General features: G+C 41.4%; 15 protein-coding genes across 20 annotated transcripts; 7 read left to right on the forward strand and 8 right to left on the reverse strand.

Annotated features, from left to right (window-relative positions):
- The first annotated feature begins 67,106 nt into the window (after positions 1–67,106).
- On the forward strand, positions 67,107–75,103 carry LOC307269216 (ubiquitin carboxyl-terminal hydrolase 47-like). Of its 3 annotated transcripts, none has more exons than XM_080052089.1 (12): positions 67,107–67,113; positions 71,459–71,558; positions 71,741–71,840; positions 71,961–72,070; positions 72,362–72,432; positions 72,509–72,634; positions 72,933–73,028; positions 73,150–73,278; positions 73,362–73,490; positions 73,606–73,643; positions 74,016–74,047; positions 74,137–75,103. In XM_080052089.1, exons 2-12 carry the CDS (start codon positions 71,480–71,482, stop codon positions 74,628–74,630), a joined length of 1,404 nt encoding a protein of 467 aa, XP_079908215.1. In that variant the 5' UTR covers positions 67,107–67,113; positions 71,459–71,479; the 3' UTR covers positions 74,631–75,103. The 3 variants fall into 3 exon arrangements, with proteins under 3 accessions (XP_079908215.1, XP_079908216.1, XP_079908214.1); XM_080052088.1 differs by lacking the exon at positions 67,107–67,113 and adding an exon at positions 67,135–67,293; XM_080052090.1 differs by lacking the exons at positions 67,107–67,113; positions 73,606–73,643 and adding an exon at positions 67,131–67,293 and having other exon boundaries at positions 74,137–74,329.
- Positions 75,104–75,541: 438 nt separating this feature from the next.
- cirop (ciliated left-right organizer metallopeptidase) lies at positions 75,542–81,289 on the reverse strand (the record flags this gene model as incomplete). Its single annotated transcript, XM_080052486.1, has 13 exons — positions 75,542–75,750; positions 76,083–76,214; positions 76,328–76,435; positions 78,237–78,333; positions 78,464–78,533; positions 78,839–79,022; positions 79,113–79,258; positions 79,428–79,512; positions 79,619–79,744; positions 80,177–80,326; positions 80,456–80,507; positions 80,715–80,808; positions 80,878–81,289. 13 exons carry the CDS (start codon positions 81,287–81,289, stop codon positions 75,622–75,624), a joined length of 1,785 nt encoding a protein of 594 aa, XP_079908612.1. The 3' UTR covers positions 75,542–75,621.
- An 897-nt stretch (positions 81,290–82,186) lies between these two features.
- On the reverse strand, positions 82,187–91,164 carry lrp10 (low density lipoprotein receptor-related protein 10). The gene is made up of 10 exons (XM_080051658.1): positions 91,128–91,164; positions 89,641–89,811; positions 89,444–89,476; positions 88,974–89,118; positions 88,181–88,374; positions 87,408–87,988; positions 86,557–86,993; positions 85,815–86,009; positions 85,070–85,199; positions 82,187–84,167 (listed from the first exon to the last, which is right to left on the reverse strand). The coding sequence occupies exons 2-10, from the start codon at positions 89,687–89,689 to the stop codon at positions 83,523–83,525; spliced, it is 2,409 nt and encodes an 802-aa protein (XP_079907784.1). The 5' UTR covers positions 89,690–89,811; positions 91,128–91,164; the 3' UTR covers positions 82,187–83,522.
- Positions 91,165–92,106: 942 nt separating this feature from the next.
- On the forward strand, positions 92,107–108,189 carry mmp14a (matrix metallopeptidase 14a (membrane-inserted)). Its single transcript, XM_080052317.1, has 10 exons — positions 92,107–92,523; positions 101,455–101,603; positions 101,784–101,906; positions 102,241–102,545; positions 102,903–103,064; positions 103,359–103,495; positions 103,984–104,122; positions 104,284–104,434; positions 105,476–105,591; positions 105,932–108,189. Exons 1-10 carry the CDS (start codon positions 92,440–92,442, stop codon positions 106,246–106,248), a joined length of 1,683 nt encoding a protein of 560 aa, XP_079908443.1. The 5' UTR covers positions 92,107–92,439; the 3' UTR covers positions 106,249–108,189.
- A 6,056-nt stretch (positions 108,190–114,245) lies between these two features.
- mrpl52 (mitochondrial ribosomal protein L52) lies at positions 114,246–116,244 on the reverse strand. The gene is made up of 5 exons (XM_080051758.1): positions 116,210–116,244; positions 115,857–115,926; positions 115,096–115,163; positions 114,667–114,731; positions 114,246–114,550 (listed from the first exon to the last, which is right to left on the reverse strand). The coding sequence occupies exons 1-5, from the start codon at positions 116,241–116,243 to the stop codon at positions 114,398–114,400; spliced, it is 390 nt and encodes a 129-aa protein (XP_079907884.1). The 5' UTR covers position 116,244; the 3' UTR covers positions 114,246–114,397.
- A 3,333-nt stretch (positions 116,245–119,577) lies between these two features.
- On the forward strand, positions 119,578–128,652 carry ajuba (ajuba LIM protein). The gene is made up of 8 exons (XM_080051642.1): positions 119,578–122,128; positions 125,463–125,564; positions 125,689–125,756; positions 125,874–125,936; positions 126,905–127,035; positions 127,280–127,331; positions 127,505–127,573; positions 127,976–128,652. Exons 1-8 carry the CDS (start codon positions 120,655–120,657, stop codon positions 128,105–128,107), a joined length of 2,091 nt encoding a protein of 696 aa, XP_079907768.1. The 5' UTR covers positions 119,578–120,654; the 3' UTR covers positions 128,108–128,652.
- A 67-nt stretch (positions 128,653–128,719) lies between these two features.
- Positions 128,720–150,384, reverse strand: acin1b (apoptotic chromatin condensation inducer 1b). The gene is made up of 17 exons (XM_080051641.1): positions 150,242–150,384; positions 148,602–148,667; positions 148,248–148,359; positions 147,973–148,046; positions 146,080–147,441; positions 145,658–145,716; positions 141,472–141,592; positions 135,849–135,894; positions 135,041–135,195; positions 134,297–134,443; positions 133,244–133,421; positions 132,902–133,047; positions 131,902–132,009; positions 131,540–131,647; positions 131,048–131,381; positions 130,758–130,855; positions 128,720–130,303 (listed from the first exon to the last, which is right to left on the reverse strand). The coding sequence occupies exons 1-17, from the start codon at positions 150,374–150,376 to the stop codon at positions 129,953–129,955; spliced, it is 3,600 nt and encodes a 1,199-aa protein (XP_079907767.1). The 5' UTR covers positions 150,377–150,384; the 3' UTR covers positions 128,720–129,952.
- Positions 150,385–150,706: 322 nt separating this feature from the next.
- Positions 150,707–162,400, reverse strand: efs (embryonal Fyn-associated substrate). The gene is made up of 8 exons (XM_080052574.1): positions 162,280–162,400; positions 161,600–161,794; positions 159,442–160,764; positions 159,055–159,177; positions 156,650–157,591; positions 156,332–156,400; positions 153,409–153,666; positions 150,707–153,009 (listed from the first exon to the last, which is right to left on the reverse strand). The coding sequence occupies exons 2-8, from the start codon at positions 161,609–161,611 to the stop codon at positions 152,824–152,826; spliced, it is 2,913 nt and encodes a 970-aa protein (XP_079908700.1). The 5' UTR covers positions 161,612–161,794; positions 162,280–162,400; the 3' UTR covers positions 150,707–152,823.
- Positions 162,401–162,824: 424 nt separating this feature from the next.
- Positions 162,825–166,087, forward strand: dhrs4 (dehydrogenase/reductase (SDR family) member 4). 3 transcript variants are annotated; one of them, XM_080051695.1, is made up of 9 exons: positions 162,825–162,958; positions 163,280–163,395; positions 163,774–163,951; positions 164,074–164,175; positions 164,334–164,404; positions 165,175–165,226; positions 165,315–165,449; positions 165,626–165,681; positions 165,787–166,087. In XM_080051695.1, exons 2-9 carry the CDS (start codon positions 163,283–163,285, stop codon positions 165,899–165,901), a joined length of 822 nt encoding a protein of 273 aa, XP_079907821.1. In that variant the 5' UTR covers positions 162,825–162,958; positions 163,280–163,282; the 3' UTR covers positions 165,902–166,087. The 3 variants fall into 3 exon arrangements, with proteins under 3 accessions (XP_079907821.1, XP_079907822.1, XP_079907820.1); XM_080051696.1 differs by having other exon boundaries at positions 162,827–162,912; XM_080051694.1 differs by having other exon boundaries at positions 162,828–162,948.
- tinf2 (TERF1 (TRF1)-interacting nuclear factor 2) lies at positions 165,306–172,356 on the reverse strand. 2 transcript variants are annotated; one of them, XM_080051693.1, is made up of 10 exons: positions 172,012–172,356; positions 171,500–171,702; positions 171,295–171,402; positions 170,740–170,835; positions 170,508–170,618; positions 170,262–170,385; positions 169,005–169,881; positions 167,770–167,822; positions 167,596–167,675; positions 165,306–165,444 (listed from the first exon to the last, which is right to left on the reverse strand). In XM_080051693.1, the coding sequence occupies exons 1-10, from the start codon at positions 172,037–172,039 to the stop codon at positions 165,439–165,441; spliced, it is 1,686 nt and encodes a 561-aa protein (XP_079907819.1). In that variant the 5' UTR covers positions 172,040–172,356; the 3' UTR covers positions 165,306–165,438. The 2 variants fall into 2 exon arrangements, with proteins under 2 accessions (XP_079907819.1, XP_079907818.1); XM_080051692.1 differs by lacking the exon at positions 165,306–165,444 and adding an exon at positions 166,228–166,762.
- A 1,090-nt stretch (positions 172,357–173,446) lies between these two features.
- Positions 173,447–175,617, forward strand: cideb (cell death inducing DFFA like effector b; the record flags this gene model as incomplete). The annotated part of the gene is made up of 5 exons (XM_080051880.1): positions 173,447–173,472; positions 173,824–173,938; positions 174,643–174,801; positions 175,046–175,236; positions 175,476–175,617. The coding sequence occupies 5 exons, from the start codon at positions 173,447–173,449 to the stop codon at positions 175,615–175,617; spliced, it is 633 nt and encodes a 210-aa protein (XP_079908006.1).
- Positions 175,618–181,255: 5,638 nt separating this feature from the next.
- LOC307268831 (uncharacterized protein) lies at positions 181,256–183,404 on the forward strand. The gene is given in 2 exon segments (XM_080051588.1): positions 181,256–181,857; positions 181,859–183,404. Coding segments are annotated over 2 exon segments (1,035 nt in total). The 5' UTR covers positions 181,256–181,438; the 3' UTR covers positions 182,475–183,404.
- A 22-nt stretch (positions 183,405–183,426) lies between these two features.
- Positions 183,427–189,785, reverse strand: gmpr2 (guanosine monophosphate reductase 2). Its single transcript, XM_080051589.1, has 10 exons — positions 189,713–189,785; positions 189,027–189,184; positions 188,795–188,914; positions 186,196–186,279; positions 185,902–186,075; positions 185,726–185,807; positions 185,305–185,411; positions 185,021–185,063; positions 184,754–184,913; positions 183,427–184,623 (listed from the first exon to the last, which is right to left on the reverse strand). The coding sequence occupies exons 2-10, from the start codon at positions 189,111–189,113 to the stop codon at positions 184,434–184,436; spliced, it is 1,047 nt and encodes a 348-aa protein (XP_079907715.1). The 5' UTR covers positions 189,114–189,184; positions 189,713–189,785; the 3' UTR covers positions 183,427–184,433.
- A 342-nt stretch (positions 189,786–190,127) lies between these two features.
- On the forward strand, positions 190,128–192,490 carry nedd8 (NEDD8 ubiquitin like modifier). The gene is made up of 4 exons (XM_080051565.1): positions 190,128–190,296; positions 190,427–190,474; positions 190,579–190,661; positions 191,190–192,490. Exons 1-4 carry the CDS (start codon positions 190,279–190,281, stop codon positions 191,278–191,280), a joined length of 240 nt encoding a protein of 79 aa, XP_079907691.1. The 5' UTR covers positions 190,128–190,278; the 3' UTR covers positions 191,281–192,490.
- A 96-nt stretch (positions 192,491–192,586) lies between these two features.
- slc7a8a (solute carrier family 7 member 8a) lies at positions 192,587–212,257 on the reverse strand. The gene is made up of 12 exons (XM_080051683.1): positions 211,829–212,257; positions 211,420–211,708; positions 205,461–205,665; positions 203,220–203,371; positions 199,186–199,311; positions 198,105–198,258; positions 196,747–196,870; positions 196,424–196,527; positions 196,114–196,210; positions 195,826–195,975; positions 195,437–195,614; positions 192,587–195,122 (listed from the first exon to the last, which is right to left on the reverse strand). The coding sequence occupies exons 2-12, from the start codon at positions 211,562–211,564 to the stop codon at positions 194,968–194,970; spliced, it is 1,590 nt and encodes a 529-aa protein (XP_079907809.1). The 5' UTR covers positions 211,565–211,708; positions 211,829–212,257; the 3' UTR covers positions 192,587–194,967.
- Positions 212,258–229,618: the final 17,361 nt, after the last annotated feature.

A 229,618-nucleotide genomic window follows, 5' to 3' on the forward strand; every position in this document is an offset into this window, starting at 1 on the left:
GTCAGTCTGCCCCAGGGCAGCTGTGGCTACTATGGTAGTTTACCACCACCAGTATGACTGTGTGTGAATGAATGGAACCTGGAACCCTGTAAAGCGTCTTTGAGTGCCTTGAAAAGCGCTATATAAATCCAATCCATCACTATCATTATATCACAATGTTCACAATGACAATGATTATAAGTTCATAGGAGAGTGTAAACATTCTGATTTGATATATAATGAAAATGGCTAAAAAACTGTCAACCTATTACTTACTGTATGTACGCATATTAAATGAGATATTGCCTAATTTGCACATTTTATTAAATGTTTTGGTAACACTTTACAATAAGGTACACAAAATTGTAGTAGCTACTACATACCTACTACATAGATATGTGTTACCTACTACATAGGTTTTTTTTTGTGTTACCTACTACATAGGTTTTTTTTGTTGTGCTACCTAACACATACGTTTTTTTTTGTGTTACCTACGACATAGGGGTTTTTTTTGTGCTACCTAACACAGGGTTTTTTTTGTGCTACCTAACACATAGGGTTTTTTTTGTGTTACCTACTACATAGGGTTTTTTTGTGTTACCTACTACATAGGGTTTTTTTTTTGTGCTACCTATGTGTTAGGTAGCACAAAAAAACCCTATGTAGTAGGTAACACACAAAAAAACCTATGTGTTAGGTAGCACAAAAAAAAAACCTATGTAGTAGGTAACACAAAAAAAACCCTATGTAGTAGGTAACACAAACAAAAACCCTAACATGACACTAACACAGTACATATAGTTAATAATATAGTTTCTAAATGTATTTATACTCACTAAGTGTGAAACCTGGGCCTGTTTCGATGAACACAAAATGGATGTCCTGGCAGGAATGGTAGAAAGAACGGGATTTTGACCCATTTTCACCACAACCCCTTCTACACATGAGCCCTGTGATTTTTCCTTCTCTATCTCTGCTGACTCCTCTATAAGGAAAATAGTTATTGGCCCAAAATTAACTAGCAGTAGCTAGATGACATAATCAACTAATTTGCATAATATGCAATTCTGAAAGAGGCTAAATGAATAGAAAATGCTGACCAGGTAGTAAGCCTATACAAATTACCTAGGCCTCTTTACATATTTACAAACTAACTTTAAAAACTTTGTTAGTTGCCATAACTAAAGGTTAGATTTTTTTTTCATAGATATGCAGTCGCCAATTGAATGTGGACCTATAAAACTATTTACGTGTTTTCAAACGTCACCTTGCTCAGAGCGGGATCGGGCGTCGTCATCCGCGGCGCCGGCCCCTCGCTTCACGGAATCCGGGGATGTAAAGTTTTTGAATGTGGGATGTTCGGTCTGGGAGTTATAGCCCCAAACGTGTTTTCTTTGCTTTTTGTGGTTTTGGTGCCCCCTATGGATGACATTCGCAAAACTGTGTTTGATAGAAAGATGCAGCTCAATGTACCGAACAAGTGGATGTCAAGTTTTTGAATGTGTGATGTTTGGTTTGGGAGTTATAGACCAAAAGGCAAAAAAATCGCAGAGAAAGATGCTCAAGTGTGTTTTTGGCGCCCCCTTTTGGAGCAATTTAAGGAAAAAGTAGAACCAACCTGAGAACCATAGGACAAACACATGTGTGAAGTTTGGTGTTAATAGGATGAATCGTTTTGGATTTAGGAGCAGTTTGGTACAAGGTGGCTAATGTGCAAATCTTTAAAGCGCTACCGTTTGGTCTTCCGATGGTCGTAGAAAAATTCTTTATACAACTTTTGCTCGTGGGAGTCGGTAGATCATAATGCTTTTGGTTTCTTCCAAATCTGGCAAAAACTGTAGGAGGAATGTGTTTTGGTGACTGACACAGTTTTTGCGATGTAGCGAAGAAAAATCCCATACGCAAATGGGCGTTGTTATGCCCCGGTCTAGGGGCCCAGAGACACAACATAAATGTTACCCAAAGGCCCACTCCCCGATCCCCAAACCACCACGCACAAACTTCTAAAGTAATAACTTAATTTATTTAAAGTGAAAAAGAATAAACACAGGCAACATCAATCTTCGGGGTGAGTTAAAGTCAAAAACAACCTAAACTGAAACAAAGGAACAGATGAACCCTAACCTAAACATTAACAAGAACTAAGAGACAAACCTCTGCAAAAGAAATGACAACTCACCCCTACACAATCGAAAACAATACTTAACACATGACAAAGAATAATTAAAGTGGTTTAGGAAATCATGAGCGGGTGCTGCTGCTGTCAACCATGCCGACCGGCAGAGTGGCTCCGGTGGAGCCTTTAACTGCACCCGGGCTGATAGTGGCCAATCACCTCTCTCTCCTCATCATGGCCAAATCACCCGCACCTGTACCTGTATAGATGCCCACTCACACAGAGAGGTCTCAATCCCACACCAAACAAAAAGAAAACAAAAGGAAAACAGCACAGAACCAGGAAGATACGGCCCAGGGTCGTAACAGCGTGGCCTATCTCAAAAGATGCAGCTGACTTGTGGGCATCTGCAGTGTTGCCAACTTAGCTATTTTGTCACTATATTTAGCTACTTTTCAGCCCCCCTGGCGACTTTTTTTTCAAAACAGCGACAAGCGACAAATCTAGCTTTTTTTCTGGTGTAATTGGTGACTTTTTCGCCGAAGCAAATATCACTTTTAAAGCTTCTCAACGAGCAGCGGGAGCCTCCCGGCCCGTCCCCCGTCACAGAGCACTGACAGACTGCCCGGTCCTCGCGCAGCAGCAGCCCCTCCCAGCTGCGGTCAGAGCAGGAGATACACCTCTCCACTCGTGTTCCGTTAGCATCACTATTAGCAGTTAGCAGCTTTTCCCACCTCTTCTACAGTCTACGAGTAGTGCAATTCAAAATGTTATGCAGTGCTTTTTTAAACCATGAGCATGTATGATTACTGCTAGACTTAACATTACCACGTTGGTTGTTTATGCGATTGTCACGTTCATAACACTAGAACCTCATCTATTCAAATATTACTGTATAAAACCCCTGTCTACAAATATGCAAATTAGGCGATGACGTCATCTGGCGGCTTCTAGCGACTTTTTGGACAGCTAATAGCTACTTTCCTTACTGAAGAGTTGGCAACACTGGGCATCTGTGGATATAAAGTGTTTGACTGTGGGATGTTTGGTGTGGAAGTTATAGCCCCAAACGCGTTTTCTTTGCTTTTTGTGGTTTTGGCGCCCCCTATGGATGACAATCGCAAAACTACGTTAGATAGAAAGATGCAGCTCAATGTACCAAACAAGTGGATGTCAAGTTTTTGAATGTGCGATATTCGGTTGGGGAGTTATAGCAAAATCAAATTGTCAACCTCTCCATTGTAAAGACACTTTTTGAATTTTCCCGCCTAAAGACTGGCAAAACAGGCAAAAAAATTGAAAAACTCTTTTTTTTAATAAGTCCGGCCCACATAGGAATTTCTTGCCCATATTTTTTCCATAGGCTCAGGTATGCCCCATGATAGTCTCCCTTCAGTTTCAAGAAAATCCCCCTTTTTTTTTTTTAAGGAATTTTCGCGAATCTTTAAAGCGCTACTGTTTGGTCTTCCGATGGTCGTAGAAAAATTTGTTGTCCACCTTTTGCTCGTGGGATTCGGTAGAGCATAATGCTTTTGGTTTCATCCAAATCGGGCGAAAACTGTAGGAGGAGTATGTTTTGGTGACTGACACAGTTTTTGCGATGTAGCGAAAAATCTATATATACGCAAATGGGCGTGGCCTATCTCAAAAGATGCATCTGACTTGTGTGCATGTGTGGATATGAAGTTTTTGACTGTCGGACTTTCGGTGCGGGAGTTATAGCCCCCAAATGCGTTTTCCTTTGTTGTAGCGCCACCTAGTGGCCGGCATGTCTGAATTTTTTCGTCTGCGTACGTACCATGGACCTGGATAAGCCATGCAAGTGGCATGTCCAAACCCTTTACGGTTTGGGCTGCAGCACCACTTTTACGCATGGAAGAATAAGGAATAACTAGAACTGCGAGCAGTTGTGAACGGGGGCCAAGCCTCCCACGCGACTCGGGATCGGGTGTGGTCGTCCGCGGCGCCAGCCCCTCGCTTCACGGAATCCGGGGATGTAAAGTTTTTGAATGTGGGATGTTTGGTTTGGGAGTTATAGACCAAAAGGCAAAAAAATCGCAGAGAAAGATGCTCAAGTGTGTTTTTGGCGCCCCCCTTTAGGAAAAAGTAGTACCAACCTGATAACCATAGGACAAACACATGTGTGAAGTTTGGTGTTAATAGGATGAATCGTTTTGGATTTAGGAGCAGTTTGGTACAAGGTAGCTAATGTGCAAATCTTTAAAGCGCTACCGTTTGGTCTTCCGATGGTCGTAAAAAAATAATTTACACAACTTTTGCTCGTGGGAGTTGGTAGAGCATAATGCTTTTGGTTTCGTCCAAATCGGGCGAAAACTGTAGGAGGAGTGTGTTTTGGTGACTGACACAGTTTTTGCGATGTAGCGAAGAAAAATCCCATACGCAAATGGGCGTGGCCTATTGCAAAAGATGCAGCTGACTTGTGGGCATCTGCGGAGATAAAGTGTTTGACTGTGGGATGTTCGGTGTGGGAGTTATAGCCTCAAACGCGTTTCCCTTTGTTGTAGCGCCACCTAGTGGTTGGCATGTCTGAATTTTTTTGACTGTGTACCAGGCACGGACCTGGATCTAGTGATGCAAGTGGCATGTCCCAAACCTTTACGGTTTGGGCTGCAGCACCATTTTAAATAAAAAGAAGAAGAAATGTTCCAAATTGAAAAAGCACATTTTTAAATCGCTACCATTTGGTCTTCCGATGGTCGTAGAAAAATTCTTTGACCAACTTTTGCTTGTGGGAGTCGGTAGAGCATAATGCTTTTGGTTTCGCCCAAATCGGGGAAAACTGTAGGAGGAGTATGTTTTGGTGACTGACACAGTTTTTGCGACGTAACGAAAAATCTATATATACGCAAATGGACGTGGCCTATCTCAAAAGATGCAGCTGACTTGTGGGCATCTGTGGATATAACGTTTTTGACTGTCGGACTTTCGGTGTGGGAGTAATAGCCCAAAACGCATTTTCTTTTGTTGTAACGCCACCTAGTGGCCGGCATGTCTGAATTATTTTGTCTGCGTACCAGGCACGGACCTGGATCTAGTCATGCAAGTGACATGTCCCGACCCATTACGGTTTGGGCTGCAGCACCAGTTCTACGCGACGCCAAATAATAAGAATAAAAGTCCCAACAAAAACAATAGGGTTCCCTGCCCAGCAGGGCTATGGAACCGCGTTGCTCTGCAAAACGCGGTCCCAGGCCCTACTCGGGCTTGGCCCCCTAAATATGTCGGCGAATTTCCTGGTCGCGCGCCTAGTTGAAAAAAGTAATTGCATTGTCTAAAAAATGGTCGCAAAATGTGAGCATTTGGTCTCTGTCTGGAGTCCTGCACCACTCATCACTTGCAAGCAGCTTTGCGTAATCGGACCTCTTTGTCAGAAAAACTTTAAGTTCCTCTCGCAGCTCATACACACGGGCCAGCACTTTGCCGCGCGACAGCCACCGGACCTCCGTGTGGAGCAATAAGACTGTATGTTCCGCTCCTATTTCCTCACACAAAGACACCCGACAATGGTTAATTAGGTGATATTAGATAATTTCCCACGGCACACCGGACGATCTCTCACGGCACACTAGTGTGCCGCAGCACACTGGTTGAAAATCACTGTTAGGTAGCACAAGAAAAAAACCCCTATGTAGTAACACAAAAAAAGAAACCTATGTGTTAGGTAGCACAAAAAAAAACCCTGTAGTAGGTAACACAAAAAAAAACCCTATGTGTTAGGTAGCACAACAAAAAAAACTATGTGTTAGGTAGAACAAAAAAAACCCTATGTAGTAGGTAACACAAAAAAAAAACCTATGTGTTAGGTAGCACAAAAAAAAACCCTGTGTAGTAGGTAACACAAAAAAAACCCCTATGTAGTAGGTAACACAAAAAAAAACCTATGTGTTAGGTAGCACAAAAAAAACCCTGTGTAGTAGGTAACACAAAAAAAAACCCTATGTGTTAGGTAGCACAAAAAAAAACCCTATGTAGTAGGTAACACAAAAAAAAACCCTATGTGTTAGGTAGCACAAAAAAAACCCTATGTGTTAGGTAGCACAAAAAGAACCCTATGTAGTAGGCAGTGTTGGGCAAGTTACTTCAAAAGCGTAATGCGGTATTTATTACTTATTACTGGCATTTCAAAGTAGTTAGTTACATTACAATATTACTGTCTTTGAATTGTAAGGCATTACACTACTTTTACATTACTTTTGCATTACTTTCACCAAAATAACATGAAATATGGATTTGGTGTTCTCAATAGATCTTCTTGTGTTCAATGCAGCTCATTACACAGCAGGAGGTGCATGGTATGGCATAATGACTGAGCTAGGCTTAAGGCTAACACAAGTAGGCCTATGCTATATAATATAATGGTCACAGTTATGGCTCATGGTGCAATACATTTTATAATAGAAATACTGTATCTTTAGGTATTTATTTAGCCTAGCCTATATTAATATCAATAGAGCTAGAGCCTACTACTGTAGATTGAAAAAGTAAATTGAGCCTCAAAGATTTGTTTCTTGCGTTCTGGCGACTTAAAAGCACAAACAAGTTGTTCACATCATCATCAACTTTTGCGTTTTTTAGTTGTTCCAAAGAATCTGCCTTATCATCTTGCCATCTAATCTAAATGATAACAGCCCATTATGTTTGTTTATCGTCTCTCTTGCGTATTTTATAATAACAATAGTAGCCTAAATATAGGCCTATATCTCCTTTGCAAATTCAAAGCATCCACTCATTATGTTGGGAGTCGACGTGTGTGTCAGAGGCATGAATCGACAAAGCGATCAACTCTTATTGTGACTTTTTTGCTGCAGCACTTTTAGTGCTGAGGAGAGCTTGCCAACTGCGCTGTCCTTTACGCACCATCATTGCCGCCGTAATGTTAAGATTTCATAATTTGCATCAAAGCAAACCCTTTAGGCGCCGGGTTTTATTTTTAAAAATACTAGATTTTGACACTTACATTTCAGAAGGCTCTGGGTTGAAAGTGGTTTGAGATAGAGACAAAGTGTAAATGAGACAAATATTGAGAATGACCTAAAGTTTATCTGGGGATTACATTTTCCCATCTAATTAGCATATTATGATGTCATATGGTGGCGGCCATGTTGTAGGCTATTATGTAATTCCCATGAAATACCTGATATTTTGAAAGAGAGTTGAACTTATTTAATCAGATTCACCCCTCCATCCATTTGTAATGATGTCCACTTTGTTGTAAGCCAACAGTTGTAAACTAGAACTAGAACTACACCACAAAACTCATATAAACAGTAGGCGTTTATGATTTTTTTTTACCCACCACCATTTTTATTTCATTTTTCTTCTATTCTTCATTAATATTATTATCATCATTATTATCATTATAATATGATAATATTAATATATATATAATGCTGCGTCGCATGGCTGCACCACTGCTGCGCATGGACGCACCGTGACCGGGGCCGTAGAAAGAGTGAACACCAACTCCCTACTCGTCAACTTTTTGCTTGCCATATCTCTAAATAACTCCTAAATCCAGCAATACCGCTTCAGCATAAATAGCTGTGGCACACTATCTCCGATTTTGCACCTAACAACAGCGCGATTCATTTGCAGCCTGGACGCGGAGGTGTGTCACCTCTCTGCTCTGACAGCAGGCTGGGACTCGCTCCGAGGGGCTGCTCCGAGACTGACCGCCTCCGAGTGCCCTTAGACGGGGAGGGGCTCGCGGCAGCACCCGCTGCTCGTTGAGCACAGAGTCTCCAAACACTACAAAAGTTTTCAATAACTTGGGCAGTGAGACGGAAGCCAGTAGGCTAGCGCATCTTTGGAATCAATTGTAGCAGCAAATCGAGTTTTCTTCTCCTCTAGCAGCAACATTAGCGTGGGTTTTTTCTCCTCTGCGAAACTCGCGGTGTTGGCCAATTTGTATAAAAACAACAAACCAGTCAATTTCGGGTTTAAAATGCATTGTAACGCGCGTTTCTGAGCTATGTACCGCGTTACATATTACCATTTTTTTGCTGTAATGCCTTACATTACCGCGTTACAGCAAAACGTAATGCATTACAGTAATGCATTACTTCCTGTAACGCGTTACTCCCAACACTGGCAGTAGGTAACACAAAAAAAAAACTATGTGTTAGGTAGCACACAAAAAAAACCCTATGTAGTAGGTAACACAAAAAAAAACCCTATGTGTTAGGTAGCACAAAAAAAAACCTATGTGTTAGGTAGCACAAAAAAAACCCTATGTAGTAGGTAACACAAAAAAAACCCTATGTGGTAGGTAGAACAAAAAAAACCTATGTAATAGGTAACACAAAAAAAAAACCCTATGTGTTAGGTAGCACAAAAAAAACCCTATGTAGTAGGTAACACAAAAAAAAACCTATGTGTTAGGTAGCACAAAAAAAACCCTATGTAGTAGGTAACACAAAAAAAAATCCTATGTGTTAGGTAGCACAAAGAAAAACCCTATGTAGTAGGTAACACAAAAAAAACCCTGTTAGGTAGCACAAAAAAAACCCTATGTAGTAGGTAACACAAAAGAAAATCCTATGTAGTAGGTAGCACAAAAAAAACCCTATGTAGTAGGTAACACAAAAAAAAACCTGTGTTAGGTAGCACAAAAAAACAAACCCTATGTAGTAGGTAGCACAAAAAAAAACCCTATGTGTTAGGTAGCACAAAAAAAACCTATGTGTTAGGTAGCACAAATAAAACCCCCTATGTGTTAGGTAGCACAAAAAAAACCTATGTAGTAGGTAACACAAAAAAAAAATCCTATGTGTTAGGTAGCACAAAAAAAACCTATGTTAGGTAGCACAAAAAAAACGCCTATGTAGTGGGTAACACAAAAAAAAACCTATGTGTTAGGTAGCACAAAAAAAAACCTATGTGTTAGGTAGCACAAAAAAAAACCCTATGTAGTAGGTAACACAAAAAAAACCCTATGTGTTAGGTAGCACAAAAAAAACCTATGTAGTAGGTAACACAAAAAAAAACCTATGTAGTAGGTAGCACAAAAAAAAACCCTATGTTTGGTAGAACAAAAAAAACCTTATGTAGTAGGTAACACAAAAAAAACCCATGTAGTAGGTAACACAAAAAAAACCCTATGTGTTAGGTAGCACAAAAAAAAACCCTATGTAGTAGTTAACACAAAAAAAACCTATATAGTAGTTAACACAAAAAAAAACCCTATGTGTTAGGTAGCACAAAAAAAAACCCTATGTGTTTGGTAGCACAAAAAAACCCTATGTAGTAGGTAACACAAAAAAAAACCTGTGTTAGGTAGCACAAAAAAAAACCCTATATAGTAGGTTACACAAAAAAACCTATGTAGTAGGTAACACATATCTACACTCAACAAAAATATAAACGCAACACTTTTGTTTTTGCTCCCATTTTTCATGAGATGGACTTAAAGATCTAAAATTCATTCCAGATACACACTATTACCATTTCTCTCAAACGTTGTTCACTAATGTTCAGATAATCCATCCCACCTCACAGGTGTGCCACATCAAGATGCTGATCTGACATCATGATTAGTGCACAGGTGTGCCTTAGATTGTCCACAATAAAAGGCCACCCTGAAATGTGCAGTTTTGTCTCACAGCAAAATGCCACAGATGCCACAAGCATTGAGGGAGCGTGCAATTGGCATGCTGACAGCAGGAATGTCAACCAGATCTGTTGCTCGTGCATTGAATGTTCATTGCTCCACCATAAGCCGTCTCCAAAGGCGTTTCAGAGAATATGGCAGTACATCCAACCGGCCTCACAACCGCAGACCACGTGAAACCACACCAGCCCAGGACCTCCACATCCAGCAGGTTCACCTCCAAGATCGTCTGAGACCAGCCACTGAGACAGCTGCTGAAACAATTGGTTTGCATAACCAAACAATTTCTGCACAAACTGTCAGAAACCGTCTCAGGGAAGCTCAACTGCATGCTCGTCGTCCTCATCGGGGTCTTGACCTGACTCCAGCTCGTCGCCGTAACAGACTTGAGTGGGCAAATGCTCACATTCGATGGCGTCTGGCACGTTGGAGAGGTGTTCTCTTCACGGATGAATCTCGGTTTACATTGTTCAGGGCAGATGGCAGACAGCGTGTGTGGCGTCGTGTGGGTGAGCGCTTTGCTGATGTCAATGTTGTGGATCGAGTGGCCCATGGTGGTGGTGGGGTTATGGTATGGGCAGGCATATGTTATGGACGAAGAACACAGGTGCATTTTATTGATGGCATTTTGAATGCACAGAGATATGAGATATGATGATGAGATCCTGAGGCCCATTGTTGTGCCATACATCCATGAACATCACCTCACGTTTCAGCAAGATAATGCACGGCCCCATGTTGCAAGGATCTGTACACAATTCTTGGAAGCTGAAAATGTCCCAGTTCTTGCATGGCCAGCATACACACCGGACATGTCACCCATTGAGCATGTTTGGGATGTGCTTGACCGGCGTATACGACAGCGTGCACCACTTCCCACTAATATCCAGCAACTTCGCACAGCCATTGAAGAGGAGTGGACCAACATTCCACAGGCCACAATTGGCAATCTGATAAACTCTATGCGAAGAAGATGTGTTGCACTGCATGAGGCAAATGGTGGTCACACCAGATACTGACTGGTTCTGAGTCCCCAGACCCCCAATAAAGCAAAAAAATGCACATTTCAGAGTGGCCTTTTATTGTGGACAGTCTAAGGCACACCTGTGCACTAATCATGATGTCAGATCAGCATCTTGATGTGGCACACCTGTGAGGTGGGATGGATTATCTGAACATTTGTGAACAACGTTTGAGAGAAATGGTAATAGTGTGTATCTGGAATGAATTTTAGATCTTTAAGTCCATCTCATGAAAAATGGGAAAAAAGTGTTGCGTTTATATTTTTGTTGAGTGTATGTAGTAGGTATGTAGTAGCTACTACAATTTTGTGTACCTTATTGTAAAGTGTTACCAATGTTTTATACTAAGTGTAATACAAAAAGTATTTCTCATAATATGAAGATTAATCTGGTAAACAAGTACAGTGTTTCCCCTCGAATTTTTTTTAGGCCCGGTGCTAAGAGCTGATGAAGAGTATGCGCGCCGCGTGCGTACCAAATTTCTAGAAGAAACTGACCAAAACGAACCCCATTTGGGATGAGCCTCTTTTAAGAGCCCTGTTAAAAATGAGGGCATAGGGTTATACTTTCACATTCAGTATGTTTGTACATGTGGTGTTTCTCACAGGATTTTTAGATCCTGCTGGGTGAGAATGGACCTTCTAGGAGGGTCTGGGGGCATCCCCCTGCAGAAGAAACCTTATCCTTTTAAAGTTAAATGCATCAATCTGGTGCACTTTGAGAGGCGAAATCTGTTTAATTCTGTGCTCTGTAAACAAATGCCTATAACTATTTTCTGTAATAATTTGGAGACACAAGCCATATAAACTATTGAAGAAAAACACGTGGATTTCAATAAAAAAAATAAACACTAAGATCTAATATAGACAGGTCCTGTCTAGTACTCATTTCTGGAATAATCTGAATCACCTCACCTTGAAGCTAGCCTATTGAAAAATGTTCTTTATTTTTTTTATGCAAATAGCCTTGTTGAAAATAAATAAATTAACATAGGCTACACATCATGATTAGCCTATCAACATGTGTGCTACATAAGGCAAATTCCCTATTCCGACCATTATATTTCATCTAGCCTAGCTATTTCTCAATTTAAAACATAAAAATAAAGTAGGCCTAGCATTGAAAATACAAAAAAATAAAGCTTGTAGGCCTACTATGGCCTACTGTTTTCAAGATAACTTAACAGTTAAAACAATAAATAAATTCATATGTCCAATGAAAATAAATTAATGCTTTTCTGAGAAGAATGCCAAAGGCAGTAGCAGTGTGGCACTTCTGTAAACTTACTGAAACGAGTGCATGCCGTTTTTTCAGCGCTGTTGCCACGGCGACGTAGCAATTTTAACTTTCTAAGGCCCTGTTCTCACGGTGAAAACGTGAGAGTTTTCCCGTTTTTTTTTTTTTTTAAAAACCCTGTTCAGACACAATTTATCTGACATCTTCACCCGTACACATGTTTTCAGAGGAAACGGGACGAAATCGATGTAGTAAGCATGCCAGGCCAGCAGTTGGCGGTACAAGGTAGTAGTTTTCATTTCATTTAACTTTTATTTATCCTCCAGAGACCAATTGAGGGGTGACCCTCATTTTCAATGACGTTGAGTCAAAGTAAATAGCATTTCCAGTGCATCCGGTGTCAGCTGTAAGAATCTACTATCTATGGTAAGAATTGAATAAAAAGGCGCGCCTGCACAAGAACGATTCTTTTTCTCAGCTCTGTGAAAAACAACAACAAACACAGCATTGGTGCAGCAATTCCATATTTTGTTGTAGGAGCGATTGTCGGCACGATAACAAACTCATCAGCAACAGCACAGCGAATACAGCTTGGTGATCTGCCATTGTTGTTGTTGTTTTCCAACTGGCGCACATGGACCTACAAAGACGGCGCATGCCCATTTATCTCCAAACGCAATGCGCATGTGTGAGGGCGGAGCCGTGGCGTCAGCGTTACCAGGGGAAATGGTTTCGGTGTTTACAAGAAACCAAAACCGTTGTGTTTTCCAAAAAATCCTCCCTGGGAGGTGATCTCAAAAACCTGCGGTTTCATGCCTCCGTTTGCTGTTTTCCTGTAAATGATATAGTGCAACCGCGGGAATTTTTCCGCGTTTGCACCGTTTCGTGTTGTCGTGTAAAGTGCCCCTAAGTTTTGCTCAGCACTTTTTCCTGTTCAACGTTCCTGTTACTGAGTCCTTAATATCTCCATAGAGCAGGCGCTGGTTTTATTTTCGCCACTAGTTCAACGTTTGCTTGCTAGTCATGCTCCTGCTCATTGGCTTCCGTGTCTAACAAGTGCGCACCGAATGCACACGTGCATCGCGCCGCGCGCAGAACACATACACACACACGCAGACACACAGATCAGCTGATGGGATGATCAAACGAGAGGTTGTAAAGACAGGCACACACGAGGGGTAGACCGACAGTGCCGCGCAGACGCTCGTGTCGTTTCTGGACAGGCTTTCAAAAACTGTGGTGGTATCAGGATGATGAAAAAGAGACAGCTGATGCAGTTGAGGAGGTTTTCCGGAACAATTCTTTATTATAAACAAAAACTCAGACTGCAATCAAAAGAACGAAGCCAATCAAAATATGCGAAGTATTGGAGTCAAATTGAAGTGAGGTAGATGCATCATGAAAAGCTCCTAGCAAAAACCCGCTATTCTTCTGATTTTAAGGCCTATTTATTCTCCGACTCTAAGTAAGATGAGTGTCACTGGTCAATAGGATCTGCCCCCTTGTCGTCCCTGATAGGTGGACACTGACTATTCCTTAAAACATTACCAAAAGAGACTTAGTTGGAAACATCATCTTCAGAGGAGTGCCCCATGGGGTGCCTATGAGTCTACTCAGAATTTCAGAATAGTAAGATTTTACAACTTCACATAAACTAACTACTGTTAGGCTCGTAAAACAGTCAGTCCTGAGCCTATTCTAATGTATGCAAGCTAAAGCTGAAATACCGGAGGTTTCCCTTTCGATGACCAAGCCAAACAACCCACATTCCTGACCCTGTCTCTTACCAGGGGAGAACACTATTTATATAATGGCCTGCTCAGCACACATGGAGAGATGCATTTTGACTTGTAGATATCTTGTTATTCAGTATAATGGTTTTACTTAATTAAACAGTCATTTTAGGATGTGTTATGACAAAATACACCACACTCGCAAATGATTATTACGGAATCAATGAAAAGGCTGCTGTTGGCCTGGCGGGGGGTCCCGTTGGCCTGGCGGGTGTAATGGCTGGACAGGGAGGACACAGGCGCAGAGACAGTTCCAGTTTAAGAGGGTTTATTTAGAAGGAATCAGGGGTTCTTTGGGCCGGGCTCTGGAGTGAGCTGGCAGGCATGGGAGTCCAGGGGGAAGCGCCAAGGAGAGAATCTGGAGAGACGAGCAGAGGTAGGCAAGAGCAGGCAGGCAGAGGGATCCAAGGAGGGAGAGCTGGCTGGCGAGGGCTGGAGCTGGTGGCAGGAGTCAGGCTGGGAGACTGTGGCAAAAAAGAACAGAGTTAGCAACAAGCTAAATGTAGGCGGAACTACTAAAGGTCTAGGTGGCTGGAGAGTTACTGACTGGGTAACAGAGTTTACAATCTGGCAGTGTCTGGAAGGTAGGGCCGGGTATATGAAGAGCAGTTGATTGTTGATTGATGGCAGCTGTGAATGCTGGCAACTGACTCCAGCACACCTGAATCCAACCCTGCAATTACACCAGAACACAGACAAGGGTAAAGGGGAAAAAACAACACAAGGGCTAGAGGCCCAAGCAGGATCATGACAGCGGGCCCGCCAGGCCTGTATAATGGTAGGGGAAACACTGAAGTATGAGGATATCTATGAAGGAAAAAAAAGTCCCATTCCCCACGTAGTGTGATACCCTGTTGTGGTCATTATCGCCCCGGGTAGAGATTTTGTCACACATCCCACGTTGTTCACTGGGGTCATATTAGTATATAACAGTTGAGATATTCTCCGCAAAATGAAGCGCATACAAAACTTTCCCAGGACCTCCACTATATGCTATTCAAATTGTATTTGGTTTCACAAATAAGGAAAATCAGAACCAGATGCAGATCCATAATATTCAAAACATTTTCCTAGTTTCTCAAATAGACTCTTATCAAGATCCAGGGTCCTTCATCACCACGGTCAAGTTCATTGAGGACTGATGATGCCCGTTCCATTGACAGGAGATCCATTCAGTTCATTAAACAAGTGTCAATGTTGAAGCAATTGGGTTTATGTATTTTCCAATTCATATGAAAAATCGCTTCACTGAGTAAGAGTTGACTCAATATTTTATACTGTACTGCCAAAAAGGCAAATTATTTGGCAAAGTGGTATTTTCCAATTCAGAATACAAGACAAATTATAGATCACATCCTTCCAAAAACTCTTTACAGAGGGGCATTGCCACATTAGATGTATCAATGTTCCTGCCTCTCCACAACCATGCCAACACAAATGAGAGAGGGAATTGTCCATTTTCTTTAATGTGCTTGGTGTTATATAAGCCCTGTGAAAAAAAATTTATTTGAAGAATTGTATAAATTCCAAATTTGGATAAGGCTGTAGTGTGTTTTGTAACAGTATCCCACTGTGCATTACTCAGGGGTATGCCCAGGTCCCAGCAAAATTATTCTTACAAAAACACAATAAACATTAGAAATGTCAGAAAACATGTTAATGACGTGATTTTTATGTAGAATAGTAATTCTCAGAAAATCTAAATCATAATTAAAAAAAAGTTGCATTTATACTTCTTGAGGTCCCATTGTGAAATCAACAGAATTATTTCCTGTGCCACACACACTGTAAGAAATTTCCCTGTAAAAAAACATTAATCAACTGGCAGCAGGGTTGCCATTTTCTTACTGTTAAATTAACATTATATGACTGTCAATAAAATTTACAGGATTATGCTGTTAATGAAGAAAACTGTATGAACCAGTTTTTTCAGTAAAAACAGTAATCAACTGGCAGCAGGGTTGCCATTTTCTTACTGTTAAATTAACATTATTTGACTGTCACTAAAATTGACAGGATTATACTGTTAATGAAAAAGGGGATGAACCTGGACTAAATGTTTGTTATGTTGTTTGCACCGTGAGCGAAGGGGATGTTATATTTCATTGGGCAGATCTGTTTCATTCCATATGTAAATTTACTATGTCCCCTATTTGTTCAAATGCTAAACACAGAGAGCAGCTTCTGTTTGTTACTTCAAGACACTTTTTACAATATATTAAGTTCAATGGAATGATTAATTTCTATTGTAAATTGTCTCCTGAGTTGAACTAGGGATCTTGTTTAAGATTTCCACAAACCGTTTGTTATAACTAAAAACAACAGTTAGTTCACACAGAGATGTTTTATTTAAACAAAATGCATAGTGAGGTAATGGAATGAAACATCCCCTTTACTGAGGGTGCAAATAGCAACATAACAAACGTTTAGTCCAGTGCAAGTCATTGTGGGAAAGGGGGCGTCTCTACAATACACTTTGTTGTGCTTACTTGATTTATCTAAGGCAATCCGTTTCCTTAATTCTACTGAGTAAACACAACTTCAGTTAAGTAAGACTAACTTGGTTTAATTACGTTAACTGCAATTTCCATTTCCAAGTAGATATAACTCAACTTTAAGTAAACTTAACCAGAGGATATACAGTAAACAACACTAATTAGTTAAGATGTGGATGGATGAGGATTAATGAAGAAAACTGTATAAGCTGTATGTGCAGGCAGCTCATGTCAAGTTGTCCCTTCCAAGTTTGATGGTAAATTAACAGGAAAGTTCAGTATTTTTGAAAAACATTACCGTTCCGTAATATAACAGCAAAGGACTGTAATTTAACAGACTGCCTTTTATTTTAACAGTTAAATGCTGTTTTTATAAATAACAGGTAAATGCTGTTGAAATCCTGCTGTAAATTTACAGCAATTGTTTACAGTGCAGGTATAGAGGTCTGTCTGGGGGCTACACCAGTGGAGAAAGTTTTGTAAGCTGAGCCTGGCGGTATCTTCTGACACTCTATAAAGAGCTACAGACACAAAAAACAGAACTTAACCTTGCATCTGGGGCAGACCATGCTTTTACAAAAACTCTTATGCTCCAGCAGCAAACCACAGGTGGGGGAGGCACGGGAAGAGGGACAGCCGTTGACCCCCTGCACGTCCTTAAACACAATTTCTGGACATTTTCTCAGTGTTTCTAATGCCTGATTGACACAGCCGTCGTTGTCACAGCGATCTGAACGTGGAGCCGGACCTTTCCATTCCCTCAAATACTGCCAGCAGAATGTATAAAGGTGCCAACACACTGCACACCACCACGCGGCGAGTTTACATAGAAAGTCAATGTATTTCGAGCGCCGCCGCGCAAATGGCCGGCCAGCGGGGAGCGGTTCACCCGCCGCAGAAGTTGAAAATATTGAACTTTTTGCCGCCGGCCGCGCTGCGATAGCCAATCAGCGTTGAGCTCCTCCCGACGTCACTCGCTTCGGGACGACTGACAGAGGAAATTAAGATGGATGAAAACATAATAGTCATAGTTTGCTCCCATAAGTTCTGTGAATAGCCTCTGTGTCTGTTGCCTGCTGTGTACAGCTATCAGTTGTACACAGCAGAACGCTCCTGGAACACCTCCATAGGGAGGCGCCCTGGGGGCATCCTTACCAGATGCCCGAACCACCTCAATTGTCTCCTTTCAACGCAAAGGAGTAGCGGCTCTGCCCCGAGTTCCTCACGAATGTCTGAGCTTCTCACCCTATCGCTAAGGGAGACGCCAGCCACTCTCCTGAGAAAGCCCATTTCAGCCGCTTGTACTCGCGATCTCATTCTTTCGGTCATTACCCAGCCCTCATGACCATAGGTGAGGGTAGGAACAAAGATTGACCGGTAGATCGAAAGCTTTGCCTTACGACTCAGCTCTCTTTTCGTCACAACAGTGCGGTAAAGCGAGTGCAAAACCGCCCCTGCTGCTCCGATTCTGCGGCCCATGTCACGCTCCATTGTTCCCTCACTCGCAAACAAGACCCCAAGGTACTTGAACTCCTTCACTTGGGGTAAGGACTCATTCCCTACCTGTAGTAGACAATCCATCGGTGTCCTGCTGAGCACCATGGCCTCAGATTTAGAGGTGCTGATCCTCATCCCAACCGCTTCTTACTCGGCTGCAAACCGATCCAATGAGAGCTGAAGGTCACAGGCCGATGATGCCATCAGAACCACATCATCCGCAAACAGCAGAGATGAGATCCTCAGCCCACCAAACTGCAACCCCTCCCCACCACGACTACGCCTTGATATCCTGTCCATGAATATCACAAACAGGATTGGTGATAAAGCGCAGCCCTGGCGGAGGCCAACCCCCACCGGAAACGAGTCCGACTTACTACCGAGAACCCGGACACAGCTCTCGCTTTGAGCGTACAGAGATTGGATGGCCCTAAGAAGGGACCACCTCACCCCATACTCCCGCAGCACCCCCCACAGTATCTCCCGGGGAACCCGGTCATAAGCCTTCTCCAGATCTACAAAACACATGTAGACTGGATGAGCAAACTCCCAAGCTCCCTCTAGGATCCTTGCGAGAGTGAAGAGCTGGTCCGTTGTTCCACGGCCAGGACGGAATCCGCATTGTTCCTCTTCAATCTGAGGTTCGACTATCGGCCGAACCCTCCTTTCCAGCACCTTGGAGTAGACTTTGCCGGGAAGGCTGAGAAGTGTGATACCTCTGTAATTGGCACACACTCTCTGGTCCCCCTTTTTGAAAATAGGAACCACTTTTTTTGTAAAGTATCTTAAAAAAAATCTATTATTTTGATGAACTGTTCTGCTTTTGTTGTTGTGTAGTCAGACACTTTCCCAGGTTCTTAAATGATGCACTTCAATGACAAAAATATTCAAATAGTTTATTTACAGCCAAAACAATTATGAATATATTTTCTCAGCAATGATGTGAAAATGAGTTTTGTTTTAAAAATATGTTGAAACATTGCACTTTGTGGGAAATCATCAAATGCACATGGCAATCTGTCCTCATCAGAGTGTCTGCTTCAGGTCTGCTTGCGTTCAGAGTCATTCATCTGAAAAGCTCTTCCCTACATGCAATCATCATCATCACAATAAAAAAGTACTTTTTGGGTCGCCAAGGTTGTTGGCCGTATATGTTCAGGGGGCTGCCTTTTATTTAATATTTCTTAGTTTCCAATAACACGTTTTTTTTCTGTCCCAGAGAGCCTGAAAATCCTATCAAATCAAAGATGTCACTGACCAAGTTAAGGGTCACACTTCCGCTCTTCCCCCCCCCCCCCAAAGGTTTACGGTTAATTGACACAGAAGCTTAACTTGTATGCTCATGTAAACAGACTAGTATTCATTTGTTTGTACCTTGACATGTTTCGACTACTTCCTGCAGTCTTTAACATCAGCTGACACAACGCGCGTCATAGCAACAGCTGACGCTTCTGAAGAAGACTGCAGGAAGTAGTCGAAACATGTCAAGGTACAAACAAATGAATACTAGTCTGTTTACATGAACATACATGTTAATTTACCAAGTTAGACTAAATGAACACTAAAGCTTCTTTTAATTGGTCCATTTCCACAGCAGGCAAAGTGTAGCAAAAACAGACAAGAAGTTTTTGACACTGAATATGGCAGACCCATTGGTCAGTGACATTTTTGATTTGATATGAATTGCAGGCTCTCTGGGACAAAAAAACCTTCGTTATCAGAAAATACACAATATATTAAATAAAGGCAGCACCCAAACCTGCAGACAACCCCCTTGGCAACCCGGCAAGTACTGCTTAATTGTGATTACTGCACGTATGGAAGAGCTGGAGCTTTTTGAAAAAGCCCACTAAATATGTTCAGATGTATAGCTCTGAGACTCGTTATGTGGAACAGAAGTAGAGTCTCTCATGAGGCTCATTGCAATCAAACATTAATAACTGCCCTTAATCCATTTCTTCTGACTGAAAGGTATTTTTAAAGAGGGTCATGGCCGACACACAGCAGTACAGTAAAACATACACATTAACGCAAGGTACACAGAAACATAAAACTAAAACTAAAAAGAATGATGTGCGAAAACACAGCATGTAGGCTGTGTATCAACATCAGATTTGTGTAGCATATTGTGAGGAGATATTCATTGATTTTGACAAAATGTTGTACAAAGTTCATGTGCACCTAAAAATAGAGAAAAACAGTCACTTAATTACACTGATGTATTTGAGGGGACTGAGTCGCTAGTTAGCCTTTAAGTCTACACAAATACAATGACATCATGTTTATGTATTATAACGTATGAAACTACCAACAAAGCACCATTGAAGGACGTGCAGGTGTGACAACTTAATTTCTTTAGGCAGCTGATTTGGCTATGGAGACCCAGACCATTTTGTTGATGCAAGGCTCCAAAATGTCATCAGGTGTTCATAGCTTGCAAATCTATTCACGAAAGACACATCACATAAAAATCATGTTAGTCATTAATTAACATAGTCAAATAAATTATACATTGGCACCAAAATAATGTTAACAGTAACACCTAACCTGTTACCTCATATGGTGACCAGATGCCAGTCATACAAACAAACACATGTTAATAATTTTTATCATATACTAATTATCATTCAGATAAGACTTATAAAGAAGCTATTTGGTCTGTAACGTTAAGCTATTTTCTAACCAACAAACTCCTTTGAATAACACAAACATAACATTAGATAACGAAATAGGCGAATAAAACATTTGTATTGACTTACCATAAGAGCAGGGGGGTGTCTGTGTGTCAGTCCCAGCTAACTGTTGTAATCCATACTCTCGCTGGAGACATAACTCCTGTACTATGAGCACTTAGTATTCATGTTTAATGTAGCGGATGCTGATTCTCTTGTTTTTAACTGTGCTGTAATGTACTGTTTTAAACATTTTGCTGGTGAAATGGTCTCAACATTGACGGCAGCAAGAGCAGCTAGCTGGCTTGCGCGATATTAACCAACAGAACGGAACAGGAAGAACGGCACACAGCTTAGTGCAGAGCAACCATAGCAACGAGCTGTGGGGGTGTTTGGCCGATATGGGCGTGTTTGGCGGATGGGCGTGTTTGGCCGAGCTGCACTGCCAAGTGGCAGCGGCTGCATCTGGACCCTTCTCGAAACCCTCGTTCAACATATGAGGTTGATAACTTCCTTTGTGATACCGGTTAGCTCTGAGCGAGGGTATGTGTTATGTTGAACCAGATCAAAAAGAGAGAGCCGGGCTCTGTTGAGTTTCTTTCGTAGTATACCCCTCTGGTGTAAGTAATTCTGTTAAGTGCCAGTCCACAGCTTTCAGAAGTAGACCCAGAGATCCAACACAGATTTACTGATGTAAAAATGAAGAAGACGGCCCATTTTCCCACAATGCCTTGCTAGTTTAAACTTACTATATATGGTTTAAACCGTAAGTAAGGGGGCTATTCATTTATTACAGCACCTGTATTCTCTACCAAATGATCCTGATGCCCCTGTACTGAAAAATGATAAAATAGTTGAAAAAGTGAAATATGTCAGGCTGAAAAGTATTTTTATTCTAGATTAATTTCACTTCATGTATAATGAATCTAACATATATTTAAGTTTCACTTTTTGAATTAAATTACAGAAAAAAGGAACTTTTCATTGATATTCAATTTTGTTTTAGTTGCACCTGTATATGGTTATAAGTACAAAGTGAATTGATTTGACCCACAGTTGCAACGTCATCTGCCATCGATAATCAATAAATTGTATAAATATAGCCTGCAATATACAGACTATCGCATACATTTTTAAAATTTATATAATTTCTTAATCTAATTAAGTTAATTGTAAATGGTTCAGGTTAAATAAATAAAAAAATAAGAACTATTTAACTAAATGACAATGCAGTCTTTTATATGGTACTTTAAAACATTAAAAGTAACATTAAAGTAAACTTTAAGAAATCATAAAATAATGATAAAGCACTAGTAGAAGCAGCAGGGATAAAACATTATCAGCTAGATATGAAGGCCAAAGAGAAGAGGTGTGTCATTAACAACTTTTGAGAGATTAATAATATCCTACTCTGAACTACAACATGTAATATTTCACTCAAATTATTTATTTCCATAACGCAATTTACTAAACCTGAACCAAAACAATAAAGACAGTCCAGAATGAGCAAAAATGAAAATAAGGGGGCACTCTGGCCAACCACACAAAGGGCCTTTTTCAAATGGTTATGTAATCATGTTGCCCTGTTTGTATGGTGCCAAAATAAAAATAAACCTGCTGAGCAAAACACACTCAGGAACGTTTCTTAAGAACTTGTGTTATCAACTTATCACAGAAATGTTTCCTTCTTCCTTGAAGTTTTAACACACACACACACACACACACACACACACACACAAGATTCACGATTGTGGCTAGTCTGTTTTTTTGACACTCAAACTAAAATTGTTAAACCCTTAAATTTATAATTGAACCAAAACGTTCGCATCAACTTGTGTCCAGGCACCACACTAATTTAATAATTTAATTGCCAGCGACTTATTGTTTAAGAAACTTGAACAAGAAGTGAACTGTTGGAAAAGTCGGAAAATAAGGGGGCACTCTGGCCAACCTCACAAAAGGCCTTTTTCAAATGTTCATGTAATCATGTTGCCCTGTTTGTATGGTGCCAAAAAAAAACCTGCTGAGCAACACACACCCTGGAATGTTTCTTAAGAACTTGTGTTATCAACTAATCAGAGACAGGCTTAAAGTATTTAATGTTTCCTTCTTCCTTTAAGCTTTAACACTCACTCACACACACACACACACACACACACACACACACACACACGCGCACACACACACACAGGTTTGCCACTGAGCAGAGGGGTATACTACGAAGCGAGATTAAGGGCTGAGCGAGGTCTGTTGAGTCTAAAGCGGTCTAAAGCCAGAATTTTCAGTATCACGAAAGGTGGCTCTCTTTTTACCTGGCTAGATCACCATGGTAACAGAGGCTGCACGGCTAACCTGCTCAGAGCAGTTTTTGTTTCAGAGTTTGAGCTTAAATTCGGCTCTTAGAGTGCTGCCCTTCAGGAAACTTCACATTTAGAAATCCCGCGGACCTGACAAAATTGTCTGAGCGCTACATTCTCACTAAGGAAACTGTTACATCTAAACTTATTGATCAGTAAGTTAATGAACGAAACGAAGCCGTGACATTAGGCTTACAGAGTGAACTGTAACATCGCGCTGCGGCTTTTTGCCACATGCATACAGTTATTGAAAATGTAAAATAGCCCACTGTATGCAGCGCCACTCTATGCTCTCCTCTCAAATGATTTTACCTGGCGATCTACACGCACTGGCTCTTAATGAAGCGTTCTATAAAATCACAGGTTGCAACATTATTTCACTGTGGGCTTCTTTCTTTTCATCAGTAGCGATTACAGTTGGGACGTGACAGGTGACAGCTGTCACAGTTCGGACATCGCTGCAGACTCGCAGGTTAAGCTTCTCACAGTAGATTCATATTTGTCCGAAAAATCCAGACTACAGGTTTTTTAATGTAGGCCTATTGGTATTTGTAAGATTCAAATAAAAGACTAATAGTCTAAATCAAAATTGTATTCATTATGATGTGGCCCAAAACTAAATGATTTTCCATAGGCTATTCATTTGGGGACAGTGTCAGACTTAAATTAGGCCTACATTCTTAAGTGTGGGACTATAGGCGTAGTGCTATAAATATAGCAAAGTAGCCTATATATATATTAGGCTAAATGGTATAGGCCTAGTGTTTAAATCCGAGTTCAACGTTCCATTGTTTTATAATGTCACGTTACGCACTGCGAGAACGATCGGCAAGATAAATAAATAATTTCCATGCTGGCAGCATTCCACTCTCCTTAGCCTATTTGCAGTAAGAGTTGTTTTCGGCTCTCTGTTTTCTGCTGTAATAATTCAGACTGACAAACTCTTCCTCTTGAATGAAGTTGGCGACACACTTTTGTTTTACTCAGCTGCTCACAATCAGTCCGTTTGTGTAAAGTTAGCGGCACAAGATCAGTCCAGTCTGTGCGGAAGCAGAGTCAAATGACGGTCAAACGCCCCCTCTTATGGGGACGCGCACAGAGCCTGAAGCTGAAACCCTCGTTCAACATAAGAGGTTGATAACTTCCTTCGTGATACCGGTTAGCTCTGAGCGAGGGTATGTGTTATGTTGAACCAGATCAAAAAAAGAGAGCCGGGCTCTGTTGAGTTTCTTTCGTGGTATACCCCTCTGGTGTAAGTAATTCTGTTAAGTGCCAGTCCACAGCTTTCAGAAGTAGACCCAGAGATCCAACACAGATTTACTGATGTAAAAATGAAGAAGACGGCCCATTTTCCCACAATGCCTTGCTAGTTTAAACTTACTATATATGGTTTAAACCGTAAGTAAGGGGGCTATTCATTTATTACAGCACCTGTATTCTATACCAAATGATCCTGATGCCCCTGTACTGAAAAATGATAAAATAGTTGAAAAAGTGAAATATGTCAGGCTGAAAAGTATTTTTATTCTAGATTAATTTCACTTCATGTGTAATGAATCTAACATATATTTAAGTTTCACTTTTTGAATTAAATTACAGAAAAAAGGAACTTTTCATTGATATTCAATTTTGTTTTAGTTGCACCTGTATATGGTTATAAGTACAAAGTGAATTGATTTGACCCACAGTTGCAACGTCATCTGCCATCGATAATCAATAAATTGTATAAATATAGCCTGCAATATACAGACTATCGCATACATTTTTAAAATTTATATAATTTCTTAATCTAATTAAGTTAATTGTAAATGGTTCAGGTTAAATAAATAAAAAAATAAGAACTATTTAACTAAATGACAATGCAGTCTTTTATATGGTACTTTAAAACATTAAAAGTAACATTAAAGTAAACTTTAAGAAATCATAAAATAATGATAAAGCACTAGTAGAAGCAGCAGGGATAAAACATTATCAGCTAGATATGAAGGCCAAAGAGAAGAGGTGTGTCATTAACAACTTTTGAGAGATTAATAATATCCTACTCTGAACTACAACATGTAATATTTCACTCAAATTATTTATTTCCATAACGCAATTTACTAAACCTGAACCAAAACAATAAAGACAGTCCAGAATGAGCAAAAATGAAAATAAGGGGGCACTCTGGCCAACCACACAAAGGGCCTTTTTCAAATGGTTATGTAATCATGTTGCCCTGTTTGTATGGTGCCAAAATAAAAATAAACCTGCTGAGCAAAACACACTCAGGAACGTTTCTTAAGAACTTGTGTTATCAACTTATCACAGAAATGTTTCCTTCTTCCTTGAAGTTTTAACACACACACACACACACACACACACACACACACACAAGATTCACGATTGTGGCTAGTCTGTTTTTTTGACACTCAAACTAAAATTGTTAAACCCTTAAATTTATAATTGAACCAAAACGTTCGCATCAACTTGTGTCCAGGCACCACACTAATTTAATAATTTAATTGCCAGCGACTTATTGTTTAAGAAACTTGAACAGGAAGTGAACTGTTGGAAAAGTCGGAAAATAAGGGGGCACTCTGGCCAACCTCACAAAAGGCCTTTTTCAAATGTTCATGTAATCATGTTGCCCTGTTTGTATGGTGTCAAAAAAAAACCTGCTGAGCAACACACACCCTGGAATGTTTCTTAAGAACTTGTGTTATCAACCAATCAGATACAGGCTTAAAGTATTTAATGTTTCCTTCTTCCTTTAAGTTTTAACACTCACACACACACACACGCACACACACACACACACGCGCACGCGCGCGCGCACACACACACACACACACACACACACACACACACACACACACAGGTTTGCCACTGAGCAGAGGGGTATACTACGAAGCGAGATTAAGGGCTGAGCGAGGTCTGTTGAGTCTAAAGCGGTCTAAAGCCAGAATTTTCAGTATCACGAAAGGTGGCTCTCTTTTTACCTGGCTAGATCACCATGGTAACAGAGGCTGCACGGCTAACCTGCTCAGAGCAGTTTTCGTTTCAGAGTTTGAGCTTAAATTCGGCTCTTAAGGTGCGAACACACTAGGCACTTTACACGCGTACAGACGCGTATGAAACCCGCCCCTTTTCCATAGGGAACCATTAGTTTACGCGCGTACATGGCGCGTAAATGCGTCACTCGCGCTAAAGCAACATTTTCACTCGCGCTAAAGCAACATTTTTACGCGCGTATATATTACGTGCGTATATATTACGCGTTTATAGCTACGCGAGGAGTTCAAAAAATTGAACTTTTGTTGCTCCTACGCGAGACGATTAGCCGCGTTGGCCAATCAGCGTTGAGCTTGACCCTACGTCACATACATTGGCAGGGTCGGAGAACAGTGTACTGTACACAGAGGCTGATGCGAGACACCGAGGAGTAAATGTATTGCGGCGGCCGGTGCTGTATGAAGCCGCTCGGGGTTACAATACGTGGGGAAAGTAAACCAGGAGAGTGGACTTCCTGGTTAATTCAGTGAATATGTGTAGCTGTGCTTTAGCCGATAAACAAAGTTAGCGCCGTATAGCATTAGTTAACTCACCCTGTTGTGTGCGGGCGGCTAGCGCCTCATATTATGAACCCAAACATGACGACTGTCCGCGGGACTTTCACGACAAGTACACGAAGCACCGGTGTTGATCTACGCCAGCCACTGTCCCCTGTCACGGTCCCCTGTCACAGCCAGGTAGGGTAATTTTGGCTACTTGCCTTTATGTTGTGCCGCCGTGCACCGATGCTGCTGTAACTGTGTTTGTTATGTAGCTGCCGTGAATATGCAATGCTGTTTTAATGCTAGGCTATTTGTGCTGTTCAGTTTGTCTTTTGGCACAGTTGTTGGCCGTATTGTTGTTGTTTTTGTGTGGACATGCACGCTGTTGTGTCGGGTCGGTTCTGATCGCAGCCATGGTTGATAAGGGAAATACAATATCGGGAGGGAGACTCGTCACATTACGCGCGTATAACCATTTTTGACACAAAATGATCAAGCAACATTTTAGCCGCGTTACGCACGTAAATCTTACGCGTGTAAAATGCCTAGTGTGTTCGCACCTTTAGAGTGCTGCCCTTCAGGAAACTTCACATTTAGAAATCCCGCGGACCTGACAAAATTGTCTGAGCGCTACATTCTCACTAAGGAAACTGTTACATCTAAACTTATTGATCAGTAAGTTAATGAACGAAACGAAGCCGTGACATTAGGCTTACAGAGTGAACTGTAACATCGCGCTGCGGCTTTTTGCCACATGCATACAGTTATTGAAAATGTAAAATAGCCCACTGTATGCAGCGCCACTCTATGCTCTCCTCTCAAATGATTTTACCTGGCGATCTACACACACTGGCTCTTAATGAAGCGTTCTATAAAATCACAGGTTGCAACATTATTTCACTGTGGGCTTCTTTCTTTTCATCAGTAGCGATTACAGTTGGGACGTGACAGGTGACAGCTGTCACAGTTCGGACATCGCTGCAGACTCGCAGGTTAAGCTTCTCACAGTAGATTCATATTTGTCCGAAAAATCCAGACTACAGGTTTTTTAATGTAGGCCTATTGGTATTTGTAAGATTCAAATAAAAGACTAATAGTCTAAATCAAAATTGTATTCATTATGATGTGGCCCAAAACTAAATGATTTTCCATAGGCTATTCATTTGGGGACAGTGTCAGACTTAAATTAGGCCTACATTCTTAAGTGTGGGACTATAGGCGTAGTGCTATAAATATAGCAAAGTAGCCTATATATATATTAGGCTTTAAATCCGAGTTCAACGTTTCATTGTTTTATAATGTCACGTTACGCACTGCGAGAACGATCGGCAAGATAAGTAAATCATTTCCATGCTGGCAGCATTCCACTCTCCTTAGCCTATTTGCAGTAAGAGTTGTTTTCGGCTCTCTGTTTTCTGCTGTAATAATTCAGACTGACAAACTCTTCCTCTTGAATGAAGTTGGCGACACACTTTTGTTTTACTCAGCTGCTCACAATCAGTCCGTTTGTGTAAAGTTAGCGGCACAAGATCAGTCCAGTCTGTGCGGAAGCAGAGTCAAATGACGGTCAAACGCCCCCTCTTATGGGGACGCGCACAGAGCCTGAAGCTGAAACCCTCGTTCAACATAAGAGGTTGATAACTTCCTTCGTGATACCGGTTAGCTCTGAGCGAGGGTATGTGTTATGTTGAACCAGATCAAAAAAAGAGAGCCGGGCTCTGTTGAGTTTCTTTCGTGGTATACCCCTCTGGTGTAAGTAATTCTGTTAAGTGCCAGTCCACAGCTTTCAGAAGTAGACCCAGAGATCCAACACAGATTTACTGATGTAAAAATGAAGAAGACGGCCCATTTTCCCACAATGCCTTGCTAGTTTAAACTTACTATATATGGTTTAAACCGTAAGTAAGGGGGCTATTCATTTATTACAGCACCTGTATTCTATACCAAATGATCCTGATGCCCCTGTACTGAAAAATGATAAAATAGTTGAAAAAGTGAAATATGTCAGGCTGAAAAGTATTTTTATTCTAGATTAATTTCACTTCATGTGTAATGAATCTAACATATATTTAAGTTTCACTTTTTGAATTAAATTACAGAAAAAAGGAACTTTTCATTGATATTCAATTTTGTTTTAGTTGCACCTGTATATGGTTATAAGTACAAAGTGAATTGATTTGACCCACAGTTGCAACGTCATCTGCCATCGATAATCAATAAATTGTATAAATATAGCCTGCAATATACAGACTATCGCATACATTTTTAAAATTTATATAATTTCTTAATCTAATTAAGTTAATTGTAAATGGTTCAGGTTAAATAAATAAAAAAATAAGAACTATTTAACTAAATGACAATGCAGTCTTTTATATGGTACTTTAAAACATTAAAAGTAACATTAAAGTAAACTTTAAGAAATCATAAAATAATGATAAAGCACTAGTAGAAGCAGCAGGGATAAAACATTATCAGCTAGATATGAAGGCCAAAGAGAAGAGGTGTGTCATTAACAACTTTTGAGAGATTAATAATATCCTACTCTGAACTACAACATGTAATATTTCACTCAAATTATTTATTTCCATAACGCAATTTACTAAACCTGAACCAAAACAATAAAGACAGTCCAGAATGAGCAAAAATGAAAATAAGGGGGCACTCTGGCCAACCACACAAAGGGCCTTTTTCAAATGGTTATGTAATCATGTTGCCCTGTTTGTATGGTGCCAAAATAAAAATAAACCTGCTGAGCAAAACACACTCAGGAACGTTTCTTAAGAACTTGTGTTATCAACTTATCACAGAAATGTTTCCTTCTTCCTTGAAGTTTTAACACACACACACACACACACACACACACACACACACACACACACACACACACAAGATTCACGATTGTGGCTAGTCTGTTTTTTTGACACTCAAACTAAAATTGTTAAACCCTTAAATTTATAATTGAACCAAAACGTTCGCATCAACTTGTGTCCAGGCACCACACTAATTTAATAATTTAATTGCCAGCGACTTATTGTTTAAGAAACTTGAACAGGAAGTGAACTGTTGGAAAAGTCGGAAAATAAGGGGGCACTCTGGCCAACCTCACAAAAGGCCTTTTTCAAATGTTCATGTAATCATGTTGCCCTGTTTGTATGGTGCCAAAAAAAAACCTGCTGAGCAACACACACCCTGGAATGTTTCTTAAGAACTTGTGTTATCAACTAATCAGAGACAGGCTTAAAGTATTTAATGTTTCCTTCTTCCTTTAAGCTTTAACACTCACTCACACACACACACACACACACACACACACACACACACACACACACACACACACACACACACACACACACGCGCACACACACACACGCGCACACACACACACAGGTTTGCCACTGAGCAGAGGGGTATACTACGAAGCGAGATTAAGGGCTGAGCGAGGTCTGTTGAGTCTAAAGCGGTCTAAAACCAGAATTTTCAGTATCACGAAAGGTGGCTCTCTTTTTACCTGGCTAGATCACCGTGGTAACAGAGGCTGCACGGCTAACCTGCTCAGAGCAGTTTTTGTTTCAGAGTTTGAGCTTAAATTCGGCTCTTAGAGTGCTGCCCTTCAGGAAACTTCACATTTAGAAATCCCGCGGACCTGACAAAATTATCTGAGCGCTACATTCTCACTAAGGAAACTGTTACATCTAAACTTATTGATCAGTAAGTTAATGAACGAAACGAAGCCGTGACATTAGGCTTACAGAGTGAACTGTAACATCGCGCTGCGGCTTTTTGCCACATGCATACAGTTATTGAAAATGTAAAATAGCCCACTGTATGCAGCGCCACTCTATGCTCTCCTCTCAAATGATTTTACCTGGCGATCTACACACACTGGCTCTTAATGAAGCGTTCTATAAAATCACAGGTTGCAACATTATTTCACTGTGGGCTTCTTTCTTTTCATCAGTAGCGATTACAGTTGGGACGTGACAGGTGACAGCTGTCACAGTTCGGACATCGCTGCAGACTCGCAGGTTAAGCTTCTCACAGTAGATTCATATTTGTCCGAAAAATCCAGACTACAGGTTTTTTAATGTAGGCCTATTGGTATTTGTAAGATTCAAATAAAAGACTAATAGTCTAAATCAAAATTGTATTCATTATGATGTGGCCCAAAACTAAATGATTTTCCATAGGCTATTCATTTGGGGACAGTGTCAGACTTAAATTAGGCCTACATTCTTAAGTGTGGGACTATAGGCGTAGTGCTATAAATATAGCAAAGTAGCCTATATATATATTAGGCTTTAAATCCGAGTTCAACGTTTCATTGTTTTATAATGTCACGTTACGCACTGCGAGAACGATCGGCAAGATAAGTAAATCATTTCCATGCTGGCAGCATTCCACTCTCCTTAGCCTATTTGCAGTAAGAGTTGTTTTCGGCTCTCTGTTTTCTGCTGTAATAATTCAGACTGACAAACTCTTCCTCTTGAATGAAGTTGGCGACACACTTTTGTTTTACTCAGCTGCTCACAATCAGTCCGTTTGTGTAAAGTTAGCGGCACAAGATCAGTCCAGTCTGTGCGGAAGCAGAGTCAAATGACGGTCAAACGCCCCCTCTTATGGGGACGCGCACAGAGCCTGAAGCTGAAACCCTCGTTCAACATAAGAGGTTGATAACTTCCTTCGTGATACCGGTTAGCTCTGAGCGAGGGTATGTGTTATGTTGAACCAGATCAAAAAAAGAGAGCCGGGCTCTGTTGAGTTTCTTTCGTGGTATACCCCTCTGGTGTAAGTAATTCTGTTAAGTGCCAGTCCACAGCTTTCAGAAGTAGACCCAGAGATCCAACACAGATTTACTGATGTAAAAATGAAGAAGACGGCCCATTTTCCCACAATGCCTTGCTAGTTTAAACTTACTATATATGGTTTAAACCGTAAGTAAGGGGGCTATTCATTTATTACAGCACCTGTATTCTATACCAAATGATCCTGATGCCCCTGTACTGAAAAATGATAAAATAGTTGAAAAAGTGAAATATGTCAGGCTGAAAAGTATTTTTATTCTAGATTAATTTCACTTCATGTGTAATGAATCTAACATATATTTAAGTTTCACTTTTTGAATTAAATTACAGAAAAAAGGAACTTTTCATTGATATTCAATTTTGTTTTAGTTGCACCTGTATATGGTTATAAGTACAAAGTGAATTGATTTGACCCACAGTTGCAACGTCATCTGCCATCGATAATCAATAAATTGTATAAATATAGCCTGCAATATACAGACTATCGCATACATTTTTAAAATTTATATAATTTCTTAATCTAATTAAGTTAATTGTAAATGGTTCAGGTTAAATAAATAAAAAAATAAGAACTATTTAACTAAATGACAATGCAGTCTTTTATATGGTACTTTAAAACATTAAAAGTAACATTAAAGTAAACTTTAAGAAATCATAAAATAATGATAAAGCACTAGTAGAAGCAGCAGGGATAAAACATTATCAGCTAGATATGAAGGCCAAAGAGAAGAGGTGTGTCATTAACAACTTTTGAGAGATTAATAATATCCTACTCTGAACTACAACATGTAATATTTCACTCAAATTATTTATTTCCATAACGCAATTTACTAAACCTGAACCAAAACAATAAAGACAGTCCAGAATGAGCAAAAATGAAAATAAGGGGGCACTCTGGCCAACCACACAAAGGGCCTTTTTCAAATGGTTATGTAATCATGTTGCCCTGTTTGTATGGTGCCAAAATAAAAATAAACCTGCTGAGCAAAACACACTCAGGAACGTTTCTTAAGAACTTGTGTTATCAACTTATCACAGAAATGTTTCCTTCTTCCTTGAAGTTTTAACACACACACACACACACACACACACACACACACAAGATTCACGATTGTGGCTAGTCTGTTTTTTTGACACTCAAACTAAAATTGTTAAACCCTTAAATTTATAATTGAACCAAAACGTTCGCATCAACTTGTGTCCAGGCACCACACTAATTTAATAATTTAATTGCCAGCGACTTATTGTTTAAGAAACTTGAACAGGAAGTGAACTGTTGGAAAAGTCGGAAAATAAGGGGGCACTCTGGCCAACCTCACAAAAGGCCTTTTTCAAATGTTCATGTAATCATGTTGCCCTGTTTGTATGGTGCCAAAAAAAAACCTGCTGAGCAACACACACCCTGGAATGTTTCTTAAGAACTTGTGTTATCAACTAATCAGAGACAGGCTTAAAGTATTTAATGTTTCCTTCTTCCTTTAAGCTTTAACACTCACTCACACACACACACACACACACACACACACACACACACACACACACACACACACACACACACACACACACACACGCGCACACACACACACGCGCACACACACACACAGGTTTGCCACTGAGCAGAGGGGTATACTACGAAGCGAGATTAAGGGCTGAGCGAGGTCTGTTGAGTCTAAAGCGGTCTAAAACCAGAATTTTCAGTATCACGAAAGGTGGCTCTCTTTTTACCTGGCTAGATCACCGTGGTAACAGAGGCTGCACGGCTAACCTGCTCAGAGCAGTTTTTGTTTCAGAGTTTGAGCTTAAATTCGGCTCTTAGAGTGCTGCCCTTCAGGAAACTTCACATTTAGAAATCCCGCGGACCTGACAAAATTATCTGAGCGCTACATTCTCACTAAGGAAACTGTTACATCTAAACTTATTGATCAGTAAGTTAATGAACGAAACGAAGCCGTGACATTAGGCTTACAGAGTGAACTGTAACATCGCGCTGCGGCTTTTTGCCACATGCATACAGTTATTGAAAATGTAAAATAGCCCACTGTATGCAGCGCCACTCTATGCTCTCCTCTCAAATGATTTTACCTGGCGATCTACACACACTGGCTCTTAATGAAGCGTTCTATAAAATCACAGGTTGCAACATTATTTCACTGTGGGCTTCTTTCTTTTCATCAGTAGCGATTACAGTTGGGACGTGACAGGTGACAGCTGTCACAGTTCGGACATCGCTGCAGACTCGCAGGTTAAGCTTCTCACAGTAGATTCATATTTGTCCGAAAAATCCAGACTACAGGTTTTTTAATGTAGGCCTATTGGTATTTGTAAGATTCAAATAAAAGACTAATAGTCTAAATCAAAATTGTATTCATTATGATGTGGCCCAAAACTAAATGATTTTCCATAGGCTATTCATTTGGGGACAGTGTCAGACTTAAATTAGGCCTACATTCTTAAGTGTGGGACTATAGGCGTAGTGCTATAAATATAGCAAAGTAGCCTATATATATATTAGGCTTTAAATCCGAGTTCAACGTTTCATTGTTTTATAATGTCACGTTACGCACTGCGAGAACGATCGGCAAGATAAGTAAATCATTTCCATGCTGGCAGCATTCCACTCTCCTTAGCCTATTTGCAGTAAGAGTTGTTTTCGGCTCTCTGTTTTCTGCTGTAATAATTCAGACTGACAAACTCTTCCTCTTGAATGAAGTTGGCGACACACTTTTGTTTTACTCAGCTGCTCACAATCAGTCCGTTTGTGTAAAGTTAGCGGCACAAGATCAGTCCAGTCTGTGCGGAAGCAGAGTCAAATGACGGTCAAACGCCCCCTCTTATGGGGACGCGCACAGAGCCTGAAGCTGAAACCCTCGTTCAACATAAGAGGTTGATAACTTCCTTCGTGATACCGGTTAGCTCTGAGCGAGGGTATGTGTTATGTTGAACCAGATCAAAAAAAGAGAGCCGGGCTCTGTTGAGTTTCTTTCGTGGTATACCCCTCTGGTGTAAGTAATTCTGTTAAGTGCCAGTCCACAGCTTTCAGAAGTAGACCCAGAGATCCAACACAGATTTACTGATGTAAAAATGAAGAAGACGGCCCATTTTCCCACAATGCCTTGCTAGTTTAAACTTACTATATATGGTTTAAACCGTAAGTAAGGGGGCTATTCATTTATTACAGCACCTGTATTCTATACCAAATGATCCTGATGCCCCTGTACTGAAAAATGATAAAATAGTTGAAAAAGTGAAATATGTCAGGCTGAAAAGTATTTTTATTCTAGATTAATTTCACTTCATGTGTAATGAATCTAACATATATTTAAGTTTCACTTTTTGAATTAAATTACAGAAAAAAGGAACTTTTCATTGATATTCAATTTTGTTTTAGTTGCACCTGTATATGGTTATAAGTACAAAGTGAATTGATTTGACCCACAGTTGCAACGTCATCTGCCATCGATAATCAATAAATTGTATAAATATAGCCTGCAATATACAGACTATCGCATACATTTTTAAAATTTATATAATTTCTTAATCTAATTAAGTTAATTGTAAATGGTTCAGGTTAAATAAATAAAAAAATAAGAACTATTTAACTAAATGACAATGCAGTCTTTTATATGGTACTTTAAAACATTAAAAGTAACATTAAAGTAAACTTTAAGAAATCATAAAATAATGATAAAGCACTAGTAGAAGCAGCAGGGATAAAACATTATCAGCTAGATATGAAGGCCAAAGAGAAGAGGTGTGTCATTAACAACTTTTGAGAGATTAATAATATCCTACTCTGAACTACAACATGTAATATTTCACTCAAATTATTTATTTCCATAACGCAATTTACTAAACCTGAACCAAAACAATAAAGACAGTCCAGAATGAGCAAAAATGAAAATAAGGGGGCACTCTGGCCAACCACACAAAGGGCCTTTTTCAAATGGTTATGTAATCATGTTGCCCTGTTTGTATGGTGCCAAAATAAAAATAAACCTGCTGAGCAAAACACACTCAGGAACGTTTCTTAAGAACTTGTGTTATCAACTTATCACAGAAATGTTTCCTTCTTCCTTGAAGTTTTAACACACACACACACACACACAAGATTCACGATTGTGGCTAGTCTGTTTTTTTGACACTCAAACTAAAATTGTTAAACCCTTAAATTTATAATTGAACCAAAACGTTCGCATCAACTTGTGTCCAGGCACCACACTAATTTAATAATTTAATTGCCAGCGACTTATTGTTTAAGAAACTTGAACAGGAAGTGAACTGTTGGAAAAGTCGGAAAATAAGGGGGCACTCTGGCCAACCTCACAAAAGGCCTTTTTCAAATGTTCATGTAATCATGTTGCCCTGTTTGTATGGTGTCAAAAAAAAACCTGCTGAGCAACACACACCCTGGAATGTTTCTTAAGAACTTGTGTTATCAACCAATCAGATACAGGCTTAAAGTATTTAATGTTTCCTTCTTCCTTTAAGTTTTAACACTCACACACACACACACGCACACACACACACACACACGCGCACGCGCGCGCGCGCACACACACACACACACACACACACACACACACACACAGGTTTGCCACTGAGCAGAGGGGTATACTACGAAGCGAGATTAAGGGCTGAGCGAGGTCTGTTGAGTCTAAAGCGGTCTAAAGCCAGAATTTTCAGTATCACGAAAGGTGGCTCTCTTTTTACCTGGCTAGATCACCATGGTAACAGAGGCTGCACGGCTAACCTGCTCAGAGCAGTTTTCGTTTCAGAGTTTGAGCTTAAATTCGGCTCTTAAGGTGCGAACACACTAGGCACTTTACACGCGTACAGACGCGTATGAAACCCGCCCCTTTTCCATAGGGAACCATTAGTTTACGCGCGTACATGGCGCGTAAATGCGTCACTCGCGCTAAAGCAACATTTTCACTCGCGCTAAAGCAACATTTTTACGCGCGTATATATTACGTGCGTATATATTACGCGCGTATAGCTACGCGAGGAGTTCAAAAAATTGAACTTTTGTTGCTCCTACGCGAGACGATTAGCCGCGTTGGCCAATCAGCGTTGAGCTTGACCCTACGTCACATACATTGGCAGGGTCGGAGAACAGTGTACTGTACACAGAGGCTGATGCGAGACACCGAGGAGTAAATGTATTGCGGCGGCCGGTGCTGTATGAAGCCGCTCGGGGTTACAATACGTGGGGAAAGTAAACCAGGAGAGTGGACTTCCTGGTTAATTCAGTGAATATGTGTAACTGTGCTTTAGCCGATAAACAAAGTTAGCGCCGTATAGCATTAGTTAACTCACCCTGTTGTGTGCGGGCGGCTAGCGCCTCATATTATGAACCCAAACATGACGACTGTCCGCGGGACTTTCACGACAAGTACACGAAGCACCGGTGTTGATCTACGCCAGCCACTGTCCCCTGTCACGGTCCCCTGTCACAGCCAGGTAGGGTAATTTTGGCTACTTGCCTTTATGTTGTGCCGCCGTGCACCGATGCTGCTGTAACTGTGTTTGTTATGTAGCTGCCGTGAATATGCAATGCTGTTTTAATGCTAGGCTATTTGTGCTGTTCAGTTTGTCTTTTGGCACAGTTGTTGGCCGTATTGTTGTTGTTTTTGTGTGGACATGCACGCTGTTGTGTCGGGTCGGTTCTGATCGCAGCCATGGTTGATAAGGGAAATACAATATCGGGAGGGAGACTCGTCACATTACGCGCGTATAACCATTTTTGACACAAAATGATCAAGCAACATTTTAGCCGCGTTACGCACGTAAATCTTACGCGTGTAAAATGCCTAGTGTGTTCGCACCTTTAGAGTGCTGCCCTTCAGGAAACTTCACATTTAGAAATCCCGCGGACCTGACAAAATTGTCTGAGCGCTACATTCTCACTAAGGAAACTGTTACATCTAAACTTATTGATCAGTAAGTTAATGAACGAAACGAAGCCGTGACATTAGGCTTACAGAGTGAACTGTAACATCGCGCTGCGGCTTTTTGCCACATGCATACAGTTATTGAAAATGTAAAATAGCCCACTGTATGCAGCGCCACTCTATGCTCTCCTCTCAAATGATTTTACCTGGCGATCTACACACACTGGCTCTTAATGAAGCGTTCTATAAAATCACAGGTTGCAACATTATTTCACTGTGGGCTTCTTTCTTTTCATCAGTAGCGATTACAGTTGGGACGTGACAGGTGACAGCTGTCACAGTTCGGACATCGCTGCAGACTCGCAGGTTAAGCTTCTCACAGTAGATTCATATTTGTCCGAAAAATCCAGACTACAGGTTTTTTAATGTAGGCCTATTGGTATTTGTAAGATTCAAATAAAAGACTAATAGTCTAAATCAAAATTGTATTCATTATGATGTGGCCCAAAACTAAATGATTTTCCATAGGCTATTCATTTGGGGACAGTGTCAGACTTAAATTAGGCCTACATTCTTAAGTGTGGGACTATAGGCGTAGTGCTATAAATATAGCAAAGTAGCCTATATATATATTAGGCTTTAAATCCGAGTTCAACGTTTCATTGTTTTATAATGTCACGTTACGCACTGCGAGAACGATCGGCAAGATAAGTAAATCATTTCCATGCTGGCAGCATTCCACTCTCCTTAGCCTATTTGCAGTAAGAGTTGTTTTCAGCTCTCTGTTTTCTGCTGTAATAATTCAGACTGACAAACTCTTCCTCTTGAATGAAGTTGGCGACACACTTTTGTTTTACTCAGCTGCTCACAATCAGTCCGTTTGTGTAAAGTTAGCGGCACAAGATCAGTCCAGTCTGTGCGGAAGCAGAGTCAAATGACGGTCAAACGCCCCCTCTTATGGGGACGCGCACAGAGCCTGAAGCTGAAACCCTCGTTCAACATAAGAGGTTGATAACTTCCTTCGTGATACCGGTTAGCTCTGAGCGAGGGTATGTGTTATGTTGAACCAGATCAAAAAAAGAGAGCCGGGCTCTGTTGAGTTTCTTTCGTGGTATACCCCTCTGGTGTAAGTAATTCTGTTAAGTGCCAGTCCACAGCTTTCAGAAGTAGACCCAGAGATCCAACACAGATTTACTGATGTAAAAATGAAGAAGACGGCCCATTTTCCCACAATGCCTTGCTAGTTTAAACTTACTATATATGGTTTAAACCGTAAGTAAGGGGGCTATTCATTTATTACAGCACCTGTATTCTATACCAAATGATCCTGATGCCCCTGTACTGAAAAATGATAAAATAGTTGAAAAAGTGAAATATGTCAGGCTGAAAAGTATTTTTATTCTAGATTAATTTCACTTCATGTGTAATGAATCTAACATATATTTAAGTTTCACTTTTTGAATTAAATTACAGAAAAAAGGAACTTTTCATTGATATTCAATTTTGTTTTAGTTGCACCTGTATATGGTTATAAGTACAAAGTGAATTGATTTGACCCACAGTTGCAACGTCATCTGCCATCGATAATCAATAAATTGTATAAATATAGCCTGCAATATACAGACTATCGCATACATTTTTAAAATTTATATAATTTCTTAATCTAATTAAGTTAATTGTAAATGGTTCAGGTTAAATAAATAAAAAAATAAGAACTATTTAACTAAATGACAATGCAGTCTTTTATATGGTACTTTAAAACATTAAAAGTAACATTAAAGTAAACTTTAAGAAATCATAAAATAATGATAAAGCACTAGTAGAAGCAGCAGGGATAAAACATTATCAGCTAGATATGAAGGCCAAAGAGAAGAGGTGTGTCATTAACAACTTTTGAGAGATTAATAATATCCTACTCTGAACTACAACATGTAATATTTCACTCAAATTATTTATTTCCATAACGCAATTTACTAAACCTGAACCAAAACAATAAAGACAGTCCAGAATGAGCAAAAATGAAAATAAGGGGGCACTCTGGCCAACCACACAAAGGGCCTTTTTCAAATGGTTATGTAATCATGTTGCCCTGTTTGTATGGTGCCAAAATAAAAATAAACCTGCTGAGCAAAACACACTCAGGAACGTTTCTTAAGAACTTGTGTTATCAACTTATCACAGAAATGTTTCCTTCTTCCTTGAAGTTTTAACACACACACACACACACACACACACACACACAAGATTCACGATTGTGGCTAGTCTGTTTTTTTGACACTCAAACTAAAATTGTTAAACCCTTAAATTTATAATTGAACCAAAACGTTCGCATCAACTTGTGTCCAGGCACCACACTAATTTAATAATTTAATTGCCAGCGACTTATTGTTTAAGAAACTTGAACAGGAAGTGAACTGTTGGAAAAGTCGGAAAATAAGGGGGCACTCTGGCCAACCTCACAAAAGGCCTTTTTCAAATGTTCATGTAATCATGTTGCCCTGTTTGTATGGTGCCAACAAAAAACCTGCTGAGCAACACACACCCTGGAATGTTTCTTAAGAACTTGTGTTATCAACTAATCAGAGACAGGCTTAAAGTATTTAATGTTTCCTTCTTCCTTTAAGCTTTAACACTCACTCACACACACACACACACACACACACACACACACACACACACACACACACACACACACACACACACACACACACGCGCACACACACACACGCGCACACACACACACAGGTTTGCCACTGAGCAGAGGGGTATACTACGAAGCGAGATTAAGGGCTGAGCGAGGTCTGTTGAGTCTAAAGCGGTCTAAAACCAGAATTTTCAGTATCACGAAAGGTGGCTCTCTTTTTACCTGGCTAGATCACCGTGGTAACAGAGGCTGCACGGCTAACCTGCTCAGAGCAGTTTTTGTTTCAGAGTTTGAGCTTAAATTCGGCTCTTAGAGTGCTGCCCTTCAGGAAACTTCACATTTAGAAATCCCGCGGACCTGACAAAATTATCTGAGCGCTACATTCTCACTAAGGAAACTGTTACATCTAAACTTATTGATCAGTAAGTTAATGAACGAAACGAAGCCGTGACATTAGGCTTACAGAGTGAACTGTAACATCGCGCTGCGGCTTTTTGCCACATGCATACAGTTATTGAAAATGTAAAATAGCCCACTGTATGCAGCGCCACTCTATGCTCTCCTCTCAAATGATTTTACCTGGCGATCTACACACACTGGCTCTTAATGAAGCGTTCTATAAAATCACAGGTTGCAACATTATTTCACTGTGGGCTTCTTTCTTTTCATCAGTAGCGATTACAGTTGGGACGTGACAGGTGACAGCTGTCACAGTTCGGACATCGCTGCAGACTCGCAGGTTAAGCTTCTCACAGTAGATTCATATTTGTCCGAAAAATCCAGACTACAGGTTTTTTAATGTAGGCCTATTGGTATTTGTAAGATTCAAATAAAAGACTAATAGTCTAAATCAAAATTGTATTCATTATGATGTGGCCCAAAACTAAATGATTTTCCATAGGCTATTCATTTGGGGACAGTGTCAGACTTAAATTAGGCCTACATTCTTAAGTGTGGGACTATAGGCGTAGTGCTATAAATATAGCAAAGTAGCCTATATATATATTAGGCTTTAAATCCGAGTTCAACGTTTCATTGTTTTATAATGTCACGTTACGCACTGCGAGAACGATCGGCAAGATAAGTAAATCATTTCCATGCTGGCAGCATTCCACTCTCCTTAGCCTATTTGCAGTAAGAGTTGTTTTCGGCTCTCTGTTTTCTGCTGTAATAATTCAGACTGACAAACTCTTCCTCTTGAATGAAGTTGGCGACACACTTTTGTTTTACTCAGCTGCTCACAATCAGTCCGTTTGTGTAAAGTTAGCGGCACAAGATCAGTCCAGTCTGTGCGGAAGCAGAGTCAAATGACGGTCAAACGCCCCCTCTTATGGGGACGCGCACAGAGCCTGAAGCTGAAACCCTCGTTCAACATAAGAGGTTGATAACTTCCTTCGTGATACCGGTTAGCTCTGAGCGAGGGTATGTGTTATGTTGAACCAGATCAAAAAAAGAGAGCCGGGCTCTGTTGAGTTTCTTTCGTGGTATACCCCTCTGGTGTAAGTAATTCTGTTAAGTGCCAGTCCACAGCTTTCAGAAGTAGACCCAGAGATCCAACACAGATTTACTGATGTAAAAATGAAGAAGACGGCCCATTTTCCCACAATGCCTTGCTAGTTTAAACTTACTATATATGGTTTAAACCGTAAGTAAGGGGGCTATTCATTTATTACAGCACCTGTATTCTATACCAAATGATCCTGATGCCCCTGTACTGAAAAATGATAAAATAGTTGAAAAAGTGAAATATGTCAGGCTGAAAAGTATTTTTATTCTAGATTAATTTCACTTCATGTGTAATGAATCTAACATATATTTAAGTTTCACTTTTTGAATTAAATTACAGAAAAAAGGAACTTTTCATTGATATTCAATTTTGTTTTAGTTGCACCTGTATATGGTTATAAGTACAAAGTGAATTGATTTGACCCACAGTTGCAACGTCATCTGCCATCGATAATCAATAAATTGTATAAATATAGCCTGCAATATACAGACTATCGCATACATTTTTAAAATTTATATAATTTCTTAATCTAATTAAGTTAATTGTAAATGGTTCAGGTTAAATAAATAAAAAAATAAGAACTATTTAACTAAATGACAATGCAGTCTTTTATATGGTACTTTAAAACATTAAAAGTAACATTAAAGTAAACTTTAAGAAATCATAAAATAATGATAAAGCACTAGTAGAAGCAGCAGGGATAAAACATTATCAGCTAGATATGAAGGCCAAAGAGAAGAGGTGTGTCATTAACAACTTTTGAGAGATTAATAATATCCTACTCTGAACTACAACATGTAATATTTCACTCAAATTATTTATTTCCATAACGCAATTTACTAAACCTGAACCAAAACAATAAAGACAGTCCAGAATGAGCAAAAATGAAAATAAGGGGGCACTCTGGCCAACCACACAAAGGGCCTTTTTCAAATGGTTATGTAATCATGTTGCCCTGTTTGTATGGTGCCAAAATAAAAATAAACCTGCTGAGCAAAACACACTCAGGAACGTTTCTTAAGAACTTGTGTTATCAACTTATCACAGAAATGTTTCCTTCTTCCTTGAAGTTTTAACACACACACACACACACACAAGATTCACGATTGTGGCTAGTCTGTTTTTTTGACACTCAAACTAAAATTGTTAAACCCTTAAATTTATAATTGAACCAAAACGTTCGCATCAACTTGTGTCCAGGCACCACACTAATTTAATAATTTAATTGCCAGCGACTTATTGTTTAAGAAACTTGAACAGGAAGTGAACTGTTGGAAAAGTCGGAAAATAAGGGGGCACTCTGGCCAACCTCACAAAAGGCCTTTTTCAAATGTTCATGTAATCATGTTGCCCTGTTTGTATGGTGTCAAAAAAAAACCTGCTGAGCAACACACACCCTGGAATGTTTCTTAAGAACTTGTGTTATCAACCAATCAGATACAGGCTTAAAGTATTTAATGTTTCCTTCTTCCTTTAAGTTTTAACACTCACACACACACACACGCACACACACACACACACACGCGCACGCGCGCGCGCGCACACACACACACACACACACACACACACAGGTTTGCCACTGAGCAGAGGGGTATACTACGAAGCGAGATTAAGGGCTGAGCGAGGTCTGTTGAGTCTAAAGCGGTCTAAAGCCAGAATTTTCAGTATCACGAAAGGTGGCTCTCTTTTTACCTGGCTAGATCACCATGGTAACAGAGGCTGCACGGCTAACCTGCTCAGAGCAGTTTTCGTTTCAGAGTTTGAGCTTAAATTCGGCTCTTAAGGTGCGAACACACTAGGCACTTTACACGCGTACAGACGCGTATGAAACCCGCCCCTTTTCCATAGGGAACCATTAGTTTACGCGCGTACATGGCGCGTAAATGCGTCACTCGCGCTAAAGCAACATTTTCACTCGCGCTAAAGCAACATTTTTACGCGCGTATATATTACGTGCGTATATATTACGCGCGTATAGCTACGCGAGGAGTTCAAAAAATTGAACTTTTGTTGCTCCTACGCGAGACGATTAGCCGCGTTGGCCAATCAGCGTTGAGCTTGACCCTACGTCACATACATTGGCAGGGTCGGAGAACAGTGTACTGTACACAGAGGCTGATGCGAGACACCGAGGAGTAAATGTATTGCGGCGGCCGGTGCTGTATGAAGCCGCTCGGGGTTACAATACGTGGGGAAAGTAAACCAGGAGAGTGGACTTCCTGGTTAATTCAGTGAATATGTGTAACTGTGCTTTAGCCGATAAACAAAGTTAGCGCCGTATAGCATTAGTTAACTCACCCTGTTGTGTGCGGGCGGCTAGCGCCTCATATTATGAACCCAAACATGACGACTGTCCGCGGGACTTTCACGACAAGTACACGAAGCACCGGTGTTGATCTACGCCAGCCACTGTCCCCTGTCACGGTCCCCTGTCACAGCCAGGTAGGGTAATTTTGGCTACTTGCCTTTATGTTGTGCCGCCGTGCACCGATGCTGCTGTAACTGTGTTTGTTATGTAGCTGCCGTGAATATGCAATGCTGTTTTAATGCTAGGCTATTTGTGCTGTTCAGTTTGTCTTTTGGCACAGTTGTTGGCCGTATTGTTGTTGTTTTTGTGTGGACATGCACGCTGTTGTGTCGGGTCGGTTCTGATCGCAGCCATGGTTGATAAGGGAAATACAATATCGGGAGGGAGACTCGTCACATTACGCGCGTATAACCATTTTTGACACAAAATGATCAAGCAACATTTTAGCCGCGTTACGCACGTAAATCTTACGCGTGTAAAATGCCTAGTGTGTTCGCACCTTTAGAGTGCTGCCCTTCAGGAAACTTCACATTTAGAAATCCCGCGGACCTGACAAAATTGTCTGAGCGCTACATTCTCACTAAGGAAACTGTTACATCTAAACTTATTGATCAGTAAGTTAATGAACGAAACGAAGCCGTGACATTAGGCTTACAGAGTGAACTGTAACATCGCGCTGCGGCTTTTTGCCACATGCATACAGTTATTGAAAATGTAAAATAGCCCACTGTATGCAGCGCCACTCTATGCTCTCCTCTCAAATGATTTTACCTGGCGATCTACACACACTGGCTCTTAATGAAGCGTTCTATAAAATCACAGGTTGCAACATTATTTCACTGTGGGCTTCTTTCTTTTCATCAGTAGCGATTACAGTTGGGACGTGACAGGTGACAGCTGTCACAGTTCGGACATCGCTGCAGACTCGCAGGTTAAGCTTCTCACAGTAGATTCATATTTGTCCGAAAAATCCAGACTACAGGTTTTTTAATGTAGGCCTATTGGTATTTGTAAGATTCAAATAAAAGACTAATAGTCTAAATCAAAATTGTATTCATTATGATGTGGCCCAAAACTAAATGATTTTCCATAGGCTATTCATTTGGGGACAGTGTCAGACTTAAATTAGGCCTACATTCTTAAGTGTGGGACTATAGGCGTAGTGCTATAAATATAGCAAAGTAGCCTATATATATATTAGGCTTTAAATCCGAGTTCAACGTTTCATTGTTTTATAATGTCACGTTACGCACTGCGAGAACGATCGGCAAGATAAGTAAATCATTTCCATGCTGGCAGCATTCCACTCTCCTTAGCCTATTTGCAGTAAGAGTTGTTTTCAGCTCTCTGTTTTCTGCTGTAATAATTCAGACTGACAAACTCTTCCTCTTGAATGAAGTTGGCGACACACTTTTGTTTTACTCAGCTGCTCACAATCAGTCCGTTTGTGTAAAGTTAGCGGCACAAGATCAGTCCAGTCTGTGCGGAAGCAGAGTCAAATGACGGTCAAACGCCCCCTCTTATGGGGACGCGCACAGAGCCTGAAGCTGAAACCCTCGTTCAACATAAGTGGTTGATAACTTCCTTCGTGATACCGGTTAGCTCTGAGCGAGGGTATGTGTTATGTTGAACCAGATCAAAAAAAGAGAGCCGGGCTCTGTTGAGTTTGCTTTGTAGTATACCCCTCAGGTGTGCTGGGTCACTCAGTAAGATTGATTTGGGGCGACTGTGGCTCAGTTGGTAGAGCGGGTCGGCTGATGATCAAAGGGTTGGAGGTTCGATTCCCGCCCTGCCACTTGTGTCATGGTTGTTGTGTCCTTGGGCAAGACACTTCACCCACCTTGCCTCGTGTGAATGTCAATAGTAAGCCTGCTATCGGTGTGTGAATGGAAACGTGGGAATGGGAACAGGTCTCCTTTGAAAAAGAGTCTTTAGTCTCAATGGGATTTACCTGTATAAATAAAGGTTAAAAAAAAAAAAAAAAGATGTGCTCAATCTGGGAGCAGTGTAATGCTACAGTTTTTTTCGATTGCTCCAGCACGATTTTGAGAACAGGGCCCGTTTTCTCAAAACACTACACACAATTAGCACAATCAAACACCCAATTAGCAGAACACCTCAGACCCTTAAACACATTTCCTGATAGACTACCTCACTTTTTCAAAACCCTAAACACAAATCTCAAAACTCAAACACAAAATGCAAAATCCTTCACTTCTCTTGCAAAAGCACACTTTACCCTCAAAACAGTGTTACAGTTTTTGCCGAATGCTTACACACATGTTGCAGACTTTGGCCCACTGTGAATAGGACAAAGCACACAGAGATAAACTTCTAACTTATACGGCAAAATGAAACTCTTGAAACAAAACCTAACAATCCCATTTCAAAACTGTTTTAGCATCAACACAATACACACATGCACTTTTGAATTACTCTTTCCTAGCAGCAACAACACACAGATGTGCACTGTAAGACATTTCCCTGTAAAAAAACATTACAGTTTTTACCTAATGCTTACACATTAATAGTGGTTGCTAGGCCCAAAGCATCACAACCTCTAACTTTGGTGACCATGCCCTAAACACAAGCACCAACCCTACAAACACAATATGTGATTTGCTCTGTGTTTGAAATTCTCCAACACACTTCTTGCAAAACACTACACACAGTTTTTACATAAGACATATTGTTCAAAAATGAAATCTCCTGCAATCATTGGGAAAACACGGCTATGTAAAATACAAAACACAACCAAATTTGGAAAATCACACAGACTCACACACATGAAATATACAAAATAAAACTAATTGAATACAAATCAGTGTGAGCCTTAGCACTACAAATAGACTTCAGGTGAGCTCAGCTTCTTTGTGAGACAGTACAGTAAGATTTAGGGGAAGAGGACAAGAGAGAGCGGCAGGAGGACAAGGACAAAGAAGGCAACAGACGGAGACAGGGTCACTATAGTGGACCATGTTATAGATCATGGTCTATCAATATAGGAGCCTGGGCAGAGAGTCCAGCCCAACTACACAATAGCTCCATAATTAGGTCATTTAGACTGGATATCAGGAATATTTTCGCTGTTGGTTCTCAAAGGATGACATTGCATGTGATGTCAATGAGGCGATGTGGCCAGACGCAAACAGGAGGCGTATCCAAAGGATTCATAATCCACTTGCCCCAATCCTTACAACACTGTTTTTTTTTTTTTAGTGTAATTGTTTCAGAGTTCATAGTGACACACTGAATTGCTTGTTGAACTGCGATCCTACCTATTCACTGTTTTTTTCTTTTGTTGGCCAAAACCATGAAATTGCAATATAAACTTTTTTTTCAGAAGCTTTTCTGTATTTTTTCATGTGTCTAATTGAAAATATAGTGGATCAATCTTTCCAAAAAATTCTTCAAGAGGTTGGTTCAAGGCGATATTTCCGCCGTTGCTTGGCAAGGGAGGACATTGCATGTGACGTGGATGAGGTGATGTGGTCAGATGCCAACAGGAGACAGGATCCATAGCCTAAATCTCTTCCAATCATTCCCCTACAACACTATGTTTTGTAGAACATTCTAGTGGTACCATTTCTTGTGTGTCTTTGTGGGTTTTTTTTTTTTTTTACTTTTGCAAAAACCTGAAATTGCAAAATAAAATAAAAAATCTGAAGCGTTTACATTTTGTTTTCATGTGTCTAGATCAACTGTAGTGGATCAATCGTTCACAAAAAAAAATCTGTATGAGACTTTTGAAGTCAAAAACCATCCAAAGTACTGAATACAGATGTGTTTTGCAAAAAGCCCATCTGTGTGTTGTTGCTGCTAGGAAAGAGTAATTCAAAGGTGCATGTGTGTATTGTTTTGATGCTAAAAACAGTTTTGAAATGGGATTGTTAGGTTTTGTTTCAAGAGCTTCATTTTGCCGTATAAATTAGAAGATTATCTCCCTAGTGCTTTGTCCTATTCGGCCTGTGTGTTAAGTTTTGACACAGTGGGCCAAAGTCTGCAACATGTGTGTAAGCAATCGGCAAAAACTGTAATCAACTGGCAGCAGGGTTGCCATTTTCTTACTGTTAAATTAACATTATATGACTGTCACTAAAATTGACAGGATTATACTGTTAATGAAGAAAACTGTATGAACCTGTTTTTTCAGTAAAAAACAGTAATCAACTGGCAGCAGAGTTGCCATTTTCTTACTGTTAAATTAACATTATTTGACTGTCACTAAAATTGACAGGATTATACTGTTAATGAAAAAAGGGATGAACCTGGACTAAATGTTTGTTATGTTGCTGTTTGCACCGTGAGCGAAGGGGATGTTATATTTCATTGGGCAGATGTGTTTTATCCCTATATAAGTTTACTATGTCCGCTATTTGTTCAAATGCTAAACACAGAGAGCAGCTTCTGTTTGTTACTTCAAGACACTTTTTTACAATATATCAAGTTCAATGGAATGATTAATTTCTATTGTAAATTGTCTCCTGAGTTGAACTAGGGATCTTGTTTAAGATTTCCACAAACCGTTTGTTATAACCAAAAATAACAGTTAGTCCACACAGAAATGTTTTATTTAAACAAAATGCATAGTGAGGTAATGGAATGAAACATCCCCTTTACTGAGGGTGCAAATAGCAACATAACAAACGTTTAAGCTGGGAACACACCGCACTGGCCGCGCGGCGAGATTACATACAAAGTCAATGTACTAGCGCGTGGCCGCGCGTCCACCCAATAATCGGCGTCCAGCGGCCGGCGGCGGGGGCTTGCGCGGCGCGTGGCCGCGCCTCATGAGAGGCGCGTGAATCGGGAGCGCGGCCATTAGCGGCGCATAGAAATTGTGTCATCGAAGGAGCGTGAATCGAAGGCTTGTGCGGCGAGCACGGCGCCGCAGAAAAAGATGAAATTTTTCATCTTTTTCTGCAGCGCCGCCGGGCACCGCGCCTCCACAGCCAATCAGCGTTGAGATTGCCCGGTGGCGGTGGTCTGCAAGACGAGGTGGGCGTGTGGAGTGAGGACATCGGGCTTCCAATACATTCTGCAAATATGTGTAGGCTATTTTGCATCTGTTTAGCTGTTGGTTGTACTTTAGCCAAGGTAGCGCCGGTTAGCATAGTGAAACTCACCAAGCTGTGTGCTGTTCCTGAGGATAATATACCCAAACTTGACGGCGGTGTCCGTGTGGAATTCCAATATAGTGCAGCGAAGAACCGGTGTTGTCCTCCGTCAGCCGGCACACTTTCACTTTCAGGTAGGCTGATGTTTGCCTTTATTTTTGCAGCTGAGCACACACTGCTGTTGTTAATGTGTTTAGTATGTTGCTGAATTGCTGTTAATGTGTATTTGCGATCGGGGTGCGTGTTCAGGCTGTTTTAATGATATTTGTGACAAGACTGCCGCTGGTTACACAGTGAACCTACATCTGTATTTTTTGGCACAGCTGGACCTTGTTGTTGTTGCACCGTAAGTGTGACGGGTCTGATCTCGGCGTCGGCGTCAGGAATATATGGCCCAATATGATCAAGCGGCGAGCCTCCTGCTGTCACGCGGCCAACCGCTGCCTACGATGAGGCTGCGGTTGGCCGCGGCGGCGACTGCGGTGAACATGGTCCAATATGACCAAGCGGCGAACCTCCTGCATTCACGCGGCCAACCGCCGCAGGCGGCCAATGCGGTGTGTTCCCAGCTTTAGTCCAGTGCAAGTCATTGTGGGAAAGGGGGCGTCTCTACAATACACTTTGTTGTGCTTACTTGATTTATCTAAGGCAATCCGTTTCCTTCATTCTACTGAGTAAACACAACTCTTCAGTTTAGTAAGACTAATTTGGTTTAATTACGTTAACTGCAATTTCCATTTCCAAGTAGATTTAACTCATCTTCAAGTAAACTTAACCAGAGGATATAAAGTAAACAACACTTAATAGTTAAGATGTGGATGGATGAGGATTAATGTAGAAAATGGTACAAGCTTCACATGTGCAGGCAGCTCATGTCAAGTTGTCCCTTCTAAGTTTGATGGTAAATTAACAGGAAAGTTCAGTATTTCTGAAAAACATTACCGTTCCGTAAAATAACAGCAAAGGACTGTAATTTAACAGACTGCCTTTTATTTTAACAGTTAAATGCTGTTTTTATAAATAACAGGTAAATGCTGTTGAAATCCTGCTGTAAATTTACAGCAATTGTTTACAGTGTGCTTTATGCAAAACACAGCTGTATTCAGTACTTTGGATGGTTTTTTGACTTTAAAAGATTTTTTTTTTGTGAAAGATTGATCCACTACAGTTCATCTCGACACATGAAAACAAAATGTAAACGCTTCAGATTTTTTATTTTATTTTGCCATTTCAGGTTTTTGCAAAAGTAAAAAAAAAAAAAAACACAAAGACACACAAGAAATGGTACCACTAGAATGTTCTACAAAACATAAGCCCCTTTTACACAGCCAGTGAAAGCCGAGAATATGCCGGAATTTCAGCCCTCCGCCCTGCTGTATAAATGCTACCGTTGCGGAACGAGGGAAGAAAGGTGCGAGAAATTGTTCCGGGAATTTTACTACCTCGGGGGGTAGTAAGATTCCCGACACAATCAGCTCCGCCTCTCTGTTTACAGTTTTTCACAATTGCTTAAACACATTTCTTGATAGGCTACCTCACTTTTTCAAAACCCTAAACACAAATCTCAAAACTCGAACACAAAATGCAAAATCCTTCACTTCTCTTGCAAAAGCACACTTTACCCTCAAAACAGTGTTAACTCTTCACTAAATGGTGTTTTCTTTTCAAATGACAAACACATACATCATATGACTAGACATTTCTAGCACTCATTGAACACTGGTGTGCAGAATGGAAAACACTATAGTATAAATGCAAACCACTATATGAATGCGTTATCAGTAGAATTATGCCTTTGCATGTTCATACACTTTCACCTACAGTAACAACAAATACTTTACAATGTTTGCCAAATGCTAACACACATGTTGCAGAATAGTTTATTTTGCCATTTCAAACAAACACAATGAATATGTAGGACTGCAGTTCAAGCAATTCAGTGTGTCAGTATAAACTACAGTTTTTCTCTATTACACAAAACCCAGTACTCTAAACCGAATGACCAGTTGCCTAAACACATTTTCCTAAACCATCCCCTTTTTCTCAAAACTCTAAACACATTTTGCCTTGCTAAAACACATTTTGCATATATATCTGCTCCAATATGCATTGTGAAGCTCATGTGATGCAAAATGCCACCCACAGTCAGCAAAACTTGAACACAATGAACATACCTGGTGTCATTCAGTAAACACAACGACTCGTAGGCAAGGCAAGTTTATTTTTAGAGCACATTTCGGACACAAGGCCATTCAAGGTGCTTTACATAAGCAATAACAAAATACAACAAGTAAGAACAAAATACATCAAGCATAGAGCACACATTCAAAAAATAAATAAAAATAAAAATAAAAAAAAATTAATTCAAAATGAGAAATTAAAATTTCAGGTTAAAACGGAAACAGAACGGTCTTCAGACCTGATTTAAAAGAGCCAAGTGTTGAAGCGGACCTCAAGTCCCCTGGAAGTTTATTCCAGAGCTTGGGTGCATTAAAACTAGGGCTGTCAAGCGATTAAAAAAATTAATCTAATTAATTACAGGCTCTGTGATTAATCTAAATTAATCGCATACTTTTATGACACTTTTATACCTGTTTATAAACAGCTGTATAGCCTGCTAGTCTCTCTCTCTCACTCTCTCTCTCTCTCTCTCCGTCTCTCGTAACTTCTGTCTCCACAACAGACAGCGCTGCACTGCTATAGGCAGTACTCATAGGCAAAAATATTGAGAGACACACACGCGCACACACACACACACGCACACACGCACACACACACACACACACACGTTTACGCGGACGACGAGACAGCTAGCAAACAAAATTGAGACACGGGGAGAAAGATTGAGAGATACTGTTTTGAACCTAGCCTACATTGTTGCACCCACTAAATCAATAATGCACAGAGACTGGCTGCGGAGAATAAAGTAAGATGTCTTCCTACCTTCATGCTTATTAAACCGTCTATAGAGCCCTCGGCCCCCTGCTTCTCTCTTTACTTTTCTCCCTTTCACCCGCGCGGGCTGTGTCTGCTTCAGGTGCAGCTCGGTGCAGCTACGCACCACTTTTGCACCGGGTCAAAGGGCATTATAGAAGTGCGATTAATCTGCGTTAATTTTTTTAATCGCGTTAATTTTTCTGTGATTAATTAATCGAAATTAACGCGTTAATTTGACAGCCCTAATTAAAACTAAAGGCTGCCTCTCCCTGTCTGGTCCTTACTCTGGGGACTTTCAATAGCCCAGTCCCAGACGACCTGAGAGCTCTGACTGGTTCATAAGGGACCAGTAGGTCAGATATGTATTTTGGCCCTAAACCATTTAGGGCTTTGTAGACCAACATCAATATTTTAAAATCAATTCTTTGGTTAACAGGAAGCCAATGTAAAGACCTCAGAACTGGGGTGATGTGATCCACTTTTTTGGTCCTAGTGAGGACTCGAGCAGCAGCGTTCTGAATTAGCTGAAGCTGTCTGATTGATTTTTTAGGAAGGCCAGCAAGGACACTGTTACAGTAGTCAAGTCTACAAAAAATAAATGCATGGACAAGTTTTTCTAAGTCCTGCTGAGACATTAGCCCTTTAATTCTCGATATATTTTTAAGGTGGTAGTAGACTTAGTAATTGATTTAATGTGTTTTTTGAAATTTAAGTCGGAATCTATCACTACTCCAAGATTTCTAGCTTGGTGTGTGCTTTCTAACATAACAGATTTAAGCTGTGCGCTGACTTTTGATTGTTCATCCCTGGCACCAAAGACAATTACTTCAGTTTTGTCGCTGTTTAATTGAAGAAAGTTTTGGCACATCCAGTCATTGATTTGTTCAATGCATTTACTTAGTGCTTGAATCGGACTATAGTCTCCTGGTGATATGGTTATGTAAATTTGTGTGTCGTCTGCATAATTATGGTATCATAATTTGTTTTTGTTCATAATCTGAGCTAGCGGTAGCATGTATATGTTAAACAGAAGAGGCCCAAGAATGGAACCTTGGGGGACCCCGCATGTAATATTTGTTCGCTCGGATGTGAAATTGCCTATTGACACATAGTAGTCTCTTTCCTTTAAGTATGATTCAAACCAGTTTAGCACAGTTCCAGAGAGTCCAACCCAGTTTGCTAGTCGATCTAGTAATATGCTGTGGTCAACTGTGTCGAACGCAGCACTGAGATCCAATAAAACTAATACAGAGCTTTTGCCATTGTCTGTGTTTAAGTGGATGTCATTGAGGACCTTAACCAGAGCAGTCTCAGTGCTGTGGTGTTGTCGAAAACCTGACTGAAAGACATCAAAGCAGTTATTCATTGCTAAGTAGTTATTTAGCTGATGATGAACAGCTTTTTCAATGATCTTGCTTAAAAATGGTAGGTTGGATATCGGCCTATAATTGTTATAATAATCCTGGGCCAGCTGATCTTCATAATTGAAAACACTTGTTGCAAATGATGTGACCACACCTATATAAGTCAGTGCAGTTTGCTGAAGGTTCCAAACAAAAATGGATGATCAAGGCAGAAGAAGAGGAGTTTGTGTCAGAGGAGGGAGAGGAGCAGGTCAAGGAGGGAGAGGAGCGGGCCGAGGAGTGGGCCAAAGAGGGCGAGAAGCAGTCCAAAGAGGAGCAGGCCAAGGAGGGAGAGGAGAAGGAGAAGGAGGGCGAGCAAGGCAACGCATTTTCAGGAGGATCTTCGAGTTGGAGTCCATGGCCAGACCCCATGAATTTATTTTTGTTGATGAGGCTGGCTTCAACCTCACAAAAAGGAGGAGGAGAGGCCGTAACATCATAGGACGGAGAGCTATCGTTTATGTGCCCGGCAAACGTGGAGGAAACATCACTCTCTGCGCTGCCATGATTTCTAGAGGGCTTCTCCACCGGCATGCTGAACTCGGTGCCTACAACTGGGCCAGCTGATCACCACGACCAGCAGAATCCTGGGCCAGCTGATCTTCTGAATAAATAAGGGTGGCTCAAATGCATCCTGGCAGTTGTGAAACTGTAAAAAGAACAGTCTCACACTCTGAAAATTGTGTTTTAAATTTTTTGGGTAATGTGGTTAATGATGCTCAGTAGTGTTTACATTTTTGCAGGCCTTGAGCGGTATTTTGGTGTCAGAGTTTGCTTTTGAGCATATGAGCAACTGTTTTGGTGTGATGGGTTGGTTTTGAAAAGAGACAGTGAGGCTGTGTGTACGTAGCTTTAGAAAAGTGTTTTGTGTTTAGAGTTTTGTGAAAAGTGAGGGCAGTATCGCGAAATGTGTTTAAGCAATAGAGAAAAACTGTAAGAAACAATAACAGTAAAATTAGGGAACAATGGTAAAAAAAACAGCGCTGTAAGGAATTGGGTGGTTGGATTATGAATCATTTTATAGATACCGCCTCCTGTTTGCGTCTGGCCACATCGCCTCATCAACATCACACTCAATAGCCTCGTTCGACTTGCGCAGGTCTGAGCATGACCTGCGCAACTATGACGCGCGTCTTGCTGAGCGCACAACAAAAATGCTGGAAAAATGCTGTGTGCTCAGCAAGCCGAGCGTCATAATTGCGCAGGTCTTAGCAAGACGGCGACATGTCGAACGAGGCTAATGTCATCCTTTGAGAAGCAACAAGGAAATGATCACCTGATATCCAGTCTAAATATCCTAATTATGGAGCGACTCAGGTTGGGCTGCACTCTCTGTCCAGGCTCCCTCATTGATAGGCCATGATCTATAACATGGTCAACTATAGTGTCCCTGTTGTATGTGTCTCCTCCTCTTCCCCTGACTCTTACTGTCTCAGAAAGGAGCTGAGCTCACCTGGGGTCTATCTGTAGTGCTAAGGTTTAGACTGATTGGTATTCAATTAGTTTAATTTTATTTCAAGAAGTGTGTTGGAGAATTTCAAACACAGTGCAAAGCATATATCGTGTTTGTAGGGTTGGTGCTTTGGTTTAGGGCATGGTTACAAAAGTTAGAGGTTGTGATGTTGTGGTCATAGCAGTCTCTTTTAGTGTTTACAGTATTCGGCAAAAACTGCATTTGTGCCAAAATGTGCAGTCCACTGTAAATCACAGCAAACAGGAGCTCATCTCTGACCCTTCTATCTAACTGCACAAAAGCCTTTTGAGTTTAGAAATTTGATTGGCAGTGTGTTCTGTGTGAATACCAAGAGAGAGAATTCAGGAAGAGTGTGCAAGGTATAGAAAATTGTGTGTAGTGTTGTGAAAAATGTGTGTTTTGGAATGAAAATATGAGTATAAGGCAGGAAATGTGTTTGGAGTTCAGCAGAATTGGTTAAGCAGTTGGTAAATTAGTTTCAGATTGTGCACATTGTGTCTGATGTTCCAAAACATGTGTTTAAACAATTGTGAAAAACTGATTTTTTCTTTCTTTCTGATAGGTAGTTTGGAGAGGATAGGGAGTTTTTTTTGTCATGATTTTTCACATAACAGTGGGGCATCAGTTATATCTTACTGTTAGCAGTCTCTTTTATATCGGCCTAAAGTCTATTTTAGCAAACAGCATGGGACAGTGGGACTTATATCCTCTTACCACTACATTAGACAGTAAGCTATTAGACACAGCCATTCAATGCACCTTCAGATAATAGAATGTGGATGGACAACTTTACCTATTGCTCACTCTTTTCCTGCAAATTGAATTTCATACTTTAACTAATTTAATAATTTCATTGCCAGCGACTTCTTGTGCACTTGTTGTTCAAATGATAAACTAAGAAACTTCAAACTTGAAAAGGAAGTGAACTGTTGGAAAAGTGAAAAGTGGGAATCCACCATCAGCGCGTTTCTCAACACCTTCACCAAAAGACTTTCACTTTCAGACAAAAATATGTCAGTCAAGGATCATTATAGTTAAGGTGTTTGTGTGTGTGTGGTGTGTGTGTGTGTGTGTGTGTGTGTGTGTGTGTGTGTGTGTGTGTGTGTGTGTGTGTGTGTGCGTGCGTGCGTGTGTGTGTATCTCTTTATCATTCATCCAAGCGAATCCATCACCTTGTTCAGTGAATTGGAAACAGAAACTAAGACAAACTGTGTGTGTGTGTGTGTGTGTGTGTGTGTGTGTGTGTGTGTGTGTGTGTGTGTGTGTGTGTGTGTGTGTGTGTGTGTGTGTGTGTGTGTGTGTGTGTGTGTGTGTGTGTGTGTGTGTGTGTGTGTGTGTGTGTGTGTGTGTGTGTGTGTGTGAGAGAGAGAGAAAGTGAGAGAGAGAGAGAGAGAGAGAGAGAGAGGGAGTAAGGTCTCCTTACAGAGGCAATGTGCCAGACTCACAATTTCAGTTGATGTATGTTGATGAATGTATAAATAACTAAACATGAAAAGACATTGCCTCTGTAAGGAGACCTCTCTCTCTCTCTCTCTCTCTCTCTCTATCTCTCTCTCTCTATCTCTATCTCTCTCTCTCTCACACACAACTCAGTCGTGCGCTGGAATGGTGCAAAATATGATAATAGTGGGAAACAGGTGAGTGTGTTGTTTTGGCGCTGACCTGCTATAATCACTACACTACCATTCAAAAACTGTGGAAACAGATATAGTCAAAATCTTGAGGTGACACACACGTAGGCCTAGATCTGCAGTGACAATCCGCGAGTCGCGGCCGTTAATCAGTGTGCATTAATCAATACAATCGGCCGTATAAAACACGCAATCTTTCTCCTTATCAATCTTCCCGTTTTTCGGTTTTGTGCCCCCGAGAGCTTTCTTTTCTGCCTCTCCAACTTTAGGTCCCTGTCATCAGATGACAACACGATTCAAATGAAAGCTCTCGCGCTCCAGCGCATGCTCGAGGGGGCGCGCACTGGAGCGCTATAGTGTGGGGAGGAGGAGGCGAAGGAGCGGGGGGCGCCTTAACACTGACGTGCTTCTGTTATTGATCATATCATTTACACAAAAGCTGTTAAATACAGAAAAATGGCGACTCCAAATAATTTCCCCCCGATCGCTTTGTCGCCGCTCTAGTGCATACCCACTTTTTGCGCCACTGCACTGTAAGACATTTCCCTGTAAAAAAACATTAATCAACTGGCAGCAGGGTTGCCATTTTATTACTGTTAAATTAACATTATATGACTGTCAATAAAATTGACAGGATTATGCTGTTAATGAAGAAAACTGTATGAACCTGTTTTTTCAGTAAAAACAGTAATCAACTGGCAGCAGGGTTGCCATTTTCTTACTGTTAAATTAACATTATTTGACTGTCACTAAAATGTACAGGATTATACTGTTAATGAAAAAAGGGATGAACCTGGACTAAATGTTTGTTATGTTGTTTGCACCGTGAGCGAAGGGGATGTTATATTTCATTGGGCAGATGTGTTTCATTCCATATGTAAATTTACTATGTCCCCTATTTGTTCAAATGCTAAACACAGAGAGCAGCTTCTGTTTGTTACTTCAAGACACTTTTTACAATATATCAAGTTCAATGGAATGATTCATTTCTATTGTAAATTGTCTCCTGAGTTGAACTAGGGATCTTGTTTAAGATTTCCACAAACCGTTTGTTATAACCAAAAATAACAGTTAGTTCACACAGAAATGTTTTATTTAAACAAAATGCATAGTGAGGTAATGGAATGAAACATCCCCTTTACTGAGGGTGCAAATAGCAACATAACAAACGTTTAGTCCAGTGCAAGTCATTGTGGGAAAGGGGGCGTCTCTACAATACACTTTGTTGTGCTTACTTGATTTATCTAAGGCAATCCGTTTCCTTAATTCTACTGAGTAAACACAACTCTTCAGTTAAGTAAGACTAACTTGGTTTAATTACGTTAACTGCAATTTCCATTTCCAAGTAGATATGACTCAACTTTAAGTAAACTTAACCAGAGGCTATACAGTAAACAACACTTATTAGTTAAGATGTGGATGGATGAGGATTAATGAAGAAAACTGTATAAGCTTCACATGTGCAGGCAGCTCATGTCAAGTTGTCCCTTCCAAGTTTGATAGTAAATTAACAGGAAAGTTCAGTATTTTTGAAAAACATTACCGTTCCGTAAAATAACAGCAAAGGACTGTAATTTAACAGACTGCCTTTTATTTTAACAGTTAAATGCTGTTTTTATAAATAACAGGTAAATGCTGTTGAAATCCTGCTGTAAATTTACAGCAATTGTTTACAGTGTGGCGTTGGGTCTAGAGGGTTGTAACATTTCTCCTGTTTACTGATCCTAGAGATCATTTCCTTAATGCGCAGGTCCCGGATATTTTCCAGAGATTCATTCTTCACGTGGTGTTCATATGTAACAAGTTTGTTTTCTATGCGTCTCCTCTCCCGTTTAGTTGACATTTTCCCCCCCATGTTTCCTCACACGCTCCTCTACGGTGAAGTGAGGACGAGTTGGCTGCACGGAACTTAATCTTGTGGGTAGGCAAGGCCTGTTTTGAATGTTTACCTGAAGTTGTGTGGTCATGTTTCTCTCTCTTTCACTTGAAATTATTCTTTATTTTTATTGGATTTGCTGAATACAAATGATCCTCTCAACCTCGTTTGCACTAAGGGAAGTTTTGTTTTTGAGATGGACTCAATAAGCCTTGTTAGTCCTGTCAATCAGGTGTTTTTTTGTTTGGGGCATTCCACTGTTGCTTTTGGACACACCAAAGATTGTGCTTTTATAACTGGGTGTGTCAGTAACAGGCATTTTCTCTGGCACTTGTGGTGATGGAGAAGCATCTTAAAATTGTTATTTCCCTGTCCCATTCACAGAGCACACAACCAATCAATAATATGTCAGTAACTGGAAACACAATTAAAAGAATGTAATTGTACTGATTGCAAAAGAAAAAACAAGTTATTTTTTAGCGTTACTTCATTCTTCTACCTGTGTTTTTCCAAACGAAACAAATAGGCAACAGTGCTGTTCATCTGACTTCAGGACTGTGTCTCACCTCAGTTCGTTGCTTTCTTTGTGAGCTGAAAAAGTCAGAGGAAAAAAATATAAATGTATTTTCGTCTTTGTCAAAATTTTAAAAACGACTGAGAAAAAAATATAGGGGAGAACGGGGTAATCTGAGCCACTTTTTACATTAGCTCCCCTCTAAGCGAGCTAAAATGATTTATCACTCAAATTTACACATTTCCCATTAATTCAGGATGTTTCCTAGAAATGGGCATTAGCAGAATTTTTTCAAGACAAAGGGCAGTGAAAATATGATTGTTTTAAAGGTCACATATTATGCTAAATGCACTTTTTAAATGTGTTCCAACATATCCATGGGTCCACGGTGTGCCTAGAGACTGCCAAAATATCAAAAAAATAACAATCTCTCCTTTTCTCACTCTCCCCCGTTCTGAAACCCCCACCCCTCCCCCCCAATATACTCCTTTCAGAATTCTCGCGGTTTATGACGTCATAAACTGCACAGCCACATCCCCATATTTTCTTTATATGTCCATGTTTCCCCCCCACATTAGCAGTAGTCTATGATAACCCCACCCCCCCATTTCTTATTGGTCCACGGCCCCGAGATCCTCTGGAAAATTTTACGAGCGACAGCCATGTTGCTTTCCCCGCTAAGCGACAAGATGCCCATACAGCCTGAATGTTACATACACCAACACAGAATGCTTTTGCTCATACTCCACTAATTTATCTTAACCACAGCAGTCTATGCCTCGTTTTTAATAACACAACGGATAGGAAGCTACCTGTGCTTTTTTTTTAAACGGTGAAACTAAAATAATAGTTTTTATTGGTAGTTTTGCCTGACTGGTGTATAGCTATTAGCTTTGGGACAAGCAACCAGCTTTTGCTCATAACACACTGTTTATATTCCCCACAGCAGTCTGAAAATGACTCGTTTTTAACATGACAAAGGATGGGAAGATATTCCTGTTGTAAAATATACTTTTAAGAGCTAAGCTCACTGGGTGGATTTGGTGAATCGCCACAGGCATCCGGTTAGAGATGAGGCAGGTCAGGTTGCGTATTCGTATACAGGCTTTATTGTTGTCCACAAATTAAACAGACTGACTTGCTTGGAATGTGTTAATTATAAGCTACTCATCCAAAACAAGTGACGGGAGCGATCTTTTCCCGACTGCACTTCACAAAGCATCACTCAGTAATGCCGCTGTTGGCTGAGTCACGTCTTAACCGGAAATGCCCATATAGGGGCTAAAATGGCCGCTCAACCACTACACAAAATAACCCATAGAGGGAGCCTTTTCCACAGCCGCCCCCAAAATTACAAAGTAAATTTGCAACAACTAAAAGGCATTGATAAAGTCTCTTAAGGGCCACTGAAGAAAATGTCTCAGTCCGGCAGAGCAGGAAGGCAAACCAGGCGGGCGACTGGCCGGGTGTATGTCCGATCTTTCACCTTGACCTCTGCAGTCCTGATGCGGCCATCAGCACCTGGGAATACCTGAGTTACTTGTCCAATGGGCCACTGGGCTCTGGGAAGCTGGTTGTCCACTATCATGACGGTAGTCCCCAACTGTAGGTTCTCTGACTCTGTGCACCATTTCTGGCGGGCTTGAAGACCAGGTAAGTAGTGCCTGATGAAACTCTTCCAGAAGTGGTCGGCGATCAACTGACTATGCCTCCATCGTCGGCGGCTCAGCAACTCGGATTCTGGATACACCACCTGTGGGATCGATGAATCTGGCCGCCCCATCAGAAGGGTGTTGGGAGTCACTGGGTCAGGGTCTGCAATGTCCGAGGACGTGTAACCAAGCGGCTTGGAGTTGAGGATTGCCTCTACCTCTGTAAGCACTGTACGCAGGACTTCTTCGGTTACGACTTGATCCCCCAGTGTAACTCGGAGGGCTGCTTTGAGTGATCTGACTTCTCTCTCCCAACAGCCTCCAAAGTGGGGAGCGCTAGGGGGGTTGAAGACAAAGCTTATCTGTTGGCTGGCTAATTCTTCTTGCAGCTGAGGATCATCCCACTCTCGCTGCTTACACCAGAGACGCTGCACCAAAACCTTGGCTCTTGTGGTGTAGGGTGAAATGTACCCCAGGGGGTCATACTGGCTAGCCAGCGTCTTATAAATGTTCCGCATTGTGATGACTGAAAAATCGATTGGGCGGTGCTTGTATGACAGCAAATCAGATTGGCAGTTCCAATGCAGTCCAAGGGTTGACTCTTGTGCGTCTGTCTGACCATGAGTGAGCCACAACTCAGTACTGCTGGATTTTGCTTCAGTGGGCAGGTGACTGATTACCGATGGGACGTTGCTCGCCCACTGACGCAGGTCGAAACCCCCAGTAGCAAGAAGATCTCGCATCTTCCCTACCAGCTTCTTGGTTTCCTCTTCAGAACTGAGACTTTGCAGGCAGTTGTCAACATAGAATGACCTTTCTATGGAATCACGGACATCCTCACCTGGTTCACTGTGGTCAATGACGTGCTTTTGGAGAGCAAACGTGGCGCAGCAGGGACTGCAGGTCGTTCCGAAAGGCAGGACCTGCCACTCATAGACAGTAGGTGCACTGTAAACAATTGCTGTAAATTTACAGCAGGATTTCAACAGCATTTACCTGTTATTTATAAAAACAGCATTTAACTGTTAAAATAAAAGGCAGTCTGTTAAATTACAGTCCTTTGCTGTTATTTTACGGAACGGTAATGTTTTTCAAAAATACTGAACTTTCCTGTTAATTTACTATCAAACTTGGAAGGGACAACTTGACATGAGTTGCCTGCACATGTGAAGCTTATACAGTTTTCTTCATTAATCCTCATCCATCCACATCTTAACTAATAAGTGTTGTTTACTGTATAGCCTCTGGTTAAGTTTACTTAAAGTTGAGTCATATCTACTTGGAAATGGAAATTGCAGTTAACGTAATTAAACCAAGTTAGTCTTACTTAACTGAAGAGTTGTGTTTACTCAGTAGAATTAAGGAAACGGATTGCCTTAGATAAATCAAGTAAGCACAACAAAGTGTATTGTAGAGACGCCCCCTTTCCCACAATGACTTGCACTGGACTAAACGTTTGTTATGTTGCTATTTGCACCCTCAGTAAAGGGGATGTTTCATTCCATTACCTCACTATGCATTTTGTTTAAATAAAACATTTCTGTGTGAACTAACTGTTATTTTTGGTTATAACAAACGGTTTGTGGAAATCTTAAACAAGATCCCTAGTTCAACTCAGGAGACAATTTACAATAGAAATGAATCATTCCATTGAACTTGATATATTGTAAAAAGTGTCTTGAAGTAACAAACAGAAGCTGCTCTCTGTGTTTAGCATTTGAACAAATAGGGGACATAGTAAATTTACATATGGAATGAAACACATCTGCCCAATGAAATATAACATCCCCTTCGCTCACGGTGCAAACAACATAACAAACATTTAGTCCAGGTTCATCCCTTTTTTCATTAACAGTATAATCCTGTACATTTTAGTGACAGTCAAATAATGTTAATTTAACAGTAAGAAAATGGCAACCCTGCTGCCAGTTGATTACTGTTTTTACTGAAAAAACAGGTTCATACAGTTTTCTTCATTAACAGCATAATCCTGTCAATTTTATTGACAGTCATATAATGTTAATTTAACAGTAATAAAATGGCAACCCTGCTGCCAGTTGATTAATGTTTTTTTACAGGGAAATGTCTTACAGTGTGGGTCATCTCGTTTGAGGTCCCTCCAGAGGAATCTCAGCAGGGGCCTGTCTTCTGGGAGCAGTCGTATTTGGTGAAACATACCACGTATGTCGCTGCTGATAGCCACCTTGTGCTCACGGAACCTTAGCAAAACCGCCAGGAGGGATGGACCGAGCGTGGGTCCTGGAAGCAGCAGCTCATTCAGGTTCTCCCCTCTACACCAGAAAGAACAGTTGAACACAACCCTATGCTTGCCATTGTGTTCCACCATATGGTGCGGGATGTACCAGGCCTCACTGGTCTGGTCCACCACTTCTGGAGCCAACTTCACCACATACCCTGCCTGCTCTAGCTTAGTGATCTCTGCTTGGTACGCTGTTGCTTGGACGGGAGTCTTAGCCAGCCGCTTCTCGATCCCTCTCAGTAGAGGCAGCGTTGCTTCTTTAGGAGCTTTGAGGTTCACCATGTTCTTCACTCTCAGCAGGGGTGTGGCATATCTTAGCACCCCGTCCACATCAACTCTCACTGTCCTCTCTTCAAGCAGACTGACTGCCTCATGGTCCTGCTTTGACCTTGTGATAACCTTTTCACTCCTGTATGGTAGCACATCCAACTGCCAAAGCTTCTCCACATGGCTATGCAGGTCGGCATCAGGGGATGGTACAATTGTGAAGAGGCACTGTGGGACATGAGGGTTTTGTTTGACTTCACAGGCGGGGCCCTGTAGAGTCCAGCCGAGGCGGGTCTTGATTGCTGCAGGGCCTCCTGGTGGGCCGAGGCGAACCGGCTCAATGGGCGTAATGAGATGAGGGAAGTCTGACCCGATAAGTAGGAGTGGGCGTACTGCATCAATCTGCTCTAGAGGCAGGCCTTTCAGGTGGTGATACCTTTGCTGTAGGGCTGTCACTGGCTGCGTGTGTTCAGCAAGGCTGAGTGGTTCAGCAGTGAAGGCACCGCCAATCTTGAAAACCTTTGAAGGTTGACTGACGGGGGATAATGTGAAGGTAACTGATGCACCCTTGAGGATTTGCAGGTCTCGGCTCACAGTACATAGGGGTAAGTCTTCTGGGTGACCATCTAATCCAAGTCGCTCAGCGGCACTGTGCAGCAGAATGGTGCGTTCGGACCCATCGTCTAAAACTGCATAGGTCTCAAGACTCCGGTCCCCATTTCTCAGGATAACTTTACTTATCTTCAGCAGTACTTTCTTGCTCCCCTTTGGTCGGTCAAGAGGACTAGAGGACTTCACTTTGAGGGCTAGTGAAGCACGCATTCACAGCTGCTACAGTCTCTTGGGGGTTGTCATTTCCCTTATCAACCACCTTATCATTCACTTCGTGGAGGATGAGTAGGTGCTTGCGGTTGCAGGTCTTACACAGGGCTTTAAGGGTGCACTTTGCAGCCTGGTGACTGCGGCCACAGCGCCAACAGCGTTTGTTGTCGATTATCCATTTCACTTTCTGCTCCTTTGTTAACTCCTTGAACTTGGCACAACCATTTAGGTAATGACTGTTGTTGTCACAGTACGGGCAGTAACCCGTCTTCTTCTCTGGGGTCTTAGCAGTGGCGGGCTGCGGGGAGACCTTGGTGTACTGCTCTCTGATGACTTCTCTGTACCGAGGAAAACATTGGTAGCCTTGGTTGGATATTTCGAATCTTTACGCTGCTCTTTTCCCTTCGGCGTTGTGTTGTCTCTGCAGGAATGACATGACAATGAGTATAGCCATGTCAACTTTGTGCAGATATGCAGTCACTGGGACTATTCAGGAGAAAAGCCCAGTCGGACCTCAGCAGCTGATCACGGGCGTAAAGCCGAAAGTGTGTCCCTCAGTACCCGATGCGATCGCTGATTAATGAATGAACAGTAAACAAATATTTAAAATAAGTGTATTGATTATGGGGCCCATTGTAGTCCGGAAACCAAGGCTATTGCCTACGTTTTCCTATGGCTAGGTTCACCTCGTCTGCACACAAACACACACACACACACACACACAGACATCGTTATTGATGAATGAGAGGGTGATCCTTATCTCGTAATTACGAGATCCTTATCTCGTAATTACGAGATACTTATCTCGTAATTACGAGATATTATCTCGTAATTACGAGATCCTGCTCTGAAACTTTTTTTTATTTGGTGAATGCTCAGCGCCACCGTATTTTACTGACCTGGGCAGCTAAAAAATGGATGTGTGCCTGGACAGTAAAGCTATGTGCTAAAAGCCAGCTTGACCAACCCATCCATTTCACACTAAAGACCCGTGGTGGTCACAAGTATGCTGCCATTGGCCAAAGGGAATAATTGGTGAGTTAACTGAGGTATTTGTGAGATATCGTTTTGTGTATGTAAGTATAATGTCATATATATTAGCGACGCGGCCTCCCGCTAGCATAGCCACGTTAGCATTAGCGCCGCGCCTAGCGCGCTAGCTATATTAGCAACGTTAGCATGAGCCTAGCGCTGCCTAGCTTCACAGGTATCTGTCTAAATAAAGTGTGTTTATAGACACTAAACTGTATTTGAATAAATGTTTGCATGTTCCACATTCAAAGTGCACATTGCTATTTCAGTCTAAAGTGAGCAAAAACTGAGTCTATGCATGTGGTGTTGTGTAGAATGGTCATAGAGATTACATGTTTCTTTAATTAAAAAATAATTTCAATCTGTACAAGGTTCAGTGAGAATTTTATTTGATTAGGGTACCAAATATATTTTATTAAAGCAATATAAAGCATTATGTGTTTTAATGTGGAACCACAATGCTATAATGATTTAGATAAAGGAAATCAAAATGCATTTGAACTATTTTGTGGTAATTCTCAGATCATTTATTTCTATGATCATCAACTGGGTGATAGGACAAGATTCTTGGATTCTTCAGCCCGACTGCTTCAATTGAAGAGGAGTCCAGCAGGCCTGGAGTGGCTAGTAACCCAACAACTGGATCTAAAGAGAGCGAACAATTATTCAAATGTGCTCATTCAAATAACAGTGGCAGGACCAGGTTAAACTAGTGGTTGGTCACAGGAGAGTGATAATTAAGTTGTTTTATCTTGAGTCCATAATGAAAAAAATGGCACTGTTGTGTTTTTTTTTATGTTTTACTGAGAATCAACAATGACATACACTTCAAGGAAGAGAGAGTAGAAAATAAGTATTTTACATTTACTTGTCAAACCTAACTGCTGAATCAGTGTGTCTTATTTCACCATTGCTGTTAATCCATTTTCTCCCGAGCTACTAGGAGCTTCAGATATTCTGGTCCATAACAAAATTATATATCTTTTTCTTACCATAACAAAGCGTTTCATGAGAACTGATGTTATATATTACATATGTTTGCTCAGTATCATAACTAGTGGTACTGGGTGTTATGGTACACTTTACTGAACTTTTTGAATGTCAATTTTTGGACGATCTGTCGTTAAACAATTGCCTAAGTGACACCTAAATAAATACATGCATTAGTTTTATTGTCTTTTTTAGAGGTATTGATGGTACTTGCTGTGTACCTACATGTTGTGTAACTACTGAAAAAAGTTAAATTTACTTCAAATAAATGTTCTTTCCTGTTCAGATATGCTGCCTATATATTTTTTAACTTTACTTTGGGGTCATCCAGTGTTACTCATCAGTTGAGCAAAACTTGTCTCTATTTTCTACTGTTACTAGTTTGTAGAGTGTCTACAGACACTAAACTGTTTTCACTTTAATTTGACAGTCCTAAGACCTCTCTACTAATGCTTAGTTGATTATCGACTGATAGTTTGTTGAGAATCAACTATTTTCTCTGTTTTGCTCTGTTAATAGTGTGTAGACACTAAACTGTTTTCACTTTAATTTGACAGTCCCAAGACCTGTCTACTTATGCTAAGTTGAATATTGACTGATAGTTTGTCGACAGTCATATGACAATCAACAGGTAGTCACCTACACAGGGTGCCTATTGATTGATAAAACATTCTCATCTTTATTTTACAATGAACATATATGATCAACAGAGGGTTGAATGTTCATTCATTAGATGTGTTCCTTGTGAGTGGGGGAAAGTTGATCCATATGAAACGTAAGTTGAGAATTGGTTGATAACAGCAGTTGATAGTCAACTTACTAGAAGTTGACACTCAACTGATAGTTGGATATTTGTAAAGAACATGTAATAAAAAGTACAATGTCTGTTGCAGACTGTATTTGTAAAATTAAATGAACAAAATAAAATGATCGTATAGTTAACTAACACTTAGTTGAATGCATGTTACATATTTGATGACAAGCTTTGTTAAGTATCAACTAACTCACTGTTTAATATCAACTAACCATCTACTAATAATGCAACTAATAGTTAACTGACAGTTAGTTGAATGCATGTTACGTGTACAAAACAACATCTACTAAACATGCAACTTATAGTTAACTGACAGTTGAATGCATTCTAAATATGTATCAACTTACTCACTGTTGAATATCAACTAAACATCTACTAATAGTGCAACCTATAGTTAACAGACAGTTAGTTGAATCCTTGTTTTTTTATCTGTTGAACAAGCTCTGTTGAATATCAACTAATCATCTACTAATAGTGCAACTTATAGTTAACTTACAGTTAGTTGAATTCATGTTACTTATCTGTTGAGATATGTAAACTCATTCACTGTTGACATGCAACTGCGTATCAACTGATGGCTTGTTGAGTGTCAACTGTGGACTATCGAACTAAAGTGTTACCGAAAAAAATATTATTTAATTTTTGTCTTTGTCAAAATTACAAAGATGCTTTTTAGGGGCTGCTCAAGTTAAATTGGGGTTCCTTAATATTCATTATGACATAATGGGCAATGACTGATCGCTTAAGGTAGGCTGTCAGTTAATGCTAATGAAAAACATTGAAAGGAAGCCACACCCTCACTTACATCGTTTCTGATTTCATTCTGTGATGGCCAGCCGTCAGTGAGTATTAACAGATTTTTAACTCTGATCTCAGTTTACAAGTAGTCCTGCTATTTTATATTATTGTCCTGCTCCACTTTTAAGACCGATGCTGAGAAGTTCAGGCCACATCTGAAAATTCTCAATCATTTTGAGGTTTAATGCTGGATAGGAATATGTACTGCAGCTGGCATTAAGAAGGTAAGAGCAACACAGAGAGAACCTGTTTAAACAGAGAACCAATTGGAAGTAACTATACTGCATACAAACAAAATGCTAGTTAATGATATAAACCTGAGGCTCTCATAACAAGTGAGAGATGTAAATTAACCTGACCATGCAAAGCAGCAATAGGAAGATTTAAATCTAAAATTCTGAATCAATACATCAATACGAATTGATCTGTGTTTCTCGTATGTCAGGAACTATCAATTTGCTGTTTGCAATGCAGATGCATGAGAGAGAAAGAAATGTTATGCACAGAGCAGGCAGGTGTTACAGTGAAGATGTAATTCACTTGCAGGGGTGTAAAGTAGCGAATAACAGTTACTCGCGTTCCTGTAATTGAGTAGTTTTTTCGTGTACTTGTAATTTTTTAAGTGATTTTTAAAACCTATACTTTTACTTTGAGTATGTTTATTTTGAAGTATTGTACTTCGCTACATTTTATATCACCTGCGTTACTGAGTAAAAAAATAGATAGGGAAAGGAGAGAAAAGAAAAGAAATATCGCGGGGGGCTTTTATTTTTACGGCACAATACCGGAAACTAACAGAGAATGATCGACAGGATCATTGCGACTAAATGATAACAACAAACATTGCTTCCCTCTATCATTAAAACAAATGAATCCTAGTTAAACTGTCATTGTACCGCACTTGAAGACGTGAAGGCTTTTAAATGCAGCAAACCTTTCATCCAGCCGTGCGATCGGCCCCTCCCTCACCTATAGCTTTCAGCCTAACAGTGCAGAGTAGGATGGAGACGGTGCGTGTTGCCGGGAGCTTTGAACAACTTCCAGAAGACGGCAGAAAGTCAGCCTTTGCTCGAGAAGAAAGGTAAAAGTAATAGACTAAAACAATGTGCAAAATCTGTTACGCGCGGACACGCGAGTCAGATGACATGCGCGACCGTGAGAGAGAGAAAAAAAGGCATATCCGACCCAGCTGCACCTCAAAACATCACGACCAATTAGTTTACTCACTTTAAGTCGAATCCAAGTGGTCTATGACCAAGCAATAAAGGAATAAAAAACACAGGAAGTTTAAAGCTCCTTGACTCTTGCCACCACAACAGTCATCAATTAAGAACACTGTAGCCTACAATGCAACTTGCTTATCCTGCTTAGCCAGCTCCATGAGATATAAATAAAATATGCCCTCACATTCCTGCTAGCAAAAGACGTGCCCTATCAACAACATTTGTAACGGTTTATTTTGATTTTGACACTTATTTTATTTAATTATAAAAAATATGTTTTACTTAGGCTATTTGCATTTTCCTTGTTTTCAGTTCAATTAGGATATGTTTAAAGTCAAAAGTCATGGTTTCAAATGTTAAATAAGTGCATGTTGCAGTTCTTAAATCAATGAATAATTGTCTAATAATTGTGATTACAATGTCAATCAAAATAATCATGATTATGATTTTTGTCAAAATCGAGCAGCCTAACCTTGCAATGTCCATGGTTTAGATCAATTATACACAATTACATTATTAGAACTGCAGCTGCAGTCTGTTTAGGTCTGTAGACCGGTTACATTCCCATTCCCCATTAACAGACAATTTGCTCCATATTTGCTTATCTAAAGTATAATGACATAGTATACATCCATACATGTGTGGTGACATGATTTGTTTAATTTGTGCACTTTAATTTGTAAAAGTGTTGCATTAATTAAACAAAACTAGTTTGAGATTTATATCCCCTTGTCTATATAAAGAATGCCCTACACAGAAGAGACCCCCGCCCCCTCCCGCTGTTAAAAAGTAACTAGTAACTTGTACTTTAAGTACATTTTAAATCAGCTACTTTTTCACTTTTACTTCAGTATATTTTTAGACCAGTACTTTTACTTTTACTTAAGTAAAATTTCATCCAAGTAATCATACTTTTACTTGAGTAGAATATTTTTGTACTCTTTCCACCTCTGTTCACTTGATATGGTAGATTACATAGCCTACAGTAATAGACTATAATGTAATATTAACTAAATATATCTTAATGGCATTTTCCTGTCTATTGAGACACTCAACACTGGCATTAATGTTTCCTTCTTTGAAAACCACGTAATAAAATAATAATGCTGTAAACATGGTGTGTAGGCTAAATAAATAGCGTAGGCCTACTGCCTTTCACCTGGCTTATTTTTATAGACCTACGCCTACAGATAACTGACTTTATTTGTAATTCACAATTTAGAACTGTTACACAATAGCCTACACATAATGACCCTAATAATTAATAGGCTAGGCTATAATGTAGCGTAGCCTACACACTATAGCACTAGTCACGTAGTTTTTCACAAAGCCACACCCATGTCCACACCGGGAGATTAGCACTGTAGGTGGCTAATATAATAGGCTAATTTTTCGTCAGGAAAATAACTTTGAATTAGGCAACTAGAAAATTAACGAACAAATGGTAGCATTTTCGGGTAGTCGGACCGGTGTGTCCTGGGGCCTCATTTATAAACGTTGCGTACGCCCAGAAGAGGGCGCACGCCAATTTCTAAGCAAATATTGGGATTTATAAAAACCAAACTTGACGGGAGATGTGCGGTCCTCCACGCAAACTCTGACCCATGCGTACGCACAGAAAGTGGAGAAAGGAGAAACGGCGACTCCGTCGGCACATGTATGAAGTGCGAGAACGAATGTGTTTGTGTAAAATGTATCCAGATAGGCCTATTATAAGCCATGTAGGTCTATCATATATTGGGAGTTCCTTTGCGAAACGGATGAAGCCATTCTTACAACTAATGAACAAATGCCTCCACGGATTTTTCCATGGAGTGATACCAACAAAAACAAAACGAATTAGGATCTTAAATAGTCTACAAACGGAGACATATGAGTGCAAATAAAAACAAAATAGCAACGTTCGAATAAGCTCTGCAGTTACTAAAGAATAACCTATCTGCATGTTGTGGAATTAATTCTGATAATATTGAGGTGGAATACAGCCTATTACTTTTACACTGACGCTGTTCTCGATGCCTCAGTCAGGCAGACAGGAGTGCACCTTTTCATACACTAATGATAAGCCATACTGTACATCACATAGGCTACTGTGATTTTTTTCACGGCTTTTAGTCCGTTTTATTTATGTGTTTTTCTTTGTGTTTAAGCACGTCGCGATTGTGTTTTGAAAGGGACTGTGAAGTTTATTATTAACCCTCCGCCGCCCGTCACTGCCCCGGGATGAATTCTCCGAATCTGTATCTCATGGGGGGTCTCAGTGCCCCCCGCTCGTGGCACAAACACTGTTGTGTGAGTGAGGATATGCACTTGTTTGCGTCCACTTTTATGTCGGATCACTTCTTTTTATTTCGGCCACAGCGTTCACAGAGATCGCCACAGGCTGCACTCTATCGCCTTTACGCTCACACTGCCACCAAACTATATTTTCCCTGTTCGCCACTTCTCCAACGGCTACTTCGGGGTGACCGCAGTGATCCACACCGTGTGGAGTTTATTTTTCCATTTCCCTTTCAGTCGGCGATTGCCACTACCGCCTTCATGCACTCAGTAAATGATATTAATTCGGGCGTGTCGATGACTATGTATGGGTAAATATGGGCGGTACGTGAAGCCCGCAAAGGCTGCGCCACATTTAGAGTTGATTGTGATTTATAAAGGGAAACAGGCGTAGGACGTGAGTGCGCACTGTTTTATAAATCCGAATATTTTTGTTCGCACGTACATCCTACATTTCTTCCGTACGCCAGCTTCCACGTGAATCCCACGCAAAGCTTTATAAATGAGGCCCCTGGCCTTTACTATAATGACTGATGGAAGTAAGCAGCGTATCCCTTAACTACTCTAAGGTAATAGGCTCCCCCTGCTGGATCCCTCTGGTAACTAAAAAGATTATTTGAACTAACTAGGCTTCCTAACTAACTACTTCCACTGAAAGTATTTTCTTAACATGGAAATGCACATAAAACCAATTCAATCTGTCACACAAGCTGTGGTAAGACATACTTATATTTCACTGAAAAGGAGCTTCATTGTTTGTGTTGGTTAGGCTACCATTGTAATTCAAATGTGTTATATAAATTCACTGTGTGTGTCAGCAACATAAAAACCCTGGAACAGACAAATAAGAGTTAATTTCAAAGAGAAAATAACAGTTTTTCTTCAGGGGGAGATTGAAGAGGAAAAGATGAATGGCTCCAGGAAACGACCCCCTGAAGAGGGGAACGAGGGAGCAGAGAAGAGAGAAAAACGCAATAAAGATGCAGGTGAAGTGTTGTTAGTTCTAGTGTTTTCAATTACCATATTCAGTAAAGACTCCAGTCTAAAGAAAGCATGCCAAAAAAGCTGTCTGTCTCCTGTTGCGCTATTTTTTTTGTTGCACATTCTGCATATTCCATGTATAAATAAGTAGTGTATTATATGAAACTGTGTTTTTCTCTGTTTTAAGTCCGGACACACAAACTTCATGGTCTGTATAATCAGGGAGCCACGTGTTACCTCAACAGTGTCCTGCAAGTTCTCTCCATGACAACAGAGATCCACAAAAGGTTTGACATCAGCTGTTATCATCTGTAGAAAGTATAATAAGCAAGAAAATAATGTCAGTGATGATGTTAAGGTTAAAACAGTCGGTAAACAGTCACCGACCGTTTGCCCTCTTCCTAAAGGTTGAATACATCACTGCCCACGGATCAAGAGCTGAGAAACATATTTGAAAGGCTGAAGAAAAAAACATGTGGAACAGAGATCATCGCAAAGAGTTTGGATATTACAAATGGTTAGTAACCAACTTACTAGTAGAAACTAGAACTACTGCCTGGCAGTTGGGCTACATGCCATAACCTCACAGTTAAAGTAGCCTACATTGGTGGTAGGCAAAGCTTTAAAAAAGGTAAAGCTCCTAATAAGCTACAATATGGTACAAGGTCACTGCAAAATGACAATATGTAAGATTGCAGTAACCTTTGACCTCCAATTAAAACATTTAATAGCAACAAGAGGGAAAGTCACACAGAAGCTGTGGGTTGACTGAAATGCTTTGTCTAATGTCTGTGTGTATAATTTTCAGTTCATCAACAATGTGATGCAGCTGAATGCCTTGAGATGATTTTACACAAGGTCAGCCCAGAGGCATCTGAGGTGAGTATCAATCCTACACTAGTGTACTTGTCCTCATATCCGAAAGCTGTATTTAAATTGATATTTGTATCTCAAGGTTTTCCGAGGAGAGCTGAAATTTTCAACAAAGTGCTCTAAAGGCCACAGCATCATCGAAGAAACAAACCCGTTCTTGACTCTTCCGCTGTCACTGAAAGATGCCCACGATTCAAACTACAGCGTGGTGAGCAACCCGAGCCCAGAGTTTAAGTTCAGTATTTAAATGTAGCATCCACATTTATCATCATAAAGAGTTATAAGATAAGTGATAAGACATGTGGGGAGTCAGTAAAGGGAATATAACTTGCTTTTCAAGAAGCAATAGTAAGATTTGGAAAAGTCTAAAGTTTTTTTTTATTCAGCTAATTTCCTCCCCATGAAACTTTTTTTTAAAAATTTGATTAAAATTCTTAGATGAAATGTTTCCCCATAGGTTCTCTTTAGAGAGATTGACAATTTGGGATTTTTAAATTTTTTTACAGGAAATAGGCTTTGAAAGGATTTTCCAGAAAAAATCCTTCATTGAAGACAACATGGTTTACTGCAACAAATGTACGAGGAAAACAGATGCGATTAGTGTGAGTATGATGACCAATTATAAACAGTACTAGAATCAAATGAACCCTTTGTATGTGTGTTTACAACACTGTCTGTTAAACAAAATATGTATTGTTAACTCATCTTTCTTATGTTATTTAGAAATGTGAGATGGTGACATTTCCGAAGATTTTGACTCTACTCCTCAAGAGATTTGTCTACGACTACAACACCAGGTCACATGTCAAATCAGACCACTGTGTGGATGTGCCATGTGAATTAAACATAAACGTAAGGGAATGTATCTTTGAATACTGTTCATTATGTCTACTTTTAAAATATTTTCACATACCTGAATGTCTTCTTCATTGTAGAACAAGAAGTACAGACTGTATGGGATGGTGAATCACATGGGCGGTCTAAGAGGTGGACATTACACAGCCACCATCCTGTCGAACGAGGACCAAACCTGGTATGAGTTTAATGACACTCACGTGGAAAAGGTGAGGATTTCTTTATCATGTTTGGCTCGTTTTCAAAATCAAGATTTTTTTTTATAGATATGCAATATGTGTCAGATATGTGTTCAATGTTCCTCTTTTTTGGTGAATGGTACAGGTTGATGAACAACCATTTGCAAAAAACAAGACTTACAAGTAAGTTTGGTAGCTAAGTAATAGTACCACATGGTCCATTTAGCAGTTACTGTATGTTAGAGCGTTCGATCATATAATAAATCATAAAAAAATCGTAATTCGTAGATAGTTTTCCCAGTCTTTTTGGAACAGTGAAAGTTGAATGTCCCTTTTTTGGAGCACAGAAATAATTCCCTTTAAGCCAACATAAACAAGAAATCCTTAAAGTTTCTGAGGAGATCATGCCATACGATCGCAAGTTCCAGAACAGCCATAGTGCTAAATGGACCTTGTGGTAAGATTGTTTTGTCAGCAGCTCTTTCTTAGGTCAAGAAGGACTAATCTTAAATCTCAAGCCTGAGATATTTTACTTTTTTGTTGATTGTTCAACAGTTCCAGGACTGCATATCTGCTGATGTACAGAAGTAAGACCACAAACATACTTTAAAAATCATTGTATCTTATAATATCGACAGATAGTTCACCAATATATTACTTTTCCTCTGCTTTAAAGCTACAGAGAGTCCATCAACCAACAGGACAGAACGACAGGATGAAGTCAGTGTTTCAGATGAACCGAAGGGAAACAAAGTGAAAGGAAATAGCCACCCGAAACAAAATCAAGAGAAACAGTTAAGGATCAGTAAAGCAAAGAAGAAAGATCCACCCAACCCAAAGGTTCGAGCAGTTGAGGGTGATGAAAGATCCAGAAAGGTTTCACGCTTAGGAGAGGACATAATCAAAGCAGACAACGCTGTCCATCAAAACCAAATCTCAGGCTACTCCAGCAGACAACACCCGAAAACCTGGACGCCAGAAGCAAGGAGAACGCAAAGTAGGAAAAAATATGACGTTGTCCGTCCCACTTTCCCACTAGAAGAGAATCCACAACAACCCTGCAAGCGCACAGCTAGCATCTTGAAGAAACCTCTTGTCATTGTGGTCATCGTTTTCGTTTGTGCATTAATCGTGATACTTCCTGTTGTACTCACTACTTTGAGAAAGTAAGAGGTATTTATGTCAGCACTGAAAATGGCTTCAGAATAAGGTCAACCAGCAACTTGTCATTGAGCTGATAATGAAAAGACAATAATTACACATTCAAGACAATCATTTTATTGATCAATTGTTCTTCTTAATTTTTGAATGCCATTTATCAAACCCCGGTGAATGATCAAGGGACGCAATCAGGAACCTACAGTGACAGTATCTTAATATGTGGGTATTACATATCTTTCACCACATTAAATTAACTCCTTTACCAACGTAATTGTTAACATTTCTTTGAACATCTATAATCTGAATTTAATGATTATTTTGATAATTAATGATCACCAGAATATCTCTATTCATTGTTTAATTTTATTTTTGTTTTGACATGTTCTGTCATTATGCTATTTTACTGTCATTTGTAATCTTTATTTGTGAGGCAGTGAACCAGCTAAAAGTCAGACCAACTGCAAATAATGTTCACAACGACTGTCCAGTAAAAAATTTAATTAATGTTTTCCATATTAGATTAAAATGATTGATAAGCATTTAAAACATGTGTCCGAGAATATTTCTTTACTTTTGTGAAACTAGGGGAAATTGAGATGCTAACACAACGAGTCAGAGGAGATGTGGAAAATAAAAGTTATTTATTTACAGATTCTGAATTTTCAAAATAACAGACTCAGAAAAACATGGGGGAGAGAATGTGGGAACAAGCCATTTAAATCAGAGTTTTTTCAACAATGAGGGTTTTATATTCAGCGTATCAGTCTTTGCTACTGATCATTGTGAGCCTCTGGGGCAGTGTGGATGCGGACCCTGCAGGGGCGACACTTCCTGTGACTCACCATGACAACACAGAGGAGGGTCACTGCTGCAGTGATGACGAACACTGTGAGCTCTGTAGGCCAGGTCCTGTTCTGGGCTGAAGTCTCATAGGGATCACTGACCAGAAAGAGCAATAAAGTAAGTTAAGTAGCTATGAGTCATAGGTTACTATAAAGTTTTAAAGTGATACTTGCCTTGTAATGGAAGCAGGAAATGCACTGACTGCGTCGTCTGAGGAAGGAGTGATTTCGGGGTGCACACATAACCTCCTGGCAGGGCAGGAAACTGACCCCTGGTATCCTTTAATCTGATTGTCAAGAAACAGACGGAATCAGTCAAGTTATTAGGCCTACATTTCAAATGAGAACGAGGGGAACTGTTTGGTGCTGCATGCAACAATAATATGTCATTCAAATATAGCCTAATTATCTTTAAAAAAATGGTAAGCTAGTTTCCTTCCATTTGCCTAGCCTCTGTGAATAGGCTATCTTTTTTTATCTAACATTTATAATTTAATTCATAGAAAGGTATATTTTGAAATACCTTAGACTCAGTGGTGAAACAGTAACTCTCACCAACTCTTTATACTGTAGTAACATCCTGTAATGTAGCCTACTGTCAGTTGTTATTTAATATTACCTGAATGGTGCCCCCTGCCGGACAGTCCACCCACTCAGAGCCAGACAAACGGACCTGGAACCTGTTCAGACCAGTGCACCTGTGTCTGTAACACCGGCCCTCCACAGAACTGCTGGACTGAATAGACTCACTCTGGTTCTAAAAGATAGACAGATGGATGAAGAGGACATAAATGTTAGACAAAGGAATTAGTTAAGAAAACACAGATGACTAGCATTCAATCACACACACACACACACACACACCTGGCTGGTCAGGTTGGAGAAGAAGCAACGGCTGTCAAATCCAAAGATCTCTCCGCTCCAGTCCTCCTCAGCAGACTTCCCACCATTTTCCTCTTTCCAACATTCACTCTGACAAACAAGATGAGGAGAAAGAGAGGAGATGTGGCGCTGTAATGGCAATAGAATCGCAGGAGATTTCAAGAAAAAGAGGAGTGATCCCATTTTCCTGCTTTACAGAATTATAAAATTGGAATTTCTGTCCAAAATCGAAACATTTTCATGGATATTGATAACATTTTGATATTGATGACAATTTTTATGAATATCCATCAAATGGGAAATATGTCTAACAGTACATTATGAAATCCACAAAGGATATTGTTAGGAGAGTAGCATTTTCAAGACAATCCCATTAGAGCAATGGCCAGCGTCTTTGCGTCTTTACAGTTTACATGTATTGGTCAGCATCCAATACTGTGTAATTAACACATTTAAAGTAATAAATTAAGGGCTAGGTCTCATTTCAACATTGGGGAACACACATTAAAAGCGGGGGTCTCTGGGGGTTGTCCCCCAGAAAAATTTGAGGTTCGAACACTTCATTTTGTGCATTTTGGTTAATTTTTATGCAGTGATTTGTGTCTTCTGTATTTATTTATGGTGGAAATGTTAAGGAAAAGACAACTCGCTCCCATTGACACACATCTAATGGAATATAAATCAAGGCACTGAGGCATTCTGTATTGCATTCAAATATTTATTCTACTTTATTGTTCAAAACTTTCTACACATTGAAAACGTATCACCTTTTGGAGTGTTTTTTTGTAGGACTCACTACTCATGATGCAGCAGCAGTGTTAACTATTATGACACTATACATTGGAAATAAACAGGGTGGGCTATCAGCAGTCAACTAGGCAGATAGTTCCATGGCTATCAGCAGCTAGCTAACGTTAGTTTGTTAGCTAAACTTTAGGCAAAATAGTTAGAAACCAGATAATGTTAGCATCCATCCTTAGACACTTGACCTAATCTAATTCACCTTGAAGTTGAGAAAGTGCATCGTATTGGGCTTGACAAGCTCACTATCTAACAACTTACATTGGGACCACTACACTGCCTGCTGCACTCAGGCCCCCAGGATGCTGCCTTCTCCGAGCAGCCAGCATGGACTAGTGGCCAACCCATTGGTACTGCATGCTGTGAATGGGAGCTTATTTTCATGGTAGCCCTAAGGCAGATTTCCCCGTCCACACAATACAAGCGGCGAACAAGATTGTGTCGCCGCACAATTTTTCTGGATATCAATCATAGGCTCAAACTTATCTTGAGACCATATACTATTAAAACTGAAGTTTTTTCATTTCAAAACGCCACATAAAGCGTTTTATTAGCCCAACGGCTTTTAACGGCTTTCAGTTTGTTTTCGAGGGAGGAGGAGGGAGCGGCACGTCATACACTTGGGCGTGCCAGGGCTTACATGAAAGCAATATGGCAGCTTCCTTGTTGCTTCCATGGACCTATAAAGAAAGGTTGCTTCTCTGCGCCTGAGCAGCTTTCATAGGAATGAATGGGCGCCATTTTTCAATACGGTGTCCATTTCTTTATATGTCCATGGCTGCACTGCGGGAGGTTGACCAGCCGTCTGCAACGAGAGGCAGAGGCCAGCCGAACTTCGCAAGTTTAATAAGTGGGGAATGAATACAAACAATTAGGAGGGATATTTAAGTGTTTCGACCCCTGTACTGTTTTTACTGTTACGGGGGACGCATCCCCTCCGTGCGTTTCAATAAAAAAAAATAAAAAAAATAAAAAAATAAATATGAGAAATTTTTTAATTTTTTTTTAATAATTCATAATTCAATGCGGGCCGCGGGCCGCCGCGGGCCGCACTTTGAGAACCACTGCATTAGAGTAAAATAAAACTTACTCCATTCCTGAGGGGTTTGTAGACTCGACATCCCTCCAGGTATTTATCAGTCTGGCACTCCCCCTTGTGGAGGTGAAGATAATGACACCCGAATCCACTGAGAAGGAAGGAAGAACGCAAACCAATTTAGTAGTGGAAATGTGGTATTACAAGCAATAAAGTGAACCAAATTCTATTTAAAAACATTAGCTGTTGTGCAAAAAACAAATCTATAAATATAAATCTACCTGCCAGTGCAGAAAAAGGATGAGGAGTTGTCTTGACAGGTTGACAGGGAACCAAACATGGCACCTTCACCTATTAAAAAAACACATTTATGATTACATTTATAACTTTTTCTACTGCATACAATATCAAAGCTATAGTGCGTGACTTTTACATATAAATGAATGTCACATAGATTGTTAAGCCATTGCCAAATGAGTTTGCACGAAGTTGATCAGCTTGACAAAACCATCTGTATGGTAGCGTTTACAAACTGGTGTAGCACCCCTGCGAAGACAGTGTTGACTTAATTACTCAGAATTCCTTATCGGGGCGACAGAAGTTACTATAGCTTTAAGACACATAAGTCGGGCAGTCTACCTTCCTGTTTCCCTTACCTTTGCCCCACACTAGACTCTGAGCCCGGCTCATGTTGACAGCGTACCAGCCCGTATCCTGTAGTGCCGCCAAGGTTACCGGGTCGATCCGGACTGTGGTGGAGTCCCCCAGCACTGCAGCCATGATGGAACCACTAAGGACCCGGGACTCCCAGTGAGAGGACACTCTGCCTGGAGGGACGTCCTGAGGGAAGACAGTGTAAAATATGTCAAGAGAACACACAATAAATCAGAAGAAAGGTGGTTCAAGTCAGAGCTCTTTTGGTGCTGTTACCATGTTCTCTAGAGGCCCTCCGAGTTCAGGGTCAGTGGACCCCAGGTGCTGCTGCAGGGCCGAGATGACAGACGGGCTGTAAATCCTCATTTGGCCCGAGCCGTCAGAGTGAGTGACTTTACCTCGAGGAGAACAGCCAGCACCCACTGCAGCACAATTCAAATGAAAACACATTAGAAGAAATGTTGAACTAACCTTTGATGTGAGTTCAAATGTGTATTAGATTGAAAGAATCCTTGCATATTTAAGTCAAAAGTTTGTATCATGATAAACTTCATTTCAAACCATAAATATATCAAAATGTGTCTAAAAGACCTTGAGAAGTGGAGGAACAGTCTCTCCAGGTCTGGAAGAGATCTTTAGAGAAACCAAGTGCATGGAACAGCTCGTGGATCACAGTCTGGGGAAAAAAACAGAAGTGCAAACACAATTCAACACATTGAAAAACTCCCTAATTAATTAGTGTATGTACTGTATGCATTATGCGTATTATTTTTTAATAGTACCTGTACAGCAGCCCGGTGGCTGTAAGAGGCTGCTGTCAGTCTGTCCCTGCAGATGACCACCACCCCAGCTAAAGGTCGCCCGTGGGTGTCCGTCTGGCAGTGGACTGCGTAGGCCAGCACTTTAGGCTGAGGAGGAACAGGGCATAACGAACAGCAGTGAGAGGCTACTGTACTATACCTTTCAAACCTAAAAATGCATTGTTTCAGCATATTACATTCATCTTCCAAATGCTGTTGTAATAACCTGATTTTGGGAAAATGTATCCAGTGTACAAAAATGTAAGCAAAAGGTTTCCAAAGAAACTTATTAAAAATACAATCGGAAGGGTCTTCATGATGCTGTTATACATAATGTTGAGAAATTATCTCTGGGATTTATATATTTTAAAATGATTGGAAGTAAACCTATTAAAAGGTTTTTCTGTTGGTTTTTCTCTTGTGCTATATAACAACAATAATTTGTTTAAATTAAATATTCACCTACAACTATTTATTTTAAAATACTTCCAGGATATGATTTAAAGCAACATATTTGGATATTGTCAGTGGGTCTTTAACCTCGGCTCTGCACTTGTCTGTGGCCTGTACATGGAGGTAGAGCAGGAAGTCAGTGTCCGAGAGTCCAGCACCATCAAGCCGGAGCTCAGTCCTGTGAGGGGAATCAGCCTCAGAGAAAATATCACATCCAGCCAGATGATCATCAGGGATCTGTGGATAACAGAGGGGTTAACAGTGGATGTTAAGTTTCTCTCTGTATACAAGTAAATGCTGCCTATGTTTTTTCCCTTGGCACAGGAATAAACTCCTAGTAACTAAATTCCTTAAACTGATGCTCACCTTCACATCCAGACAGGTCTCCGATCTGTAGTTGTTGTTGGCTCGTCCACACCTTAAAAGGAAAACTTTAACTTTCTGAGATTCATATCTCCTTTGGTTAATATTGCACAGTGAAAGGAAAAAGATGGGTCACGCAATAGACCCTTTTATACAATCTAAATGTATTTTATTTCTGATATTTGTAAATTTTTTAGGTGATCATTTAAAGAAATAAAGCACGTCCACATCTGGCTAGAGTATAGTGTTTGAAGGAGCCTACCTGTTGTAGTTGGCAGAACTTGAATTCCTCCAAAGAAACTTGCAGTATTTATTGATGTCTCTGCTGAGCAGCAACGGACCTCGAGCTCTGTTCACTGTTGAAATGGCAACAATTAATAATAGTACGAGCATGCGAGTGTGTGTGTGTGTGGCCTATGTCTCACCTGACAGTAGTGAAGATACCATCCTCACAGCCTCTTCCATCGCTGCCTCCACCCTCTCTCTCTCTGCCTCCGATAGGTTGTTGCTCTCCCTCGGAATCCAGCTCTGGATCCTGATTGGCTGTGGAGAGGAAGGAGTGGGCGGGTCCATTTCCCTCAGGCTCCTGTGTTTCACTGACAGACTACGCAGATGTGATACCCTCCGTCCAGGATGATAAGTCTGTTGCCCGGACTTGGATCTCAGTCTGGGCTCGGTGGGTGGGATGTGTGGGTTGATGGGTGCAGCTCGGACCACCACAACCTGGGCCTGAACCTCGTCAAAGATGCATTTCTGCAAGGCTCCAGGGAGCTCCGCCAACATCACCACGACCAACAGCATCCACACCCACAGCCTCAGGGTTGGATGTAAAGCCATGATTACACCTGGGACCTTTTCAATGTCACAGTGAGGTTGAGGGTTGATTAGACATTTTGGCAGAGGAGTTTTGTTAAGCTGCATGATAAAAAGTGACATATTTTCTCATGGCTGTTTTGGATCAAACTAACATATATCCAACAGCTTATTGAGTGAGAAACTGATGGACACATCACAGTGAATAACACACGTTTATAATCATGATAGAAAAAAAAGTTTCAGATTGTGTTTTTATTGATTATTTTATGATAAGTCAACTTCCATCATTTGTGCCATTTAATAAATGTAGTTTCTATTGTAAAAGAGGTTATTTGGATAAATTGTAGAAAAGGTTGAGGCCACTTCTCAGCAGCATTTAGACCTTCATGTTGGAAAAAACAATACTTACAGAATTATAAAATAATAGTTAATGGATCAAATGTTATCAGTGACAGGGAGAATCTGGACCCATGACCTCAGTATTTCTACAATTCTGGCTCCAACTGTGTTCATGTGTTGTCGATCATTTGAGCTTTCAAACCACTTCATAGAAAAAAATTTCAGCTCCAACAATCACGTTCCTGAAACATTTATCCAATAAATAAATAAACATTAGAGTTACCTTCTGTACCTTGGAGGCGAGTGCAACCTCAGTCCATCCTTAGTTAAAGTCCTTAAATGCAATCAGTTTCATTTACCATGGGCAGCGAAGTCATGGTCTGAACTTCTGCCTTTCTTCAAGAAGAACCACTGAAGAGCTCCCTCAGAAGTCTGTGAATTTCCACAGCAATTTTAAATACAAAGCACAATACAAGGACTCTATGACCTCTGTTACCAAGGTGTCAGAGGTCCTTTATTGCTGTTATTTCCAGACCCCCCTCACCCCTTACTCACACATACAAAACACACAACAATAACTAAAAGTGCAAATCGTTTAATCTCAGCCACATTTTTACTTATATACAGTGAAGTTGACCCTAATAAACCATAATATCAATTTATCTCTTATTTATCTCATCACATTTTCAAATTTAAAAACTTCCGGCTACTCCACACATCGACCCTAGTACATTCAAAGCAAAACAGAACTTAAGAAGAAAAAAGAAAGAAAAGTAACTCGCTGAAATAAAAACATCATAAAATATACAATAATACAAATGGCACACCACAAGTCTGCTGTATCAAACTATGACAGAATGCGATTGGTTCCCCCTCAAGGGTTGAAGATTCAAGTTGAGGTTCTTTTGTGAATCCGAGGCCCCTTTTCTCTTCCTTTGCACACTACAGAAATCCTAAAATCAGGCACCAATGAGATTGTCTTTTGACACCTTTGCTTTAAACGATTACATACATTCACTTGGGAAGGGTACAGGTGTGTGTGTGTGTGTGTGTGTACTGAAACACGTTGCAATCAATGTGCAATGAAATCGAGATCCCAAAAAGTTATTGCCGGTTTTCAAAGTAGACATGCATTCTTTTTTTTACCACTGTAGCATAAAGCCACTGATGTGTCGATGCGTGCTATGATGCGGGAAAACATGTGCCTTTATGTGTTTTGGCGTGTAGTGTGAATCTCTGGAATCATCAAAATCTTCTCAAAACTGTCTGCAGGAAACTCTTCCAAAGGCACTTAAATAGGGGCAATGATTATCCTTTTGTAATATTCTGTAACGTCGCATGAGACTGGATGCAAGTGGCAGAAGTATGTGGAGACGCCTCACATCTACAAACATACTCCACTGTCAAACGTAAGACTAAAATGCAAATGCATTCACACACAGTTGCAGTCACACAAACGCAACATTATCCCCATCACGTTTTTCTAATAAAACTCCAATCATTCAATCCGACAGTTGCCTGCCTCAGTTTCTGGATAAGGGAAGATTCTTCTGTGCAAAAGTTTACCTTCAATGTGCAGCCTAGCATTCATTAAGTGAACATCCAATACTCACTTACACGTGCTATCAAACATACGTCAGCAAAGCTTTTCGTCTAAAACGTCCAACACTTTCACAAGGAGGTCTTTAAAAAAAATTTAAAAGTAACGTAAAATACTTGATTCCATACGTCAATAAATCCAACACAAAGCAATTTCAAAAAAAGGCACCAGACTTGCACAGAGAGGGCGAGTCTCACAATGCCACTCCTGTGCTTTAAGTTCAAACTAACGTGGAAAGTTTCAGTTATCATCAGTGAGTGAAGGGAGACAGAGTAGGGGGTGTTGTATTGTGGGTGGGCGAATGAATAAGTCTATTCAGGTGAGCATGGGCACGTCATCCTCTGAAGTGGTGTCTTCGGAGAGGGGGATGAGCAGCACCTCGTCGTCCGATGAAGAGGAGGAGGAGAAGGAAGGAGAGGCGGAGAGGGGCATGGAGTCACTGGAGGAGGGGGAGGCTCTGAACAGTGAGATGCTCAGGCCCAGCGTGTGGAAGATGGAGGCCAGGGAAGGGCTGCTGGGGGGCACGGCCAGGGGCGGGGTGTGGGGCGTGGCGGGGTCTGGGGTTGGGGGAGCGTAGGGGGGAGGAGGGGGGGAGGAGACAGGCGCTGGTAGTGTTAAGTGAGGGGCCTGTGCTTCTCCCTGCTGCTGCTGCTCTGACTGACCCAACAGGCCCAGCTTCTGAGGCACAGGCTGGTTGACCGCCTCTACTGCCGAAGAAGAGCTGGAGGGAATGGAGTGTGCCAGTTCCTGTCCCAGAGCAGCGGCCTCAGACTGCTGCTGCTGCTGCTGGCTGGAGCCCGAGGTCTGGCCTCCCCTGGAAGGCTGTCTGGGGATCAGGCCCCAGCGCCTCATGCGCCGCACGGCCCGACGCACGAACCGGGGCCGCCGTCTGCGGTGAGGAGAGTTGGCCGCGTCCTGCCGGAGGAGCTGGAGGATTCCCCGCAGAGACAGAGACGAGGTCTGACACAGAGGAAGAAAGAAAATATGAAGAGTGGGAAATGAGTTAAAACACCTTCTAGAAGTTGTGCTCAATATCTTAAAGTTATACTAAAGTGGCAAAGGTGAGCTTTCAGTGTTCTTTTGTTGATTCTTTGGACAATGGCGTAGTGTGTTGAGGAGACCAGCGCGGGCTGGCAACACGTGCATTTGTTTAGGAAGCAAGTGAATACGTACATGAAGAGAGAGCACAGATGCTGTCAATTATTTTGTCTAAATTCCCAGGAAATCAGAATAACTAAATGAAGATAGCATTCTTTCTTTTAAAATACCAAACACAGTATTCGCAACACTTGAGTCCAAGTTTAGGTAAAGAGTACGCAGACTGGCTGAATTCCATCAGACAGAGCAAGCTTTGTTTAATACATTTAATCCCTCTGCTTCTGCTACCTCAGCTGCTCTCACCAACTCATTATAAAAGCACCTTAGTGTGAACCTGCATGGCAACAGCACAGTAGCTCTGTCTTTACACTCTTCCTCCTTCAGCCCACGCAACTCACTCTGGATTATTAGGGCTGCCAAAGCAGAGCACATGACTATAGACAGATATAACAAGGGATACTAGGGCTGGGCATTGGCATTTGCATGGATCATGGTGCGATATACAATACTTTTGAATTTGATGCATATTATTGCGATATTCGGCTTTGTATTTGAAAAGGGCTTTTACTCTGACCCAACTCTGAATTGCACGCAGCAATTTGAGGCAACTAGCTGCACTGCGACATTTACAGGAGCAGAGGTTTGAGTTTACAACACATTTAAAAAAAAATTTTGCTTCAAGGACTTTTGCCTTAATGGTACTCGCTCTAGCTGGATGGCCCTGCATGGCAGTCTATTGCAGTGATCTTTTCATTGACATTTACCTCGTTTGGGTTTTCCGTGGGGAAGTCCTCCACTGGGGGGATGATGCCCTGGGCGATCAGCTGACCATAGGAGGGAGGAGCCTGCTGCTGGATCAGCTCCGCTTCCTGACGGCTGATTGGCGCAAACAAGCTGCCGGAAAACAGACAATGATATGAATATGCATTCACACTGACAGACATTGCCTTTTGGTTTTAGTTGTTAAGCAGTTTTTTTTTATTACAAATGTATTCATCTTTAATAGTTAACATTTACAGCACTATCGCCAACAGTTAACTTCACACATTTTTGTTTTGACAGTTTAAGTTTCACCATATAAAGAAAGGCGCTGTGCATGTTATTTTTAGAAGAGTAACCAGGACATGACCCACTTTGGCCGAGACAAAGTGCATGTGGGTAGCTTGCATTTTACAACAAGAACCTGGTAGTTCTTGTTTCTCTTATCATGCGTAGTGGAGTACGCAGTGTACTGGCTGTTGCGAGAGGCTCTGCTATGTATTTGACAGGATATATCTGGTGGTACTGGCAACAACTGAAGTTAGTAGTAAGGAAAACAAACGTGTGGCTGTCTATCTCAGATTATTAGAACAAAATCAGATTAAGGCAGCATTCTATGAGTTGAGATCAGGACTATGCAGCATTAAAATGATCAAAAAAATATATTAAAAAACGCTAGTGTCTCGAAAAAAAAAATAATAATTAGGAATCCCTTGTTCAAAATTGAGATGAAAAGAACCAAAGCGTTACCTGTACTCCCGGGTCCGGAGCGAGTAGAGTTTACAGGTGCAGCCCATGGCGATGACCAGCAGAAGCCCACACACCAGGCTGCCCACTGTTGCTGCAGTGATGACCTTGCGGGGCAGGATGACGGTGCAGTTGAGCTCGTCCGTCCCGTCCTTACAGTCCACCTGGCCGTCACAGCGCCAGCTCTCAAACACACACCTGCAGAGCGGGGACAATGGGCCGTTTGTGTGTTAAGAAATGTCAAGGAATAACTAGAGTGAGTCATCTAGTTTCACATGAAGTTGCACCCTAAGGCGACTGTTTTAAGCGTTATACAACATCAATAACAAACTAGCAATATGGCACATTATTAATTAACACATGCAAACAAACAAAGCACTCAGATTATGTCCCACACTTTATATAAATCCATTTAAGATCTTAGATTGTCACATTGCTGCACACACCCTCTGACTCACTCACAAACACTTTCGATATAACCCAGACACACCTAGCTCTGGTACTTCAGTAATCTGACCACAGTGAAGACAGTAACCATTTTAGCACATTTGGTAAAACCACCTACGCACATAAAAACAAAGTAACAGTAGCTGAACAATCTGCTCATTACCATTGTGTTATATGGTCCAAAGATCTAGAACTAAATGGTCCAAGGTCAAGAACATATTTTGAACCAGGTTTTCAGTGTCTACTCTCAGCCAGAGAAACAAACAGTGTTCAGTCTGAAACCGTCACGTGTACTGACCTGTCGCTGTCACAATGAAAGGTCCCTGGCTGGCACACTGTGCAGTCCCTCTCGTCACTGCCGTCGGCACAGTACAGCTGGTAGTTGCATTTCTCTGAGACCGGGTAGCACACGGGCCTGCCGGGGAAGTGACTGGATGCAACCGCCCTCTGGCCCGCCACCCCGCAGGCAAACTGGTTGGGCCCGCAGCCCCTGCAGCCCTCCTCGTCCCTCCCCGTCTCGGCACAGTCCCATTTCCCGTCGCAGCGTTGCTCCTGGGTGTAGCATCCCCCCGCTGCTCCCCCACACCGGCCCTCCCATGGCGGGCAGTAGGTCCCCACGTGGAAGGTGGCGTTGAAGCCGTTCCCCTCAGAGTTGGGAAGAGTCTCGTATGTCATCGACAGCAGGCCGGTGTGGGACTCAACCTGGACTGATTTGTAATTAGAGACGCTGGTGATCTGTGGAAATTCAAGAAGGGAAAATCATGTTACAAAAACATTAGTTACCATTTAGATATATGTCTTTACTGCACAGCCTGACTTATCACCAGCACAAAGAGACATGAACACAACACTCTCCTTACTCTCACATCCTGTTTGATTTGGTATTGATTTTTAAATCTTATTAGTTGCTTTTAAGGCCTTCAATGGCCATCATCCAAAATACATCTCTGGTTTATTGTTCCAGGACAAACCCCTCGTCCATAAAGATCTGTGGATAGAGCCCTGCTGGTCATCCCCAGTTTGTGACGAATACTGATCAAGCATTTGCTCTTAGAGCCCCCACACCACCTGAACTCAGACACACTGGGTATATGTTATATGCTATATAAATAAAGTTTATTAATATAACAAACAGTTCAAGAAACTCACAATTTTAATAATGTCTCCTTTGCCTTGCTCTCTGTCGTACACGGTGAGCCTGTCCCCGTCCCCGAGCACCAGCTGCTGCAGGTCCAGTCTGAGCGGCCTGGAGTCCTGGGGGTCCAGAGTCCACACACAGAACAGAGCGGGGCCCCGGATGGCTGGAGGGGAGAAGGTGCCGTAGAAGGTCTGGTGGAGGCCTCCGCAGGGCCACTCTCGGGGGGTGGCCGTCACAGCGGGCTGCCTGGGACTCGGAGGCTGCTCCCGGTCCAGCTGGGCCTCGTCGTCCACCCTGTCCTTCAGCAGCTCCCACAGGTCAGACTCACTCACCCTCTCTGGAGTCACTTCCATGGGCTTGTGTCGCTCTGAGTCCCGGTCCTGGTTCTTCTCTGGTTGGGCGCCCTCCGCCTGTGTGATGTCATACTTTGGAGGTTCGGGGGTTTCAGCCTCCAAGTCGTCGCAGCCTAGTTCGTCCGTGCCAAGGCCGGAATCTTCGTCCAGACACTCCACCTGGCCGTTACAGCGCCAAGACAGAGGAAGGCAGCGGCCGCCCAGGCACTCAAAGGATGTTACTGGGCATTCTCTAGAGTCTGGATGTGTAGAAAACAGAAGGGGAGAAAAGATTATGGAATTATGATCCTCTTTTAACAAGAAGAATCGGAACTTCAACCAAAAACGCACAGCCATAATAAAGACCGTTATACATAACTCAAGAAACACACTGACAATGTGATGAAAATAGCACACACATTTTTGGAAAAAAATCAAATGTCTCATCATACCCATGGCATAGTTCAACAGAAAAGATGACACAGGGAACAGATGGGGGAGGAAGTGGTGCGTCACTGTAATATTTCCCCCGGGAAACTCCATCGGTTGTGGCAACTTGGAGCCACAAAGGACGACCGGCTCGCCGCCACCCGATGATTTTATGGAAACCCATTCCTTCCTACACCGCGCTGAGAACTTGGAAAAGCTGAAAAAAGCATTTAGAGTAAAATCAGTGAACATTCAAACCAACATACATTAAAAAAATACAGAAAAATGGTAGCATTTCAGAATCATTGCCATGTTTATATCTTTTTTATATCTCTGTATGTAAGGACATAATGGGGAATGTCGCAAATTAATAAGGACAGCTTTATAGCCATATTGGATTTTAATAGGATTATAGCATCAATGTGATCAAGTTTCTAAATCTGTCGGTATTTGATTTGCTAGATAAACTTTCCAGTATGTTTTATTCAACAGTTTCTAAATTGTTTTCTATTCATGTTAACCACATCTAAGCCATTCAGAACATTTCGTCCGAACCACAAGACAGGATCGGGCAAGATCAGGTTGCACAATATTATCTATGGAGCAAAAACATTCAATACACTGCACTGCTTTTCTCTTTGTAATATTTACATTATATTCAGTGTTTTTTTATAGCACAGAGGGCATTTGATTTATAGTAAATGATTAGGGGCCAATTACTTGATCTCAGCTCTTTGTGTAGGGAGGCATTAAGGGAACAAGACTCAAAGGCAAAGCTGGTTTATCTGGCATTTCGAATCGTCTCAGTGCCTTTACCTGAGAACGACAGGTTCTCCTTCTGAACCCTTGATTATCCAGCAGTCATAGGTCGAGCCGTAGCGGTAGGACCAGCTGTGGTAAGCAGAACTCGTGATCTCTCCCACTTTACCGTCCAACACTTGGAGGGAGTGCCCACAGCGGGCTAAGAAACAAAAGCAATGGTTAGGTTCCTGTTTTTGAACTTTAAAGTGTTGGTGAATGGTGAGAGGACTATTTCTTGCCTAAACCTTATTGCATTACACAAATTAAGCTTAATTTTATCACACTACAGTTGGAAACAGTAAGGCATAAAGGAAGTCAAAGTACTTTTAGAAATGATCTGCTTGGTCCCTAATCTACAGTTATTATCACTACGACACATAATGGTTGGGAGAAAAGTATGTAACTAGAGTTTGACATTGAAAAATCCTTTCACAGCATCCACAGTCATAACATGCGATAAAATGTGGACTAGCTTGTGTCCTTACCAGAGCAGTGGGCAGGCTCAAAGCGGCTGAACGCTGAAATAAGTTCAACAGAACAGGTCAGGCAGACGTTTTATCACCAAGGCAGGGGGACAGAGATCGTAAGTGATGGGTGTGTGTGTGTGACGTGAGAAGTGCAAAAATGGCAACAAGCAGGCACCATAAATAGAAACAGTCAAGATGAATGTGTATTCACTCACCTGTAATAGTCAAAACTAGGAGGGCACAGAGGTCGTAAGGGACTCTCATTGTGTGTAATGTTTCCCCTCTAATATGTTGGAAAATATATTTTTTTTAAACTGAAGATTTAAAAAGGTGAAAAAACATCATAGAAGCGCCATTTTAGGAGGATTAGTTCAGGAAGTCTTCACCTGTAAAGAAAAGGAAGAGAAATTATCGAAAAATGTTAAGCATCACAATATTTCTACTCAACTATTATTGATAAGAACTGATCAAGCCTATACTGACTAACAGTTTGTATATGAGTGTTTAAAGAATTACAGATCAAGTAATTTTTCTAAATAGAAAAGCTTCAAATGTGGTTATTCATTGGTTTCTTTTAGTCTTGTATGATGCAATATTAAATTAAATGTCTTTTGATAAAAACAAGGAAAAAACAAACTGTGGAAACATGTGAAAGTGAAAGGCAGTGTTTACTGTTTAGTTTAGTTATTTTAAGAACAAGATTAGAAAATAACCAGCAGATTAACCGATTATGATCATAACTTGTTGCTTAATATAGTTGTTAATATCAGTAAGGTAATGTGATGGGTCATCTACCATAATCAATGAATTCCAAAAAAAAAACTACCTCAACTGCCAACATATTTTGTAAACTCCCTATTTGATTGGTACTGGGTTTCAGACAATGTTTATCTGCTCTGGTCCAACTACTTTAAACATTATGAAGTTATATTTACCAGCTTGATACACACCAATATGTTCGATTTAGAAGAAATTTAACTCGGGAGCAACAGCTATGGCCGAAAATAAATAAAGATATTGATCTATGCAGTAATATCCATATGATAATATCAACAGTAACAACAGTTACAGCAGACAGTAATATCCAGATGATCTATATACAATCCATCGCGGTTATATATCCACACAGGAAAACAAACAATACATGGGTAATGGTTCACTGTGTCACCAAAAGTTGACGTTATTTTGATCTTGAACACTGTGTTTACTCAGTCCAAAACAAAAGAGATTTCCTGCCTGTAAGCTTCTCAACAATGACGCCAGCAGCACCGCGAGCATTTCCGACACGAAATCCTCGACAAACACATACTAACAAAGTATTTTACTTATCCCGAGAAAAAATCCAACTATTCAACTCTCGTATTCTGGTCCATAAGTGTCTAATTGTGTTCCTAACCATTTACGATAACGTCCCGAGATAACGCTGGCTAGATAGTTTCGGTTTGAAGGTTGGTAGGGGGGAGCAGCTGCCTCAGTCACAGGAGCTTTAATAGCCTGCTAGCTGTGTGGCGGAGCTAACTGCTAACTGCTAACATCCTCACTTTCTGCCTTCCGTTTTTACGCTTTTTCTACGCTACGACGCCAAAAGAAAAGGTCTCCGAGTGTGTCCCGAAGGGTTTAAGCGGCGAAATATATCAGACAATGTTGGTCAGAAGCGGCAAGGACATAATAAAATGGGAAATTAAAGAGCCGAGTACGTTACCATATCAGTCGGCCTTTTCTTGTTGACAAGTTTGGGAGTCACTTCCGTATGTTTTGAGCTCGTGAGAGTGGAGTGGAGTGGAGGGCGGGGCTTAACTGTTTTCCTTCCATTGATAAAAGTTCATGTGGCGTTTTACTTGTTTTTTTTTTTTAAATCAGACCTAATCTGAGCCTTATTAATTTTTTTAAATTACTGTATTCATACATGATTAATATAATGCGGGTCATGATTAAAATGAGTTCAGGGCGAAATGTTTATTTCTTAACACAAGGTGTCAGTGTTGGTTCCCACAAATATTCCTATGGTTTAATTGATAAAAATGTGGCAGGGCATTCCAGGACCCCTTAAAAAGACTAAAATAACTCGGTAAACTGTATTTAATAATTGATTGTGCTTATTTGTTGTTAGTTCAGTACTTTTATTTTACTTTATACTTATTAAGGCCTTGAGAAAAAGTAGCCTACTCAGACCCATGGGGCCTACTTAAAAGGACAAGTAGGCCTATATCACTTTGTATTTATACTTTACCTGAGTAGACCTATTACCATTTAATTCCACGTTATACTATACCCAGCAGGTAAGTGATTATTAGAATCCTATGATAGGCTATAATAAACATCATTATGAAATGGTCCATTCTGCACAATGAGTAGGCCTATACTCACTCGAAGTAGCCCATATCTTTGTCCAAGACTGTTATGCTTTTACTTAAGTGCCATTTTGACTGCAGGACTTTTTACTTGTAACAACATTTATACACTGTGCTAGTTTGTTTTACTAAAGAAAAGTATCTCAATACAGAATATCTGTCTGTGTCATTAAATCGGCACATTGATCAACAAGGTCAGCTGTCGATGACGTCTGCACATCTGGAGGAGGACCCAGAGGAAAATCTCTCTCTCTTTCTCTCTCTCTCTCTCTCTCTCTCTCTCTCTCTCTCTCTCTCTCTCTCTTTGTCTCTCTCTCCCGACCACGTCCACACGCGCTGCAGAAAAGCCCACCAGAGGAGAGGAGGCCAAACTATGAAGCTTTAGTTAACACCAGCTGAGCCTTTCCCGATGAGTTTAGCATAGGCAAGTGTCCGCTGTTTCCCCCCCAGCACTGACTTTTGAAGGAGTCGCTTTTGAGCGTTCAAAGTTTCCATGCGGGCACTGTAGAAGTTTTTTTTTTCACGTTTTCAAAAGAATAACGGATTAGCATCGATCGATTTTGTTTTTTTTATTTTCCTATTTTTTCGCTGTCAGGACGGCGGGACCTGTGTCGAAAGTACATTTTCCATATCTTCTCTCGGGGGCAGTTTGCAGATAGAAGAATGCTGCCCCGGCTCCTCACCCTGGCCTGTGGTCTCTGCTGCTTTGGTTTTTCCTCCGTCACTGCAGATGTACTAAAAGCCGATGTAAGTCTAATGGGAAACCAGACTTTTCTCTACTCTAAACAGTGCAACGAGATAACTGCATGACTTTGAAGTCTGTTAAGTGTAAAAAACTAGATTTTTTAAATTTTCAAAACTTTCAAATGTCATGTTTTTCCTACAGTAGTCCTGAATATTATGTATGTATAGGGTTCTTCTGCAGAAAGCCTTAATATGCAGTTGTATTTATAACCCTAACTTTTTGTGTGGCTAGTGGGAATTATGTTGCACTTATCTCTCTAATGTCTTTCTATTGTTAAGTTGGTTTTGTAATGGGCTAATCTTTCAACAGCAAGAGAGTGACTGTTTATGTTGCCCTCCTGTCTACTCCTGTCTACCCCCCCCCCCCCTCCACACACACACACACACACACACACACACTCCTGATCTTCGTCTTTCCGCACTAAAAAGTCCATCTGTAACTAGAGATGAAACTCCATCTGGAGAAAAAATGTCATGACTCTAAACTCTTGTGGCTTGTGAAGGAGAAGGAGGAGGAGGAGGGATACAGCCATGCACAGTCGAGAAACCTCAGCTGAGCTGCTTTGTTCTGAGCAGAAAGAGGGGGTAGCTGTGGTACAGAATGGGAGGGTGGGGGGCGAGTAATGGTTTTCATCTGCCTGTGTATAGACTGACTGTAAAGACAGCCGGCCCGTTGGAAAAACTGGTCTGCAGTCACAACAAGCTGGACATGAGACTACAGGCCTCAGGCTGTTAGGAACCTCTGCCCGGAGACTCTTAAGTGCTCTTTAGCCTTCGACTAAACAACATATCTTGGCGTCAGGTCCCGTGCTGCTTTTGCAAATGATTGGGTACCAGCATGCCTTTGGGCGCCTTCGGTCTGAGCCCATTTAGGATTGGCTCTAGTAGGTCGTTCCAGGGGTCATAAGGATGTTTTGATGAAAGCATTTAGGCTATGGCATAAGTGTTTGGTCAGGAACTGCACATATGAGTTGTTTCTCCGTCACAGGAAATTGATATGAAGTTGTTAAAAAAATAAAGCAGAATCCTTTAAGATACACAGAAGCATGCGCTGTAGCTGTGCGTGGACAGGATGCACGAAGGAAGACCTTAGTCACTGACCACAAGACGCTGGCGTGTGTGTGAGTCAAGCCAGACGTGGTGGGTAACTGCAGAGAGTCAGACAGTTTACAAGAGGCCGCAGGCAGCAGATTCCCTCCTGCGGGCAACACACCGGCACGGTGATAAATGCTTGTAAACAAACGTTGCTGTTTTCCAGCAGCTGCATCCTAAAGCCTCCAATATAAGCAAATTAAAGGTGGAGTCAGTGATTGTGGAGAATAATTGTTATCAAATTCACTTTTTGTACTAAATCTGTGATCTCCTCATGATCGGCTACCTGTCCATACTGTGGGGGAGCTCGGAAAATAAGTTTGGTTTTAATACACAGCCTAGGCTCTGTAAACTGGTATGCAAACAAAGGGTAGGTGAACAAAAGGGGGCCCATCGTAGCTAGCAACATGCCAGTTTACAGAGCCTAGGATGTCCATTAACACTGTTTTTTTTCAGCGCACACACAGTTCAGACAGGTATCGGATCGTGAGAAGATATTCACTGATTTTACTTATTCACTTATTTTGACAACAAGCGTTTTCCAGAATGGCTGACTCCACAGTGCAGGGTGTTTAAAAAAGGAGGATGAGAGTTTAATTATGGGTCGGGATGACATCACCTGGGAGCTGCTGCATATGAACCCTGTGATCAAAAGATAGACCACTGTCTGCTGTGGAGAAATCTAGAACGTCATAGATAGGAGAAGCAAAGACAGTACAACAGCTGACAGACATAAATGTTTAATAATGTCGAAGAAGATTTTGGGTTGGGGGTGGGGAAGAGGGGGGGGGGGGGGGCAGTCTGAGGTTTGAGGAAGTAGAACTCCAAGAAACTGAGTTTAGAGGAATGTTGTGGTTTATCAGAGTTTCTCAACATCGGAACATCCCTCTCTGACTTCACTCAGACAAGCTAAACCCACTTAATCCATGCTGAGCGAAAAGACAAGCTCCACCAATAGGGAAATAAGACTTTAACTAAAAGGGAAGCATGCTTCTGGTGAAGTAGGCTAGGCTACCTCCACGGCCTCCGGCATCTGTTTTACATTTATGGCTTTTTGCCTTGTCTAACCTTTCTCTTACTTAAATACAAAAAAAAAAGGCTTATTCGTACCTTGTGAGCAAAGGAAGTGGGCAGGAATGAAAACAACGCTGTCTAAAAACAGGATCTCTACATATCTTGCTGAAAAAAAAATAGTCTGGGGATTTCCCGTTGCCATCGGGGAGACATATGTCTTGTTATCCTGGTAGTTTTTTCTTTAGTTTTTTTTTTTTATGTAACAGATCTGGTCAAAACACACATCTGGGTTCCATTTCTCTTTATCTCGACTAGAGCGACTGTTAATGTAGCATCAAAAGGAAGAGGCCTCGCTCAAGATGTGCCGCACGCTGCTCTGACAGACAGCGGTCGACACTTAAGAGATGTCAAAATATTGAGCTGGATCGGCTTTAATGAGAAACCGATGGACTTCAAGGGAGGAAAGGGGACTTATCTTAGCTCTACGCCCCGAGAAAATAGTCCCACTTGTTAACTATAGGGGACATCAAAGAGAGAAAGTTTCCACCATGACGTTGGAATTGTAAGAAAATACAGTAGATACAAATGTTTTAAGTACTTGAAAAGACTCCAGGAAGTGGTAAAAAGTAACTAGGTATCTTTAAGTACTGCACTTATTAATTCTTGCAATATTTTAATTTTATGCTACTTTATACTTGTGCTCTGCTACATTTCAGAGGGACATTTTTCCCTTTTTACGTCTTGTTGATCGGTTTTACGAACAAAATAAAAGCTTAAGATATAGTGCATTATTACAATCCGCCTGAAAGTATAGAGAGTAGTTGTAGGGAATTCTAGAATAATTGTTGTTGGACCAAGTACCTAAAAGTAAATGGAAATGATTACCTTCTTTACAAGATTCAAATAGCTGACCAAAGAAAATCTAAACTCGAGCTCCATTTACTCACTTTTCACTGAGACCTTTAATCCGCATCTGACGGTCCTCATGGAGGGATGGAGTTGTCATGGAGACGGCTCAGTTTTCATCACATGACGTCACAGAACTACATACTGTTGGTGTTGCTCCAACTGGGCTCCAACTGCAACATCAGAAGTCATGCATTTACTTATTATGTTCGTATTATCAACAAAATATAGGATCAATATTCATACTGCAGGAGGGATCTTTACGAAGACAAATGGATTTTTCACAAACTGGCAACAAAAAATGTGTCACTTTTACGTATTACTAATTCATCATATGAAAGTTTTAGCCTATTCCATTTTAATGCTGTAACTGGTCGAGGTGGAGCTTGTTTCTTAAACACTGGTTGGAAGTCTATTTTTAAAAAATTCATCATATTCTTAAGGTTATTTTTATATTTTGTTTGCAAGATATCAAATGTGCAGTGCAGTTACAAGTACAATATTTGCTTTTGAGTGAATGCATGAAGAAACATAAAATGTAAATATACTAAGTACCTAAAAAATGTGCTTAAGTGCAGAACGTGGGTAAACGTACTATATATATATTCCACTTCTGAGTATTTGTATGGGGTTACTACCATATAAGCAGCGTCCTTAAATGCAACAAACTTTGTTCTAAAGGTATGTATTGCTCCAGTTGCATTACTTCCGTAGAAAAAAAAACAGTGTTGGCTTGCATCAGTTAAATTAGAATAAAGATATTCTTGATGATGATTGAAATTGACCTGTTTGATCTAGTAGAAATCTCAAACTAAATGCTGCAGTGTCGGTGCTAACTGGGTCAGCAACATCAAGAAATGATGATGGCAATGTGAGATTCAGCCACTCGTGAGCAGAATTCCCAGTTTTTTCCATTGGCACCGAGAGAGAGGAACAACTGACTCAGTCCCTCAAATTCAAAATCAACCATACTCCAACCCCCCCCCCACCTCTCTCTCTGTCCCCGCTGCTTTTCTCTCACCACTCTTCCTTCTAATGTCTTTACCTCTTCTCCACTAAATCTAACTCTGCACTTTAGATCATTCTGCCTATTTTCTGTCCGTTTGTCGTCCGTCTGTCCTGGTGAAACTAAATTGTCCGACAAATGTATCTGGCTGGAGAAAAATACAATAAACAACTGTGGAGGCAGCACAAATAGTGTTTTGACACTTGGCAGCAGTGTTTTAAACAAAAAAGACAACCTAACAGACAAGTTCCTGCACTATTAGCCTAAGTGTATGCATGGTTTAATATGCACAATAAACCCAGCTCTGTACACAAACCCACATCTTTATCCATATTTAGTTCCCCTGTTCTCTTAGTTTATTGCACAAATATGGACAAACACCCACATGATAGGTGTGCTGACGCAGGGACAGTTTCACTTCCTATGGAAATGGAATCATATTTTAGTTTTCTTACCACCAAAGCTATAATTGTCCAGGGGGATTTCTTTTAATTTTGTTTATAACTCTTCTAAGGAGCTTGTGGTCAGCCTTATTTCTTTATAGTGCGTATGGGAAACAAATCGTGTCTCACGCAGCTGTGCGGAAGAGCGTGTGACAATAGCCTACGAGGCACATACGTGTCCTGGTCCTGTGGTCACATATTGTTATTGTTCATATTCACCGAATGGAGGGATTTTTGTGTTCTGAGGTACCAAAAGGGCCATTTTGAAGGGCCTCTGAAAGCTCTAGGTTTACTGTATGTGTAAATTGGTTTGTGCAACATGTGTATTCATTGGCCTTAAGTAAATAGGTCCTGTTGTAACACCTGGCCAAAGCCTCAAATGGTTATCTGTATCAAAATCCGAAATTCCAAAACCTTTATTATTACAAGCTTGTACTAATAAAGCTCCAAATCTTTAGATGTCAGTCGCACACCTCTTAGTACAGAGAAAATGAAGGTGCTCTTGAAGCTTTTTTTTTTAATTGTTACAAAAAGAAAATTGTTCTTCATGCACTCTGAGACACAACAAGGAGAAATTATAATAGTCGTTATTTAGTCCAAAATATTGGTTCCAAAGCGCCGACTGGTCTCGACCACACAGGCAGAAATATAAACACAGGTTTATTACAGCTGGTAACGTGTACAGATGATAGATTAGAGGGCCTGTAGAGCGTTTTCTTTTCTGTAATCAAATTACCACACAGAAAAACTGAGGGCCACATGGTGCTATTCTAGCATAGAAGAATTATACAGATTATTGCACAGGGTGTGGGGCGCCACGTGCAAGTGAAGTGCTGTATGTTTTCTGAAGGATTTAGTTGTCAGTAGGTCTTGATTTTGCTGTGTGACGAATGCGTTGTTGCCATATGCAGTGGTGCTTTGAAACAGCGAATTGTACGTTTACTTCAGTTTTTTAATACGTTTAAAGTGTGTTTCATCAGTTGGTTTATCAACATTGGATTAGAACTGCAACTAATTCTCATTTGGTCCATAAAAAGTCATAAAAAAAAACACAATTTTGAACTTCTGTTCAGTTGTTTGGCTTTATTACATAAGTTTTTCACGTTAAAATTGTGCAAGAAATGATATGTTGAAGGAATTTAGTGCTGCATCTGATTTTGATTGTGTAATTGATTGATCGTTTGATAAATCAAATGTCAGAAAAGGTGAAATCGGTCATCACAGTATTCCTACTGCCTAAATTGACACCATCAGATTGTCCAATCTGTCCGATCGAAAGTCTAAAACCCCAAAATTAATATATTTCCAGCTTTGCGTTCACACAGAGCTCCCTTGAAACTCCCTACAGCTCTTCTTCCAGCGATTTTACATCACGCTGGTTGTGTTTCAGTGTCTGTGCTTTATGCCTTTAGACCTCATGTCATTGCACAGACCTCGGGGGTGTGTGTTTACCAAACCCGCCAGCCAGACCTTTGACCACACATGGCTGTGGCCCTGTGTATAGCGAGCTACCTAGCTTTCCCCGAGGCCAACAATACTAGCCATGTACAAGTCTTGATAAATAGAAGCTTTGATGGTGGCTGCTGGGAGTTCCTGGGAGGAGAAGGGGGAGGGCAAATTCTGGGATACCTGGCGTCCCAACCGGAGATGGTGGTAGTGTGTAGAGTAGTTTGGGACTAAGGGAGAGAATTGGAGGTGTGTGTGTGTGTGTGTGTGTGTGTGTGTGTGTGTGTGTGGAGGGGGGGAGTTAGTGTTTTTATAGAAGCAGACGCATCACCACATTGGAGCCGCGGGACACACTAGCACTAGTCAGTGGAGTAGCGGCGAGAGTAAATTTTGGTTGGTATTGGAAGCTGATTGACTCAAGAGAGAGTCAAAGAGGTTATGAATTAGATTACCCCATGCTTGAATAATCCAGAGAAATCTTGAAGAAATGGTGAGGCCGGGATATGTAGAAATGGAGGAGGAGGAGTGGGTTTGGGGGTTGTGTTTGTGGAGGGGTGGGTAAGGTGCCTCTCAGAGGGTCGTCATAAGTGAACCTTGTTCTCTGGCCCCTCTGCCCACCACATGACTAACAGTAGCTGTGTGTGCCCGGCCGGTGTAAGGCCCGGTAGTGCAGCCCGTTAAGTTGCAACCTTTCCATCCCTCTACTCCCCTCCCCCCATCTGCTTTTCCCCTTCACTTGTCTTGACGGAGGAAAAAAGCTAGGAGAGAAAAACAGCAATAATGGTGCAATAAGAGAGATATCTGAGGTTTAGGGCGACGCGCAAGGAATTTGGGGTAATTCCACCGACTTCTTCTGTGGTGGAGATGATGAGGACGCACGTTAACTCTCTGTGTGCAGATACTTGAGTGGAAACTGACAGTTCAAAATGCATTTCTGCCATTACAGCTCCAACATAAAGGACAAGGACATGAGCAGAATGATTTCTTTGCTATTTTTGTTTGTTAAATGTGAAGCTTGAGCAGGCAGCTGGCTGACTTAGCTTAACAACAGACACATTAGAATTGTCATCTCTTGAAGAGTATCAAAAAAGTTCCAAAATGTCTTCCTTGTTGTTAAAACACCAGCTTGTAATCTTAGTTTAGCACAAATACTGGAAACAGGTAGAAACTGCTAGCTTAGCTCTCCCCAATGGAAACACTAACTGCCATAGTCTACTGGCACCTCTGGCATATATGTACTATTATCCTTTATCTACCATATGTGGCCACAGTTGCTGCTGTTCATCATAAATTAATTCCAGGTATTTTCATAAAAGATGCAGAGGAAGGCTAGCTGTTTTCAGTCTTTACGCTAAGCTAACTGTATCTCAGCTCTAGCTTCATATTCAACAGACACATTACAATGATTATAATCTTCTCATCTGTTGTCCGAAAATCTTGAACTCTTCCTTTAATGCCCTCTCAGACCAGTGTAAGACCACCAGCAGCAGGCAGTGGAAAGAATAGGCTGGCCTTTCATGTGTTCATGTGAGATAAATACTGGTGGTTTTGGTTGACATGAGCGGAGACAGACTGAGAAGGAGGAGGACAGACATAGACAGTGGCCGGACGATCTTAAACTCAAGCCTTTAAGGAACCCAAATGTTGCTGAAAATGATCCTTTTTTCCATCGTTATGACTGCAAGCTGTCTTTGGCTAGACCGACTTTTGGGTCATCGTGACTACAATGACATCAGTGTTTTCTTCGGATTATGTGTTTTATTTGGCTTTCAAGTTCCTGTCTCATCCCTCTACGACCCCACAACAAAGTTTCCCGTAAACCAGCCCGGCGTGAATCAAGGGAGCATGTGAGGATTCAGTGTTGTTGTTTTTTTAAAGAGTTCATAAACTGGATAATGTCACAGTCACATGGGGGGAAGACAATAAATGTAACCCGCTGAGTTAACTCAAGTGGGTTTTGGCTGTTGTGGAAGGGGAGGGGTACTCAAGTTAAGAAGTCTGCTTTGCACATAAAAATGCCAACACACACACACACACACACACACACACACACGTACACACACCCTTTGTCTCCCGTATTTACTATCCAATCTGTGTGATACATCTGAGCTAAGAGCAGCAAGTCAAAACAAGGTCTGAAGGTTGACGGGAAGTAGACAAACACCCACAGGTTCACACAAGTGGCTGATCCCTTCTTTTTCTGTTGACGTTTTCTGTTGACATTTTCATGGGGTTTTTAGTGTTGTTACTGGCATGTCTGACAGTAGAGAGCAGACTGAGTAACTCCTGAGTGAAGCAGTGCATATTCATTATGTGTTTCAAAAGTCCAAATAACGGCGTTTAAAAAAAAGCCTCATGTTGTAATAGAATTGTTGCACTTAGTTAGCAGATACTGTACATGTAATTTACCCAATTATTTTAGTTGTTTGTTAGCATATTTTAGTTAGCACACTGTATATGCAATGTAGCAGCCAAGATAAAGTTGGGTTTTAGGGTTTAGGAGAGTCCCAAGATTTAGATGTTTTGCTGTTTTTATGTTGAGAAGAGAAAGGCTGCAGCTAACAACATGCAGCTATATTTATTAATTATTACTTTTCTGCATAAATAAAGTATCCTATAATCCTGATTGGCTAAACTTGTTTATCATTTGGTTGTTGTCTGGAGATAATAGTGAATGCATGCCTATTAAATTGTTTGTTTTGTCATTTGTTATTCAGACTTATTGTAGAATATATTAATTATTTGTTTTGGTGTGTTCTTTTGCCCATTATGCACAGTCAGCTATTTGGCCTGTAAAAAGTTGTATTCCGTATTAACAAGGCCTTACAGAAGTTTTCAAAACTGCATGATGGAGTGAAAATGTTGAGGCCTTGTTGGTGAAGAGAGCATTCCGACCGTAAAACCTCTGCTGTGAAGATTTTATTTTTCTTGTCTTATGGATCTATCTGTCTTTTTAGCTTGGTTGAACAGAAAATGCAATATGAATACCTAAAATAAGTACTTTGCATTATTTTCTCTGTCTTGTAGGCTTGGCTGCAGCAGTATGGCTACTTGCCTCCAGGTGATGTCCGGGCCCAGGCCATCCGCTCACCACAGTCCATAGAGACAGCCATATCAGCCATGCAGAGGTTTTACGGTTTGACGGTTACTGGCTCCATAGACTCCAACACGATAGAGTGAGTCCTGATCGACAGCAATATTTTATTATAACACACGATTACCCAGTTTCAAATGTTAACTTGGGTCTAGAAAAGATTAAAGTAGTAAAGTTACAGTTCACAAAAACATGTGTAACTCAAAGGCATCTGGAGATATTACATAGTTAAGAATTGGGGATTTTGTTTTGCTGTTGCCAGGGCGATGAGCCGGCCGCGGTGTGGCGTCCCAGACAAGTTCGGCCCGCAGCTGAAAACAAACTTGAGGAGGAAGAGATACGCCGTGCAGGGACTGAAGTGGGAGAAGTCTGAGGTCACCTTCAGGTAAATACTGACGCAGTTTGTGACTAAAGTTTCACAAGTGAATATGAGTTAATAATTAATAGAAACTCAAAGGTAATCAGTTTCAATCATAGGAGAAGACTAAGAAAACCAAAATATTCATGTTTTAGAAGTGGGAACCACAGAATTTGCACATTTCTGCTTAAAAAAGGAATTACTGTTAATGTCAATCGATTAATTGATAAATCATTTTAGCTGTAATGAAATTAAACAGTCAAAACCCATCTCTCCAATCACAACAGTTCTAAAATGATGAAAACATTGCAAAAATAAGTAAAAAAAAAAAATCCCTGTGTCTCTGTGTTCTCCACACCAGCATACAGAACTACACCCCTAAGATCGGCGAAAGGGCCACGTACGACGCCATCCGCAGAGCCTTCAAGGTGTGGGAGAGCGTGATCCCGCTCACCTTCAGAGAGATTCCCTACAGCCAGATCAGGGACAAGGTGGACAAGTTTGCTGACATCATGCTGTCCTTCTCCGAGGGTTTCCACGGCGACAGCACGCCCTTCGACGGCGAGGGCGGCTTCCTGGCGCACGCCTACTTCCCCGGTACGGGCATCGGGGGCGACACGCACTTTGACCTGGCAGAGCCCTGGACCACTGGGAACGACCAGAGCGGTAAGAGAGAGAAAAAGTTCATGATCAAATTAATATAAAAAAAATGTCTCCCCTTTATTTTCAACAAAGGTGTACAACAACAACATATAGCATCTGTCAATAGCAAAACATATAGAGTAGATATTCTAATCGGTAGAGAAGAAGTAGTAAATTCATAGAAGTAGTCAAATAAGCAACAAAGAGTGAACTTGCTCATTTGGTGGTTCCTTAACTCTGCCCTACCCCATCCCCCTGGGTCTTTCTCTAAATTCAATTATACACTTACTGTGTCAATTGCACAGTTACTTTTCTATTACATCGTGAACGAAATGAAAACTAGCTTAACTAAACGTTGTCTTTCTCTGTGTGTGTGTGAAGGTAACGATGTGTTCCTGGTGGCGGTCCATGAGCTGGGTCATGCTCTCGGTCTGGAACATTCCAACGACCCCTCTGCCATCATGGCTCCATTCTACCAGTGGTTTGACACCGAAAACTTCCAGCTACCCGACGACGACCGCAGGGGCATCCAGGCAGTCTATGGTGGGTCTTAAGAATCTATTGATCCGGATGTGTATAAGATTGGTATATGTCTATCTAGCTATCTACTTTAAGTACTGTGTAGATGTACTATGAGATACTGTGTGAACTTGGATATGTCGTGGCAACCCATTCAGAAGTTGTTGAGATATTTTAGTCAGGACCAAAGCAGCCGACAGATCCACAGTATTACAAGAGTCAACATAATGTTGGTGATGTACACACACACTGACATGGAAATATGTTGGCAGGTTTTTTTCTTCCAAATTAACCAATTCACACTTGTCTTTCCCACAGGAACCAAGTCCGGGGCCCCTCCTCCCCCCAGACCCACCAAGTCGTCCGTCCCCGTGAAGCCTGACCACGGCCCAGACATCTGTGAGGGACACTTTGACACCATCGCTGTCCTCAGAGGGGAAAAGTTTGTATTTAAGGTACAGGAGACCCTTATTTGTCCAACAGACCAAAATAGAGATTTTTCCTCACGTTCTGACTTTTGACATAGCAGGTGTATCTAAAAATATTACAGATGAGTCCGTTCTATTCGGGTGTTTGAGGGAGTCCTGACTGTGTGATAGTGAGACAGCATCAGCATTAACAGCACGCTGAAACCAAAGACAGCCTTGGTTTGTCTTGGGGAGCTCTTTAAACTTGTCCTACTGTTAACATGTACCTGTAGAAGAAAATTCGCTTTTTCTGACACTAAAATAATTTTTTTACCAAATAATATGCATGAGGGTCTTTATATTGCCTGGTTTTCAGACCTCAAAGATATTACACTCACCAAAATGATACAGAGAATACCGGCAAATCTGCTTGCTTGATTTCTGACAATCAATTTATAATTTCAGACTAATTAAGTTAACATATCTTATATATATTTGACTATCTTTCAAATCTATCTGTTTTTTTGTTTTTGCAGGATAAGTGGTTCTGGCGTGTGCGTAACAACAAGGTGTTGCCAGGTTACCCGATGACCATCAGTCACTACTGGAAGGGCCTGCCTTCAAACATCAACGCCGCCTACGAGAGGGATGATGGGAAATTTGTCTTCTTCAAGGGTGGGTTCCATATGGGATCAGATTCAAAACAGATTTCAGCTGCTCTAAAGATGAATTCCATGTGTTAACTATCAGGAACGGCCATCTTTGTTTTTCCTCTGATCCTTCCTCTATTTCTTCTAATCTTTCTGTGTATTTTTGGTTTGTATTTCCATCGCCAGGTGACAGGTACTGGGTTTTCAGTGAGTCCACCATGGAGAGAGATTCCCCTAAGAGCCTGAATGACATGGGCACCGGTCTACCCAAAGACAAGATCGATGCTGCTCTATTCTACACGCCAACAGGACAGACATACTTCTTTAGAGGCACTAAGTGAGTCAGTTGCATATTCAGGGCTTAACAGGGCTCATCACACACATCTTAAAGCATGGTTAAACCTGTGAAACGATGTTATTTCTTTCCAAAGAGAAGTAGCTTAGGCAGGTCAAGACAAGTTAGGTGGTCCTCGTTTCAAAGGATAAGCAACTAGGAGTTCTCCATTATCATCCTGACCTCATTGTTAACTCTTTTTTGCTTAGATTGAATCTTTTTCTCTTTTGCCTAAACAAATGCAGAACATATTTTCCATACAGCTGAAGAAACGTGTTATAACTTGTGATGTCACCATGCTAATCTGTGGACTCATAACATAGCGTCTCAGTCCTCTGACTCACACTTTCGGTGTGTCCAGGTCTGTGAATCAGTAGCGAATTTATCAGATCATTAACTCTAAAACAAGTAGCAGCATATATGCCTTTTTGCTTTCAAACGTTTGGGGGATTTTTGTCTATATTTAGATAACCAAAAGCTGAGAAGTAACTTCCAGTGGCATGCAGCCAAGGGTCCTGATTTAACTTCAAACCATAGAGACGCCGCAACATACTTTTGTCCGGGGCCATAGCCAGGATTTTGGAAATGCTGAGGTTTTGAGTCTTTTTTCCAAATCGCCATTTTGACCAGCCTCCAAAAAGTTTTTTTTTTAGTCAATTGATACTTTATCTTATATTCCCTACACATAATGGTATAAGTTTTGTTTTAAAGGAGAACGCAACAGATTTTACACATCAGAGTCTGTCTACTGACTTGGGAAGTGCATATTTATAGAAAAAAGGGTTGTATGTAGCCCTAGCTGCTATGAGCGTTACACACATGAATCTATAACCAAACTTGTGGTGGTCAAGCTGCATTGTGGGTAATGTAGGCGCCAGGTTTTAATTAAAATGCATGAAACAAAAAACAGGATATGTCTGGTTCTGCTGTGTCCATTTTGATATTTTTGTTTTGTTTTTTCATAAATGCCAATTTTGAGTCTGTAAAAGTTTTTTTTCTCGTACTGTGGATCTTTAATGGTTCTGTCTATGGTGTGGTTCTCAGGTACTACCGTTTCAACGAGAAGACGAACACCGTGGACAGTGGTTATCCAAAGCCCATCAGCATGTGGAGCGGTGCACCGGATAACATCAAATCTGCCATCATGAGTGAAGACGGATGTAAGTTCTTCTCCCCAGATTTAAACATATTTGAACAAGAGCTTTAAGAGCGGAAACAACAAGTCTATAATTGAACAGACAATGGATAGAAAATTAACTGGCAACTACAGTATGTGGGCAATCCAAAAATAGTAATCAAGCAATTGTGCCAAACATTTCTCAGTTCAAGTTTCAGAAAAGTTAATATATTTGTTGCTTTATGTTGTTGTACGTGATCGTTAACTACATAGTTTTTGACTGTCGGTCAGACAAAACTAGTATTTTCAAGATGCCGATTTTGAGATCTTATCCAGTCAATTCAATAAATAGTAATACTAATCACTCCATCTTTCCACTTCAGCTTACACTTACTTCTACAAAGCCAACAAGTATTGGAAGTTCAACAACCAGTACATGAAGGTGCAGTCGGGCTACCCCAAGTCGGTGCTCAGTGACTGGATGGGCTGCGAGGGGGAGGAGCCTAAGAAGGGGCGGGAGGAAGTCATCATCATCGAGGTGGACCAATCGCAGGGCGGCGCCGGGCCGATTGCCGTGGTGATCCCCCTCCTCCTGCTGGTATTGGTCGTGGTCACCCTGGGAGCGCTCTTGTTCTTCAGGAAGTACGGCACGCCCCGACGCCTCCTCTACTGCCAGAGATCACTCCTGGACAAGGTGTAGATGCCAAAGCTACAGTGGGGGGGTCGATTGACAGACTGCCACAGAGGGACAGAAAGAGAGAGAGATGGAGAGAGAGAATGAGTGGGCTGGGTAAGGATGGAAAACCGAAAAGAAATGGAAGGGGAGGAGAGCAAAGAACAAGAGAAGATACAGAAGAAATGGGGGATTGAGGGATTGGGCGACATGTTAAGTTTTGGGTGGTTTGTATTCGCCACATAAGAGAGGAGGAAAGGCCCTAGAAACTGAAATCAGGAATAATGTGTATTTGTATGGTAACTATTAACATGTACTGTGTTCGGAGATTTACAACATACCCACAGTCTCACATAGAGAAGGGAAATATACAAAGAAAGAGACTTGTGTTCATCAGCGACTGCGACCGCCCCCCTCCCCTCTTGACTCTCGTCTCTCACATCCCAGGAATCAACAAAAAGAAAAAAAAAATATCCCTCCTTCCTTCCTCTTCTTTAACTGGACGACTCTAGCTGAACTGCTGTCTGATTCACTTTGAAAATCTGTGTTCTACTCAGAAAGTCTTCATCTCGTCGAAGAGTTTGTTTTTGTTCTGAATTACATTTGCTGTCACAACAATCTGTCGGGGCTTTTATTCTGACATTCATTTCAACATGACATTTTTCACTCACTCACTTTGGTAAAGTTTCGATATATCGGCTCTGCAGTATTTCCTGTATTTCTTTTGATTTCTTCTCTACCACTAAGTAGGGCTGGGTATCCAACCTTATGTTTCTTTTAGTACTGCCTGAAATGTGTCTACTGCACATAGAATCAAAATGTTGTTTCCTTATTCTCTGATCAAATAGACCAGATTTGAAACAACATTTTGCCATTTTTAGACTATTTTATAAAGGCAAAAGATCTCGTTTGGTTGTCTACATAAATGTTTGACAACCTTGGCTTCTCTTCTTAGAAATAAATGCTGATAGTTTTTCAAAGTAAGTTCCACAAAAAAAAATAGTATAAACTTTCTTAAATGATACCTAGCTCTACAACTATGATGATTCTCTCCCATCAGCTTAACACTAAAGAGGACCATGTTCACTTTTAGTTATTATCCTATGCATCATTTTTGGATGCATTTGACGGAGACGAGTATAATGGCACGCCCTATATGCACAGTGTGAGTGTCGATTGATGCAGAAGACATCTAAAATAAAACAGAGCTGCTCCTTATGGTACAAAAACTAGAACCCCTTTTTTCTGTCTGCGTGGAGCTCCAATTTAAATCACAGAGAAAACTCTTCTTTCAGTGCAAGCAGTCAGATGGAAAAAATATTTCTTTAAAAAAAAAAGGTGAAGTTTTATCTCACAAATGGCATTTTTTTCCAAACATTCCAGTATAGTTGTTGGCGAAACATGAGCGGAGCTACTCTCGTCCAAATGTGTCAGCAAGCGGTACAGTGTCCAACAATGTTGTGCAATCTTTTAATTATTATCGTTGTTATGGGAAATTGTTGTTATTATAAGTATGGTTATTGTTATTATTGTTCTCCTGGTAAAGTTATAATGGACATTTTTTTTTTCTTTTGTACATTGTCATTTGGAGTCCTGCTGGACAGAGGCATAACGTGACAATGATGGAGTTGAATCCAAGTTTACACTCGGCAAGTTATAAATTCAATCTGATCGGGGGGAACGAATGTGAGTTCAGGGAGTTTTGTTTTTTTCTTTCACTGAAACATTAGAAATTACCCAGATGCTATTTATGAACTTTTGATGGTGCTCAATGATTTTTTTTTCTTTTTCACACATATCAAAAATTTGAAGGTGAATTAATTTGGTTAATAACAATGATAATGGTAATGATATTTATAATGATGATCATATTAATAAAATGGAATGAGATTTTTTTTTTCCTTGCCTGTTCTCATTTTTATATTTCATTCGATAAAGTGAAAATTAAACTATTTTCTACAAACAGTCCTACATTTTTCTTCCTATTCTTTCATCTTCGATTGTCCAATTCTAAATGTACACAAAACACAATATTTAATACAACCTGCAACCAAACACATTTCGATACCGAATTTTACCCACCAAAAAAAGATTTAAAAATAGTACATACAGAATATTTACAAGGGAAATGTTTTTAAATCCTTTTAAAAGCCTATTATGTTGAAACACAGTGGTCAACATAATAACACATCTGTTCATTTGGTTAGATAACAAGCATAGAGTACAATAACATGTTTCTGACAACGACCACAACAAACCAAAGATTTATAAGGCTCCTAAAAGTAGAATATATGTCTGTATGCAGAAGCCATATAGGGCATGACCGGCATGACACAGCTAAAGGTGAAGACTCGTTTCTGCAGCTGAAGCATTGGACTACGATTTATTTTGAAAATCTTCAGAATTTGAGTCCCAACCACTCGAGGAGTCGGAGGCAAATGGATTTAAAAAACATGTTTGTTTTTTTGGGAGTGGGTGATTACATCATTTTACATTAGTCGAGCCAGTGAACGCCAGATCAACATCTGCAACTTTTGTCCACTTTTTTTCTCGTCCTTAGCCTTTTCTAAAATCAAGTGGTTTCAGAATGTATATCTGCATTTAAAAGTTGTGTGTGGTTTCATTGTTTATTTGGATCCCAATTAGTTGTTACCTTGACAACAACTACGGTATAATCAAGCAATGTTTACACTTAATCAACTTACAGTTCATTAAGCATAATTACCGTAATAATCTCTCCCACTAAACCAATAACAACATTACAACAAACTTAAAATATGACTTAAATTAAGAAATTAAATGCAAAAACCTGCAAAAGAACTATAAATAATCTGCATAGTCTTATTGCAACTTGCAAGTATGGCTCTTCTGGACATGGGGCCAGTAATCATGTGCAGAGTTAAGAGTCGGAAAAAATGAGGGAATGGTCACATTTTTTCAGAGAAGTTGGTTCCAGCTGAGCATCTGGTATTCCTGAAACATCTGAAGCTCCCTCGGCCAAAACCCGGCTGCCCTTTGCATGTGTGTGTGATACTGTACGTCTGTTCAAGTTTACAGTTTACACACAAAAGGAAAATGAACTCTCTTCTTCAAATGAATTGTAAAAAAAAAACGTGTGACGGAAAACTAGTGTTTGAAAGAAAGGTAGCGAGAGCAGAAAGGTGAGGTGAGAAGGATCGTAAAAGAGAATTGAGTTAATTTGCTTGGGGGATATTTTTCCCTTTGCACATTTCTATCCAAAAAAGAAAGAAGAGAAAGAAATCCAGCCTCCCTCCTTCTCAAAATTGTTCTTTTTTTATGAGGCTTCAGTCTCAAACCGCTCCTCCTCTCACCACAAGTATCCATGGTCTGTTTTTGCGCTTTCCTTCCTCCCCGTTTCCTTTTTGCTCTCTGTTTTAACTCTTGACACACTGCAAATGTATCCGTTTAACTGAAAACAACAATGGTGAACCACAAGGTCAACAATGCAAACAGCAGCCAACATAAAAAGAAAATTGCTGAAAACCTGGTTTGAACTTAAGCATGGTTTAGTCCCTATTCTAAAAAGCCATTTATACATTATATAAATAAGGTTACTTCTACACATAAACGGTAAAGCTTTTTGCAACTCTTAACTGTTTGCAATGACTGTGTCAGAAGTGCCTTATAAATTTTGATCTTGGTTATGATTGGATCTTCAACAGTGATGTCACAGTGTACTGACACGCCCTGAAGTACACTCTTACATCACTGCAGAGAGGTGAAGGGTTAACCCACCGGAGGTCAGTAAAAACACGGCTGGCACCTGGTTTTAAGTTGCTTTTGAATGTGAAGAAGTGAACCATACACTGGGGGTGCAAACTTCCTCTTCATGAACAGAGCTGGAATGTATCTCATAATATACTTAAGTACTCACATTCTGAAAACTGCTATTTTTCTCATGGAAAAAGCAGACTTTCTTTTAGGCATTTTTGTAAACTGACTGACAGCACCTTTTCTTGTATTATTTTTCTTCTCCTCACATCTGCTGGTCCACTTTCCTCCTCCAGCAGCCAAACTGTCTGTGTGTGTCTCTGCTCTCACTCTGTCACCTGGCGTTTCCATTTGTCTCAGTGAATCTCTGTCTTGCTCAATCGCTGTTTTGACGGATGCATCTTTCCTGGACAAACTTCCACTAGATCCCCGGTGGAACTGAACTGTGTGAGAAAAGAAAAAGCCTCATATACAGCAAAGAAGTTAACATGGAGTTTGTGTAATGTCTCGGTGCTCCTGTTGTTTATGATAAAGTTCTTTCCAGGATCCTTTCTAAGACAGTTTCTTTCTAGGAAGTAATCAGGAACACAAGGGTCATTTTAAGAGTCTGATTGTGACAGAACACATTCCTCTGTGCCTCTTCTTTTATGGCCCTGTTGAGAGACTTTTCATTATAAAGCATTGTGGTGATGCCGGCCTGGTGGGCAGACACACAGGGCGGAGACAAGAGACAATTACATTTAATGTTGTAAAAGCTCAGTAAAGGGAACGGGAGAACAAATGAAATTCCACGCACTGAGTCAGACGACGAATTTTCCACTTCAAGTTGGCCTTTGCATGCAAGAATCTGGATGTAGTCTGTTGTGAAGTGATACAAGGTTTACAGGCCAGGCATCTGCTCTCCGTCTTGTCTTACAGGGTCACGGACATGAACACAGATGAGACCTTTGGCAGCCATAACGCTCTTTTCTATTACCCCCTTTTCTCTCTCTTTCTTTCTCCCTCTCTTTCCATGTCAGCCATTTTACTGCTGAACTGGTATGGGTCTGGCTGGGCGGTGCAGGAACAACCGTCGGCCTCAGCACTGCGTCTCCGTGCCAGGCAGGAAGTGGCCCGGACAGCTGCTTGCAATTCAACCTGAGACTTTGTTTGGGTGACCTACATTATGGCACCATTTATGTTCTACTGTACTGTACCTCGAACCGCACCTTTTTCCTTTTTCCGCTTCACTTTCATCGCTTTGACTGAACTCTACCGCCGAAGGGTATCAAAGCACATTTACTCAAGTTATTAAGTAATATTTCAAAGTACTTGTACCATTTTTTGCTACATTTTGTGTGAACTCCACTACATTTCAGAGGCTATTATTGCACTTTACAGTCCGACAGCGTTACTACTTTTCAAGTTTTTTACATAAAGGACATACGATAAGATTAGAAAATAGAATATTTTGGCACAGATTCATCCCCAACACTTTTGGCTTGTGACCTGTCAACTTTCGTCTCCCTGTCACATTTCAGATGTCTACGAGTTGTAAGCAGCTCCGACCAAAGAGACATTTCCCTTCTAAACACTTGGTTCTGACTGATTTAAGGCTAAACAAGGTGAAATTATTATTTATAACATTTCACAAAAATGCAAAGACTACATTACAGTTCAAAAAATAAATACAAATTTGAGGAGGCAGGACATGACTTGTTTTTTTTCGTCTTTCGTTTCGCATTAATCATCCCACGACCCCTCAGACTTATCTTGTGACCCTTTGGAGGAGGTCCAACCCTGGGTTGAGAACCAAAGACTAAACTATATATATAATATAGAGTAGTTAAAAGTAATGTCTCCTCTTATAGATACAAAACATTTATATAAATGCAATTCTATCTAACTTCTTAGTACTTTTTGCCCTCCTGCAGACTAAATCTCTTTATCTTGTACAACGCAGACTCCAACTTCAGCAAAAGCAATTTAACAAACACAGGAAACAGGAGTGAAAATAATCTGTTCTGATGCAAAAGAAAATGGCTAATTCAGTTGCTTAAAAATCAAACAAATATCCAAAGTACCTCAGAAGCTAAGTGGTTTACTGTCAAACTCACAACTTGCAACAACAAAAAAATTATAATTGCTCTGTGGCGTGCCAGTTCTCATACAGTCATTCACAGTTCAACAAATATTCAGGCGCTGTAATTTTAGTCAAACACGCTATACCCAGAGTGCCCCATTCACACTCCAGGAACACCCAGGTCAGGAAGCGGCCTTTTGGGGGGGAAACGAGTTGCTGAGTCAGACCCTCCACATCCCCCCCCCAACCCAACACACACACAGACCCTGCACTTGGGCACTGCTCATCCTCCCATGTCTGCCAGGAAGCCCTCCCTGTTCCTGCGCGGTCTGTGGGTGAAACTACAAAAGGCCCGTCAGCCAATTCACAACCCATCGGCCCTCCATCCTTGTAGGCTGACCTCACTTAGTGCACCCTGCCTAGCCCCCCTAAAATCACCCACAATCCCTCTCTCCACTGCTGACATCTGCACAATAAGCAACATCTGGTTCTCATTTCCTCCCAAAAACCAAAACAACACGAGGAGGAGCGGAAGGGAGAGATGGGAGGAGTCAGAGGAGGAGAAGGACATTCACAGGCAAAGAGAAGCAGGAGACAGTGCGGTGCGTCGGAAGAGAGAGAGAGAGAATTGAACTCTATCTTTTTATTTATTTCTCTTTTGAATTGCCATTATATAATGTGTTACTTGTTATAATTCAACTGTACTTATTAATGTTAATCATTGTTTGTATTATTTTATATATTATATGTACATAGTTTTCTAATCCTGAGATATGGGGGTGGGGGGCTGTTTTGATTGTTCTCATTTGTTATTTATAATATCTGTAATGCTTTGGCAGTACTGTTCTCTACAATAGGCATGCCAATAAAAGCTTTTTGAATTGAATTGAGAAGAGAGTGAGGGGTAACATTTCTCACTGCGGCTGCATTCAAATATTCTTTGATGGCCCAGGTGTGAGGAAACCACCTTCGGCCTGTTCAACGTCCTCCCACACTTCTCTACCACAACAAACAGTCAGCTCCTTTGGTCAACTGTATGCAAAGAAAAAAAATTGTTAAGACAAGGAGAGTAGGAAAGGGGGAGGGATGGATGGATGGAGGAGGGGGGAGAGAGGGAGAGAAAACTTCCATCTCCACAAAAAAGAATCTGCAAGTCAGCGGCTCGCGGCCCTAATTACAGTGGGGCTTTGCTGAAGTCTGCAACAAGACAAAGAGAGAATGAGTGAGAGAAAGGGGCAGATGGAGGGAGAGGAAAACATGAAGGAGGGAGCAGAAGGCAAGAAAGAGGGCAAGAGAGAGATGGGGGAGTCTTACCTCATTTTGTAAATAGTCTGTATAAAGGGCAAAGTCACTCTAAATTAGTGCTGACTTAGCAAAGGCACAGCTGCTCTGCAAAATGTCCCTCAACACCAGAACTGTATTTTTTTTAAAGTTAAGTTGATTCTCTTTGAAATAATTCAACAGTATGGTAAAAAAGAACAAAAAGAACCCCCTTGCTCAGAATAGCACAACTTTAAAGACACATAAGTGGAGAGTAGGCTGATTTATGCATTTAAACAAGTGTTTCTGTAGTTCCTTTAAGGCTTCATCCAGCCCTAAACTGTGAACCGATACCAACAAATGTCACTTTCTGTGGGATAAAAACTTTCCGTCAACTTGGCTGCAGCCGGCTAACCATCTTTCCAGACAGCAGAGAGACACTGCAGAACGGTACACAGGTCTTGTTACTTCTAGTTCTTATCTTGCAGCAGATGTGTTTAAGTTGCTACTAAAACTGTTAAAATGGTCAATTATTTTGGTGACGTCTACTTTTTATTGGCTTTCCTCTTAAACTCAACTTGAGCTGCTTCACCGAGGCGCCTTGATCCAACATTTAGTGTGTATTTCAAGTAATAACACTTGAGTTTGCAACAGAGTGCCAAGGTGTGATTCTCTCTCTCGCTCTCTCTAACCAAACACTTATACACGGTACAGTCCTGAATCAGAGCTACTTTATGTTTGCCAGCTCCTCCCTTCCTCCGCCTGCCCAACAAAACCTCCTCTTTGCACCAGCACCGGACAAAATGGCGATTTCAGATTTTCGGAAACAGGAGAAATGCTGCATTCTGGTGGAAGCTGAGAGACATTCACTCAGTATCACTGTAAGTCTTACAAACTATTCAAACTCTCTGCCTATTTTTAAGCAATTTATTTTTTAAGCATCAAATAATGATAACAGATTCATATTTATGTATAAATCACAAAAAGGAACATTTATTGCAGGAATCAAAGAATAGTGAAAAACAAAGTCCACAAGTCCTCATAAATATATTCAATAGGTTGACAATCAAACTGTTGTACAGAATAAGGATATGGCAACATGATCAAGATGATAGTCTGTTTCTAGCTTTGAGATTTTTTCTTCATTAGTAGCTTCCCTTTCGGTTTGAGCAAAAGGGATTTTTTGTGCTCCTCCATTCTCCTCTCTTCTTCCTGTTTCTTGCTCCACGTCTCGATCCCCCGGTCCACCTCCGAGCTGAGCATCACAATACGTTGCTGTGCGGAAAAATAAGAAAGAAAGCCATGGTTACAGACATAAATAACAGATAGTATATATACCTAACGAAAACATACAGAGAGAGAAAATAAATGGCAAATGTTTCAATACTCACAGCTAAAACTTCCCTCTCCTGCTTTCTTCTCAGCTGTCCCTTCATTGGAGGTGCTGGTCTCCCATCTGTACACGGACACAAACAAGGAAAGTTATATGAGAAATCACAAAACCGTAACATCGTTCATTACAGGACAGTGATATGTTGTATTGGCTAAAATACTTTGAATTTAATTAAATCTACAGTATGTCTACCTAACAAAAATTACTCGACATATAAAAGAACAATGGCAAATCACGTCACTGCTTCGCTCTGACTAATCAAGGCACGTTTATTCATATAGCAAAATTCAGACACACAAGGCAATTCAAAATACTTTACAGGGGAATAAAAATACAATTGAACAAAATGAAGACATAAAATATAAGGCCTCTGTTGCTAGAAAAAGACTGTGACAAAAACTAAATGTGAAATTAATGAAAACATTACCTGCAAACGACCAATCAGGCAGATCTGTCAGAGGGCCGTACTCTGTGCCGCTTCGGGCAAGTCCATGTCTGCGAGCAAACATTAAGGAGTGACAAAGAGTAAATGTGATTACTGATGACGGCAGTGTCGCCTCAAAACCCAACAAGTCATAAGGGAGTATACAAAACTAACACTTATATTATTTATTTCTTCACTTGCTCTATATATATATATATATATATATATATATTATTTTTTTATTTTTTTAAATCGCGTTAATTTATTTATATATATATAATAAGACATAACACTTCATATTAGATTTTTTTGCTTCTTATATTTGTATTCCCAGTACAGAACTTCGTTTTGGTATTGATTTGGAATCACTGGGTCACATTATTTACATGGTTGCTATTTTCCCAGGCGCCTACATTACCCACAATACAACTCGACATCGAAAAGGTTCGGGTGTTTTGTGCAAGTGGCAACTAAATAATATAATTTTAATACTAAGGAGTCATCAGCTCTGACTAATAAAACCCCACAACGATTAAAATAAAACTACTTTTTGTTGTTTTTATTATATTCTGTATTTAGCCTACGTCTGGTGACTTAAGTGGCAGTAATGTCTCCCAAAGCCAATTTCAATTAAATTAAATTAGGACAGACCAGTTGACATTCAGAAAAACATTAACAGCTCACTGAAAAGTTTTAACAGGTAGGGCCTACCTTTTTCAGTTTAATCAAAAAACATTAGCTATAGCAAAAATTAGTGAACTTACTCTTTCCTCCATTTCTCTCCACCTTGGACTGCACGTGTGGTGCTGAACTGTCTGCTGCAGTGCCTCAACACTGGAAAACAAACAGCACACAAACAAAAAAGCCTCTGAAATTACCTCTTTACACCCTGAAATGATTGACAGGAAACACTAAAACGACTCCATATGATACATAGCTGTTAGCATCAGCGTTAGCCATGATACTCGTCCTCTTTGTATTTAAGCTGTTTATTTAAACACTCAGCTGTATCAAATGCAGCGACTAGAACAAGAAGATATTCACAAAGCAAAGCTCAGCTTTAACGTTTTAACGGGACTCAAACAGATACATAATAAGAGTTTAACCTCTGTCTCACCTGAACAGCACAGTGTCTTCACCGGAGCCGCCATGTTGTCTGCACAGCTCAATGTTGACCACTAGGTGGCGACAAAGGCGCACTGTTGGTTACTGTGTGCTGTCTTGTGCGAGCATTTGGTATATTTGGTGACTCAAAAGAGGTTTTTATGATTCAAAAATGAAGAAAACAAAGCTTGTTTTGGTTTTCTCTGAGTATTCTGTCATTCAGACCCGTTTCAATTCATTCTTTTAAATATAATAATGAAAAATAAAACAATACAAAAAAAAGAAATAGCCATCTTAAAATATTATTATGATACACTTTGCTATTCCTGCCTGCCGTGAGTCAGAATATGTAATTGATGCATTCATTTATTTATTGAAGACTATCTATTTGACTATTACAAACAATTAGATTAAACAAATTGGTGCTACTTATCACAGGCTACATTGTGTCAAATTTTATCAAGGACATCTGTTTTTAAACCATGTCACATTTTTAAACGACACAAAATAACTTCTGTCACACACTATTATTTACTATCTATGGTCACACACCATTCATTTCTAATGACACTATGGGTGTATAAAAATATCCAAAGTTGAATTAAAATTATCCAAATGAATTGTGTGTTCATAAGCCCTGTGTGAACTGAGTTGACCACATCACAGGAGGGTGGCGTCTGATCTTCTCCTACTGATATTACTCAAAACAAGGAACATAAAACACAGATCATAGCTGTGTTTAGGCTACGTTAAATTCTGAGTTTGCAATGTCTGCCCTTTGAAGAACTCATTTAGGTCACACAAATAGCATTACAACTAAAAGGGAAATATGATGAAGTGACTAGCCTATATTTCCCTGGAACAGACAGCAATAGTACAGACAAGAGCACAGCCGCGGTCGCAGCTCTTCAAAGTATTGTTTTTGTATGAACTGCTCCGCTACTAAGCCCGGAAGAATTTCTCTGTTAGCTTTCGGGACAAGTTCCCACTCGCAGCCTGTGTGTGAGGTGAAGGCTGGAGACTGCAGAGGCTGCTGCAAGGACTCCGGTGAACCGCAGGGGCCATGAAAGGCTCCATATGGAGGGGGTGGGTGTGAGGGGGGTGAGGGGCAGATAGAAAGCCCAAATGCCTATCCAAACACACCAGGGCAAACACTGTGGTAGTCTTCTTTATCAGGGCTTGTCGGGTGTGTTTTGGTGTGTCTGTTAACTGCCACCAACTGCCGGACTCGAGGCTGACTCAGGCCGGACTGGTGCTGGAATAGTAGCGGGATGTTTACCCTGTATCCTCCTTGGAGAAGTCAGACACGCCGAAAAAATTCACCCGCCGCCTCACTCCGCCGTGTCCCTCCGCACATTCCACAGGCTGCTGGTACAAAGAAGTAGTGCCGTTGCCTGAACGACGCTGTTCTACATGATTTGACTTTTAATGTTAAATAACAGCAATGGCAAGTGTTGTAATGAATCCTGAGATTTAACTAAACGTAGGTTTACTAAAATGAAAACATACATTATATTACAAGTAAAAGTCATGTTTGACATGTTGCTCAGAGTGGCATTGAATAGGTCTAACTAAGTTGTTATGCAGAATGTCCCCTACAATGGAATTAGGCTATATTATTTATACATTAAAATATTGTATTATTTAAGTCAAGTCAATGTAATGTAATGTAAAATGTACAATATTTATTTCTTACTTCTAGTTTGGAGAGTAGAAAAATTAGCAGAAAATGAAAATCTACTGATAAAGTAGAAACTATTTTCTGCTGTGCAATACGCTATAGGCCTATATACTTGAGTTACTGCAATTACTTTTCACTACTGGTTTGAAACTTTAAAGTTAATGGTCTACACAGAATATACATCATTAACAAAGCATTAGGCTTAGGTTTTGGTTGTGACACAAGGAACACAAAGACAAAATAATGGCTTTTGTAAACAGAATTGTTTATATTGGGGGTTTGGCTTGGTGGTCAGTTCCCTGTTTAGGGCTGTGCCAAGCCACAGCCACATGAGTATAGACCTACATCTGTATCCAGAGCTCAGTCATAATAAACAGTGACCTAATGGTTAGTCTACCATTCTCTGAATGTAGAAGCCAGGCTTGATTAACCTGATGGGGGCCCCAGGGCCAGAATAGGATCTGTGGTACCACTGCCTGCCTTAATTGTCTCAAAAATTGATTTAGTTTTAAGAAAAATAATTATGTGTAGGCTAAAGTGAATAAATATAGCTTAAAACTAGATTTCAAATCTGGACCCCTGAGAAGATCAGCTGACAATCTTGCTTTAGGTTTTTTATAGCCTACTAATTTATACATCTAATCCACTATGTTTTAGAGGGAAACATTGTACTTTTTGTATGCCTACTATTATTATTTCTTATTTATTTGTATATTTTTTTGAAAAATATTTGTAAGCTTGTGTCACTAGACAAAATTATGTTATAGTTTAAGCTACCTGGCAGTGTATACACACTGTACTTACTCTATAATCCATTGATTTAATATATAGGCTAAGTATATTTTGATGCTAATACTTGAGTAAGAATTTGAATGCAAACGTTGTACTTGTAGCAGAGGATAGCCTAGGCTACTTCTTCCAGCACAGTCAAACCCACGCGCCTTTAAAGCCAAAAACACAGACATGACCTCAGTGGTAAGCATGGCGTTACGTCTTAATTTTAAAATGGCAGAAAACTCAACTTATCATTATTTTTGTTTGATAAATGTTGACTAAAGATCCTGGGGCTAAATAAGCACCTGAAGAAATTCATTGAATGGACAATACATTTGTTTTTCCCACTTAGCCCACCATAGTTCCAGGCTCAGTAAAGTAAACTACAAAGCATAATTCGTATTTTAACAGCATTATTTATTGTAAAGAGCAGGTCTCGGCGGAGTTGTTTTTGCGTATGAATGACGAAACAGCTATGTCTGGAGGAAAGGTGTTCCGGCCTGGTGGGGGGAACGAGCCGCCGCTGACTGATAAAGGAACGGTGACGCGTCAAGCCCAACACAGCGATGGAACGCGACGTAACATTCTATTGGTGAGTCCGCCTTCAAAATAAAAGCCCATTATACCACTGCGTTCAAAAGGAAAGCGAATAAATCAACATTTGGCCGTCGTAAACGGCAAATAATGCATCTATATTTTAAGAAGCGGTGTATATTATAAGCGTTGAGGAAACAAAAACTGCACAACGCATTATTAACAGGTTTTCTTTTGTTTAAGATATAACAGTTGCGAGGATGAACTTTGTTTTGAAAAGTTGTAAACAGAAGTAGCTTTATAACACTGTAGCTAACTCGACACCATTGTAAAAAAAAAAAAAAAAGTGGGGGGAGGTAAGTAATTATTTAGGGGGAAGAAAGAAAGAAACAAAGTTGTCGACCGTGCACACGGGGAGGGATTTTATTTATCTGGAGCTACTCGTTTAGTCCAGGACCGGGTCCGCGGAGGATGTAAGTGTAACGGTGCACTGGGTTTCCCCCCCATTTCCCTCTCGCTCTGCCAAAACTTCTCCGCTACTCTTTTCGCGGAGTCCCGGACTGGAGTTCTCCTTTTTTTTGGGAGAAAAAAAACGGGGAATGATAAAAAGCAGCCGAGCACAGGCGGATGGACGGACAGACCGAGGAGCCTAGCGAGTGTATGCGGAGTTAAAAGTTAATCTTATTATTTTTTTTATTTATATTTTGTCCTGAGATGAATGGCAGAAGTCGGGTGAGTCGACTCTCCGAGAACAAACGGGTTTATTTTCTCGTATACACTGGACCCACATGAAGTGGTGATAGCCTGCCTTCATCTCGCTGAACCTCTGCGCTTTGTGTTTATTTAAAAAGAAGAAGAAGAAAAAGAACGAGACTTCCCCCCCTCCTCACCGCAGTGGATAACCAAGAATTTAAACGGAACTGTTGAACTACCAGAGAAGATGCAGATGTGGAGCCACATGAGGGTCCACAAAGGAGGGCCTCCGCGACCATAGGTCACACCGAAGTGTCCTGGTTATGTATGTTTCTCCTGCTTCCTGGCTGGATTGACTTGAACACATTGTCTAACAATAATCCAATGGATTCTTCCTCACTGCAGCAGCCTACCTGTGCCTGTGGATTTTCCACATGAGGGCAAACCAGATGACTCAGTGGACTCAAGTCATGTAACTACCCTGAAATGTCTTAGAGGTCTTATTTATCTGTTTTTTTGTATTTATTGTGTGTGTGTGTGTATTAGGGGCTTTTTGTGTCTCTAGCATTGTGCTACTTTCAAGGCCAGTTTTAAAATTCTGAGTAAGAATTTGAGAGCTGCTTGTTGTGAAAACTGTAGAATTACTTGATCATCTTTTGTTCTGCTGTGTGTCTACACACACTGTATACGTGAGCTCACTCATCTGTAACTTAAAGGGGGGGAGCCGCAGGACTTTAACTTTGCCCGGACAGGTAAAAACAGGACAAGGCTCCATCATGGACCGGCCCATCAGCAAGCTGTTGGAGAAGTTAAAGCTAACCGACTCGGGCAGTGTGAAATTCAACAGCTCAAAGAAGAAACACGACTCGGCCAACAACTCCAACAACAGTAATGCCAACGCTGGCATCTCGGGTAGCGGCGGTCTGCCACCGGCTCCAGCAGCTGCCTCGCCCTCCAGACCCGGCCAGTTCACGCTTGCCTCTGCGACCACAAACGATGCCTGTGTTCCATTGAGAGGAGGAGGAGGACTGGCTCCCTCCCAGCCCTGCACGGTGGGTTCCATACCTCCAGATGGCGAGCAGCAGCTTCACCATTCCACCTTGGCGCCCCTGAGACGTCGTTCCCCCCAGCAACGAGCTTCCTGTTACCTAGGCGAGGGCGTGGACTCCCATCTGAGGCGTGAGTCCGGCCTGGGTCCTGAGTGTGACCCGATGGGGGCGTACGGCTCCAAGTCGTCCCTCAACCAGCGGCGCTACTCTCTGGAGCTGCAGCAGCTGGTCAAACGGCAGCAGCTCCTCTCCCAGCCGCCACATCACTCCGTTCCCCCGCCGTACGCCCTCGCCACAGGCTACAGCTCGGCCCCTAGAAACGGCCTGGCGGAGCACGGATACCTCTCGGAGCCCGAGAGGCACAAGCGCCTCTCTCTGCAGGAGGCTCTGTTCTACAAACGCCTCAGCACGGGCAGCGAGATGTGGGAGAGCCCCAGGCCGGCCTCCCTCTCTCATCCACCACACCGCACCTCGGATGGGACCGGCGGGGGCGTAGGAGGAGGCTTCTTCTACCTCCAGGGGCCCACGCTGAGCCCCCGCTCCTCCTTCAGCCTGCAGGAGTCTGTGCTGGTCAGCCCCAGGTCCAGCTTCGCCTCCAGCACGGCCAGCGGCGGTGGAGGGGGCAGCCCCATGGGGAGCCGCTGCAGCAGCAACCGGACCAGCGGCATCAGCCTGGGATACGACTCGCGTTACTCTGCCTCTGGAGGCCTCCCCCCACAGCAGCAGTCCCCCTCTATGCAGCTCGGGGGCTCCCCGGCCGGGTACGGGGCACAGGGCAGAGCGGGGATAACGCCTGTGGAAGCCTGGACTCAATACCTGGATGGAGGCATGCGTCCCGGGGTTAACGACAGCCGACACTCATACCCCCCTGCTGTTGGGAGTCCAGGTGCAGCGTGCTTCCAGGCGAACCCTGAGTGGTGGGACGAGCAGCAGGCGGTGAGGGGCAAAGAGGGGGGCATGGTGGGGGACAGGGGCCGGTACTCAGACCTGCCAGGGACCAGGTACCAGGAAGAGCTCACCAGGCTGCTGCTGAGAGATGCAGCGCTGGAAGGAGAGGGGCTCCTGGACGGCCTCATGCTGACGTCTCTCTCCAAAACCAGCTCCACCACGCTGGGGCCCTGCTCCGCCGCGGGGCCCGGCAAACCACAGGAGGATCCAGGAGCTGGCAGGGAGGCAACGGAGAACCGGCAGGACTTCTTTGGTGAGATCCTTTTTTGTTTTGTTTTTTAAATGTGCAGTGTGTAAAGGAAATTGTCTTTTAATTTCTTTTTTTCAGACTTGGTAGAAATGGAATATAATATATGTCTTAATTATTGTATGATCACTTGTTGTTGTCTCTTTTATAACCTAAGAATGAGCTTTTTATATCTACATAGGTAAGGTGCCCACGCCATGTTTCCACAGTAGCCCAGAACAGACAAACTTATCAGCCTTGCACGTTTTTATATAGTGGGTCAGTGGGTGTCGGGAATGCACCTGTTGGAAGACGAAGAAGGAGTACTACAGAATAAATAACTAAATGCATCTTCAACTCATCACTTGCTGTTGTGGAAAGACTTGAGGTGGTCGATGATGCCATCTTAGTTAACTAGCTTCTTGTCCTTGAAGGCCACCGTAGCTTCTGTAAATTCTCCGAATGCGAGTAGTAAGCAGAATTAGCAAGAGAGCGTTGCAATGTAGAACTTTACCAATAGCCAACACACACCTGTATTACACACGGCACCCTTTAACAGTAGTATTCAGGCCTAGGATACAATTCAAACAGAGCTGCATGATTTAATATCACACCCCTAATTTCAGCCAGTGCCGTCACTGTTCACGCACAGCATCCGCCCTCAGTGTGTTATTACTCTTCTGCTCCCTGCCTGGCGTTCCAGATCACAGGTTTCTCCCTAAATGAAAGGCTTGTATGGATGGATGGATGGACAGATTAATACTTGAAAGAGTGTATGGATGGATGGTGCATCGGAACCTGCAGAGACATGTAGAGTTGTAGCACGCAAAGCTATAAAGGAGAGAAGAAGAAAAAAGTGCACAAGCTTCATGAACTGATCCAGACAAGTAGATAAGTTTTGAGTGAGCGGAAGAAAGGAAAAATAACACACAGGACGGATATGTGCAGTATATACTTCATTCAGTCTCACAGCCGTAGCCCATACATCAGGCAAAGTCAGCTGATGTTTTAAAGGCGATGTCGATTTACCACAGTGAGGTCCACACACAGAGGGCTAATACAGCGTATCTGCGTGGCCATTAAACTGCAAAATGCTGCTGTTACACTCTGACACAAATGACATGGTTGAGTATATACACAGCTCCGACCATTACTTGAGTCACAGAAGATTAGGTGTGTGTGTGTGTGTGTGTGTGTGTGTGTGTGTGTGTGTGTGTGTGTGTGTGTGTGTGTGTGTGTGTGTGTGTGTGTGTGTGTGTGTGTGTGTGTGTGTCAGGTTAGGAGTGTGTTACAGTGGCTGGATGAATATAATTGTGTGTGTAGTTTTTCTGTGGCAGGGTGTGTTTTCCCCAGAGTGACTTCACGCCACAGAAACGCAGTGTGTGAGTCATGAGTGTGTGTGTGTGTGTGTGTGTGTGTGTGTGTGTGTGTGTGTGTGTGTGTGTGTGTGTGTGTGTGTGTGTGTGTGTGTGTGTGTGTGTGTGTGTGTGTGTGTGTGTGTGTGTGTGTGTGTGTGTGTGTGTGTGTGTGTGTGTGTGTGTGTGTGTGTGTGTGTGTGTGTGTGTGTGTGTGTGTGTGTGTGTGTGTGTGTGTGTGTGTGTGTAATGCTGCCTTGGCGTGTGCAGGGGCGGTGTGTGCTGTAGCCTGTTTTCCTGCTCAGGTATTTGTGCCCGGAGGGGACATATAATACTGTACTCCTCTCAGCCATTAGAGAAGAAAATCAGAAGCTCTGAGCCGTGAATACTGACGCCTTGAGAGCTCACCCAACACACACACACACACACACACACACACACACACGTTTATTAGGAAGTAAAAAAAAATTCTCCAATAAACCAAGGAACTAATGCACCTGAACCATGTAAGGGACCATACATGGAAACTTCTTTGACCTTGGAACCTAATTGGTTTTGGTGTTTTTGAAAAAGTCACACAGTTTAAAAAAAAAGTCTTGTTACATCCTCCAATAACATCGTAAAGTAACACAAAGATGTCCCTTGTTGTTGTTGTCCCAGTGGTTCAAAAGAAAAATGTTAACACTCAAAACCATTCAGGTAATGCGTCATTTTATGCTCCATAAATTAGTTTGAAGTACATAAAGTAGGACAAATACCACAAATATTTGAATTTGAAGCGTGCCAAACACTATTTTTTTGGGGGCATTTGGTTGCATAAGTGTTCAGGTTTTGTGTCCAAATTTTCTTTATTCTACAAAACTCATGCTACCCTTAAAAAGAATCCCTGAATGCTACCCCAGTCACTTAAACCAATTATTTCACAACTTTTTCTATATATTGCAGCAACATAAGTAAACATTCAATTTAAAGCCTCCAGTTTGAGCCTTAGCCCCCTTTTTTTTTGGTCTGTGGTTTTGGCAAACTTGATGCCTGTCTTGAATATGGAAGGGGACTGTCCAAGACTGTAGGAATTCTCTATTTGTGTGGCACTCCCTCCGCCACATTAGAAAGGAAGGGAAAAAACGCAGGCAGACCCTTTAAATAGATCACAGAAAAAGCAGTAGCTCGGACCACCACACCAATTTTCCACTTTAAATTCAGTGATGGTGTGCAACATATACTTAGACAACTGTATTCAGTCAGATGTGAAACACAGAGGAGTTAGGTAGCTCTAAGTGGCTGCACTATAGCGTTTTTTTTATTTTAGCCAACAAAACGAGAGCTTAGCTAATTTTGACCTAGAAAATGCTTATTTACTTTCTTGTACATTAATGATAATTTGTAAGCAGTGTCCTGGAAAATTTAGAAAAAATCAGGTTCATAAGAAGCCTAGGCTCTGTAAACTGGTATGTAACTAGGGGGGGAGGGGTTTGATGTTCGATTATAATTTACAGGAAGCATCCAAAAAGTGCTCATTTGTGTCACTTACTAAAATGTGCTGTTGTTCCCTGAGGTAGTTCAGGCTCCTGACAGTGGGGGGTGAGGGGGGGGGGAGTGCAATCTTGTTAAATCTCCCAAAATTGCTCAAATTGTTGGGTTTAAAGGAAAGTCTTAGAAAAGAAAAGAAAAGAAGCAGAAGAAGAAGAAGAAGAAAGGAGTCGACTCCTATCTGGAGCGACTGCCAACAACTCAGATCCGGTGGAGTTTCCCTTTTTAATAACAGAGCAGCAGCAGAGGAGTGGATGAGCAAACAGGCTGGCATGGGCAACCAGGGTTTTAACTGTGTGAAAATCCCCTAGGTGGTGCGAACGAGAGGATTTACAAGTGTTGACACTTTGTGTGGAGTTGGATTTCAGACACATCCTCTCGGAATGCGTCGTAAACAAAGTGCTAAGAGCCGCTGAGCGATTACTCTCCACTAAATGTGTGTGTGTGTGTGTCCCCTATCCCCATTGTGTCGGCAGGGCCCTGTGTGAAGTGTGGGAAAGGCGTGTACGGGGCGGATAACGCCTGCCAGGCTCTGGATAGCCTCTATCACACACGCTGTTTCACCTGTGTGTCCTGTGGTGAGTGTGACCATCTCACACACACACACACCTTTTATAAACGCCATTTGAAACTGTGAAAGCTCACTGGGTTTTTATAATGTGGAGTTAACTGTCCTTGGCCTATCCCCCCCTCCCTCTACAGGACGCACCCTGAGAAACAAGGACTTCTACAATGTCAATGGCTCTGTGTACTGTAAAGAGGATTACATGGTGAGAGTTGAGGTCAAGGCGTGTTTTGTCATCCGTCTCAGACACACACACACACGTTCAGAGTCATAGTCACAGGATTGATTTTTTGCTAATGATAATCTCTTGTTGTAATTACAGTTTTCGGGATTCCAGGCTGCAGCTGAGAAGTGTAATGTGTGTGGCCACCTTATACTTGAACAGGTGAGGGGTGTGTGTGTGTGTGTGTGTGTGTGTGTGTGTGTGTGTGTGTGTGTGTGTGTGTGTGTGTGTGTGTGTGTGTGTGTGTGTGTGTGTGTGTGTGTGTGTGTGTGTGTGTGTGTGTGTGTGTGTGTGTGTGTGTGTGTGTGTGTGTGTGTGTGTGTGTGTGTGTGTGTGTGTGTGTGTGTGTGTGTGTGTGTACCTGCCACATGAAGAAGTCCACAAAAGCCTTCTAAACTCTTCGATTTATTTTAGATTTAAGCAAATACACTCTAACCTCCTAACCTCACTTGGGTCGTATCTTTCCCACAATGCGTTAAAAATAAATAAATCCTCTTTATTTTTAAACCCCTAGACGCAGTCTTGTTGTTGGCCTCTCTTCGGGTTCCCACGGCAAATTTTCAGTGGAATGTTTGCCTCTGTTTTTTTTTCATGAGACTGTAGCGATTAGATCAAACCGTTTTACCATATTTGGACCACATAATGCCCATAATATAAATAGAAAGCTCACAGTGAGCCTTGGGACCCACGGGCATTGTTTTTGGCATGATTTGAACGGGCTAAACATTTAAGATTTAAGTCTACAAACCTTAAAGGCTCAAAATGGTGTTGGTGAAAGAGGGTTTGAGGAAAGAAAGTGCTTCTCCATCATAATTTGTTGCTAGATTGGAAATGTTGCCGGTCTAAAATAAAAATAATGCCGTTTATTCAGACCATTTTTTGGGTCTGATACTCAACGTGAACTACAAGTTAAACCTATAATTATAACCTGTTTTGATTTACTAAACCAGATTTTTTTTGAAAAAAGGACTAATAAATTAAAAAAGAAAAGAAAATGCGACTACACTCAAAATGGCAACAATTGAAAACGCACACGTCTATACACGAAACCCATATAAAGTCTAGGTCATTTATCCGTGGAAATATTTTCTTTTTATTGACTTTAATCAATGCTTGATGGTCATTCCCAGATCCTGCAGGCTCTCGGGAACGCGTACCACCCCAGCTGTTTTCGCTGTGTGGTGTGTTCCAAGGCTCTGGATGGGGTGCCTTTCACCGTGGACCATCACAGCAAAATCTACTGTGTGGCAGACTACAACAAGTGAGACTAGTATCAATGTGTTTTTAAATGTTTTGTAAAGACAGGAATGACATCCGTATGCATCTACTGTAGCTAAGCGGCTCTTAATATTGCAATGTCTGCATTTTATCCCATTTACGCGTGATGAAGATGTTATGGAATTTAGGGTTAGCATGTGTAATATTTGAAGAATGTCCTTTTTACTCATCCGGCTTCCTTCAAAGACATTACGCAACTAAATAAACTTTCTCCTGTTGTCCTTCAGGACTTTTGCCCCGAAGTGCGCTGCCTGTTTACAACCCATCCTTCCTACTGAGGTGTGTACAAGTGTCTGTGTGCATTGTCCAAAGCTTGTTTGCACCCGGAATATTGTGTGTGACTCATGCAATCACAAGAGATCTATTTATATAAAAATGTTTTACTACAACTGACAGTGCACCAGATAGTATCAAAACAAACTCTTGTCTATATTTTTCTATTTGTGTCTCAGGGCAGTGAAGAGATCCTCAGGGTCGTGTCTATGAACAAGGATTACCATTTTGAGTGCTACCACTGTGAGGTGAGTGATCTCCAATCTTTTCTAAAAACAAAACGTTAAGGTGCAGAAAACCCGATCTACAAATGTTGGGGTCATAAAGTTTAAAAAATAAAATAAAATTCAAGGACTTTTCCAGCATTTTCCAAATCAAAGTTCAACTATTTCCAGAACCCTCAAAGCTTAAAATATATATATATATATGGAGAAAAATCCTGCTTACGATTGAATCCATTGCCCTCCCTGTAAAATGGAACAGTATCAAACTGGATTTTAAATCAAGTATTTTCCAAACCTTCCTGGCTCTGTATGAACCCTGCCATGCAAAGACAGTGGTCTGACTTTTGTTATGAAAGGCCTTGATGTTTGACCTCACTTCCTCCTGAGTGCATTCCTGTCCTTATCTCGGTCTTTTTTTCCCCTCAGGAGTGTGGTAAACAGCTCTCCGATAAGCCCGGCTCGCAGTGCTTCCCGCTGGACTCTCATCTCCTCTGCCACTCCTGTCACATGAGCAGAGCGTGCGCCACCACACACATTCCCCCTCACAACTCACACTGACTGCGGACGTTCCAAAAAAGCTGGTCTTGACATGATGTCGCTTCTCCAATGTGCTTTTGCTCAGCCTTCAGACTAAACTGCTGATATTAAGACTTTTTCCCCCCCACTGATTCACTTTCATTTTGACTTGGATCAGCCCCTTTGGTCACGTGTACTGCCTGCTGTACTTCTTTGTACTATAGTTATAAGGGAACGGGAAAGAAACTACTGCTTTTTTTTTACCCCAATGTGGCTACTGTTTGCTGTAGAAGAACAAGGGATTATGCTAAACTGTTTTGTACATATATTATCGCTAGCAAACATTTTGCACTTAAATTTGACTTTACTGTAAGAGATTTGTTACGTGAATCTGTACAATTTGGGGAAAAACATTACTGTAATTTCTGTATGTTGTAAAAAAATATTTTCATTTGTGTTCGAATAATGTTTAAGGCTTATACATTGAAACAGGTTCACCATAACAAATTTAAGACAGTTTTATAATGCCTTTTACTTTCATGTTGCAAATTATTTTCTATTGTATTCATAATTAAACTGATGGTCAGCTCGAAGTCAGGTCACGATGCCTCTTTGTGAGAAATGACAGAAAAAAATCCAAGCAGACGAAGCCGATAACCAATTTAGATTTATTTTTTATTTTTTATTCTCGGTACATTCAGCACTTGCAGGATGAAAAAAAAGCAACAGAATAACAGTTTTCAAACTAAAAACAAATATTAAAATTGTAATTAATCTACTAGAAGGCAAACTTCCTATTTGTACGTCCTCTTAAATATATATGATTGAAGGGTCAGAAGGGATTTTTCAAATAGACACTTCAGTGCAGGGAGGTTCAGCTTCCTGTGATTACTACAGAATAAACCGCCAATCTAACAAAGTATTTAATTTCCTGGTCTCCAAAAACATCCAGTAAAAGGTGAACTTGGGGAGTGTGCACGTCTCCTGCATCAATACAACACAACATCGCGCCTACTCCTTTCGCACACTTCTGTAGGTTACAGTGTTGAGACTTCGGTACCAGTTGTATCTTCGTGGGAGAGAGCGATGAAGGTTATTACTCACGCAAACATCACCTGCTGGAGCACACACACACATGCACACACAACAACAACCGTCCAAGGCTGGAAAAAAAAATGAACATGATTCATAAAACTTCAACAAAGCAAAACAACTTTTCCTCACTTAGACAAAGACAGACAGCATTTATATTCAGTCATATATATATATAAAAAAATCCCAGTGCTGAAGATTAGAACGCTAAAACTGATCCTAGAAAATATGTGAAGGTTGGGGATCTATTTTGGACTGGTTTTATTACAGGGCTCCGAGGAGGAAGGAACTGTGCACCCGCAGAACTAAAATAAAGAGGCAGGCTCGCAAACCTCAGTGGGACAAAATGCTGAGGCCAGCCAAAGAATTAACAAAATAATACACCACCCTTTGCTTCTTTTTCTTCCAAAGAGGAGAGTAACCAGCACTACATGTAGACAGAGAGGGAGCGCTGCTAAACATTGACGATTGCTTTTGGAAGACAGAACTGTAGAGTGGGGGCCGGGTTGGAGCGAGATGAACCGTTGTTTTTACTATAAACAAAACATTTTTCTGAGTGTAAATTGAAATGATGAGGGGAAATGGCCGAAGTGTGCGGAAGACAGCGCTGGCGTCAGAGTGGATGAATTATTAAAGCATGGTGGGGCAAGGTGGTGAGGAGCAGACAAGTCCTGAACATGAGGCAAGAGAAACGTATCTCCCATTGGAAACACTTCCTCTCAAGACTTCCCGTCTGCAGCGTCCCCCGCTACATCTCTCCCTCTCTCTCATTATCTATCTACAGGTGCTCGGGCCTCAGCGGCGTCTGTCCCTAGGGTTGCTACGGCTACGAGAGCGCCGCCCGTTGCCGGTGCCGGCTGAGGGTCGTGTGGGCCGGTGGCTGCTATCTCTCCTCTTGTCCCCCTCTCTCTCGCGCCCTCGATCGCCCGGTCTATCCCTCTCTCGGCCGCGGTCCCTCTCTCTGTCTCCATCGGCAACGCGCCCGGCCACTCCGCCGCTGGTCGTCACGGCGCTGTCCTTCTCCCGAGCCTTCAGTCGCTCCTTCCTCTCCTCCTCCTCCCGTTTCTTCTCCTCCTCCTGAAGCTCTTTGCGCTTTCGTTCACGCTCCTTCTGCCGCTCGTTGCGGTCCACAAGCCTCTGCGCCGCCTGGTGGACACAAATCAGTTTATTTACGTGGATTTTAGGTCTCAACAACTCCTTGTGACGGATAGAAAGTCATTGACTAGGTTTACATGCACAGCAATATTCCCATATAAAACCGGTTAAAATCATATTCTGAATAAGACAATGCCAGTTTCTGCTCAGTGTGGGAGTAAGCAGTGATCATATTAAAATGGGCAGGATTCTGTTTTTAGTTACATTACTGAGACATGTATACATTTTTATCACACTAAATATCCCCATTAGAGTTTTCACTACTACATCTTAGATCATGGTGTAAACTTTCCTCAAAGAAGAGGTGTCAATTTTGGAGACAACAAAGACAACAATAATGACGAAACAAACAAAACAGGAATATTGTTGGAATAACTCTTAATCTGAATATGATGGGCATGTTTATGTAGTGAGGGACAGTTAAGTGTAGAACTAAAAGACCAACCTGCTCCTCAGTGAGGGGAAGCCAGTATATACATGGAGCTGCTTTGGTCTTGAGGAACAAGTCGTCCAGCAGTTTTGCTGGAGGCTCGTCTCCTTTCTCTGTTGATAAAAAAAAAACAGACATAAGTGATTTAGCTGGTACACAACTAAACCTCAAAATACAATTTCAAGGAAATGAACAGTTTTTGGTAAATATTCAGTCAAAAGGGTCTATTTCACCAGCGTGGCTTGTTATGGCCTGAAATTCATTATCTCTTTGAGCTTCTATCCAATGACAGTGATGTCTGTTACCCTTCTTGTCGGTCTTCCTCTCCTTGCTCTTGGCCCTCTCCCTCCTCCTGCGCTCTCTTGATCTGGATCGCGGTCCGTCCTCTCCGGGCCGGGCAAACTCCCGCACCTTGTCCCGGTCCCACTCCCTCTCTCCACGTGCTCGCTCCCGCCGCTCCATCTCTCTCTGGCGCTCGGCCCACAGGTCCCGCACCACGCCCACGCCTCTGTCCCGCTGGTGCTCCCTGTCTCTGTCCCGCTCAGGCATCAGAGGGGGCAGCCGGCTCTGGGGAACAACGGGCTGGCCAACGTGCTCCATCTCCTTTCCCGGTTTCAAGATTCCTTTGTGAAAGTCCAGCTATAAGGAAAAAAGCAAAAAGATACAAATAAGGGAGGAATGTAATAGATTGAGTGTTGGGAGAGGAATGTACATTTTTTTCTAAACAAATTTGGATTTTCTATTATCTGGCTACATCTACTTTAATGCCAATTATATTCCATTCATTTCATCATTACCTCGTCCTGCTCACAGAAGTTGACGCTGAGGACCTTGGGATTGCTCTGAGGCCATTTGACACCGTGGAGTGCGGCTCTGGTGGCGACTGCTTCCTCTGTTGTTGAGTACTATCAGGAATAGAACACAGTCAGTTTTATGGTGAATTCACATCTCAAACAACAAATGCTGCAAAAATAAGACGTTTGTAAGGTTGGGTGACAATCACAAAATTGTTTCTGGTCATTTTCTAGATCAAATATGTCTTAGTTTAAACAGACATTTTTTTATTGTTTTTTTCTTCCATTTCTTATCAGAGTCATTCCCCAACAGAATAGCAGTAAATGTACTTTAAACACAAAAGTGTGGATTAGTTGGTACTCACTGTGACAATGCAGTGGGACTTGATCTTGTCGATCCAGAAGCCCTCTTCCAGGACGCTGCCCGTCCTGTTCAGCAGCTCTTTGAGTTGGCCCAGGGTGAAGGGTCGTACCTACCAGACACACACGCAGCAATGGGTCAACATTATCAGTCCGAGTAGCAACATGAGAAAAGACCCTTTGAAGAGCCAAGTTAAAATCATATTTTTAAGTATCAAGATAACATACAGGACTGTTGTGATTCTTTCAAATGTGCTCAGAGATTTAAAAGCTCATGTCATGACTTCTAATACAACCAATGACTGAATTCCTGCTAGTTTCAGCTTTACTTTCATTGAAACTACAGTATATATGAAAGAGAGAAAATGGTCAAAGTTTGGAGGATAAGCCTGTTTAAGAAAGGGTCTTTCCTCTGGCGCCTCCCTCAGGCCAAACGTCACACATGTTTGCCCCATTAGTGCTAAAGATCAAAGAATAGTAAAACCAAAGTATTTTTAATCCATCAGTTTTGTTTTCTGGGAAACAAATTAGCGATACGCATTATGGGCACACAGCTGAGCTAAGAATTTAAAGTCTTTTGTTTGTTTAGATTCTGTGTAACTAATCGGAGGGCTCCTTTTTCTGAGATTAGAGAGACTGGGTGGCATACTTTTTGATCCATGTGTAACGTTAAATCTTGCTTCTATGACGCAAGTTGAAAAAAATCTTGAAATTATAGACATTAAATCTGTAATGTCTATTCTTGTCTTAGTCTGTTAGGTCATGCAGTGCGCCCCTAACGTGATGCTTTTCCCAACTCTAATTATGGGAATAATGGCGGTGTTGTTAACACAGTAAAAACTTGAAGGGTACATTTGGAAGATTTGCAGAATGTATTTGTCTAACTAGTCCCTCAAAATAATTCTTGTTCAATTTAAGGCTCCAACTGTTTTGAACTCGTGAATACGGTTTGTCTGGGCAGAATGGTTTGAAAACGAGTTCTACAGATGTGGGAGAAAAACCCACCAGGTTGGTCACATGGATGATGTTTGAGACTTTGCCACGAGGTGGCGAGGGCTGCTTGGTCGTGCGGACAGGGTCGTCGATGGTGACGGACACACCGGACTTCTGTTGACTTATGGAGCGCCGCACCAGACTGTCGCTAGGGGTAACTGAGGGGAAGAGGTGAGAAAAGTGAGTGGGTTCGGTAAAAAAAATTTAATAAAACAGTAATGTCTGTAATCAAGGACCGAGAGAAAGATGAAGTGCTGCCCGAGGGATGACGGAGGAGCGAAGGAAGCAAAGAGATTCATAACCAATAATCTACAGCAATTAAAAACCCACAAACTTTTCAGTGAGGCCGTTTACCTTTCTTTGCCTCCCCGTCGAGCGTGACAGACGCCTGTGTCTCTGAGGCTTCCTCAGACACACTGCTCTTCCTTTTGTCTCTGGAAGTCCTGCGTGGTTTTTCCTTCTCCGTTTTCTCCACCTCTTCTTCTTCTTCTTCATTTGTCTGTCCGTTCTCCTGGCCGTCACCTGGGACGACCTGGCGAGGGATTCAAGTGGAAAAACAGAATCATGACAAAACTGCTGACAAAAGATCAGTCTGTTTTTCAACTTATGGTGGGCTTACACTACACGACTTTTCACACGATTTGACAGTCGCAGACAATCTTTCAATGTCGGACTAAAATCACGTGAGTCTTGCTGGAGTTGTGGCGCGTGCCCGTAATCTCAGTCGTTTGGTGTATAGTGGTCTTCCGACCCGATTTCAGCCAGTCTTCTTCCCGTCTTGACGTTCCGACATTATCAAACATGTTTGATATTATCGTTAGTCTTAAGGGGTTGGCTCAAGCGAAATTACGTAAACACTGTCACACTCTCGCATGCACCAAGCACGACGCAGGAGGAGCGGCATTAGTCGCAACCTGTGTCCGCCTGTGCAGGCACTTATTTCGGATACTTTTTCCTTGAAGCCTTGGCGGGAGAACCAGGCTGACAGCCGCGCAACCTTAACACTTTACCATCAAATACAGGGTTAGGAGTTTAAAGTTATTGGGGGATGAGATCAGCAAATAAAGCAGGTCAAATAACTAAAGGAAGTCCCCCGCTCGGAATATTGAATCAACTTTTTTTTAATTAAATAATCACTATCGCGTTTGCGGAAATAATATTAATCTCAAAAGGAATCTAGTTGTAGTCTTGCAATATAAGACCCCGTCTTTTCAAAATCTCACTCTGTGACTGGAAACTAATGACTAGCTGTCTTCAGGTATGAGTTGATTGTCTTTAGATGTAAGAGGGTTTCAGTCTTTTCAAAGTCTTTTAAAAGTCCTCTAGTGTAAGCCCAGCATTAGTCATCAATCATAGCTGGACATGGCAAACAGAAGCCTGTAGTTTAGTCAGCGTGTCGGTACTGACCTGTGTGACGGTGCGTCGGATCTTGAGCCCTTTGTCCTGGTCGCCCCGGCTGGTGTCCATGCTCTCCTCGTCCCCAGACAGCTGCAGCTCCTCTGGGTGCAGCTCCACCACGGCCTCCTGGTTCACTTTGATGTCTGGGATCAAAGACTGGAAGACAACAGACACAGGCAGGAGATGATTGAGTGAAGGAAAAGATAGAAGATAAGATGATCTATAGATAATAGATGAGACGATAAGATGTTTACCTTCTGATATATTCTAAGGGTTTGACTTAAACGCACAAAATATAAAATTTTGCCGTTTAGCGGCAATACAGAGTTCGATGATGTCATGAAGTTGCATGGGATCATGGGAACAGCTTTGGCGAGAGAATACGCAGCAGAGGGTAAACAAGACAATACAACAATGCTATGCTATGAAGCTTGTACTTAGTTTCCTTTCTTCATGGAGTTGTGGTGTGACCCAAAAAACAGTTATGTTTTGAAATGATCACATTTAAATGTTGAATTACAAAACATTAGCATAGAGCTGGAAGTAAATCCTATGATTTTAAATATGAAAGCCAAACCAGAGTTTTTAAAAGCTTTAGATCTTGTAATTTCAGAAGCTCCAGTCTGTATTTTGGTATTAAAATAAAATAAAAATATGACTACAGCCTAAAATAACTTTAAAAAAGTGAATCAGAAGATTATTTTCCCAGGCCTGCACGGCCACCTGCCCCAGGACCCTGTGCCTGGTCAGTACCTTCAGTGAGTCTGTGGTGATGCTGATGGATGGTTTCTTGGCAGTGACTGCTGTGCTGGAGCCCCATCTCCTCTTCCTCCCCGCGGCCGTTCCCATCTCGGAATCTCCTGCTCCTCCATCTGTTGTTGGGGCAGGGCCGGGAGACGTTTTACTGCCTACAGAGGAATAAAACATTTTATTTATATATTTATCTATCATTGAGGAGAGACTTAAATGACAAGTTATTGCAAGCTCATGCAATAAGTCTAAAAGCAAAAGTAATTGCTTTGACTTTAACCCAAAAAGTGTTTGCCAAGGATGGCAATAGCTAATTAAAGTTTACAGAGTTTATAAGTGGAATTGGCCGATAAAATTAATTTCAGTACCTTTTGTCCAATAATTGTTCATTTAAAAACCATATTAAACATGTTCTTTCAAGATAGTTTTAAACTGTAAGGGCACATTACTTCATATGAAATACTTTTCCAACAGTTTTCTGCTTATTTTAAGTAAAAAAAACAAAAAAAAACATTAATCTTCAGGTGCAAATTTGTATTTGTCTTTTTAATTCTTGTTCCACTCTTGTTCCTCAAGTGCAACTAAAATATGTGCTTTTGGTTTTGGGTTATTAGTTTGAGGTCTAATGTTTAATGTGGGCTTTACACCATCCTGGGATAGTTGATACTATCCTGACCTGTACCTCAAGGTATCACTGTTATTTTTTAGTTTGTTTGGAAGATATTCTATGTAAATCTTTGAAGCGTGGAAGCATGAAATATATATATTTTTTAAATCTATAGAGAATTTCTTGTTTTGCTCATATACTCACTGGTCAAGGATATCTTGCGAGCGGCAAAAGCCTTAGGAGTGGTGCTCTGGAGAGAGAAAGAGACAGAAAGAGAACATACAGAAACCCCAGGGGTGCGGGGTGAGATGAGAACCGTGAGTCCAGACCCAAACAGGCAACAACAGAGAAGAGCTGAAACAGGAACAGTGGAGGAGGGCTAGGGGTGGGGTGTTAAAGTAACAAGAGGCCTGGACGCTCCAATTGAACCACATTATGGAAAGGGTTTTTGATGTTACAAAGAGACTCCAGACACATTTCCGCTGTCCACCTCTGCTCAAAGACACTGAGATACTGTATTTCATTACGTGTGTGTGTGGAAGACTCAAAGGACAAAGCAAGTACATGATGTGCATTCCAACATGAGTGGGCCTGTGTGAAACTCAAACTGGGTCGTATCTTACTGCGGTATGTTATTTCATGATAATGCCCATTAGAGGCCTCTGAAAATAGAGAGGAGACAGCTAAGTGTCTGTCTGTCGGTGTGTGTGTATGGATCCTGTCACTTTACAACACTCACATCCATTTTGGACTAGATTTATTTTCTATAGAGGATGTTGGGTGATTTCAATTTCAATGCGCTGGTTTATGACAGGGTTCGACATAACCAATGGCCCGCTGGCCTGGGGCCAGTAAAATCATATGCAGGGCAAGTTGATTGGCCAGTCACTGGCCCGCCCGGGCCAGTAACAGACAATCACAGTTCAGTATCTTTTTGTAGACTACATCATGGTTCATTGAAATGCGCGCTGAATCGTAATGAAAGCAGTGTTTATTTAAGACTCATTATAATAAACATAATATATCATATATTTTTAACTAACGGGGGGGAGTTTGTTTGCCGACATGGCTCTGTGTTTTAAGGCTCGAGACATACAATCAGATCGCAGAAGCCTTCCCCATTGACATCGCTAACGGGGAGAATATCCCCGGTTATTATTTTAGAAGTCAAACCGCAGAGTTCTTCCGCGCAGCGGCTCACTCGCTCACTGGCGAAATCTCACGGTGAAACGCTGCTTTGCTCGCACTAGGCATTGTGTGTTTCTAAGGTGATTTAACATCATAGTCTTAGACGAGCGTTTAACTTATGCTGCATATTTTGCACTGCTTATGTGAAGCTGACGCTTCATGCAGAAGTGACGATCCTGCAGCGCGCTCACGACCAGACGTGAAGTCGCATACAGTGACATCTCACATTAAAAAAAACGGCATAACCCCCTGATTTTCGGATTTCTATTTTTAAAGTCGACTTGATCTCGAGTGGAAAACATTCACATCCCTACTGCATATGGAGAAAGTGATAAACACTGCCTACCACACCTCTTATTTTTCCCTATGTTTGATCATGACTTCTGCAGGTGAACTATTCATTAAACTGCCCAAATTCAAGAATAAAAACACTCATCAAACTACTGGACTTTGAAATACTGGCCCACTCCTTTCACATACTTTCAGTTGTAGGCTTCAAATTCAATATGTTTGCCTGGTTTTATATAATGTGTATGACCAATATCAATATTTCATATCATTAACTAAAAGAAAAATAACCAAATCTTAAGTAAAACTCAGATCCACTGGCCCGACGGGCCAGTAGGAAAAAAAAGTTATGTTGAAACCTGAATGATTTTAAAGCCATCTGGGATTTTTATTTTCAGTGATAATTAAGCTCTAGTTACCTCCCTGTTTTTGTGAATTCATGCATTTGAAAGTGTACATTTGATTTGTATACACAAAGTGGCATTTGCAGTTAATGATTTCTTTTTTTTATTCAGCATGACAGCTGAAAAAGTAGTAAAGGATTTTGCCATAATTTTAATTTGTTAACATTAGTAGCAAAAAGATGGTTTTCTCATCAGGATGTTATCTTTCTTAGTGTGAAAGACAAGTGTAGCCTGGTCAACATTTAGATAGAGACAATATAGCAGGTTATGTGTGAAATTACTGCTAAATAATTACTTGGTAAATAATACCAATAATAAAAATCACATCATCCCCTCAGGCTCCGTGTAATGGCATTTAGTTGATTCAAGTATTAAAGTTGACATTGTTGAATGTTGTTCTTGCAGCAGAGGTGGAGAACGGAGCGTTGAAGACTCATCTGTCAGCAGGACTATTTGTACTGCAGATTCTCGTTTACAATATTTAACAACACACAACCGTAGACCAACAGTGTACATCAAATGGATGATGTCATCGTTGTTGCAAAATATTAAATGAAAAACTGCAGTACTCAACTGACAATTTGCAATCGAATTTCAAAGAAAATTATTCCTCAAATTTACTATCAACAATCTATAAGAAAGAGAAAGCTTTTATATCTTTAAAGTAAATCCTTTAGAATTTATAAAATTTGAAGTAGAGGAATAATCACAAGTCATATCCTGGTACCATTTGACACCTGATTCCTTACTGGCTCGACTATGGCCCAACCGCACGACAGTGTGTACTGTATCTAGGCAACAAGGATCCAATCAGAGAAGGCAGAGAAGTGAGGGTGGGACTCGATTTGGGGTGCAGATCACCAGGCAGGTAGTGATCACTGGATGGGATTTTTTTTTTCTTGAATGGGGCCGGGGAGAACTTTTCTTGAATGACTTTTTATTAGTCATTTTTCAGTCTTTAGGGGAGCCAGGCGTTTCAAAATTATAGGGATGGGGGTTGATTTTAGTCCATGATCTGTGACAGCTGCCATGTAGAATGAAAATAATCCATTTTGTGATGCTTGAATTTATTGTCTTTAATTGTCCATGTCCGCCAATATATAGTCCTGAAAGCCTTGGTGACAGTTGGGGGGTATTTGAAAAGGCTGTGAGCGTTTTTTGTCCATGTGGTTTGAATTCCTTTCTTGAGCTGTTCATGAGGTTTCCATAGTCAAACAGTCGGAAAGTCTTTTTGGGGATAAAGAAAAAGTAGTCCAGAAGAAGTTCTTTGTAAATGTATAATCCAAATGCAATGACAAAGAGACAGGATTGGTGAACATCATGCCTCTGCACTGACATGAAATCCTGTTGGGGGCCAAGTTGTGGGCATAGCGAAATTAAATAATAAATGAAATGGCACCAACTGCAGTTGTCTATCAGCCAGGTCCACAGCAGATGCAGGATATCATGTCAAACATCCACTGAGTCACTCTTTAGTTCATTGACAGTGTGGGCGCAGAGGAAAGGAGGCGATGATTTGTCGAGTATATCCAGCGCTCTGTGTAGAGGATCAATGTCACTGTGAACCCATAAAGCTTCTTGGTGCATAATGTGTGTCAGATTACTCGTCCTTGGCTTCGTGTAGTCTGCTACATTGGAACTGGTGCAGAGGTCAGGGGAGCCGTTTTCTCGTGAATGGTGACGCCGGGCAACAGACAGACTTTACGTGCAGAGCTGAATAATGGAAGTCACTTAGAAGGCCAGCTGGTCAAGGCAGAGGTCCACAATGATGTATGCTGTAAAAGCTCAATCAATAAGTCCATATCATCATTTCAGAGACAGGTCTTTCACATACACACAAATAGTCCAATGATCATCATGTCTAAGAAGATTATTTCAGTTGCTTAGTTGGAGTTTGAATCAAAGCTTAAGTCACTGTATGGGTTACTGCGGGGATTTCTCAGTCCAAAGTCATTACACCACCGGACGGGCAGGAGGCAGTGTGGTGTTTTGAGGTTGAGGTAAAACACAACTGGAGAACTGAAGAGTTTTGTCCTTGCTCTGAGATGCATTTGGAGGATGTTTGATGTTGAAGGGGCAACAATGTGAAACTTTGCTCATCTTCAACATGGCCGACCAGCGTAGAGAAGGGGAGACGATACAGAGCGTTGTTCATCACCACACAGCATAGTTCAGTTCAGTCTGGATCAGATCAGCGGGCAGGCTTTCAAACCCCTGAGGCTGGGTAACCATGACAACTGGGTACTGCTGCAGTTACCATGGCTGCCGCTGCTGTCGGTCGGTCGAGGTTTGAGGCGACCTCCAGTTCTTGCTTAGCTCAGGCTTTAACTCAGTTGCCATGGCACGAGGTTGCATTGCAGACTCTGGGCCTAATTCAGGTGCCAGGGACGCACTGGGGCATAGCGAGACAGGAGTTGTAGGAAGAGTAGGAGGAGGAGTGGAGGAGGTGGTGGTGTCTGTGGCGGTAGTGGTAGTAGTACGCAGCAGGTACCATTAGGGGCAATGGAAGAGGCATGGGCACCTTCATAACAAAGCAATCAATGGGGTTTTAAACAGCAATCACACCATAAATATATATAGTGAGAGAGAGAAGCGTTCATGATGGGATACAAAGGCAAAATATGGGGAAGAGAGACAGTGTGAGAGAGAGAGAGAGAGAGAGAGAGAGAGAGAGAGAGAGAAAGAGAGAGACGGGCAGTTTGAAAGGAGCAAGAGAGAGTACGGAGAATGAAAACAGGGTGAAACGAACAACAGAAACAAGCCCTGATGCATCTCTGCACACACACGGCCAGGGTCCATTACTCATGCAAACACACAATAAACTTCAACAACATAGAGGCCAGCTCCCATGTAAATCTAAATGAGGTAATCTGGATAAGAAAATCCAAGAACTTGATACCTGAAATGTACCTGTAAGTGTATACTTCTTCCTGCTCCTTTTCAGGCATATTTATTGTATTTCCATGCTTTTCATTTTGTTTTGTATGTGGATGTCTGAAATAAACTAAATCAAATCAAATCAAAATCTGTTTATGGTAAAATTTTGTGAAAATAAATGAACAAACTGATTGCCTTCTTAAAGTAATAGAAGGGAAACTTCTTGTGATGGCATAAAATGCAATACTGTGGTCCAGTACATAGGACTTAGACCTTGACACACAGTGTGCAAGAAGTAGAGCTGACTACAGCCGTAAGATGATGTTGGCGATGGATGTGCATGCCTGCATGAAAGAAAATAACTAGTAGTCTTTGTTCTTATTCCAAAGAGAACCCCTCCAAACAAATATGTTTAATAGTTCATTGCAAGTTGCAATGAAGAGCTGCAAGTGGCACCGTGCATTGCTAGCCAATTATTCCTACCATTTTCTTCTCGTTTTGTCACACACATGTACACACACAGACCAAGTACAGTGATAGGAGAAGCATGCACTTTCCGTAGCATGGATGTCTAATTAACCAAATTATTTCTATCACTACTCGCATTCAAGCAACACTAACACTGAACAAAACTCTGCAGTGACCAGACAGACAAGGTGTGTGTGTGAGAGATCATCCAAGTGAATGAGCCGGTTATGAAATATTAGTCGCATTAATCGCAGATGGAAGGGTAATTATTAGTTCCTTTTTATTTATCCCAGGACCCAACTCCAACTCAACCCATGTTTGTTCACCTATGACCATATGTAGAAACCTCCAATGGAGTCTGTTGAGCAATTTAAAAAAGGGATGGAAAAACTGAATATAGAGTCAGAATCGAAATAATACAATTTCTACAGGAACCAAAATAATGAATGGTTGAAAAAACATTGGGGTTGTGTTGGTTTTAAGTGACCCTCTTAACTTGTGCTACACATGCTTTTATATAAATGAGAATGCAGGTTAGTGGGAGAGACGAAGCAAAATAATAAAAATAAACCCGGGCACCCCCACCCTCTCAGTGACCTTACCTCCTCCAGATGGGCCTCGCTGTTCTCTGGCTCGGCCCCAGACGGTGGCTGCCCGGCCATGGAGCTCTCAGAGTCTGGTTCCACCTCTGTCACCGCGGCTGTGCTGGGCTCCGACACCTCCCTGCGGAATGAAGAGACGGATGGGGTGGTTACCATCATTTGTTGCCAACAGGTCTGACTGGGCTAGCGAATATAAATTGTGAAGCTTTTCTTTGTCTTATGTGATCATCAGGTTAAGACTAAATCAGCTATTTGATGGCTTAACCTGGAGCTTTATGACACTGAAAAAGGCACCATCAGATAAATAAATACAGATCTAGAAGACAATCCAGGGAAGACGATGAGGACAAGACAGAGGAATACACTGAGTAAGGGTGCTGGGTGGGTACTGATCTGGGTCACTCCTGCTATAAATAACTCACCAGCTAACGGACACCGAGGGTCACAAACACACACCTCACTCACACTGCAACGAGATGCACACTCTCAGCTGACAACATGTGTGGTCTTCATCTGATCTATGTTGGTTCATCAGTGAAACAAAACAGATCAACTCTAACCCAGCCAATGAAAGTCATGCTTTTCGTCACCATGAGTCAGACCTCACACAAGCAAACGCTTCTCCACACATCGTTTTCTTTTATCGCTGCTATCTTAAACAGAGAAAAACCGAACTGATGTCTTCTTTGTATTTGAAGCCTCCCCCTCAACTTCCCCTACCAGCGTTATCAAAAGTCTCCCCTGACGAACCAGGCACGGAGGTAGCAGCCTGTAGGTGGAAGAATTAGATCCTCTAGCTTCCATCTCACTATATCAGTGTTCAATATTACGTGCTTCATTACATGACAGAGGAGTAGCGCTACAATCATTTTCAAAAAGGCACACAATAATTAGTGCAAGTGATGATCATTGTCTCTCTTTTTGGTGACAAAAAACAATTCACTTTTGTATGATGCAAGACAAGCGCAAGCTGTGACTTGTTGGATTTTTCAAAGTGTGGAAATGCATTTGTAAAAGGCATTTTTGTGGTTTGACCCTATTGAGACAGCAATAGCTTGAATGACCTCTAAGATGAAGGTGGTAGGCGGCCAATTTGACCCTCAGAATTATCTTTCTGGCACAAACCCTGATTCACCTTACAACCAGGCGACGCAGTGTTTGGTTTGGGTAAAAATATTTATTAACAACATGCCATATCTCTTCAACCAGCTCAGACAATCAAACCTCGGCTTTTCTTTCTTTCTCCATGCCATGTAACACTGTGTCTTTGAAGGAGGGCCCCTATTGCTCGTCTCTGTCCTACTGAAATCTACCCAAATGTTAGGAGTTTCCTGTTCGGCCTCCTGCTCTGGAGATTAGTCATGGGCAGGAGGGCACCATTTTCCCCTCCTCCATGCTACAATGATTCTCCTCGTTTGCCCTAGGTGAGAGGGTGTGTGTGTGTGTGTGAGCCATATAGACACACCTGCACAGTCTATAAAGGGAGACAAATGTCAACTAGAAATACAACCCCTTAGAATCCATTCAAAGAGCTTTGTATTCATATGACAAGGGGTGGAATGAGGAAGAGCATTGAAGTACAGCTTGAACCTGAGGAACCACACCACAATCTGTAATAATTAACCATTAGAAATAGACATAACTTCTGGTTAAACTTCTCAAAAACTTTACTAAGAGTGACAGTGTCTGTGGTACGACCGGAGACACACATTCTGATTCATAGTACCCCAACAGAATAACTCTAATCATGTGCTAACCCCTAATAGACATACTGGGCTTATAAAACAGAACAAAACATTGTCACAGATAAAATCAGACATGTAGTCAGCTCCCAAGGGGGCAAGAGTGTGAGTGCTGGTGCCAGCTGGGAGAATTAAATCACACCATAAGGGTCCATTCACTCTGACTGTACTGCTAGCAGATGTCTGCTTTAATGATCTCCCTTGACAACAGTAAGATCTTTAACAGCTTCACACACACAAATCCAAAACCATAAATATAGTCTTGTATGTGAGCAAGATGGCTGGATTCATGTACAGGATAGGCCATCATTAAACCATAATGGGCGATAAAATAAGAATGTCCTCATTTTAAAATAAAGAAAACGCCTATTCAGACATTTTGGAGGTCAGGAGGAAAGACAGAAGAAGAGAAATCACAGTGTCTAGGACTCTGAGCTCATTATTTATTAATCAGCATGTTCCTTCAACATGACGCTATTTTAGGCAAAGGGGACCCAACTTCCCCCTAAAAGAAATCATCCATGCTTCTTCAAAAAACAAAAGACTATAGCCGACGTCCCCACCCCTGGTCCCCCTCACATGTAGCACGCTCTTTACCAAGCCAATTGTAACTAATGACATGATATTTAAACACGTAGGGAAATTAGCTGCTATCCGAAGCAGCATCGTCATGTGTAGACGGCTACATGGCAGCACACGACAGGCTAACACCGGCTAATGTCTACCCATTGATTTCTGAATAAGGTGTGTGGAAGCACAACCAGCGACCTGGAGCCTTGAATCGCCCTCTGGCTCACTCTTACCCGTTTTTGTTGCCTTCGGACAGCATTTTGGCCGGCCTTCAAAGGGTACCCCCTCGGGGATAGTATGAGATAACACTCTGCCGCTAGCGCTTATTCCGGTCAGGCGTGGGTTGAAATCGGGGACGCGATATAAAAAAAATTAAGTCACGGTTGTTTCAATTGCTGATTAGCCCGTGCACTGCGTCGCTATCAAGGATGCAATGCATGCATGACGGCCATGTTGGCTAGCGAGACCAGTGTGTCAAGTCAACTGGACTGGAAACAATTATGTTCCGGTTAATGCTTTCCAAAATAAAAGCTTAAACGTAGCGCATTACGAAGTACAACCAAAATATGTTGATTATTAAGGAGATAACGCTGCATGAAAATACGGTTTCTGTTGCCGGCGACACGGAAAAAATACAGGGAAAAAAGACGAGGGGAGAACGCATTGAGGGGAAGTGGGGAAGGACCCAGAGACGCAGCAGACACGCCGTCGTGTGTAGGGCTGCCGCATTGAACGCCTGACAAGAAATAAAGGCTGCTATAATTAGGAGCGACAAGTGAGAGAGCGGTGGGGTGTGTTTATAACCATCGAGGGATGCAGTCAGCTCTGTTTCATGTTTTGGAACAGACGTTTCTTGTGTATTTTCATGCTGACAAATAAGACAATAATTATTTAAACCCTTTATGTGACCAACATATTTAGTCCAAGTTTTTTTTTAAACACAAATATATGTAAGTAGAACTGCAAAGGGATGGACTGCATGAACTGATACAACCAAGTTAATATTGCTCAAAAAGTATCAATGCATTACGCAAATCAGTTTATTCACATAACTTTAGAGCAGACATGGTCTTTTTTGTTGTAGTAGTAAATACTGCATAAATGTTCTTAAACCATTACCCTAATCCTATCTAGTAAAAAGAATCACTTAGCAAAAAAACTGTTCTCATTTAACCAACATTAGTTGACATGCTGTGTGAAAAGATGGATATGATTTTTTAAAGATTTTAATACAAAGATTTTAGAGGGAATTGTGGTGTCCCATGGCAATCTCTTCGACTTAAAATACACAATGCTTCTTCTCTTTTTCTTTGAGGGTTAAGATAAGCAAGGTGTGAAGTAGAATGACAACATTGCTAGAAAACTGAATCATCATCCTCGATACCAAAAAATCCAGTGATTAAATCAATGTTGTCCAAGGTTTAAATGCCCCTTTTGTGATTTCATCACCGCATTTTTCTAAGAAGGTTCATCCTGAAATGTGATGTATTATCGACCCTTCCAGCAAGTCGAAAAGAAGTTCAGATATACAGAAAGGGGAAAAGAGAGATTATAGAGAGACTATCTGAATGAATTGGGGAAACAAAACTGGAAAGGCACTAAATAGACTTACAACACATGTAAAAATTAGCAAAATATCACAGTGAGCCACTATACAAATTAAAATCACATCACATTATTGAAAAGCAAACACTTTCTACATAGTAAAGAAAAGTGATAGAGACAGAGACCGAGGTAAAGAAGGTGTTTCAAGCAGGGTGCAAATTGATAATGATAGATTCATTTTCCATGAATCCAACTCCATAAACGTATAATTTGAATATTAAATTCCACTTGTTGTTAAAGATAAGTGCATTTTAAAGAAGTTTACTGACCTTTTTGAAAGGCATCGTTTCTCTGTCTCCTCCTTTGCTTCTTGTCCTTGGTCCGCCTTCTGTGAAATTATTAAAACGAAAAAGAATGAAAAACAAATAGCTCTTTGCTCAAAGATTATTTAAAATATTATTGTAAGCCATGGAGGGCAGGCTTTCAATGAAATTCACACAGGAAGGCTACAATAATATTTAGAGAAAATGAAAATTACAAAAGAACTAGTCATTTAGTAGAGTGATCTCTATCAAAGCTGTGCTGAATGACTGACACTTACATCAGTTTGATCACTAAGATATTTTTTAAGTAATTGCGAGAACTCCAATGGCAAAATTGAGTACTCATATCAGCCTTCTGTATCGTTAAGTACCCAATTTGATTATACTTGTTCTTAAGAAGTGGTATTGGGGCCTCCCTAATCACTGACCTTCAGTTGCCTGGCAGGGCGGGGTTTCTCCCTTGAGGAAGAGGAGGATTTTGATGAGCGTGAAGAGGAGTCTGACTTGGAGTCAGAATCGGATGAGGAACCAGAATCCAGAGTCACAATCACCCGCGCTTTGTCGGCTGTCTCCTTTCTCTTGAGCTCCTCCTTTAGCATTTGCTCCTTTCTTCTCTTCTCCTCTTCTTGGCGCTTTCTCTCGTTCTCTCGCTCCTTCTGACGCTGTTTCTCCTCCTTCTCCTCTTCCACTCGTTTTCTCTCGTTTTCATGCTCGTCCTCCAGGCGTTTCTTCTCTTTCTCCAGTTCTTGTAACTTCTTCCGCTCTCTCTCCTTCTCCTCCTTCAGCCGCCGTTCTTTATCCATCTCTCGGTCAACCTGTAGCCTTGTTCTCTCCAGTCTTTGCTGTTGAGATTCACTGGAACTGGCAGCGGATCGGGACGTCTCGCCAGACAAATCCATAGCTGAGGTGGCCTCCGCTGCACGGAAACCCTTCTCTTTTTCCATCTTGTGTACGAGCAGAGAAAGGGGCCCGGGCCTGCGCTTGGAAGGCGGCTCTGGACTGCTGGAGCGAGAGCTTGAGTCGGAGTCTTGCCCCTGCATGGCGGGAGGAGGAAAAGATGCCCCTCTTGCACCACGCGGAGCCTCGGGGCCTCCTTCTCCCTCCTGGTCGTCCGGTGGGCTCTGCTTCGGAGTGTCCGGTAGGGGGAACAGGTCTGGGGGTGGAGAGGGAGGAGGGGTGGGGTGGCGCAGTTGCATAGGGGTGTGGAGTGCTGCTTGTGGTGGTGGGATGTGCTGCGGAGGCTGAAGCTTGCGCTTGGATCTTGGGCCTGCTAACGGGACACTGGGGGGCATCTGCTGTGGCTGGGGAGGGGCTCTGTTGCCCCTCTGTACACCGCCAGCGCCGGGTCCCCAGTCCTCGTCATCTTCACTTTCATCACTACCGCTGTCTTCTTCATCGTTGTCTTCGTGGGCGGGACGTCCTGCCGAGACCCCGGCTGATCGGCTCATGTGTAGGACAGGATAGGCTGTTCCTGGTTCGCTGGGTGCGGTGCCCTCCTTCTCCTGGGTTCGGGGTACGGCAGGGGGAAGGCCCTGGCGCTCAGGCTGGCCCAGGACACGCACTGAGAGAGAGGCTACGGCGCGGGGAGGAGAGGGGGCTGGTGGCTCCTTGTGTCCTTCATGAAAGGTGGATCTCATCCGGGCTCCTGGAGCTTCGGGGGACTCCATGGGGTGGAGGGTCGGAACGGGGCCCGTGTCAGGGCCTCGTGACATCATCCCGTGACCCATCACTGAATCTCCTTGTCCTCTCTCGTCCCTGGTCATCGAGGGCTGGGAGGGAATGGAGTGAGGCTGCAGGGCAGAAATAATGGAGTCAGTGTGAGAGAAGCCAAGATGACTAAATAGATGTTCTGTACATTCATTAACGGGTTAGAAGTAGAGATGAGGATAAATCAAAATGAAAATTATTGGCCGAAATGATACCAGAAAATGGCCGAAGGTCGATTATTAGAGTTTTTCCTTTTTTTTGTAAATTTTTTAACAATTGCGTAACATTTAAATAGCCTAAATGTGCTTAATACTATTACAAAACTTGTTTTTGGCCTTATCAATTCAATTGCTGATTCATTCATCCCTTGTTTAAAGGATTTACAAGCATGGAAGATTCATTTTCAAATGTATGGGTGTAATGGTTTGATATTTTTTGTGTGGTGTTACAAGCATCATAAAATCGGTAATGTTCTAAGTAGAATATTAAGGGAAAATGGATTTTTCTTCAAAACTTTGTCTCATCAATGTGTATCAGCTTAGACTGTCCTTTGCTGCTGGATACATTCTCAGAGTTTTCCTCATTTGACTCTTCAGTGAGTGAAGGTTACAGACCTTGTCAGAGACATAGGAAGCACTTTCATTGTCCTCGGACTGGTCTTCATCCTCCTCGGGCACTGCTGGGCTTTCTGTCAGAGAGAGGCACAAGGCAGGAGTCACACACTCGAAGGCTAAGAGATAACTCATAAATTAATCAGTTGAGAAATAAATTTTTCTGAAGTATGTAGGAGTGTGTGGGCACAATGTTTCTTGCTCGTTCAGCTAAAAGACCATCGTTCATGTGGCAGAGACTGCATTTGTGATTGTGTGTGCTTATATGAATGTTATACCTTCTGCCTCATCGTCTTGTTGGGCCTCTCTCTCCAGTTTCTGGCGAAGAAGCTCCTGCTGTTTGGCCAGGTACTGTTTTATGAAGCTGTTCTGGCTCATCTCCTCACCTATCTACAACAAGAAAAAGTACACAAAAGAGACCCTTAATTAATTCCTCAGCACTGTAAAAGTTAAAGAGCAGTGACTGCGTGTGGTAAGACTTAGTCTTCTAGAAAAAAGGGGTAAAATAAAAAAAATACAGCACACATGCAACCTTACAATAAGCAAACTGGACATGTTGTACAGAACTTAATGCCTGACAAAAGCCAAATAAGACAAAAGCCAAATAATCACACATAAAAAGTTCTTCTTACCTGTGAGTTGGGCTGCAGCCCACTGTGAGAGGAGGACGACTTCTGGAGATTTTCCAGCATCAGAGCCTGCAGGGAATAGGGAAAGGGAAATGTCAATTTAAAATACTGTATCATGAGACGAAGTAATTTAAAAAAAGGATTATACAGGAAAATAAAGCAGATTTGCTGTAATAATACTGTAGCTGTTTTTTTTTTGTCTATACTGGCCAGTGTTATTATTATCACTGTGTTAATACCAAATATGCCAAAAAGAGCAGCTTTTAGGGGCAATATGATTGCCATTTTCAACTTTAGAATTGTTTGCTCATCGTTATAGAAAGCGCAAGCAAGTATTTTGCGCTGGCAATGAATATTTGAAAAATATCTTTTAACCTATGTTTTATCTTTAATGGGACCTCATAGACAAAATAAAAATAAACATTGACTTTTAACTGATTTTTTTTTTACAAAATCTTTTCACCGTTTTTGTTATAGCAGAAGTTAGGTCATTTACACCCTAAAATTAACTAAATCCTGATTAAATGTAGCACTGTTTATTGACAAATTGTGGAGAGGAACAGGTAAGCAACCTAAAGGTAGTGCAGCCTTATTTACACACTATTGAGGGCTTGTTCTAGTTGTATGCTACTGACCCAACTGCAGGCAAGTGTTTTGGATGTATGCAAATCACGATGAAACCGGTCTCTACTCTCTCCCTACAGAAATAAATAGATTTAGTTGGCACTTCACGTGTGAAAAAATCTTTGGACACACAAATATGTTGTAAATATGAAATAAACATTTTAACTCTGGATTTAGTCAACATTTAGATTTTTGTTATGTATGAATATTATTCAAACATTTCTGGAAAAATTGTATCGCAAAAAGGGTTCGTTTTAATATAATCAACTGGCAGTTTAAGGATGGCATGGAAAAAGTCAACAATGTAACCCTATTCACCTGCAGTGTCTCGAACTAAACTGCCTTAATTCTGGGTTGTAGTGAGAGGACAGTTAACTAAGTAAATAAAACGCTGAAAAAATTATGTTAAGGCTCAGTATGTGGATATCTGGTAACATATGTGTTGGGGGAAGGGGGGCTTATACACGTGAGCTCAGTGTGTCCTAATAAATCCTGCCCTAAAACTATTGTTGTTTATAGGTTGAACGTCTTGTGCAAACAACAGTGCTCGTTAAAAATATATTGAAGAAATGCTGATTAAATTAATCGTTAGTGAAGCTCGTAAAATTGTGTTTACATCGCAAAGCGCGCCCCCATAACCCCAATACACACGCACGCAGACAGCGAGCGCGGTCACGGTGTTGTACTGTACACTATGTGCGGCTGTTCGCTCGTTACACTCAGCGTAGGCCTCGACTTGACAGGTGCACACTTCAACTGTGTGCAACACGGTGCAGCGCGAGTAGTTGCGACTCAAGCCTGAACTCGGTCGGTGGATAAGTTTCCTTGGAGTGTCAGTAACAAATAACCGTCAACAAAAGCTGTTGTTTATGCGTAATAACGGGGGCCAGGCGATTTATGTATTCCCGCTTCCCGAGCCCACACACCGTTCGGCCTCTAACGTTAACCCCCGCCGTCGCTCGCCTCCCGCTGAACTTAGCTAGACTCGACAGGCGGCCCAAACATTAGCCAAAACTTACCCCTTTGAGTCGCTTCATTAGTGTGTTCTTCTGACCGCTCTTCGAGAGGTTTCTTTGCTCCAGGGCGGCCTTCAAATCCGCCACTCTGAGCGATTGTAGAGGTTTTCCATCAAGCGTAATATCTTCGTCCGCCATTTTGCTCCCTCCGCTTGTCTAAACTCCAACAAGCGTCGCTACGGCTGCTGCTCGGCGTCACAGCTCGGCAGTTTCCGGAGAAGCTCGGCTTTTCCGAATTGGTCCGAATCACATACCAGTCTGGTACTACTTGCTGTAGTTTGGTCTGGCTTTGCGAGACTACCAGTCTGGTGACAGTTGTAGAACATTTTTGGGGCAATTCAGCTCCCAGGCCATACAAGTTCAATACGATATTTTAAACTTTTATTTATTTCAAAGTTGTTTTATTCAGACTTTGTCTAGTTTATGGAAATGTACGGTCTTTGCCGTGAAATGACCAAAACACATATGTTTAATTGCAAAAGATGTATTTGTGCATTCTGGACAGGAATACAAGACAGACATCCAATGTAGTGTTTAAAGTAAAGAGTTGTAGGTGTGCTTACTGTAGGAGAAATGTTCACTTCTATACCTCAGTAAAGACAAAAACAAACTCAAATGAGCTTACATAGGGTAAAAAAAACGGTCTTGTACAAAAGAAAATACAGCCTTATCAATGAACTGTAACTTAACACGTTCCCAGAAAAAACATTTTTGTTCGCTGTAAGATAACTAATAAAGTCTTCCCTGGTGAGGGATGTGCATATATAAAATGTAAGCAAATTAAAGCCATGCAAACTGAAAAGAAAGAACATAAAAATTTGACAATAATAAATATAGAGCTAAAGGTTACTTGCCGACCATGCTCTCTTCATACATACAGTGGGGCCTGTTTTGGCATCTATATTAATTAAGTAATACTTCAAACCTCCACAAGGTAGCGCCGCAGCAGAGCAAATGTAAAAGCAGGAAGCTTACGCATTCCTCAGATAATGATTTGAACCGAACTGAGACACACAACTGAGGAAATTATTATGCATTGCCCCGATGACACCGATTTGGATCTGAAAAAAATAAACTTGAATACAAGGTAAAGCAATATGATTTAGAAGATGGATCCTACCATTTAGTTTAAAGTAAAATAATCCAATTTAGTGCCATAAAGACAAATGTGGCCATGTGTGAACACAGTTAAGATTTGTAGTGTAAATGTGGGATGCATCACATTTGTTAAGATTTAGGTCAACATTACAATAGATACCTGGTTCAAAATATAATAGCAGAGGTCAGACAGTAATGCAAAATGGAAAAAAATGTATGCATTTTGTTAGATTTCAAATGTAAAATCCACCCATATCAAATCGATAAGGGGGCTGTGTTTATTTCACAGTTTGTACTAGGGCTGGGCAATAAATGAACTAAATTAGCAATGAGTGAAGTTTGTTTCACACTGCTATGCTTTTACTTTAATAATGAATAATATATATATTATACCCAGCCTGTGTTTGTACTGAACGCTCTGCAGCGAGGTTACTGCCTTCAAACGAACACAGCAGATGTGAGTGAACACTGTTGAGCACCTTGACGGTAAATGAAGATGACAAACAAAGACAGTAAAAAAAACGTAAGCATGCAAAACATGACATGTGGAGACAGGTGAGCTTGGTCGACAGGTTTTTTTGATCCATTACAAGTCCGTGGGAAAGAAGAGGATTAGGCAATTTATCACTGTACTATCATTATTCTTTCTGTCACTGCATCTTTTCCCAGATAGCATCTCTCTCTGTCAGACAGGACCGACTGGTGTGTAAGACTGCATTAACATAAACTGAACATGTACCGAAAAGTTTTTCTTGTAATCCCCATCGAGGGGATTACAAACTGTACTGCAGTTAATCTTTGCCTTCTAGTGGGAAACGGGTATTTCACAATCACAGCACACACTTGCACAGATTAGGAATGGAAGTCAAGTAAACTTCCAACACCCCATCCTATTCCATTTCTGTCATATTAAGGCCAACACACTCAATATGCTGCATCAACAGCTTCAGAAAGATAATCACAAAAGGCCTTTCAGGTGGTAGAGCAAAAAGTAGGCCAGAACCAGGATGTCAGGCCTCCTGTGATATTTTTGGAATAGGGGGGGGATGGCTAAATAAATAAAAGGAAGGAAGGAAGGAAAAGTGGCTATCATGTGAAGGAAGGAAAATATGGCAAACCTAATAAAGCAAAGCTCCCAAGATAAGCAGTCCGCTCCAAGCCGCAGCGGGGCTTCAAATATTCAATAAGTTAACACTCAAAAAGACAAGTGTGCCTGGCGTCAAAGCACAGAGGTGAAGTATATAAACAAAAGGCAAACCAACACACACACACACACACACACACACTTTGGAGGACAGAACCAACACAGTCTAAAACCCAGCATAGTAACAGCTGAACACTTCCAGGGTTCAACTTCGCCCAATTAAAATCCCATTCCAACGAAAAAGGTCATCAAACAGTCAGACAACAAATAAGGCATTTCAAAGAGAAGGAGAAGTATATGTGTAGTGTAAACAAAGTTTTTTACGCAAGTGACAAATGAAATATCATGAGGATATTTCTGCCAGTCGCTGGAGCAGAGTGGAGAAGCCGGCTGCTTGCTGCGAGAGCTCAGCGACGCGGTCCACCATCTCCTGGGTGGCGGATACTGACGGGTAGTTTTGTGCCGCGCCCTTTGTCGCCACGACAACTGACTTCAAGGCCTGGCAGAGTCGCCCCCCCGAGGTTGTGACCTGAAAAAGAAGAAGTAGAAACAGAATTATTACACAGCTTTTATACATTATATTTTTATATTTTTTCCCCCTCTCAACATATGGACTACATCTCCAAGTTTGACAGCAGAGTTACAGTTGCTATGGAGGAAGTTCAGACCGTAGTGGGCTATTGTTTTGTACTGTAAGCAAAGCATTTCTAAATCAATTTAACCAAACTTAAAACAATATTTTGCTTAAATTAATGAATTCATTTAGTTAGTAGCCATGTAATAAGCAAGGTAATATATAGCTAACGGGTCACTGGTGAGAAATAAAGACAGAGCGAACAGGAGCCCGACGTATATGGACTATTGCATTTCATATTATTTTCACGCAATGATGTTTTGAAAACTGTATAATGGGCTATTCTCTACACACCTTGGCCCGGAGATCAGCAGAGGTGAGAAGGCGGGAGAGTGTGTCCCCGATGAACACGAGCTTGTGCGCCGTCACGATTAAACTCTTCCCCCTGGCAACGAAGATGCGTGGTGGCTGGTTCCCCTGCACGCTGCTGAAGAGCACGTCGATGGCGTCGGCCAGGCAGGAGAGGTGAGCCAGGCTCTGAGAGGAGTAGAAGGACAGCAGCTCCGAGTCCTCCAGGGACAGGGACACCGGAAGAGCGGGGGATGGGGTCAGCTGTACAAGCAGAGAGGAAGGCAGTATGAGTAAAGGGGGGAGTCATGCCACAGAGTCAAACATGCCACTCGCTCTAAATGTGGTATTATCTTTTCAGAGTTCCTGTGACAAGTCTATCACTTTGAATCCCTGAAACTGGGAAAATCAAACCCGGGAAAAAAAATTAATGAGAAACTTTACAATCTATCAGATAAATATACAACATTATCAGTTGTAATTAATGTTAAATGCCATTTACTGTATTGAACCCATATTTGTTCATTTAAATAAAAGTGATCTAATATGTCTTTATAGTATAGAGGAGCTAGAACTGTTAAATAGATGAATTGGGTGGCTGATCAACACAAAAATAGTCAGCGACTATTTTTTTAACACATCTGCTGCTTCCAGTGTCTTTGTTACACATAATAGTGAACTGAATATATTAAGGTTTTGACTGACAAAACGTGTTCAAAGACATTTGACAAAGAAAATGATTAATCATTAACTAGAGCAATATTTAAATGTATTACAAAAAAGAACAATTCATTGTAAGCATTTATGTAAACCGACCAGAAGACCTGCAGACTTCTTTGATTGATGTGCAAGTTGCTCCCAAATAATTTGTGACACATTTTTCACACAATCAGGTCTGCGAAGGTTTAGTTTTTGCTACATAACAAATGAAGGGAAGCCAACAACAGGCACATACATTTAATAGGAAAATTATGAGTGAGTGTGAGTTGTGTTCTGTGAAACTATTAATATATTATGCAGTGACCTAAATGTGCCAAAGCGTGAATAGCATGGGCTGCACCACCTCACTAATGACCGTTGAAGTTGTACGACTGCATTAATGTAACACAGGTCAGACATGCGAGTCACAGAGGGAACTTAAAAGTCAGACATAAACAAACCTATAAACAAACAGCACGTCAGCAAGTGAACCGGTTGAAAGAATGACTGAGATTTTTCTGGCACTTATTGTCCGGCAGCCTACTTTCTGTGAGGCAAGATTGTGAAGATTCACAAGTGACCTCTTGTTTGTCGCCCATGGCGTAACCAAGGAATCGAGCATGAGGCAGAAAAACTGCAGACTTTACGATAAGAAAAACATGACCTCAATCTGACTCAAGAGATAACACAAGACAATAGAAGATCATTTGTTTATGCATGTTTTTTTTTTACAAGTCTCAAACTGGAGGCCTTGATGTTGGATGCTCAGAAAAACAAATGAAAGCTCCAACATAGCAAACAAACTCTCTCTCTGTCCAGATTCAAGGGAGAGAAATCAACAGAGATAAGTGTGATATTAATTGAGGCGATGTTGTATGAGCACGGTAAGTGTACAATGAAGATGTTTTTAGACCACAACAGGAGCCACAGAGTTGCTGCAGCACGATTAATGAGTCACAGCGGGCATTAGTAAACAGAGCGCACTGTGAACACAGAGCGAATCAATGACTTATCTGTGTTGACTTGCTGCCTGTTTCTGTACGGGGCCGAGGACTGAAGGAGCTAAGGGTTGTGTATATGGAGGTAAAAATTAGAGGTGGGCATAGATTAATTTTTTTAATCTAGATTAATCTAGATTAATTTTGGAATTAATCTAGATTAATCTAGATTAAAATGGCTCATTTGAATTCATTCATAATATGTGTGTGCTCCTAAATAATGACTCAAAGTAAGTCTGTGTGCTCCTAAATAATGACTCAAAGTAAGTCTGTGTGCTCCTAAATAATGACTCAAAGTAAGTCTGTGTGCTCCTAAATAATGACTCAAAGTAAGTCTTTGAGAACGTGTTTCTCAAGCCAGGTGGCGCATCAGACCAGGGGCTCATCTCCTGTTTCCAACATGCATCACAAACTGCTTGAGGAAGCTGTTCTACTATGATAATTGGTGATGAAAATAAATAATGTTCAACAAGATGTTACTTAGTAACGAGTAACCGGCATCGGACCTCTTTTTTCAGTAACAAGTAATCTAACGCGTTACTATCTCCAAACCAGTAATCAGATTAAAGTTACTCATCAAAGTCACTGTGCGTTACTTTTTCTGTAATTTTCCTTAGTGAAACATTTTACATAACTGCACAAATGACTGCGATTGCGATTTTATGTAAATAAATGTGCACGCATGTGTCTCTAAACGCTCCAACTGCTCCAACCGCTCCTCTCGTCTTTTTGGTAGCGCCCCTCGTCTCTGTCATGCAGCGTGTGTGTGTGCGCCTGTGTCTGTGTGTGTGTGTATGTGTGCAGCAGCATTACGGCCGAACTGTGGCGCAAAACAAAGTTTCCCCCCCGATGAAATATAGCATCTGCTATGGGGATATTTAGGATTCGGGTACGGTGACGTTGACGTTGAAGAGATAGAAGTGTTTAAAACTTGGAAACTTATAGTCACGTGGCGACCGGTGGCCACACACACCCACCCTGCGTTCCAATACCCGATTGTGTCGTGGGCAAGTGATGGAGAGAGAGAGCGGCGGGTGTGTGAGAGAATAAAGGCTCCTCAAGTGTCAACAACGGCCCCCGGCTATTATTATCTCCCCTGAGCCGAACAGGAGGTGGAATAAGAGATTAACGGCGATATTTTTTTTATCGCCGATAAGAGTCTTGCATTAACGCAGCACGTTAACGCCGATAACGGCCCACCACTAGTAAAAATACAGATTGAAAATGCTCACCCTTGTCTCGGCAGTGATAGTATGTATGCGTCCGTTCTCGACCAGGTCTGGTGGAGGCTCAGGTTTACCCTAGTGTGGGAAGGAGAGAACAGTCGGACATGTTTTAAAGACACATTGACAGTCCATGTTTGATTGGAAGGTACATATGCTCGATAACAAAACATTTTTTTTAAATGGAATGAAATCTTTTTTCATTCTTAATCTTAATTTAAAGAATAACAAAAACATGTGAATCCAATTTCAACATAACACACTAGACCCACAATATTCACCATAAAGAAGTGCAACAATAGACTCAATTTCATCACGAAAACTGACCTGCAGCTTGACGTATCCAACGCTGTCTCCGGTAGGAACTGGGGCAGGGATGGGGGTCAGCCCGATCCCAGCGTACTCATTGCTGGGGTCGTCCTCTTGTCCGTCAGTGGGACTCATGGTCAGTGTCACGGTGGACAGAGTGGGAGGCAGGGGGAAGGCGGGCTGAGGGGTCGGGGGCAGGGGCCTCTCCTGGATCCAGCTACCTTTACGGGAGCCCATCCCACCTCCAGAGGACTTCCCATCAGGCACCGGGAGCGCAGGCAGCGGCCTGCGGGACAGGGAGTCTTGGGAAGGCAGACGGGGTCGGCCCTGAGCCTGCAAAAGGAGGGCGCTCTCCTCGAGGGAGCGCTGTACCAGCACCAAAAGCCCCTCGGACGGGGGATTGTTGCCAATGGCGGAAAGCGCTGGTAGAAGGTCTGACAGTCGAGCCCAGGCCTGTTGAAGAGGCGCCGGGGGATCGTCTGAATGGCTGGCTTTCCAAGTCGACAGGATTTCGGCCAATGAGGTGGCGAGTTCCCGCGATGACAGAGTGGACGTCGAGCAAGAGGTCACGCCCAACACCGTGTGGACTACGGTTGAGAGCGAGACTCGCCAGTGCACGTCGCCAGAACCGTTGCTAGAAATGGAAAGGCGGCGAGTGGAGGTGGAAGAGGACGACAGAGAGTGAGGGAGCAGCTCCACAGTCAAAGCAGGCATATCGTAGATGCCGCAGTCGTGCTCCAAAGAGTCCCGGTTACGACTTCCGCCGCTGGCTCGTTTCTCAGGTCCGGGGACACAATAGACCTTTCCTCCTTGGCCGCCGTCCTCACCGGAGAGGCTGGTGGTAGACTCCCCCGGGCCCAGAGGCAAACCTGGAAGAGTAGGAACGCTGTATACGTCGTCGTCCGTTTCATCGGCCTGGACATCTGATACATGCAGAGCGATGGTGGGGACATTGTACACCTACAAGTGGGGGAGAAGACAGAAGGAATGTTTTGAAAGTTGAGTGTGTTGTTTACATAATACTTGTGTGGATGGGGGATCATTTCGATGCGACAGACACAATATATTATTTTAACCATAACACAGTGTAGGGTTCCTGGGTCAGTGGTGGAAGCAGGATATCTTCATCAATTGCAACAATCAAATATGATATCCTGTGTGATAATAAGACTTTAAAGTGGTCATACCACGGAAATTCCTGAGGGTCAACCTTGATGAAAGTTCAAGTTTAAAATGCCATATTGATCATCTAACACATAAAAGGTCTACAAATGTTGGACTGTTTTTTTAAATTAAGACATTATCTCCCACTCTACTTTTTCATAATTTTTTTAGCTCCAATTCAACTATTGTAATATAATATGGTGTAACAAATTTCCATTGACGTAATTTTCTTCTCGCAGCTCTTGTTTAGCTGTTCTTGCAGCTTGTTTTCGACACATCACCCGGGCCGAACTTTCTTCTCGCAGCTTGTCCGAGAACTATTGTGTGATTGGTCAGTCTGAAGTCAATGAGGAAAGTGAAGTGCCCGTTTGAAAGAAATAAGGAAAATCAGCTGGCGCTACTGGGTCAATTACCATGGTAACAATGCGCCGCGGTGAGGAGTTCGGCAGTTGAGTTCTCGTGAAGTATGTCATAGATATAATATACGTATATATGTCTATGGAAGTATGTAATGTCAGACCAGAAAGAACTTCTCGCAGCTCTGTCACCGAGAACTTTCTTCTTGCGGAGTATGTAACAGCCTTAACCAGCCCAGTGTAAACACAGTGAGTCTGTAGGCCACATACAGTAATTGCAGGCAAAGAGGAGAAAAAATATTCCAACAGCTGGCAGACATATTCCAGTAACATTAAAGGAGAGACCACTTGGGGCCCGGCCGGGTGCTGGTGTAATGGCCTTGGCATGGCCCTGACAGATGGGTGTGACTGAGGGAAAAATAGCAGCAGCATTTGGACTGGATAGACAGGCTCCCCCAGCCGACAGAGACAGGTGTGGCCTCGCCTTGAAAGGAGAGGGGGGGGGGGGGACCGTCCGATGGCGGAATGTGGGAAGAAATGGTGACAAGGTTGGTTGATAGCCATCTCTTGTTGGCAAGTTGCTTCACTTGTACAGACATGATTTCTACATGCCAGTGAACCACAGTTCCCAGTCATTACATGAGAAATCAGGACATCCATGCAAATAACCAGCTCACATTGAAAGAGCATAATTAAACGCAGGAAAAAAAATATTGGAAAATGGTCTGCACCAGACTCCAAACCACACATGACGTAAATAGACATTTCAAAGTCAATTAAATCCTTGAAACACATGGTAGTTTGTGTTGTTTCAGATGCTGTTTCTACCCCTCAGTACCTACAGTATATTAGATTAAAATGATAGAGAACATTAAAATAAAAGTATGGATTTGGAAGTGTTACCTCAGATTCAGAGTCAGTCTGTGGTGGGAGACTGCGAGGGGTGTCATAGATGCCATCATCATCATCACCGAGCGAAGATGGGACTGGACGCTGCCACCGACAACTGGGAGGGGTGTCATACACCTACAATGACACAAAACCCCAATTAGGAACGCATGTCTTGGTCAACCCACATTTTAAGATTTTTCAAACATATACTGATGAAACATTTCTATCTATTCAAAATAACATGCCCATAGAAAAAAGGGCTTTTTGGTGCAAGTGAAATAGATACATATTTGCCAAAAAAAAAATATATATATATATATATGAACCTTAAACAGCACCTTGCTAGAAAGAACAGCCGTTTCAACAGTGGGGTAAGTGAAGTAGCCGCCAGTCACATACCTGGTCGTCCACAGAATCAGAGTAATCCAGACTTTCCCCTTTCTTGTTCTGCATATTTCTGCTTTTCTCCAGGCCATTGTTTGTCCTTTCCTCCTTGCTCTGCGGACTTCCCCTCTGTTTGTCCACATCTTGCTGAACGTTAGTGGGACTGACCTGAGCGGTGGGTTTTGAGACAGAGTTAGAATCTGCTGATGACGGTGCCGTTTGCTGGGCATCCTTCCTGGTGACTCCCCTCACTGGAGGTGCTGGTGGAGGAGGTTTGCGACCACAATTTGGCGACCCGGGTATCCTGACCTGCCCTGCTCGGATCAGCATAGGGGACCCTCTATGGCAGGCCAGGCCGGGTTTACCCCTGGCCAAAGCGGGGTTGGGTGACCCTCCTTTTAGATGCGGTCTTGGAGGCGCTTGGGAGGGCGATATTGGCGAACATGGGTGCTGGTGAGCCAAAACTGTGGCTGAAGTCCTGTGAAGGTTTGCTCCAACAGGGGTGGGAGTTTGGTACATCCCAGGTGTATCTTGCGTCACTTTGGACTGGGGAGCACCCGTGGGCGTTCCACCAATAATAGAGGGACCATTAGAGCAGACGGCAGCAGGCAAAGCTCCTCCTGTTGGGGACTGGTAAACATCGTCCTCTGCAAGTAGTGTTCCTTTGGGCACCAAATAACAGTCGTCCAAGTGCCCCGTTGTTAGTGTTTCTCTTGGGACTAGATATGTAGTGTCCTCTGCTTCATCCGCTGCCCTTGGAACTCCGGTGGGGGCGAGGTACACGGACTCCGACGCCATGACACTTCCTGGTTGCCTGGCGTGCTGAGCTGCTAAAGGCATGGGACCCACCGGAGTCTGGTACATAGTTCCGGTGATGTCAGCCCCTCGCCCTCTCAGAGAAGGGGAGCGCGGACGCCCCGCCACCCCGAGGTCCCAGTCCGGTCTGGGCCGGGTGGTGCCAGAGCTGGAGTGTGAGCGTGGACGGCCCCCCTCGGCCCTACGGAGCTCCCCGGACCTGGAGGCGGCACCCACACCCGGCGGGGAGCGATACACTCCGTCTATGTCCTCAGCACTACAGCTGACAGCAGTGCGGGCCAGTGTGGGGCCGCCGGGCATCAGGTAGACAGAGTCCTGGTCCGAGCCTGGAGGCGGGGCCGTCTGAAGCAGTCGAAGGCGGTTGGCGGGGGCGATGCCTTGTCTGCCGTGCAGCGAGCAGAGCCACCAGCCCGGCCCGCCACCCTGCTCCTGTTCCAGCACCATCAGGATGTCCCCCTTCCGGAAAGCCAGCTCCTCCGGGCTCTCTGCAGCATTGTCGAACAGCGCCTTTGCCAATACCGTCTGAGAAAGAGGACCAAAACAAGAGCAGAAACCGTAAACAACACAGGCCCCTCCCATTCAGCAAATTCACACATACACACGCGCCAAATGGCCCAATAAAAATGGGTTTTAATGGACAGTCTAAATTCACACAAGCCAGTTGTCTCACATCTGCACAACAACTACATTGACATGGCAATGCCAAGACAGCAGCACAAAAAGGTTGATTGTTTAGAGCTGTTGAATGGAGAGTGAATAGGAGTGAATAGGGAAGATCTCGTAAAACGGCCGTGTGTATGTGTGTGAGAGAGGGACAGGAAGAGGATTAGGGGAACACAGACACTCATACAAACAAAATGCAAAAAAAAAAATGCTAAATGTAAAAGCTAGAATCATGACAAAAAACTCTGAAATGCCAGCTGTGTCGGAATAATGTAGCGGGGAGAAAGAGGGGCACAGTTGGGGAGGATCAGTGATCAAGTGGACACAAGGGCTTAATGGTAATGAGCGAGATAAGAGGGAGGGGGAGGGGACGTGGGGCACATCTGTCCCTTGCAGTTTAGGACTTAATTGCCAACCCAAAAGCCAGTGAGTCAGGCCCCCCTTTCATTTTCTAAAGCAACCCCCTGGGGACAACCAGGCTCCATAGAGCCATGTGGGACCCCCTTAGGTCAGTAATGGAGGTAAATAGAATCCTGGTAAAAATGATGAGATAATACATTAAAAAAAAAATTATTTAAAAGCATGCATAGCAAATACATTTTTTCAGTTTTAAGTTGGTTCTGTCTATGATTGTGCAGGAATCCAAAGTGTGCATGGAAATTATCGCATACAAAGAGAGAATTACAGTACTCACGGAGACAGACATTGTGGCCAAGATGTCTCAGACAAACTATAACTCGAGTGTCGTGGTCAATCTGGGTCACCCATCTAGATCGGCTGTGGTCCTCATGTGTGTGTTGGTGTCCGGAGAGGCTCGGTGCAGACTGGGCACAGCTGGCTCTGGGAAGGACACATCTTAAAAGAGTCCGGGCACCTCATGGAGGGGATCCTGCAAACCACGCACACACGCCTGTCACGACTCGTTTATGAAAAAACAGCGAGACGAAAAGCTTCTTAGCGCCTTAAACCTATCCTGCTACGGGACGGGACACATGTGAAATGAAAGCCAAGCAGGCACTGGCAACACCTGTCTTCTCCTTTCCACGCCCAGTAACGTTACGTTGAACGCAACCCGTTCGGCGAGAGAGCTAACGTTAGCTTAGCTGAGCAGATAAATGCGCGGTGTACTCAAGCATATTTTATGTAGTTGAATATATAAGAAATATAGTGCTTAAATGACAACCAGTTAAAACAGTATTTAGCTGGAGTAATGGTTGCTGTGTCGTCGCGGCCTAGCTACGTGAACGCTAGTTATCTTCATCGCCTCTCGCTGCTAACGCTAAACTTCACTTCAAAACAATAGCACCGCCAGGGAAAACCGCTAAAGGCGATTTGTTCAGCACACAACGTTAGCAGCTATTATGAAAAAAATACCTTGCTTTTTTATGTTACCGTCGACAAACTTCACAGGCGTACAGTCTGTGATGTCTAAAAAATAAATCCCTTCTTTTCAGGCGTGAAAATCCGTGACCATCGCCGTTCAATCATCTTCTGCGATGACAACAAGGTACTCTCCGCCTCCTCGCAGCTTTCCATAGTTCGCCGATCTACAAGCTGCAAAAGAGGGACTGCTTCGAGCGTTAGCCCCATCCGACGTTTGTTAAGTCTGCGCTTGTGCCGCAGCTCGGAAAACTGCGCCTGCGTGATTGGCTCGTCTTTTCCGTGGTGCGTTTAAGGACGTCTGGAATTGGACGTTTGTCAGAAAAAACGCTTTTGGAGAAAAAATAGATAAATATGTGCCCACGCTAATACTACTATCGACCGGTACAGTATGATTTTAGATCCAATAAACAATTTGTATGAGGTTTTAGTCAGAATGTATTGCTAAGTTTACAGTTAAATTGACAGCGGTAAATTGCTGGAGGCTTTTATTTTGACAGCTGGACTCTTCCCCGGAACAGACTGACTGTACTCCATGGACCTAATCTACAGCCCTACACATGATTCTTCGGCAGTCAAAGGTCCTGGCTAACTACTTCTGACAGTCTTTGGAGAAATTCGTCTTCGGTACAACTTCATGTTCACTTTTGCATGAATTGTATGGTGAGATAAGGTGTTTGATCTCATTTGCACGATTGCATTAGAACCCTACACATACATTGCGTAAAAGGCACAACTTGAACTGGATTTGTTTTGGTCTTGTCAGTGTAACAACCGATCAAGTGTTCAATCATTGCAGTTGCTTCAACATTGATCAATTGATTGATCAATAAGTGTATTGTTAAATTGACGTATGAAAATGTTTCTGCCAGCTTCAGTCACACTAAACTCTATCTCTCAGTATTAAGCTGGTGCACCAAGTCGATATGACCTCTGCCCTACTTACCCAGTGTTTTCATACAATTAAATATCTAGCAATATTCTCTCTTCACAGGTGATGTTTAGGACTGTATTCAGGTGCCTTAGGACCAATCCTGTTGCAGGCCAAAGGAGTATGTCTCAAAGCAGCCTTGCTGGAAAGGTAGCCATAGTCACTGCCTCTACAGATGGGTAAGAATTACTTGAATAACCCATTTGTTGTCTATACTGCCCCAATATATACAAAACAGTATCTGAGAAAATGGCTTTTGCAACATTATTTTTTATATTGTAATTTTTTTAAATGTATTCACACAATTGTGTTTTATGTTAGAATATGGTCATTATGTCCTGAGGTTTCTCTTTTGTTTTTATTTGAGCTCACAACAGCACATTTTACTCAGTTACATTGAAATGGCCACAGAGCATCAAATCTTGGAAAACATACCTTTTTGACTGTCTCTCTCACTCAACATTACAGAATAACATTATGTAAAGCTGCTAAAATACATTTAAGGCATTCCACTCAATCCCTTACTGAAATGCTCTTCTTCTCCTCCTTCTCTGCAGAATCGGCCTGGCTGCAGCTCAGGCTCTGGGAAAGAGAGGAGCCCATGTGGTGGTGAGCAGCCGGCGGCAGGCCAACGTGGACAAGGCCGTGACGCTGCTGCAGAGCCAGAACATCCAAGTGACTGGGACCACCTGTAATGTTGGCAAGGAAGCAGACAGAGAAAAACTGGTTCAAATGGTGAGTGTACAGACAAGTGACTGGGCCACACCACGCCTGAATACTCATAATAACAAGGTTGTCTGCTATTCATCTGACAACAATCTGTCTCATTAATAGACCAGTATTGTGTTTTGGATTAGACTCTGGATCAGTGCGGGGGCATTGACATCTTGGTTTCCAACGCAGCAGTCAACCCTTTCTTCGGAAACATCTTGGACGCCACAGAGGGCGTGTGGGACAAGGTATACACAACAACAAATAATAATGATTTTTTTATAAGCCCCAGGACTTATTTATAAAGTAAAAATCAAAAATATGAATAAATAATTCCGCCTTTCCTTTATTCTACCTCAGGATCATTTGTTATGGAGGTGTGATTGTTTCTTACATTCCCTTCTAGATCCTGTCTGTGAATGTGACAGCAGCCTTCCTCATGACTAAGTTGGTGGTGCCTCATATGGAGAAGAGGGGGTGAGTGACAGACTTATTTTTATTTTATTTTTTTTGTTAATATTTTTATTATTTTCTCAAACAAAACAATCACAGACAACATATACATACACCACAAGACAAAAAACTCACAGGACAATACAAAATACAACACGGGGGGGGGGGTGCAGATCCATACTTTTAAATAAATTCATTTAAATGTCCAGTTTCTTAAGTTCATGCTTATAAAGACCTTCTTTACCACAGTCATGGTCATTGAGAGCTGATGCTGCTCGCTCCATTGACAGGAGGTCTAAAAAGTCCGTCAGCCAATTTTCAATGCTAAAGCAATTGGGTTTACGTATCTTCCAATGTATCAAAATAATTTGCTTCGCTGACAGGAAAGCCAAGGCTATGATGCGTAGGGTGACTGTTGATTCAATGTTTTCGACTCTACTGCCTAGAAGGCAAGTTAATGGGCAGAGTGGTATTCTCACATTCAAGAAAGAAGACAAATTATAAATAACACCTTTCCAAAAACACTGTACTGCGGGGCATTGCCACAATTGATGTATCAATGTTCCTGCCTCACCACAACCATGCCAACACAAATGAGAGAGGGAATTGTCCATTTTCTTTAATCTGCTTGGTGTTATATAAGCCCTGTGCAAAAAATTTTATTGAAGAATGACAGACTTATGATATTGTACAGCAGCTTTACAAACACACACCAATAAGAAAGGGCTCAGCCAGATCCAAACTGGCCACTGGTATATTCGATTGCAAATGATGTATCTGTATTTGTCTTTCAGAGGGGGAAATGTAGTATTTGTGTCATCTGTGGCCGGATACCAACCAATGCAGGTCAGTGAGAGGATGAGCAGAACAGTTATCTCCAACATGTATTAAGATACACACGCTCTGTGAATGACCCAGTGTCATGTCTCATCAGGCCCTGGGTCCTTACAGTGTGAGTAAGACAGCACTGCTGGGTCTGACCCGGGCTCTGGCCCCCGAGCTCGCCTCCAGTAACATTAGAGTCAACTGCGTGGCCCCTGGGGTTATCAAGACCGGCTTCAGCTCTGCGGTGAGGACAGAAAAGAAACACACATCCCTAAACTCAAAAAGTGTATTCACGATTTTTTTTCTTTTTGTTAAAGCACCCTTATACAATTATATTTCACTCGAGACATGCTGTTTTGGTCCTAATTTACTCTTGACGAACGTTACAGTCTCGCTAATAGACCACTGTTTTTGTCCCAGTTGTGGCAGAATGAAGACATAATGGACGAGTTCAAAAAGCAGCTCAGCATCAAAAGGTACGGTTTATAATGAACTAGGAAGTTTGTCACTTATATCCTTTACCGTGCACAGATATATGAATGCCATATAAGGCATATTTTCCGTGGTCTTTCCCCACTCAGAATTGGACAGCCAGAGGAAATTGGAGGAGTGGTTGCGTTCCTGTGCTCGGAGGATGCTTCCTACATCACCGGAGAGACCATAACAGTGACTGGAGGGATAGGCTGTCGACTATGAATCCACTAAACCAATTTGCACTTCATTGTGGGTGGGCTCCTGTGTAGATTATTATTGAAGATCTGTTTTTTGGGCTATCTTCGTGACGCTTTTGTGAGTATTCTGTGGAAACAATTTCTAAATCAAGATATGAACATTAAGAGAAAACAGCTTTTTCTATTCCAGGAATGTCCATGTCTGATAGGCTGACGTTGAAATTCTAAAAATAAATGTGATTATGGAAGGTTTTTAAAATGATTCACTTATTATCAGATCACTTTTGCATTAATCAAGTTTAAGAGCTTTATTTTGCCAAAAACTTGCCATTTACTCATTCAAAATATGACTGCAATTTTTAAAAAAAACTTTATTAACTGAGCATATTACATTTTAAAATATATATAACATTTAAATCATTAGTAACAGATAATCCAGATGTTGTCTGGTCTGTCTTTACAAGCAAAGTATTAAAAAATTCTTGCATTATGGTGCCCAAAATCAATGACAATCTTTCTTAATCTTTCCATGATGACCAACAACTTATTCAAGACAGAAAATAAATCAATCGGCTGGGCAAGGAAATCAAACATTTCAAGAGAAGTAATGAATATAAAAATTGGACACAATTCCAGGTGCATTTCAAAACACTTTTTTTTCAGGCGTTTTCTGTTGCTGTAGCTTGTGGAGAAAAAAAATCAACGCAGTCAAAGTCCTTTGGCATTTTTTCTTGCATTATTTACCCAAAAGGCAAAATCCCTTTCATCATCTGCGCTTGCTGCCAGGGGATAACATGTTCCGCCGTGTCGTCCCGGGCCTCCAGTACTCCCTCAGAGTGGGAACGTAAGTGCCATGTTTGGTCTTGTAGTAGCGCTTCATAAACAGCTGAGGGAGACAGTCAGCCAAGTTATCAAGTTTGGAGAATTTGAATTGGTTTCATAAAGTAATAAACTAGAGAAAAAACAACACTGTCTGCCTTGGTTTTGGTTGTATGTAAAACATGATCTATGATCTTCTAGTTGAAAAAGTTCCAAAGTGACCTTATTCATTGCCTTAAAGCCTCTGTTTTAGGCTTAAAGGTGCTGTAAGTGGAATGGTTCTTTTAGCTAACTTCCTGTCAGTTACTGCAGTTAGCAGTCCCCTCGCTCGTCCCTACGTCACCACATTAATGCACTGTGGTCTTCAAGCAGCGAGTTATCTAGCATCATTTCAGATCCATAAGTGTGATAAAACATGATAAAAACCATCAAAACAGACATTGGGAAGGATTTTTACCTGCTCCGCCATTGTAGGCGCATAAACATTCACCCATCTGTCGCTCTGGCGTGCACCGGTAGTGAGACCATGGAGTGAGACGGGTGTCGGTTTGTAACGTTCTCTCTTGTGATTGGTTATTCATTTTGGGATCTCCGAAAAGTTCTATTGCCGATTACATGCAGAGCAGCTGACTGAGAGATCGGCTTTATGAAACGCGCACATTATGTAAGTAATCACTGTATGAATAAAGAGCGATTTAACACTTATATTAACATAAATAAATCGCTTACTTCACCTTTAAATGGGACATTATGGAAGCATTAATTGTTCTCATTCATTTAGAAATCTAAATATAATTCAGGATGTATATACTGGATCGCATTTTTTTCAGAAATCAAATAAGCACTTACAAGTCTGTACATCTTTTTTTTCAAACACATGTTCATACATAGCCGACTCACTCTGCCTTTGAAGTTCTTTGTCGCCTCGTCCTCAGAATCAGCCACGTAGTCTTCACCGTCTCCTTGACGACTGGACGGCTCTAAACATAAAAAGCAAACACAGTTATAATAAAACTTGTCGAAAAAGTTTCTTTGTTGCTTTTTTTTTTTCTTCTATTTTCTAGCAAAAATCACCTGTCCGTTGCCGAGAGGGAGAGCTGCTTATACTCGGTAGTACGGGATGATTTCTGTCAAGTAGAAACAACATCATTCAACCAATAACTTTTAGTTCCCATAGCTGCTTATTGATCTGCTTTATAATTTAGCCAGAAAACAATGAATTCTAAATGATAAAGAGATTTCCTTGCAATTCTAAAAAGGACAATATAGAGTACATACATATTAAAAAAATCATAATTTTGACCTCCATAGTCTCACCCTGTCCGGCCTCTGCCTTTATCAGTCCTCTCCCTGTCTCTTTGTGCTGCCTGCATAGTAACCAGATACCATTTTAGCAAACTTGAGTGTCAAGAGGTGGAGCTCCAAATACTAAACTGTTGCAGTAGCATCACATCTTATTTAGTTGGCTTTGTAACGTTAGTAAGTGGAATAGAGTTAGCTAGTGTCTTATCTAATAAGTTAGCTTGCATATTTATCTTATTTTTTTACTGAGGTCTATAATCTATACTCTCTCCTATTGTTGCTTAATATATTTGAAAACGGTGTCTACCATATTTAATTTTATTTAGAGTTATTATTACTCTAATTTGCATGAACTATGTTTCTATCCAACCAGCTGCAGCATTTTGAAAATAACCATTTTCTGTTGGGAAACCGCACACCTGAAAATTTGTGCCCAGCCAAGTGTACCATTGGGAGGGGTGTCACACAATCTTGTTTTTCGTTACTGGAAATAATTTGAAAATAGACTGATAATAACAGGAGGGAGATCCGTTCAGTGGTCATAAAACAAGGTCCAATTTTATAGTGCACATTGGGGGCGGGGGACAGATTGCTTTTTTCCCCAGTATTGTGCAGACACTACACCCCAAAAGAATGGGTGGTTTCGCCCATGGTATAACTTCATCCAAATATGCTACAACAAGATTAGCCTAACATGTTTTGTTCTGCCATGTTAAGCCCAGATTCGCCTTGCAACTGCTTGCGACGAAATGGTTTTAGAACGTTGCGGGGAAGAAATTGCAGCAGTGTGAACTGCTCGTTGCAGCGCGTTGCAAGGAGTCGCAGAAGATTCAACATGTCAAATCGCAAGGTCCAGTTTTAGAACGTCCAGGCCAGCTCGTTGCAAGCAGTTGCAGTTGCGTCTCGTTGCAAGGCAAATCTTTGGTCTGAACTGGGCTCTACTGCAAACTGACATAATTCTGAGACAAGCCTTGCACCGTGTGTAACGTATTCCCTATCTCTCTTACTCTTTATCGTCCAGTCCGGGGGAATCCGGGTGAGTCTTTTGAGATTGGCCTCTCATGCTTTTACATGTCAGAGCTTTGACCGGCGACCTCCTCCTCTGGTCCTGCTGTTTCATATAGGATGTGTGTCCTTCTCTACCGGTTCTGTTAGCTGCGCCGGCACAAATCAGTGACAGTTTCTCAAGGACAACTTTGGGCTGGTTGCTCAGACAAGACACATATACGGAGCAGAGGTATGGATCCTTGGGAAGGCGTAGCCCCAACTGGGTCATACACGTCTCCAGGACTGCTTTGCTACACTCTTCTATTCTTTCATTTTTGTTTTCTTTGCTCCCGTTTTTAGTTTGGCCTTCTCTGGTTTTCGTGAGCTTGCTTGTGCTATTTCTCAAACTCCTGCTTATCTGCTCTTTCCTGGATCTGCTCAGCACTTCCTCTTCCTCATCGGATTCACTCTCTCGTCTGTCCGGTTGCTTGCGTTTCAGTCCACTGCTACGTTTTGAGACGCCCCTCTCTTCCTCCTCCTCCATTTGTTCTCCACCATCGTTCACTCCATCATCTTTGGTGTTGTGTCTTGGTTTAACCACAGTGAACTTAAAAACCTCTTCTGCGGCTAAGTTCTCGTTTGTTGCGTCTTTCGAGCTGGCTGGTTCATCAGCGCCCAGTCTTCTTTTGTTGGCAGAGATCATAGCCGGAACGTCTTCATTAGATATTAGTCCGAATACAGGTGTTATGAATGGTGTTTTGACTGTTGTATTTGTGCCACCGGGCTGGTCCACGGCAGACTGTTTGCTCCCTGTTTGTTGATTGGAAGGCACTCTTCCGGACGGCGGCAGAGAAAGCGAGGCCAGGATGGAGTCTCCCATGTTCGGAGGGAGGGATGCTGTAAAATGCAAACAACAACGTCAAGTCAGGTCAAAGTTTATTTTTAAAGCACATTTAAAACAACCTTGGTTGACCAAAAAGCTGTACAGGCTTAAAACACAATACAAAACAACAAATATAAGTTACATGAAATACAAATAAAAACACAATAAATAGGAGAATATCAAGCTCAAATTGTATTAGAAAGTTTGAAAGTCATCAGAGGACTGAGCAGTTCTGATATTTAGAGTTAGACTGTTCCACAAGCAGCCACAGCAAAAGCTCTTTCACCTCTGGTTTTTAGCCTTCACCTTGGAACATCCAAGTGTGGACAAGGAGAATTATTATGACCAACACCAAAGGCCTCACTAGCAAGACGCTTAGAAGCTATGTGTCTACCTGCGGTCTCCAGGTTACCCAGACAGGTTTGATGTTGAAGCAGGATCTTCAGGAGCTGCGGTTGGGTGGCTGCCCGTGCACACTCTTCCAGGACAGTGGGGGCATCGCCGAGCCACGACACAGTCTAAAGACAAGTTATTAATTCAGTTTTCTTTCAAAACTACATTCATTCTGTATCTGGTGTCTAAGCAAGCCTCTTTAAAAGGATGACTATGTGCTATAGTAAAAAACAGAAGCACCCATTACCTGAACAAGACTGGGAACTGGAAGCAGCTGGTCCAAGCGAATCAAAAACTCCCACAGCAGCTTCTCCAGTTCGTGGTCAAAGTTTGGACCGTAATCCACAGGGAACTCCTCCTGTTAGAAGTTTTTTTTTACGTAAATCGAATGATCAAAACAGAGATTATAAGTGAATATAAGTGGTTGCTGCTGCTGCCTTGTGATTTGCAAATAAGCGCGAGTAGAGGGAGGGACTCACCTTGAAGAACTGTTTTCTCTCTGCTGGGTCTGTCAGCAGCGTTTGAATCAAAGCATGGAAACTTTCCACTGTTCTCTGGATTTTGACATCCCTCCTCTAGGAGACATAAGACCAGATATTAGAATGTTTCCAAACAAATTGTATGTATTGTATAACACAATATAATCTTTCAGGGAATCCTATGGAATGTATTGCAAACACATTAAGAGTCATACATAACATCAACATTATTAGATAACCATTTGAAGTTATTGTAACGGCATAAAGTTATCTTTTGCATTACAGTTAAATTATGCAATTTAATGAAAATAAATGTATGTTTTAAGTGGAATCAGCAATGATGGTTTGCCTGGATAGCTATTACCACATTGCTAATGATTTTCTTTCTTCACAGATCCCACACCAAGTTCAAATACTTTATGAACACACTAATAGTAATTCCCAATACATTGTTATATCATCTGTATCAAGGTATAGAGGCAAAAAATAATGTGCCGTATAAGTACTGTATGTGAGCAGTGAGCACATATGTTGTGAGATTAGGATCGAATTTACCACAGTAGGAGCAGAGGAGGGTGACGGGGTACTGGGAGCACGGATTCTTTCCAGGTGGGACTTTATCACCTTTTCATCCGGTTGTGAACAGCACAGCTCCAAGATCAACTGAAAAAGGAGGTGGAAGATGAAGATGAATTCGCACTATATACATTACACGTTAAGAATAAAGACTTGCATTTCTAACATCAAAATAAATCCTCACCCGTCCTCTGAGCCCCAGTGCCAGCTTTCCCTGGTGTCTGGCGGTGAGCAGCCCCGGGACAGTCTCACAGGCCGATGTGACGAACTCCTCCAGGATCCCGTACTGCATCACGTCCCTCCGCTTCATCACCTTCCACAGCGCCGCCGACACCAGGCGCACGGGCGGGGCTAAGAGCTGGAGGGCAGCGAAGGGAAGGCTAGCATCTATTGAGACAAAACAATGGGAGGTAAAGATGGGATAACAGCCGTTGCCAAGGAAATGCATGACAACTAATGTGATGACTTAATCAGCAAGGGTTACTAAAGCATCTACTTCACTCGGATGGATTGAGATAACCCATTGAGTGATGCAAATGAAAAGGAGTCTCCCATCAGCTGTCACATACACGGACTGATAAGGACATGTCACACACCTGCCACAAACTGAGTAAAGATAATCAACTTAAACCATTTTTACTACAATATGCGTCTCAGAAAAGCAGTTTCACCTTAATACAAGATATTAGCACTCACCATTTTCCTTAGGTTTTCTTGTAGCCATTTCACTATATCGGTCAAAGCTTAAATTATCTTTGATCAGGGAGGTTATGTGACCAAAAGTAGACGTTGATAAACTTAAGTTAGCTTAGCAACCTAAGACCAATAGGCTGTATGCTTGAGACAGACTGCTGCTAGAGTAAGATTCAAAGAACTGACAGTTAACAAAGGTGAAGTTTTTAGCGAAAAGCGGCTGAGATAATGTTTCACAAACTCCGGTGAGGCCTGGGGTTGTTTTTCGTTACACATCGGCGTTGCGTTAGTTGTTTACCCGTTAGAAAAAGAAGCTAGCAACACGTCTATCAAAAAGTTCTGCTTCTCATCCTCCCGCCTTCGCTGCAGCAGTCTCAACCGCTCGAATCTTTACTTGGCGCGGGCCGAGTGGGCGGTGCTCTGACCACTTGGACTAAAAGCATAGACTAAAAGCTAAAACAGATCGGCTGTCAAGTAACCCCGCCCGCGCGAGAACCGTAATGTCTTAAGCAAGTGCACCCGACGTTGTTTTCAGGATGTGACGTAGTTCAGAAGACCCGCCAGCTGCTGCTCCCATCTGTTTTGGTGCTTTGTGTAAATGTGTCAAGAAGATAGCATGGCAAGATGCTGAAAAAATAGTGTAAAATAATAACAACGTGTCATGGGTAATGGTGTGAAGAATTTCAGAGCACTTTAAGGAGCATTTGAACACAAATAATGTAGCATTTAGCAACTTTAAAAGACGAGAAAAAAAGAACAAACAAAATAGCCTATGAAAGGCTTCAAAATGAGTAGCCTAAAAAGCCTAATAGCCTAAATATGCCTACAGGGATTAAATAGTTTAAAAGATTATTTTCTACGAATTACCTGGGCCGACATATATCAGCTTTTATTATCTTATTGCAGCTTTATGAGTATTGCTGTTTATATGAGCCAAGAAATTGCAGTGGCTATACAATTGATGGCCTAGGCCTATATGTTTGAAGTCACCGTTAATGTGCTGGTTATTTTTATTTTTCGACTGTAAAATGTCACATTCATTATCACTTTGGCCACAATTTCCATAAGAAAAAACGAATATAAGGGATACATAGGCTGTTAGAAAACAAACAAACAAAATATTGTTCATGTGATCAGATTTTATATAACTAAAAAAACAATAAAGGTTTCATCAGCAAATATCCAGTATAAGTCAGGCTACAAAGGCAATAAAAACATTATTGTCAGATAAAGAAATGAGGTCACTCACTCACACTACCATTCAGTATATACACAGGCCAGATGAACCTTGCCCTCTGCGGTCCTGTATCAGATCAATCATTATCAGGTTTGGGGCAAAGTCCAGCCACTGGGTCAAACACAAGACACAAACAGACATTACATTACCACTCGTTCTTCCAAAACACTGCCCGAAGAACACAACAAGAGACTGCCGAGCATGGACACCACATCTTCATTTCTCAAGTAAGGGAGGAATTAGTTTAGGCACTGTTGATATTGTATTGATTTGCTTCATGATCCTTTCACTTGATTGAACAACATAAACAACATGGTGCCATTGAAATAACGTAGGCTAAACGTAGATAATCAAGTACCTCAATGATATAACAGTACATTTAAAAATATGTCAGGCCTATATTATTATGATATTTTCAAATGTTAGTGTTGGCCTACTACGGTATAATGGAAAAGGGTTGGCAACAGTTTTATTGTTGTGGTTACTTTACATTTTCCTATTCTAAAAAGTCCAACAGACATTAAATAATGTAATGTATAATGTAGGCCTATGTCGTTTTTATCTGGTCTTTTCCACAGAAATGTAACCAAGCGAGTTTGGTCTGCGCCACAGCGTCCTTTCAGAGTGTGCGGTAACGACAGGGGGACCAGGAAAGGCATCACAGCAGGGACTTTGGAGGAGCTGAAGGAGAGGGTGAGAGGGACTGTGGAATATTTATAATGAAAAGAGAAGGTTCTGATCAGGGTAGCAGGATGTATATAATATAATAATAATAATAATAATAACAAGATATGATTTAATATGATATGATATGAAAAATAATGATGTCAAATTATGTGATCACATACTGTAGGCACGTTACAATAGGATATATTGTCAGGATTATTCTGGCCAAAATCATTTTGATTCAGGATATATTTTTATAGCATCAAATATAGGATGCTTTTTTTTTGTTGAAATAAAACCCCAAAACCATTCAACTTTTTGTGGTGGATACAATGGTCAAGCTGAGCCTTCAGCCTTCTGACACAGGTTTAGTATCTTGTTATTTATTGCAATTGGTGATAACATCTTAAATCCTCCCATCCCTAATCACATCATAAGTTCCAGGCTACAGTCAACAGTGGTATAAAGATAAGATGTGCAGCATAACATCTGATGATATTATATTATAACTGCTGTCTGGTTTAATGTGGCTAGCATTGGAGTTTAAAAATCTGCTAAAAGTAGGCTAATACTTTATGGATTTAATGGGTCTTATTGTCCCTAATTGTCATACTTTGGCGGGCACAACTGCTTCTTGAAAAGGTTTTGGATTGACCTCAATTAATACAAAAAACCTTGATGAAACTGATCTGATTTCTCACAATAATCCAGAACTTGAATCTGTGCCGTAGGTATGCCAGGCTTTGCTGCTGTCGCTGTCTGCGGTGTCTCTGTCTCTGGTTTGTGAGGATGATGGCACAGAGGTGGACTCCGACGAGTTCCTCCTCACCTTGCCCGACAACATCATGCTCATGGCCCTGGAGCCTGGACAGACGTGGAAACAACAGCAGGTACGTTTGACCAAAGAAGCCACACTTTATTCGGTATAAAGCCCCAGATTACTTACTTACTTACTCCTCTTCGTCCCCTATGGGACATAAGGCTTCAATGAGCACTCTCCATTGCATTCGGTCCCTGGCAGCATGTTGGGCCTCTCCCCATGACAGGTTCATCTGCCCCAGATTAATGGCTCATTACTGGGTTTGTGAATTATTATTTTTTGTCTCTTGAATAATACCCCACTTAAACTTCCAGGGTGTAGTTGTGTCCAGATCTCAGGACTACAACAAGCAACGGAACGGGAAAGACATAGCTCGTGTGACCTTCGACCTCTACAAGACCAGCCCCAAGGACCTATTTGGCTCCCTGAATGTGAATGCAACATTTCAAGGCCTGTACTCTGTCAGCGCTGACTTTCAGTGTCTGGGGCCCAAGAAAATCCTCAGGTAAGCCCGAAGAAGAACAGGGTGAAGGTCATTCCAAAAAAAGACATAGAGAGAAGCTACAATCGAAATACAGTATTGTGACTCGTACTTGTCCCCATGACTGTCTTATATATTATTCCATTATCAGATCGTTAATGCTAGCGTGAAATGTGACTTGAGTGTGCAGAAGAATCAGTACAAGAGCATACTGACGAGTCGACCCTTTGTATGGATTTGTTTTTGTTTGTCCTTTCTTTCAGAGAAGCCCTGCGTGTAGCCTCCGCCCTCCTAAGTGCTGCTGGACACCTGCTCATCACCTCCGCCTCCTTGATCCGCCGCGTCATCGAAGGAGCAGAGCTTTGGCAGCCTCAGAGGGGGGAGTACAACGCCACCTGGAACTAAAACTGAGCCGAGAGAGAAATCTGTAACAGAGAATAGTTCAGCCCCATGTCATTCTTGATCTTCATAGAGATCATAGGGCTGATCTGAGATCTTTTGAGAATCTAATCCCATGAAGTGAACATCTCATCGTGTTGCCATGCATTGTATAATTGTTCTGAAGTTTACCCCTTTTAATATAGGAGGAAAGCAAACCACTTTCTTTGACCGGATCTATTAAGGTAGACTCTTAAGATGCTAACAAATGAAAGTGCTACATGTTGTTATTGTATGACTCTGTACCATATTCTTATACCCCTAATACTTCAGGTTATTAAAGGAATGTAACACACCCAAAAGATCAAGTGTCTTTGTTGTCAAATGTTTGGTTAGAAACAAATACATAATGCATTTCATGTTGAATCTGTTTACATAAAGAGGGCAGCTAAAAAAGATAATTATTTATATTTCTCTGTAATACTGCAGCATTAGTTCAATCAGTAAATGCTTCAAACTGAAGAGAACGCATCCTGGTCGTCATTCAAAGCTTCCATTACCCTACAGTCTTAAACTATAAATGTAGTTTTTCTATATATTGTGCAATATATTTTACATAATATTCTAGAATTTTACTATAGGCTATTGTCATTATCATTTGTCTGTTATTTGGATCTGAAACCCCTCTTGTCCCTTCATTTTGCATGTTGCATGATGTAACGAATCATGAGAAGAGACGTGTTTCGAACGACAAGCCATATAAATGTTTTACTTAAATGACAACAAAGAAACATCTGCACAGCACAAAGGTGCTCATCCGTGACAAACTTCATCCAGACTGCAGATGAGTAAAAGACAGCTGCTGGGTCAAACACAGGCAGGAACAGAAGAGACACAGATAACATCTGAAGTCAATACATAGGAATAACAGTATAACAAAACATTCTATATATTAAAGAGCAGCAGTGATGCCTTTAACTTTGCAACCTTTCATCAAACATTGTTGTAAAAAACGGTTCAACGTAACAAACTTCATCTGATGCATCTTTCATTTTCAATCCCTTCTATGGAATACTAGTAACACAAACTCAGTCATTTTTTATTTATTTTTTTTACTCTTGAGGCCCCGGCACATTTTCACCTTCTCCAGTGCTCTTGCTACAGCCAGACTTCGCCATCTTTGCAAATCCATTGAGGCACTGACGGTAAAGGACAGTGGCCAGCGCCTGGCTGTGCTGATCCTTAGTCATCCAGCGCGGCTTGCCTTTCTTGATGTAGTAGCGCATGTCGCCGTACCACTGGACCAACATGTAGCGGCGGACACCCGTCTCTGCCGACAGTTGGGTGTACTCCTCTTCGTCTGGATACTGGCTTCGCGTGAAAGCCACTTTCATCTTCGCCAACTGGCTTTGCGTTTTGGTTTTGTAGCGGGCACGCAGGGGAAGCGAGCCCGGGACTACGGTTTGATAGACGTGCTGTTGGGTGGAGGTGGATGGACCGTCTGCCAGGAGAGGATAAGTGTTCATAGCCATGAGCTCCTGTAGTTTGCCAACATCAGTGACAGCATTGTTGAGGTTTGGTAACTCTGCATGCGGTTCTTCCTCCTTTTCTCTTATTCCGTCAGCGTCACTTTTCACAGGCGACATACGTATATTTTGGGCGGCCGGGGGGTCGACATCGGCCGCTTTCGCTGGTTCTGTCTGGTTGTCAGTGAGTGGAGACACGTTGAAGGTCTCATGGGAAGAACTCTCTTGGACAGCGCAGAGTAATCTCTTGTTTTGTTTTGCCTTCTTTTTCTTCCTGGCAAAAAGGGAGTTCTGACACTCTTTGTCGACTTCATAACCTCTCATTTCTACTTCTTCTTTGCTCTCCACAACAGCCTCATCCCCTTGCTTGATTCTCTTCTGTTCCTTCTTGTCCACTCCTGTCGAGCTTTTCCGCTTTTTCCTAGAATTCATTTGGTCTTCCTCTACTTTTGAGTCCTTCTTCTCCTGCTTCATTTCGCTCTCCGGTCGCTCAGCAGTCTGCCCATTTTCTTCCATCATCCCCCGAACCTTGCGGATGTCTTTGTAGTCCCAGCTGATGCCATAGTGGAGCCGCCGTACCATGAACCACACCCTCACCTGGTCTGGGTGGAGGGAGCTGCGCTGTGCCAGTGTGTCCGTCTGTTTCTGAGTCAGGTACGGAAACCTGTCGAAGGCCTTTTCCAGCTCCGCCACTCCATCCAGTTTTAGGTCGATCTGGCTTGAGTGCACCCATATAAGCCTCTGACCATCGGCCACCAGCGGGAGACACACGGTATTGTTTTGGTTCAGAGTGAAAGGCGGCGGGGAGCAGTTGATCTCTGTTATAGTCTCGCCACGGGCGTCCGGTGTCTTCTGTCTGAGCCTGGTGAGGCCTTCATCAGTCTGCATCATCTCTCTCTTCTGTGGTGAAGGCTTCTGCAAAGAGCAGACAAACAGTAAGGGTTGATACCCAAAGAAAATATGTACTCATGAATAAAAAGTGTTTTTTTTTATCTGAACACTTTGCTCTTTTTAGTATACATACTGTGGGAATATATAACTTTGTCACCTGTCAAAGACTTAGTAATAATTATTACTATGCAGTGATACGATTTTATTGTTTCTGGTTGTATTTGGCGGATTCCACCTTTAAGGCCCTCTTTTTTATATTGAATTATTCAATGCCTCAAGAATCTGTAGAAATGATAGCCAACTTGAATTGCCATTATGGTATGTTTGCAGCATTTCAAGGTAGTCGGCCTGGTTAGAGCAAATTTTAACACAAAAATACTGCTTTTTAGCTTAGTTTAGATGCATATTGTGTTTGTCTACCATGTTTTTGGAAAAATACTAGTATGAGTTGGTTTAAGTTACTCCAGGACTGACTGAGTCAAAGAAAGAAATATATCATTATAAAAAATCAAGCAAATTTTACACAAATGAAGTTCTTCTGTGTCTCTGACCAAACAGTTTGGTAATACTACTTTCCATGACCATAGTTGGGAAGTAGTACTTTGAACAAATCACTCAAGGAATATTGTTAACATTAGTTTTGATAGCTAATTAGCATTATTTTGGGCCCATTTTCACATTGACTCGCTAGTATTCTTGCCTAGAACCTAACACGGATAACCGTCAACAGGAATGTTACAAATCATTGATTACCATCGCCGATTGATTAATGTGCGTCTGCGCGTAATAGTGTTGTTTCTCGGATTGTTAGCGTTAGCTGGGACGTTAGCACAATGTAACCTGCGTGCCACCTAGCCCATGACCTAGCCTCGCACGATGCACGAGGTAATGTAGCCCGCGTGATGCATGAGTTGGTAAAGCCAGTGAACTTCTTAAATATGTTTTTCTCAAATAATAATAATTTATTTTCGGTGGAAGTACCGAGAAATTGACGAACGGTTGGAGGTTCCTACCTTAACCAGCACACTCATGTACAATCGCCCTGGACGTCAAAGTCAGTTAACAGTCAAAAAGGTCTGGTCTAAAAAAGGAATGCCTGCTGTTATCTCATATATTGTATGTTTTAAGGGTGTATGTATCTGTGAATATGAAATGTGATCGGATGTTAAAAATAATAGCAACATTTATTTGAGGTAAAAAAAAAAAAAAAAGTCAGGTGGACAAAACTTTTATATCATTCTTGCCGATAGGCTAACTATCTAATATTTCCCAACGATTTCAGACACCCCTAAAGTGGACCATACCATCTCAACCTTGCCGACTTCCCAGCGTTGCAGAGGCTTCTGAATTGCGCAAGACATGCAGTAGGCTAATGTAAGTGGTTTAGCTCAATACACTTTACTTTCTTACCTGCAAGATTTATAAACTAGATCGTGTCAAGTGTCATTGGACTTGTAAGATATTTTTTTGTTTAGATGTACAAGATTCTTTAAAAAAAAACATCTAAAAGGATGCGTGATATATTTTGAATGTGCAGATTTTTTGAACAATACAGGAAAATAAATATTTGGAACGTTTTACATAATTAATGAGAGCCCTAATACTGAATAATATTCCATTATATTTGTGTCAGGTAGCTGAATGGTGCCCTTTCCTTTATATAAAAAAAAATAATTTCACCATGAATTGATAAAGAAAAGGCACAGATTGGTGCATAAAAAAGTGTTTGCGTATCCCCAAATAACTTAGCCTAACTGATAACATTTTTCTTTACACTTTTTGTTCTTGGCTGGGGGAAAGCTCTGCCCGAGGGTTGGTTAGTTCTGGAGGGTTTGGTTTTGGGGCGTCCTACACCTCACATTCAAACGTGTCCTTCCACTCTTCTAATCCGTACGCAGTCAGTTCCTAACCTTCAGAGGTGGACGGTCCGTTTCTCTCAAGACTCTGACTGGTCCATCGGTTTATGTGACAAACAATCTGCAAAGAACGTCAAGGATGAACCTGTCTTTGGTCTGTGAGGGTAACCAGGTCAGCTGTCTCACATCATGTGATGTATATGAAGAAAGTTTTGCATCATTCAGTCAACCAAAACATTTTATGGAGCAGCACATGCAGCAGCAAATGCACATGACCACAGCAAAGAAACAGTGCAGGGTTTCCTCTAAATTAATCACATATCAGGGCAAAGATGGAGTTCAGTCCGTACCACGACCTGAAATGTTGGAAGTGTTTTGGAACAAGGCGGATTCCTCGCTGTCATTCTTCCGAAGAACGGATCAGCACCAGAGGGAAGAAATAAACACAATTAAGATGAGCCGCAACAACTGGGACCTGGTCCCATTTTTTCATCTGCAAAAGGAAAACGGGCAAAATATGCAGCAAGTGGAATGGAAGTGCTCCTGTGGCAAGGTGTACAGTAAGAGTGGCAGTGGATACAGCGATGGAATGCGAAACTACTCTCACCATGCCAATTGTTCCTGTGGAGCTATAATTGGCACGTGCATTACAGAACTGGTTTGTGAACTTCAGTGATAGGTTTTTAGACTTACTGATCATTGCTAAGAAAGAGACTGCAAAGTGAAACCATAAGGCAATAATGAGACATGAATCCATTTGAAAGTGAAAATGAGAGTATCACTAATATAAACCCACACAAACATTGATTGTTATTGATCCGGAGCAGCTAGTTTGCTGGAAGTGGAAGAATCCTAAAAGATCTAAAAAATTAGGGCAAGCTTATTTGGAGTTTTGTAATCATTTCAACAAAAAAGTGTTTTTTGTCTCATTTGATGAGAATAAATATCCTTGATGAGTGCACAAGTGGCAGTTAACTAAATATATAGAGCTGTCAGTGCAAAGAACACATTAATAATGATGACACATGCAAAACAAGCTCCCAGTTATATTGTCCAAGCTAATTGGAGCAAATCTGACGATATAAGAGTGATTTAATAGGAATCAAGAAAATTTAAAATAATATGATGAATAGATTATACAATTTTGTTCCAGATGTCCAATCGACTATTTTAGTATCTGTATGAAATAGTTTGCTTTTAAGTACAAATCCTAATGTCATTCACACACAAAGAGTTAAACAAAAATGTTTTGGTAAGTAGGCTATCCCCCATTGGTGTTTCAAATTTTCTGAAATGAAACATAACCGAGCCAAATATAACAAAAAGGCGGCACCCATCTCCAACTAACACCACGCCTTGCATGTTTGTCTTAGCAGAAAGTAAACCTGTTGGGCATAGCATTCAGATCAGAGACTAAGAGAACAACTTACTTTATCAGCAAAAACAGACTTAATTTTCTTTTTTCTGCCAAAACAGAGTAGCCGAAAGGGCAACAACAAGGATCCGTGAGATTTCGTTCAACAACGCTGAACAATAGTCAAGAACGATCAAACAGGACTTCCTGCTTTCAAAAACATGTCTGACAATCCTCAAAAGGAGACACCAGTTATCCTCTGTGACATGTGTACAGAGGAAGACAGGAAACCGGCACGGAAGACTTGCATGAAATGTGAGATCTCCATGTGCGTCCAGCACCTCCAGGCTCACCTGACTACGCCTGTCCTGCTACAAACTCATCCTCTGACTGAGCCCATGCCCTTATGTGGGAACACTAAGTGCCCCCAACATGGTAAACTCCTGGAGTACTACTGCTTGGATGACATGACATGTGTATGTGTCTCCTGCGCCATTGAAGACCAGCACCGTCTACACAATATGAAGACGTTCTCCACTGCTCACAAAGAGCTCATGGAAAAGCTCAACACTGAGCAGCAGGCTTTACTGGTGAAAACTGATGATGAGAATGTGAGTCTAGAAAAGTGGGAGAAGAGTGAAAGAGAAGCTTGGTCGCTCTAGTGTGCGTCTCATTGAGGCTGTGACTAACCTGCGTGACATCACCCTGACCAGTGTCCAGAGTTCAGTCTCCGCTCGTATGGTGTCCATCAAAACCAGCAAGAGCAGCATGCAAGCAGCGAAGAACGAGAAGGACACCTTCAGATTCCTGCAGATGTATTCTCAGGTGTATCAGGATGTAGAGAAGGCCAAGGCTGTGGATCTGAGAAAAGGCTTGGAGCCTGGCAGTGATCGAGACAAACTGGTTCAGGAGATAAGGCAGAATGGGGAAAAGATGTTGAACGACGCTAGCCACTTCCTGGGGTCCTTGTTGAGTCTGGTCGACCCAGAGAACCACCATGTGACTAGTCCAGACCTGATCTTTGATCCACAGATTCTGGACCCCAGCATGTCTCTGTCCAAAGACAAGAGGAAGGTCTTCTACAGTAATCGGCTGGGGGAAAGCTCGGTCAAAGGGATGGTTAGTTCTGGAGGGTTTAGTTTTGGGGCGCCTGCATCTCACATTCAAACGTGTCCTTCCACTCTTCTAATCCGTAGTACCCAGTCAGTTCCTAACCTTCAGAGGTGGACGGTCCGTTTCTCTCAAGACTCTGACTAGTCCATCGGTTTATGTGACAAACAGTCTGCAAAGAACGTCAAGGATGGACCTGTCTTTGGTCTGTGTTGTGAGGGTAACCAGCTCAGCTGTCTCTCATCAGAGAATGAAAAAAGTTCCAATGAGATATTCGGTTCACATGGAGAAAGTTTTGCATCATTCGGTCAACCAAAACATTTTATGGGGCAGTACATGCAGCAGCAAATGCACATGACCACAGCAAAGAAACAGTGCAGGGTTTCCTCTAAATTAATCACCTATCAGGGCAAAGATGGAGTTCAGTCTGTACCGCGACCTGAAATGGTGGAAGTGTTTTGGAACAAGGTGGATTCCTCGCTGTCATTCTTCAGAAAAACGGAGCAGCACCAGAGGGAAGAAATTATCACAATTAAGATGATCCTTAACAACTGGGACCTAGTCCCATTTGTCCATTTGCGAAACGGGCAAAATATGCAGCAAGTGGAATGGAAGTGCTCCTGTGGCAAGGTTTACAGTAAGAGCGGCAGTGGATACAGCGATGGAATGCAAAACTACTCTCACCATGCCAATTGTTCCTGTGGAGCTATAATTGGCACGTGCATCACAGAACTGGTTTGTGAACTTCAGTGATAGGTTTTTAGACTTACTGATCATTGCTAAGAAAGCTAAGAAGTGCATGGCTATATATACAGTAACAACATCTATTGCTTTCAGGGGATGAGTATATAATATCGATTAGTTTTATGTTTCTTTTAAATGAAAATAAAGTTTGTTTATTCTACTTTAGGCAAGAATGTCATTTTGTTTTTTCTGGCTGCCAGTTTAAGGTGTTTGTCTCCATCTAATGGTGACAAATGTGTCATTGGGCTCACATGTTGTACACAGTACAGTTATCTTACAATGCATGGTCTTACTAACTCATTAATGTCCTTATATATCATACAATCATTGTGTCAGATCAATAATAAAGCAAGTGAAATTTTAAGATGTGGAATGTTTTTATTGACTGAAAAAAAAAGAAATTTAAAAACTGCTTTTAACATTTAGCCATTTTCACATAAATGTGAGAATTAAAAAATGAAACCAAACAGAGCATGATGTGAGAAAAGCTTGTAACAGAGTCACCATAGACACCGTCCGTGAAACTATACCAAGTACTTATGGAGTGAAACTTGCAAGGAATGACCACTTAATATTTGAAGGCTATACTGAGACGTAAAACTGTTTGATTGTGCACATCATCACTAAAATAAAGCCACATAAAACTTTAGTTGGAATTGTTCAGGAGCAGCTGCAACCAGAGGTGCATAAACGTTTACAATATAGAATGACACCTCTGCTATGAATTCAGCACTTCACTGCTGTGTTTTGCATGTGTTTTAGAAATGTGTATATACTATATATTATTTCATAAATCCTAAATCTATGAGAAGATAACCAAAATTAAATATTATTAATCTCAAATAACTACGGGAATCATTTAAGTGCAAACTTAACGAGTGATGGAATGACTGGATTTCTAAAAACAGCATACATTTCTGGGCTTTCTGAATAATTTAAGACATGTTTTCATTTTATAAGTGCGTGGTTGAAGGCTTTACAGTGCATAGAGACAATGCTGTTGTAGATCTAGTTATAAAGGCAGCCATACATTTTCATGAATGTGGAAAATCTTAGAAAAAGGTGAAAGGACTTTGCATTGGAATGATGAGACAGCAGACATGCAAATTTACAGCTCTAGCTTATATCTTACTGTCTAGAGACAAACGGAACCTTAATGAGGTGGAAAAATGTTTAGTATACTGTGTATACTAAAAATTGCATTGAAGTTTCAAGTCAAAGAACTTTAACCTATGTCAGAAGAAAACATACGTTTTGATAAACATGTCTGTTCTGTTGTGTTTACACATGGGTCAATGCACAAACAGAATGGTGGAGTATAGACAGGCAGTGTGGCAGATTTATCATCTGAAGCGGGATTATTCAGCTGTCGTTGCCAAAGACAGTGTTGAGCTGCTGAGTGACCCTGATGAAGGTGGTCCTGCGGCTAAGCTCCTTCAGTTTGCCTGCACCAACATAGGTGCAGGTGGAGCGGACCCCACCCAGGATGTCTTTTATTGTGAGATCCACCGGTCCTTTGTACAGAACTTCAACCGTCTTCCCCTCTGACGCTCTGAAGGCAAGAAAATAAAATAAAAAACACAGTGGGGTTATCTTCAGAAGGATAGGTTTAAAGAACAATACTGACATGCAAAACAACATAAGAAAGACTTCCGTTATGTACCAAAATAACTGACTCTGACCTGTACTCAGCCACGCCTCCTGCGTGCTTTTTCATCGCAGTGTCGGAGCTCATGCCGTAGAACAGCTTGTATTTCTTGCCGTTTTTCTCAATTACCTCGCCGCTGCTTTCTGAGTGGCCTGCGAGCATCCCGCCCAGCATAACAAAGTCCGCTCCAGCACCTGAGAGTCAAGCAGAAAGCAAAGTGACCAGTCTGTTTCTAACAGAAATACTTACTTACTTACTAAGGTTGGAATTTGGGCGCAATTTTTAATACACCAAAATTTACCAAAAGCCTTCGAGACATCTCCTGGGCAAGTGCACCCCCCGTCCTGGATGAAAAAGAAAGGAGGAAGGAAAAGAAAAAACAAACACCATGGTATGAGTGTGACTGTATGTAAGAGACAGCTTGCATTCAAAAGATCAGGCTGCACATTCTCATGGATAAATACAACACAGGAGATAACGGTGGTTGGAATTCCTCTAATGTTAATCAGTAATCTAGTAGACAACAAGAACTCGGAAAAGAGTTATGATTAAACCAAAGGATTCTCACAGAATACATTCACTTACAGAGATGATGTGGCCGCCCAAACCATGGGCTGCATCTGCACACTCGATCACAGCGCTGAGCTGGGGGTAGCCCACTCCTGTCTTCATGCGGGTGGTACAAACAGAGCCTGTATAGGGAAGACACAGTGGCCAGACGTGACTTAAGGATGCAGGTCATGATTTGCAAACAGCAAAAAGCTTTTTAAAGGCATTTGTTGCGGTTTGAGTAATCTGTATGTGCCGAATAAATTATGGGGGTTGCATAATATCAATCCAAGCAAGTAGACACATCACAGGAAAGTATGTGAATGTTAATTCAATTTAATATAAATCATACTTAGTGAAAAAGTAATGTTTTTGAGTAAATAAGTAGTGACAGAGTGTTTAAATAACCTTACGTCGAAACTAAGAAATATGTTAGTAAGTGTTACGCTGTGATCACCTGGTCCGATGCCTACTTTGATGATGTCAGCACCAGCCAGGATCAGCTCCTCTACCATCTCTCCTGTCACCACATTTCCTGCCTGAACAACAAAAGAAAAAAAACATTTATCACTTATCAAAAAGACATGATACTGTGAACATCCCATCTCATTTAAAATGCGTACACCTACTGACCATGATAGTGTGAGTGGGGAACTTCTGCCTGACGTCTTTGACAAAGTGAACAAAGTGTTCAGAGTAGCCGTTGGCCACGTCCACACAGATGTACTGCAGAGCTGGTACCGCCGCCACGATGGCTGAAATCCTATCGAAGTCTCCGTCACCGGTCCCTGTGCTGACCGCTACACTCTGGGAGGTAAACAGCGAGAGAGAGAGAGAGTCATGTTGCAATTAATACCAGTATTGATAAACTCCCCGGAGGGAAAAAAAAAAGGCTTCCATGCTAATAGACACTTATTGAAGGGGTACCTTCACGCAATCAGGATGCTTCGCCGCAAACTCCACCCAGTCATCCACCGAGTAATGCTTGTGAATCGTGGTGAAGAGAGTGAACTAGTGGAAGAGAAAAAAAAGAGTGATTAAAGTGAAAAAGGTGCAATGACATCTGATGGCCACTAGGCTGCAGCTGTTCTTACTGAGTGAGTGATAGAGTAAATTAACGGAACCAAAACATTTATTATAGTATTATTATTAAACAATGAGGTGCTTCTCTCATTGACATGGTCCTCTTGTCCCACCCGTGATTTGTATCATTCCAAGGATATAAAAAAGGACGCTACACATACGCCACAAATATTTGGGTGGGAACACTGCTTAGAATACACGTATGCCTTAGTTGTGTTTAGAATACTTTAGTGACTCAGAACTTTATACCGATGTGCTCAATGAAACCCTTTGTGAATTAATGATAAACATCCCATATACAGGTGAAACTCATATTATTAGAATATCATGGAAAATGAATTGGAATTGAGGCAAGAATTCATGCAAAAGGGGCCCAAACCAAGTACTGAGTACATATTGATGATTATACTTTATATAGGGCCGACATTTCTGTATTTAAAATCAATTTTTTATTGATTTTTATGTAATATTAAAATTTTCTGAGATTTTGAATGTGAGGTTTTCATAAGCTGTAAGCCATAATAATCAAAATTATAACAAACAAAGGCTTGAAATATCTCACTCTGCATGTAATGAGTCTATATAATAGGGGAGAGTGGCCTAAGTTGTGCCACTTTTTACTCAAAGTGACTTTACAGTGAGGCCTTGACAGTAAAGTCTCCAACTCAAATATATACATGTACATATATTTCAGGGTGTTGTGCATCCCTGGCAATAAAAACTTTGGATCTGGAATAAACTGTTGAAGAAATATAGCTTTCGGAAAAAAAGTTGTCTTGTGGCACAACTTGCCCCCGGTGTGGTGTAAGTTGTGCCATTGGAGAAAATACCATGGGGTAATTTGTGCCATTGATTTATATATATCTCATAAACTGTAATGCAAGACAAATCCATTAGACAATCACTTATTTAAGGTTTATTTAAAGTAAATAAAGTAAATATTTTACAAAGATTGAAGGTCAATTTTCTTAAACAAGGCCTAGCAGATCTAGGTGGTTTTGCCTGCAAAGCTCACAGTGACAAAGTCACCATCATCATCTTTCTGGCCATCTGAACTCTCCTCAGTGGTGTCGTTAAGTGGAATTGAGATGTCAGTCTCTTCTGAGCTACTGTAGACAATCACTTTCTTTTGGTAACCAGCGTATACAGCCATGCCAATGGCACAACTCTCAGAAATTTACTTTGCACTAGCTGCTCCGACCCTTGTTGAACCAACTGCCATCTGGCATATGCAATTCCCTCTCAATTTCTGCCTTTAAATCATGGCTCAAAACCCATCTGTACACCCTGGTTTTTCCTCCCCATCTGCACTACTATATTTGTTCATATGTGGATGTCTGGGCTTTATGTCTTTTATTTTGGTTATTGTTATTTTACCTTAATTTTTTACCTACTGAATGCACTATGTAAAGCACTTTGGACAGTGCAAACTGTTATACATGTGCTTTTATAAATACTAGGGCTGTCAAGCGATTAAAACAATTAATCTAATTAATTACAGGCTCTGTGATCAAAGGGCATTATAGAAGTGCGATTAATCTGCGTTAATTTTTTTAATCACGTTAATTTTTCTGTGATTAATTAATCGAAATTAACGCTTTAATTTGACAGCCCTAATAAATACATTTTACTTACTTACTTACTTATAACTCACCAAGGCCCTCTGGCACAAATCACCCCATCCCCAGAATTTTGGATAATAAGCATGATGCAGCAGTTTAGGGCTGACATCGTGCTAACTATATAGACACAAAATGTAGCATACTAAATGGTAAATGGTAAATGGACTTGACTTATATAGCGCTTTTCTAGCCGATTTTCTCAGCCCCAAAGCGCTTTACATATCTTACCACATTCACCCATTCATACACACACTCATACACCGATGGCAGTAGCTGCCATGCAAGGCGCTCTCTGAACCATCGGGAGCAATTTGGGGTTCAGTGTCTTGCCCAGGGACACTTCGACATGTGGCGGGGAGACGGGGAATCGAACCTCCGACCCTGCACTCCAGAGGCAATCTTCCTACCCACTTCGCCACTGCCGCCCACATGTTTTAGTACTAAAGCACTAAAACATGTGTCAAATGTTTTCAAACGTGTCTATAATTGTTCAGACACAATAATCAAAAAACCTTGATCATGGAAATTTTACTTTGAAAGGCGAAAACAGTTTTTTTAGCTTATATGTGCTTATATCTTATTCCATGTTTCTCCCTTCTTTACAGGATGAGTTTAATGGATGGCTCTTCTTAAATATGTGGTCACATTTCCAATTTCTTCTATGGTTTTCTAGAAACAAGGGGTGGCACAACTTGCCCACCGGCACAACTTAGGCCACTCTCCCCTATATCAGTTTCACCTTTTAAGTTGAATTACTGAAATAAATGAACTTTTGCACGATATTCCAATTTTTCGACTTTCACCTGTAATGCATAACGTACCTGGTGCAAAGCCAGGGCCATCTCAAAGGTCCCCACAGTGTCCATGTTTGCAGCGATGATGGGAATCCCTCTGTAGCTTCCATTGGAGTTCCTGAAAGTGTAGCTCCTCATGAGGTCCACCTGGGAGAGGCAATAACAATGAGACCTCATATGTAAAACATATGTATTTTTTGTTATTAGCTTATTCAGGATTCATGTGAATAGAAATCCTCAGCTGTAGGCCTATACATACCTCGCTCCTAGACTTAAGCGTGCTCCGCTTCGGACGCAGGAGCACATCCTTAAAGTCCAGCTTGATGTCATTCTCAATGCGAGGCATTTTGGAAATGAGTTGTGCAGGCGGTGTGTCAGAGAAAATAAAGAACAGTGTGTCCCAGACCTTGTGTGAATCTGTTAAAGAGAGGGGGGACAGAGGCAGGAGAATCAGGAGGGGTTTCACATTCATTTCACACCCCATTATCATTCCTTTACATAGCCTAGTTCTCACACACCCACAGAACCACGTATGGCCATGAAATGTCTCATGTAGTTATAATGTACGCTATGGAAAGAATATTTTAAAGACAAACATCCTACTCGCATTCAAAATATAATTCAAATAGAGTAATTATTACCATGTTGAAATGTAATAAGGCTATAATAAGCTTGCCATTGGTTTAAAAAATGCTAAAAAGCTACTGAAAATGCACATACATTTTCAACGTGGTAGAAATGGTCTATCATAACTTCCTTGATGCTCCAGCCCCGCTGTCAACATTTAAGGTTAAACCTACTATCTATGGGTTAAACAGGTTGGTTCAAAGTGTCAAACGTGTATTCGACTTAATGAGTATTACATAACCGTTTATCTGAGCTTAAACTACAAATTAGTCGACGAATGAGTTATTTTAAAGCTTTAGAAAAAGATAAGATACCCACCTTACGGAATATATGACAGAATTGGTGCGTGTCGCTATGTCCTTTTCCGATGTGTACTTGGGAAGCTTTACGGGCGGCGGACACCAACTGACAGCCGGCTTGTAGTTTTTAAAGGGCTTTAGCTAGTGGACGACACGCAGGTAAAAACTACAAACGCGAGACTCGCTTTACTACACTATCGTAAATGTGGTTTCTTGGTATTCTTCTGGATGCACAACTTTAGTTTGGCTTTTGTTTTGGGCAATACCCTACCCTCATATAATGATATTTTTTTAAATAGTGCGAATATTGTGCACGTTTTTTCTCGACGGTAAATGAAGCAAAAAGCGGATCTCAGAAAACAAGTTGAGGCGGAACCGTTGACATAGAAACAAGGCGGCGGGCGGAGGATTTCCACGGACAAACCACCGGAAACCATAGGAAAGGAGGATATGTCGAGTTTGTTTTCTACCTTTCTACACAAGAAACCGTATTAACATAATAATAGATTAAAATCCTAGATTCAGTTAACACAATATAGTACTACTGAGTTCATTTGATTAAAAAACAAAAACAAATCAACAAAGATGTTGATTAAAGTGAAGGTAAGCGACATTAGCACAACCCATTAGCCCGTGTGAACAGTTGTTATTACTGAGTCACTGAGTTGTGACCATGGACCTATTCGGGTTGTGACCAGTTTAACAATAATAACAATGTATTCTTTTTTTTCAGACGCTCACAGGCAAAGAGATAGAAATTGACATAGAGCCCACAGATAAGGTATATAATTGTATTTTATGTCCTCGTTTGATCACATCATTTTTAATTTATTCAATGCTCGTCTGAACACTGAGTTACGTATTGTGTGTAATATTTTCTGCTAGGTGGAGCGGATCAAAGAAAGGGTGGAGGAGAAAGAAGGGATCCCCCCGCAGCAGCAGAGGTTGATCTACAGTGGAAAACAGATGTGAGATTATAACGTCCTTTTTCTTTACCTTTCTTAAAAAACATCCGCCAGCCTTAAGCAAGCAAGTTATATTATATATATTAGTATTTTCTGTTATTCCTCTATGCAATAGACCTCTACTGTTGTCCAATACACTATTATCAGGGTTTTTCCGCAGTCTATTCAAAAGTCTAAAATCTGAATTTTAGGCCTTGAATGTCTAAAATGTGAATGACAGGTCTTAAAAAAATCGATTATGAAGTTAAGGTTACTTTTTATTGAGTTGCTTTGAAGTCAGTCTTGCTTTTGTAATGTAACTACAAAACCAACATATAATGGAATAAGTTGCTAGATAGATAGTTACTTTATTCATTCAAGTGAAATTGTATTGTTGCAGTTACAAAATAATCATACAATCAACAATCTAGTTATACTTTTCTGCTGCTGCTGTTGTTCTGGCTGTCAAAGTGAAAAATGAAACAATACCTATAGAGGTGTTTCTGTTGTCTGATGTCTTCTAACCTACGTCTCTTTTATCTGTATTCTCAGGAACGATGAGAAGACAGCGGCGGACTACAAAATCCAGGGAGGCTCCGTTCTCCATCTGGTACTTGCTCTGCGCGGAGGACAGACGTTGTAGCCGTCGCTTGGAAACTTGCCTTAGCCTGTGCGTTGCCTTCACTGATGAGCGGAGACACTGAAGACATACGGAGTCTCCTGGTGGTATTGTAAGGCAACGTGGAGCCACTGGGTAGAAAAGATGTAAAGTAATGTTGCCTTTTTTGAGACACCCCACATGTTAGAAAAGGCTAAAAGTTACTTTTACAGAATTAGACAAAGCTATGGCTAAAGATTTACCAGCCAGAGCTAATTTTGGCTGTTACATTATTGAAAACAGCGTTCAAGTCCGCCTGTGTCGCTTCCTGTGGCGCTGCGTGTGAGCACACAGATGACTGTAGCTTAAAGTTGCTTCACGGAAAGCGCATCCTTGGAGTACAGGCCTTTGTGTTCAGAGTGTGACACAAAGTTTTAGGTTTACTTTTTTTCTGCTTCGTCCATGTTTTACTCTGTTCCCGACAAATTTCCCCCGACTCAGTTCGTCCAATTATCTGAAGCTGCTGGACTTATCGAAAAAAGTCTATTTTTTTATATCTTTTGGAGCGCTCATGTTGCTCTGTTATATTTGTGAAAGATGGACAACAGCTTTTTTTCAAAGAATAGTTTGACATTTTTGGCGTAAAGTTACATGAGAAGATTGACACAATCAGCAGCCGGTTAGCATAGCTTAGCACAAATACTGTAAACGGGGGGAAACATCTAGCATGACTCTGTCCGATGGTAACAAAATCCACCTACCAGCAACCTCTAAAAACACTTATTCTAACAACAAGTAATGTGTTGTTTGTTCATTTGGTCGTCGCCAAGAAATAGGTGAATGTCAAATTTTACTTTTCCAGTTTTTGTAAATATACAATTGAGATATAATTCATTAGTGAGCTTTAGAGGTGTTGTTAGGCAGATTTTGTAACTGCAAAAAAAATCCGGAAAATGTCAAACTACTCTTCAGAGAAAATGAGAAATAACGGATGTGTTTGGTGTGGGCAGGAAAACCTCCCGCCACTTATTGATCATGCAAGTAGACTGAGCATGTCCATTCAGGAGAAGGATAATGTTCTATTTAATTTAATCTGTATTTGAATTTGTTAAATGTATTTAGTTTGTGAGCTGATTGCACATTTGACTGTTAAGAAGATGAGGAACGTGCCAACTATGGGCCCCCCTCTCCCTTCAGTGTGTACAGATTTCACCTCTGCTGTGGATCAGTTGGTCACTAAAATAAACTCATGTTCATGCTGAAAAACGTCTCGCATATGTGTTCCAAACAGCTGCACAAAGAATACATGAAAAGTCTTATTTGCTTGTGTATATATATTTTTTTTTATTCTGGTCACACAACGCTCACCACCAAATATGTACACATACATTTTTTTTAAAATCTTGAATTTGAGATACACATGAAGTCAAAATGGCTCTGTATGGTAGGTTGATTTGAATTAACTGACCAGTGTGTACCCAAAAATTATTTAGAAAATAACATTCCTGACAGGCAGAGGATTGTAGTGAGAGAACGTACTATATGCAATGAGAAGAGTTCCTTAGATTATCAAGGATACATGATGACAACACGTCACAACATAGAAAAACATTTTTTCACCACATTGAAGGCCGGTTTGGGTCTGAGTTAAAGCAAGAAGCAGAGGTTGCACCTTATAGGTGAACGTTTGGCAAGAAAAATTAAAAATAAATCACTGAGAAATGTCTTTTATATTTTATAAGGTCTCAAGTTGAATAGCTGTATTAAAAAAGGTTGCAGCATTTCATTTCTGGGATGGAAACATTTCCAGGCCTCATTTTATGCACAGTACACAAAGTTGACATTGAAATGTTAAAAGTTTAGGAACATTAAAAACTAATATAACCACATCCTTTGTAAAGATCGCACAATGGAATAAAGTAAAGACACTGGAGTTTTTTTCCTTCATATAAATGAGGCCCAGAATTACATATTCAAACATTAGTCAAGTGGTTTTTATTTACTTAGAGACCACTTCTGCGTATACTGTAAGTACACAATTACCGTTACAGGCACAAAACACAATCCTTGTACTTGTAAAGACATCCATGACACCCTGTTTCTCTTACAGAGAGAAACCTCCACAATACTGGCCCAAGCTTGATGGTGCTTTCTTGATAAGTTAGAATTATCCGTGCACATTTGCCTAAAATTTTTTTGGGATCACTGGTAAAAAAAATTGAGAGTCCTGAGAAAAAAAAAAAAAAAAAAAAGCACCAGTACAGACATTTAGCAGAGAGGCATATCAGTCAGATGTGTTGAGTGTTCACGGTCTGGAGGTTTTCGGCAGTGTACGGTAAGGAGAAAGGCAGTGGGGGTGCCCTGAGACACTAAGGGATTATAGAAAGAAGACACAATAGGTACACAATGTGTGTGTTTGTGTGTGCGGAAGTGTTACCATAATATACAGCATAAGTATAGATACATAATTACCAGACAACACAGAGAGGGTGCATGTTCAGTTTTCTTTGCTGGTGCCTGCACTACTTTATTGCACTAACAATCTAATCAAGTGAATTGAATGAATAAAAAAGTCATTTCAACACCCTAAATTAAGAAAAGAAATTAAAAACAGACTGATGGAGAAGTAAAGAAATACTTCTGCCGTAAAACATGTCAAACTGATTTTCACACAGGCATTCACAGGTGTCGGTTTAGGGATTTTGAACATTTTATACGAAGCAAAGCTTTCTCGTCTATTTATATGAGTTATAGTCATCTTTCCATGCTGGACTTTTGCGTTTTTAATTAGGTTTCAACAATCTGTGTAGTGTCCATACAAGAATCCTAACTTTTGAAGGAAATAAATTTAACCCAGAAGTATGAAGATTAAAAAGCTTCTCAAAATACAGTGTTGCACCCAAATACAGATATATTCTAATTAAGGCAGTTGACGAAGTACTGTGAACCAACACAAAGCACAGCTTTTCATGCGTACACCTCCGTATTTGCAAGAGTAAAACAAAACAAAAACGGCCCAGACAAATTATGTTGAATAGAAAAAAAATATTGACAAGAACTTTAATTAACATCATAAAACTAAAATAACGACAATAGGCAAATGGTATAAACAATTATCAAAATTACAACAAAAAAAAGAAGAAAAATACATTTGGTAATCATAGTCATCTATAAAAACAGTACTTGCTTTGCTTTTCGAGAAATGAAATGACTTGATCTGAACCCGATTTCCTGCTTCAACAATCAAAATACAGCTTTGGTGTTTAACGAATGGATGAAAAAGCAAAAAAAATATTTTTGCAATGTGGAAAAAAAAGGTGTACACAGTACAGTAAGAGTCTTTAGATAACATTTTAAAAACACATACTAAAAAAAATAATATGACGCTCTTACAGTAGGAGTGTGCAGGGAGTGTGTGGCCGAGAGATGACGATGACGAAGATGTGTCTGTTTAAGCATGTGTTAAGGAGGTGCAAACCGTTGTCTAATTGCACATTTGAAGGACCCTGGGTAGAAAAGTCTGAGGTCACACTAAATATTTGGCACTGAACTGATTGACTGATATACAATGCTAAAACCAAAAGAAATCTAGATTAAAAAGACAAGTGTTGATCACTAAATCCACATCAAACTGTGTCGTGTGTTTGCATGTGTGTTTGAGTGTGTGCTGCGCGCCCACGTGTGCGTCTGCATGTGTCCGTTTAGGCGGGGGGGGGATGTAGACGTGCATTTTTAGCAGTCCCCCGACTTGAGGTTGTCTCCGTCCTCCTTGGACAGTGGAGACCGGGCCTCCTTCATTTCCTCGCCTTCCTCTCCGCTCTCACTGCTGCCACCTAAGTCTGGGTAAACCACCATGCAGAACTTCTGACCCACGTACGTCATTTTATCTGGAAGAAGGAGAGAGTGACAAAAGAGATTTTAGGAGTCGCAATTAAAAGGACTTATAACACAGTATGCATCCACTGCATGAAGACATTTAGTTTTAACTTCATACAAAAACCAAAAACGTTTAGGGGGGGGGTTCAATCTTCTCATACTACTCTCGGAAAGAGAAATAAAATAAGTGTATTTCCCAAATCTATAATACTCTAGATCATACCAATTAGATATAAAATGAACTTGTATTTCTAAAAAGGTTAAAACATTTCACAACCAAACATCAGTCTCAAAGTGACACAGCCCCACGATCAAGCTAACTTACCAACAAAGGCGTCGAAGCACTTTGGCTTGTTGTCCCAGTAGACTCCCAGGAAATAGACGGGGACGCCAGTCAGCATGATGGCCAGGCCGGTGCCGCACACAACGGGCTCGGAGTAGAGGGAGAAGATGAGCAAGAAGGCCCAGAAGATGAGGTAAATAACCGGCCATATCAGGCTGATCTGTAAGAGAAAGAAAAAGGTAAGTCATGAAGAGAGAGTCATTTCAAAGTCTGGAATTATATTATGCAGTGATTATTGCAGTTAAATGCTAATGTGTGCCACTTCATCATCTGATCAGCATTCTGCTTTGTTTGGTATAAAACCTAATAATTTTTTGCTTTTAATATAATTTTTTTTAAACTTATTACATTAAAACACAACACAAACCCACCTTGATTGGTCGGTGCATGTCGGGCTTCGTAAAGCGTAGCACAATCTGCCCGGCGACAGTGACTCCATAGAAGAGGTAGTTGATGAAGCCCACGTAGTTGATGAGGGTGTACATGTCGCTGGTGCACAGCATAAGCAGAGTAGACAGGCACTGAGGAATAAAAAAGGAAAGACAGGAAGTTTGACCTTTCGTCTACATCTGGTTTGGTTTAACAAAGTATCACGAGACACTTATCTGAAGGAGATAACAACAAAAAGGAAGTGTATAGTGGTGAGAGCTTGGACTCACAGTGAAGAGCAGAGCGGGGATGGGGGTGCAGCGTTTCATGTGAATCATGGCCAGCAGACTGGGGAGGTGGCCCTCTCTGGCTCCGGCAAAGAACAATCTGTGAGAGACGGAAAAAAATGACGTTAAGATAGTGCAACCACGTGTTATATGTAGGGAAAAGAAAAGGACATATGGAGAGGGTTGATATGTGGAGATGAAGTAGAAATGAAAGCAAAAAGGTCACGTGTCTTGAATTATCCTGATGGATGTGAAAACCCTGGGGAAAAAAAATAAAAACATTAAGAAAGTTCTACAAAGGGGTGGAACTTACCGTGATGAGGTGAAGAGGGAACCGTTGACTCCTCCGAATGTGGAGAGGGCCACGGAGATGGGCATGATCCAGGACATGACTCCCAGCAGCTTCTCACCAAATGTCTGGGAGGATGAAGGTTAGATAGTCAGTTACTTCAACGTCTATTGTAATGCATTGAATGGAGGTACATAGTGCATACATACAAACAAAAAGAAGAAGGCTTAACATCAGTTCAACATGTCTGCCTTGTGCATGGACCAAATGGGATCACTAGATGGAGGTAGAGTCACTCTATACTAATCGAAGACCCCACCCTGCGTCAACACTACCTAGCAACTCACCACGGCAACGGCATTGGAGGCGAGCAGCTCCTGAGGACTCATGGCCGTGACGTAGGCGATGTTGGCAAAGACGTAGACGAACGTCACGAGAGGGATGGAGATGAAGATAGCACGGGGAAGGTTTCTGTAGACAATGATAAAAACAAACAGAAAATGTTTAGGAGAGTTGTTTAGGAGAAGGAGGGTGGGAATGACAGTAGGAAATTAAAGAAGGTACCTTAGGGCGGAGGTGTATTAACGGATACTAACGTTATTAAAAAATGTGGGATCATTACCAAGATAGATGCAAAATCTACAGGAAATGAAGAAATAAATCATTTTAAATGGATCTGAAATGTTTCTAGGTCCAAGGCCAGATACGGGATAAGGGATGACAGTGAGAATTTATCTAAAGTTGAATAAATTGAAGCGAACTTTAGCAAAAAAAAATAAGGATTGGGCACTGCTTTTACACAACTTTTAAAAGAGGTGACATATTATGCTAATTTTCAGGTTCTAAATTGTAATTTTGGTGTCTACTAGAAACTGTAGACATTTCTCACATTGCCATAAGTGAATCTCTCTTTAAGCCCCGCCTTCCAAAAGGCCAAGTCTGCTCTGATTGGCCCTGGCCCTGAATCTAACTGCCGGTTTAAATCTAACTGACAGTTGGATTCAGGGGTATCTTGGGTAGTGCTAAAACTTACCTTTTTAGTCAGGCTTTTTAATTAAGCAACTTTTTATTCAGTTATTTCATTATTTATTTAATTATTTTATAGCCTATTTTATTTATATATGTAGCCTGCTTTTATTTACTTTTTATAACTACTTTTATTAGTTATTTTATTTATTGATTATTATTATTACTATTTTTAATTCTAATTTTATTCATTTCTATCCTATGTATTTTTATTTATTTTAAATTTTTTATCTATTATTTTAATTTTTAATGTTTTTATTAATCGCTATAAAGAGCTCTTATTTATTTTATCTCTTTATTTTAAATTGTTTTAGTTTTACAGTCTCTAGTGTTTTCTCTCTGATTTTGGGGTATGGATGGGTGGAAGGGGGAATGTTTTTGCATGTATGCATATCTCTGGGTGAGGGGTGGGGGGAGGGTTGTATTAAGCTCTTTGTGTTACATTTGATTGTATGAAAAGTGCTATATAAATAAAGTTTGATTGATTGATTGATTGCTTATCACAGGTGGAGGTAGTGCTAAGTTAGGTTGGTAGTGAAGGGGCGTGGCTTCTCCCCTTGTGGTGTCATAAGGGGAGAGAAATCTGGCAAGTGATTTTAAATAATGTTTTCAGAAAGGTCGAGGTAGAGAAAAAGAGAAGAGGAACAAGAAACGTGAGAGGCAGAACAAAGTGTCTTACACGTAGGGGTCCACCAGCTCCTCTGTGACGTAGTTGAGGAAGTTCCAGCCTCCGTAGGCGAAGGACCCTTGTAGAAAGGCTAACGCTATCAAACCCACATCGTAGTCCTGGAAGGGCTCGAAGGCATTGGCTGGCTCCAACCAGTAGTACTCTCCTAGAGGAGACAATGACACAGATGATTAGGTGACCTTTTCCAGTGGTGATAGTTCATTTAATCCACCTTTTCCATTTTCAAATCAACATCGTCTTGTCTATTCCGGGTTTTCCGGGTTCCTTATGTACATTTGCATGACATTACCGAACTAGGTGGCTCTGTTCCTGATCATTTGTCTTGTTTGCTAACATTGTTTTGCAGCAAGGGTAAACAAATCTGGTTTCCACAACACTGTGGACTCGCCGTGAAGAATCCCCATCTGAGAACCATCATCATAATGTAATCAGTGTCTGCAAAACAGGCTCCGACATCCTGCTAAGTCCCCCGTAATGTCTATTCCTTACTGAGAAATGATCAAACACGCCGCTTGGGGTAAATGTCTAAATAACCCATGATCTGTAGGAATCTTTCTCCTTTGTCACCGCATTCTTCCTGAAATCCCCCTCCCTCAAGGCCTGTTTTCAAAAGAGCATTAAAGTATTTCTAGTCCCACATACCGTCCCCCCTTCGTATGCCACCAAGAGAGTCTCCCATCAAATCAGCCACTGAACTCTTCATTTACCTTCAAAAGGGCGCCCATTTTGTGTTGTTTCAGCGGGGGCCTGCTGTCTGTGGCCCCTGTAATAACTGGACCTAAGCCATGTTGGGACAGCAAACCCACACAGACGTGCTGGTATTCGCAATGCGAGGGCTAATATGCGAGGGGCCCCATCAACTTACTGACCCTTGTGGCGTCCACGGGGAGTCTATACTGTCCAGATTGACTAAAGATGTCCCCAGTGATCTTGAGCGTGTGTGTGTGTGTATGTGTGTGTGTGTGTGTGTGTGTGTGTGTGTGTCTTATTTTTTCTTTAAACTAGGAAGAGAAACCGCCACACAAAGGTGTAATTCACGATGCATTAAGGGAGCACTTCAAGGTGAGCTTACCTTTGCAGATCTGCACAATGCCCATGACGATGATGAGGGCGAGGGCCAGCAGCTTGCCGGCGGTGAAAATGTCCTGCACTCTGGTGGCCCACCTCACACTGGAGCAGTTCACCCATGTCAGCAGCACTAAATGCACACACACAAAAACAAAAATTCAGAGTTAGTGCTTAAAATCAATTGTAATCAACTTTAAGTGACTTCTGAAAATCACCTTATTCCATGTTTGATGTTTACACTTAAACCGAACACTACATTTGAGCATTTCCTGTATGTCTTGTGCATTATTCTATACAGATTTCTCCTAAAGCCCGACAAACGGTTTCGTTAATGTTTAGCTGCACAATGTGAGTTTATGCTGACGGCGCTGGCAGGTGGGGAAAGTGCAAATTTGTAGATGTGAAATTGGTAGATAACATTTTATGCGTTGATTATTTTATTGGTCTTGTAAAAGGAGCTGTCGCTGCATTGTTGCTAGTAGCTGTAAGAATTACAGTATTTCCCAAGAGACGAAAATGAGGTTACTGTCGCTGCTAAACCTGTAACACAGAAGTAACAGCTTTGAGGTGTCCTTGAAAGTAAGTGAGCTGATCTCGGGTCAGTGAACAGAGAAAGATTGAAAGCTGTGCACTTGAACATATACGTGACGTGTCTTAACATACTGTATAACATGACGGGGACCTTTGACTCATTGAACTTCGCCCATTATCTCAAATGCCTCTTGTCTTATGTGCAGTAGCTAGGTTTTATTTGGAAGTACTGCAGGTAGTGGGCATTCATACATGGTTTGGCAATGCAAGTAACAATAACCAAGTAAATAAATAAATATTAATAATCTCTTCTTTGCTTCCTACAAGTTAATAGCAAAAACTGTAGAAGCATGTATCAATGCAATTGGTCACCCAACACTGGAATGGTTACGCTATCATTAGCTTGAAAACATTGTGTTATTATGCGTTTAACATATGCTTTTTCATATTATGTACCATCTGTATCTGATGCGCAAGGTTGAAAGCTAGTACATTTTTAGGTGACAAATGCCATTTCACTCACTTCAGCTCGAGGTTGACTTAACACGGACAAAGATAATGGATTTGATTTGTACTGCAGGGTACAACAGGCCAATGGGTTCAGTGCCCATAGGGTGCCATTAAATAAGAGGCCTGTTTGAGTCTGCGGGATTAAGCCCATCACATTAACTAACTCTTGGCCACTGCAGGGAACAAAAGGCAGATGCACATGGACATACATGTATTGGTCTGCACTGTGGATGTTACGCATTGGATGCAAACACAGACACACCAGCACATAGAGTGGGGTTGTGTGTGTAGTTTTTTTAGGATGGTGAGTGGGTGATTTAAGGGGACAGCAAAGTTGGGAAGTTATGGCCTCAACTTCCTGGCTTTTATTTTTGCAAAATACATTTACTACAGCAGATAGAAGAAGAGTGGCGGTGAGGGGGAGCTGCCACTGCTGCTGCTATAGTACACTTCCCCCTGCATAAAAAACAGGAAACAAAGAAGCATGCACACCCAAAACAGCTCTTGATCGACTTGATTTGTCTCGTGTACACACAGGCACAATGAACTTAAAAACACAACTATTATACTCATGCATCCCTGAGTAACTAAACCTAAAATGTCCAGTAAACAGAGGTGTTTTAGGAACCAGATCTTTGGTCTAACAACAACGCACGTGTCAACACCTGGTCCTTTTTTTTTTGTTGATTGGCAGCCTGCGACTAAAACACCCGAGGACACATTCTACGAAACCATGGAGCCGCTCAGCTGTCCGTAAACTGAGTATACAAAATGTGCGTGTGGAAAACTTGCTGAGTGTACGACGAGGCTGCTGCAAAACATGACAGAGTTATGACCTCGCACTCTGCCATCTGAAGGAAGACACAGAACCCCAGGGGGGGGGGGGGAGGAGGAGGAGCCCCCCCCCCCCCCCCCCCCCGACTCACATGTTTTTTTGAAATGGTACACCTAAAACCTTTAGCCCACCGCATAAAAATTAGCAGACCAACAGCCAGCCGTGTCTGGTTTGCATGTCACAGAATCACGCTATAACTGGATCGGTGGGTAAACACATAAGGTTATATACAAATTTAGGCAATCGCATAAATGCCTGAACACAGGAGCAGATAAACACACGCAAGCTGCTCACATAAACAAAATGGAATAACATCAAGGGTTGTGGAGAAACAGCTAACCTCTCACCCACATTTCTCTTGAACAACAACAGCAAAACAGGTTGTTCTTTTTCATCCGTACAACATTTATCCAAGTGACACAAGACAGGCACTTCACCTATCCGCTTGGGACCAACAGCTCTTGTCAGAACTAAGCACATTTTTCTGCAGGGCATTCATCATAGCGTGACGAGAGAGACAGGTAAATGTAGGTCACCAAGTCTGCAATCCAAACTAAAAAGATTTAGAAAGCCTTCCGAGAGCGCAGACCTCCTGCCTAAGTTGTAGTATTTTGCAAATCTCCACCAAAGAGGCCGTGTTATCAGTTCTTTGTGCTCATGTGATGATTAGATCAGAGGAATACCTCACAACTTTTTAGACAGGGAAGAGGAAATTAAGTAGTGGATGTCTTGATTCACAAGTCACTGTCTTGACATGCAAATGTTTTTGGAAAGTGAGGTTTCTACATCGTCAAAACAGGGCGGCCAACTGTGCCCATCTACCCCTAAACAGCCTGTTACAGGACGCCCTTTGGGAGACTGACAAAAATAACATTTGGAGATCATTTTTAGGGAGAAGAAATCCACCAAAAAAACAGGTTGGAGTTGGGCAACAGCTCAGACTAAAAGCGGCGACTTTGGAATATTTTTGGGAAAGGTTAAGTTGGGATGTTTACTCGACAGGTCAGATAAGGGTATTGACAGGGAAGAAAAAGAGTCTTGTTTTGAAATCCACCTCAACTGTTCACCACACACACACACACACACACACACTCTCCTCCGGCGTCCACGCTCGTCTCTCTGTCTGAAGGCTGCCTGCAGTATTTGGCCCGTGCGTGTGAGCTGCAAAATCAACCGCTACCGTGTTGGCGGCATTTGTCATCACACTTTTCGCCGCTTGGCGCTACACTCCTCTGGCTGCTCTGCCATCTCTTCTATTCTGCTTGTGCTATGACCTCTGACTGAAGGTTCAATAGCAGGTCAATGTGGCATAAATACTGCTGCAGTGAAGCATGTGCTTCAATGTTAAAGTGCACTGCACTACACAGTTTGTGACCTACCTGTACTTTTACATTTTGTCTCCACCCCTTAATGTGATTTCACCCACATGAACTAGTTTTTCTGGCAGTATTTCAACATCAGAGCCTGTCTCGACAAGTTGCACCCAAAGGAGAACTTTGAGTCCTTTAGCTGTGTTTCTTTAGGCTACGTTATCTTGACATAATCCATACTGAACCTGTGTGTGGGTCAGACCTGTCAGCTGGTTCACCAGGAAAAACTGTTGTTGCAAATTTGTCTAAACGTAAGTTAGCTCGCCTTAGCACTTAGCAAGACAGCAAAGCAGGGGAAACAATCGAAACAATGCTAGCCCAGCTCTGTCCAAAGATGAGGAAATCTGTCTACAGGCAACCTTTAAAGCTTGTACCAAGTTTCAATCTTGGTGCCAAGTTAGGATAAAGTTCTGACGGTGTTGATCTTCTTGTCTAACTCATGCAAGAAACCAAACAAGGGTGTCAGATGTCAATGCCAGACAATAACTTTTATTGTGTCTTTCTCTCTCTCATTTTTCTACCTGGGACAGACAGAGTGTTGTCATAGCATTTTGAGTTCACCAAACGTTTAAGTCAACAAAAGGGCGAGAAACGGTTTCGCTCCAGGGAAATAAAGCTTAAGCAAATCATCCCATTAAAGTGAGACACAATAGAGAGGGACGCTCTAAGATTACACAATATGAATGATTTCACAGATATTGTACACCACACACACACACACACACACACACACACACACACACACACACACACACACACACACACACACACACACACGTGCGCGATACTCACAGAGGCAGACGGCAGCCAGCAGGCGCAGGCCGTTCTCCGGTGGGAAGCAGGTGGGGAAGAGAGGCTGCAGGACGTAGTTGGAAAACGTCAGCGCGATCACAGCCTGGTTGGTGGGATAGATCACCAGCACGGCAATCCACAGACGCAGGAACCTGAGGCGAGGAAAGGCACGGTTACAAAACATGGAGGCATATGGCACATACAAATCATTACAGAGTCCTATTGACAGTAGTTTTTGGTTGAAATGTAAACTGTACATTGACTCAATTGTTTGGTTTAGTCATCATTACACTGGGTGCTGTTGTGATTGAACAATATGTGGGAAATTCCATTGAAAAAATGTTGAATGAAAAATTAAATGTCAGTGACTATAGACAGTGGCTGATACTGATGGAGGGTTTTTAACAAAAGGCTCAATATCAGCTTGAATTCAAGCAAAGTGTCCACAGGCTGTGTACGTTTAATGCACAGGATGAGTCACATGTTGATGCAAGGCTCGTCAGTAGAGGCACAGGTGGCGACTGGAGCTACGCAAACAAATGAATACAGGGAGGATGGAGGGTGGGGGGGGGGGGGGGGCTGGAGTGTGTGATGAGATGAAGGAGAGCAGGATCTGACTGCAGCAGGAGCAACGAGGCGGGAGTTTTTTTTTCTCATAAAATTCCCTGGAAGCTTACAGAAGGGGTCATTACAGATGACTGCGCTAACGGGATTGTCTGGCACTGGAATGTGTGAGTTGAATGTAAAAATGGAGATAAAAAAAATGGAGGTCAACGCTAAATGAAACCCGACAAAGTACTTTAATGTACTTGTTCATTAGTTTTTTTCCTTTAATCTCTTTGTGTAACTCAAGTCGACCGCATTTCTCAAGGAAATGTTGTACTTTGTTGAAATATTAAGTTTGCAGAAGTATTTGATATAATGACTCCATACAGCCATGCTACTGTATATAGCAGGCCATATCCTGTGTACTACAACCTTCATTAGTCTGACATAATAAAAGGGTCTTTGTCCTTGATTCATTGTCCATTCAAGTTGTGTTTGAGCTCACAACTTCACGAGCACTTCCGGCTGCGACAAGGTAATGTAAGTATTTCCATCTCTTCGGTTATTGACTTATATGTTCATAGAAACGCAACACACCCACAATACATGGGGATGAAAGGAGCAGGTCAACAAAATACAAACAGCGTTTGAATGCAGTTTATTTGTACTAGACAGAGGGCACAGGGAAACGGAGACACTTCAAAAAGGGGCGACAAAGCCTCTGGAGGTTACAATTCATTGATGTGTATTGATAGCGACGGTACAAAAAAGGGACAAAAACAATCATTGGATGTTTGGTCTGGTGGAATTCCTCTCCCAAAATACCCCGATAATATGTATCCTTGCGATAGGTGAGGGGGGTGGGAACAATGGTCTAATCTGTGTTTACAGTCTGGGCAAAAAGGCACAGTGTGTGTGAGAAATCTACGCTAACAAACAAAGATGTTTTACTAGGAAAATGACCTAGCATGGTTCCCAAGCACTTACTGTAAGTGCCGTTACCCTGAAGCTACTCATTTATGGATGAAGAGAAGGTGGCTGTGGGCGCTAAAAAAAAATATTAAAAAAAATCAAAACCCATTGAAGGAGATGAAAAAAACCACAGCAGCCTGGCGTTTGTAACTCTGAGTCACTTTGTCTGTTTACGGAATGACCTTGTGGGCATGTGTGGTTAAAACGCGTGAGCCAGTATTTACCCAATGATAATTTAATTTCCTTTTACTACGCCTAACTCCTGCACTAGAGCACTAGCAAAGAAAAAGACCCCCTGCTTTGGATTTAGATGTCTGAGCCACCTGCATGGACAGGCTCATCCACCGGGATGAAGAGAGGAATCTAGACATGTCGGTATGCCCACGTAAATCCATGTCAAATTAACTTTTTTAATTGTTTGGGGATAAAAATGGATCACACTGGGGGTCCAATCAAACCTTAGTCAACTGGGGGTGAGTTAGAAGATGTCAGTCTTCAAAAGTGAGAAGTTTGTAAATAAATCCACCGCTTACATTTCACTTTTGGTTATTATGAGATATAGTCACTGAAAAATCACAAGCCAATGGTAGTTTCCTGTACATTACCCAGTCAAGCCTCCTTAATGTATGTAGCTTACTGACTCAAAATCAAACCTTCAGACTCTACGTGAACATACACCCATTTCCAGAAGTAGTAAGATGAATAATTGAAAGATGCGCTCACCCTGCCAGCCCTCCGAAGATGTCCTTAACGTAGGCGTAGTCTCCCCCTGACTTGGGGATGGTGACGCCCAGCTCGGCGTAGCAAAGCGCTCCGATGGCGGTGATGATGCCTGTGACGATCCAGACAATAAGGGCCAGGCCCACGGAGCTGGCGTTCTCCAGCACGCCCTTCGGACTGACGAAGATACCCGACCCAATGATGTTACCTGGTGGGGGAAAAGGGGGAGAGTTTGTGGTCAGCTGTGTGTGTCTTGACAAGTTGTGGGGTTGAACGTGTGTGAATGAACAGCCACAGGACTTTTTTTTCAATCCCACAATTCCTGTAATATTCCGGACAATTTTTTTTCTAGTTTTGGATGAGGGTCGACTATTCAAAGCAAATAATTTTTATTTTGTTACCAAGTTATTTCATTTCTGGTTTGAGCCAAGATTACAAACTGGAGGAATTCGAAAGATGTAGTATTAGGATTTTGAAGTTCGACCCATAATATTGAATAAAATTCCAAGACATATCTGCAGGCGCTGTTAATCCCCTTTAAAAATGTATAAGTCTATAATTGTTCTTTCTTTTTTGGAGAATTGTTTCTTAAAGACGTCAAGAGTCAATGGGCTAAAATAATGTGAAAGGATCATACCAGTTATTTTCAACTTCAAAGCATGTCATATATACTACAAATCTTCTACCAAACCAGGAATCCTTAGCAACATGAAAACACATAACAAAGCATGTTATAACACACTATAAAAAGGAATACTAGTGCACTATAGACTCTTTCTAAATATACTCGGAAAAAATTGCCAATTGATATAATGTATTATTCAGTTGTAGGTAGTTATTGAACGGAAATGAGAAACTGGATGGTGAGAGACAAGGAAGAAAATGAGAGAGAGAGAGAGAGAGAGAGAGAGAGAGAGAGAGAGAGAGAGAGAGAGAGAGAGAGCGACCATGCACAGTCAGGATTCGAAGCAGGAACCTGTAATCTGCTGACACAGAGGTTTTAGTGGATGAAGCAAGAAAAGGGAGCGGGGTGACAGAGTGCAAAGAGGGAGTGGGGATGATAGGCTACATATGGAGAGATGCGGTGGATGATAAGGCCCCGCCTGACGGCTTCAATGAGCATCGGAGTGCCAGGACGTTTATACAGGAGCTGAAACATGGCGGTACAGACGATTGGGTTCTGATCCAACATTAAAAGAAACCGCCTGGAGTCTAAGGACACATTCATTTGTATAGGCTGCAAGCAACCGCCCAGTGGCCCATAAAGAACAAATCTAACTAGGTTTCAGGGTCAAAAGGTTGAAGGTCTTCAACCATAACAGGCTGACTGGGTGATAGACTGAGTACAAAAGTCAAAAAGGTACATGAATGATACCGTCACATTCTAACAGGAGAGTTTAATGGATTTATTATGGATCGTGTTTCCTGCTATATACAGCCAATAAACTACAATACCCAACTTGCAGCTTTGCATGCAGATAGGTGTAGAGTGTGGCAACATGTAGACCCTTTCATTAAGTAAAAGAAAATCTAATATTTGATGGTTCAGGCTTCTTGACTGCAGCGTTTCGTAACATCTTTGCAAATTGAATACATTTTTAAAATGTCTATATCTTAATTAATTAATAATAAAAATCAACAGATAAGATGAAAACACTGCATCCTTCGTGTTCTTTGTGAGCGGTCATTTGGGGACATGTTGCAACAACATGGGGACATGTTGCAACATCCAGCACCAAAATGAAAAGGCTTCAAACTTAACCGACACTGAAAAAAATCTGCTTTGATCATAAAAGCAAAGTCGGAAAAATGCCAAAATTGAAGGATGGAGGATACGCATATCTGTACACCTTAAACCTATTCCATATGCGACACATGCAAGTTGTAAGTACCGCTACTTGCTTATGTAACTACAGTTGCAGGTAAAAGGTTAAAGTAAAGGCGACAAACAAAACCATCACACCTTTGATAGTGTTAACACCTTTATGACAGCAGTGATCTTAAGTGTGTGACCCTTGACATTCATCTCTACACTGCCTGAGTTTATCACTGTGCAGAGGCAAATAAAGGCAAAATGGTGGGTTCCTTGATTGGTTTGATGAACGGGTGTTTTTTTTAAAAGGGCGAGCAAATCTGCACGCTTGCACGTTGTGTGTTTGTGTCAGACATGCTGACTAACGTGGAATCTCTTCAAGTTTCCTGTTCTTGGGGTCATCCTTTTTTACATCCCTTTGTCTCCAAACCAAAGGGGGAACATAACCAATTTAAAAAAAAATGCTGCTATCAAACCACTGGCTAGCTCTTGAACTTGATCGAAAACTTTTTATAATCAACTTTGAAAACAAAAATCTTAACTGCCATATCCATTGAGGTAGCACGCATCATCACTCCTGGCCACAACAAGTTAAGTGTGTTGTCATATTTTGGGATGAAAATCTCAACTGTTGTAACAAATCTCTGCAGGCTTCCGCCCCTTCTGCCTCAGGATATTTTGATATTCTCCTTTGTTGTTTCAGAAAGGAAGAGGCTCGGCCCCAGACGTGTTCTCAGAGTACGGACTTTGTCTGATGTCTATTGACAGTAACAGGCTGTGACTCCACTTCAGACTTCACAGCATTGCATTCTATCTAAAGAGAGCTCTGAGTTTCTTTTGATCAATAAACTAATCATTTCAGCTCTTCTCACTATTATGGCTACCTATCTTGGGCTGGATACTCTTGAGGTTTTAAATGAGGCTTTCCTAGATCTAATAACAGCGTAAAATCATTTATCTTTGGATTAATGTAATATTAGAAACATTTCTACATAGAAGACTAAATGGAGACACATTTTGTGAGTCTATACGAACAAAACAAAGCCTCGAATGTTCAGTCTTAAGTCTCCACATTGAAACATTACACCCCTTACACGAAACAATGGGAGAAATGAACTGTGTTGTCATTTGATAGGACATCCATGACTCTCCTCACACTCACACCAACAGACAATAAATTAATCAACCAGCAATGTGTGTTTATCCAGCATTGTGGTATAACCCTGATCAGCCCTTTACAAAAGCCCTGGAAGATTAGTTCTTACATTTCCCTCCCAGCGGTAAATCCTTGTCCAAACAGCCACCAAGCTGTGGCAACCTGCTGCTCGGCCCATAGCCAGACCCTGCAGGCCTGTGTGTGCGTGCATGTGTGCGAGTTATTATGATTTTCACCAGAGCGATTCACAACACTGATGCGATCTACAAGCAAATGTTCCTGTATCATCCCTAAACACCTTATGATTGATTTAGGCTCTGCAGGGGAATTTGGCTACATGAGACAATGTGGTACTGCAAAACGATAAAAACTGACTCAACATTAAAAAGGTAGAGTCAGCGATTCTGGAGAATGCTTGTTGTCAAAATCACTTCGTCAAAATCAGTGGATATCGCCTCACGATCCACTATCTCTCCTATGAGTCGGGGGGGAAAATCAGGGGTGAATGCATAGCTTTGGCTCTGTAAACAGGTATGTAAACAAAAGGGGGCCCCTCCATAGCTAGCAACATGTCTGTTTACAGAGTCTAGGCTGTGTATTTACACCAGATTCTTCTTCAGTGTGCACACAGTATGGACAGGTAGCCGACCCAGAGGAGAACCTCAATGATTTTGACAATAACCATTCTACAGAATCTCTGACTCCACCTTTACGTCAAAGGATATGAATTTGCGTCAGTGCAGTATTTCAAATTGGAGAAAACACAGATTGAAAACAGCTCAGACACGGCTAAGCCAGGCAAGCTAATAAAACAGCATTGTCAGGGAGTGGGGCCTTCTTCCAAGTGGCCAAAAGTTCACTTTTAATCCAGATTCCTAGTGTTTCTGGACTGATGTGTATGTGTGTGATAAATCCCTGTGCAGTACAATGGGCCATAAAAAAAGAGTTTGATATCCTTGTGTGCCCGACCCTTTTTTCCAAGAAACCCAGCAGGAGGGGGGGAGCTCACAACAACTAGAAAGGATCAAACCCAGAGTCAGCTGACCTCAGGTCTGCCATATCTCGCACAGGACCGACGCGCCATCTGAACGAGCATGAATGAGTGACTTGGTCAAGGACAAAAAATAAATAAAAGAACAGTCTAGTGACTACGTCAAGGTGTTTGAACTGTGAAAGAAATCCTTTAAAATTATTATGAGTGTCTTGACAGACACTGACAACCCGTTTATTGATCTTTGGCCGAAGACAGGAGGGCTATGAATAAATTAGAATTTAATTATCTATTCATTGGTGGAAAGATACTCTCAAGGGTGGGGTTACAGAGAAGAGACGGTGTCAGCTTGCTATGCATGCAGATTTGAGATTTTAAGGAAATGTTTAATAGATGTTTAAGAGAAAGATAGGCTACTCCGCCAATACAACTCTAACTGTTTTAAGCTTCTGGTGTGCTACTTCTTAACACCAGTGCAGTGGCGATTAAGGCCTTTTCCCGGTAAAAACCCTCAAGGATTTGGGGAGTAAGTAACAAAATTAAGAAAACAAAAAACCAAAGTCTTCTCCACAGCATCTGATTGTCAAGGTTACTCTTCATCTTTCTCGCTCTCCTTTTCTTGAGATTTCCCATGAGCACACACTCTCACACTCTCACTCACTCTGCCCTCTTTCCTCCCGTTACCGTGGAAACACACGAACAAATGAGTCACCCCAGTCCAATCCTACCCCTCCCATCTTCTATACTTCACCCTGTCAAGGTCAACATGAAGACCACACCTGGACAACAAACCGCTGGTGTATTTCATCCCTGTGTTTATCGATCCATCTGTAGTTTCTGCTCGTTTGTGTCGTCTGTATTGAGCGATAAATCACCCCCACTCTCCCCGCCTCTTGTGCCATCCGCTGTCATTTACTTCTCAATCATTATAAAGGTTATGTCATTCACGCAATGTTAGGTGTCAATGCTTTGAGTTAACAGATTGCACTTTTACCATAAATCTGAATAAAAACGTATCGACAGTTCTGCTAAATGGTTGATGATCAATCTAAAATCATGTTTAAATGAGTTTATCAGTGATAGAGGGCAACATAAATGATACATTCATTAACAGAGAATTCCATTTAGTTAATCATCTAGCAAAAATCCCTTTAATACCATACCAACAGTCCCTATGTTAAGCTTCTCACTGGGGGCGATTTGCTGCTTTTTCTTGCGATAACAAATGTTATTTATTTGGGTTTTGAACTACTGGGTCATGTGAGACGAGACATTTGAGGACATTACATTGAGCTTTTTAAAGTTTTAAAAGGCATGTTCTGCTATTTTAAACCTTATATCGAAAAAATTAAGAATGCTTAAAACATTATCCCACTATGAACAAAATTAATGGTGGGTGAATTGAGTTTAGAAGAGCCAGACATGTCCATTCCTATAATGAAATATAGGACCATTTATGGCAGCAGCCCATGTGCTGTGAACCTACAACCTGCTCTGAATGGACTGATCTTTAGAGCAGCAGAGATAAGTGATGGTGATGGCATCATCATCAGTAGTAACTCTAGATTGTTAAAGAGACAGAACGTGATTGACAACTTCTTCAGTTACTGTCACGACCAACCACTTGCTCTCTGTGCAGTTAAGATATTGCTGAAGCCAACATGACGGACCCTGTGTTAAAATCCAACACCCTTATCTTACAACACCCACACATATTCACCATAAAGTTCCTCAGTTAGATAGTGGAATCTGATCCCAGTGCAGTGGTGTGCCCTATTGATCAGTGATCACTCTCCTCGCCATTTTTCTCCACCTGTCTCTCTACAATTATCTCACTCAAATACACTTTGCAGACTTTTTCACACGCACACAACCTCGGGCTATCAAAATAAGTCATTGTGGCAGGGACATTTGAATTGTCGTGGTGTTCATCAGACACCTGTTGGCACCATGTGGCTGATCTATAGTAGTATTAGACGAAATGGCCAAAATGCACACTTACCAACGATAATCCCGCAGGCACTCACAAGGCCGATTTCTTTCTTGAGCGCCACTCCACCCCCACCTCCACCGCCCTCCTTCTCGCCACCGGCAGCATCCTTGCCGGAGCCCGACGTGCTGCTCCGTTGCCTGGGACCGTCCGACATTGTGATGATGGGCTGGTTTGTGGATGTGTGTCCTGTGTGACTGTGTCTTTTGTCTTCTCTTTCCACCTCACAGCGTCCGATGCCGACCGTGCGTCTCCCTTCGTGCGTAAAACCACGTTCGCTGAACAACGTGCCACCACTTATCTGATGAAGAAAGTTGATTGCAGTTGCGCCGTGTCAGCAAATTGTTCAGAAGTCTGAACAAGAAATTTTACACAATACTAATAATTATAAGTGCATGCTCTTGGGAAATCTTGTGCAAACCTTGAGTTTTCCGCGTTCAAGGTGCGAAATCTTGGTTGCTGTGAAGTTTCTTCGAGGTCAGAGCACAGCTGTCAAAAAAATTGTCTCTCGTGCACGCCGGTGTCTCAGGTGGAGCTACAGGTCAGAGTCTAAAATGCGCATCAAGTCCGGTTATCGAGAGGTGGTCGCATATTCCAGCTACGTTCCTTAAACACCCTAAAAAGGAAATAATTTCGTCCTTAACTTTGTTTCTTAAATTAGAAACTGAAAAAAGGAAGGTGAAAAAAAAAAAAAAATCTCATAAACAAGACTGTTTCCTTGTTCCAGCTGTGAGCAGCTGAACAGACAAAAGCATCCTCCTCCCTGCGCGCGCAAACAGACGCCGCTGCAGCAGTGTGTGGGACGAAAAAGGCACAAAAGTTTCAGGTCTGCTTCGTGAACATCCGACCTCCCGTGTGTGTGTGTAATGTAGTCGATTGGACTAGAGACGTTTGCCTTGGAGTAAATATACATGGTGTCCTTCATTTAAGTTTTAATAGCGCCGCCCCCGTTCTGCCCCCCCCCCCCCCCCCAACCTCCTCAGACTGCTGGGCTTGTTTTTCCTCCTCCAGCCTCTCCAGGACCCACCCATCTTTCTTTTTTCACCCCCCCCAAACATCAGCTGTTCCTGCAATCCACTCCTTCTGCTGCCGGACTGTACTATATACATTTCACATATAGAACTCCTACCCAAACCAGACAGTCTAGGGGTGGGTTGGCTGGCTCTGTTTTACCTTCCTTTTTCAATATCTCTTCACCATTTCATCTTTTTTTTTTTTTTTTTTTTTTTTTTACTTTACACTCTCATGGTAGCTCACACACATTTCACTCATTCACACTCATTATTCAAGATGCAGCACAAGCCGGTAGTCTAAATTTAGCCCTGAGACGTCACTACTCATTCTGCATGCTGCAACACTGCTGGTAGTGTGTTTCCATCCTATATGTATTGTATATTTTATGCATCCCCATTGCATCAGATAAACCAATCCATGATGCTGCTAGTTGAAGGTTGCTAGCCATATGACTTGATGATATATAACCGACTGGCATGCAATAACAAAAATACATAAAGACATTGAGGCCATTTTTGACAGCTGGTAAAAACAGAACATATGTGCTGACATTTTCACGTGTTTGCTTCCAACTCAAACCTCCTTAATGTTTGTTACACCCATGGAATAATTTGATTTTATCTGTTGGTTGAAACAAAATCCCTGTGACTTCCCTGAATAGTCCTTTAAATTAGGATACATGGTGAAAGGTGTGAGGATATGTTGTTTCCTCATTCCAAAATAAACTGGAGTATCAGGAACGGTCCGCACCAAGGCTTGATGCTGCAGAAACACTGTAAATTGTGCTGCTTATACGCCTGTAAAGTCACTTTATTATATGGTGCACTTTAATGAGTATAGACACAGACACAGACACACACACACAGACACACACACACACGCACACACACACACACGCATAAACAATTTTTGAATAACTGTTGACTCATGATCGCCCCCAGGACAAAAGGCAGAAGTTTCTTAAGTTTCTAATCCCTGCAAAACTGAGCAAACCGGGGTGCAGCGTTTCTGCTGAGTGCACAGAAACAACATTGTGACCTCAGTCACCTTGCCAGACTCTTGACTGAACTAAAATACCACTCGCATGCTTGTGAGTCTGGCCCCGATTCTTGACTCTTTTCTAACAACCTGCAAGATGCAAGTGATTGGAAAATAAACGAATTCATTAATTTGGTCCTGCCATGTAGAAATGGCTCTGTGTACCAAGTCAGTGAAGCAGGAAGAGGTATATGATGCTGCTCACATGCAGAACACATGCTGGACTATTAGGAAACAGGTCAGTGGGCCAGTCTGTTGACAATAAGGACTGCAGAGAGGATCATAGGAGCTGACCTCCCCTCCATCCAGGACCTGTACCAGTCCAGGGTCAGGAAAAGGGCAGTTCAAATCTCAGCAGACCCCTCACATCCTGGTCATACTCTGTTCAACCTCCTCCCCTCTGGTAGGCGATACAGGGCACTGCCTGCCAAAACCAGCCGACACAAAGACAGCTTCTTTCCCCAAGCAGTCACTCTGTTGAACTCTCAGAACTCCCACATCCTGTCGCTGAAGGTCCATTAACAATTGTGATGTACCTCATGTATATTTTCAAACTCAAATATTGTTAACACTACCTCTGCACTGATCTGCCTTGCACTGTACTTATATTTTTATATTTATTTTGTAATCTTAAATCTGACCGTGTATATATACCGTATATATATATATTTATATTTTTATTTCATTGTCAATCACTAACTGACTGATTGCACCATTTCTTCCATCTCTTGAATTGTTGTTGTGTATTCGTGTTTGTTCATTTGTAATATTGTTTACTTAACAGTATTTTTAATGTTTTAGTTTTTAGTGAATGTTGTACATGGAGAGCAATGGTTGCCAAAGTCAAATTCCTTGTTTGTTTTCGCAAACCTGGCCAATAAAGCTGATTCTGATTCTGATTTGACAGTGTACGGCACCAAACTGGAACATGTTTAAGTAGGCAATTACGGTTTTGGTGCCTTGTATAGTGGTGATATGAGGGTCAAAGTTTCTATGAAAGCAGTTTTTCCCAAAGTATACAGTGGTGGATCTAGTGATATAGTGACACAAATTAATATTTTCCTTCTTTAATGTGAAAAACTGAAGTTGGACCCTTTCAGGCTTCTTACAATTGAAAGTCCAATCTACATAGAAATCCATAAAGCCTATAACGAAACTGAATTTCCACATTTAAATATAGATTGCTTCTTATTGTAAATGTGAAATTTGCCTCAGCCTCAAACGTCCTCATACAGTAATTCTGATTTTTTTAGAGAGTTTTGGTCTTTAACAATTACAAATACAATGAATTTGCAAAAAAAAAAATCATGTATTCGTTCATTAAATCTTCATCAAGTTGTATCTAATGATCACAGAATAACACACAGTGCAACGCCTACAACAGTTGTACTTATGTACTTATCAATACATTGATAGGACGACATCAAACACAATGACCCGTTCAGACAGCACCTTTCGTCATTGTTTGCTTTGAATAGATTTCTTCTATCATTTTCTCCATTGCAGCAGAGAAGGGAGATTTGATAATATACTTAGTAGATAATAGCTTTAGAAAATGTGACCACATCACTTTTGTTTGAACATTTAAAGATGAGATTAGGTGAGGAAATAACGTACTCAGGAAAACCCAAACACTGACCCCTACACTCAAATGCCATGTTTTCAGGTAAATGTCAATAGAGTTTATTTCCCACATTAAGGTCCAAACACTGTAAATGCCATGGTATAAAACCTAAAAGGGTTATGATGAATATGGAATGTATTTATTAGGCAAAAGCCTTAAACTTTGAAAAATATTAATCATACATTTTTTTAATTTTCAAATGCAACTCCCTCTATACTTCTTAAACCCTTAATATTTTAATATTTTTTGCAGAACTACCAAAACAATAAAAAAGAAGCAACACTTCAAACCCATGACTCTATTTTTGTTGTATGTATGATTTTCTTCTATGGCACATTTTGACTGCATTGTGTATTTAGCTCCCTACCTCTCCCTTTCAAACAGGTTGAAATGCAAGTAAAATCAGTGGCTAATGCTAATGATGCTAACATGAAGACATGCAGGGACCATTACTTTGCAGAACCAAAACATTTGTATCGCCAGGATCCGTTTGGGAATATTCAACAAACAAAGCCCCACAAACAAACGTTAGGAGTCAGTCAGTAATATTCGTCCGGTTTAACCTGTCATGTGGCCTGTAAGCACTTTACAGCTTAAAGGAGGGGTCAGTATTTGCAGAGGTCGCCGTTATTCCCATCAATTAATGGCCTGTTTGATCAGCTTACTGGACCGTTTGAGGAAAGTGATAAGACTCTGTGGGCTGCGTGCTAAAACCCTGGAGACACAATAAAGAGCAGGGTGTGGAGAAAAAGACAGACAGGGACACTAAGGTCAAACCATCTTACTGCATATCGTATGTACACTGCTTTCAGAGAGTGTTGGGACAGTTCTCTGTTGTGATGTCTCTGTCTTCCACTATACAGGATATAGACTTTTTCCCTTAAAAGTGCTCCGGGGAACTTTCAGTTTGTGTTTATTCTTGCACCCCCTTTGGACAAAAGCGGTAGCGTTTTTACTATAATTCCTTGGTAAGCGTACCCATGACAACGGCATTAAGAATAATTACATAAAAATTGCACTATTTGCACTGATGGTCTTGTTTGCTGTTACAATGTAATTTATCCTTGATCATCAGAGGAAAAAAGACTGTTTCAGAAATATTTAAAAGTTTATCATAGCACAATTAAAGAAACCCTTAAATTCCTTGTGTGTATGCTTCTAATGTTTGATGATCAGTGTTCTGCTGAACCTTCCTAAGATGGTGGGAATGTGGTTGCACCGATCACGAGGTAAAGATGTTAAAAGTAAAAGTCATCACTTTAACCTCAAACCACAAAGTTGAAATCGAAATGTCCTGACTCAGCTGTTTTTATCACTGTGGTAACACTGACCCTGGGCCTTTACTCTGATAAGGCCACGCACTGCTGAATTGCTACGTGTGGGGGGTGACATGCACAAACAATACCTGTACTCACACACACACACACACACACACACACACACACACACACACACACACACACACACACACACACACACACACACACACACACACACACACACACACACACACACACACACACACACACACACACACACACACACACACACACACACACACACACACACACACACACACACACACACACACACACACACACACACACACACACACACACACACACACAGTAATGAGAAAACGCTTGCATACGTCATGTAAAACTGACGTATACAAGCGGAATTTCTCAGCCTTATATTTCTGCTATGGTAACAAAACATTTGAAATCACCTTAATTGGAGATAGGTTTCCAAAATGCAGATTTAATAATGGGATACTCCTCTGAAGCCCCTAACCTCTCTGAAACACACGCACATTCCACCTTTCCATCACATGGATGCTGACGTAATCGTAGCAAACACACACACACACACACACACACACACACACACACACACACACACACACACACACACACACACACACACACACACACACACACACACACACACACACAGCCTGGCAGGTGACAGATCGGGTGGTGAAAGGCATAGAGATTCTCCAGATAAGGCTGTTAATGAGTAACGCCGCTGTTTCGGGTTGTTTGCTGCTCAGTGGCTGGAAAATTGGAACAATAACATGCAAACACGGAGGTAATGGCCGTGGTGCCAGGCAGGCAGGTAGGCAGGCCGCGGGGAGATGCAGGGCCCCGACCATAACACACAAAGTAACCGCTGCTTCACCAGAGGGCTTTTGAAAGCAGTGGCTATGTTTGAGGGGGAAAATATACCACTTACGAAGACAGATAACTCAAGCTATAGACAACTAAATGTATCAAGAGACCCAAAAAAAAACATGTAATGAAAACTCCATGCTCGTCTGAGGTATTTTAGCTTTAGACGATTAAGAGCGTGTAGAAAAGAATGTTATACTCATACTAACATGTTGAGTCCATGCAGATGTGCCGAGAAGACAATACAAGACTACCTATCCCATGAACACTCTTCTTACTCATCTCAATTCACTGACAGTGTCTTTGTCACAGTGTGAAGCTGATCAACACATAAGGTTGTTGAACTGATGCAGTAAATACCTATCTGGAATGCAATCTGAGATTTCCTGCACAATAAATAAAAGGAGTTCTTCTCACCCACTGTAATGCAACGTCAAACAGTGATCATATGATGAGATTAAGTCAAAGAACATTTCTCCTGAGCCCTGAGCTCAATCAGCTCAGATGAAGCAGAGGCCCAATTAAAAGAGAGATGAAAGTGGCTAGATTACTGCCGGTTTGAAAAAAGAAAGAAACCTGGCAGAAGACTTATGCTGACATCCCTCCTGATAAACTGTGAGTACAGGACCTGGAAGAGAGCCAAACCATGATGCATCATCTCACTAATGCACCGAGCTGCAGCCCTCCTCTGCTCAGTCTCAAACAGCACGCTCTGCATATTTGGCTTCTCTTTCTACGGAGCCCCATGGTGTGGCCATAAAGAGAGCTGTATATTGAGGCCACATTTAACTACATTCAAATAGCTTTTGCATGGGCACAAGATACAGTCCGTTCCCTTGTTTTAAATAATTCGATGGCACAAATAATACATTTTGTTCTAACTTTTTTTTATACATTTGTGGCTAAGTCGCCTTTCTACCTGAAACAATGTGCAATGTTCCTACTTAAAATCATTAAGTTTAGTATATTATTACCTCGCAAGTCCTTACCCTGTTGTACTGGTTGTGTTTTTATAGCTCACTTATCTTGAGGGCATTTTACATTTCTTTTTCTCTTGCAATATTTAAAATAAATATATCTATATTCTAAAGCATTTGTTTAAGGGAGACAGTAAGAGCAAACTAAGAATTTCATGGCCAACTGCTGCTTTATTGTAATTGCTGTGCATATGAAAAATACAATAACTTGGAACCTGATAAAGTTACTGTTCAAATTTAGTTTTGTCGAACTGAAATGAGGCGAAAGGATCGAGACAAAGGATTAGAGAGAAAATAAAAAAGTATTTGATTTGAGAATCGGCTGTTAATCACTTAACATACTTCATCAGGGAGATGTTGCTGAACCATTATGATAGATGATGAAAGCTATTGTTAGACTGTGATGGCTTTAATGGGATGAGATAAGCTGTTTAATTTAATGGGGCATTTTGCACATCCTTTGGTATCTTGCTAAGATATTGTTTCCTCTGTATTCCATTTTGTGTCCCTGTACACTGTTGATTGATCACCGTGTTCCTCTGGTTACGGCTTGATTCAATTCTCCACCTGTGTGAGCCTACTCAGGTTCCTCGAAAAACAGGTTGCAGTTTTGCACGAACTCCAATGAAAAACAATCCTGTCTGCCTGTAAATTGATTACACTTACTGGAACCCAGGAGAACAAAAGGTGTTTTCAGCACTTGGCCATTTGCTTTTGGCATTAGCTGATCAACATGTCAAAGCTGGCTTCACTTGGGACTGAGGGATGACGTCGGTGAAGAGAAGGAGGAGGAGGCATGGCCTAAAAAAAGGCTCCCATCTCTCCCAGGGAACACTGTGTATCTTTTTGTAATAGCAAACATCCAAACAGCTCTTTGTATTTGCTGGCAAGGATGCAAAATATAAAAATAATCCGAATTTATGAAAATATATGACAAGGTTTACCATGTAATTTGATGATGTTTAAAGCTTAAATAATGCAACTTCTGAAATTAAAGGAACCGATTGATCTGTTCGCAGTAAGAGAGATATAAATCAGTGCACACTTTATGAAGAGAAATGTTTTTGTCCTGGATGGTTTTAGACCTGTCAGCACTATCTCCCTTGCTTTGCATGATGACACCAAAAAAGGAGCAGTGATGACACCGGCGTGGCCTTGCTTGGCTCCGCCCACTTTGTTTTCCAAGAAATTTCCCCGTCTTCTAATCCCAGGGGGAGACGGAGCACATGTTCATTCAGAGACATGTGGGGTTATAACGTTGCATTCCGTCTATACATACCCCGAGCTGTATATCTATTACTTACCATGACACTTAATTACAGAAACATAAGATGGGGTTGCACAAGAGAGGCAAGGGAAGGGGGGTAGATGTGTGTGCGTGTGTGTGTGTGTGTGTGTGTGTCTGTGTGTGTGTGTGTGTGTGCGTGTGTGTGTGTGTCTGTGTGTGTCTGTGTGTGTGCGTGTGTGTGTGTGTGTGTGTGTGTGTGTGTGTGTGTGTGTGTGTCTGTGTGTGTGTGTGTGTGCGTGCGTGCGTGCGTGCGTGCGTGCGTGCGTGCGTGCGTGCGTGCGTGCGTGCGTGCGTGCGTGCGTGTGTGTGTGTGTGTGTGTGTGTGCGCTAATTCAGAGACAGTGAGAAGAAGAGTCAGGGGAACGAAAAATGTAAAGCAAGAATGTGTGAATTTATTGTAAGAGTTGGAGGACAGACAGGAGGTCGGAGAGAAAGAAAGAAAGAAAGAAAGAAAGAAAGAAAGAAAGAAAGAAAGAAAGAAAGAAAGAAAGAAAGAAAGAAAGAAAGAAAGAAAGAAAGAAAGAAAGAAGGGATTGAAGAGGCTGTAGGGGAGGAGGAGAAGGAGGAGTGGTGAAGGTGGGTGTGTGATCATGGGAGTGGAGATGGTAATCCGAGCCTTGTGTTGCCTTGCGAAACATATGAGTTCCTGGGACAATGTGTTCGGAAAACACATGCTGAGCTCGCAACCCAAACAAGCAAGTTTACTCTTGGTCACAGATTTTAGGTCGCAGAGAGACTGTGCAACTTGTAAACACAGGAAATTGAACATGAATGGTATTATTCAGGAGATGTGGAGAAGCTATGGGAGATGGTTTGAAATAGCTGCTATTTTTGTCTTCAATTATTTTTTCCACTGAAGATGGCATCTACAGCTTGAAAACAACTGAAATGGTCTATACTAGTGGTTTTGTAGCCTATTCACCTTATATCACTTACTGTATACTTTACATCCCTACTTCTTTCAGGAATTTGCTGGTTTCCATTCCTTTCTATATGTTATGAAAATCAATTAAAAGACTCTTGAAATCATTTTAAAGCTTCAAATTCCAATTTTATCTTTATCAATATTATGGCGCCAACGTGTTATAAGTGGGGGCTCATATTCACAGAGAACCCGACTCTGGAGGCCCACCAGCTCTACACAGCATTTTAGTGTATTTCAGCTCAATGTTTTGGTTTTACCACCCACAACTTTCCATGTCAGGTTTTGCCCCTTGTTACGTAGCTGGTGGAGACCAAAATAGAGGAAGAAGGAATGAATCTTAACATTGCGCTAATATTGTTTTCTGTAAATAGGCAACTGCTTCGCTAACACTTTGCCGTATCAATCATAAAATCAATGTTGAGTTAACATCTTGTTATGCTGGAAAAATCAATAATTGCAGCTTAACATTTAAGTCATCATCCTCTGCGTGTACTTACATTATCGTTTTGAGGTTATGCCGTGCAGACTAAGACAAACTGGGTCATTCTACACAGGAAATGCTCCCAAAAATAATCATAATCAAAGCAGCTTGGAGTAAAGGTCAGAATATCTAATGTCGGCTCTGACGTCAGCCACCAGCCTTGTTTTCGTTGCCATTATTTTTGTGTAGTTGTTTTCATTTTAGTTTGTGTTACACTTACTGTTTGGTTGTTATAAGTCAATCATGATAATTATCAGCCTGGGCTCCTTTGTATGGAGTTCCCTTATGTTGTTGTTGATGATTTTATCTGCTACCATTACATTTTTCCATTCAATTGCTTTGGAAATTCCTCTCTCATTAACTAATATGTATCCTTACTTTTTCTTTACAGTCAGTTGCTAAAAATAATTTGTAAACAAATAACATGCTGAAACACAATCGTTCAGGTTCATGATTTGTGATCTGACTGCCTGTGACCTAAAAAACTGGATCCTGCCTGAACTTGTCTGCGTCTTGTCATAATCGCTGGAGTAACTCCTCCGAAACCACACCACAGCTGACACACTTTATGTTTCTCATCCGGCTTTTTGTTTACCCAGGTCCCTAATATCACTGCTGACTTTCAGAATCAATATATCTATAACGATAAGGGTCCGACAGGGACCTCAGAAAGGCACTCCATCAAAATAGATCAGATAGCTACTTTAGAGGGAAGTTTAAAAAAGATCATGCTTAAAAATAACTATCTACATAATCAGGTTAATCACAAACTTCTAAACTAGACCACAGACTCCAACCAAGCATATTCCTTAAGTCTGTGTATTTTCATTCCTGGCTCACTCCAGGAGACAACAGACAGCCCTTAAGAACAACAGGGGATTTGATGTGGACAGTAATCCTGATCAGCTGAGCCAGCAGCTGAGTTTGTCACAGCTCAGATCCTGGAGAACCAGCTCTGCAAAACCCGACTTCCTCTTTCAGAGAGGTGGAGGGAGAAATGACTGGTACGGATAAAAGCACACATTGGTGTTTTTCACATGAGGCAGCATATTGAGTATCCTCTTTTTCACCAGTGTGTGTGTGTGTGTGTGTGTGTGTGTGTGCGTGTGCGTGTGCGTGTGCGTGTGCGTGTGCGTGTGTGTGTGTGTGTGTGTGTGTGTGTGTGTGCACATTTCTCATACTCGCCCCCCCCCCCTCCCAAGGTCCAGCCCCTCCCAAACTGTAAGGCTGTTTTTATGGAGTCTGGCTGAATCCAGTTCACACTGGCTCAAAAATATGATCCTCGTCTTACACTCCCCACCCCTACCTGCCTGCCTCCTCCATTACTATTAATACACTGTATGTTTGTACCTTTTCCTTTGTTCTCTTTGCTGAACTGCTCTTTACACTCCTTACCTCTTCTGATAACCATTTTCTTTTTTGACCTTTGTCACCAACCATGACACTTGCTGGAGGATTTGTCTAAAGAAATCAAAAGAGATCCAGAGTTAACGAAAGAAAAAGAAAGATTATACTGTGACTGGTCTGGACAGTGTGTACTCAGACATGTACTGTGCACTACTGTTTGTGCAGATGCACAATATGTCCAGATGTTTGCATCCACATATCAAGGCTGGATCACAAACTGGGTCAGAGAGTGAAACTAAACTACCCCGGGTGCCTCAAGGGGCCCCCCAAATGTGGTCTGAAAGGCAACTATTTTAAGGGGGTACTAGAAAAGTAAGTCACCTCATGTTCGGAGCATTTGTGTACATATTTTTCACTGAAACCATTTTGGCATATCACAGTAGGAAAAACCACAGGTGTAAATAAATAGTAACATTAAAGGTGGAGTCAGCTATTCTGGAGAATGCTTTTGAAGTCACTTTTTGTCAATACAAGTGAATATCTCCTGACTTCCTGCTACCAGTGTCCATACTATGTGTGCATTGAAAGAAAAATCCAGTGTTAATAGGCAGCCTAGGCTAATATAGGCTACTGATCGGCTTATACTTTGGCTTCAATAAGTGTTTGGCCTCAACACTTATTTAAATATTGACCGGCTTATTGTCACACTTGCTACAGTAGTACGACAAACACGTATACCTGTATTTTCATATAGCTAAATCTTAACCTATATCAACAGCATTGTTGCTAGCTATGCTGGGACGGTCCAAGCCCCTTTGTTAACCTACCCGTTTACAGAGCCTATTGAAAGTGTATTAACAACTAAAGATTTTTTTTTTACAGCACACACATTACTGACAGGTAACAGGTTGTGAAGATATATTCACTTATTTTGACCAAAGTGATTTCAGCAACAAGCGTTCCCTAGAATCTTTGACTCCGCCTTAATGGACAGCATGGAAGTTCATTCTAGGCCTTAGAGACAGTTTGACAGTTTTTCTTTGCAGTCTGTGCATTTCACAGTAGGCTGAGGTTGAGAGTGACTGTTGGTAAGCCAGCTGCCATTCTATTTGGGTGTCTTTGTGCATGTCAGTGAACTATATGATCTAGTGCTCATGCCAAGGTGCAGAATCTCACACCGTTCTTCTTTGTGGACCTTTCCCACGAGGGCGCATCCCTTAGGTCTTAAACATACTCTGGCCCATTCTGGTGTGTGCCTCTTGTGTATCTGTGAGTGTGTATGTTAGTCTACACAATCACAGGACACTTAAGGACAAAGCTCCTGAATTTGCCCTGAGGCAAGAGCCAGCTTATGTAGGTACTGAAGGGCTCCCAGATGTGCGACAGTGTGATTGCGAGGCAGAGCACCAAAGAAGATTGGATGCAAATTTCTTCGAATTTACACGTTTTGATTGGTTTGGTTTTATTTGATGACAAAGAGATGTATTGCTTGCTTACAGCCATTTTGTGATACATGATGCAGAAAGAAATTAATTTATTGTAACCATGGTAACAAAAAGGTATTTGTCACTATTTATAAAATCTGAATTTGAGAGACTGTGTATTGATTGATTGTAACCTTGGTTACACAAATCATAAACATAAACATCCTGCAATCTGAGTTATTCAGGAGGATCAACTCATCGTCTGATACTACAGCCATGGTGGAGATTATGATGTATGAGGTTGTTCAATAAAGGACAAACTATCTGTATGTGTGTGTGGGTCGATTTTCTGCTCCAAGGACGTCACTTTCTTGCAGGCTGGTTGGGCTTATACAATATTTATGCTGCGAGCGGGTGCAGCACTGGCTATAAATAGTTTCGACTGAACTGAACATAAAGCCATTTGACTGTTGCCGTCTCACACACCTTCATGTCTCAACTGCGTAAATAAATTCATACACAGCTTCAATGTCGAGTGAAATGCCCGCAGCATTCTGATCAAGCAGACGTATTGATATTCTGGATGACTGTGCAGGAACACACACACCCTACAAGCTGCAGTCTGTGTCAGTGACAGGCTGGAGCATACACATCTGTCTATGGAGATGTATTCATGACAAATACTAAAGGGGATCATGGATGGAAAATACATTTAAGATTTTATCAAATCTAAAAGCCTGAAGGAACCGATTTATACGTGGAAAAAACAGATTTAGGAGCACACACTCATTTCTTCCGCTGTTTTTGTGACTTCAAAGCATCTTAACTTGTCAACAAACTCTGATTAATGTGCTTCAAAACAGTCCACTCATATCAAGCTGTCATCATATTTTTTTGAATAATAAATGTTGACTTTATTTGTCCCCAAAAAAGCAGCTGGTTTGCACTGCACTGAAACAGAAAAAAATAAGGAATGTGACTTAATAACTTAGTAACTTGATTAAGTTGAAAATAGGTATCAGCTTAATCATTGTATTGACACTACATGGCCTTCCAATAGAGTGTAGTTTTTATGAGGGACACAAGTTACCAAGATAGAGTTGCAGATCTTTTAAAATTGTGATCAAAAGAAGCTCAAATGTTGCGATAGATAACGACCGATAACAGGTCTGCAAATGAGTTACCACGTTCTAAATAGTTTTGTCATTAACAAGCTCACATACACAGATAAATAAATACCCTAAACTATGCAACAAGGATCAGTGATATTACAGGAAACAAGCGCCACAGACATGCATAGTCTTTACAAACTCTTACCAAACAATGCCTCGACAGCTGCTAAGTTCAGTTGATGTCTACAAACAAGAGCAAGAACGTGACGTCTGAAAGTTCAGCAGATGTGATCTCAGTCTTACTTCCCCCTCTTTTTTTTAAAGATTATTTTTAGGGATTTTCAAGCTTTATTAGATAGTACAGAGTTGAAATGGGGAGACAGAGAGAGAGGGGGAATTACATGTAAGGTCCACGGGTCGGATTTGAACCCGCGAGCACTGCAGCGAAGGCCGGAGCCAATATGGTACGACCTCTGTCCACTACGCCACCGGAGCGCCCAACTTCCCTCTCTTTTGGTGAACAGTTCTTTGTTTTCCTACATTACAGGAAATCATTCTAGTTGCTCAAAGGCACTTTTGGTGATAATCGTTTTTTTACAATGAAGCCAGTGATGCAAATAAATCAAGCACATTAACTTTTTATCATGGCACATATGTTACAGTTTAAGTAGCCTATATCTACTTTTTTGTTACCTACACAATTCCACACCATTATAGTTACAAGGAGAGAAGATGTTTTTTCTGTTAAAAAAAAACTACATTTATTTGACAGCTAGAGATAATTTTAGATTAAGATGACACATAAAAGCAAATCAGCTCCTGAACTATAGGCATTTTTTCCAAAATAAAGACGCTAACATCAAAATGCCGCTTGAATCCTTAATCATCAGTAATGATAATCCAGGCTCGAAAAACACATTTAAATACTACGAGTACATTAATTAAGCGCATTTTCTTTTAATACTTTTACTTAAAGTGGCACTTGAGGGATTAAGAATGCCACACTTTATTAATACCAGAGCACTTTGGCAGAGGCATGATGCATGTTGTTGATATTCTGATTTATGGTCTCCAATATGGGTCAAGCTCAAAAAACAGTGGATCCAATCCACATTTTCCCATAATACGAAGTAGGCCAAATAGCATCTTTTATCTTTGCATGATAGGTCTTGCCCATGAAGAGTTAGCCACCTGTTCAGTATTTGTGATCTCCACGTCCAAGCAGACACAACGCTGATGACATTATCAGTTGTTTTCACAGGCTTTAGAAAACATATCCTGGTCTGAGGCACAGAAGGTATTATTCAACAACATTTGTAAAATTGGTGGGAGTGCACCTTTAAATAAAATGTTGACTACTTCCCCTGTAACTGAATATTACGTAATTTCTGTAAATATATTTAAGTAAAAGATCTGAACAGTTCATCGGATGAATAGATAAAGCCCGATTTGCCAGAAAAAGCTAACTTTCTACTTGAAAAATAAATAAATAAGTAAAAAGGGAGATGTCTTAGTGTTTTATTTACTTAACTGTAGGATTTCATTATGTTTTATTCTTTTAACAGTTGGGTTAAACCAGTCTGTCGATGTCAACCATCACTCAGACATATAAAGGGCGATACCTAGTGGTCACAGTGTTTCTTGGCACCACCTAAAGTTCTATGTTGTAATGACACCCCGTCGACTGCAGGGGGCAGTGTAACCCCATTCCAGCAAAGTAGGCCTATGGGCTTATTCATTCACACTTTTTTTTATTCAGACACTTCAGCAGTTAACAGCCAGTTAGATTTCAATATAGTTTTTAGCTAGTCTATGTTTTTTTTATACTATTAAAGAGATGTGGACACAATATCCAAAAAAATGGTAAGGTTTTCTCATTATTAGCTCATTTTCAAATTGCCACTAGTTAATCAGGGTTTTGTAGAGGTTAGGTTTAGCTTGGCGCTGCTAATTAAATATGCTAATTAAGACCGTTGAGTTGGTTAAATGCGGTGAACGAGCTCGTTAAGAACAGTGGAAACTTTGTTGTTCCTGGTCTGTGGTGTGTCTACATGGGTTGTAAGCGCCATGTTAACATCTCCAAATGATGAAATTAGACTTAAAGCATTTCCCTTTCTGTGCAATTAAGGCAACAAAGGCAATTCAAGTTTTTATCAGTCAGCTAACAGGCACTAAAAGGCTACTAACAGCCTCTGCCCATGTGGAAAACTGACTTTAATTTATTTTCGCCGTTTCTAAAGAAAAATTGTGACATACAGGCCTTTAAAATACCTCGTGGTATATGTGGCTGTATAACAGTTAACAAATGTGATTCATGAAAGGAAGAATTTCCACACTTCTTCACTTTTATGGTTCACAAAAGGAGGCCTCAAGCCTCAACCCCTGTAATCAGTTCAAATTGAGTTCACCTGTGGGTCCTCTCTCGCAAGTGGCCATGGGAAATGGAGTTCACAATTGTAGTTCCAGTTATTCCAATAGGCAGGAGGGTCCACAGATACAACAACTGAGGTTAAATCAGTACAAAAAGCCATTTGGAAAGCGAAAAATTAAATGCCATACAATTATGGAAAATGTGTATCACACCTCCCCAGAAATCCCTGAGTTATATTTCGAATGTGTTGTCCGAACAGAAGCCAATCTTTCTTGCGTTGTGCTTGATTGAACCATAACTCAATGATTTAAAAAAAATGTTGTTCGTAAATTTTTTGGCTTATGGTCATACATATAAGTACAATTTTTTATGTATTTTTATGCCCCTGTAAAGCACTTTGAATTGCCCTGTGTCTGAATTGTGCTATATCAATAAACATGCCTTCTGCTTTCAGGCCTTAGCAGAAGCTTTAAAGTAAATGCAAATGTTATTGGAGTACTTACAAACCCTCAAACAAACATGTCAATATACTCCTATCAAAGTCCACATTTACTTTAAATCCACTGGACGAATAAACTAATGTGTCTATCCAGGTCAAAGTCTCACATGGAGAGAAAAAACTATGCAACCAGATTTTTAGATCAAACTGAGTAGTGAAGGGATTGTTTGTGCTTTATCCTTTAGGGCCAGAAATGCAAGAAAGAAATACCAGGAATGAGTTGTCACGTGTAGCTACTTTATCCGGTCCCTTCGGCCTTGGACAGGTGAGAGAACAGGTGTGTATGAATGACAGAGAGGGGGAATAAAGAATTTGATGTACACTGTCATTTTACAAATAATGACCTGTGACTTTTTGTTTTTACAGAGGGATGAAGAAAGAGAAGATCTTGGAAAAAAAAGTATGTGTCTTAATATCCGATCGATGAAAATACAAATTAATTTACAAAAACATCTTCCGATGTTAAATTCTTGGTAGACAATGAAGTGAATCAAGGGTTTTACCAGGTTGTATTTTTGTCCAAGCCGATCCTCGAAGTGCTAACCACAGGAAGAACTAACCTCAGATTATGTGACTTGCACTCTTATCGTCTTTTTCTGTTTGTCTTCTGTCCAGTGTTTTGCTTGTTTACTGTGTGTTTGTGTGGACATTTGCAAAGCGTAGCATGTCAGACCTTGCACACATCCTTCATCCTGCTTACCGCAGATCCTTAAAAAGTCTTAATTTTTTTGTTTGTGAAAGTCCACATCTAAAAAAAAGTGGAGCCTTAAATTGTCTGGAATTTAAGAGAGGCAGGAATTAAATTTGATCGGTGGCAGACAGAATGAGCATTATGTGAGCTTATTTGTTCTGTCTTTTTGTGTTTAGTGTAATTTTATGTCTCTCAACAATGGCAATTTCCAATGCTTTATTTGGATTTTGAAATGGTTTGGACTGGCTGCACGCTTTGTCCCTTCCCGCTTCAAATTTACCCCTGAAAGAAAAGAAGAAGAGTGTTTTTGTTGTATAACTTGTGAGTTTTTAAGGAAGAACAGACAGGCTTCAGTCATGGAAAACGTAATTGCGTTATTAAAAACACCATAAAAGTAATTTAACCTGCACTCAAAATGTCCGGATAGCCTAAGGGAAGTCTTGTACTGTACATAGAGACTTACTCCCTAAAAAATAGTGTTTAGAAATTCAGTGTGACCACCACTCAACCCCCTATCAGCACACACACACACACACACACACACACACACACACACACACACACACACACACAAGCCCCCTCTCCATCCACCAGGCCCCTGACTCCCTCGGGACTCCCACGAATGTCTGCTGAGGGGTCTCTAGTGCCAAAAAGCAGGAAGTCCCAGCTGCGCGCATCCCCCTTTCAGCATGTGTGAGAGCAAGAGTGTGTGTTTGTTTTTGTGTCTCTATCAGCATCTGTGTGTAGATCTGGGTCTGTGTGTGTGTGTGTGTGTGTGTGTGTCTATAATATGTCTGTGCTCGTGTCTCAGTCGTTTTATCTGGCTAATATGACGCTACTTTCTATTCCCACCTCTTTGGTGCAGAAGTTTCCAGTGCTGTTAAATGAAAGCCGGGCTTATACAGCCTAATAAACACTGTGTGAGCCTGAGCCGTGTGTCATTGTGTCTTATATAGAATAAGACTGGCTGCACTGGACTCGCTGCTCTGATGGAAACCATAGACTGCATATAAGGTGGAAACTCACACACAGTCAACTTTTAACCCTCTAATTTTTTTTTCTCCCACTTCCTCTTGTTTATTTATATTTGATCATTTTCTCTTTCCTGTTGCTCTAATTCTTTTATTGCTCTCTTTCTCCACATAATATGGCCAAAAGTATGTAGAGAACCCTGGCCCCCCTTTTTATTTTTATTTGGGCCAGACTAGGAGTGGGCGACGTGGCGAAAGTCTAATATCATCAAATCTCA

This window comes from Ammodytes marinus (genome assembly GCF_949987685.1).
Source record: "Ammodytes marinus genome assembly, chromosome: 23".
In the NCBI taxonomy this organism is placed as follows: domain Eukaryota; kingdom Metazoa; phylum Chordata; class Actinopteri; order Uranoscopiformes; family Ammodytidae; genus Ammodytes; species Ammodytes marinus.

Excerpts from the sequence above, each read along its gene's own strand:
- LOC307269216 (XM_080052089.1), top strand. The coding sequence starts at position 71,480 with ATGAATGGCTCCAGGAAACGACCCCCTGAAGAGGGGAACGAGGGAGCA. Across the intron at positions 71,841-71,960 it reads ACAACAGAGATCCACAAAAG|GTTGAATACATCACTGCCCA; the intron begins GTTTGACATCAG and ends CTCTTCCTAAAG. Across the intron at positions 73,491-73,605 it reads ATGACACTCACGTGGAAAAG|GTTGATGAACAACCATTTGC; the intron begins GTGAGGATTTCT and ends TGAATGGTACAG.
- lrp10 (XM_080051658.1), bottom strand. The coding sequence starts at position 89,689 with ATGAGAGTCCCTTACGACCTCTGTGCCCTCCTAGTTTTGACTATTACA. Across the intron at positions 89,119-89,443 it reads TGAGCCTGCCCACTGCTCTG|CCCGCTGTGGGCACTCCCTC; the intron begins GTAAGGACACAA and ends TTTGTTTCTTAG. Across the intron at positions 88,375-88,973 it reads GGAGAACCTGTCGTTCTCAG|CTTTTCCAAGTTCTCAGCGC; the intron begins GTAAAGGCACTG and ends TGCTTTTTTCAG.
- mmp14a (XM_080052317.1), top strand. The coding sequence starts at position 92,440 with ATGCTGCCCCGGCTCCTCACCCTGGCCTGTGGTCTCTGCTGCTTTGGT. Across the intron at positions 102,546-102,902 it reads CACTGGGAACGACCAGAGCG|GTAACGATGTGTTCCTGGTG; the intron begins GTAAGAGAGAGA and ends GTGTGTGTGAAG. Across the intron at positions 103,065-103,358 it reads GGGCATCCAGGCAGTCTATG|GAACCAAGTCCGGGGCCCCT; the intron begins GTGGGTCTTAAG and ends TCTTTCCCACAG.
- mrpl52 (XM_080051758.1), bottom strand. The coding sequence starts at position 116,243 with ATGGCGGCTCCGGTGAAGACACTGTGCTGTTCAG. Across the intron at positions 115,164-115,856 it reads GGAGAGAAATGGAGGAAAGA|ACATGGACTTGCCCGAAGCG; the intron begins GTAAGTTCACTA and ends GTTTGCTCGCAG. Across the intron at positions 114,732-115,095 it reads GCCTGATTGGTCGTTTGCAG|ATGGGAGACCAGCACCTCCA; the intron begins GTAATGTTTTCA and ends GTCCGTGTACAG.
- ajuba (XM_080051642.1), top strand. The coding sequence starts at position 120,655 with ATGGACCGGCCCATCAGCAAGCTGTTGGAGAAGTTAAAGCTAACCGAC. Across the intron at positions 125,565-125,688 it reads TTTCACCTGTGTGTCCTGTG|GACGCACCCTGAGAAACAAG; the intron begins GTGAGTGTGACC and ends CTCCCTCTACAG. Across the intron at positions 125,937-126,904 it reads GCCACCTTATACTTGAACAG|ATCCTGCAGGCTCTCGGGAA; the intron begins GTGAGGGGTGTG and ends GGTCATTCCCAG.
- acin1b (XM_080051641.1), bottom strand. The coding sequence starts at position 150,376 with ATGGCGGACGAAGATATTACGCTTGATGGAAAACCTCTACAATCGCTC. Across the intron at positions 133,422-134,296 it reads TCCGACGCACCGTCACACAG|GTCGTCCCAGGTGACGGCCA; the intron begins GTCAGTACCGAC and ends ATCCCTCGCCAG. Across the intron at positions 130,304-130,757 it reads TTCCCCTCACTGAGGAGCAG|GCGGCGCAGAGGCTTGTGGA; the intron begins GTTGGTCTTTTA and ends TGTGTCCACCAG.
- efs (XM_080052574.1), bottom strand. Across the intron at positions 159,178-159,441 it reads CTGATTCTGTGGACGACCAG|GTGTATGACACCCCTCCCAG; the intron begins GTATGTGACTGG and ends GTGTCATTGTAG. Across the intron at positions 153,667-156,331 it reads CTATCACTGCCGAGACAAGG|CTGACCCCATCCCCCGCTCT; the intron begins GTGAGCATTTTC and ends CTGCTTGTACAG.
- dhrs4 (XM_080051694.1), top strand. Across the intron at positions 163,396-163,773 it reads GTCACTGCCTCTACAGATGG|AATCGGCCTGGCTGCAGCTC; the intron begins GTAAGAATTACT and ends CCTTCTCTGCAG. Across the intron at positions 164,176-164,333 it reads CAGAGGGCGTGTGGGACAAG|ATCCTGTCTGTGAATGTGAC; the intron begins GTATACACAACA and ends ATTCCCTTCTAG.
- tinf2 (XM_080051692.1), bottom strand. The coding sequence starts at position 172,039 with ATGGCTACAAGAAAACCTAAGGAAAATG. Across the intron at positions 170,836-171,294 it reads CCTCCTCTGCTCCTACTGTG|AGGAGGGATGTCAAAATCCA; the intron begins GTAAATTCGATC and ends TATGTCTCCTAG. Across the intron at positions 170,386-170,507 it reads CAGTTCCCAGTCTTGTTCAG|ACTGTGTCGTGGCTCGGCGA; the intron begins GTAATGGGTGCT and ends ACTTGTCTTTAG.
- gmpr2 (XM_080051589.1), bottom strand. The coding sequence starts at position 189,113 with ATGCCTCGCATTGAGAATGACATCAAGCTGGACTTTAAGGATGTGCTC. Across the intron at positions 185,064-185,304 it reads TGGGCGGCCACATCATCTCT|GACGGGGGGTGCACTTGCCC; the intron begins GTAAGTGAATGT and ends TTTTTCATCCAG. Across the intron at positions 184,624-184,753 it reads GGAGGCGTGGCTGAGTACAG|AGCGTCAGAGGGGAAGACGG; the intron begins GTCAGAGTCAGT and ends TCTTGCCTTCAG.
- nedd8 (XM_080051565.1), top strand. Across the intron at positions 190,475-190,578 it reads ACATAGAGCCCACAGATAAG|GTGGAGCGGATCAAAGAAAG; the intron begins GTATATAATTGT and ends ATTTTCTGCTAG. Across the intron at positions 190,662-191,189 it reads ATCTACAGTGGAAAACAGAT|GAACGATGAGAAGACAGCGG; the intron begins GTGAGATTATAA and ends CTGTATTCTCAG.
- slc7a8a (XM_080051683.1), bottom strand. The coding sequence starts at position 211,564 with ATGTCGGACGGTCCCAGGCAACGGAGCAGCACGTCGGGCTCCGGCAAG. Across the intron at positions 198,259-199,185 it reads CATTGTGCAGATCTGCAAAG|GAGAGTACTACTGGTTGGAG; the intron begins GTAAGCTCACCT and ends TGTCTCCTCTAG. Across the intron at positions 195,615-195,825 it reads ACATGCACCGACCAATCAAG|ATCAGCCTGATATGGCCGGT; the intron begins GTGGGTTTGTGT and ends TTTCTCTTACAG.